The following is a 288,358-nucleotide window of genomic DNA, read 5'->3' as shown; positions in this document are numbered from 1 at the left end:
CAAATATTTTATCTCAGTCTTTATAGTAGAGGACACTAACAATATCCCAACAGTGGATAGTCAAGGGGCTATTGGGGGGGGGGGGGGGGAGGAACTTAACACAATCACAATCACTAAGGAGGTGGTACTCAGTAAGATAATGGGACTAAAGGCAGATAAATCCCCTGGACCTGATGGCTTGCATCCTAGGGTCTTAAGAGAAGTAGCGGCAGGGATTGTGGATGCACTGGTTGTAATTTACCAAAATTCCCTGGATTCTGGGGAGATCCCAGCAGATTGGAAAACTGCAAATGTAACGCCCTTATTTAAAAAAGGAGGCAGACAAAAAGCATGAAACTATAGACCAGTTAGCCTAACGTCTGTGGTTGGGAAAATGTTGGAGTCCATTATTAAAGAAGTAGTAGCAGGACATTTGGAAAAGCATAATTCGGTCAGGCAGAAGGGGAAGTCCCGTTTGACAAATTTGCTGGAAATCTTTGAGGATGTAACAAACAGGGTGGATAAAGGGGAACCAGTGGATGTGGTGGTGTATTTGGACTTCTAGAAGGCATTTGACAAGGTGCCACATAAAAGGTGACTGCACAAGATAAAAGTTCACGGGGTTGGGAGTAAAATATTAGCATGAATAGAGGATTGGCTAACGAACAGAAAAACAGAGAGTCGGGATAAGTGGTTCATTCTCGGGTTGGCAATCAGTAACTAGTTTCGTGCCACAGGGATCAGTGCTGGGACCCCAACTATTTACAATCTATATTAACGACTTGGAAGAAAGGACCGAGTGTAACGTAGCCAAGTTTGCTGATGATACAAAGATGAGAGGAAAAGCAATGTGTGAGGAGGACACAAACAATCTGCAAAAGGACATAGACAGGCTAAGTGGGTGGGCAAAAATTTGGCAGATGGAGTATAATGTTGGAAAGTGTGAGGTCATGCACTTTGTCAGAAAAAAAATCAAAGAGCAAGTTATTATTTAAATGGAGAAAGATTGCAAAGTGCCGCAGTACAGCGGGACCTGGGGGTACTTGTGCATGAAACACATAATATACAGGTACAGCAAGTGATCAGGAAGGCCAATGGAATGTTGGCCTTTATTGCAAAGGGGATGGAGTATAAAAGCAGGGAAGTATTGCTACAGTAATACAGGGTATTGGTGAGGCCGCACTTGGAATACTGCGTACAGTTTTGGTTCCCATATTTACAAAAAGATATACTTGCTTTGGAGGCAGATCAGAGAAGGTTTACTAGGTTGATTCCAGAGATGAGAGGGTTGACTTATGAGGAAAGGTTGAGTAGGTTGGGCCTCTACTCTTTGGAATTCAGAAGATTGAGAGGAGATCTTATCAAAATGTATAAGATTATGAGGGGGCTTGACAAGGTGGATGCAGAGAGAATGTTTTCACTGATGGGAGAGACTAGAACTAGAGGGCATGATCTTAGAATAAGGGGCCGCCCATTTAAAACTGAGATGAGATAAATTTATTTTCTCAGAGGGTTGTAAATCTGTGAAATTTGCTGCCTCAGAGAGCTGTGAAAGCTGGGACATTGAATAAATTTAAGACAGAGATAGACAGTTTCTTAAACAATAAGGGAATAAGAGGTTAAGGGGAGCGGGCAGGGAAGTGGACCCGAGTCCATGATCGGATCAGCCAAGATCGTATTAAATGGTGGAGCAGGCTCAAGGGGCCATATGACCTACTCCTGCTCCTACAGGGAGCACTATTCGCACCCGCACTTGACCGATACACAGTGCATTAGAAGGCTGCGCTTCGAAAATAGGTCATCATTGAGATATGTCAGCTCATTAAGGCAATCGTGCAACCTACTAGCACCATTAGCACCGCACTGCCTGTCGAGGTGAAGGTGACTGCTACATTATCTTTCTATACATCTGGTTAATTTCAGGCATCAGCTGATGACATATGCGGAATATCTCAGTACGCCAAACATTGTTGCATTCGACAGGTAACTGATGCGCTGTACACAAACAAGATTGAATTTATTAACTTTCCAATGACCAAGGACGCACAGATTTAGAGGGCTTTGGGTTTCTCGAAAATAGCAAACTTCCCCGAGGTCCAGGCTGCAATAGACTGTACGCACATCGTCCTGCGGGCAACTTTAGAGGAAGCGGAGGTGCACCGAAACCGAAAGGGATTCTAATCCCTGAACGTGCAGCTCATTGTCGACCACAATCAAACAATCATGGCAGTAACTGCTAAATTTCCAGCGAGCATCCATGACGCTTATATCTTGCGTGAGAGCATTGTCGCTGACCTGTTGAAGAGTCAGCCACAAGGTCAATGTTGGGGATAAAGGAAATGGCCTTGCCAGCTGGCTCATGACCCGCCTGCGAAAGACTCAGACAGAAGCCAAGATGCGCTACAACAAAAGCCATATAGCCATACACAATATCGTCAAGAAGACAATTGGAGTGCTGAAACAATGCTTCTGATATCTAGACCACTCCAGAGGTAGCCTGCAATACCATCCTGAACAGGTTGCTCAGTTCGTTGTAGTGTTTTGCATGTTGCACAATCTAGCCATCAAGAGGGGACAGGAATTGTCAGATGGGACTGCCTGACCACCTCAGGAGAGAGGGGTGGAGGAAGAGGATGAGGAGGAAGACAGGGACATCGAGGAGGATGAGGTCGAGGAGCCTGGCGATGAACCCGTACCATCACCCCCCTCGACACCACAGGGGAAGTCTCATGGTGCTTCAGCAACTGCAAAACTGTTACGTCAGCAGTTCATAAATGAACGCTTTGCTTGAACGTTGAGAGTTACGTTTCGCTCTAGTATGGCCAATAATGTAACCCTTACAATGATTGCTACTCATTTTTCAGGAGTGAGTGAGACACTGTACAAGAATGGTTTAGTTGAATAAATTTTTTTAATAAATATTGTAATTTGAATTTAACTTTAATAACTAATTGTTCTCAATGAAAATTTTACAAAACAAAACATTATCAACAATAACCAGCAACAACAACAGTAAGAACAACACTCCTCTCACCCCCCACCCTCCCACCATTCTACCAGCGGCCACCTTTCCCAACGCTTTTCCTCCCCAATGCCCCTGACCCTTGGCCTGCCCCCCTCCTCTTACCGCTATCAATACCCCTGGCCCTGCTCACGTCGGGACCAGTACATCGTGCAGCAGAGCACCTCGAACGTGACTGCTGAGGTGGCGGTGGGGGGGAGGGGGTGATGGGGGCAGGGGAGAGACAATGACAGTGCGATATGTTTGGAGAAGTTGAGGATCCATCTTCAAAGTTGGAAGAAAGTACTTCCTCCCAACGATCCCAGGACCATTGATTGCTGCATGGCATTGGCATTGACGGTCTGGGTATTCTCCCTCACCGCCGCAATCAGCTCCGCCCTGTCCTCCGATTGATGGGCTGCTAAAGCCGCGATGTTTGTGGACAACCCAGTAATGGCCTGGAGGAGCTCTCGACTCAAGTTGCTCATCATAGACAGTCCCACCATGTCCCGATTCGCGTCTGCCTGTCTCGCAGTGTTCACACCTTGCCGGATCAGCCGCCGCGGATTCAGCGTGGGGATCGGTGTGCACCACTGCATGCCGCTTGGTCCCCCTTCCTCAGACCAGAATCCAAGAAAGTTGGATTCCGACGAGGAACCAGTGGCCACAGGTAGAAAGGACGCTTGATGTCCCGCCACCCCTCCCTCCTCCTCCACCACCACCGTCACAAAGTTTTGAGGAGTGTTCTCCTCCTCAACCATCTGTTTTACCACCGTCTCTACCACCACCGTCTCTTCCATCCTCAATTCCTCCAATAACTCCTCTCTGGGAGGGACAGGCGGCTCCTCTGGTACAACTGTAAAAACATAACATTAATGGTTGGCGACAGGGGCGGGGAGAACATAAGAAATAGGAGCAGGAGTAGGCCATCTGGCCTCTCGAGCCTGCTCCGCCATTCAATAAGATCATGGCTGATCTGATCTTGGCCTCAACTCCACTTCCCTGCCCGCTCCCCATAACCCTTGACTCCCTTACCAATCAGAAATCTGTCTATCTCCACTTTAAATATATTCAATGACCCAGCATCCACAACTCTCTGGGGTGAAGAATTCCAAAGATTCACGACCATCTGAGAGAAGAAATTCTTCCTCAATTCTGTTCCTGCTCAGGCCCCAGTTACGGTGTGATCAGGGTCCTTATTGATGCAATAGCTCCTGCCTGAGTCTAGCGGGAACCTCATGCACCGCCAAAACCAAGAGTGTTAAAATTGGAGATCGGCAGGACCCGAGGGCAAATGGAGGCTCTCCCCTGCTCATTGGGGAGAGTTAAAATTCCATATCATTTCCTCTGGTTGTGATGTGAATGATGAGGGATCATCAATTTTAAATTGTTGTTGAGTGAGTGAGGAGAGGAGACATAATAAATAGACAGCAAGAAAAATATTTAATTCAAATCCCAATGTGTGCAGTGCTTCCATGAGTCCCATTTACCCCACTGGCTCCTGGAGGGAGGGGAGAGGGTAACATGAGAGCAATTCACTTTGCGCAGGCTTATGTGGAGAACAAACATATATTACCAAGAATCATTACATGAAACTATTATAAGCAGAGTAGACAGAAACTACGTGACATAAGAAAACTTGAGTCCCAAACAGAATGTTGCTTTCCAAGTAGCAAAGTGTGATGAACCAAAAATTCATGTCAGAACTAACAACATTTCATGCTCTCAGCATTACATTACATTCTACATTATATTGACATAACATTGAATTACATGACCGCAGTACAGCCCAGGAATTATGCAGACTTACCCTCTGCGAGAACCAATTCAGCACCAACACGTGGCGGTGCGATCATACGCTCCCATCAGGGCTGAAGCGCATTCTTCAAGGTCCATAAATTCAACAGTCGTCGGCAGACCTCCACCCGTTTTACGGAGCTCCACCCTATTACTGGATCATTTCTTCTGCAAAGGTGACAAAAAATGTGTAAACTAATTTCACAGCTACTATTCTGGAACACACACATATAAGTAGACATCCCCAATTAACCATCCCCAGTCCTTTCGCCAACGAGTGCACCATTTAAGTTTTGTTAGGATGCAAGTGTTGCATGATGAACACATGAAAATACAGAGGACTAACACAATGAGATTGATGATAGGAAATAAAACATGACACCAAGCTTTACAACATAATAAACCATGGCACTACTTAAGAGTAAATTGTCAATGCATGATAAAAGCTAGTACTTACTCTCGGCGATCCAACAATGTCATTCTAACGTTTGCAGCATTGGTTCGGCCCCTGCATCACGGGCGGGAAGGACGACACCACCTCAGCGATCTTTTGCCATAACCTCTGGTGCACGTTTGGTGCAGGTTTTCCTCGGCCATCCCATGTCGATTGCTCCCAGCGAGCCTCCCCTTCGTGCACCAAAGATTCCTGGGCTTCTTCACAGAAATGCACGGCCCTCCTCCACCCACCTACCTCCCTCTCCACTTCCATATCTTGTCTTTGCATCTTAATTCTTTATTATTTATATTTATATTTAAATAATTATTTCTTATTTTATCTTGTAGTATTATTATGTATTATATTTTGAATTATGAATTACAATAATGCTCCAAATCCTTTCAAAATACTTTTAAAATAACGCCTCTCTCTTTCTGCAAGCAATGATCTCCACCTCACCACTCAGTAACCCTCTCTCACTCTTCTCTGTGCAAACGCAGGGTCAACTCTGACCCCAAAATCGCGGGAGAATGCCCGTGCATGCGCAGAGAGAAAATAAATGCTCGTTACTAGGAGTGACTCCGAGGGACTTCGCCACCGCCCGCTCCGGCCTGCTATCGCTGAATACCGCCACCGCTGAGAATCAACACGGAAAAATCATGGGAGCGCACCTTACAAAAATGCAACCGCCGGAATACCGCTAAGACTCAGGCGGGAGAGATCTGGATGCAAATTCTAGCCCATAGAAATCACAATGGAACAGAAAAAGGAGGCGTATGATAAATGTCAGGCTCATAAAACAGTGTACAAGCAAACTGAATACAGAAAATACATAGGAGAACTGAAAAAGGAAATATGAGAATAGATTAGCGAGTAGCATAAAAGGGATTTCAAAAGTCTTTTATAAACATATAAATAGCAAAAGGGTAGTCAAAGGAAGGGTCGGACCGATTAAGGACAAAAAAGAGATCTTCTTATGGAGACAGAGGTCATGGCCGAGGTACTAAATTAGTACTTTGCATCTGTCTTCACTAAAGAAGAGGCTGCTGCCAATGTCACAGTAAGGAAGGTGGTAGTAGAGAAATTGAATAGGATAAAAATAGATAAAGAGGACCTACTTAAAAGATTGGCAGTATTCAAAGTAGAAAGGTCACCCCGTCTAGATGGAATGCATCCGAGGTTGCTGAGGAAAGTAAGAATGAAGAACTCTCTGGCCACAATCTTCCAATCCTCCTTAGATATGGGGGTGGTGCCAAAAGATTGCAAATATCACACCCCTGTTCAAAAAAGGGAGCGGGATAGTCAACCTAACGTTCGTGGTGGGGAAACGGTTGGAGGCAACAACCTGAGGCTAAATTAATTTCACTTAGAAAAATATGGGTTAATAAATGACAGTCAGCACAGATCTGTTGAAGACAAATCATGCTGACTAAATTGATTGAGGTCAGTAATGAAGTAACGGAGAGGGTTGATGACAGTAGTGTGATTGATGTTGTATATATGGACTTTCAAAAGGCTTATGATAGAGTAACATATAATAGATTTGTGAGCAAAATTAAAGTCCATGGGATCAATAGGGCAGTGGCAGCATGGGTATGAAACTGGCGAAGAGACAAAAAGCAGAGAGTAGTGGTGAACGGTTGTTTTTCTGACTGGAGGGAAGTGTGCAGTGGTGTCCCCAAGGGCCGGTATTAGGACTAATGATTTTTTTGATATATATTGTATTAATGACCTGGACTTAGGTATAAAATTTCAAAGTTTGCAGACAATAAGAAACTTGGAAATGTAGTAAGTAGTGAGGAAGGTAGTAACAGACTTTAGGAGGAAATTGACTGACCCGTGAAATGAGAAGACACATGGCAGATGAACATTTTGGTAGGAATGATGAGGAGAGGCAATATAAATTAAATGGTAGAGTTTTAAAGGGGGTGCAGTAACAGAGAGACCTGGGGGTGTATGTACACAAGTCTTTGAAAGTGGCAGGATAAGTTGAAAAGCCTGTTAAAAAAGCATATGGTAGGTACCCTTGGTTTTATAAACAGAGGCATAGAGTACAAAAGCAAGGAAGTTATGCCAGATCTTTATAAATCACTAGTTAGGCCCCAGCTGAAGCATTGTGCCTAAATTTGGGCACCAAGGATATCAAAGCCTTAGTGAGGGTGTCGAGGAGATTTAATCGAATGGTACCAGGGATGGAGGTGGAGTTAGGCGGAGAGACTGGAGAAACTTGGCTTGTTCTCCTTAAAGCAGAAAAGGTTAAGAGGAGATTTGATAGAGGTGTTCAAAACCATGAAGGGTTTTGATGAGTAAATAAGGAAAAACTGTTTCCAGTGGCAGAAGGGTTGACAACCAGAGGTCACAGATTTAAGGTAATTGGCAAAAGAATGAAGAAGTGGGATGAGGAGAATTTTTTTAACACAAGTTGTTAATAACTGGAATGCACTTTCTGAAAGGGTGGTGGAAATAGATTCAATAATAGCTTTCAAAATGTAATTGGATAAATACTTGAAGAGGAATAATTTACAGGGCTATGGGGCAAATTGGAAAACGCTTTCAAAGAGCCGGCACAGGCACGATGGGCCAAATGGCCTCCTCATGTGCTGTATCATTCAATGATTTTATGTATGCATGGAAGTAGATCCAATCAAGTATAACTCCAAGGACATGAGAGTTATGATATATTAGGTATTAATAAGACCATAATTTAATTTGTCCAATTTTAAGCACATTGGAAGGGATTCAAAACACTATTTTGAATTTTGTATCCAATCAAAGAGTTATGACGAGTGACCAGAAGACCTAAATCTGTTTTCATTGTGGAAGAAAGATTAAGTGTATCCATTGAGTGGACATGCACAGAACTCCCCTGCGAGCTGTCAAAATTTTAATCTTTAGAAAGCAGGCATGGCAGTGTCTACACTCTCTAAACATTTAAATTAACTGTGGATAATTTTAAATTGCTCAACAGGACCCAGGGCACCGCGCTCACGCAGCTTTTAAATCAGGTTTGACACCACACTGGACTTAAACTCCATGCAGTGTCAACACCCAATAGTGCGAAATCTTACACTACTCGGCTCCAATGTCAGGTTAGTCCTCGTAAACCACTGAATCCTAAAACTACATGCCTAGGAACAACCTAACTGTATGTTACCTACCAAACTGACTTCCCACTTTGCAGTCAAATTTTCACAATTGAAAATTCAAAAGGAGATGGGTATATTCCTGTTCACTGGGTAGAAAATGGTGACACGTTTAATTCTGAAGCAAAAAGGAGATGAAAATAGTCCATACAAGTTCTTTACATGAACTTTTTTCCCGCATAACTGTGATTTCCATACAACTATCAAACAACAGCTTTCACCGATATAGCACCTTTAAAGGGAAATTGTTTCCAATGGCTGAAGAGTCGATAACCAGAGGGCACAAATTTAAGATAATTGGCAAAAGAACCAGAGGCGACATGAGCAAAAACTTTTTTATGCACGAGTTGTTAGGATTTGGAATGCACTGCCTGATAGTGGTGGAAACAGATTAAATAGTAGCCTTCAAAAGGGAATTGGATAAATACTTGGAAGTAGAAACATTTGTCGGGATATGAGGAAAGAACCGGAGAGTGGGAGTAACTTCGAAAGAGCTGGTGCAGACTCGATGGGCCGAATGGCCTCCTTTTGTGCTGTACTATTCTATGATTCTATGAGGCTGAAATTGCCCTGTACTGCGCCTCCTCTTAGCATCTCCGGGGGGGGGTGCGTAACTGTTTTCGCCGGAGTGGGGTGCTTCCAACTCACGCAAAATTGCACAGGAGTTAGCAGAGGCGTTGAAGCAGTCGCGCCATGCCCCACTAGTAGCACCCCGGGCCACCGCACAACTGATGATGACATCATCGCCATGCGCGGCGACCCGTTAGCGTCCCATGGCAACACCTGTCCGCCCAGGGCCCGGCAAGGCTATCACAAGAGGTGTCAGCATCAGCCTCATGGGTCGCGCATCGGGCTAACATTTGCTCGCGGGGCGGAAGTTAAAGGGGAGGTGGGGAGCACCGCACGCCACCATTTTTTTTCCAGCCAACTCACCCGTTGGCCCCTTCCGTATTTGGCTTGCTTGGTCCATGCCTTCATTGTGCAGCCGAGCACTCCATGTGGATGCCGGGCTGCAGACTCAGCACCACGCCGCCCTGGTGGCCCAGTGGAGGTCATCAGAGGCCCGGCAGAGTGCGTAGCGGCCCCTCCCCTTGGGGCATTGAAACACGCCATGAATGCGCCCAAGTAGCACCCCGAACCCGCCCCAACAGGAACGACATTGCACTCCACTTTCTCTGAGGGGCGGTAACTGCAATTTCACGGCTGGGGCTGGACTTCAATGCCGGGTGCAGGAAGACCCGCCCCGACTCAGTTACCGCCCCCAAACGGGCGCTGGGGAATTTCGCCCCCTATGATTCCATGATTAACACTTAGAAATGTTCCAAGACCTTTGACAAACGGGTGATAGGAAACGGATGCTGAGCCATGGAGAGAGAGATTTGGAGGGGTGACTGAAAGTTTGGTTAGAAATTCATCTCGGCAGTGGCGCTAAATGGGCAGTATTGGATAGACTGCAGTGGAACTGAACATCAGGCACTGATTATAACGGGCAGCCGATCTGATACCGCCCATTTTGCGCCACCATCTGTTTAGCGCCACTGCCCAAGACGAATTTCTAGGCTATGGATTTTTGAGGAAGTTTCTACAGGTAGATATAGAGAGGTAGAGAAATTTAGAAAGAGAGTTCCACATAGTACATCGAATGAGGAATAGATTTGGCACAAAAGGCCTAGCATAGAACAGCACAATTGCTTTTCCACAATTAATCAATACCTCAATGATTTTTTTTTCCATCCTTACAATAAAGAAAGCCAAAGAGTTCCCAGATGAGTCTGTTTAATATTTGTGCAGCACTGGCAATCCAAACTGAAACTATTCTTCCAGTTAAAAAAACAGGAATAAAACAGCATTTTCGGAACATAAATTGTAGTGTATGTAGGCACCTTTAGTAATGACTCCACGAGGCAGGGTATGAGACTTAAACTGTGTAGACCTGTAGTACTTTATTTGAGCTCCTGAGTGAGGACAACAAGCTGTGAGTTCCTTTTTATACTGCGTTACCTGCCGTGTGCAGGTAACCCTTAGGTCTCCAGCAGCAGCACCCTCTGGTGTACAGATAAGGTGTGTACAGTATAAGGGTACATTCAGTGTGGCATAACAGTGTTACAGACATCACACAGTGAACAGGCATGCATACACAACAATACTCCCCCCTAAGCATTTTTCATATCCTTCTCGTTATGACCAGGGGAGGTGATCAGTGGTGGGCTATGGGGGTTGTGGTGAGGGTTGTGTGGTTGACAGGTGTGACCCCTGTGCTTGAGGCTGGCCTCATACATTTCCCCTCCCTCACACACAGACCAAGTAGGTGTCACTGTTGTGGGGTGGTGGGCAGGGCCACAAGACTGGGTGGACTCCTTGTCCACCAATTGTGGCTAGGGGCTGTAGGGCTGGTCTGGTGCAGGTTGCCATTGGTGGTGGCTGGGCTGCCCATTGACCACTGTCCCTGTAGTGGGTCTGCTCCCACTGGCTGTGTGTGTGTCCTGCAAGGGGCATCACATTCGTTCCAAAGGTCCATGCTAGATGGTCAGATAACCTGCTGGACCTGGGGGTCTCCCACAGGGGGATTCCATTGGCATCAGCATGGTCCCTGTAGGACCCAATGTCCTTTGGCAGTGTCCTACCGGTATACATGACACTTTGGCTCTGATCACACATAGTCGAGCCTGCATTATACATTCTAGCATTTGCATCACTTTTGGGGTGTCCTGGTTTCAACAGACATGGTTACATTAGGCATTTCATATTCTCTATCATTATTGTTAAGCATAATAAACTTGTTCTTAACCTTACTGACACCCGCATTCATCTCATTAGTCACATTAGTTAAACCAGCATCACAATTCATTGTTACATTGCATACATTTTCATACTTGCAACCTTTAATCGCATCTTTAGCTTTAAAGTCCGTGTACTCAAATAATTGAAACTTCCCCTTTAAATTTCTTTGGTTACCGGTCTTCTTTCAGGGAGCCTTCAAATCCGATTGGCCGCTCGGTGTCACGTGATGCTCCTCCATGCTCACTCGTGGCATGGTGGCGGCCATTTTGATTACAAGTTTTTCTCCTCGTGGTGCTGCAGCCATTTCCTGCAAGTGGGCTGTGGTGGTCTTTTCTTCCACAGGGCCACTTCGCCTGATGTGGACCCGGTTCATCCAATTCCTGCCCAGCAATGTGGGACCATCATCGGCTACAATCCACAGGGGGAGTTTGTTCAACACGCCGCCCTGGGAGACCTGGACGCCAATGCTGCCAATGATTTGGAATTTTCCTTTGGTATAGGTGAGCAGCTTTGCCTGGACAGGAGACAGTTTTGGTCGAGGGGAAGGATTAATCCAAATTTTTTCAAAGGTCGTTTGGCTCATCGCAGACTGGCTCACCCCTGTGTCGATCTCCATGGAGACTGGGACCCCATCGATGTCCACTTCCATCGTCCAAGGAGAACTTTCGGTGGAGCAGGTATAAATTCCATGCTCTTCTACCAGGGGTTGAGCAACTTCCTCTTCATCTGTGTCGGAGCCCCGGTTGATCAGTCAGCTCATCAGAGACACGGTGAGTAAAGCGTTTTTCGCATTCTCTGAAGGTGCCCTTTCTCTTTGCAGCCTTTGCATGCATAGTCTTTGTAGCGGCACTGGTGGGCCCTGTGGTTTCCTTCGGTGCCAGCATGGGGCCATCCGGTTTGCCCCATGTGGCGGACTCAGGGTTGCGGGACTCGGGGCAGCATTTCTGCCTTTAGAAGTATCCATGCTGTGCACTGCACTCGCCGGTTTAGAGTCCTGGGTCAGTATTTGCCTGGCGTCGCCGGCCGAAACCATGTAGGTCTGGCTCACTTGGATTGCTTTCTGCAGGGTGACCGTGATGTCAGCCGAGAGCAATTTGTGTAGGAGGCCTTCGTGGCCGATTCCGATGACAAATATGTCCCTTCGTGCTTCATTAAGGTGGTCGGCCAAAATCACACGGAGCAGCTAGTCTTCTTAAGTGTGCAGCATACTTGGCAATTTCTTGGCCCTCAGGTCGCCGGTAAGTGTAGAACCGGTGTCTGGCTGTGAGGATGCTTTCTTTCGGTTTTAGTTGTTCCTGTATGATTGTTACAAGTTGCTCATAGCTCTTGGTGGTTGCCTTCTCCGGGGCTAGTAAGTCCCTGATGAGACTGTAGATGGTGGGCCCACAACTGCTAAGGAGGATAGCCCTGCGTTTGTTCGGTAGTGTAGCCGGTAAGTCCCCTTCCTGGTCGTTGGCTATGAAGAAATGTTCCAATCTTTCCACAAAAGCATCCCAATCTTTTCCCTCTGTAAATTGCTGGAAGTTGCTGAGGTTAGACATGTTGAGCGTATAGTTCGTGACCTCGTATTCCTGTCGCCAGTTGTAGTGTATGTAGGCACCTTTAGTAATGACTCCATGAGGCAGGGTATGAGACTTAAACTGTGTAGACCTGCAGTCCTTTATTTGCAGCTCCTGAGTGGGGACAACAAGCTGTGAGTTCCTTTTTATACTGGGTTACCTGCCGTGTGCAGGTAACCCTTAGGTCTCCAGCAACAGCATCCTCTGGTGTACAGGCAAGGTGTGTACAGTATAAGGATACATTCAGTGTGGCATAACAGTGTTACAGACATCACACAGTAAAAAGGCATGCATACACAACATAGACATTGAAGCACCTTAACATATTTACCTGAATAAATGTTTCTGTACACTAAACATAAGAACATAAGAATTAGGAACAGGAGTAGGCCATCTAGCCCCTCGAGCCTGCTCCGCCATTCAATAAGATCATGGCTGATCTGGCCGTGAACTCAGCTCCACTTACCCGCCCTCTCCCCGTAACCCTTAATTCCCTTATTGGTTAAAAATCTATCTATCTGTGACTTGAATACATTCAATGAGCGAGCCTCAACTGCTTCCTTGGGCAGAGAATTCCACAGATTCACAACCCTCTGGGAGAAGAAATTCCTTCTCAACTCGGTTTTAAATTGGCTCCCCCGTATTTTGAGGCTGTGCCCCCGAGTTCTAGCCTCCCCTACCAGTGGAAACAACCTCTCTGCCTCTATCTTGTCTATCCCTTTCATGATTTTAAATGTTTCTATAAGATCACCCCACATCTTTCTGAACTCCAACGAGTAAAGACCCAGTCTACTTAATCTATCATCATAAGGTAACCCCCTCATCTCCGGAATCAGCCTAGTGAATCGTCTCTGTACCCCCTCCATAGCCAGTATATCCTTCCTTAAGTAAGGTGACCAAAACTGCACGCAGTACTCCAGGTGTGGTCTTACCAATACCCTATACAGTTGCAGCAGGACATCCCTGCTTTTGTACTCCATCCCTCTCGCAATGAAGGCCAACATTACATTCGCCTTCCTGATTACCTGCTGCACCTGCAAACTAACTTTTTGGGATTCATGCATAAGGACCCCCAGGTCCCTCTGCATCTCAGCATGTTGTAATTTCTCCCCATTCAAATAATATTCCCTTTTACTGTTTTTTTTCCTCAAGGTGGATGACCTCACACTTTCCGACATTGTATTCCATCTGCCAAACCTTCGCCCATTCGCTTAACCTATCCAAATCTCTTTGCAGCCTCTCTGTGTCCTCTACACAACCCGCTTTCCCACTAATCTTTGTGTCATCTGCAAATTTTGTTACACTACACTCTGTCCCCTCTTCCAGGTCATCTATGTATATTGTAAACAGTTGTGGTCACAGCACCGATCCCTGTGGCACACCACTAACCACCGATTTCCAACCCGAAAAGGACCCATTTATCCCGACTCTCTGCTTTCTGTTCGCCAGCCAATTCTCTATCCATGCTAATACATTTCCTCTGACTCCGCGTACCTCTATCTTCTGCAGTAACCTTTTGTGTGGCACCTTATCGAATGCCTTTGAGAAATCCAAATACACCACATCCATCGGTACACCTCTATCCACCATGCTCGTTATATCCTCAAAGAATTCTAGTAAATTAGTTAACCATGATTTCCCCTTCATGGATCCATGCTGCGTCTGCTTGATTGCACTATTCCTATCTAGATGTCCCGCTATTTCTTCCTTAATGATAGTTTCAAGCATTTTCCCCACTACAGATGTTAAACTAACCAGCCTATAGTTACCTGCCTTTTGTCTGCCCCCTTTTTTAAACAGAGGCGTTGCATTAGCTGCTTTCCAATCCGCTGGTACCTCCCCAGAGTCCAGAGAATTTTGGTAGATTATAACGAATGCATCTGCTATAACTTCTGCCATCTCTTTTAATACCCTGGGATGCATTTCATCAGGACCAGGGGACTTGTCTACTTTGAGTCCCATTAGCCTGTCCAGCACTACCCCCCTAGTGATAGTGATTGTCTCAAGGTCCTCCCTTCCCACATTCCCGTGACCAGCAATTTTTGGCATGGTTTTTGTGTCTTCCACTGTGAAGACCGAAGCAAAATAATTGTTTAAGGTCTCAGCCATTTTCACATTTCCCATTATTAAATCCCCCTTCTCATCTTCTAAGGGACCAACATTTACTTTAGTCACTCTTTTCCGTTTTATATATCTGGAAAAGCTTTTACTATCTGTTTTTATGTTTTGCGCAAGTTTACCTTCGAAATCTATCTTTCCTTTCTTTATTGCTTTTTTAGTCATTCTTTGCTGTTGTTTAAAATTTTCCCAATTCTCTAGTTTCCCACTAACCTTGGCCACCTTATATGCATTAGTCTTTGATTTGATACTCTCCTTTATTTCCTTGGTTATCCACAGCTGGTTATCCCTTCTCTTACCGCCCTTCTTTTTCACTGGAATATATTTTTGTTGCGCACTATGAAAGAGCTCCTTAAAAGTCCTCCACTGTTCCTCAATTGTGCCACCGTTTAGTCTGTGTTTCCAGTCTACTTTAGCCAACTCTGCCCTCATCGTTTCTGACACAACTTCCTCACCCTCAATCTGTATTACAAATTCAACCATACTATGATCACTCATTCTGAGAGGATCTTTTACTAGGAGATCGTTTATTTTTCCTGTCTCATTACACAGGACCAGATCTAAGATAGCTTGCTCCCTTGTAGGTTCTGTTACATACTGTTCTAAGAAACAATCCCGTATGCATTCTATGAATTCCTCCTCCAGGCTACCCCATGCGATTTGAGTTGACCAATCGATATGTAGGTTAAAATCCCCCATGACTACTGCCGTTCCTTTTTCACATGCCTCCATTATTCCCTTGATTATTGCCCGCCCCACCATGAAGTTATTATTTGGGGGCCTAGAAACTACGCCCACCAGTGACTTTTTCCCCTTACTATCTCTAATCTCCACCCACAATAATTCAACATTTTGTTCATTAGAGCCAATATCGTCTCTCACAACTACCCTGATATCATCCTTTATTAACAGAGCTACCCCACCTCCTTTTCCTTCTTGTCTATCTTTCCGAATCATCAGATACCCCTGTATGTTTAATTCCCAGTCTTGGCCACCCTGCAACCATGTTTCTGTAATGGCCACCAAATCATACCCATTTGTAATGATTTGTCCCGTCAACTCATTTACTTTATTTCGAATGCCTCGTGCGTTTAACTAGAGTGTTTTAATACTAGTTTTTAAACCATGATTTTTAGTTTTGACCCCTCCTGCAGCCCCTTTATATTCAGTGGCCCTTTTTGTTTTTTGCCTTGGGTTTCTCTGCCCTCCACTTTTACTCCTCTCCTTTCTGTCTTTTGCTTTTGTCTCCTTTTTGTTTCCCTCTGTCTCCCTGCATTGGTTCCCATCCCCCTGCCATATTAGTTTAACTCCTCCCCAACAGCACTAGCAAACACTAGGACATTGGTTCCGGTCCTGCCCAAGTGCAGACCGTCCGGTTTGTACTGGTCCCACCTCCCCCAGAACCAGTTCCAATGCCCCAGGAAGAACCGGTTCCAATGCCCCAGGAATGCCCCAAAATCAAAATACTGCAGATGCTGTAAACCTGAAATAAAAACAGAAACTGCTGGAAATACTCAGCAGGTCAGGCAACATCTGTGGAGCGAGAAACACAGTTAGCGTTTCAGGTCTATGACCTTTCGTCCGAACTGGAAGATGTTAGAAATTAAGAGGGTGGAATTGCCCCACGTCCCGATTGGGGGGCGGTATCCTTCCAGGGCCGGGTCTTTTATCGCCCGGCCCGGAAGTCCCGTCATTGATGCAGAATTGTGTCTTATGCCCCTCAAAGGAAACGGAGCGCTGTCTCCGCTGCTCCGCTTCCTTTGAGGGGTGTTCCTGGGGTGGTAGCACAGTGCTGAGGCCAGCGCTACAATTCCCCCCACCCCCCCATTCAATTAAAGAGGGGGGCCGCTGCGCAACTGGGCCAGCGGCCTGGCACCCAAGACGGAGTGCTGGGCTGCACAATGGTGGCCCGGTCCTTACTCGGGCCAACCCAAGAGTCGGCCGACCAACAAAGATGGCAGCTCAGGGCGCTGCAGGCCTCCCCTCTAAACAGCGCCCCGGGAGCGGATGTCCGCCAGATTCATGACCCGCGAAGCTGGCATTTACATCCGCTCGCGCCAGCCTCGTGACCCACGGGACAATTTCCCCCGAGGGGCATTAAGGGGTCGGCGCGAGGCAGGGAGGGGTTGGCACACACAGCAATGTCAGCATTGGCGGTTGCGTGCTGGCCCAGGGTCACTAAACGCGGAGGCGCTGACGGGGCTATAAAAATGGGCAGTTTCGCCCCCTAACAGTTTTATGCAAGTACAGAGCCAAAGAAATGATGGGGGGGGGTGGGGTGCGGAGGGGGGAAAGGAAAGGAAAAGGTCTGTGATTAGGGAGGCAGGCATGATTAAATGTCTTCCCCGATTATTTGCAAAAGTTTTTTGTGTTCTCTTCTGCGCATGCCCTGAACTCCGCCCCCAACGTGCTACGCGTGCGCATGACCGGCCTGGACTTCTCAGCGCCTCCCCCCCCTTCGTCCCGCTCATGCGTAGACTCCTCGAACCCAAAATTGGAAGTGGGGCTTGTATTGTGAGGAGCCTTGTATTGACAGGTGCTGCTGTCAACCACGTTGCTTTGCTGATTTAGACTTTTGCCTAAAATATCACTATGATTATCTACACAAACATTTTCGCGGTCTTCTGTGGGAGAGAAAAAAATCGGAGGTAGTTAGAGACTGGGGAGGGAGAGAGAGACCGGGGAGGGAGAGAGAGACTGGGGCGGGAGAGAGAGACTGGGGGGGGGGGGGGGGGGGAAGAGAGAGAGAGAGAGAGATTGGAGGAGAGAGAGAGAGAGATAGATTGGAGGAGAGAGAGAGAGAGAGAGATTGGGGGGGGTGGGGGAGAGAGAGAGTGAGAGACTAGGGTAGAGAGAGAGTGGAGAGAGAGGGAGGGAGGAAGAGAGAGAGAGAGAGAGAGAGCGAGACTGGAGAGGGAGAGCGAGACTGGAGAGGGAGAGAGGGAGAAAGAGACTGGGAAGGGAGAGAAAGAGACTAGGGGGAGAGAGAAATACTGTGGAGGAAGAGAAAGAGACGAGGGGAGAGTGAGAGACACTGGTGGGAGAGACTGGGGAGAGAGAGAGAGAGAGAGAGACTGGGGAGAGAGAGACTAAGAAGAGAGAGAGAGAGAGAGACTGGGGAGAGAGAGACTAGGGGGAGAGAGAGAGAGAGAGAGAGACTGGGGAGAGAGAGGGGATGGGGAGAGGGGATTGAAGAGGAGAGAGAGAGAGAGAGAGAGAGAGGGAATTCAGGGAAGACAAATCACGTTCTCTAATCCCACCCTCTTTACACTGACACCTGATTTCTTGGAACACTCGGTGCGTACATGACAAGTGACATCATTGGAGTGGATGAAATCTGGAAGTCATGTCACTGTCAATATTCACTTCATACCCAATAAACCTGTTAACAATCCGTGACCCACACACAATGCCCCATCTATCCCTTAACCTCCCCGTTATTTAAAAAAAATTATAATTTTAAGATTCTTTTCTTATCTCTTCTGTCTTTTTTCTCTCCAGTCTTTCTTTCCCTCTCCTTATTTCTCTTTCTGTGCCTGACTTGACTCTAATTCACGCACCTCATCTGTCGTTTCTGTGTTTCTTTCTCAATCCTTAAATCTCATTGGTTAAGGCGATACACTGTTGGTCCCATCATTCACTAAGGTCCGAGATGCCCCGTTGCCCTTGAAGGAAGTTGTGGCACTTTGGGGGAGAAATTAATTATCGCCCCATTTGGGGGGCGGTAACTTTTGAAACCCGGGAAACTTAGCATGTTAATGATTCCCCGCTCTCAGAAAATTGGCTTTAGTGCTCCAGGAAGTAAGTGGAGCAATAAATCAAGTAATCCGCTTCCTTCTTGGAGCACTAAAGGACCCGGGTGGGGCAAAACCTCAGCAGCATTCCACACTGGGCTGTGCAGCACTGCCGCGTACAATGGGACCTTCCCTCCTTTAAAGGGAAGGGTCATCGCTGCAGGCCCTGCAATTTAAAACAGACCTACCTGGACCACCAAGGGAGCGGCGAACTTGCGCGATCAGTCCGGCACTCAAGCAGAGCGCCAGCCTGAACTATCGCGGGCAGGAACCAGTGAAGAAAACGGCATCAACAAAGTTTAGGTTTTTTTAAACATACCTCGACTACCTCACCTTTAATCATTGCCCCAGGAGCGGCCGGCCGCCTGAGCTACGTCTCCTGCAGTTGCTGGTATTTTCGCCCGGCAGTACTGCAGGTGGCAAAAGTAAATTTCGGGTCTGGGGTGCCAACGGGACAATGCGCACGGGGATGATATCATGATCTCTGGGGACAAGAAATCGGGGTGCAACACCGCTAAACTGCCGCCCAATTTGGCGGGAATCAATGTCAGCGCCGTGCCCAGTTGCAAAGGTACTTATGCCCCATTAGTGCCCTAACGGGAGGTGCAAAGGCCAATTTCTAGCCCTAAATATTTTCGAGCCGAAGGGTGCAGGATAAAATCTAACAGCGCACACCACAAGATGGCCCACCGCAGCAAGATTTGACCCAATGTGCGAAGTAAATGGTTTGTCATAGTACAGATCCATCTTTATTCACAGGTTATTACTTTATTTCTCCCATTTATAAAATCTATATAAAAAGTTATTTTCTCTGTTTCGCAGCAAAGATACTGCGCTAAATGATCTGCTTTCAGGCCTGCACCAACGCTGCTCTGTAAATGTTTGCTGCAAAATGTGAAAGACCAATTAGCTTCTGCCACTGGCTCTGTGTGATGGCCTCTCGAAGACCAAAATCTTGTCTTGTAGGGAATTATTGATGTCAATTTATATGTGGTAGAAAGTCAGTGGACACAAATAAAACTTTTTTTAAGTTCCAGAAGGAGTTCTATTACAGGCTATTGATACAAAAAAAGTATGTTAAAGTATTAAAAAAATTGTTTCTCTAAGCTGCTCACTGCACCATAAGTTTGGTTGCCTGTATTCTGTAGCTTGTTCATTATAAAACACACTGCCTGCAAATTGTATCATGTTGCAGAGCCCCTGTCTGATTAAGTGGTTTACCATTTCTTTAAAAGGTTCGGTAACTTAGACTAAAAACAAATATCTTGAAACCATCAGAAACGAAAGCTGAGACCCTTCGAAATTACCACGTAGTGTAACACTTAGTAGGTCAGCTCAGGAACTGTTAACAATGTTTATATGTAAATAAAATAGCACCACCTTCCACACTCACACTATGTGAAAGGTTTTTATTCACTAATGATGGAAGGGTTCCTGACCTTTTACAAATGTGCAGGATTAGTCTCATTTCCTATGGCAAAAAGGCAAACAACTGCAACTTTCTTGATTTTACTCTGCAGATGGTGATTTGAATGTGAAAACAGGACTGACAAATAAATTAATCAAAATGACATCACCAGAGACATAGTTTGCACAGCGACCTTTGGGTAGGTGAATTAGAGCAAGGTTTGGCTCTGTGTGAAAACGAATGCTTCCCACTTACAATGATTTCAGTTCTTCGCATCTTGAAAAAATTTAAACTGCGATTACTATAATCTGCCATTTTTAGCCCTTAAGTAGGCCTGTTTTGTGTCCTCTACAACAGGATTGCGATAAGACTCGAAATGTGTGACCAACAGCAAGATTTGGACATGTGACTTCACAAGCTGCCGCTAGATTGAATCTGTGGATCGCCAGCGATGAAAGACAGTGACACAAGCTGCTATGCCATTGAGTTCCACATGTCTTTGACGTTCACAAGACCTAATCTCATTAAAAGTAATCCTTCCATATGTTGGATGTAGTCTCTCTAAAGGTGAAAGCTGTACTGATTCAAGTACACCTGTTCAGGATTAAAACAAAATGATAATTGAACTAGTAACAGGCCAGTGCTGACATTTTCCTGTTCTATTATAACTTTTAAAGCTGAAACACCCCACAATTGTGGCAAAAGAAAAGTCCACAAGCTGAAGCTGCCTACTTATTAAAACGGCGTTGTCACTCCATCTGTTATGAAGATATTTAGATTTTTATAGTGCAGATGAATTGCAGGAACATGCCATTAGGGTACTCCTGTCACTGACCTCCACTTTTCATCTCTAGATTGCTGTCAATCTTAGACTCAGGTCTGGCACGTGTAACATTAAAGAGTGTTCTAATATGGGAATAAAGAAAAATTCCAGATCATCAGCTGACCTGTTCCTGGAACCCATGCTGCCATACTGGTGCTGGTTCAATATATACATCTGAGCAGCAGTGAATAACAATTTCTTTGTGTGTGCATGAAGTACCTCTATCATGAAAGTTTGAAATAAAAGTCTTATAAAGGAACCACGTATTGGAAGTGTAGAAAAAGTGCTATTGGAATTATTTCATCTGCTGTCACTAATCTATGTGACCTTTCTAGGTCCAGGACTTCAAAATAAAAGTTACATTTAAATCTGTTCAACAATCATAAAAATCAACAAAACAGTATATTTTCTTTTCACTTTCAACAAATTCTGTTTTACATGAGCAGACCAGGCAGAGTAAATTGAAATTGTCACAAAGAAGGAATAATCTCCTTTTGTATAAAAGCTTGCCACCCAGTCACCGACCAAAGGAACCAATACAATGTGTGGCAAAATTTAATCTAATTCACCGACTAGGAGTGTAACTTGTCTTTAGATGGCTATGGAAAGTGCTTAAGCTTTAAATTAGTGTTAATAGCATATTTCATAAGAAAACTCTCTCAGACCCAAATACATTTCTCTCGAAAGTACTGAACTAGTTTAATCCTGTGAGCAGACAGATTGGATGGATGTGTTCAGAATAACCCGCTTACTTACAAATTGTTAGGAAAAGAAAAAGACCCAAAAATAATTGCCGATGAAATTACGACCGACAGATGATAAAATAATTGCAGCAAGGAAGTACATTTAAGAAAAATGGCCAAGTGGTGTTCGAAGTAAGTTTACATAAATTTGATGACTTCGAATGACAAAAACTTCCCAAGTTTTACACCAAACACTGTTTACCTCACAGTTTCTGTAATGGAGATCTCACTGGTCCTTCTGCTGAATATCTCAATCATGAGGACTTCAGAGCTTGATTCAAAAGTGGGACCCTGGCCAAATGGAGATGAACGGTGTCAATAACTTTCTCTTTCAAGAAAATGTGTCTCTGAATATTGTTACTTGAGATGCCTTTTCAGTTTCAAAGCATAATAACAAGTTAATCTTTCTGAATATTATTTGTTTTATAGATTGTATTGTAAAAATTGGTTTCCATGTTATAATAACCATAACGTACGAAGAATAACATTAACTCATTCACTACTAAAATACGTAATCTGGCGTCATCTCAGCTAGAGTGCTGGACCCAGAATGATGCCAGATGGCACTGTTATTGCAGCTGTGCAGGGTGGATGTGTGCTGTATATCGAATAATATCATAATGGCGATGTGTAATGAATGAATTAGAACATTATCATTTTTTTTAACCTAAATATAATTTATTGTCACAACATTGCGTAAAACATACCTAGACTTTATATCAACTTCCCAGACCTTATACTAACTTTCTTACCAATAAACTTGTGCAATTAATTTAAACAAGGCGTAAAAATTTAAAGATACATTTAGAAGGGAACACTGTGCAATCTAGAAAAAAAGTCATATCGAACAGACAAAAAAATAAATGATACTCTTCTCTATTCAACCCGTCATTTTTTCCAAGGTACATTTAAGTGACTTAATGTTGATGTGGATGGTTTGCTGTAAATAGCTCCTCCACTCAGAGAACATGATAAAATACGCTGTGACATCATATTACAGATTAAAATATTGGCACAAAAAGGTGCAAGCACAGTTAGTTTAAAACATGAAATTATTACGAAAAGGTACCATTTTAATTTCTGAGCGCAACAGAAACTCCGGCAGCCAGAGATACCATAAATGAAGTATTCTGTTTCCCTACGTAGCGGTTGAATTCAAGAAGAGTAATATTAAATTATTACAAATGGACAAAAGCTTATTATTTTTGAAGATGATTATACATAAAATGTGTGTTGTAGTCCAGCATTCTGAGGATTAGCTGAAGAACTGAAACATGCTAACCTTGTTATATATGGCGCCTGAGTGTAAAAAATGTTTCTTCATTTCTCAGGGAGTTAATCTGTGCAGCTGGTCAAAAGTCACAGCATTTTCCAAGCATCTGCTGAAATGTTTTCATCACAGTTGAATAGTGAATGAGGGTGCAGTCACAGTTAAAAACTGTTATGAGATAACAAGCTTTTTTTAAATACAGTTTTGTATTCAATGGGTTTGGTACATTTGTGCATGACAGTCTTCTTTCATTGCAATTGTGAACCATCTTTTAAAGTGGCCACAAAGAATCAGAAGAATTTAAAATATATTATAAGCTTTTGGCAATCAAGCACTTCTGGCAAAAATACATCACTTTTTTGCACCTCCTAACGACCACACAGCAACAAAGATTATACAAAATTCCAATTAATGTTTAATTCCTTTATTAAAAGTGAGCATCAAGTATGAAGAGAACATTCAGTAACCGAAGCAAATTCAGGCAAGATATACAAATTATTACTAGAGTGCAGAGTTGTTTAAAAAATCAGTTGATTTGAATTTCAGTGGCTCTGTTGGAGTTAGGTCCATAATTTTGTCAATGGAATATTTCCTGCAGTGTGGTTTTCTTTTATATAGAAGCCAAATAATTTTCAACCAAATCAACAAAAATAAACAAGCAGTGTAATTTTCAAATAAAGAATAGATGGTTACACAGTTAATTTAGAGTTTGAACATTTGGCCTGTGTGGAAACCAGCCACTAATCATGTGCCAATTTTTACTTGCACCTTGAGTACATCTGGAAATATTGAATATGTATTTGCGTATTTAGGCATGCATTAAAATTGACCAACTGTCATGTAAGTAAGTGACCAGAAACTGTGGGGGTGAAATTCAATTTGACAAGAGCCCCTGTTCTACACATTGAAGTCAGTGGACAGGAAAGATCAGGTGAGCGTACTATGGGAAGCCGATCTGCTAACAGTAATTTTGCGCTCTTGCCGAAGTTGAATTTCACTCTCTGTGCCCTTTTGAAAACTTACATATTTAGAAATTTAAAGTAGATTTGACATTATGCAAATTATTGAACAATAATATTAAATTTAATATGTTTTTAAACTTCATTCCAATTTCTTAAATGGCATAAAGTCTTTAAATTATGAACCACCTTCATATATAATTAATCATTTACATATTGTAAATGTAATTTGTATTCTAACAAACAATCATGTGGCTTTCTACAAAGTATTAAGAGCACAAACAGGCCATTCGGCCCAACAGGTCCATCTCTACACAAGCCTCCTCTCACCCTTCTTCATCTAACCCCATCAACATATCCTGCCATTCCTTTCTCCCTCATGTCCTTATCTAGCTTCTCTTTAAATGCATCCACGCTATTCACCTCAACTACTCCTTGTGGTTCTGCTTTCCACTTCCTAACCATTCTCTGGGAAAAGAGGTTTCTCCTGAATTCCCTATTGGATTTATTCGTGACTATTTTATATTTATAGCTCCTATTTCTGGTCTCTCCCTCAAGTGGAAAGATCTTTTCTACATCTACCAATCAAACCCTTTCATAATCTTAAAAGACTTCTATCAGATCATCCCTCAGTCTTCTCTTTTCTGGAGAAAACAACCCCAGCTCGTTCAATCTTTCCTGACAGGAATAACCTCTCAGTTCTGGTATCATTCTAGTAAATCTTTGTTGCATATTCTCCAGTGCCTCTTTATCCTTTTTATAATAGAGACCAGAATTGCTCACATTACTCCAAATATGGTCTAACCAAGGTTTTATACGTTTAATATAACTTATCTACTTTTCAGTGCTATCATTCTAGAAATGAACCCCATGCTTTGTTTGCTTTATTTATGGTCTCATTAACCTGCATCACTACTTTGTGATTTGTGTATCTATACTCTCTCATCCCTCTGTTCCTCTACCGCATCTCGACACCTAGGACTGAATTTTCTGGGGTGGTAGCGGTGAGATCGGTGGTGGGTCAGATGGGAAAGTTGTTATTTTTGACAGCGGGTCGGGAAGCCGCTGTCCTCTCACTCCCATGTGCCTTTCCCACAGGTGTACCTATCATCGTGGAGCTGGCCTGACCGGCAGCGGCGGGGGAACTAATTGACATCATTATCAGTTAGTTGATAGGCACTTCAGAGCCATTTTTCACTTACTCTTTAAATTTCTCTGCTTGGTCACAGGATTCATGCAGCTCGGGAACCAGGTCTGTCAATCGGAGACATGAGTTCTGTGGCCATTGGTCCAGCTGATTACTTGACAGAATGGAAAACAAACCAAAATAAAAACATGTTAATTACATCAGCTAACAGATTGATGCAGATTATTTCTACTTGAAAAACTACTGGTAAATGTTAATTCAGAAATACCTGAAAGGATGCAAGTGCTACCCTGGATGGTGAGGGAAATACATTTTTCACTGGCCATTCTCGGCTGTTGCCGTCCAACTCACCAGTAATAGCAGTAAATTGATCTGCACTATAAACAGTGACATATACCATTTAAATAAACTTTTGTGTTGGTTCTGGTCAAGTTTTTCTCACAGTATACTGTGCTTGTCCCGTTACATATTAAACCAAGTTATCAACTGTAACAATTTCAATCTCATCGCTCATTCCACTGGTTCAATTTTCTTTCAGTCCCTGAATATGACTAATTACATTTTTCAGTCTAAGACTTTAGGGTGAATTTCTGCAGAGGTCTCTCACTTGTCCATTGTTAACTTAAACAGAAGAACTGCAGAAATCCCAGAAACACACTGTAACCACCACTTGCACTGTTTGTCAGGGATTCCGCAGCTCTTCCTTTGAACTTGCATTACATTGTAAATCCAGCCCTTTACAATTACATTTAAAATCTGCTTAATTTTATGTTTTACCTATACACACACACACATCTTTTATTTGTCCTAGTTACTGATACAAAATTCTATAGATTTGTGACTAAAGTGCCAATAACTTCCCAATTAATGTACTTTTTAAAATGTTTTTGATATTTGTAGATGGCATCATATAACTAAATATGATTTAAATATTTCATTGTCACTCATATAACTTTTATTATATTATTGTACAGTAAAGATTCAACACCCATTATGTTAGACCAAACTTAAAATTTAATATGGCCATGGTCCGTTTAAGGATCCTGGCTTAAAACCCGTCATGAGTGACGTCATCAGACCAGCTCCATCGAATTGGGCCGGGTAATGCGCTGGGTGGGCTTAATAGGCCCGATTAAGGCAAGTTCATTTTTTTACAACGGGATGGAGCCAGTAGCGGGGTCACGACCCGCTACAGACACCAGCCGCACCGGACCCACCAAGATAAAGAAAATTCCAGCCTTATTTTCCAAAGAGTAAGTGGCCTCCTTATTCTTCCTACCAACATGTATGACCTCACATTTACATTTATCTATATTGAAGTTCATTTGCCAATTATGCGCCCATTCAGTAAGTTTATTAATGTCTCCCTGTACTTTGTCGCAGTCCTCCTCTGTATGAGCTACACCCCCTAATTTGGTATCTACTTATTGTTTTATGTTTGATGTCAAATTTCTAGAGGAAAAAGTACTGAATGTATATTTTTATTACATTTAGAACCCTATAAATTGTTGGATCTTTAAAGAAACTACCTGCATCCTGTCAAAAGATCAATTCCTTTAACAACTTTAGAAAAGCAGTACCATAGTTGAACTAAGTTTTTCCAAAAGCAAGCCCATAAATACTGTTCAACAGTCCTACAGTAATGGCTTTAGTAAGATTTCCAACATAAGTGCCTGATTATCAGCTTCATCTTCAGTTTTTAAGTCATGGGAAGGGGACGGATCAATTTCATGTACTGTGTTGTAATTTTTGCTGAGAAAAGTCAGATAGTTCAATGCTTTCTGCAGTATTTCTCCACTTTTATTAAGCAGGTTTTGTCACAAAAACATTTCACTCGTAAAAAAAACATTCATTAGTGGTTTCTGTTGAAATATTAGTTTGTGTGTTCAGTGTACTTCCAAAGAAGGAAAAGTATTTAGGACATATATAATTTATACTTGCTGGATTCATTTATGCAGCATTTATGTACAAAATATAACAATGTGTAATCTGTTTGTAAACAGAATAAAATGTGAAAACAGGGTGCATCTTCAGCCACATTTACCTAAAAATATAGGTTTAGACTTTTTTGTTTGACTATTATTGATTCCTGGTTCTCTTCATCAGGACAAGATTAGAGAGGTGGGGCATTTTACATTGCAAAAGCAAAAACTTTGAGGATACAATTGAAATCTTTAAAATAATAAAGGGAATTGATTCTGTCCAAGTGGTTAGGCTTTTTATGCTAGATAGTGCTGGAAGAACTAGGGGACATGTGTAAGTTACGAAAGTGTGGTGTATGCAGGACACAAATCATTGACTCCACACGGTCTGGTGTAAATCTAACTGCTGTGACCTTCGTCCTTTATTGTTCAGCTCCAGAGTGCCTCTCAGGTGTGGTGGTCAGCCTTATACCTGTTGCAGGTACTACCAGGGTTTCTCACCACAGCGCCCTCTGTGGTGTGGCATAGTGCTTACATTACATTTAAGGTACTGGGACGATACACATATCATTACATAACATCACCTTCCCACCCCCCCCCCCCCAACCAGGACGCAGGACAACGATACACACATCATTACATAACATCACACTTGTCCAACGGAAGGCAGGTGGGCATAGATAGTGCGTTAGTGTGGTACATATTATCTGGTACATTAACTGGTTATTGACTGGTAACGGATCCTTGATTTCCTTGTTAGCCGTTATCATTAATTGTACTTCATCCATTATTTTACACAAATACAGTGACCATTCAGCATTAAAAAAGTAATTCTTATTATAAATTCACTATCTCACATTAACATAGCTCATTTTAGACTCGCTCTGCCTTACAGAAGTCCTTTGTGGGGACCACCTCTTGGTAAGGCCCTTTTAAGACTCCCGGGTGCATTTCCTTTTTAAGGCGCCATCTTTGATGCAGGAGGATGCCACGAGGCTTCTCCTTGGGCACCGCCATCTTTGATGCTCTGCTGCCCTGACACGATGCCGCCGCCATCTTCTTCTCCGCCGCTCCAGATGCCCTCCGCCGTCGCAGCCTCCGCTCCCCTCTGCTGCCTGACTTGCCGCCTCTCCTGCAGCCGCACTTGCCGCGTCCCCCGTAGCCGCCGACCTCCAGCTGCTGCCACCGCCCGATGCTAACAGCTCCTCGGCGGGGCTCTTCCGAACCGCCGGTATCCTGGATCCCTCGCACCCCGCCGGCTCACTCCCCCCCGCCACTAGGCCCCTTTGTGCAGGGCTGCTTGCCTGTGGGGGCTGAGGCTACAGGATCTGTGTGTGAGGTCCGGGGCTGGGGCTTGCCTGTGGGGGCTGGGGCTGCAGGATCTCGGTGTGAGGTCCAGGCCTGGGACTTGCCTGTGGGGGGATTGAGGCTGCAGCTCCAGCTCGGTCGGCGCTGCTCTCTGGGGACCCGGGGCACGGCAGCACCCCGGGGAGCAGCAGCCTGTGGAGTGATGAAGTCTTCCCAGCTCCCACGGACCGTCCCCATCCACCTCCGGCCGAGGAGTGTCGGCCCATCGCCTGCAACGACCCACAGAGGGATACCTGCACCATCGCTCTGCCGAGAACTGGTGTAGGTACGCAGCTTCACCGTGACCGGGACCAGCTTGGGTCGTGCAGCTGGGTTAATCCACAGTTTATCAAAAGTTCTCCGACTCATCAACTACGGACCCGAGCCCGTGTCCACTTCCATACTCACAGGGACTCCGTTGATTTTTACTTCCCTTATCACTGGGGGCGAATCGTCAGTACACGTGTGTAGTCTAAGCACCTCATCTTCTTCTACCTGCTCCTCGCTGAACAGTAGATCATCCCCCATCTCCTCAGCCACACGGTGAGTCTGATTTCTTTTACACATACGCTGAAGGTGGCCTTTCAGGTGGCAGGTATTGCACGTGTACTCCGCAAACCTGCACCGGTGAGCCCCATGGCTTCCTCCACAGCGCCAGTATGGTGCTGCTTGATTGGCCCCCTTCAGCGGACTCTGAGTTCCAGGACCCCGAGGTCCGTGCTCTCTGCGCCGGGCAGAGCCACGTTCTGCAGTTTTGTCTGTGGTGGGCGCTATCCTGTGGACAGTGCCTGCCGGGTTCGAGACTGTGTGGATTATTTGCTTGGTGCTGCAAGTCGAGGTCATATGTGCCCGGCTGATGGTGATGGCCTTTGTCAGAGTGACTGTGGGTTCCGTGGCCAGCAGCTTGTGAAGGAGGCCCTCGTGGCCAATCCCCATAATGAAAACGTCCCGCAAAGCTTCGTCAAGGTGTGCACCAAAATCACACGGCGCCGCGAGTCTCCTGAGGTCCGCAGCATATTTGGTGATATCCTGGCCCTCGGGTCTGCAGTGATGGTAAAATTTGTATCTGGCCGTAAGGATGCTCTCCTTCGGTTTCAACTGGTCACGAATGAGTTCAGTCAGCTCCTCGTATGACTTGCCCCTGGCGCTCCCAGATGCCAACAAATCCCTGACGAGACAGTAAACCTCATCTCCACAACTGGAGAGCAATATCGCCTTACGCTTCTCTCTCATTGCGTATGTGTTCTCCGTCAGGTCATTTGCTGTGAAGTAGTACTCAAGCCTTTCCGTAAAGGCCTCCCAATCATTGCCCACGGTAAAAAACTTTAGCGAGCCCAGAGTAGCCATGGTTGCATGGAGTTCGTCCGCTTCCTCGTTGCCAATGTGGTGTATGTAGCACACAAATCACTGACTCCACACGGTCTGGTGTAAGTCTAACTGCTGTGACCTTCGTCCTTTATTGTTCAGCTCCAGAGTGCCTCTCAGGTGTGGCGGTCAGCCTTATATAGCACCTGTTGCAGGTACTACCAGGGTTTCCCACCACAGCGCCCTCTGTGGTGTGGCATAGTGCTTACATTACATTTAAGGTACTGGGACGATACACACATCATTACATAACAGAAAGCACAAAGTTAGGTTAGATGCTTGGAAGTAATTCTTTGCGCAGATGGTTGTCTACCTCTGCGGTTGAGTTGCCGGCACTTGCAGTGAGTACAGATCAAGTGGGGAGTGGAGTGAGCTTACAGCTCCATTAGTACCAGGCTGCAAATGGCTGTCAACCATGTACCAGTTTTCACTCGACATCTACAAGGTTTAAAGAGTTTAACGCGGATGTGACTATGTCCTGTAAATTGGGCAGACTGCTGCTTATTGCCAACTACTCCCAATTTTCTGTATTAAGTTATGGAGCAGTATTAATGCCAGCTCAAAATAGGTCTTAACGTCACTCAAAGCACATTTAGTTAAAAAAAAATCTGAAACAACTAGAGTCTTATCCCAAGTCAGGCTGAATTCCTCCTATTCATTTGCCTCGCAATCAGTGACAATTATTTTTACTTCCCACTGGGAGTGATTTCATATTTAAATAAATAGGACACAGCCAGGTAAACACAATGGAGACCCAATTAATTGTCATTAACAGCAAGATCTTCTCCCTACCATTTGAGAATGAAAGACGGTGGATTTTATTTCTGAAACAATTCAAATTAATTTTTAAGTTCAGGACATCAAGAAAATGATTGATGAAGTAATTGTGCGTGCCAAATGCATAACTATTTTTGTTACTCGAGGCATTTATTGTAATTTTTAAATGCAAGAAATAGACAATTTCAAACAAAGCATAGTCAAAATGGACTCAGTGTAAGGGCTCATCACCTCCCTTGCTGGTTTAGTGAGTGAACATTGTATGGGGTGAAACTAAGAAAGAAAAAAAGACTTGGCGCCTTTCATGACGATCAGATGTCTCAAAGCGCTTTACAGCCAATGAAGTACTTTTGGAGTGTAGTCACTGTTATAATGCAGGAAATGCAGCAGCCAATTTGTGCACAAGCAAGCTCCCACAAACAGCAATGCGCTAATGACCAGATAATTTGATTTTTTTTGATATGTTGATTGAGGGATAAATATTGACCAGGACACCGGCGATTACTCCCCTGCTCTTCTTCGAAATAGTGCCATGGGATCTTTTACGTCCACTTGAGAGAGCAGACGGGGCCTCGGTTTAACTTTTCATCTGAAAGACAGCAGTCCCCTGGAGTGTCAGCCTAGATTTTTTTGTACTCAAGTCCCTGGAGTGGGATGTGAATCCACAACCTTCTGACTCAGAGGGGCGGGTGCTACCCACTGAGCCACAGCTGACACCAAGGTTCCAGGTTCAGCAGCTGCTCTTTGTTGAGCCAGCTGATCCTAGCACCATCAAGTGAGGGCACTCAATATTCCTGGACTTGGGAAGGAAAAATCAGCGAGGATTCCTGCTCCTAATCACTATCTAGTGGTTCTGGTGGAAAGTGCGCATGTGGATGTGAAGTGAGGACAGGATACAGCCAGACTGTGATGTCAAATAGCCTACGGACACTCGGGGGACAAAATTGGCGGTAACACATTGGCTGCCCTTTATATAACTTGGACCATTTTTCTTTCCATCGAAGCCAGTGGAATTTTACTCCCTGATAGTGGAGGCTCTCACAGAACAATAGCCACTTGGGCTCAACTAGAGAGCTTTCAGTACCCCCGGAGCCAGATCCAGTATGGGAAGCTGCCGACAGCAGAAAATGGGGAAGGAACGAAACTGGGAAAGAAACAAAATCTGTGAAACATGAAGCAGTGTTGTTGCCTGCTTGAAAAAAGAGAGCAGTTGAAAAAATACATTTATTTTGTTCTAGACTGAGACATGTCGTCTTAAAATGTAACATGAGCCCTGGATTACCCACACCATTAGATGAACAACTAAGGGATTGCTACTTACATAAATGTGCGAGGCTGTCAGTCAAAATGTTACCAAGGGGCTAATCAGAGTGCAAAACTTTAAGTAAGTAAGATCAGTAGAGAAAAAGTACTTGAGAAACTAATTGGACTAAAAGCTAACCATTCCCCTGCACCTGATGGCCTCCATCCTCAGGTTCTAAAAAAGGTGGCTACAGAGAAAATGGATGTATTGGTTGGGATCTTCCAAAATCCCTTAGATTCTAGAACGGTCCCAGCGGATTGGAAGATAGCAAATAGATAAGTTTAGTGAGTGGGCAATAAGTTGCTGGATGGAGTATAATGTGGGGAAATATGAGGTTATTCACATTGGTAGGAAGAGTAGAAAAACAGAATATTTTTTAAATGGTGAGAAACTATTAAATGTTGGTGTTCGGAGAGATTTGGGTGTCCTCGTTCAGCAAACACAGAGAGATAGCCTGCAGGTACAGCAAGCAATTAGGAAGGCAAATGGCACATTGACCTTTATTGCAAGGGGGTTGGAGTATAAGAGTAAGGAAGTCTTGCTACAATTGTACAGAGCTTTGGTGAGACCACACCTGGAGTACTGTGCACAGTTTTGATCTCGTTATCTGAGGAAGGATATACTTGTCTTAGAGGCGGTGCACAGAAGGTTCATTAGATTGGGATGAGAGGTTTGTCCTGTGTGGAGAGATTGAGTAGATTGAGCCTATACTCTCTGGAGTTTAGAAAATGAGGTGATCTCATTGAAGATTCTGAGGGGCATTGACTGTAGATGAGGACCTGGCTGGAGAGTCTGGAAGTAGGAACAGAGAGGGAGAAATGGGCCTGGTTTGCGCCTCCCATTAGCGCCTGTGGGGGCGGTAGCGGGGCGCTATGGGGTTACCGACCGGGCACGGCAAAATCATCGATGCCCGCGAACATCCCTGACGGTTTTGCGCTAGCACTAACACTTACAACCTCGCTCTCTTGCGATCATAGATCGTGACATCGCAGCGCCCAGTTACCGCCCCGGATGTAATATTCGCTTCCGCCCCCTGCAGCATCGCCAGGCGTCAACGTCAGGTGCAGGAGGCATTGTCACCTCGGTTGACCGCTTGGGGAGCGATAGTTAGAGGTAGTGGTGGTCAGGTAGGACAAAATTTATTTCTCTCCCCATTCTGGGGCCTCCTGCTTACTTTTGCCCCTGCAATTGCTCAGCCCTGCACTCTCTGAGTGCTTGGGGCTGCTGTGCATGTAGCGCAGGTCCCGTGGTCCCACAGGCACAGCCTGAAGATTAATTCCACCCAGTATTGGCCCTTGCCTTTAAGGGAGGGAAGCACCTGTAAAGATCCTTCCCTCCCTTAAAATATAGAGATAGATAGATTTTTGGACTCTAGGGGAATCAAGGGATATGAAGTGCTGCCCCGAACATTGCTCAGCACTCTGCTAATACTGCCCCCTCACTCCCTTTAACATTCTAAGGGAAGTGTTAGCACTTGATTTAGCGCTCCACTACCCTCTTGGAGCGCTAAAGCAGAAGTTTCCGGCAGAAGCAAATCTTTTCCATCCTGAAACGTTATCGCCCCAAATGGGGCACTACACAATTTCTAGCCTATAGTCTCAGGATAAGGGGTAGGCCATTTAAGACCAAGATGAAGAGGAATTTCTTCACTCAGCGGGTTGTGAATCTTTGGAATTTTCTACCCGTGGAGGCTGAATCGTTGAGTATATTCAAGGCTGAGATAGATTTTTGGACTCTAGGGGAATCAAGGGATATGGAAGCTGGGCGGGAAAGTGGAGTTGAGGTCGAAGATCGGCCATGATCTTATTGAATGGCTAGCAGGCTCGAGGGGCCATATGGCCCACACCTGCTCCAAATTCTTATATTCCTACGTTCTTCTCACAGGGAACTACTTCAAGAGATGGCAGCCTATTCTTAAATCGGTTGTGCATGAAAATCATTCTAGTGGTTGAGTTTCATTTTCCCATCAAGAGCCAAAAGAGTGAGGCCTAATGCAGCAGAACCTCCAGGGAGATAGACATGCCATTGTAATATCCCAGCACCATCAGGGCAGTTTACAATAAGACTGGACTATTGTGGCTACAACTGTGGCACCAATCCTACAACCACTTTAATCTGGGGCACTTCCAAAAAAAAAGGTAAATTCGTGATTTCATGTCCGACGTTTCCAATATCTTGAACATACCTGCCTACAAATGCACAAGAATAAACAATGAGTGTTATAATTAACTTTTTACTCAATTCATTTACCTCTGGAGTAACCTACTTTCCTGCAGCTCATATGTGGAAATAATCGCACAGTCTTAAAAAGGGCGAATCCATTCCAAATTCCACCATACTGCCTCTGTGATAAGCACATCCCTGATCTTTTTCTGAAAATTGATTTTAATAGATAAGACAAGATCAATTTTTAGCATGTTTTTATATCTGAAGGCCCTCCCATCTCACAAGCAGTGCTATTAAAAAGCTATTAATTGCTTGATCTGGCTGCTCCCATCTCCACTTAGATGCCGGGTTTCCCGAGCCCCAGGAAACCTGTCCAACCAACATTAAATTTAAATCAGGCTCCCAACTACACTGTGGGAGCCTGATTTAAATATTATAATGACGCAGACACGCCATGCAACCTGTTGCTGCAAACATGGCAGCAGGCAAGTACGCGGCGGGTTGGGTCACGTTACTCGATTTTTAACATTTTTAACCCCCGACCCTTTCCTGCCCATTGACTAAACTGTTAAAGGCCTCTGTAGCCCCATAGCACCAAATAAATAAACTCATCAGTGGTACTGCAAGGAACTGCATTGCATACTGAAAAGATAACATAAAATAATTAACAATAAATGAATTAAAACTTACTATGCTGAATAAAAAGTATCACTATGTGAATTGAATAATAAATTAGGCTGAATGAATTTTTTTTATTTTTAAACTTTTTTAAAACAACTATTAAAATGTCAGTCAATAAGTTACCGTAGGGAAAATACATATTTACCATCAAAGACATTTAGATTTTCTGTGCTCTTGCCCATTCTACTGTTTAAATAGTTTAGCTATGTCACTAATACTACTTAATGAAAAGAACACACAAATACATTTTCAATGTTTATCCTGATTCCCTGAATCCTGGTGCTTTTATACTACAAATCCATCTCAGATGTTAATGGAAATAACGTCATTTTATGTCTGAATGGCAAAGTGCCATTGTTTAAACTGAAAACAAACATGCTTTTCTTAATATATACGGGCTACAAAATTATATTAGATGAATATAATTTACAAATGATTTGTATGAGATTATGCCTTCATGTCTTTTAAAAAGATTCTGATTGGGGGACCCAATTTTAGAGCAATTAAAAAGCAATTTTAGAAACAAGAATTTATCATCATTCATTTGTCACTCTGGCCTGACAGTTTTACACCATATAATCCTCACAGAAATTACCTTCCCAATAAAGACATCCTTTATTTACAGAGCACTGAATTTATTAAGTGTTTCTGGTTGCTGTTTTCTGCAAATATAGATCACGTGCACATTTATTTTCCCAGTACTATAAATTTTAACGAGCCATATTTTCAACAAGTACACTACAGGAAATGTATATACAACCTCATCATTGTGGCATTAGTTGTGCTAAGTTGTTCATGATGGCTAAATTCATAGCTCCATTACACATTTTATAAACACTAGTTCCAGCTGAAAGAACAGTGGTATACAACAGCCCTGAGAACTGCAAGTGGCATGACAATCTGAAAGACTGTTACGAGGTTGTAATCCACAGACAAAATGTTTTTTGGAGCTGTGATCAGTTAACAATCAAAATTGTGTACTAAGTTCAAAACACGTGAAGCTAATGATCTGACTTGGTGACATACCATGCTCATCAATCTTCTAATTGCTAGGATGGAAGTTTATGGAAGAATAGAAAAATCATTTCCTGCAATGAGAAGGCATGTCAAATCTAAGAAACAAAACCAGAAAAGTACTGGCCCATAAATTTAACAGCACAACCAGCTCAAACCCATCCCAATAATAAGTGGGGGAGGCCATTCTTACCAATGGATGCAAAAAATCACAAATTGAATAACCTCAATAATTGACTTAATTTATTTGCTTCGCAAATTAATTGAGAGATATGCGATCTCCATTCTAACTACATTCTAGGGAAGCAGAGCTCTATAATGTACTATAATCTTTAAACATATAGAACAAAAATAGTAAACAGCCATAGTAGTCTCAACTCTGGATGCACTGCTTCAGAGCATATCTGACCATTCAATTCCACAGAGATTCTGATTTGCAACGTAGTTTCTATCACAGTCACTGCAGCCGTGTCAGGGTGACAAGACCCACAGAAGTCTGGTTAAAAGTGGAATATTTGAGGATCTCTAGTAAATAAACAACAAATGGTGGAAAATGTTAATATAATTTAGGACATAAGAAAGTGTGTTTCTAAATTTGGAGTTTCTGCAGATGGTATATGATATAAAACATGTGCATGCATTAAAAAAATCATAAAAAACATTCAGTATTCAAAGAAGCAACTGCAAACCATCTGTAATGTAGCAACAAATTACCAGTCCAAAAGGACTAAACAATATAAATAGTGACGGTCTAAGTATAATATTTAAGTGAAAAGCTTTTAGCTATCTATGAACTCAAGGAATTGTCATCTATTGCATCTGTTTGTTCATTTTCACTGAATTCTGTCACATTGGTTCCATCTAGTGGAAATATGCATCATTGCTGAGGAATCTTTAATAATACCAGATGAAAAGCAGCAACTTCAATTGAACCAAAATAGCATATTTTACACAATGTACAGTCAAAACAACATTGTTAACAAAAACTAACTATATTAAAAAAACAGATTATCTGTAAACACATTACGCCACAGTATAACTAGACATGGGCTTCACCCACAATAACTGACCTGCAAAACAGGAATTGATAGAAGACACCATGGACCGCAAAGGAAAGTACACCCAAATTTGCAAATGTCATGTGGTGGATGTACATTACAGAAAATTGCCCAATATTCCTCTTTTTAGATGGTCACAGGACAAATGCGGCATATTGGAAGTGCGGTCCACCTGTTCAGTCCCTCATGCCCCCGAAATTAGTTGTCTCAGGTCACTAGCTTTAACATAGACTGGTCACACCTCAGGTGAATCTTCTGCCTGAGCAGATTATACGCCAGGAATCGGAGGCAGAATCAGCGTAGCTACAGGCTTGGCCGCCAGTGCCTGAAGAGTTAAGTGGTACCCGAGCAAGAAGTTTGAATCTTGCTTGAGGATCCTCACAAGTCTTCCAAACCTGCCAATGCTGAGGTGCCAAAACATCACACCAATTCTAAATCTCCATATTATCTTTACAGAGCTCTGTCCATTTCCTACTACTTTGTTTTTCCTGCACCTGAGATTCAAATGGTCCAATCCTCAGCCAGATAGATAGCTAGTTTCCGGAGGAGGAATAAGAACATAAGAAATAGGAGCAGGAGTAGGCCATTTGGCCCCTCGAGCCTGCTCCGCCATTTAATAAGATCATGACAGATCTGATCATGGACTTAGCTCCATTTCCCTGCCCGTTCCACATAACCCTTTACTCCCTTATCGCTCAAAAATCTGTCTATCACCGCCTTAAATATATTCAATGACCCAGCCTCCACTGCACTCTGGGGCAGAGAATTCCACAGATTTACAACCCACAGAGAAGAAATTCCACCTCATCTCAGTTTTAAATAGGGATTAAGTGAGAAAAGGTATCGATTGTTCTGCTATATGTGACAGAATATTGCTTCGGCTCGTGCAAAATGCTTCAATTATTGCCTTATGCAAGAGAATGTATTTCAGAGAAGATGAGCTGTTACATGAAAAGGCCTAGATCAGGGACTATAGCTGTCAGAACGTCCCATGGCATTGTGCTGTGCTTTTTCCAGGGCGCCCCTACCCAATGTGAATATGATCAACTAGTTACAAATATCCCACAACGTGTTCTCTGGCAGAGGAGATAAGAAGTGAATTGTAATTGAAGTGAATAAGAAGTGAATTGGCGGTGCAGACTAGAAGGGCTGAATAGCCTACTCCTGCACCTATTTTCTATGTAATCTGCTTCATATTAATGCGTTCTTCAATAAAATGTCAAATCTGCACCTTCTCAGTTTCTCTATAAATTTTAGATTATTGAATATTTTGAAGGCTAACTAATTGTCCATTTCCCATGAGAATGCTCAGTTCTAAATGGGCGACCCCCTTATTCTAGAACTATGCCCCCTAGTTCTAGATTCTCTCACGAGAGGAAACATCATCTCTGTATCCACCTTGTCGAGCCCCCTCATTATCTTATAAGTTTCAATAAGATCACCTCTCATTCTTCTAAACTCCAATGAGTATGGGCCCAACCTGCTCAATCTTTCTTCATAAGTCAACCCCTTCATCTCAGGAATCAACCAAGCGAACCTTCTCTGAACTGCCTCCAATGCAAGTATATCCTTCCTTACATAAGGAGACCAAAACTGTACGCAGTACTCTAGGTGTGGTCTCACCAATACCCTGCACAGTTGCAGCAGGACTTCTCTGCTTTTATACTCTGACCCCCTTGCAATAAAGGCCAACATTCCATTTGCCTTCCTGATTACTTGTACCTGCATACTAACTTTTTGTGTTTCATGCACAAGGACCCCCAGGTCTCTCTTACCTTCAGGTAAGTAAAAATGAAACACTTCCCAAGTTCTGGTTTTACTGAGTGGCTGCCTCAGGAAAGACCAATCTTGAAGTGGGAACCTCAAACAGGAGTTAGGCCCTTTATTTGCATATGCAAAGTACTCACCCCTGTTTCAGGTATGGGCCCTGGACACCTATTTTATATTTCTTTTTTTCCTTTCCCAATATAACGCCATGCATGTCCATCTGGAAATATTTGCGTGCTTCCTGCCCGCCAGATTGGAGGCTTAGTAGGCCAGTTAGCGCCCGAAAAACAGACACAGCTCAGCCGAATTTATAGACCAACATCGCTGGCAATGTAGCACTCCTTAAGTACTGCACTTAAGTGTCAGCCTAGATTGTATGCCCAAATCTTTGAGCGTAGATTGAACCCACAACCTTGACTCAAAGTTGAGAGCGCGACAACTAAGCCAATCTGACACTTAGAGGGCATTAATTTTATTCCTTAAAACAGTTTCTTACCAAAGCTTTAGCTCGAGCCTTGCATGTCCTGCAGTATCCATAGGCTAAGCACACCGATAGAGAAACAGAAAGATCTCATATGTCACATTGTCTGGAAGTGCCAATCTATGTATCAGAGGGTATTGTATCCTCTTTGATTGATAGCTGCAAAATTGCTACAATGTTGCACAGCTGCTCATGTACTGATAGTCACAATTTACCCAGTAACAGCTGTTAAGAATACCAGCCTGCACTATTTATCCCATGTCTACCCTTGGTCAAAACTGTGCAGCTTCTTCAATTTATTATCAGGAGATACAAAGGGAATGATGTCACTCTCTCAGAACCCCACATAGCTCATCTATCTTAGCGGGGGAACATTAATTATTTCCTGGACTTCTTAAGCCCACTTGGACAGCTTGCACTGCAGGATAGAGATTATAAAGACCATCAGAAAATCTTCAAAGCTGTTACTGGGCATCCAAATGCATGTAGTTGGGACTGGCCCTAGTGAATTTACTCACCAAAGTTCTGATGGTACCCGAGGCTACTCGTCTGGTGGCAACTCATTGGAGTTCCTAGTGCTGCTGAGCTGTCTCTGGGTTCAGGATTATCAATCGTTATCTGGCGTATCACTGCTGAGCTGAAGGGACATCATCCAAGAAAATGTACTTATTTCATGACAACTCTGCTAGATGCCATTCTCATGCCTTGGTATTCTGACATATATTTATAACTTTGTGGAATCAAAAGATTGTGCTGTGCTTTGGAGAGTCAGTTTGGAGCCAATTTGAGTGCAATGGAAAGAACTACACATGCTGTTTGCAAAAAAGGCCACTCTGCAGTCAATGTAGTTTGAAAAGTATATAACCTGAATCAGGTATTACATTTGTGAGTTTTAAGCACATAAAACACTAATTGGCACAGACTATAGAGAAAAAGTCCTTTTCACACATATGCAGAACAATTATGTTATGGGACAAATAAATCTCAACCAAATCGCTCAAAGGAACCGCTGTTTCTGTTCCTGCAATTATCAAACTGGATTATTGATTTTATCCATGGTATGTGATGGGTATGAAATGTAGAAAAGCAGGCAGAAGTAATTAAGGAATACAGGTCACCATTCCATCACCCATTGCCATGTTTTATTTATGCTGTGTAAATGCCTGGGCAATTCTAGTGCTGCATGTGGTTCGTACACAACCTCAAACTCATCCAGAACTCTATTACCCGCATCCTTTTCCAGAGACCCGCTTACCTATCACTCCAATCCTCTCTGACTACTATCCCCAGTGCACTGATTTCAAAATCTTCATCCTGGTTTACAAATCGCTCTGTAGCTGCCTCCTTTCCTACTTCTGCACCCTTGTTACAGTTCACAACTTTTGTACCTCTGAGTACTTCCCTTTCCTTCCACCCCATCATCAGTGTCTGAGCCTTTGGCCATCATTACCCTGCACTCTGGAATTGTCTCCCTGAACCCTTCCACCTTGCAGCATCTGTCACCACCTTCAAAGGTCGCCCCAAAATCTCTCTCTTTGGCCATTTCATTGGTAACCTATCCTGACCTTCTCCCTATTCCTTCTCAGTATTCAATCCACAGATTTGTAAAGTACCTTGCAGTACTTTGTTGTAAAGTTACGTTACATCATTTTTTAATATATGTGGTCAAAAATAAGCTGCTGATTATAGATTCTAAAATAGAGTGCAAAAAACTATGTAATTTGACTATGGTTGATGTTTTAACCCAACAGCACACTAAAGTGGCCAAAGTCATTCTAACTAAGCTACAGTAACAATTCACCAGACAGGTAAATGGGAGTACTTTTGCTTTGTGCAAAATACATGGCAGTGGAGGATTGTTTACTAAAATTAAATATTTTCATTTAAAATAAAATAAAAATTAGATATTAAATACTATATATTTATTAATGACAGTTAAATGTTTGTGGGATGCAGTAGAAAAATCAGACCGTCTGAGTAAATAAAAACATTGTCTTTTTAATCGATACTGTAAAAGTTACAGCTTTACAATTAAGCTTTATTTGCAATCATTAAACCTAAAACATGACTTCAATTGAATAAGCATATTTGCTCAAAGTTTGTTAATCTGTTTGTGTAAAAAGTAGTGTTGTGAAAATATATGTACAAAACATGGGTCCTGTAGAGTGCAAGTGGTCAAAATGTTAATTTTTAAAATTCATTCATAAGATGTGGGCGTTGCTGGCAAAGCCAGCATTTATTGCCCATCCTAATTGCCCTTGGGAAGGTGATGGTGAGCCACCTTCTTGAACCACTGCAGTCTGGGGTGAAGGCACTCCCACAGTGCTGTTAGGTAGAGAGTTCAAGGATTTTGACCCAGCGACGATGTAGGAACGGCGATGTATTTCCAAGGGAATGATAGACCGGTTAGCCTAACATCAGTGGTGGGGAAAATGCTGGAATCAATTATTAAAGATGTAATAGTAGCGCATTTGGAAAGCAGTGACAGGATCGGTCCACGTCAGCATGGATTTATGAAAGTGAAATCATGCTTGATAAATCTTCTAGAATTTTTTTAGGATGTAACTAGTAGAGTGGACAAAGGAGAACCAGTGGATGTGGTGTATTTGGACTTTCAAAAGGCTTTTGACAAGGTCCCACACAAGAAATTAGTGTGCAAAATTAAGGCACATGGTATTGGGGGTAATGTATTGACGTGGATAGAGAACTGGGTGGCAGACAGGAAGCAAAGAGTAGGAATAAACGGGTCCTTTCCAGAATGGCAGGCAGTGACATTAATGATTTAGATGAAGGAATTGAATGTAATATCTCCAAGTTTGCAGATGACACTAAGCTGCGTCACAGTGCGAGGAGGATGCTAGGAGGCTGCAGGGGGACTTGGACAGGTTAGGTGAATGGCAAATGCATGGCAGATGCAGTATAATGTGGATAAGTGTGAGGTTATCCACTTTGGTGGCAAAAACAGGAAGGCAGATTATTATCTGAATGGTGACAGATTAGTAAAAGAGAAGGTGCAACGGATCCTGGGTGTCATGGTACATCAGTCATTGAAGGTAGGCATGCAGGTACAGCAGGCAGTTAAGAAAGCAAATGGCATGCTGGCCTTCATAGCGAGGGGATTGGAGTATAGGAGCAGGGAGGTCTTACTGCAGTTGTATAGGGCCTTGGTGAGACCACACCTTGAGTATTGTGTGCAGTTTTGGTCTCCTAATCTGAGGAAGGACATTCTTGCTATTGAGGGAGTGCAGCGAAGGTTCACCAGACTGATTCCCGGGATGGCAGGATTGACATATGAAGAAAGACTGGATAGACTAGGCTTATATTCACTGGAATTTAGAAGAATGAGGGGATCTCATAAAAAATTCTGACAGGATTGGACAGGTTAGATGCAGGAAGAATGTTCCCGACGTTGGGGAAGTCCAGAACCAGGGGTCACAGTCTAAGGATAAGGGATAAGCCATTTAGGACCGAGATGAGGAGAAACTTCTTCACCCAGAGAGTGGTGAACCTGTGGAAATTCTCTACCACAGAAAGTTGTTAAGGCCAGTTCGTTAGATATATTCAAAAGGGAGTTAGATGTGGCCCTTACAACTAAAGAGATCAAAGGGTATGGAGAGAAAGCAGGGTACTGAAGTTGCATGATCAGCCATGACCATATTGAATGGTGGTGCAGGCTCGAAGGGCCAACTGGCTTACTCCTGCACCTACTTTCTATGTTAAGTCAGAATGGTGTGTAACTTGAAGGGCAACTTTGGAGGCGGTGGAGTTCCCATCCGCTTGCTGCCCTTATCCTCATAGGTGGAGTTAGTCAAAAGTTAACCTGCATCATAAAGGATCTTGCATTTATATTGTCTTTCACATCTTTAGGATGCCTCAAACCACTTCACAGCCTTGTAGCTACTTTTGAAGTAGTAACTGTTGTTATATAAGCAAATGTGGCAGCCATTTTATGCATTGCAAGGTCCCACAAATAGCAATTAAATAAATGATTGGTTAGTGGTGTTGCTTGAGGAATTACTATTGGGCAGGACACTGGAACTCCCCTGCTCTTCTCTAATTAATGTTTTGTAATTTCTTATGTTCACCTGATCAGGCTGAGCCACAGTTTAGCTTTTCATCTAAAAGATGCTGCTCCTGAGAATGCAGCTCTCCCCCAGTACTGCAGCAAAGTGTCAGCTGAGATTATATGCTCAAATCGCCAAAGAAGCTTGAACCTATGGCTCCAATATTTACTGGGGCATACTTTCGAAGCGGCAGGTGGGGAATGGGGAAGAGTTATGGACAAGAAACCCGGATTTGCCCGGTCACCCTGCACTTTTAATTGCAGGGCATGTTTGAATTTTTCCCCCCAGGTTTCTGCCCGGCAGTCAGGCCTGGATGCCAGCGTGCCGGGCGAGGAAGGCTGCGGAGGAGCAGGTAAGTTTAGTGGTGGTGGGGGAGTGGGTGAATTGTGGTTGAGGGGGGTCAGTGATTGCGGGGGTGTCGGGAAGATGACAGATCGTGGGTGAAGCGTGGTGGGAGGGGGCGGGGGAGTCAGGGAAGATAGATTGCGGGGGGAGATCCAAGGGGGGTCGAGGAAGATGACAGGTTGCGGGGGAAGCGATGAGAGCTCAGTGATCACATTGGGGTCTTTTGAGATCAGGGGTGAGTCAGTGATTACGGTGAGGTCGGGAGAATAACAGGGGAATCAGGAAGCTGACAGATCACTGGGGGGGGAGGAAGGGGTGTCGGTGATTATGGTGGGAGATCGCTGATCGTGCAGGGGGCGGGTGAAGATCGGGGGAGTGGGGTCGGATGGAGCTGGGTGGTTTTACAGGGTAGCTTGTTGGGCCTGGAGGAAACATTTCAGCACTCACAAGCATTTGCTGTAAAGACAGTTACCTTATGCATCCAGCCCTTCTCGCCTCCTTTTACCTGCCGATTTCCCGAGGCCAGGGAAACCCAGCTGACACGAGTTAAAAATAGAAACCTGTTAAAATGTCACACAGCCTCCTTAAAAGCTTTCAATGATCCACCCGCCTTCTGAGGGTGAATTGGTCACTCGACGCCCCCCCCCCCCCCCCCTCCGCAGTCAAACCTGAAGTGAGCGGGTTTGAGGTGGTATGAGTTTGGGTTTGAAATTTTTTACATTTTGACTTCATACCTGACCCAAACCCACCTGTTCTTATGGGTTAAAATGACCCCCTATGACTTTCTGACTCAAATCATGTATTGGTAATATTGTACCATTGTAATATCGTAGTAGGCCTGTAAAAATACTGATTAGTTCGTGCTGATCACATGCCACCATGAACCAACCAGATCCCACCTGTGATGCACACACAGAACATAAGAAATAGGAGCTGAAGTAGGCCATTTGTCCCCTCGAGCCTGCTCCGCAATTCAACAAGATCCCAGTTGATCATCTACCTCAACTCCACCTTCCCGCACTATCCCTTAGTTCCCAAAAATTCTATCGATCTCTGTCTTGAATATACTTAATGACCGAGCATAATAGCGCTCTGGGGTAGAGAATTCCAAAGATTCGCAACACTTTGTGTGAAGAAATTTCTCCTCATCTCAGTCCTAAATGGCCGACCCTTAATTTTGAGACTGTGATTCTTGATTCCCCAACCAAGGGGAACATCTTCTCAGCATTAGCCCTGTCAAGCCTCTTATTCTTCTAAACTCTAGGGAATATATCACACTAATTATATGATGTCAAGGACCAATCAGATCACTGGAAAATAATTACAGCCTATTGTCAGCCACATTGAGTTTCTGATTCTCTTCTTCCACCCCAAGCACTTTACACACTCTGCCTGATCTACTCCACTCCTAATCTCAGCCTCTGACCCAACCATTCTTACACCTGCCAGTGTTCTAGTTCTGCAAGTGAGGCTCACCATTATTACATCAACTTTTTTCCCTCAGTTTTCAAATGCCCCCCCTACCCTCTGTTTCAGGCCCTGCTCATGACACACTTCCAGCTTTAAGCCCTGCTCCCACTACACTCCCTGGATTTGTAATCTATTTCCCACCATTAAGCTGCCTCCTATCCAATCATTCAAACCCACTCTTATTGGGTCCTTACCCCCACTCAACTAAACCTTCCATTCACTTTCATCTTTTACTCCCTCGACAGCACCCCCACCTCCCCCACTTCCTTTTACATTCAAACCCTCACTGCATAAGTGGCAACTTCGTCCTCTGCAAAAAAAGAAACTTCCTGACATAAAGCCTCATTCTATGCTTATGGAACTTATACACGTTGGTCCTCGCTAACTTATCTAACTCCGTCTATTCACATGGACACAGTCTAATCCCTTCATTATTTTGAAGAGACCAAGGCTTTTTTGACAGCACCTCCCAAACCCACAATTTCTACCACCTAGAAGGATAAGAGCAGCAGGCACATGGGAACACGACCACCTCCAAGTCACACACCAGCCTGATTTGGAAATATATCGCCATTCCTTCATCGTCACTGGATCAAAATCCTGGAACTCCCTACCAATGCTTCCACTAATTTTTTGGGGATGCGCAGCCCCTTTAAGAGGCTGGGTGGCCCATTCAAATTACCATGCATGCGTGTTTCTTTCCATTATAACGCCGTAGATTGGGCTGTGCAGCTTAAAGGGAACATTGGTGTCTACCTAACAGCACTGTGGCAGTACCTTCACACGGACTGCAGCAGTTCAAGGCGGCGACTCAGCACCATCACCTTCTCAAGGGCAACTAGGGATGGGCAATAAATGCTGCCTTGCCAGCGAAGCCCACATCCTGTGAATGAATAAATAAAAGAAAATAAACAAAATCTCTTCAAAGTCCATGCTTTTCTGGAGTAAAAAGAACCCAGCTCGTTAAACCTATTGTGATAACCAAGACTAAGGTCCATTAAGCTCGATATCACTCTCGTGGCTCTTCTCTGAACCTTTTCCAGATCCTCTGTATCACACACTATATGAAGGGACAAAACTGGACACCCTATTCTAGATGAGGCCTAACCACAGTCTTGTATAAGGACAGCATAGTGCTTTCTGTTTTATATTGGATCATCTTAGCAATATGAGAGGTGTACCAAAGAGAGCTACAAGGGAAACACTTACACAAAAAGGAAAACAGAGTGACAAAGAGTTTGAAACAGAGAAGGTAACTATGTGTGAAAGCCATCGAAGAAATCAGAGTGGCAAACAGAAAGCATTAGAGAGCAGGCAAAGACAGGTGCAGCAAGGGATTTTAACTTTCACCACCAGGCAAAAAACTAGCAGTAGTGATCGGCCGCCCATTATACGCCTCACCAGATTTTCCTTTCCGTTGATTTCCGTGGGGTGTGTAATGGGTGGCTGATCCACTCCTGCCAGATTTCTGTCCAGCGGTGAAAATTAACATCTATCCCGTACAATTTCTTTTTCTATTTTGTTCATGAGTAACATGACATATCAATGGATGATATTACATTATGACATATACAAGAAGGTCCTTTTATTCATGTGTAATGTGCAAACAAAAAACTACACATTTTGTTTTAATCTGCTGCTTAGAAGGAATCTCTCCACTTCTTTCCTTTTACCATAATGCAGTCCTCTGTCAAAGTTCCGCACTGTTTCAGCATTTATCTTGTAAGAATAGTTCATCATTGAACAGCGCTGTAATGACTAGTGTTTTAAAAAATTGACTGGAAGTGAAAAGGCAAGGGGCTTGTGAAACAGAAGAGTATGTAGATTTTATTTTTAACAGTTTTAAAACACATTCTATACAGGTTATTTACTTTATTGACGATGTACACATTAATAATAACTAAAATAAAAATGTAAGAAGTGTTTCTGTTGTAATTTATAGTGCAGTGGAATTTATAAAAATTGAATACAAACAAAAACTATGGTGCAAAGTATAGTCTGGCTATCACTGATCTGTCCTTTATCAGCCAACAAATATGTTTCCTACTGTATTACACTGTAATAAACAGCATACTTTAACAACTTCAGAAGAAGAAACCTTTTGTCTTTGTAATCCTCATTTCTAATTTATTGCATATTATTCCATGTGAAAATGAATCAAACATAAATACAAAAAAAAACTGTGAAAAATGTTTTCTCAAATTAAATCAATGGACAGCAAAGTGCTGCATGTCACAGGTTTTCTTTGTCAATATGTGTGCAGACTACATAAACGATTGATGGCTATTGTGAAATGCAACCAAAATAAGAGGGATGACCAACTGCATTCAACAGCAAAAAATCTGTTAAAGCTGCAGTTTGGTATTTAAGGTCGAATTACTGAAGTGTATTTCAATACATATACATTTTTGTTAAACAATATTTTTTTGTTCTGGCTGACATGAACTGAATTAAAATAATCATTGTATATCTATATATTACTCCTTTTAATTAATTCACCTCTCCTACTGTGTAGTTTGTATGTATTAATTGAACATTTACAATTATCATCACACTATTTTTTGCACTTATCAAAGCAAGGGATGTTAATACCAGGACATTGAATATTTTTTAAGCTCTCTCCACTCCACCTCAACATTAAAATAACACTCCTTACTGCACCAGTGTAAAGTTTCTATTCCCCACACCAGTTAACCTGTCATACTGGTGCAGTAAGGAATGCTATTCTGAAAGTGGGGCAAGTTATCTATTGGTACCAAATTAAACGCTGTTTTTTTGCTGTGGACCTATATCCACTGCAAATTAGGTTGAATCTTCCCAAACTTATTTGACACAGGACCATTACAGCCGACAACCAGAACAGTCCTTCGTCCCTTTAATGTAAGCTGAATTTAAGTGATGAAAGACCAGTGTGTGTCTAACCCACTTTACCACTCAGTCTCATTACCCCCCAACAATTTTCTTTTCTATATGTTGATGCACACACTATTGGTTTGTACCCAGGTGGCTTTTGATTTCTGGCAGTCAGTTGCAGCTTTCATCCCAAAAACAGTGGTAGTAGCAGTTTTAACAAATGCAATTTATTAAATCACAATTCCCCTCCTCCTAGGGCCACAGCACTACTTTGTAACATAAATACCTTATTTTCTTAATAAGCTACAAAGGATTTTATAATGAATTTGCCTTTTCTATGTTCAAAGACATAGAAAAGGCATATCTGACTTGAATCTAAAATGCCATAAGCATCAATACAATACACATTGCAGCTTTAAAACTGTTAAAAATGTTGAGATGATTAATATATATTTCATGTCTTTTACTAAAAGCATTCAGACATCTGTTTTAAAATTGAAAGGTGTATTTATCAAAAACAATGCAAAGTATCCAAGAAAATCCATATACAAGATATTGTGAGGCTCAAAAGGTGCACTGACAGCTGGAACCTATTTTACTTTATTCCTGAGGTTCACTGTTAATTTTAACTGCAGCCTTTCTCACCCAATGTTTAATTCATTGATATAAATTTCTTTGAGAGCGTATTTTCTACAACATAAAGAGACATCATTATAGCTGATGGTTTGGATGTGCAGCATAAAAAGATATCAAATGTTAAAATGACCACATAAAAATCAAAATAGTTAACGCACATTTGTGACCAAAATTAACTAAACACTATTTTAAACTTTTAGCTAATCCTATACAGAAACTCTTTTTTAAAAAATAAAGTTTGTAAATAATTAAAAAAATGTCAGTTTAGCTATAATTCATCTAGACTAGGCAAAAAGGAATGGCTTTCATAAAGAACTACCTAATTACCTATCTAAATTATAAATATACATAGAAGAAAAGCAAGTATGGCAGGATTATTATACCACATAAAAGGCCAAAAATTGTGTAACTTTGTTCCACCAATGATTTAGAGAAAAAAAGATCCTTTAAGACCAGATTTTATGTAACAAATTCAGGAAAAAGGAGACATCACAAGTAGTTGAAAAATTTAAAAAAAAGCATGTAAGAAATGTACAAATATAAAAAGCTACAAATATTAATAAATTACAGATAAGTCACATGGACTTAGACACATAAACACTTCACCAGTTAAGACCAAAAATACTTCATATTGCATTATAATGCAAAATTGAAAATAATAAGCTCATATAGAACAAAAGTGTTACCTTATTTACAAAGCCTCTCTATAATGTGTTACTTTTACTGATGTACTGTGACTACTTACAAGAGATTATTTTTGCAAGGCCACACAAAATAATATCTTTGTTTTTCAGGCAATGCCTTTTATAAAAAATAAGTTCCATTATCATAAGAACAAACTGAAAAGAAACAACATTTTATCATAAAAGATGAAAATGTAAAAAAGGTAATAGAGCAATGGGTACATAGAGTTATAACTCAAAGGTACTTTGCAATAAAGATTAGTTTTTTTGACCATATTTACAGGATTTGTATATTATGAAAAAGCATTTTAAACGTTCTTTTAAATCTGAAATGTGGAATTGCCTGAGAAACAAGTTTATAGAAACAGTATCCATTTACTCAGGTTAAAGGCAGCAGTGTATTACTGTACTCTAGAACACTCCTGTGCAAAAAGGGCCAAACTTTCTTATAAATTTGCTTTTGACATTCTTCAAAAAATTGTCATCTTTCCAGATTCACTTATTCTTTCACCATCTGTAATTTAATGTTTAAAAGATGCTTCAACAGAAGATTCAGCTGAATTAAGAGGATTACTGTGGCATCTTTTATAGATATTAAATGCCACTAACAAACATTTCCAATTATGTTACAGACCAAGTGGAGCCAACCTACCAGAGTACCACACAAAAGCACCGTACTCCCACTGAGAAAGGTCTGTAAAAACAGCTTAAATGGACACTGACTCTAACCTGGAATGATCTAAAATGTGTTAACTTTATGTCACACATGTAACAGCGTTAGTGTCAGGCCAATACATTTTAATTGAAAATATTTCTCATTCCTAACTTTACAGAAGAAGCTTTCCATTCCTATGTATTTTTAGTATCTTCCCAAGTCTCTGTTTAGCGGTTGCCATTCCCTTCTTTAACCGTTTTCCTGAAAAATAATAACATAATAACATTAGTATGCTTGATATATGAACATAGGTTAACATATACACAAGATTTGCTTCATGTCGACAGCCACCCACCTACCTTTACAAATTACATTTGAATTTAACTAGCACACACTCTGTAATAATGTGGACTCAATGCAACACCTCTAAATCCATACAATTTCAAATAAAATCAGAAAAAGGGGGAATGTTAACCAAAAAACACGGGTGAGTTGGGGACGTAGTTAAAGTGTTAAAAATCGGAATCCTGACCTGAACCTGCCCACTTCCGGTTTTAACAGAGACGGGAAAGGAGGTGGAACTGGATGGGCAGCCAACCCGCTGCCAGTAGGCGGGACGTCTAATTAAATATTATAAGGAAGCTGGAAGCCTCTGCTTTAACCTCCATTTTGTGTTTAACTATAGCTGGTCCGTTTGCACACCTCGTAAAACCCGCCAGCTACAGCAAGGTGAGGACTGCTGCTTCCAGGAGGTAAGTGCCTTTACACCTACCACCTCCTGGATCCAGGGTCCTTGCCAAACCCATCCGTCGCAATCAGAACCCCCCTGCCCCCCCACCCTCTCCCGGCCAGATGCCTCCAATCACCCACCTCAGGCGCTCTCCCCCTCCTCACCCAGACCTCCGATTCCCCCACAAGACCTCCCCCACCCTCCGCAGGTCTCCGATCACTGCCTCCCCTCTAGCCCCAGATCCACTTCAGATCCCCCTCCCACCCCACCCATCCTCCTCTAGCCCCCGATATTCTTGCCCGACCCCCTATTTTCTCCTGGCCTCCGACCCCCCCGCCATCCCGATCTTCTCCCGGCCCAACCTCAACACGATCCCTCCCTCCCTCCCTCCTCTGTGCGGTCTAGTTCCGACCCACCCGGAGCCAGCCAGCCTCTCGATCGGGCTGGCTGTGGGTGGGAAACGGAGGCTTCCCATTTAACCAAGCCCTGCCGTTAAAGCAGGTGGGGGACACGAAGCAGCGGGGAACCCAATTAATTGGCCCCCAACCCAAATAGTGGCATGTTTAGAGCCACTTAAGAATGATTTTCAGCTTACCTATTGCATTTGACAGCTCGCCCATGGGGTCCACGCTGGTCGTGGACCATGTCTGTCAAGCTGAGGCGGGAGTTCAGTCGCCATTGGTCCAGCCCATTCCTTGGCAGCTTCAAATGTAAAGTAAAAGCTCCCACCTCACAGATATCTTCTCTCAGTCACAAGCTCTTCCTCACTGCATTTCCACAACAGATTCAACATGCTACGTCTTCACACAAGTCTCCATCCAGTACGGCCTCATTACCTCTATCACCATTCGCTTCAGTCATCTCTACTTCATCTGCATCTATTATACTCTCTCACCTTGGTCCTCAGAATCCCACCACTATCAGCCCCAACACCAGCAGCATCTGGCATACAAGCAGCACCAAGAATACCACCAATCTTCTCCACAGTCAACTGATGCTGCACAGGGCACCTGACCACATTGCTGCCCAGGAGACCAGGGCTGGCCTCACCATGGCCAGATTTACTTCACTTGACACTGTACACCCTGGCTGCCACATGATGTGCCAGGTTGGCACCACTTCACACTAACACCATAAAGCATCTCTGCACTACCCAAGCCATTCCTTTCACACTCTTGACCATTGCAGGGGGGGTACAGTTATGTCTCACCATTCACTCCAACTCACTAAGCCACTTCCAAAGGCACACACAAATCTGTCCAAGAATGCAAAGTGCCAGGCTACCTGGTGGCGGCCCAGCTGAACCCGGGGCCATATTTGTCGGGCCGACATAGAGTCGGCCGACGAAAAAAAAACATGGCAGCAGAAGTGCATCCTCCCTTTAAGAGAAGCCACACCGCCGCTGCAGAAGGCCACAGCCTCATTGGATCTCCGGGAAAAAGCTAGTTTTGGCACCGCCGGGCGGGCCGGCCGAGGATTTTCGGAGGGAAATGTCGCCATCGGGGGGGGTACATCAGCTTTGCGCACTGCGATGACATGCTTCAGACGGATTGGCAGTAGTGGAGCAATAGGAAGGGGATCGGGGCACCGCCACGAAAACTCGGGAGGGCAATTGGGTTAGCAACGGCCATTCCACTCCGCAGCGTGGCTGTTGATTTGCGGTGGTGAGAGGCCTTTGAATTTCCAACTCCAAGGCCTAGAAATTGGCCTCCTTAGCACCTCCAGGGGGTGATAATGGGGCGCATCAAGCGGTAGGTCCTTGCGCCTCGATCTCTTTCGCCCGTGACGTCATCGCTGTGTGCATTGCCCCCAACCTGAACTTCAGTTCCACCCCCTGCAGCATCGCTGGACGAAAACACCGACAGCTGCAGGAGGCGTTCATCAGAAGGCCGGGTGCTTCGGGGGCGATGCTTAAAGGTGAGATGGCCGAGGTAAGTAAAAGAAAGTTACATTGCTCCCTCTGATTTTTTTCCCCAAGTTTCTTCCCCGCGATCGATCAGCCCGGTACTTTGCTGCAGTGCATCGGGCTGATTGGTCGGGATCGCGGCTGCCGTCGGGGTCCAGTTAAGTTTTTCCCTTGCAGAGCTTGCAGCGATGGCCCTTCCCTTTAAGAGAGGGAAGGAGTCTTCTAACGCGGCAGCGCTACACGGCCCAGTGTGCCCTGCTTGCTGTCTCTTGCGCTTCAGGAAGGAAGTGGAGCACTTGATTTAGCACGCCACTTCCTTCCTGGAACGCAAATACCGATTTTTTTTTTTTTAAGTTAGAAAATATTAACGCCTGGTGCTAATTTTTCCAACTTTTAAAAGCTAGCATCCCAACGGAGCGCTCCCGAATTTCTCCCTCCAAGAATCTCTAACCGAGAATACCGACTACAGCTATGAATTCATATTCATTGCAAACTATACTTAAAATAGTGTAACTTGCACTTCCATTGCACTGATTGTGCCAGAGTATTACCAGCACTATTATACTGGCAGCTTATACTGCTATGGAGGGAGCAAAAGGTGCATTCAAGTGCAAGCAGGAAGTGTGATTTACAGCCTCTTGTACTTCTGATCTATTTTCCACTCATTGAAAAGAACTGGCAGGAGAGGAAAAAAATTAAATAAAATGCGGTGCTGCATTATAAGGAAAAATGATTCAAGTGAGGTTGGACTGATGATTGTTAATTAGTGCCAGCAGCTTTATATCATATTTTTACTGTTGGCATAAGGAAACTCATGACTCAATCCAAAAATATAAAAAAGCTGTTAGCCCCAATATTTCTAAGCTTGAACGAGACACAGAGGACACTACAGGGCCTGTGATTTACTATAGATTTTATTATACAGGAGTAGGGATGAACTAATGAAGTGAGTTAAACAGGTCATAATTTTCAGTGTAACATAGGGCTGGAAATCCCGGCCTGCCCGGGTCCGTACGGAGTGTCTACAGACCCGGGAAGGCATTGCAAAAGCCAGTTTTCAGCGCACAATGCGCACGCGCTGAAAACCCGCTTTTCCGATCGAGCTTGATAGATCCAACGCATACCGGGTGTGAGGACATTTGCAAGGGCAAGATTGCGGTATTTACCCATATCTTGCCCAGCAATTGTACTCAAAATTCTTGCGCCTGATGAAAGCAGGTGGATAGCCTACTTTTACAGGCGTAAGAGTTTAAAAACATACAAAAATATAATTAAATTACATTTAAAAAACATATTTTTAAAAATCCTGCGCACTACGTTACATTTAATTTTAACCATAATTTAAAAAACGTTTTAAAAACTCGGTAAAATTTATTTTCTCCAAGATATTTATTAACTTCAATTTTAATTTGTGAGGAATGATTTTTATTTTTTATTATCTGTGTTTAGTATTTTTTTTCTCATTAATAGCAATGAGAACTCATAGATACGGCGTTCTCATTGCTATTAATGGAAAGCTGTGGAATACTGTACCTGATTGGCTGAGCAGTCACACATGACTGCACCTTCTGCGTGGGAACCTGGAGGACGGGAGCACGCTTCGCAGCGCGGGAAGAGAAGGCCTCCCCACCGGAATCCCACGCTCCGCCCGGACCATCAGGTAAATTCTTGGAAATGTTTCAGGTCGGAGACAATTGCTCGTGGGAAGCCTCCCACCATATTTTCAGCCCCACTTTCTTCGTAAACCTGCTTCCTATTAAGTATTCTGATTTGTAAAACATGTTTTCTTTTGTTGGGTGAAAATTATCTTTTTTCCTAGCTGATCGATGTGCTGCCCTGAGATCTGCCATTTCTATCACTTGGTGGCGGGACCAAACATAAACACATAAAAAAAATGAGCAGGAGTTGGAAAGGGTTTAAGGAGGAAATTCGAAAGAGTGGGACCTAGGTGTGGCTGCCAATGGTAGGACAAAAGGAGCGGGGAGGGGGGGGGAGGTGCACAGAGTCAGAGGAGCGGTGAGTTTGGGATGTGGAGGGGCCTAGTACTGGAAGAACATATAAAGAGAGAGGGAAGGACAAGACCAAGGGAGCTTTAATCGCAAGGATAATCATTTTAAATCTGAGGTTTTGTGGGACCAGGAACCAAGGCACGTTAGCAGGGATGGGGGTGATGGGTCAGCAGGACTTGGTGACGTATAGGACATAGAGAGGATAGTTTTGGATGAACTAAAGATCACAGCAGATAGACGGCAAGAGGCTTGCTGGCCAAAGAGCATTGGAGTAATTGAGTGTGACTGTAAACGACTGACCAGTAGTGAGTCATCTGACCTAGATACAGTTTAAAAAGAGGCAGCTTGTGCAGAGCACGGAGTGCAACAGCAAAGAGTGGCATTCGTGAGTTTGGTAAGTGGGTGAGTTTTAAGGGTAAGTGGGGGTGGCAGGTGCTGTTTTGTCTTGTTTTTCCTACCAGTGCTGACACTAGAGCAGCTGATAAGGAGTGCGAGAGTAGGAGACGGAGGCCCAGAGACCAGCCCAACCAGCTACAGACAAAGATAGAGGGGTGCGAAATCGAGAGGTGACGTCACAGCCAAGCTGGCAAGTGGTTGACTGTTCGACTGGTAAGTATAACTCTCTTTTAGACTGACTTTTAGACTACTAAGTAGCTGTTTGGTGTTTAAGTAAATTTTAGTAAGTAAATTAATTTAAGGGTTAAGTCATGGCAGGAGAGCTCGGACGTGTGTCATGCTCCTCGTGTGCTATGTGGGAAACCAGTGTCCCTGACTACTATGTGTGCAGGAAGTGTGTCCAGCTGCAGCTTTTGACAGACCGCATGACAGCTGCGAATGGACTCACTCTGGAGCATGCGCGATGCTGAGAATGTTGTAGATAGCACATTTAGTGAGTTGGTCACACCGCAGGTAAGGGTTAAGACAGATAGTGAATAGGTGACCAAGAGACAAGGCAAGAGCAGGAAGGTAGTGCAGGAGTCCTCTGCGGTCATCTCCCTCCAAAACAGATATACCGTTTTGGATACTGTTGGGGGAGATGACTTACCGGGGAAGGCACAAACAGCCAGGTTCATGGCACCATGGGTGGCTCTGCTGCACAGAAGGGTGGGAAAAAGAGTGGGAGAGCTATAGTGATAGGGGACTCTATTGTAAGGGGAATAGATAAGAGTTTCTGCAGCCGCAACTGAGACTCCAGGATGGTATATTGCCTCCCTGGTGCAAGGGTCAAGGATGTCTCGGAGCGGCTGCAGAGCATTCTGGAGAGGGAAGGTGAACAGCTAGTTGTTGTGGTACATGTAGGTACCAACGATATAGGTAAGAAGCGGGAAGGGGTCCTACAAGCTGAATTTAGGGAGCTTGGAGTTAAATTAAAAAGTAGGACCTCAAAGGTAGTAATCTCTGGATTGCTACCAGTGCCACATGCTAATCAAAGTAGAGGGAGCAGGATAGTTAGAATAAATACATGGCTTGCGCAGCGGTGCAAGAGGAAGGGATTCAAATTCCTGGGACATTGGAACCAGTTCTGGGGGAAGTGGGACCTGTACAAAAGGGACGGTCTGCACTTGGGCAGGACCGGAATTGATGTCCTGGGAATAACATTTGCCAATGCAGTTCGGGAGTGTTTAAACTAATATGGCAGGGGGATCGGAAACTATGCAGCGAGACAGGGCGAAGTAATATGGAGTCAGAAACAGATGGTAGAAAGGTAAAAAGCAATAGTGGAAGGCCGAGTAAACAAAGACAAGAAACAAAAAGGGCCACACTACATCATAATTCTAAAAGGACAAAGTGTGTTAAAAAAAACATGCCTAACGGCTTTGTGTCTTAATGCAAGGAGTATCCGTAATAAGCTGGATGAATTAACTGTGCAAATAGATGTTAACAGATATGATGTGATTGGGATTACAGAGACGTGGCTCCAGGATGATCAGGGCTGGGAACTCAACATCAAAGGGTATTCAACATTCAGGAAGGATAGAATAAAAGGAAAAGGAGGTGGGGTAGCATTGCTGGTTGAAGAGGAGATTAATGCAATAGTTAGGAAGGACATTAGCTTGGATGATGTGGAATCTACATGGGTAGAGCTGCAGAACAGCAAAGGGCAAAATGCGTTAGTGGGAGTTGTGTACAGACCTCCAAACAGTAGTAGTAATGTTGGGGAGGGCATCAAACAGGAAATTAGGGGTGCATTCAATAAAGGTGCAGCAGTTATCATAGGTGACTTTAATATGCAAATAGATTGGGCTAACCAAACTGGAAGCAATACGGTGGAGGAGGATTTCCTGGAGTGCATAATGGATGGTTTTCTAGACCGATATGTCGAGGAACCAACTAGGGGGGGAGGCCATCTTAGACTGGGTGTTGTGTAATGAGAGAGGATTAATTAGCAATCTCGTTGTGCGAGGCCCCTTGGGGAACAGTGACCATACGATGGTGGAATTCTACATTAGGATGGAGAATGAAACAGTTAATTCAGAGACCATGGTCCAGAACTTAAAGAAGGGTAACTTTGAAGGTATGAGGCGTGAATTGGCTAGGATAGATTGGCGAATGATACTTAAGGGGTTGACAGTGGATGAGCAATGGCAGACATTTAGAGACCGCATGGATGAACTATAACAATTGTACATCCCTGTCTGGCGTAAAAATAAAAAAAGGAAGGTGGCTCAACCATGGCTATCAAGGGAAATCAGGGATAGTATTAAAGTCAAGGAAGTGGCATACAAATTAGCCAGAATAGCAGCGAACCCAGGGACTGGGAGAAATTTAGAACTCAGCAGAGGAGGACAAAGGGTTTGATTAGGGCAGGGAAAATAGAGTACGAGAGGAAGCTTGCAGGGAACATTAAGATGGAGTGCAAAAGCTTCTATAGATATGTAAAGAGAAAAAGCTTAGTAAAAACAATCGTAGATCCCCTGCAGTCAGAATCAGGGGAAGTCATAACGGGGAACAAAGAAATGGCAGACCAATTTAACAAGTACTTTGGTTCGGTATTCACTAAGGAGGACACAAACAACCTTCCGGATATAAAAAGGGTCAGAAGGTCTAGTAAGAAGGAGGAACTGAGGGAAATCCTTATTAGTCGGGAAATGGTGTTGGGGAAATTGATGGGATTGAAGGCCGATAAATCCCCAGGGCCTGATGGTCTGCATCCCAGAGTACTTAATGAGGTGGCCTTGGAAATAGCGGATGCATTGACAGTCATTTTCCAACATTCCATAGACTCTGGATCAGTTCCTATGGAGTGGAGGGTAGCCAATGTAACCCCACTTTTTAAAAAAGGAGGGAGAGAGAAAACAGGGAATTATAGACCGGTCAGCCTGATATCGGTAGTGGGTAAAATGATGGAATCAATTATTAAGGATGTCATAGCAGCGCATTTGGAAAGAGGTGACATGATAGGTCCAAGTCAGCATGGATTTGTGAAAGGGAAATCATGCTTGACAAATCTTCTGGAATTTTTTGAGGATGTTTCCAGTAGAGTGGACAAGGGAGAAGCAGTTGATGTGGTGTATTTGGACTTTCAGAAGGCTTTCGACAAGGTCCCACACAAGAGATTAATGTGCAAAGTTAAAGCACATGGGATTGGGGGTAGTGTGCTGACGTGGATTAAGAACTGGTTGGCAGACAGGAAGCAAAGAGTAGGAATAAATGGGTACTTTTCAGAATGGCAGGTAGTGACTAGTGGGGTACCACAAGGTTCTGTGTTGGGGCCCCAGCTGTTTACATTGTACATTAATGATTTAGACGAGGGGATTAAATGTAGTATCTCCAAATTTGCGGATGACACTACGTTGGGTGGCAGTGTGAGCTGCGAGGAGGATGCTATGAGGCTGCAGAGTGACTTAGATAGGTTAGGTGAGTGGGCAAATGCATGGCAGATGAAGTATAATGTGGATAAATGTGAGGTTATCCACTTTGGTGGTAAAAACAGAGAGACAGACTATTATCTGAATGGTGACAGATTAGGAAAAGGGGAGGTGCAACGAGACCTGGGTGTCATGGTACATCAATCATTGAAGGTTGGCATGCAGGTACAGCAGGCGGTTAAGAAAGCAAATGGCATGTTGGCCATCATAGCGAGGGGATTTGAGTACAGGGGCAGGGAGGTGTTACTACAGTTGTACAGGGCTTGGTGAGGCCACACCTGGAGTATTGTGTACAGTTTTGGTCTCCTAACTTGAGGAAGGACATTCTTGCTATTGAGGGAGTGCAGCGAAGGTTCACCAGACTGATTCCCGGGATGGCGGGACTGACATATCAAGAAAGACTGGATCAACTGTGCTTGTTTTCACTGGAGTTCAGAAGAATGAGAGGTGATCTCATGGAAACGTTTAAAATTCTGACGGGTTTAGACAGGTTAGATGCAGGAAGAATGTTCCCAATGTTGGGGAAGTCCAGAACCAGGGGTCACAGTCTAAGGATAAGTGGTAAGCCATTTAGGACTGAGATGAGGAGAAACTTCTTCACCCAGAGAGTGGTGAACCTGTGGAATTCTCTACCACAGGAAGTTGTTGAGGCCAATTTACTAAATATATTCAAAAAGGAGTTAGATGTAGTCCTTACAACTAGGGGGATCAAGGGGTATGACAAGAAAGTAGGAATGGGGTACTGAAGTTGCATGTTCAGCCATGAACTCATTGAATGGCGGTGCAGGCTCGAAGGGCCGAATGGCCTACTCCTGCACCTATTTTCTATGTTTCTATATGGGGTGGAAGTCGGCAGTCTTTGTGATGAAGAAGATATAACACCAGAGTTGCAAACAATCAAAGGGCAACAGATTCAACCTGCCAGCCCAAATACTTAAAAGGAGTTAGGCAAACATTTAGGTTTAAAATTTGTCAAGTAACTAGAAGTTAGCGATAGTCTGCTCTGTAAACAGAGCCATTCTGCACTTTGCAAAGTAGATTTTTAATCCATCTTGTGTCAAACCTCCTCCAGGTGGCTGCAATCTCCTTCAGGTTGGGCTCTGATTCCCGATTTACACTCCCAGTTTGTTGTTGCAAAGTGAAATTGCTTACATCAGTGTTAAACTTGCAGTGTAAATGCCCACTCAAGCAAATGTATTATTATTTGGGACAAGCATCATCACATTCAATAAGAAATGTAATTGGTCAGAACAGTGTTTTATCTCAAATTTTTTATCAGGGAAAAACTTGTTTCCTCAGTTATTTTCCCCCTGTTCCTTGAGCTATATTGAAACTCTTTTGTCTAGAAATGACAGGACTGCTATCTTAACCAATTGGAGAACCTCAACATCTCTGGAGATGAGGGGACATAACTCACAAAAAGAATGTGACAAAATAAACACAGATTTGAAAAATGGGTTATTCATCACAAAAATATACTGGGTTAGAAATTAGTTCTGTGGCTTCAAACTGGGTGCAGGGAACATAATGTTTTCATGATCTGTGCCAGAACAGATAGGCCCGATGATGGATCGAAATTGGGGCTCAGACCTTACTTTAATAAGACAGAAGAGGTGTGCCTCATACGGCTTGCAGGCGAAGTGGATATGAATGTCGGGTCGCTGCAACACCGACAGTGGCCCTCGGGTATGTCCGGGGGTGGGAGGGGAGGCTGGGATTGGGGGAAAGCAGTGGTGCTAGCAGCTCTCGGGTAGATCTTGGAGCGCAGGATGGAAGCTCTCAGGTAGATCGGGGGGGGGGGGGGGGAGATAGGGTGGAAGCTCTCAGGTAGATCGGGGTGGGGGTGGGGGGAAGACAGGGTGGAAGCTCTCAGGTAGATCGGGGGGGTGGGGGGGGGGGGAGACAGGGTGGAAGCTCTCAGGTAGATCGGGTGGGGGGGGGGGGAAGACAGGATGGAAGCTCTCAGGTAGATCGGGGGGGGGGGGGGAGACAGGATGGAAGGTCTCAGGTAGATCGGGGTGGGGGGGGGGGGGAGACAGGGTGGAAGCTCTCAGGTAGATCGGGGGGGGGGGGGCGGGAGAAACAGGGTGGAAGCTCTCGGGTAGAGCTTCTGGGGGGGGGGGGGGTCGGCAGGGTGGAAGCAATCAGGAGGGGGCCAAGCCCAGGTGAGCAGTGACTCGCAGTAGTACTAAGAAGCACAACAAGGTAAGTTTTTTTAATTAAAAACTTACTTGTTTGGTGGTGGCCTCCAGCAGTTCCTAAGGGCCAGTGGTTAGGCCTCATGTAAAACAAGTAATGCTAAATGGAGCAGCACCAACGCCTCCTCTACACAAGGCAAACAGATTTCGAAATGGATCCTAAAATGAATCGTTGAAACGTGAAATTCTCTCCCCCAAAGGGCTGTGGAAGCTGGGTCAATTGAAATTTTCAAGGCTGAGATTGTTATTAGGTAAGGGTATCAAGAGAGGTATCAAGGGATCGAGATCAAAGGTGGGTAATTGAGATTGAGGTACAGACCAACCGTAAATTGGCAGAACAGTTTCGAGGGGCTGAATGGCCTGCTCTTATTCCTACGTTCCTAAACAAATGTTTAGTCCCTTACATTTTCTTTCCTATTTTAGACTGATGCTAAGGATGCCTCTACAGCGCATAAACCAGCTTTGTTTCCAATGCTGTGGGGGGAGGTTTCCCCCTAAATTGAACCTCTATGTCCCAATTTTCCATCTGGAACATGAGCACGAACTTCAATTTCACCCCCACTGTGTTTGTGAGGCGACATAATGGACTCCTCCCAAAAACACCTATGTTTATTGCCTGTTCACTTTAAACTTAACCTTAGCTGCTGAACTAGAGCTGGGTATAGCTGGTGGTCTTTTCTGGGTCAGGAACACACCTGGAGACATAAGATCATAAGAAATAGGAGCAGGAGTAGGCCATTTGGCCCATCGAGCCTGTTCCGCTATTCAATAAGATCATGGCTGATCTGATCATGGACTCAGCTCCACTTCCCTGCCCGCTCCTCATCCCCCTTTACTCCCTTGTCGCTCAAAAATCTGTCTATCTCCGCCTTAAATATACTCAATGACCCAGCCTCCACAGCTCTCTGGGGCAGAGAATTCCACAGATTTACAACCCTCAGAGAAGAAATGTCTCATCTCAGTTTTAAATGGGCGGCCCCTTATTCTAAGACCATGTCCCCTAGTTTTAGTTACCCGAGTGGAAATATCTTCTCTGCATCCACCTTGTCGAGCCCCCTCATTATCTTATAAGTTTCAATAAGAACATCGCTCATTCTTTTGAACTCCAATGTGTATAGGCCCAACCTACTCAATCTATCCTCATAAGTCAATGCCCTCATCTCCGGTATCAACCTAGTGAACCTTCTCTGAACAGCCTCCAATGCAAGTATATCCTTCCTTAAATACGGAGACCAAAACTGTTCACAGTACTCCAGGTGTGGCTTCACCAATACCCTGTACAGTTGCAGCAGGACTTCTCTGCTTTTATACTCTATCCCCCTTGCAATAAAGGCCAACATTCCATTTGCCTTCCTGATGACTTACTGTACCTGCATACAAACTTTTCGTGTTTCATGCAAAAGTAACCCCCAGGTCCCTCTGTACTGCAGCACTTTGCAATTTTTCTCTATGTAAATTATAATTTGCATTTCTATTATTTCTGCCAAAGTGGATAACCTCAACTTTCCAACATTATACTCCATCTGCCAAATTTTTGCCCACTGACTTTGCAGATTTTTTGTGTCCTCCTCACAATTTGCTTTCCCACCCATCTTTGTATCATCAGCAAACTTGGCTACATTTCACTCAGTCCCTTCATCCAAGTCATTAATATACATTGATATAGTCGAGACACAGATTGAGACCTTTGTTGACTTGCGCTATACCAAATGTGCTGGCAACAGCAGTATATTCATGATCCACTAAACTACCTGCATGGCTGTCAATCTTCATTTCTGTAGAAGCGCTTTCCTGAGGAATTTTGATTGAGTCATCTGACGACACCTTCCTTTTGGTATATTTTCTCTTCTGGACTTTCTGTTGTTCCTGCAATGTAATGTAATTATAAAAATGATTTCTGTGCAATAGTTATGCATTAGTTTACACATATGGATACACCTGTTCATTAATGCTTAAAATTCATGACAATTAGATAATAATGTGTTCATGATCTGAGAAACCTGTTCTTAAACTTGTTTTAATTGATGGTAGTCATTCTAAATAAAACACAGCCATGTATACCAATATTATACAAAGTTTCTCATTGATTTTTAAAACTGCAGAGGTGTGTTCCATTTGCCGACTTAACTACAAATAAACTGCATATTTTATCATAAGACAGGGCCCTCCCCTTCATTAAAGGGGAGGGCAAAGCTGCCGACTCAACGGGGAGAAACAAGGCCGCAACTGGACCACCAGGGAACAGAAAGCTGTGGCATCAGCAGAGCACACACAAGCGGAGTGTCAGGCTGCAAGATCGCGGCACGGACCCCGCGATTCAACAAGAGGAAGGCTGCGACTGGTGTGTCAGCCATTTTTTTTTTGCAATTCCACACCTCCCCTTTAAATTGCCCCCCGCGAGAGGCCTACAGTCTGGTTCGCGCCCCCTGAAGCTGTCGCTGGCATTGTATGGCGCAGCTTCAGGGGCCACAATCGAATTTTCACTCCGGGACAAAAACGGGTCGCTGCGCACGGTGATGACGTTGTCCGCCGGCGCGGCAGAGCAGGGCGCTACTATTTACTGCTGGCGCTTCACTCCCACGGGAGTCGTGAGTGGCACCATACCCTGGCGAAAAGCCGTTTTCACCCCGTTAGCGTCCCCCGGGCGCCCTATCGAGAGGTGCTACCACCCCAAATTTCTCCCCCTATATATTTTGTTAGTGAAACCTTTGAAGGAACTCACCTGTTGAGATAATTTTGCAGCAGCTGCTGCTAATCCAGTTTCTATTGAGGCAACTCTTGCTCCTTCTCGTGTTGGTCTGTCATGCCGAGGCACTGATGGTGTAACTCTGGCTAAAGAAGTACAAAGGTATTTATTTGCAATTGTTGCATGCTGTGCATAAGGTCGAACTTATCCTATAGTCTAACTTGGATAATCAGGACAATGCTTCATCATTTCCTACATTACAACAGTGACTACACTCCAAAAGTACTAAATTGGCTGTAAAGCGCTTTGAGACGTCCAGTGGTTGTGAAAGGCGCTATATAAATCCAAGTCTTCCTTTCTTTATCTGGAGTACATTTCGCCAAATGTCATTTTTGATTAGTTAGGTAGAAACTTCACAACACTGATAGTAAAGATATGCCATCCTTAAAAAGTTTTCTCACTTGTTTTAAACTGAATTGAATTGTTCTCAGTTAATTATATGACTGAGATTGAAATGTTTAATTATACACCATTTCCTTCAGTGTGCCATTAAACCATATTTGATTTGGCATGTTGGGAGTATAATTTAAAATGTTCCACAAATTATTTTGATCCATTGAAATTTGAAAAATTATACAAATTAAAGGGGGAGATTATGCCGCAGGTATGTAAAAAGAGAAAAGTATCGATCCAAAAATACTTAAGTTAAAAATATAAATACGTAAATCTCCAAATCAGTCTTCTTTTCTCTTCTTCGGCAGTCCCTCGGAGTCGAGGATGACTTTCTTCCACACTAATACGAGTTCTCAGGTGACTGATGAATCTAATGCGGGACCTACAGTCTCTGTCACAGGTGGGGCAGAAGGTGTTTACAGGGACGGGTGGGTGGGGTGCCTGGGTTATCCATTTTGGTGGTAAAAACAGAGAGACAGACTATTATCTGAATGGTGACAGATTAGGAAAAGGGGAGGTGCAACGAGACCTGGATGTCATGGTACATCAGTCATTGAAGGTTGGCATGCAGGTACAGCAGGCGGTTATGAAAGCAAATGGCATGTTGGCCTTCATAGCGAAGGGATTTGAGTACAGGGGCAGGGAAGTGTTACTACATTTGTACAGGGCCTTGGTGAGGCCACACCTGGAGTATTGTGTACAGTTTTGGTCTCCTAACTTGAGGAAGGACATTCTTGCTATTGAGGGAGTGCAGCGAAGGTTCACCAGACTGATTCCCGGGATGGTGGGACTGACATATCAAGAAAGACTGGATCAACTGGGCTTGTATTCACTGGAGTTCAGAAGAATGAAAGGGGATCTCATAGAAACGTTTAAAATTCTGACGGGTTTAGACAGGTTAGACGCAGGAAGACTGTTCCCAATGTTGGGGAAGTCCAGAACCAGGGGTCACGGTCTAAGGATAAGGGGTAAGCCATTTAGGACAGAGATGAGGAGAAACTTCTTCACCAAGAATTCTCTACCACAGAAAGTTGTTGAGGCCAATTCACTAAATATATTCAAAAAGGAGTTAGATGTAGCCCTTACTACTAGGGGGGGGGGTCAAGGGGTATGGCGAGAAAGCAGGAATGGGGTACTGAAGTTGCATGTTCAGCCATGAACTCATTGAATGGCGGTGCAGGCTCGAAGGGCCGAATGGCCTACTCCTGCACCTATTTTCTATGTTGTCATGCGCTCCTTCCGCTGTTTGCGTTTGCCTTCCGCGCACTCCTGGTGAAGAGACTGAGGTGTTCGGTGCCATCCCGGATGCTTCTCCTCCACTTTGAGCGGTCTTGGGCCAGGAATTCCCAGGTGTCAGTGGGGATGTTGCACTTTTTCAAGGAGGCTTTGAGGGTGTCCTTGAAGTGTTTCCTCTGCCCACTTGGAACTCGCTAGCTGTACAGGAGCTCTGAGTAGAGCGCTTGTTTTGGGATTCTAGTGTCGGGTATGCGAATGATGTGGCCTGTTCATCGGAGCTGGTCGAGCATGGTCAATGCTTCGATGCTGGGGATGTTGGCCTGAGCGAGAACACCAACATTGGTGCACCTATCCTGCCACTGGATTTGCAGGATCTTGCGGAGGCAGCGTTGGTGGTACTTCTCCAGTACTTTGAGGTGCCTGCTGTACATAGCCCATGTCTCTGAAGTATATAGGAGGGCGGGTATCACTACTGCTCTATAGAGAAACGGCGGGGCGGGGAGAGAGAGAGCTGAGCCGCAAGCCGCCAAGACCCAAGACCTGAGCCTCCAACCGGGCCCCGAGCCTCCTGCTGAGCGGTGGCGGGCGGCAGGGGGAGAGAGAGAGAGCGACTGGAGCCAGGCCTAGTTTCGGCACCTCAGTCAGCTTCCTGTCCTTCCCTTCCTTTTCCTTGCCTGGCCCGCTTACCTCAACGAACAGTGCGGGATACCACCCTACGCCGGGACTGATGCTGGATCAGGGATGTTTCCGGACTGGAGAGTCCCGGACTGGAGAGGTACAACCTGTACCATAAAATTGTGAAAGTAACTTGTTTTGTCTGTACTTTTAAGTTTACACATATTTTAGTGGAGGCTGTCAAAAGGGCTGGGATAATCAGGAAACCATTCTGTTGCATGAGCTGCCTCACATTTTTGAAATGACCAATTGAGATATAAGTAAATAATCACCCCTTCATTAAAAAATCATCTGCAAATTCAGAATCCTAAAGAATTATACTTTATTATATATCTTACTACTGATTAACGATTACTTTTTTGAAACAACATTTTTATTAGTGATAACAATTCAGACTGAAAGGCTAGTCCGAGCCCAGATAGTTGATATGAGAAAATATGGAGAATTATTCTTCAAACCACATGCATAGTGTAAAGTGATTAAGAATAATGTTAAAATCCTCCAAATACTAAAAGCCCCACTTGTTGCAAAGGTACCTGTAGGATTCCAAGGTGTGTCATCTGCACTTTTTCTCTTTTTGGATCTGGATTTGAAAACTGGATCATCATCATCAGATTCAAGTGATGGGTAAACTAAACACATAAAGGAGACTTTAGATATTCATTGTCAATATTATTTTCAAGCAAATAAAACCACCACAACTGTTATGGCCACTGAGATTCAGGAGCTGTAATCTGGTTCCAATAAATCACCTTCAACATTTGAAAATTTCTGACTATAACAGTCCTTTACTCTACAAGGTGACCAAGCTCTCTTCAGTTACAGTCAGTTTCCAATTGTATCTGAAGGGATACTAAAAGAAAGATCACTGGAATAGCTGGTCAAAGTTTGTTGTCAACCGAAAATAATAGGATTAAACTCTCAACAAATATTTTGGTGCATGGCTTCAGAAGTCTAATCCTTGACCATGATAAACAAATGTTCTTTCAGATATAGAAACTTCTGTATTTTCCTGGCTTGGTCACTGAGAGCAGGCTTCCTAATTTCCGGAACTGATTTTAACATGAAAACATGCTAAGAGCACATTTTCAATTGAATGCAGAACCATCTAGAAATAAAGTTATTTGGCCGTATGTTTGTATAGTTTTAGTGTAGCATTGGTAAGAAGTAATTGATGACATAAGATTGCCTGTACATCATTTGGTTGAGCATAGAGATATAGCCCCTGCTATCCTTGGTTTCTGCGACTGAATGAGCTGTGGCTGATTGATTTTAAATTGAGTTTATTTATGTGGGATGATTCAAAAGCCAAATTAGGCATCGTGGGGGAGAAATTTGCATTGTTTACGGCCCCGGGGGACGCAATCGGTGTGCAAACGATTTCTCGCTCGGGGCGCAGGGCCGCTATCGCCTCCCGCCAAATTGCGCGGGGGTTAGCGGAGGCGCAAACCAGCAGCAGAATGGTCCCTCACCGCATTGCAGAGCTCGCAGCGTGCCCTCCCCTTTAACAGAAGGGGAGGGCCCTGTTCTCACACCGGCGTTACGCTCCACTTCCTCTCGGGGATGGTAACCGCAATTTTGCGGCCGGGGTGGGACTTCCACGCTCGCCATAGGAAGCCCCCGCCTCGCCTCAGTTACCGCCCCCAGACGGGGTTTTGCCGAATTTCAGTCTCCATATATTAAAAACTCTAGAAACAAACCTAAATCCTGATCCCTTAATCCTACAATGGTAATCCTCAGAAAGAGTATGGTTGTTACTGTTAGTGGCTTCAGAGTTCTACAGGACATTCTGCGAGGGGAAGGGGAACAGCCAGAAGTCATGGTCCATAATGGATCCAATGACATAGGTTGGAAAAGAGTTGAGGTCCTGCAGGCAGCGAATCAACAGCTAGGAAAAAGATTAAAGAACAGGACCTCAAAGGTAGCAATCTCTGGATTAGTGAGTACAGAAACAGGAAGATAGTGCAGGTGACTGTGTGGCTGGAAAAGTGGTGCAGGAGGGAGGGCTACAGATCCCTGGGGCACTGGGACCAGGTCTGGGGCAGAAGGATCATGTACAAGCTGGACGGGTTGCAACCAAACAGCACTGGAACCAATGTCCTCATGAGGAGGTTAACTAGTACTGTGGGGGAGAGGTGAACTAATCTGGTGGGGTGGTGGGGGCGCCATAATCCAGCAGCAGAGTGGAGAGACAAGGTGAATAGAAAACTAGGAGACCAATAGCAACAGATCGAGAATAGTGCAGAAAGAGAAGGTAGATGGGAGGATAAAAAGTAAAGCAAACTAGCATGGTGTGAAAGGCATGTGTGGTAAAGCGAGGTTGACAAGCTGCAGGTGCAAGTTGTCACATAGGGTTACGATACAGTGGCTATAACAGAGACCTGGATTAAACATGGGCAAGGGTGGGAACTAAATATTGTTGGCTACAATGTATTCAGGAGAGATCGGGAAGAAAAAAGGCAAGAGTGGGGAGGCGGGGGAGGAAGGGCGGTGGTGGTGGAGGTGGCAGTATTGATTAAGGATAATAATACAGTTCTATAGAGGGATGATATATTAGAGGTTTCAAAGAGTGAATCTATTTGGTTAGAGTAAAGGAACAGAAAAGGAGCTGTTACTTTGCTGGGTGTTTACTATAGACCCCCAAATAGTGAGAAAATTTAAGAGAAATGTAAAAGTAATAGAGCAGTAATAGTAGGGGGGCTTCAATTATTCTAATGTAGTCATTTCCTGAAGTCTTTCCTTTCTAATTTTATAATATAAATTTATGGGGTGGGGGGCGGGAGGGGAGTAGAGGAGATCCATCTTAAAATGTACATTATAAAGAGAATAATGGATTTTGAAATCTGAGGAACAAGTCTGAAAACTTTTCAAGAGTTTTTTGTTAGGTTTTGTTGCTATTTTGCGATTCTCAGCGTAGGGTTAAAATACTTTAAAAGTCATTGCATGCAAGTGCCATACACATTGTGTCTTATACAACTGTACATACTTTAAAAGTTAAAAACAGTATTCAGTAGTTAAGAGGTCAACAATCATTGCCAAATATTTTAGCACTGAATGTCAAGGTTCTGCTATCACCAATTTAGTCTATCAGCACTTCTTAATAAATAAGGGGAAAACAAAGAACTCTGTTAAACAAATTTACATACACTGGAATGCCAAGATATATTAAGATCTTATACTATCTTTACTTCAAAGTTGGTTAATCACAGTCAAAGAAGCAAGGTTATTTTGCATAACAGCTGTTAACCGACAGTTGTTCTGTGCTTGTTTCACTTTTTTTAAACTTCACTAATATACCAGTTGTGTCATTGTTATTTATCAAATGTTCTTACCATAATCAGAATCTTTGAAACATGCTCCTAGGCTGTCCTGGTCTTCATAATCATTAATATCAATAGTGCTCTGCGTAGTGCTTTTGACTAACCGTTTCCCTGTGTGCTTATTAACATTGCTACTAGTTTTCTTTGATCCTTGAATTATGGATGAACTATTTTTAACTTGGTTACTGGTCCATGAAGTTTGCAAGCAGGAGTCTGAGGACTGAAGATTTGCCATGGATAACATGCCCTGGATGGCTTCCTGTGTGCTGGGTGAGGCCGGAGGTTGGCTGAAATAGAAGGGAAAGAATTCTATGATTCTATAACAGAAGTAAGCTAATGAGAAACTGATTAACAAATATATTTTACACCTTTGCTTTTATTATCACAGCCTGCTAGACAATTGTACAAAAAAGTGAAACATACATATTTTGTGTATTAATCCCTGGAGAGCTGAAAAACTATTACACTCAGTTTAAAAGAATGTTAACAGAATTATAACTGTATTTCAATAGGGCATGGTGAGAAATCTTTTTCTTCATAGATTTTTGATTTATAAATATTTTATTTTTATCTCCTCACAACTGGCCACACAAAAAATGTACATGCAAAGTGGCTAGATTGGGTAAACACTCTTAATTAGATTCTATCTCTGTGGAAAGGCCCTTTTATTCTATTTAATTTGTAACATTGTAGTTTGGGGAGGTACTGAGTAACATAAATCCCAACTTAAAACTTGACTTAAAAAAAATGTTTTGTTTTCAGCCATAGAAATCTGAAAAAACATTTTACTACTTTCAAAATCTTTTCTTTCATATAACATTTGCAAATTTATATGGATGAACATTATGAAGTTGAATTAAAAGCCTCAATCTCACTGCAATCAAAAGGTGAGGGAATGTCTCCATGGGAATCACGGATCCGAACCTGGGGCTTAGTGCAGCACTTTCAAATCCACTGGGACTCTTAATTCAGCTTCATAATGTTCATCCTTATAAATTTACAAATGTTATATGAAAGAAAAAATTTTGAAAGTAGTAAAATGTTTTTTTCAGATTTCTATGGCTGAAAACAAAACTTGACTTAAAAAAATGCTTTAAGTTGGGATTTATGTTATTCAGTATCTCCCCAAATTACAATTTTACAAATTAGGTTTATATAACATATGTTGTAGCAATAAATCCCAAACATTAAACAAAACTCAAGACCCAATTGCATTTGTTCATTTGTTATACACTAAGCCAAGTCAATTTTCTGTCAGTTCTAAACATATTACCTGCACATCTAATACAAATTGTTTAAATCCATTTTCATGTTCTCTTTACTGATTTGTAACCTCAAACAGTGCAAATGGACCATCAAAATTTAAATTCTAAGCAACTTAAAATTAGAGGGGGAAAGTGCCCAGGGCAAGACACGAGTAAACAGATAAGTTATGTAAGCAGAACGGTGATGAAAATCATAAGCCAATAATGGGAATTATATCCATATATTGTATGAGTTGCACATGTATATTGGGATCAAAAATAAAATTCCAACTAGTATTAATATCATGGCAGCACCAAATTGGTTCTGCTCCCAAACAGTGTGTCACTGTTGGTCATGTTGCAATAAGTGTTTACCTATCTAGAAGTGTGTAAGGATAGAAAGAATAACTGCAGTAGTTTACTGTGTAAGGATAGAAAGAATACCTGCAGTAGTTTACTGTGGAAAACCATAAAAATTTACTATGTATGTATCTATTTTAATCACATGTAATTTATAGAACACTTAGTGCTAATAACAATGATTTTCGTTTTGTTTTGCTTTTCGAAATCGAAAAAAAATCTTGGAAATATGAAAACAAATTGAGTAACTGAGGCCGGAATTTTAATCGGGAGGCTGGTCGAGAGCAGGGGGGCGGGGGGGGCTAAGATGCGGTCATGAAACCTGGGAGAACGGGCTTCTAGCAGGCCCTGCCGAAATTAATGGCACAGCCTGATTTCCAGTTCAAACCTTTGTTTCCCACTCGCAGCCAGCCAGGTGGAGAGGCGGGCTGGCTGCGGGCAGGTAGGCCTGTGGCATTGGGCCACAGGGAGGGAGGGAATGGGTGGGGGCCAGCCGTGAGGCAGCGATGGACTGGGGGTGGGGGAGAAAGAGAACATTGGGGGCTGGAGGAGGATTCCGGGTTTTGGGGGGGGGGGGGGGGGAAGGGGGGAGGAGAGAACATTGGGGGGGGGCGGCATCGAGGAGGGGTGACAAGGGAGAACAGCAGTGGCTGGCTTCAAGGCATCGGGGGGGGGGGGGGGGGGGAGGAGGGAACATCGGGGACTGGACTCGAGCACCGAGGGAGGAGGAGGATCAGGGCCGGCCTGAAAATCATCGGGGGGGGCGCGGGTTATGGATGGGAGGCGGGGAAGGGGAGGCCGAGAAGGCGATTGGAAGCCTCTTGGGGGAAATCAAGAGGCCTGGGGTTGGGGGGAATGGAAGACCTGGGAGTGGATTTGAGGCCTCGTGGTGGGGGGGAGAGGGTCTCCGATCGTGGGGGGGTGGATGCGGCAGGGACGCTGGATCCACAAGGTAAGTGTAAAGGCACTGACCTCCTGGATCCAGCAGACCTCGCTCCATTAGCTGTCGGGTTTCCCTGAGGCCTGCAAAACCCAACTAGCTACAGTTACATTTGAAATGGTGGTTAAATCTGAGGTACGCCAGCTCCATTATAATAATTAAATGAGCAATCCGCCTCCTGGGAGCAGGTTGGCTGCCCCCCCTCGTTACATCTGATAACGCTTTCCATTTTTAGAATAATATCTGATTTCATCATATTTTTCCATCTGAATTGCTTTCTATTCATCTGTAATTACTAAATTTAACCCCATTAGGATATTACTGGTACCTGAAGTCTGTGATGTCACAGTTGGTGACTTTTGCTACTTTTACGATTTTGCTGCAAAAAAACATGAGGATTTTGTCAGATTAAATGAATCTCTACAAGATTAATATGATACAGCTAAACAATAGCAAACAAACCTTAACTGTAACATAATCAAATTTAGTGAAAGGCAGGGGTGCAGGAACTCAATAACAGAGATAGTATTTTTTTAAATAGCTATTTTAAGTTACTGGTCAATTGTAGCTTATTGAGACTCTAAATTCTATTCCTTGATCTTTGGAGCTATGATTCATACCTGTTTCCACTGTACTCAAGGCCTCCAACCTGTTTGCTGGCCTGTAACAGATCCAGAATCCCAGCAGAACTACCTGTTTCAGTCTTTTGGTCAGTGCTCGGATCTGGCTTTGCCTCAGTGTCAATATGAAGTGAATCTTCATCAGATGAGTTGTCATCCTACGGGTGAACCCACAAATGAAATTATTAGAACAAAAATGAATTGCACATGATACAAAACAAGAAATGAAAAGTTGATTTGCCTTATTCATGTCAGACAATTGTTAGTTAACTTCATAGTGCAGTGACTTTTGCTCTCAATTTCACAACAATTTTGCAAGTCTCCCAAGCTAGACAGCAGAATCCCAGATCACGTGTGCAAGCTGTTGACACCCAATGTAAGACAACGGCCCTGAAATTGTGGCTTCTCCGGGTACGTACGATGTGTGGACGTGCCCGAAGAGGCCCTGCAAATTCCGGGTATAGGCGTGCAAAGCGCATGTGACTGAACCCGGCATTCGCAGAAGGGCCTTCGCAGGCGGAGATTTGGGCTATTTGCCGAACTCTTTCCCAGCGAATGTCCTTCAAACTCTTACTCCTTTACCAGCATAAGAGTTTTAATAGATAGAAAAAATAATAATTATTTATTTTTATATTAAAATCCCTGTCTATGCCAACGGGAAGCCTCCGACCACAATTTTTGTCCAACATTAGTGTGTCTGAAACAATATAGCTGGGAGATTTGCTTCTAACATCAACAACAACTTGCATTTATATAGCTCCTTTAACGTAGTGAAATGTCCCAAGGCATTTCACAGGAGTATTATGAAATTAAAAATTTCACACCGAGCCGCATAAGTAGAAATTAGCGCAGGTGACCAAAGGTTTGGTCAAAGAGGTATGTTTTAAGGAGGGTCTTGAAGGAGGAAAGAGAGGTAGAGAGGTGGAGAGATATAAACAGAGTTCCAGAGCTTGGGGCCTAGGCAATAGAAGGCACGGCCACCAATGGTTGAGCAATTATAATCAGGGATGCTCAGGAGGGCAGAATTAGAGGAGTGCAGACATCTTGGTGGTTGTGAGGCTGGAGGAGATTACAGAGATAGGGAGGGGCGAGGGATTTGAAAATAAGGATGAGAATTTTGAAATCGAGGCGTTGCCTAACCGGGATCCAATGTAGGTCAGCGAGCATAGGGGTGATGGGTGAACACGACTTGGTGTGAGTTAGGACACGAAAATTCGAGTTTTGGATCACCTCTAGTTTACATAGGGTAGAATGTGGGCGGCCAGCAGGAGTGCACTGGAATAGTCAAGTCTAGAGGTAACAAAGACATGGATGAGGGCTTCAGCAGCAGATGAGCTGAGGCATGGGTGGAGACAGGCGATGTTACGGAGGTGGAAATTGGCGATCTTAGTTATGCTGCGGATATGTGGTCGAGAGCTCATTTCAGGGTCAAATATGACACTAAGGTTGCGAACAGTCTGGTTCAGCCTCAGACAGAAGTTGGGGAGAGAGATGGAGTCAGTGGCGAGGGAACGGAGTTTGTGACGGGGAACGAAAACAATTGCTTCGCTCTTCCCAATATGCAATTGGAGAACATTTCTGCTCATCCAGAACTGGATGTTGGACAAGCAGTCTGACAGGAGTCAGCACATATATGTTATGTGATCAGGACAATTTGTGACAAATATTGTTGCAAATATATCTGTGTGTTCAGCTGACCGTATAACAAAGCCACTGTCGGTTTTACAAGCCCGCGCATTTACAAACTTAATCCCACATGTGACTGGTAATTGGTGAATATGTACTGACATACCTGGTTGGAACTGTGCTGGACCACAGGATCCTTTATTTCAGCATGTCCAACACTCTCTTTGGTCTTTGATAAAACTAAAACAAAAAAGATAGTTAATAAATTACAGGGTAAGTTAAACACTGGGAAGACCGAAGCCATCGCCTTCGGTGCCAATGAGCTCCATACTCGCCACCATTTCCATTCCCATCCCCGGCTACTTAGTCTCAGGCTAAACCAGGTAGTTTGCAACCTCAGCGTCCTATTTGATCCCAAGTTCAGCTTCCGACCCCGTATCTTTTTCATCACAAAGATTGCCTACTTCTACTTATGTAACATCACCAGCGCCTGCCCCTGCTCCAGCGTAACTGCTGCTGAAACTTTCATCCATGCCTTCGTCACCTCCAGGCTTGACTATACCAAAGCTCTGCTAGTCGGCCTACCATCCTCAAACATTTGTAAACTTCATATCGTCCGAAACTCTACTGCCTGTATCCTATTCCGCACCACGTTCAGCTCACCCCTGTCCTTCCTGAACTACACTGGCCCCCAGTCCCCAACACCTGATATTTAAAATTCTTATCCTTGTTTAATTCTCTTCATGAGCTCAACCAGTCCTACAACACTACCTCCCCCACACTCTGTCTGCCCGACTCGCCTTTTGTGTATCCCTCCCCTCCCTTCGCCCCATATTGTATATCGGCTGTACTATACTGCCAGTCTCTCCAGTTTCTGTCCCTTTTCCATTGGTTAGAGATGGTAAAATGTTATTTATTCAAAGCCATCAAAAGAGGACATTTTAAACCTCTTAATTCTGCAAGATGCATTCCTGGTAATCACTGCTAATACACTGATTTATACGGCAAAGTGTGTGCAAATATAAAACAGTCTAAAAAAAATGTTGCTTACATGTTAAACTTCTTTTAGAAGCAGTTTTCTTTCTTCTTATAGGAAACTCATCAATTTGTAATTCACCATCATCCGAAACATACTCGTATTCATCTCTCACTGGTTTCGGTTTGTCTTCTTTAATATTTTGCAAACACCCAAACACATGATCAGATTTTACAGGTTTGGTCTGAGTTTTCACTCCTTTACAACTGTTGGAACAAAATATTTAGGCATCAAAAGAATTTTTTTTCCCCATATGGTCAACAATTTCTGAGTATGTTGTGAACACAAATACATACCATCAATCAGTTCTCTGGGTATTTTTTTAAAATTAAGTTTTGATAGAAATTGTACAGTAATTTTTACACACCCATTATTAAGCTGATTAAGATGAGTGCTGAAAGGCTGGAAATTTAACCTATTTTAGCATTCAGTGATCATCAACAACTCTGAGATCAGGATTTGTTTCTGGCCTGTCGCACAGGATTTAAATAGATGATGCAGTTATTAAATGGAAGCTGAAACAATGACTTCGATATTAACCCCCCATTACGGGCAGGAGAGGGTGGGGGTTTAAAGTGTTTTAAATGGGGAACATGTCCCCAACCTGCTGCGTACGTACCTGATGCCACTTGACGGCAGTGGGTTTCATGTGGTGCGAGTGTCCCACCTTGGGAGAGCTGGGAAATGTCATTAACTCAGGCTCCCACAGTACAGTTGGTGCGCGGGTTTCCCAGGCAGTAAAAGGGAGGCTGGCTCAAGAAGGTAAGTGCCTTTTACAGCACTCTTTGTGTGCCAGGAAGAGCAGGAATGTTCCTGCGACCCCTCAAGGAAGCCTTCGGCCTCCCTCAGCTTCAATTGCGGTTTCTCTCTCTCTCTCTCTCTCCCGTCTGCCGCGATCGCAGACCTCTCCCCTCCAGCCCTGATCTCTCGCTCCCTACCTCCTGTGATCGCCAACCTCCCAAGCCCCGATCTTTTGCTCCCTCCCCGCTCCAAATTACCGGGGACTGTCCCAGAGGGTTCCCGGCTGCAGCCTCTAGCCACTGGTTTTCCCGCCTGGCAATCGGCCAGCCTATCAAGTTGACCAGGTAACGGGCGGGAAACAATAGAAAAATATTATAATGAGGCCCTGTCGTTAAGATTCGGCAGGATGTCCACATCCCCTTGCCGGGTTGTCCCCACACTAACGCACTCACCTACAGACTCACCGTAAATATTGGGGCCAATATTTCAGTGAGTGAATTGTCAATATATGGAACAAATTGCCATTATAATTGTGAATAGGCATAAATAAATAGGTGATAGATGTTAAGGAAAGGAAACACATCTGATATGATAAGATTTTAAATGGAATAGAGAAGCCGAAGGGCCTTGGTTTGAAGATACACAGATTACAAATGACAATGCCAGTAGATTTTTTTTAAAAGCCAACTGAATCCTTAGTGTTGTATCTAGAGGCTTAGAATACAAAAAACAAGGAAATAACGCTGAACTTGAACAAAACCTAGATTGATGTTGGAATACTGTGTTCAGTTTTGGGCCCCCATTATAGGAAAGATGAAAAGCTTTGGAAAGGTGTAGTGTAGATTCACTAGGGTGTTCCAAAGGATGAAGAGTTTTAGTTCTAGAATAGAGACTGAAGTTATAGCAGTTTTCACAGTAATTGAGTTGATTAAGCCGTGACCTAATAATACCTGTAGAGGTTTTCAAGATTATCATGGTTTACGTTGAAGTACAACTTATTTTAATTGTTCAGCAATAGAGTTATCAGAGAGTACAAATTTAAAGAGCATAGAAAGAATTAAAGACAAGGTTATGATATGGAATTATCTACTATAAATCATCACTGAAGTAGAGTTCATAAATTCTTTAAAAAAAAGAGAATTTGTTTGTTGTTTATAAAATATTGAAGTGTTTGGGGAGTGGGCAGGAGAGTGGGTCCAGACGACAAGTCATAGAATCATAGAATGATGCAGCACAGAAGGAGACCATTCGGCCCACTGTGCTTGTGCCAGCTCTTTGAAAGAGCTAACCCATTAGTCCCACTCCCCTGCTCTTTCCCCCCCACATTCCTGCAAATTTTTCCTTTTCAAGTATTTCTCGAATTCCTTTCTGAAAGTTATTATTAAATCTGCTTCCACCACGCTTTCAGGGAGTGGATTCAAGATGATGATAACTCGCTGTGTACAAAAAATGCTCACATTGCCTCTGCTTCTTTTGCCAATGACCTTAAATCTGTGTCCTCTGGTTACCGACCCTTCTGCCACTGGAAACAGTTTCTCCATATTTACTCCATCAAAGCCCTTCAAATCTCCCCTTCACCTTCTCTGCTCTAAGGAGAACAACCCCAGTTTCTCTAGTCTCTTCACATAACTGCAGTCTTTCATCCCTGATACATCCCTAGTAAATCTCCTCTGCACCCTCTCGACATCCTTTCCAACGTGTGGTGCCCAGAATTGGCCACACTACTCTAGCTGGGGCCTAACCAATCTTTTATAGACAGTCATGTGGAGAGAAAGACTAGCTCAGACTCAATGGGCCAAACTGTGCTATAGCATTCTATGGTCAGTTATATTACACAGGCAATTTCAGTTACATACGTCCTCTTGTATTTGGTTAGGGATTACAACATTTCATTTCTTCAACAGCAGCCAGAAGGCCTTGATATAAATGCAGGATTAAAAGAAAGATTCCTGATATTCCTCTAACCCATCACATTATCTGTTTCTTTTCTCTTCACTCCATTAAAGATTTGCTAATTTAAATATCAAGTGCAGAGACAAATGGCCTGCCCGACTTTTGCAGTCCACCCAATTTTCATTTAAGTTACTTAGAAATGTCTACTTGAGATAAACATCAATGGGCTAGAATTTTAAAACAATTCGCCAGTGCCGGATTGCCGCCCAAAATACTGCTAGGATTTTAAAATTACCACCGGCGAAAAATTCCACAAAAAAGGAAAAAATTCTGCCCAGCGACAGAAAATGGACCTTACACCGTGATTCTCGGCGGAAAATGGAATCTTGGGCCGATTGGGCGGTTCTTAAACAAAATGGATGGTAATTACTAAAATTTAGACCGAGGCTGCGGGTTGGGCCTAGGAGAGGGAAATCACAAAAAATATTTTTCCAAAAAACATAAAATAAAAAAAAATAATCAGAAAACATTCTCAGGACTCTTTTCACCTTAATCACTGTAAAAGAATTTAAAAATAATTATTAAAAACCTATTAACTTACCTTTTTTTGCAGGGCTACTTACCTTCCGCCCAGCGCCCACTGCTTCTCATCGGCGGGTTTTTTCTACTTACCTACGGGTCACCGCTGAATCAAAAATCGGGCAATAGCGGTCTTTGGGCAGTGCACGCTGGCGGTCCGCTCCCCAGCAGGATTTCGAAACCGCTGGCGGAACTCTTTATGGAAATTTTTGTCAACCTGGTTTTCGCCCAAACCGACCAATACCGCCGACAAACGGGGCAGAGATGCAGTGCAAATTCTAGCCCATTTAATGACATCATTTTTATTTAAAATCTGCATGATAGAGGGTGGTGTGGGGTGACTTCCACTTTAATTTAGGCTCTCTATAGCGATGAAGAAGCCTAGCACAGTGTGGAAACCTCAAGAGGAAAATCACAGACGAATACATTAATATGCCAAACCACTGAGCTGCCGCTATGTTCAAAATCGTTCAAATACCGTTGACATTTAACATTGATTATCAAGCAACATTTAACACTTCACCAGCAGTTTTATATTCACATATCAAAATAAACTTTTACAAATATTTTTACAAGAACAACTTAGTGCAGTATAAATACAAAACGCAATTAAACAGATGAATAGTTGATGTTTAAAATTAAGTATTTGGGCTCAGATTTTAAAAAGTACTTCTATTATTACTGTATTAGTGTCCAAGCTTAGATTAAATATATATCACAATTACTGATATGGCACTGATTGGAAAGTATAAAAACATGTGCATTTCATGCTGTATTTAAAAGGTTTGTTTTTTGTGCAGCATTTGTCATTTATATGCTGACCATATACCAGTTAATGCTTTCAAACATTTGGATAAATGAGTTTCAATCAAATATAGGTGAAGATATTTTTGATTAAATACTTTAACACACCTCAGTAGTTTTTTATTTGTGAAGACCAACTTGAGCCTGCTGTTGTCTTTGCTTCCTGTCAAAAATGATTTGTCTGATTTTCCGTCTTCCATTTTGAGTAGAGAATCTGGTTTACTATTCTGGGAAGTAAAGAAAATGTAGGCATGAGTTTTTCATCTTTAAATAGACTTCACTTCACCTATATTTAAACTCCGTATCAGCTGTATCATTTACATTTAGCATTCCTGTTATAGCTGTATTATTACACAAGAACCGGGCCGCCCGCTCACCGCTCCTTTTATGGCCCCAACCTGCGGCTGGTGTTCTCACGCAGGTCGGGGCCTGAGCACCAGCGGCAGGTCGGGGCCATAAAAGGAGCGGAGGTGCGGAGGCCCGGGAGCAGCGCGAGCTGGTGCAGGAGGGTGACGGCAGCGAAGAGTGACGTCATCAAGGTCCAGGTCGGTCCAGGTCGGTGATTGGAGCGTGGGCAGGTACAGCTGGAGCAGGAGAGACTGTGGAGAGATGTGATCGGGGCCCAGGAGAGGCGTGAGTTCGGGGCCAGGGGTCCTGGGGCAACACAGGTCAGGCCACACTGCGATGTGTGCGCGCACTAGGTCCATGCAGCAGAGCAGGTCTCTAGTCGCCTGGGATATCCCTTGCCACTGGACCAAGACCTAGCTCTGTCAAGCCCGTGTGGTGGCTGGTGTGCAACGGCCACCATACTTTAAAAAAAAATCCAAGCACAGGCATCTTCCACCCTTCAGGATGTAGTTCAGGACCTGGAATATTACGTCCTTCATTGAAACACCTGTGAACTCATCCTTTTTTGGGGTGGAAGCAAATCATCCTCGTTTCGAGGGACTGCCTTTGATGATGATGACACAAGAACTCACTGACTATTTAAGGACGTCTCTAAATAAATAAACCTCAGTCAATTTTTCCGTATCAACCTTGGCTTAATGGTAGCACTCTTGCCTCAGAGTCAGAACATCGTGGGTTCCATCTCCAAAATTTGGGTAAATAATCTCGGTTGATATTTGAGTACACTACTTGTGGAGTGCTGCATTGTCAGAGATGCTGTCTTTCAGATGAGACATTAAACCAATCTGCATGTTGAGGTGGATATAAAAGATCCTATGGTACTTTTCAAACAAGAGCAGGAGTTTAGCTGGTGTGTTAGCCAACACTTCACAAGTACTTAATTGGCTGTGAAGCACTTTGGGACATCATATGGTCATGAAAGCTGCTAAGCAAATACAAGATCCTTTTTCTTTCTCTTCTGCACATACTTGATAATTATATAATTATACAATTATACAGTAGGGTTAAGAAACTAAGCAGGCTCCCTTCAACAACCAGTGAGGAAAAATACCACCTACACTTTCTAAGTCACTCCTCTGTCCCATAAGTCAGAGTTGTTGATACAAAATAAAGGCTGCGAACTGCTGAGATCACAGTCTATTATAAATCGAACATCATTAGCTCCATTTTCTCCTTGCTCATTAAACTGCAGCCTCTATAACAGATTACCGGACCACTGTAGTCTCTCTTTTTAATCAAACTCTGGCAGGCCATTATGACATGTTGCAATTTTAGGCTGGAAAAATGGGGAATCTCTTTAAAAAGATAGCCACATGTCATAGACTATATGGTTTAAAAAAGAAACGGCTAAGCAATGTTAACCACAATAAGGCATAAGCATTGCAGGCAGAGCAAATTATTCCAGTTATATGAAGTTTTATTCTTAACAAACCACCAGTACCTAATGCGCACTTTTATAATAACATAAATTATTTTAATTTTTTTTAAATTATTTTTATGTAATTTCATTCAGATTTAATGACATGCTGTGGTATGATGTTCCTGGGATGTTATATGAAGTTGCCCAAAATTAGCAATCAAAAAAAAAGGTTTTTGAACTTTAACAATATAATAAAAATCATAAAATGAAGAGTATACATACCAGGAGGAGGGTGCTTAAAGCATTTAAAGTGTTCATCTTTTTTTAAGTTTTGATGGTTGGGTGGTGATATAAACCACGGAATGTAAGCTGCTCGTCTCCATGGTGTATAAGGTCATTTATATGTTTGTTAAGAAAGTTCCAGGTTCTATCAATTAGTATTCTCACAACTCTCTTGAGATTATCTAATCAAGCTGCTAGAATTCCCTCAACAAACAGATTTTAGATCCAGATGCCCACAATAGATAGAAATAATAATTTTCAATCAGTGTCTAACTTAAGTATTGACATTAAAATCAGAAATTGCTGGAAACACTCAGCAGGTCAGTCAGCATCTTTGGAGAGAACAGATGAGCTAATGTTTCAGGTGTAAATCCTTCATCAGAACTACATACAAAATGGTAATTATTCTGCTTTCTCCAAAGATGCCAACTGACCTGCTGAGTGTCTCCAGCATTTTCCATTTTTGTTTCAGATTTTCAGCACCTGCAGTTCTTTGCTTTTTGTTAAATACTGGCCTTATTGTACTACAAAAAGAAATTCAATAAACAATTATACAAATTTTAAATGATGTGTTTCTTCAGTTAAGACTACAATGTTTCTTCACCATCCAGGATGTACAGATGTACCTTATCGTCTTAGTCCTTGAAATTGAGCTACTTCTCCTCAATTCTTTGGATGACTGCCAAAAACCTGAGGAAAGGTAGGCAAATTTCAAGGACTAGACTACAAGATACATCCTTTATTTTAGCTAACTATTCTGAATTTGCTGTTACAAGCCTTACAATGGGGCTTTTTAACTACTCTTCTGTAAACCGAGCAATCCTGGTTACCCGCTATATATAAGCGGTAGATGATTGCGAGTCCTACCAATATAAACTGATGGGCACTTCTGGAGCAAGTACAAAACCTGACCAGTAAGCTGGATAGAGTCCTAAATGGGTGAACTTTGGTCTAATGGATCTCCGCCAAGTTTTCTGATTGGTTATGAGCGGTTATGTGCAAGCGTATCTGATTGGAAAATCTATTCAGAAAATGCTTGTTTTTAAATAAAATTCATTTTTTAAATCACTTATTTCTCTGTTTCATAATCTGTAAACAATGTACAAAACTTGCATTAGCTACTACAATTAAGATTTTCAATTAATTTTCATAAGTAAAACAAACCTCAGAACTCAGACCTTCTTTTAATCCCCTGTAGGGCTTTGGACTTTTAAAAATTCTCAGGATGTGGGCATTGCTGGCCAGGCTGGCATTTATTGCCCATCCCTAGTTGTCCTTGAGGTGGTGGTGGTGGACCATCTTCTTGAATCACTGCAGTGTGTGGGGGGTGAAGGTGCTCCCACAGTGCTGTGAGGTAGGGAGTTGCAGGATTTTGACCCAATGACGATAAAGGAATGACAATATATGTCCAAGTCAGGATGAAGTGTGTTTTTGTAGATGAACTTGGAGGTGATGGTTTTCCTATGCATCTGTTGTCTTTATCCTTCTAAGTATTACATTTGGAAGGTGCGGCTGAAAAAGCCTTGGGGAGTTGCTGCAGTGCATCCTGTAGATAGTAGACACTGCTGCCACAGTACGCTGATGGTGGAGGGGGTGGATGTTTGATAACAACAACAATTTGTATTTATATAGCACCTTTAAAGTAGTAAAACGTCCTAGGCGCTTTCACAGGAGTATTTTAAGACAAAAACTTTGACACCGAGCCACATAAGGAGAAATTAAAGCAGATAACCAAGTTTCATCAAAGGCCCCCCATCCACTGGTTTAAGCCCGTGGATGGGGTGCCGATCAAGTGGACTGCTTTGTCGTAGATGGTGTCAAGAATCTCGAGTGTTGTTGGAGCAGCACCCATTCAAGCATGTGGAGAGTATTCCAGCACTCTCCTTCCTGACTTGTGCCTTGTAGATGGTGGTGAACCACTCGACACAGAATGCCCAGTCTTTGGCCGGCTCTAGTAGCTATGACATTTATGTGGCTGGTACAGTCCCAGTTTCTGGTCAAGAGTGGCCCCCAGAATGCTGAGGGTGGCAAAACATGACCTGTAACCTCCAGTTCTAGTTCTTGTTGAACATGCGGGGGTGAAATTCACTGCTGTGCGCCTCCCCCGTTCGTGCCTCTGGGGGGCGCTAACGGGGCACTGTTTTCGCCTGGTTTGGGGGGGGGGGGCGCTCTACCAGCTCCCGTGATATTGCGCCGTGTCTCGGCTGGTAGCGCCCCAGGGCGCTGTGCTTCTGGCGATGACATCATCGCTGTGCACGGCGACCCCTTTTTCTCCCCCTCAGCGGCCCGTATTTGCCCCATGGCAGAAATTGGCGCCTCGTGAGACTGCCATGGGCGATGTCAGCAGTAGCCTCGCAGGTTGCGAACTGGACCGCACTCCGCTCGCAGGGTGAAATTTAAAGGGGAGGTGCGCAGCACCATTTTGCGTTACCTTCCGACTTACCAGTCCAGCCTCAGTGTCGACTCTCACAGGGTGCGTGTCGTGATCGTGCAGCCCGGCACTCCGTTTCAGTGCTGGGCTGCAGCCACGGCACCCCTCATCCCCAGTGGTCTACTGTAGGCCCCTGAAAACGCTGCAGAGCTCGCAGCATGCCCAACCCTTTAATGGAAGGGGAGGGCCCTTGTAACACGTCAGCGCTACACAGAGAGGCCGCTTGGTGCTCCGACTTTCACCCGGGTAGCGTACCCGAGCCGGTCCTGACAGGAAGTGGAGTGCGTGATATTGTGCTCCACTTCCTGTCAGGGGTGGTGACCCCAATTTAGGTCGCACCTCACGATGGTTACTGCCCCCAAGGGGCGCTCCCGAATTTCAGCCCCATGATATTTATAGAAAATTAATTTTAATTCATTAGAAAAGCACTAAAAGAAACCACACGCAAGATATTTACATTTTCACAGAATCATCTTACCTTGTATTTCCATTTCAGTTCAGCTTTGCTTTTGTTCTGCTCTTGTATTCCAAATTTTACCACATCGTTTTGATTGTTCACACTTTCTCTGCCAGCCACACTTAACACATTCTTTGAAGCCTATGAAACAAGAACCATATTTTTATGTGGCATAAAATGTTGAAAAATATGAGGAATGAACTAGAGTATTAATACAACAGGATGACATAATAAGCAGCAGTATTAAACAGCTGGTGGTTCTATATGTCTAAACATCTTAACTCTACAGCAGTATGATCAAAGTTTCAAGCATGTATTTACTTATAGTGCCAAGGCACACTTCCATGTATTCCTAAAAACTGTTCCATTGATTTTGGGACTGTTTCCAAAGTGTTACAAATATTTTAGTTAGTCGATAAAAATAGCACTGGTTGAAAGTAAATAAAATAATACAAAGCACAATAAAAAGATCACTTCACTGCTGGAGAAGAATAGAATTATTTAAAAAATAATGGCGTTTCTCTATCTCGCACTATATGTGCATAGTTGGCACAGAGGGTCAGCTTTTTCAGTTTCCATACACACTATTCATAAGGGGGCAGCAAAACAGCTGATTGTCGAAAGTGTCCCATGATTCACTGGTTGGGAGGTAGATTATGGAGAAAATTCAGCAAATAGCTGTTTTGCTGTTCCTCCCACAAACAGCACGAACAGTTGGCAGCGAATAAAGGATACGCATGAATATAGAAGAGCCAAACCTGTTCACCGAATTAGCTAATGGAGACCCGGTAGGGCACAATATAAAGGGGGTGACTTTTGTGGAGGGAAACTACAAAAGAATGGCTGAAACCTGTCAGGGGTTTCTGCAGCTCTTTCCCCGAGGTTATGGCGACATGTGTGTGGGAGAACCTCTGCAAAAATATTTGCTGATAATAAAATCAGCATGTAATGTAACAGACAGATGCTTATGATGGAGCTTTACCTCTTTGTTACTTCTGCTGCCCAGTGTTAAACATTATAAAATGACGGTGATGTTACCCAATGCAGGAAAACAGAGAGAGCAATTTGTTCTGGGGATGAAATCATCATGAAATGCAGTTCCCCATTTTGTGTCCAACTGCAAGTCATTTCTAAAGATACAACTTTATATTAGCTTGATGTGTTTGCAGTTTAATGAGGTGGTGCTTGTGTACTGTTTTTTTTAAGATCGAAATGTCTATTGGCTTGAGCTGAGCATGATTTGAGATGCCTTCATTTATTGACTTCATTAGAATGCCAGATCCTGACCCTCCCCCCCGCTACACGTCTCCTCCCTCCTCCAATCTGTAACCCAACCAGGAGATACTGAGCTACATTCAATTTTAAATATGTTTACAAGCTCTTCCATTTGTTATTTCAAAATGGATTTCAATGTTGAAAAGAAGTCTTTTCACTTCTTGAACTGGTTTACAAATCCAGCCCAGCCCAATGGAATGGAAATATCTCTCTGGCTATAAGGGTTCTACTTGAATTAAACTGGGACAGTTTCAGTACAATTCTTGGTCAGTAAATCGAGCAAACAATCCTTAATTTGGCACTAATGGGTTTACTTACTCAGAGGCTGATAGAATGGCTGCTGTGGAAAATAGAAAACTTTCCACCATTGCAATAGTGGGTACTTTTCTGAGGTGGGAGAGAGGCACATAGTTGAAGCAGAGTAGAGGGAGCTGTATTCTGTATTCTAACCTGTACTGTAATTGACCTGGGATGTGTGGTGCTCAAAATATGTGCTGGAAATGAGAAACTGAATTATTACGATGTTAAACATAGAAAATAGGTGCAGGAGTAGGCCATTCGGCCCTTCTAGCCTTCAATGAGTTCATGGCTGAACATTCAACTTCAGTACCCCATTCCTGCTTTCTCGCCATAGCCGTTGATCCCCCTAGTAGTAAAGACCTCATCTAACTCCTTTCATCGAAAGCACAGCAATACTTGCAACTGGCATTACCGACTCCAGTGTACAGATGCAACAATTTCAAGGGGATGAGAAGGGAGGGATTCATAATGCAAGGAGAGGAGGCAAAGTGCATGGTAAAGAAAGACATATATGGGTAGGGAAGGGGAAGCAGATTGCAGTGACCGGGAGAGGTAAATAGGAAATTGAAAAGAATGAAGGGAGAGATAATTAATGGATAGCAATAGAAGGAGGGGGAAATGGATAGGGAAAGGTACAGAAGCTGGGAGCAGCACTTTAGGTGGGGGAGGAAGGGGATTGTCAGCATTAACAGTGGAGTGGAGAAGGCACATGTCGCAGGGTGAGGTCATTTTTCTCTCCCCAAACTGAAAAACTTTATTTCCTAAAGCGACCAAAATGTACAAAAATAGCTTAAATCATATCTGTGGGCAACGACTATTTACTGGGCATCATGATAATACAAAACACAAAAGGCAAAATACTGTTGATGCTGGAAATCTGAAAAAAAACTGAAAAAGCTGGAAATACTGAGCAGGCCAGGTAGCATCTGTAGGTCTCTCCACATATGCTGCCTGTCCAGCATTTTCTGATGATAATACAAAACATTTGCTTAAGTTTAAGCTATGCTGCACAAATGAAGTACATATATTTCTACTGTTGCAATATTTATGGGAATTTTCATTATCTTGTTCTCTGTTTATCATCATCATATGAATCGAGGAAGACTTGCTTCCACTCTCAACATGAGTCCTTAAGTGGCTGTACAAGAACCACAGTCTCTATCACAGGTTGAAGGAAGGGGTGGGTGGGACTGGTTTGCCGCACGCTCTTTCCGCTGCCTGCACTTGAATATATAAATAACCATATTAAGCGATAGGTAGAAAGATGGATAAACTTGTAATCTAGTAAAAAACTCACCTTTCCTCCTTTCTTTGGCACTTCAGTTTTAATCAAAGCCTCCTTTGTATGTGCCTCAAGAATATCAAGGTTCGGAACTAATGCTGTACTTTCTTTTTCTTTCTTCCCTTTTTTCTTTCCTCCTTCTTTGGCCCGTGAAGCTTTCTTTTTTTCTGGCTTTTCAATAGATGCTGTTCCTGTGTGTGCTGGGAGTTTGGCAGGTACAATGGGGCTTTTGCCTGTACTGATTAAATCACTCACCTCACTTTCATTTGTTTTAAGTGCATTCTGTGAGAAGATAAAAATTGGAAAATATAATACAGTTTTGTAATTCACTGACAGGTTTAATATTGACATCCAATCTGAAAAAACTTTTCCAAATGTGTTATTATCAAATATCTAACAGCAAAAGGAGGCCTAATACTTTCTTCTTTGGTATGCGGTTCAATCATGAATAAACTTTGTCCTTAACATATTGTGACTTTTACTTGTAATATTCAGTTATGCTTTTCTAACGTCAGACTCATTTTAATATTCTATCAAATATAGCTAAAAAATAAAAATAAAAGTAGGAGAATTTGCTTGTGTGAAGCTTGCAGAGGCTTCATTTGAGGGCAAGAATTTCAAATGCATTCAATTAAGAATACTTATTTGTACTAAATGCTAAATGTGTTTCTGTAGCAACTACTGAATTTTCAGTCTAACTAAAATGAGTACTTTTTCTTAAAAAGTTACCCATATCCTAATCAAAGTGTTCATATATCATATATATGTACAACCAGAAGAGATTTTCATATAAAGCTGCAGTACCTTATAGAAAACATCAGTGTTTTCACATTATTTGTTGGAATGGCATTTATCATAATACCATGCAAAAATATAGAGTCTGAAAATACAGCAACATTACAGAACACACTGTTAGAACATTTACTGAGACTCCACCTACTTTTCTTTTGCCAACTGAAATATCTCATCCCTGTACAGTGTCATGTATGGGTCTAGCAGTGCAAGGACGTCTAGGTGTTCCAGTGATGCTGCAGAAAACATCCTCAGGAACTGATGAGTCTGAATCTTCCAGATAATAATGTATAAAAAGAATGACATCACTGATGATCTATAACGAGGGATTCTTAATCAAGTTTTCTTTTTTCTCCATTTTGTTTTAAAAATAAGCACATTTTTAACAATGTTGTGCCAGCTGCAAACTACATCTCGCAAAAATTAAACTGTTTATTCTAAAATATTAGAAGTTCCTATGAAATACTGCAGCTTTAACCCCTAAAAAGGTACATATTATGGACATAACTGAAAATTCATTTGACTTTGTAAAATCCATATTGCTGGGGAAAAATATGATTTCATGAAGTGCCATTCAATTCCATTAAAAGGTCTCCTGACAACATATTTACTTTTTTAAGTAAGAAAATGTATGTAATAATGTAATATCTTTACTGATCAAATAAAAATATCTTGGGGCAAAATGTAACTTAATAAAGAACATTACAAAAACGTGATCATTATTAGATATCTTTACTCTTCAACACATTTAAGAAATAAAATATTGCAGTCAGATTATGAAAGGAAACTCACCTCTGCTATTCGTATTTCTTTGGCAAATTCTTTAATAAGTTGTGCTGTTTTAATAATTTCTGGAATCTCATCTTCATGATCAGCTATAACCTACAGATGAAAATATGATGCAGGTGGTCAATAACTGCTAAATATTAACTGCAGGTAATGGAGAGGATCTCTACAGGGAACTCACCAGTCACTAATTGTGTTCACAGCCTATGAAATGCCTAGATCCAAATGACCAGGAACATGCAAGGTTATGTCTTGCTTCTGTGGTCTTTGTCAGAAGGTAACTTCCAAAATTACATCTGTCAGTAACTTTCAAAGGGGGACTGGATATATATATAATTGTTCTTTCAAATGCATGGGGTAGAAATTAGTCTGGAAACGTTTTCATGCCCAGACTTGGTGCTGCACAGGCAGCATGCACCCGAACCAAAAGGCCCAAAATTGGGTCTCAGCCCTCATCTAAATATTCTGCGTGACCTGTGACCTGCCAGCACCTGTCGTGCCTCCACAGTCAGCTCGCCATTCAGGTGGATTGAATCTTGAGCCAGCAGCAGCCTCAGGTAAGTCCCAGGTAGGGAGGACAGCAGGGGTGGGGCTGATTGCCGTGGTCAACGGCTGTCAGAAGTGCAGGAGCTCCTCCTGGCTCGACATCAAAATAAAAATGACAACATTTTTACTTACCTTTTTGGAGACAAGCTGCTTGCTAGGGGTCATCCACGCTACCAAAACAGAGCAGAGCAGGCCTCAAACCTGCCACTTGGGGCAGCCAAATTTCCGAGGTGTCCTAAAACAGGTGTTAGGCCCCTCGTAGCATAGCCAAGGGGATTAACGTCCGTTTTAGGTGGCCAACCTGATGCCTGAAAATCATCTCAGGCCAATATGGCGGAGGGCATAAACTTGAAAAATTGATAATTTTTACCACCAGATTACATTCCCACAGTACTCAATGACTGCAAGAAAGCATGACATCCTTTACCTGTTTCTTGGTCCATGACCTGAAAGCGCCATTTAGAGCTTTTGCTCCTTGTACGAGATAAGAGGGAGGCTGATTTCCAGATTTGTGCAAACCTATTAAAAATCAAGAAACCAATAATACCATCAGTATCAGTTAATATCCATTATAAATAAAGCATTAGATGAAAACTTTTAAAGAATTATGTCACACGGTTGGAAAAAGTAGGTTTTTTTTGTTTCACATTACCTTTGAATGTTTCAAGCAGATATTTGCCAACATACCAACATATGACTTCAAAGTTTGAAAATTTGATAAGGCTGCCAATTTTCAGTCGTTTTTCCACTTCATAGGCTCTGTAATAAAATCAAATTAAAGTTAGCTGCAGGAACAAGCAGTTTAATCAACATGATCTAGAATTATATAATGGCCCAGATTTTGTGCTAAGAATAATGGTGAGGCTATTAGCGCTCACCGTTATTATGGAGCAAATCAGACAGCAACGTCCAGAGCCTGCACATATGCAGTTAAACACAGAAATCCGGAATTTGCTGTCCGATTTGCCCTGCTCCTCCACAAGTACCTCTACCAGCTACACTGATACCTCGCCGATCGACTTGGCATTGAAATACATTAAGGGCATGAAATTACATGACTTACCCACTAGTTATCCACTAAACATGCCAGCAAAAGCTGGTGCATTCAGGTATTAGTGCAAGTTTAACAGCATGATAAATCTTAATTGCTGCCAAACAACCTCTCTGGCACAGAAAAAAGTGTGGAGTCTCATTGATTCAGAATGTAATTATTGTTGGAGATTTTCTTTTAAATGTAATTTTTAAAAAACTTTTCTTTGTCTCTTTTATCTCTCAATCTCAGCTTTCTCTTTCTTTATTTTTCTTTCTGTACATAATTTTACAATGAACACAATATTCTAATTTATACTTTCTGGTTTGGACTCTGCGGGGGCGAAATTGCCCCCCTTTTTTTAAAAAAGAGGCCTGGTAGTGCCTCCAAGGGGCGTAAGAGGGTTTTTGCCCAGGAGGGGGGACGGGGATGCCACAGGCTCCTGGGAAACTGCCTGAAAGTTTGCGAAGGCACTGCCACAACATCATCGCCGTGCGCGGCGACCCCTCAAGGCCCAGTGCCGACCCTTAATCGTCCCGCGGGGGAAATTGCCCTGCGGGCCACGAGACTGCCACGAGTGGATGTCAATGGCAGCTTTGCGGGTCGTGAAGCTGGCCGACATCTGCTCTCGGGGCAGTTCTTAAAAGGTGAGGGCGCCTGCGCCCCTTGCCGCCACCTTCACTGGCTTGCCGACTTTAGGGTCGGCACCAGTATGGCAACCCTAGCGTGGTTGGGGCCGCCATCATGGAGGCCATCAGGGGCCTTGCAGAGTGCATAGCGGCCCTCCCCTTTAAGCAAACACGTAGCGTTTCGCTCCCTGCCCAGTGGCACCCCGGGAACCATCCTTAAAGGAAGTAGAGCGCCTGAGATTGCGCTCCACTGCCTTTGAGGGGCAGTCAGCCCAATTCAGCGGCGGGGGTAGGACTTCTGTGCTGGCAGTCCCAGCCCCAGCTGGTCACCGCCCCTAATCGCTACACTGGGCATTTTCACCCCCTGCGTGTCTCAGTGAGGATTCTTCAATCTGACAGGCAGCGTGCTGGAAATTATCTCTAGGAACCATAAGTTGCCACTCAAAAACCCACAAGAGATCTGTGGGCAGCTGTAAGCGTAAAGAACGGCAACAAACACAATGATTTTAAATTCATATGGTGCTGTGATACATCTGTCCTACAATTATCTGTGAATTGCAGTCGTATTTGATTTTTTTTTTAACATTTATTTCCTAATACACATCAATAAATTGCCTGTGGCTTTGCCCAACGTCAACTGATGAAAACACGCTTTTCGATAAACAAGAGGCAACTGAGTTGGAAGATACACTTTGAAAACTTGGTCTGCACTGCTAGTGCCCACAGTCTGCAGTGGCTGCATTTCCGGTAGCTGTTTAGATAGAGAATTCCCATTACAACTGATTATATAGGCAGTTTTAATGTTAAATGTTGAAAAGTGTGATCAAAAATTTGTAGCAAGGCGTGAAGATTGTAGACAGAAAGTGCACAAGTGCATCACAATTTTTACATGCAATGGTGTTGTATGGGAAGAGGGGTGGAGTCAAGACCAAGGGCCCAAGTTTCCACAAGAAAAAAAAAGGGCGCCCTTCCGAGCTGGGCGCCCGTTTTTCGCGCTTAAAATGGCGCCTAAAAAAATCCTCGGTAGTCTGCACCTACTTACAGGTCCTCTGGCCCTCGGCGCAGTCAGCACGAGCTATGGGGGGGCGGAGCCAGGTCCTGGCGCTGAAAACAGTGCCGGGACCTCTGCACATGCGCGCTACAGTCGGCACGCAAGTGCAGTAGCTCCAGGCGCCGAACTGTGTGGGAGGGGCCCGAAGCACGCAGCCCCTAGCCCTGGCCCAATGGCCTCACTGGGGCTCCTCCCACGGCCAGCTCCTGCTCCCCGCCTGACCAGACCCGACACCCGCTCCCCCCCCCCCCCCGACGACCCGACACCCGCTCCCCCCCCCCCCCCGCACCGACCCGAGACCCGCTCCCCCCCCCCACTGACCCAACCCGCGCTCCTGTTCCCCGACCCAACGCCCCCCCCCTCTCTCTCCCTCCCTCCTCCCCCTCTCTCTCTCTCCCCCCCTCTCTCTCTCCCTCCCTCCTCTCTCTCCCCCCCTCTCTCTCTCTCCCCCCCTCTCTCTCTCTCCCCCCTCTCTCTCTCCCCCCTCTCTCTCTCCCCCCCCTCCCTCTTCCTCCCCCTCTCCCTCTTCCTCCCCTCCCCCCCCTCTCTCTCCCCCCCCCCCTCTCTCTCTCCCCCCCCCTCTCCCTCTTCCTCCCCTCCCCCCCCTCTCTCTCCTCCCCCCTCCCCCCCTCTCTCCCTCCCCCTCCCGCTCCCACTCAGCGGCACGAACGGCTGCAGAATTCTCCCTGGCTGAAGCACTTTCACACAGGTAGGAAGATGGTTTATTTAATCTTTTCGTGGTTTATAAATGTTTATTCAGGTTGGATTTATTTGTATAATATTTGTAGAAGTATAAATAAGGATTTATTGTCGAATTTAATGAGTTCCCTTCCCCCCCCCCCCCCCCCACCTCGTTCTAATTTGTAACCTGCGCCTGATTTTTTAATGTGTAGAACAGGTTTTTTCAGTTCTACAAAAATCTTCACTGGCTCCATTCTACTTTAGTTTGGAGTACATTTTCACTGTGGAAACTTTCAAATCAGGCGTCAGTGGCCGGACACGACCCCTTTTGAAGAAAAAATTCTGTTCTAAACTAGAACTGTTCTACCTGACTAGAACTGCAGAAAAAAAAATGTGGAGAATTGCGATTTCTAAAATAGTCCGTTCTCCACCAGTTGCTCCTAAAAATCAGGCGCGAATCATGTGGAAACTTGGGCCCCAAGTGTGGACTTCAAGTGAAGTGAGGGTAGACAGCAGAGGATAACAGGATTAGGACACACACGTGTAATATACACACATACCTACGCACTTTGATTTTATATTAGTTATATAAAAATAGCAAATCTTATGGAAGTTTGGGAAGTAGAGTTGGTTGGAGTGCAATACAGGCTGAGATGGAACAATACTAACACAGTTGCGAGGGTGTAATTACAGGGTGACATGTTCACATAAAGTTTCCATTCTAAATGTGCAAATAGAAATAGAAAAAGTTGCCAGGAAATACATGCAGATATTACACACACGCACCTCCTGAATGTTTTCTTATGGTGAGTTCGAGGATATGTTTTTTATGCTACTTAATGTATATAATTAGGACCACTGATCTATGGTGATTAATTAAGTCAAATGGTATTTTTATTAGGAATAATGTAGGAATGTTCAGACTCATTTTCCTGGTCAGTCTTTAATGGCTTGCAGAAGTGAAGATACAAAGGTGAAGTTCCGGTTATATACCAGGCCCAGCACAAATGTACCTATGACCCTAGGACCTCCGATGATAGTGCCCTCTGGTGTTAGGCAAACCTTATGTACATACATTACATCATCCCCCCACCCCCCCACCCCCCAGTTCTTGGCACAAGTCCATATTACAAATTCAGACGGTCCGTAGCCCTTTGCTCCCTGGTTGACCGTCTCAGTACAATCCCAGTGCTTTCCGAGTCTCTCACGACTTGGAGCTGGGCGTTGACCACATTGGGTTCTTCTGATGGCTGGACGCGAGTTGGTTGGTCGGCTTCTTCCAACTGTTCCGGTTCGTCAGTGTGTCTTAGCTTGATTTGATCAATGTGTTTCCTGCACATCCGCCCATTCTTGAGCTTAACCATATACACCCGGTTACCCTCATTCGTAACATTGCCCGGGAGCCACTTGGGCCATTGACCATGGTTAAGTATATACACTGGGTCATTTACAGATATGTTGCGTGACACTGCGGCGCGGTCATGATATCAGTGCTGGCGTTGACGTCGGGTTTCGACATGATCGTTAAGGTCAGGATGGACTAGAGAGAGCCTGGTTTTGAGACTTCTCTTCATCAATAGTTCTGCAGGCGGGACCCCGGTGAGCGTGTGTGGCCTTGTCCTGTAACTGAGCAATAGGCGTGACAAGCATGTCTGCAAGGAACCGTGAGTTACGCGTTTCAGGCTCTGCTTGATAGTTTGAACTGCCCGCTCCGCTTGACCATTGGACGTGGGTTTGAACGGGGCTGATCTCACACGTGTTTAATGCCGTTGCGTTTCATGAACTCTTGAAACTCCAGGCTCGTGAAACACGGTCCGTTGTCACTGACAATGATGTCTGGCAGACCTTGTGTGGCAAACATGGCTCTCAGGTTCTCAATGGTGGCAGTGGAAGTGCTGGATGACATGATCACACATTCTATCCATTTGGAGTATGCATCCACTACCACCAAAAACATTTTACCGAGGAAGGGGCCCGCAAAGTCGATGTGGATTCTAGACCACGGTTTGGATGGCCATGACCACACACTGAGCAGAGCACCTTTGGGGCATTGCTTAACTGCATGCAAGTGCTGCACTGATGCACGAATGACTCTTAAGGAGTCAATGCCAGGCCATCTTCATCATGACAATACCGGGATGCGTACAAATCTCGCCCTGCCTTTCTTGGGCATTACAACATGATTACTCCACAGTAAACAGTGGGACTGGATGGAAAGCTCATCTTTGCGACGGCTGTACCTTGGGGATGGCAGACCAGTCCCCATTAAGAATATAACATTTCACAATCGATAGGGTCGGATGCTGGTTGGTTCAGGTCTTAACTTGTTGAGCAGTGACAGGCGACCCTTCACTCTCAAAGGCAACCATGAGTAGTTCTGCGGGCATTGGCGTTTCCACCTCCGGTGTGGGCAACGGTAACCAGCTCAATGCATCAGCGCAGTTGTCGGTGCCTGGTCTATGGCGAATGCCATAATCATAGGCAGATAATGTCAATGCCCACCTCTGGATGCGGGACGATGCGTTGGTATCGATATCTTTGTGTTCTGAGAACAACGATATAAGCGGCTTGTGATCGGTTTCCAGCTCGAAGCGAAGCCCAAACAGGTTCTGGTGCATTTTTTTTACCCCATAAACACATGCTAAAGCCTCTTTCTCTCCCATGCAGTAGGCTCTTTCCGCCTTGGACAGGCTTCGAGGCACGTATGCAACTGGTGGTAGTTTGCCTGGCTCATTGGTTTGCTGGAGTACACAGCCGACCCCATAGGACGACGCATCACAGGTCAAAACTAGATGCTTGCATGGATCATGCAGTACCAGTAGCTTGTGGGAATACAACAGATTTCTAGCCTTCTCAAAGGTTCTGCCTTGAAGTTCACCCCACACCCAGTCGTTTCCTTTCCTGATCAGCTTGTGCAAAGGCTCTAATACTGTGCTCAATTTGGGTAAGAAGTTACCGAAGTAGTTGAGAAGACCCAGGAACGAACATTCTGGGGCCTGGGCGCATTTTTGATGGCCTCTGTTTTCACGTCTGTAGGCCTGATTCCGTCTGCAGCAATCTTTCGTCCAAAGAATTCGACCTCTGGTGCCATGAAAACGCACTTCGAATGTTTCAGCCCGTGTCCCACTTTGTCCAGACGATGCAGAACCTCTTCCAGATTGTGCAGGTGCTCGGCGGTGTCACAACCTGTGACTAGAATGTCGTCTTGGAATACCACAGTCCTAGGGACGGATTTCAATAGGCTCTTCACGTTTCTCTGAAATATAGCTGCCGCCGAACGAATGTTGTAAATAAACAGTCCTTTGTGCGTGTTGATGCACAGAAGTTTCTTTGATGATTCAACCAGTTCCTGTGTCATGTTGGCCGACGTTAGATCCAATTTGGTGAACGATTTTCCCCCGGCTAGCGTTGCAAACAGGTCATCAGCTTTCAATAGCGGGTACTGATCTTGTTTCGAAACTTGGTTGGTCGTGACCTTGTAGTCTCCACAAATCCTGACAATGCCGTCGCTCTTTAACACCGGAACAATGGGACTGGTCCATTCATTAAATTCAACTGGTTAGATGACCCCCTCGCGTTGTAGCTTGTCCAATTCGATTGCAACCTTTTCTCTCATCATGTGCGGGACCGCCCTGGATTTGTAATGGATGAGCCTTGCGTCTGGGCCGAGGTGAATCTGCACCTTGGCTCCCTTGAAGCTGCCAATTCCCGGTTCAAACATTGAGGGAAATTTGCTCAGCACTTGAGCACACAAATCATCATCCGTTGATGACAAAGCTTTGATATCGTAACATTTCCACTTTATTTTCTCAAGCCAACTCCTGCCGAATAATGATGGGCCATTGCCCGGGATATTCCATAACGGTAAATCATGAACCACTCCCTCGTAAGACACTCCCTCTGCTGCACTGCCGATCACTGGTATGAGCTCTTTGGTGTAGGTACGCAACTTTGCATTTATCGGACTCAGCTTGGGTCTCTCTGCCTTGGTCTCCCAAAGCTTTTCGAAAGTTCTCTGGCTCATTATCGATTAACTCGCACCAGTGTCTAATTCCATGGAAACTGGCACGTCGTTTAATTTTATCTCCATCATTATCGGTTGCCTCTTTGTTAGGAACACACGTACGCTGTACACTTCCTCCTAGGAGCTCTCAAATGCTTCAGGCTGCATCGTCAGATCCATACTGGATTGATCATCATCCACATGGTGTGTTGCAGCTCGCTTGATCTGCTGTGGACACGTCCGCTGAAGATGCCCAGTTTTCACACACCCTCTGCATACATAGTGCCTGAAGAGGCACTGATGGGGTCGGTGACTGTTCCTGCACGTTGAGCTCGGATTTGCGCCCAATGGCAGGCATTAAGCGGCTCCCGTTCTCGCATACGACGTTGAGTAGGCCCTGCCATGTGCAGCTCTGCCAGTCGTCAATTCAATTTTGTACACAGTACTTGCCGTGGAGTTCCTGTCGCGATATCTGCTTCATGCTTTTCTGCGTGGACATGCAAGCCTGGGCAATGGTGATGACCTTGCTGAGGTCTGGCGTCTCCGCAGCCAGCAGCTTATTTAAGATCGCCTCGTGGTTGACCCCGATCACGAAAAAGTCATGCAGCATGTCTTCCAACGCAGGCCCAAATTTGCAAGGCCCTGCAAGACATCTCAGGTCAGCAACAAACGCCGCTACGTCCTGGCCTTCTGGACGAACGTGCGTATAGAAGCGATATCTGGATATGAGGATTCCTTCCGTGGGTTTAAGGTGTTCCCGAACGAGAGCACACAGTTCTTTGTAATCCTTTTCTGTAGGAAGAGTGGGTGAAAGCAGATTCTTGATGAGTGCATAGGCCGTGGGGCCACAGACGGTGAGAAGAACTGCCCTGCGCTTCTCTGCATTCTTGTCTTTGTTTAGGTCGTTTGCCACAAAATATTGGTCAAGATGATCCGTGAAATCTCCCCAATTCTCTCCCTCATTGAATCTCTCGAGAATTCCAACAGTACTCGATCATGCTGTGCTCGCCATACTTTTGCGTGGGTTCGTATTTGCCTCGTCACTAGTTGTGGTGTATGAAATGATGCAATGAACTCCGTACTGTGAGCCAGTGACTAGGTATCAGTCTTTAATGGCTTCCAGAAGTGAAGATACAAAGGTGAAATTCCGGTTATATACCAGGCCCAGCACGAGTGTACCTATGACCCAAGGACCTCCGCCGATAGTGCCCTCTGGTGGTGGGCAGACCTTATGTGCATACATTACATCGTGAGTATTTGTTTGGAAACTCTAAGTCAGTTACAATTAAATGTTCATTCAACTATTTATTTATTTTTATCTCTTGCTATATTTTTGATGGTTAGAAATATATTACAAATTGGATTGCAGGAAATAGGAGGCAGGAGCTATGTGGGAGAGAATTTGTGGTGTGTGGAAGCATTAGGAATGGGGAGCATAGGTTGTGGGACTACTGGAGGGACTACTGGAGGGGATGAGAGGGTCTGGGGGAAGAGGAATTGTGGGATGTGGGAACAATGGAGGGCAGTCTAGGTGCTTGTAAGCACTGGGAATAGGGTACGAGAATCTGGAAGGAGGTAGCAGAGTATGGGATCACTGAGGGTAGTCCGAGAATGAGTGGGAGAAGGGTGACGGGATGTGTGACCGCTAAGAGGATAGTGCCAGGTGCGACAGTGGTGGAAAGATAAACTGGGCATGTGATAACATTGGGTTGGCAGTGGTAATACTTTTTTTTTCTTCTCTCTGTTCTCTTCTGCCTCTCTCCTTGTATTTTTCTTTTTCCTTTTGGATGGCATGAAGTGTTTCGACGGGCAAAGGAGTCACAAACGACTATCAGCTACATTTAGGATGGGGTTATGAGGAAAATATGGCCCTCAATGGTTGCCTTCACATCCCCTCCCTCAATTACCCAGGCTTCCCGTCTTCCCACCCTCTCATGCCCATCGCTACCCCTGCTCCTTTACATTTAATTTTTTAAAATCTTATTTAAACTCTTATTTTGAACATTAGAAAACAGCACCATCCGATGGCCAGATTGCACAATTAAGTTATGAAATGTTTACATTTATGTTATCTATGGAAAAAAGTTGACACAAAAATGTGATGTAAAGAGTGACAATGAGAAGCAAGGTTTAGTAAACATAGAAAAATAGGTGCAGGAGTCGGCCATTCGGCCCTTTGAGCCTGCACCACCATTCAATAAAATCATAGCTGATCATTCACCTCAGTACCCCTTTCCTGCCTTCTCTCCATATCCCTTGATTCCTTTAGCCGTAAGGGCTGTATCTAACTCTCTATTGAATATATCCAATGAACTGGCATCAACTCTCTGCAGTAGGGAATTCCACAGGTTAACAACTCTCTGAGTGAAGAAGTTTCTCCTCATCTCAGTCCTAAATGGCTTACCCCTTATCCTTAGACTATGTCCCCTGGTTCTGGGCTTCCCCAACATCGGGAACATTCTTCCTGCATCTAACCTGTCCAGTCCCGTCAGAATTTTATATGCTTCTATGAGATCCCCTCTCATCCTTCTAAACTCCAGTGAATACAGGCCCAGTCGATCCAGTCTCTCCTCATATGTCAGTCCTGCCATCCCGGGAATCCATCTGGTGAACCTTCGCTGCACTCCCTCAATAGCAAGAACATCCTTCCTCAGATTAGGAGACCAAAACTGAACACAATATTCCAGGTGAGGCCTCACCAAGGCACTGTACAACTGCAGTAAGACCTCTCTGCTCCTATACTCAAATCCCCTAGCTATGAAGGCCAACATACCATTTGCCTTCTTCACCGCCTGCTGTACCTGCATGCCAACTTTCAATGACTGATGTACCATGACAACCCAGGTCTCATTGCACCTTCCCTTTTCCTAATCTGCCGCCATTCAGATAATATTCTGCCTTTGTGTTTTTGCCACCAAAGTGGATAACCTCACATTTATCCACAATATACTGCATCTGCCATGCGTTTGCCCATTCACCTAACCTGTCCAAATCACCCTGCAGCCTCTTAGCGTCCTCCTCAAAGCTCACACCGCCACTCAGCTTAGTGTCATCTGCAAACTTGGAGATATTACACGCAATTCCTTCATCTAAATCATTAATGTATATTGCAAATAGCTGGGGTCCCAGCACTGAGCCCTGTGGCACCCCACTAGTCACTGCCTGCCATTCTGAAAAGGACCCGTTTATCCCGACTCTCTGCTTCCTATCTGCCAACTAGTTCTCTATCCACGTCAGTACATTACCCCCAATACCATGTCCTTCAATTTTGCACAACAATCTCTTGTGCGGAACCTTGTCAAAAGCCTTTTGAAAGTCCAAATATTTCACATCCACTGGTTCTTCCTTGTCCACTCTACCAGTTACATCCTCAAAAAATTCTAGAAGATTTGTCAAGCATGATTTCCTTTTCATAAATTCATAAACCGGTATTACAGGGTTTTGTAAACAGGAAGTGCGGGCAGAACTAAGATTTTAAATACAATACTAGGTGATTATTCCTGGCGTTGCAGATGGGGAGCTTTGTTAGAGCTTTGGGTGAGTCGGAATTTGTGTAGGAAAGAGGAGAGGGAGGAGAGGAGAGGGGAGGGGAGAGAGGAAGGAAAGACTTGCAATTATGTAGCCCCTTTCATGACCACTAGGCATCTTAAAGGGCTTTACAGACAATGAAGTACTTTTGAAGTGTTGTCACTGTTGTAATGTGTGAAACGCGGCAGCCAATTTGCGCACAGCTCCCACAAACAGCACCGTGATAATGACCGGGTAATCTGTTTTGTTATGTTGATTGAGGGACAAATATTGGCCAGGACACCTGGGATAACACCCCTGCTCTTCTTCAAAATAGTGCCACGGGATCTTTTTCATTCACCTGAGAGGGCAGATGGGACCTTGGTTTAATGTCTCATCCGAAAGACGGCACCTCAGACAGTTAGACTGCTTCAGCACTACACTGGAGTGTCAGCCTAGATTTATGTGCTCAAGTCTCTGGAGTGGGATTTGAGTAGCGAGGAGTTTTGGTGGTGGGGGGGCAGCAAGGAGATCATTGGAAAAATCACTGGAGGTAGTGAAAGCATGGATAAGCTTTTTGGCATCGCTGGGAATGAGGTAACAGTAGATAAAGCAATGCTACAGAAACAGAAACATGCAATCCTATTGATGTATGGGAATTGGGGTCTGAAGTTAAGCTCAGAATCAAATGGGACACCATTGTACATGGTCATAGTCAGCCTGTGCAAGCAGCTGGATAGGGGACTCGAATCGGGAACAAAAATGATGAGTATTTGGTGGGAACGCAATAAGAGAGATTTTGTCCTGCTGATGTTAAATGGGAAAACGTTTTGGGTTATTCCTGAATTGATGTCAGATAAACAGTCTGATAGTAGTGTGGTAATCGTGGAGTCAGGGTGGTGACGGAGAGATGGAGCTGGATGTTGTCAGCATAGATATGGAAGCAAACACAAACAGATGCCTATAGATGATGTCACTGAGGGACAGTATGCAGATGAGCAATAGGAGGGAGGAAAGGATTGGATCTTTGTTGTATTTTTATAAAATACTGTACAGATATTTTTGGTAAGGAAGTGGTCACTAACACATAGAATCATAGAAATTTGCAGCACGGAAGGAAGCCATTTCGGCCCATTGTGTCTGCGCCGGACGACGAAGAGCTATCCGGCCTAATCCCACTTTCCAGCTCTTGGTCCATAGCCCTGTAGGTTACCGCACTTCAAGTGCACATCCAAGTACTTTTTAAATGTGGTGAGGGTATCTGCCTCTACCACCCTTTCAGGCAGTGAGTTCCAGACCCCCACCAGCCTCTGGGTGAAGAAATGTCTTCTCAAATCCTCTCTAAACCTTCTACCAATTACTTTAAATCTATGTCCCCTGGTTATTGACCCCTCTGCTAAGGAAAACAGGTCCATCCTATCCACTCTATCTAGGCCCCTCATAATTTTATACACCTCAATAAGGTCACCCCTTCAGCCTCCTCTGTTCCAAAGAAAACCCCAGCCTATTCAATCTTTCCTCACAGCTAAAATTCTCCAGTCCAGGCAACATCCTCATAAGTCTCCTCTGTAGGCAATCACATATTTCCTGTATTGTGGTGACCAGAACTGCACGCAGTACTCTGGCTGTGGCCTAACCAGTGTTTTATACAGTTCAAGCATAACTTCCTTGCTCTTGTATTCTATGCCTCGACTAATAAAGGAAAGTATTCCATATATAAATCAAGGCGTCTTAGAAAAACTTAATATTTAACAATGAATCAGTGTATTTTTCTGTATTGGGTCCAAAAACGGACATTTTGTGTTGTCTCTCAATAAGATCATATTTGGGTAAGCTCTGTTGTCATTAACTAATCACAGACATTCAGATTTATTTCCCAGAACAGAGTTGCTTGCTTGAATAGTAGTTTTACTACTGTAAAACTAAAGAAAACCATACCTCAACTGCATTTCAATGTTTAGACTGTGCAAAAAGTGTCCTCCGAAAGCCAAGCAGTCCACTGGAGTCAATGTTGCATAAATCCAACCTATTTATAAAGTAATACAAGTTTGTTACCATTTGATCAGAAGACATTACTAGCACAAATCTGTCATCTTGTGTTTGAAAACAGAAAATGCTGGAATCTCAGCGGGTCAGGCAGCATCTGTGGAGAGAGAAACAGAGTTAACATTTCAGGTCGATGACCCTTCGTCAACCTGAAACGTTAACTCTGTTTTTCTCTTCACAGATACTGCCTGATCCGCTGAGAGTCCCAGCATTTTCTGCTTTTATTTCAGTTTCCAGCATCCGCAGTATTTTACTTTTCTGTTAGTCTTGTGTTGCTCTGGATATCATTCTTACACTTTCCAAGAACTGGAATTTTGTTCAATTCAATTCTTTCACATAATTGGAAATCATGATCATCTTTACAAACATTCTAAATCACTATACTTTCAAGGCCCAAAGCAGCTGCAGCATATATACTAAAATATATGACAACTGCTGTATAATAAAGAGGGAAAACCCTACTGTAGAAGCGAATGTATACAGGTACAGTATCCGAAATCCCCAATCTTCGGGACCAAATCCATGCCGGTTTTGGGTTTTTTCCGGATTTCAGACAAGAAAAATCAATAGAAAAGCAAAATACTGCTAAAATGCTGGAATCTGGAATAAAAACAGAAAATGCTCAAAATCTCAGCAGGACAGGCAGCATCTGTGGAGAGAAAGCAGAGTTAACATTTCGGGTCGATGACGAAGGTTCATTGACCTGAGACGTTAACTCTGCTTCCTCTTCAAAGAAAACCAAGTCTGAAATCCGGAATCCTTGACAGAATCCATGACGGGTTTTGAGTGGCAAAACCCGTTGAGGATTCCGGATTTCAATCTTGATTTTCTTGTCTGAAATCCGGAATTCTCAACTGAATCCACGCCAGAGTTCAGGTTTTGCCTCAAAATTGTCCAGTTTTTGGACAATATTTCCAGATTCCAGACGACTCCATCTTCTATGCGCAAAGTGTCCGGTTTTCGGAGTTCCGGATTCTGGATGTTGCAGCTGTAGTAGTTTAATGAATATTAAGCAATGAATAAACAGCCCTACACTTACTTTTTAACTACAATTAATGGTGGAAAATATACCCCTATGCTTATCTACTCATTAGGATTCACCATATTTAACTACTGAAATGCACATTTGTAAAGAAGCACATTCTGTACTATATATTGCTAAACATTTGTCACCTAAAGCTTCTTGCCCTCTCTACGCTCCTCTTGTCCATGAGACCCACTTCCTGCTCCCTTGACCCTATTCCCACTAAACTGCTGACCACCCAACTTCCGTTTCTGGCTCCCATGTTAGCTGACATTGTTAACGGTTCTCTCCTCAGGTACTGACCCCCCTCTCCTTCAAATCTGCCGTCATCACGCTTCTCCTCAAAAAACCAACCCATGACCCCACTGTGCTTGCAAACTATCGTCCCATCTCCAACCTCCCTTTCCTCTCCAAGTCCTTGAATGTGTTGTCACCTCCTAAATCTTTCCCGGAATTCCATGTTTGAATCCCTTCAATCTGGTTCCCGTCCCGGCCACAGTACCAAAACAGTTCTCATCAAAGTCACAAATGACATCCGTTATGACTATGACAAAGGTAAACTATCCCTCCTCATCCTTCTCAACCTGTATGCAGCCTTTGACATAGCTGACCACTCCATCCTCCTCCACTCCTCTCCACCACCGTCCAGCTGGGTGGGACTGCACTCGCCTGATTACATTCTTATCCATCGATTCGTAGCCAAAAAATGCAACTGCAATGGCTTCTCTTTCCACCCCCACATCGTTACCTCTGGTGTCCCACAAGGATTTATTCTTGGCCCCCTCCTATTTCTCATCGATATGCTGCCCCTCAGCGACATCATCCAAAAACACATCAGCATACGCTGACGATACCCAACTCTGCCTCACCACTTCTCTCGACCCCTCCATGGTCTCTAAATTGTCAGACTGCTTGCCCGACATCCAGTACTGAATGAGCAGAAATTTTCTCCAATTAAATATTAGGAAGACCGAAGCCATTGTCTTTGGCCCCCGCCACAAACTGCGTTCCCTAGCCACCGACTCCATCCCTCTCCCTAGCATCTGTCTGAGGGTGAATCAGACCGCTCACAACTTAGGTGTCATATAGACCTAATCTAGAGAATATAGGCCTAGTCTACTCAATCTCTTCTCATAGGACAATCCCTCCATCAGTCTGGTGAACCTTCACTGCACTCCCTCCATGGTAAGTATATCCTTCCTTAGATAAGGAGACTAAAACTGTACACAATACTCCAAGTGTGGTCTCACCAGGGCCCTATATAATTGCAGTAAGACGTCTTTACTCTTGTACTCAAATCCTCTTGTAATAAAGGCGAACATACCATTTGCTTTTTCAATTGCTTGCTGTACCTGCATGTTACCTTTCAGTGATTCACATACAAGGACAATCTCGCACCATTTAAAAAATACTCTGCTTTTCTATTTTTCCTACCAAAGTGGATAACTTCACATTTCTCCACATAATGGGCCCAAGTTTCCACACGCGCCTTGAACGGCTCAGTCCCCACCTGGACGCCCACAAAGTGCGCCTAAAAAAATCCTCCGTATTCTCCACCTCCCTGCAGGTCCTCTGGCCCTCGGTGCAGCGCAGCGCAGCACGAGCTATAGGGGGGCGGAGCCAGGTCCCTGCGCTGAAAACAGTGCCGGGACCTCTGCACATGCGCGCTACAGTGGGCACGCAAGTGCAGTAGCTCCAGGTGCCCGAAACTGTGTGGGAGGGGCCCAAAGCACGCAGCCCCTTGCCCTGGCCGAATGGCCTCAGTGGGGCTGCGTGAATAAGGCTCCTCCCACGGCCAGCTCCTGCTTCCCCACCCCCCCGCCCCCCTGCGTCCGGACCGGACCCGACACCCGCTCCCCCCCCCCCACCCGGACTCGACCCGACCAAACTCCCGCTCCCCCCGCCTCCGGACCCAACCCGATTCCCGCTCACGCTCCCCGCCCGACTGGACCCGACCCGACTCCCGTTTCCCGTTCCCCGCCCGACTGGACCCGACCCGTGCTCCTGCTCCCACCCCCCCGACCCGACCCGCCCCACCCCCCCCCCCCGCCCCACCACTGGACCCGACCCGACTCCCGCTCCGCCACCCCCCCCCCCCACCCCGACCCGACTCCCGGGCCCCCGCCCCCGGATCCGACCTGACCTCCTCCTCCCTCTCCCTTCCTCCCTCTCTCTCCCTCCCTCCCTCCCCCCCCTCTTTCTCCCTCCCTCCCTCCCCCCCTCTCTCACCCGAACCGAACCTCCCCGACCCAATCCAACGCCACCTACCTGTAAATCTGGTGCTGGGGACGGGCCCTGCCCGAAGTCTCGGGCCGGCCCATTCAGCCTTCGGTCCCGAAAGGCCTGCCTGAAGCACTTTCACACAGGTAGGAAGATGGTTTATTTAATCTTTTCTTTGCTTATAAATGTTTATTCAGGTTGGATTTATTTGTATAATATTTGTATAAGTATAAATAAGGATTTATTGTAGAATTTAATGACTTCCCTTCCCCCCCCCCTCCTCATTCTGGACGCCTAATTTGTAACCTGCGCCTGATTTTTTAATGTGTAGAACAGGTTTTTTCAGTTCTACAAAAATCTTCACTTGCTCCATTCTACTTTAGTTTGGAGTACGTTTTCACTGTTGAAACTTTGAAATCAGGCGTCAGTAGCCGGACACGCCCCCTTTTGAAGAAAAAATTCTGTTCCAAAGTAGAACTGTTCTACCTGACTAGAACTGCAGAAAAAAAAATGTGGAGAATTGCGATTTCTAAGATAGTCCGTTCTCCACCAGTTGCTCCTAAAAATCAGGCGCAAATCATGTGGAAACTTGGGTCCTATATTCCATTTGCCATGTTCTTGCCCACTCACTTTGCCTATCTATATCCCCTTAAAGCCTCTTTGCATCCTCCTCACAACCTACATTCCCACCTATCATCAGCAAACTTAGATATATTACATTTGGTCCCCTCATCCAAATTATTGATATATATTATGAATAGCTGGGGCCCAAGCACTGATCCTTGTGGTAATCCACTAGTTACAGCCTGCCAATCCGAAAATCACCCGTTTATTCCTACTCTGTTTTCTGTCCGTTAACCAATCCTCAATCCATGCTAGTATATTACCCCCAATCCCATGACCCCTAATTTTGTTTAATAACCTCATGTGTGGCACCTTATCGAATGTCTTCTGAAAATCCAAATGCACCACATCCACTTATCTATTCTGCTACTTACAACCTAAAAAATCTCAAACAGATTTGTCAAACATGACTTCCCTTTTATAAACCTATGTTGGCTCTGCTCAATATTATCATTTTCTAAGTGCCCTGTTACCACGTCCGTAATAATTGTTGTTGTTGTAAAATTTGTCCAAGGATAAAAAGGTCATGTCCAAAGGAGTTTGTGGCCCGTTCAGTACAATAAAAAATTAGAGGTAACATTGCACATAACCCTTTATGATTCTTCTCAATCACCCACCTAAAAATACCCCTTTTAAAGATGAAATTTGTGTGATGAAACGTTATACCTGATGGAATAAACAGGCTCTGTCCTTGTTTCAGGGTACATTTGTAGCACTTATCGACTTGATCTGCAAAAAACATTTCACTCTGATTGGACGATGAACTCCACCTTTCATACAAAGCAAGGTTTGCAGAGGTTGACTTAATCAGATAGAAAATTTTCTCTCCCTGAAGAAACAAAGATATAGCACACTTAATATTAAAAACATTCCTATTGCCACCTTGCAAATAGATTTTGTGCTACATAAATAATTTAACATATAGTATTTTCAGTAACTGGTCTTTTTGTAACACTTTTAATATAATAAAGATCCCAAAACTTATTCACAGAAATGACAAGCAAACACGATGCACTGATGGATGAAAAATTAGGGGAGGTGACTGCAGACATGATTAAAGAGGTAAGTTTCGAGGATGATGTTAAGAGAAATTAAGTCGCAAGACAGAGAGATTTAAAGGGCAAAGGGCTGAGATAAAGAAAGACTTGCATAATATATCATAAAGCTTGATTAGTTAATTTAACTGAACAGAAAAACAAGCTCTGTGGCCCAATGATTACCTGACCAACGCTCATTGGGAGTACCCGAACAGTAGGGGGACAAGCCTGCTGCTCCTGAAGGTTGTGTTCAGCTTCTTTATAATGGAGTAGGAGGCATGTTTTTAGTCTTCAGATTTTATAAAAAGTTGAAATCCTTTAATAAGTTATTTCACTCACGAGGAACCAACCAAAGAGCTGGCCATCCTAGACTGGGTGATGTGCAATGAGAAGGGACTAATTAGCAATCTTGTTGTGCGAGGCCCCTTGGGGAAGAGTGACCATAATATGGTAGAATTCTTTATTAAGATGGAGAGTGACACAGTTAATTCAGAAACTAGGGTCCTGAACTTAAGGAAAGGTAACTTTGATGGTATGAGGCGCGAATTGGCTAGATTAGACTGGCAAATGATACTTAAAGGGTTGACGGTGGATAGGCAATGGCAAACCTTTAAAGATCATATGGACGAACTCCAACAATTGTACATCTCTGTCTGGAGTAAAAATAAAATGGGGAAGGTGGCTCAACCGTGGCTAACAAGGGAAATTAAAGATAGTGTTAGATCCAAGGAAGAGGCATACAAATTAGCCAGAAAAAGTAGCAAGCCGGAGGACTGGGAGAAATTTAGAATACAGCAGAGGAGGATAAAGGGTTTAATTAAGAGGGGGAAAATAGAGTACGAGAGGAAGCTTGCCGGAAACATAAAAAATGACTGCAAAAGCTTCTATAGATATGTGAAGAGAAAAAGATTAGTGAAGACAAACGCAGGCGGATTCGGGTGAATTTATAATGGGGAACAAAGAAATGGCAGACCAATTGAACCAATATTTTGGTTCTGTCTTCACAAAGGAAGACACAAATAACCTTCCGGATGTAGTAAGGGACCGAAGGTCTAGTGAGAAGGAGGAACTGAAGGATATCCTTATTAGGCGGGAAATTGTGTTAGGGAAATTGACGGGATTGAAGGCCGATAAATGCCCAGGGCCTGATAGTCTACATCCCAGAGTACTTAAGGAAGTGGCCCTAGAAATAGTGGATGCATTGGTGATCATTTTCCAACAGTCTGTCGACTCTGGATCAGTTCCTATGGACTGGAGGGTTGCTAATGTAACACCACTTTTTAAAAAAAGGAGGGAGAGAAAACGGGTAATTATAGACCGGTTAGCCTGACATCAGTAGTGGGGAAAATGTTGGAATCAATCATTAAGGTTGAAATAGCAGCGCATTTGGAAAGCAATGACAGGATAGGTCCAAGTCAGCATGGATTTATGAAGGGGAAATCATGCTTGACAAATCTTGAGTTTTTTGAGGATGTAACTAGTAGAGTGGACAAGGGAGAACCAGTGGATGTGGTGTATTTGCACTTTCAAAAGGCTTTTGACAAGGTCCCACACAAGAGATTGGTGTGCAAAATCAAAGCACATGGTATTGGGGGTAATGTACTGACATGGATAGAGAACTGGTTGGCAGACAGAAAGCAGAGAGTCGGGATTAACAGGTCCTTTTCAGAATGGCAGGCAGTGACTAGTGGAGTGCCACAGGTCTCAGTGCTGGGACCCCAGCTCTTTACAATATACATTAATGATTTGGAAGATGGAATTGAGTGTAATATCTCCAAGTTTGCAGATGACACTAAACTGGATGGCGGTGTGAGCTGTGAGGAGGACGCTAAGAGGCTGCAGGGTGATTTGGACAGGTTAGGCGAGTGGGCAAATACATGGCAGATGCAGTATAATGTGGATAAATGTGAGGTTATCCACTTTGGGGGAAAAAACACGAAGGCAGAATATTATCTGAATGGCGGCAGATTAGGAAAAGGGGCGGTGCAGCGAGACCTGGGTGTCAGGGTTCATCAGTCATTGAAGGTTGGCATGCAGGTACAGCAGGTGGTGAAGAAGGCAAATGGTATGTTGGCCTTCATAGCAAGGGGATTTGAGTATAGGAGCAGGGAAGTATTACTGCAGTTGTACAGGGCCTTGGTGAGGCCCCACCTGGAATATTGTGTTCAGTTTTGGTCTCCTAATCTGAGGAAGGACGTTCTTGCTATTGAGGGAGTGCAACGAAAGTTCACCAGACTAATTCCCGGGATGGCAGGACTGACATATGAGGAGAGACTGGATCGACTGGGCCTGTATTCACTGGAATTTAAAAGGATGAGAGGGGATCTCATAGAAACATATAAAATTCTGACGGGACTGGACAGGTTAGATGCAGGAAGAATGTTCCTGATGTTGGGGAAGTCCAGAACCAGGGGACACAGTCTAAGGATAAGGGGTAAGCCATTTAGGACTGAGATGAGGAGGAACTTCTTCACTCAGAGAGTTATTAACCTGTGGAATTCCCTACTGCAGAGAGTTGTTGATGCCAGTTCATTGGATATATTCAAGAGGGAGTTAGATAGGGCCCTTGCGGCTAAAGGGATCAAGGGGTATAGAGAAAAAGCAGGAACGGGGTACTGAAGGAATGATCAGCCATGATCTTATTGAATGGTGGTGCAGGCTCGAAGGGCCGGATGGCCTACTCCTGCACCTATTTTCTATGTTTCTATGTTTCACTCCATGCCATGCAACATAACATGACTGAGAATGAGTAGGGAGGCAGCCTACTTCCAGGTCTTTCGCAAAGCTTTTCTATAACCAGTCAGAAGAAACCATGTAAGAACTGTACAGGTTGACTTACACTCCAGAAAAGCAACTTTACTCCATCTAATGCTTTCGCAGTGATACGGAGCGAGATCGGGAATCAGTCGATTCGTGATTCACAGGGACTAATGGCTATGTTTGTTGTAAAGTTTGTAAACCACTTTATCAATGCAAGTTACTGTTCTTGTTTAAAAATTCAACTTACTCGTAGGAGATGATACCAAACAGAAGAGCCCCCTGAGCCTATGTGGAAGTCTGTGTAGCTGTCTTTTACACCTATTTGGCAATACTTTGTAACTTTTGGCTTATCGAAAAGTGAATCATCATGCCACAAATTATCAACCCAGGACAATTTCTTGACAACTTCAGGAGCTTCAACCAAACTAGACATTCTGCAAAGAAAAATAGAAATGCAATTCTGAGTTTTTGTTAAATGATATTCATAAATTTCTGACTAAGATATTTTTGCCATTTAATCTCCCACTGAATTAAGTCAGAATTTGTGGTCGGTATGATGGCGTACTCCCAGAGTATGCTGTAATTCCGCCTTTGAAATGTACAGCAAGTTCTCACATGTGCTAAGTCCGGAACTTGCGATCTGTCAAGTATTTGTCCGACTTGACAGAGTATTTGCACCAACATTGAAATCCCAATTGCTACCACAAAGTTGAGTGAATTGCCCACCAACTGCCCAGCAATTACGTAAGAAAATGTTATGGCCGGTGCAAACAGGACTGTTTACACAACAGAAGGCGATACCGCCTGACAAATCCAAGAATATATTTAATTTTAAAAGCTATACGAGGCTGGAAATGGAAGCATTTACATGTGACCCACAGCATTTCGTCCATGAAAAGTAAAGAGCTGTCTTCCATTAGATTTTTGAAGAAAGCATTCTCAGGTTTTTAAAATCTTTTTGCTGAGAGGAAAAACATGAAAATGTAGATGACTTACAAAATGCAGACTCCATAATCACAAATGTAAGTTACTTTTGAAAGACTGACGTGCAAGAACTAACGATTTCCAATAGCATTACTGAGAAACCTTCTGTTTGCTGATTGGAGCAGCGGCCCACGTGATCCATTATATTGCCCTCTTCTCCGCGATGTCTAACAGCAACTTCTCGGAGGAGGGTTCCCAGCAGGTAAGTGCACATTCAGTTCAGATGCCGGCAACGTAATCCCTAGTTATGCCACTGACCGCAAAATCCGGGCCAATATTTTTGTCCCTAATTCGATAATCCTTTCGTTTGCTTTATTTTTTAGCTATAGCAACATTTGACAATATATATTTTAGAATCTCTAATTAGAAATAAAATCTGATTCAAACCCATAATTAATGCCTTAACTAAATGTTATTCTACCAATATTCTCTCTTTACTTGCTGTTCTATCTTCCTCTATTCTAGAAGAGCAACAGTCTATGTTGAGCATTTCTCCAAGGCAATTATTAATTACACTGTGATTATAAAAGTAGTAACAATTCAAATTAAGCAATTTGGATTCAATTAGCTTATCTTTATTCCATCAACCCCAAAAATGGTTAGCCTCACTTCTACATGACATTTTTTCTCGAGCCAAATTGAGAACAGAGTGCTTCTTTGAACACAGACAAGAACTTCAACTGGTTTAGCTCACTGAAGAAATTAAGCACATGATGCTTTGATGGTGGTCACCCAATATACTATTTGGGCAGCTAGATATCTTTTCCTTTCATAATTTTTTAGACATTTTTGCTATCAATTTTAAACAACAAAACCAACATTTTGCAATGGTTAAATTATAAGAAACTGTTACATTTAAAAAACATACTTTGTATCTGAAAATTCAAGGTTAATCACATTCAGAACTCTCTTCCGGTTTGCACTATAGTAGTAGTCAACAAATTCCTTGATGGTCAACTTGCAGGTCTTCTGTTTGGTGACATCTACAACATCAATAACTCTGTCTGGGCCTGGAAAATAAAGTGAGAATACAGCAAAACATGTCTATAAAGACTGAAGACTCTTATTATAGGGTAAAGTCATCAAAATCTCAACAGAATGTAGTCTCGATGGGGTTAAAAGTATAAACTCAAGTTATGCAAAACAGTAACTACCAAAATGGAAATGATTTCAAATGAATGGGTTTTGATTCGATTAACCATATTATTTTAAACACCGATCAAATTTGCTATAAAATCACATTAAAACGTACCATTGCTTAAAAAGGGAGAAAGGGACAGACCGAGTAATTACAGGCCAGTCAGCCTAACCTCGGTGGTCAGCAAATTATTGGGAAAAGTGCTGAGGGACAATTATTAATCGTCATTTAGAAAGGCACGGATTAATCAAGGATAGGCAACATGGATTTGTTAAGGGAGGTTGTGTCTGACTAACTTGATTGAATTTTTTGAGAAGGTAACAAGGAGGTTGATGAGGGTAGTGCATTTGATGTAGTCTTCATGGATTTTAGCGAGGCTTTTGACAAGGGCCCACTTGACAGACTGGTCAGAAAAGTAAAAGCCCATGGGATCCAAGGGAAAGTGGCAAGTTGGATTCAAAATTGGCTCAGTGGCAAGAAGCAAAGGGCAATGATTGATGGGGTTTTTGTGACTGGAAGGCTATTTCCAGTAGAGTTCCACAGGGCTCAGTACTAGGTCCCTTGCTTTTCTTGGTATATATCAATGATTTAGACTTCAATGTAGCGGGCATGATTAAGAAGTTTGTAGATGATACAAAAATTGGCTGTGTGGTTGATAATGAAGAAGAAAGCTGAAGACTGCAGGAAGATATCAAAGGACTGGTCAAATGGGCAGAAATGTAGCAAATGGAATTCAATCCAGAGAAGTGTGAGGTAATACAGTTGAGGAGGGCTAACAAGGCAAGGGAATACACAATAAATGGTACGACATTGAGAAGTGAAGAGGACCAGAGGGACCTTATAGTTCATGTCCACAGAACCCTGAAGATTGCAGGACAGGCAGATAAGGTGGTTAAGAAGGCATATGGGATACTTTCCTTTAATAGTCGAGGAATAGAATATAAAAGCAGGGAGGTTATGCTCGAACTGCATAAAACACTAGTTAGGCCACAGCAAGAGTATTGCGTGCAGTTCTGGTCACCACATTACAGGAAAGATGTGATTACACTAGAGAGGAACAGAGGAGATTTACGAGGATGTTGCCAGGACTGGGGACTTTTAGCAATGAGGATAGATTGGATAGGCTGGGTTTGTTTTCTTTGGAGCAGAGGAGGCTGAGGGGAGACCTAATTAAGGTGTTTAAAATTATGAGGGGCCTAGATAGAGTGGATAGGGAGACCTATTTCCCTTAGCAGAGGAGTCAATAACCAGGGGGCATAGATTTAAAGTAATTGGTAGAAGGATTAGAGGGGAGGCGAGGAGAACTCTTTTCACCCAGAGGGTGGTAGGGGTCTGGAACTAACTGCCTGAAAGGGTGGTAGAGGCAGAAACTCTCATCACATTTAAAAAGTATATGGATGTGCACTTGAAGTGCCGTAACCTACAGGGCTACGGATCAAGAGCTGGAAAGTGGGGTTAGGTTGAATAGCTCTTTTTCGGCTGGCACAGACACGATGGGCCGAATGGCCTCCTTCTGTGCTGTAAATTTCTATGATTCTATGAAAAAAGGCCGATATCAGCACATAGTGTGTGAATAAGTGAATAAAAACTAAAAAGAAAATTGCGATTACATCATCAACTGAACACTAGTCCGAAGGAGAAGCACATGCTATGTACATGGTAAATACAGGTACCTTCATTCAAAGAAGGATGCCTATAATTCTGAAGAGAAAGTAATTGATCTCTTGATTATACAAAATAATGATACTAAAACAGCACTGTACCTGATTAATATGTGTTAAATACTACATAAGAATAGCCCAGGCGCATTGCATCTTTCTCCTTCCAGCAATATCAAGGCCATAATGACTCGAGATGATACACAGATTCTCCCATACAGCTACATTAAATATGTCTTTTAAGTGTATATAATACCGATTAGCACAAGTGAATAATGACATAGTGGAATGTACTTCAATACTGCATGACCTTCATGTCACACCCACTGGTAACAATGGATAATACTCTCAAATCAACGAATATACAAGTCATCACTTGGATATTGGAGAACTGCTTTGATAGGATGTTAACAATAGTATTTAGTCTTAACAGCCAAGCCAAAAGGTCCTTTTGATGTCTACAATTTCAGTCCCTATATCAAAGTTAAAAAGAAAAACTATGAATGCTGGAAATCTGAAATTAAAATGAAAACGTTCAAAATGTACAGGAGGTCAGTTAGCATTTGAAAGCGAGGCTAATGTTTTGAGCAGAAGCCTTCTCCGATTTTACAAATGAAAGAAAAAAGAAAGAATCTACATTATTTAAAACAAACAATGGAGCTTTACTCTTTTATTTGATTTCATCAGAAACCCCTAATTATTTTATGGCCTCAGCCTGATATTCCATTATGACTCCTAGTTGCTCATAGTAGTTATTTACATTATGCTGATTTGAAACACACAATACACTTGATAACAATAGATTAAAAACTGAGATTACTTTTTAACATTACAGTATTCTGTATAGTGTAACCCAAATTCATTTAATATTTTTAACTGGTTAGGTGTTCTCACTGATGAGCACCTTCCACATATAATGCAATGACGATACATACACGTGCAAGATAGAAACCTATTTTTGCTTTACACAAAATGCATGATAAATAAGTGTTGGAAAATAAATAGAATGCAATATATTCTCGTCGATTTTAATATAATGAAAAAAATGACTTCTCGCTTTCTTCAATTTGTGTATAATACCACCTTTTGTTCATTTATATACTTACCAACATAATTTTCGAGGTCACTAACGGAAAATGTAAGTGGTGGTAAACTTAATCCTAAACCGTCCTTCTTTGCAACCAGAATAGGTCCAGTAAAACCATTTTCTTCCAGAAATCCCAAGGACAGTTGAGTTCCAGTCAGCCTCTGAATAACTTCCTCCGCACTACAGAAATAAATGTAGATTTACTTCACTGCAATAACAACTTTTGATAACAATGGTTATTTTAACTAGATAATACATTTTTATATATCTTATGCATATGAATGTCACGTGCATTTTTTGGTAGGCCAAATTGTTCGTAATTATGTTCTTTGTCATATTTTCCCATGAATATTTGTGGTCAAGATATATATACACAATTACTGAAAAAGGTTAATTACTTACTATTAACCATCATTCTTTTGAATGAAATCTTCATTGCACATATTCATAACTTGATGTTCCAATTGGGGAAAGCAAATGGGAGAAACTGCTCAGCATTTCACACAGCCTTTAATTACTCCTGTGATCTCATCCCACGATACCTCATTGCCTCCTAATCTGAGGAAGGATGTTCTTGCTATTGAGGGAGTGCAGCGAAGGTTCACCAGACGGATTCCCGGGATGGCAGGACTGACATATGAGGAGAGACTGGATCAACTGGGCCTTTATACACTGGAGTTTAGAAGGATGAGAGGGGATCTCATAGAAACATAGAAACATAGAAAATAGGTGCAGGAGTAGGCCATTCGGCTCTTCTAGCCTGCACCGCCATTCAATGAGTTCATGGCTGAACATTCAACTTCAGTACCCCATTCCTGCTTTCTCGCCATACCCCTTGATCCCCCTAGTAATAAGGACCTCATCTAACTCCTTTTTGAATATATTTAGTGAATTGGCCTCAACAACTTTCTGTGGTAGAGAATTCCACAGGTTCACCACTCTCTGGGTGAAGAAGTTCCTCCGCATCTCGGTCCTAAATGGCTTACCCCTGATCCTTAGACTGTGACCTCTGGTTCTGGACTTCCCCAACATTGGGAACATTCTTCCTGCATCTAACCTGTCTAACCCCGTCAGAATTTTAAATGTTTCTATGAGGTCCCCTCTCATTCTTCTGAACTCCAGTGAATACAAGCCCAGTTGATCCAGTCTTTCTTGATAGGTCAGTCCCGCCATCCCGGGAATCAGTCTGGTGAACCTTCGCTGCACTCCCTCAATAGCAAGAATGTCCTTCCTCAGGTTAGGAGACCAAAACTGTACACAATACTCCAGGTGTGGCCTCACCAATGCCCTGTACAACTGTAGCAACACCTCCCTGCCCCTGCACTCAAATCCCCTTGCTATGAAGGCCAACATGCCATTTGCTTTCTTAACCGCCTGCTGCACCTGCATGCCAACCTTCAATGACTGATGTACCATGACACCCAGGTCTCTTTGCACCTGCCCTTTTCCTAATCTGTCACCATTCAGATAATAGTCTGTCTCTCTGTTTTTACCACCAAAGTGGATAACTCACATTTATCCACATTATACTTCATCTGCCATGCATTTGCCCACTCACCTAACCTATCCAAGTCGCTCTGCAGCCTCACAGCATCCTCCTCGCAGCTCACACTGCCACCCAACTTAGTGTCATCCGCAAATTTGGAGATACTACATTTAATCCCCTCATCTAAATCATTAATGTACAGTGTAAACAGCTGGGGCCCCAGCACAGAACCTTGCGGTACCCCGCTAGTCACTGCCTGCCATTCTGAAAAGTACCCATTTACTCCTACTCTTTGCTTCCTGTCTGACAACCAGTTCTTAATCCATGTCAGTACACTACCCCCAATCCCATGTGCTCTAACTTTGCACATCAATCTCTTGTGTGGGACCTTGTCGAACGCCTTCTGAAAGTCCAAATATACCACATCAACTGGTTCTCCCTTATCCACTTTACTGGAAACATCCTCAAAAAATTCCAGAAGATTTGTCAAGCATGATTTCCCTTTCACAAATCCATGCTGACTTGGACCTATCATGTCACCTCTTTCCAAATGCACTGCTATGACATCCTTAATAATTGATTCCATCATTTTACCCACTACCGATGTCAGGCTGACCAGTCTATAATTCCCTGTTTTCTCTCTCACTCCTTTTTTAAAAAGTGGGGTTACATTGGCTACCCTCCACTCCATAGGAACTGATCCAGAGTCAATGGAATGTTGGAAAATGACTGTCAACGCATCCACTATTTCCAAGGCCACCTCCTTAAGTACTCTGGGATGCAGTCCATCAGGCCCTGGGGATTTATCGGCCTTCAATCCCATCAATTTCCCCAACACAATTTCCCGGCTAATAAGGATTTCCCTCAGATCCTCCTCCTTACTAGACCCCCCGACCCCTTTTATAACCGGAAGGTTGTTCGTGTCCTCCTTCGTGAATACCGAACCAAAGTACTTGTTCAATTGGTCCGCCATTTCTTTGTTCCCCGTTATGACTTCCCCTGATTCTGACTGCAGGGGACCTACGTTTGTCTTTACTAACCTTTTTCTCTTTACATATCTATAGAAACTTTTGCAATCCGTCTTAATGTTCCCTGCAAGCTTCTTCTCCTACTCCATTTTCCCTGCCCTAATCAAACCCTTTGTCCTCCTCTGCTGAGTTTTAAATTTCTCCCAGTCCCCAGGTTCGCTGCTATTTCTGGCCAATTTGTATTTGTACAAGATTCTGACAGGACAGGTTAGATGCAGGTAGAATTTTCCCGATGTTGGGGAAGTCCAGAACCAGGGAACACAGTCTTAGGATAAGGGGTAGGCCATTTAGGACTGAGATGAGGAGAAACTTCTTCACTCAGAGAGTTGTTAACCTGTGGAATTCCCTGCCGCAGAGTTGTTGATGCCAGTTCATTGGATATATTCAAGAGGGAGTTAGATATGGCCCTTACGGCTAAAGAGATCAAGGGGTATGGAGGGGTATATAGAGAGGAAAGGGGTACTGAGGGAATGATCAGCCATGATCTTATTGAATGATGTTGCAGGCTCGAAGGGCCGAATAGCCTACTCCTGCACCTATTTTCGATGTTTGTATGTTTAAAATGACATTCAGGAAGGATAGAGTAAAAGGAAAAGGAGGTGGGGTAGCATTGCTGGTTAAGGAGGAGATTAAGGCAATAGTTAGGAAGGACATTAGCTTGGATGATGTGGAATCTATATGGGTAGAGCTGCAGAACACCAAAGGGCAAAAAACATTAGTGGGAGTTGTGTACAGACCTCCAAACAGTAGTAGTGATGTTGGGGAGGGCATCAAACAGGAAATTAGGGGTGCATGCAATAAAGGTGCAGCAGTTATAATGGGTGACTTTAATATGCACATAGATTGGGCTAACCAAACTGGAAGCAATACGGTGGAGGAGGATTTTCTGGAGTGCATAAGGGATGGTTTTTTAGACCAATATGTCGAGGAACCAACTAGGGGGGAGGCCATCTTAGACTGGGTGTTATGTAATGAGAGAGGATTAATTAGCAATCTCGTTGTGCGAGGCCCCTTGGGGAAGAGTGACCATAATATGGTGGAATTCTGCATTGGGATGGAGAATGAAACAGTTAATTCAGAGACCATGGTCCAGAACTTAAAGAAGGCTAACTTTGAAGGTATGAGGCGTGAATTGGCTGGGATGGATTGGCGAATGATACTTAAGGGGTTGACTGTGGATGGGCAATGGCAGACATTTAGAGACCGCATGGATGAACTACAACAATTGTACATTCCTGTCTGGCATAAAAATAAAAAAGGGAAGGTGGCTCAACCGTGGCTATCAAGGGAAATCAGGGATAGTATTAAAGCCAAGGAAGTGGCATACAAATTGGCCAGAAATAGCAGCGAACCTGGGGACTGGGAGAAATTTAGAACTCAGCAGAGGAGGACAAAAGGTTTGATTAGGGCAGGGAAAATGGAGTATGAGAAGAAGCTTGCAGGGAACATTAAGACGGATTGCAAAAGTTTCTATAGATATGTAAAGAGAAAAAGGTTAGTAAAGACAAACGTAGGTCCCCTGCAGTCAGAATCAGGGGAAGTCATAACGGGGAACAAAGAAATGGCGGACCAATTGAACAAGTACTTTGGTTCGGTATTCACGAAGGAGGACACGAACATCCTTCCGGTTATAAAAGGGGTCGGGGGGTCTAGTAAGGAGGAGGAACTGAGGGAAATCCTTATTAGCCGGGAAATTGATGGGATTGAAGGCCGATAAATCCCCAGGGCCTGATGGACTGCATCCCAGAGTACTTAAGGAGGTGGCCTTGGAAATAGTGGATGTGTTGACAGTCATTTTCCAACATTCCATTGACTCTGGATCAGTTCCTATGGAGTGGAGGGTAGCCAATGTAACCCCACTTTTTAAAAAAGGAAGGAGAGAGAAAACAGGGAATTATAGACCGGTCAGCCTGACATCGGTAGTGGGTAAAATGATGGAATCAATTATTAAGGATGTCATAGCAGTGCATTTGGAAAGAGGTGACATGATAGGTCCAAGTCAGCATGGATTTGTGAAAGGGAAATCATGCTTGACAAATCTTCTGGAATTTTTTGAGGATGTTTCCAGTAGAGTGGATAAGGGAGAACCAGTTGATGTGGTATATTTGGACTTTCAGAAGGCGTTCGACAAGGTCCCACACAAGAGATTGATGTGCAAAGTTAGAGCACATGGGATTGGGGGTAGTGTACTGACATGGATTGAGAACTGGTTGTCAGACAGGAAGCAAAGAGTAGGAGTAAATGGGTACTTTTCAGAATGGCAGGCAGTGACTAGTGGGGTACCGCAAGGTTCTGTGCTGGGGCCCCAGCTGTTTACACTGTACATTAATGATTTAGATGAGGGGATTAAATGTAGTATCTCCAAATTTGCGGATGACACTAAGTTGGGTGGTAGTGTGAGCTGCGAGGAGGATGCTGTGAGGCTGCAGAGCGACTTGCATAGGTTAGGTGAGTGGGCAAATGCATGGCAGATGAAGTATAATGTGGATAAATGTGAGGTTATCCACTTTGGTGGTAAAAACAGAGAGACAGACTATTATCTGAATGGTGACAGATTAGGAAAAGGGGAGGTGCAAAGAGACCTGTGTGTCATGGTACATCAGTCATTGAAGGTTGGCATGCAGGTGCAGCAGGCGGTTAAGAAAGCAAATGGCATGTTGGCCTTCATAGCAAGGGGATTTGAGTACAGGGGCAGGGAGGTGTTGCTACAGTTGTACAGGGCATTGGTGAGGCCACACCTGGAGTATTGTGTACAGTTTTGGTCTCCTAACCTGAGGAAGGACATTCTTGCTATTGAGGGAGTGCAGCGAAGGTTCACCAGACTGATTCCCGGGATGGCGGGACTGACCTATCAAGAAAGACTGGATCAACTGGGCTTGTATTCACTGGAGTTCAGAAGAATGAGAGGGGACCTCATAGAAACATTTAAAATTCTGACGGGGTTAGACAGGTTAGATGCAGGAAGAATGTTCCCAATGTTGGGGAAGTCCAGAACCAGAGGTCACAGTCTAAGGATAAGGGGTAAGCCATTTAGGACCGAGATGCGGAGGAACTTCTTCACCCAGAGAGTGGTGAACCTGTGGAATTCTCTACCACAGAAAGTTGTTGAGGCCAATTCACTAAATATATTCAAAAAGGAGTTAGATGAGGTCCTTACTACTAGGGGGATCAAGGGGTATGGTGAGAAAGCAGGAATGGGGTACTGAAGTTGAATGTTCAGCCATGAACTCATTGAATGGCGGTGCAGGCTAGAAGGGCCGAATGGCCTACTCCTGCACCTATTTTCTATGTTTCTATGTTTCTATCCCCAGTTCAACTTTAGAATCGTCAGTACATAAAGATTCAAAAAGATGAAAACGCCAATGGAATAAGAGGAGGAGGAGGAGTGAGGGAACGCAAGTACAGACAAAATATAATTAAGAATGAGGACTTCTGGTAAGTAACTTTTCTTACCTCATTCAAGTTTTCTCTGTGTATACGCATAAGATTATATACTGAAGTAGTACATAATAGTATGCAAGGTTGAGGAGGGATGGAGAAGAGAAATGGGTACAATAATGGACATCACCAAAACATGGTCAAATAGTTCAATTTGTTAAAGAGCCTAACAGCGAAACTGATGAAACAATATTGGACCAACTGAAGGAGAACTAATCAGGTTAATGTTTGATAAAGGTGCAAAATATGCTTATGTAATTCACCATCCACCTAATTCTAACATGGAGTTGCTTCCTTCTTCCCACACAGCATGAAGTGGAAAGAAAAAGGCATTAAATATTGAGCAATTAAACTAGCATCAGAAGAAAAATGAGATGGATTCAACAGGCCACCGTATACGAGAGAAGAAATCCACATATACACCATCTATTCCCCAGTAGTCTTGATGTCAGACCCAAATCCTCAAACAAAAGGTTGGCATCTGGCAATCTGATCTGAAGGAAAACAAGTCTTTCTTCTGAACATCAGTTTATGCCCCCATCCATGTCCAATACCTGCTTGCAATACAACGTCCTTTGGATTTTGTTATTATAGAAATGCCAGATAGTTTTGGAAGATTTCACATCGAAGGTGAGGCAGCAATGCAAAATACGTCACTGGTGATCAGAAAATCATACTCACAGGCAAAACTTTCTGGCTGTAGCCGTACTGCATTCTTGAACAGATCAGGTTCCGGTTTGTTGGTCTGAATTAATTTGGGGGTGGGGGGCATACTTTATATTCTTAACTCTGAAGTGGAAGAATTGATCAACAACTTTCTCATGCAATGTTCAGCCTTCATACTGAGATTCGGTAAATAAAAAATGGCATATTCCACAGGATAGATTCTACCGTTTGGAACAGCATTTTTCATCAAAGTGCGAGAAAACAAACCGAAGATTGAAACTTGTACCTTTCAGGGTCTGTGTTTATTAACGATACACTGAATTCATTTTCCAAACCATCAGGAGAGACCATCTGATGTGGTACAGAACATACTGGGCATAGGGTCATTAATCTGCCCCACTTTGGAAGACAACGCAGTTACCCATTTCTGTGGAAATGTCTTCTGCTGTAGCCTCTTGACAGCTTCATTTGAACCACAACATAATAGGCAAAGTCAGAAGAGTGTGCATGTAAAGATAGGAAATGCATAGCTTATGCATGGTCAGGGAATTTATTCATCAATCAGCAGATAACATTTTCCCTTTTTATGCTTTGAAATTGTTGGTCATACAAGTTTCTCCCTTATCCAGAACTCCCTTATTCGGAACCACCCTTCGTCCAGAACCATTCCCAGTCACCAGGTGATGCATGCGCATAACTCCAACGTGAACAAATTGAAGTCCTTCTTCACTGTCGACTCCCACAATCACTGGCCTGACCCCGTGATCCACTGCATCCCTGCACCCCACCCCCCTCCGCCCCCATGATCTCTCTGCCGCACTCCTAGCCCCGATATCTCCTTGCTCAGTACCTGTACCATCCAATTTAACGTGACCACCCCTCATCCGGAAAAAATCCCTTATCCAGAACAGGCCAGGCCCCGAGGGTTCCAGGTCAGGAAGGTTCAACCTGTACCAAGTTTTATTTTAAGTGACAAGATCATTTCCTCCACAGTTGATGTGGTAGCCTTGAAAAGTTTGTAAGTGCACCTTGAAAGTTACTGTTTTACCACAAAAAGTTAAAGGATGCAAGAATACTAACTTCCATGAAGAAAGGATAAAATAAGAAATAAACAGATGGAGTACTCTTGGTTTCTCTGATAACTCTCTCTGGTTTGCTTTGCCCAATATGTAAAGGTCAGACAATTTCACTGTTTAAGCCATTTGTTCTGTGATTTAAGTGCATATTATCAGATTTACCTCACCCTGTGATTTGTTTCTGTTAGTCCCACTACTTTCATAATTTTGATGCATCTGGCAAGTAATCAAAGTAAGATCTTGAGATAAATAAACTAAAACTGTAGCTGAAACCATCTAATATGTAGCATACACCTGCCCACAAAATAATGGGCAAACTATATAAGTAAACACAATGAGGTTTGTTACAAGCAGAATATATTTTTAGAAATGCACAAAATAAAAATGTGATGCTGGAAAGATCTTTGACCATACAACTAGATTTACATAGCGGGTATAAAATGTATGGAATTGAGTTCCGAGAGAGGCAGTGAAGGCTGATTCCGTCAGCAAATTCAAGAGAGAATTAGATAAATACCTGGTGAAAAATGTTTTACAACTTTACAAGAAGTGTCATGGGATATGATTTTTCCTAGACACTGGGACCAGCCAGGTGAACAACAGGGGTCTTTTCCAGTCCTGTACATTCCAAGTTCTTATGTACTATTGTTCCATCAAAGTTTAGTTTTACCATTCAATGATTAATAAGGTAAAACTGCAGAATAAAAGCAAAAGAACTAATTTACAATAAATTCACCTCACGATCGTTGGGCACCATCTGCTGCATTTTGTTGCAGTACGTGAACTGCTTATACAGAAAACCAGCATTCTGCTGCCCAATATTCAGCTTTTGAAAAATAAGTACCGTGCTTTTATTAACTTTAATATATTTGTTTAAAATTAGAGTTACACTGCTAATTTGAAACTTAAATGTTTCTGTATTATGCAAATACAATTTTCAAAGGAAAACGGTACCATATTCAACTAGAGTATATATGGTTTCTTTAAATCAACAATTCAAAGTAAGGCAATACAATAATTATGGCAATCTGCTCAGTATGCACTTGCGCAAATTCATTACAATAAATGCACAGATAAAACATTCTATAGCTGTTGAATTTACTAACGTCTTGAATGTCAGTAACTCAAATTTCCTAGTTTAATTAGTGAGTAGTCTCCCACAGCAAAGAAAAGCTTAAACAAACGTCTCACAAGCAAAGTTTTCTAATGGCTTCCACGTGAGATACCTACTTGGGGAAGGTCCGACTTCGGAGCTCTTTAATGAACACCTGGCTTCCATTCTGCACTGGTCGGATAATATCCACGTTGTGTATCGGCTCATACTTTTGCCGTTTCTTTTTCACTAGAAAGTATAAAGAAGAAAATACTGCACTTAAAACACCTAGCAAAATATTACAGCATTCTAACAGCATCTTTTAATTGGGATGGAATGTGAAAAGGAAGATCACATTGGTAGAGATGTGTCAGACGCAAGTGTTTTCAGAAAGTGCCTTTCATGGCCTCAGGATGTCCAAAAGCGCTTTACAGCCAATGAAGTACTTTTGAAGTGTAGACACTGTTGTAATATGGTAACTGCAGCAGCAAATGTGCACACATCAAGATCCCAGAATCAGCAATGTAATAAATGACAAAATCATCTGTTTTGGGCATTAGCGACACCGGGAGAATTTGCCCGCTCTTCTTTGAATAGTGCCTGGGGGGTCTTTTACGACCACCTGAGAGCGCAGACAGGTCCTCAGTTATTATCTCATCTGAAAGACAGCACCTCCGACAGTACCATACTGAAGTGCCGCCCTGGATTACGTAGTCAGGTTTCTGGCTCAGAGGTGATAGTGCTACAATCGAGCCAAGGCTGATACCCATCATGACAATTTAAAAGTGGATTACTGGCCTTCAGGTGAGGTATTTCTCCTTCATTAAATATAGTTATCCTTCACATGCCACAGGTAAATCAAGGCAATCTAACACTGGAATCACTAAGGGCGCTTTTATTTTAAGACATCATCTTGCATCAGATTATTTCTACTTCCCATACACTCCAGAGAAGGCATGTGATTTTGAGGAGTGTCCTATATTCTTTGCTCCCTTTGTGGTGACTCTGGCTCTGTTATAGCTCACTTCTCTTATCAGGCTCCTACTGAGGCTCCTTTCTCAACTGTGAGCCTGTCAACTTTGATGTTAAGGGTTCCCATTTAAGCTGATCCTGATTCCATAATGGAAGATTTGCCAAAGGTAAGTGTGCCAAATTTCAGTGTTTCTTCCTTGCCTTGTGCAGATGAACTGTTATACAGTCTGATATTGTAATAGTAATAGACCATTTTATTTCTCTGGGTGCTGCCTTAAGCAATTTAATGTTTCAATTTATTACATATACTTAAGTAACAGCTGGGTTTCAGATTCTTGTTCGGCAGAAAAAAGGTGAACCTATGCCTTTGAAATGCAGCAGCAATTACATTATGGACTAGCTTATCTGTTATCTGACCGTGTGTTTACTTGTATGGACTATGGTGACCTTAATGAGTGAGTGAGTAGACAAATGTATTTTAACACATGACAATTTGGGATTGTATAAACAGCAAAGCCACGATAGCACCAAAATACAAGGCTTCTAAATATAAATCTGGGACCTTCCATGAGAGCGATGACGAGCTTTTTGGTTGAGTGATTCCAAGGTTATCTACCCTTCATTAGCCTTATCTGTGAAGTTTGTGCACAGCATGTTCCAGGTATGAATAATTTAGTACAGCAGTGACAGACAAAACAACTGATGAAGACGACAGATAGTCTGAATATTCTTGCTGTCCCTTACAGTATATGTGCAGGAGCAACAGGCAACAGCCTAGAGATTACAGTTTGCAATATTAGGACATAAATATGCTTAATAGCTTTGTATGTCATTCCTCTGAGATGATAAACTATTTAAAATAGATTAACATCTTCATTAAAATTAGCATTTTTATTCTAATACTGCAAACAGTCGCTTCTAGGTTAACATTTCAAGTGGGATGGACACTGCATGCACAAATAATGGTACTTGTTGGTGAAGTTCAAAGCAATCAACCAGTTTGTTCTTGTAAAGAAAGCCTTCAGTCACATGTCCAGCCCCTAAAAGCAAGTATTCCTCTAAGCTGAGTTCATACAAGATGGAATTTGTGGTTGTGGATGGAATCTGGCAAAATACTACAAAGAACATCTTATGATTATGTTGAAATCTTCCAAGAGTAACCAAATAATAGAGCAAGTGGAATACTGCAAAACAAGAGATACTGGCCTCAACTAACATTGAAAGCATACTTGACATGCTTCACACATATGCTTCTCCCATCGAAAAAAGCTAAGAAAACATGATGGACCAAGAAATATGTCAGCAGCTGTTTACAAACATATTCATGATTTAAATACATGGGCTACAACAGAATCAACCACTAATTTGGCAGCTCTGACACTCAAGAAGCAATTTGAATAATTGTTGATTATATACAAGGATGAAAAGCACAATTCAGTCAGCCAGCAAGTGTATTTTTTGCTATACTTTTAATCTGGTACAGATGGCAGTTATGATAATGACTTGTGATGTAATTCTCCAGCTAGCAGACAACCCTGCAACAAAAGTGGAATTGAACACTTGTCTGGACAACCTACACAAACTTCTACCAACTGCACAATTAATATTAACAGAAACTAAACACAACAATTTACATGGCTGTCAAAGAAATGTGATGATCTATCAACGTCTTCCTCTGCACAGCCTCGATACCAAACTAAGTTCTTCAAAATATGAAGATATGTTGACTGATAATTGACAAGAACCTTAGCATGTATAACCAACAATACAATACAGAAAGCGCTGAATTATGACTTGCACATAAAAATTATATTTCAACTGTGTTCGTATTTTTTTTAATTTATGTATAAGGAACTAGGAAGACTTAAAACAGAAAAAAATAGAATTTTGTTTATTTCGGACTGCAAATTGCCTTTTGATTATATATGTTTAAATATTCAGCTAGCTTGACAACTTCAAGCTGCATTCCCAAGATGTTCACCTGCTAATGTCCACCCTCTCAATGCCATCCTAACCCTTGTCCCTCCCTCTTTCCTCTAGGATCTTCTCAGCACCTGGACCTGCTGAAGAAGACACCTCAAAAGAGGTTAATCCTCTTGCGGATGCATTGTCACGCGCTCCATCCTTCCCAACCAAATGGCTGTTTAAACCAGAGTTTTTGCTTCCTACCTGCAAATAATTTTGTAAACTACACTTTACCAATCAATAAGTCCTTATATTAACAGATTTATTCAAAGTTTGCCTTCCACGGGAGTAGATTTTGCGGCACATTTTTTATTTACACCAGCAAAAACACCTTCTTCAAACATAAGAACATAATAGGAGCAGGGGTAGGCCATTCAGCCCATCGAGCCTGCTCCGCCATTCAATATCATGGCTCATCTTCTGCCTCAACTCCACTTCCCTGCACTATCCCCATATCTCTTAATTCCCTTAATATCCAAAAATCTATTGATCTCTGTCTTGAATATACACAATGACTGAGCTTCCACAGCCCTCTGGACTAGAGAATTCCAAAGATTCACAACTCTTGAGTGAAGAAATGTCTCATCTCAGTCCTAAATGGCCGAATCTTTATTCTGAGACGGTGGCCCCTGGTTCTAGATTCCTCAGCCAGAGTAAACATCCTCCTTGCATCTACTCTGTCAAGCTCTGTGAGAACGTTGTATGTTTCAATGAGATCATCTCTCATTCTTCTGAATTCTAGAGAATATAGACCTTGTCTACCAAGCTCTCCTCAATGGACAATTTCCCATCCCAGGAATCAGTCTGGTGAACCTTCATTGCACTCCCTTTATGGCAAATATATCCTTCCTTAGGTAAGGAGACCAAAACTGTACACAATACACCAGGTGCGGTCTCACCAGGGCCCTATAAAAATTGCAGTAAGACATCTTTACTCTTACACTCCAATCCTCTTGCAATAAAGGCCAACATATTATTTGTTTTCTTAATTGCTTGCTGTACCTGCATGTTAACTTGCAGTGCTTCATGTACAAGGACATCCAGGTCCCTCTCACCATTTAAAAAATATTCTGCATTTCTCTTTTTCCTACTTCACATTTCTCCATGTTAAATTCCATCTGCCATATTCTTGCCCATTCATTTAACCTGTTTATGTCCCTTTGCAGCCACTCTGCATCCTCCTCACAACTTACTTTCCGACTTAGCTTTGTATCATCAGCAAACTTGCATACACTACACCCAGTCCCCTCATCTAAATCATTGATATAGATTGTAAATAGCTAAGGCCCAAGCACCGATCCTTGTCAAACTGAAAGTGACCTGTTTATTGCTACTCTCTGTTTTTTGTCTGTCAACCAATCCTCAATTCATGCTACAAAAACACAAAAGCAAAATACTGCTGGAATCTGGAATAAAAACAGAAAATGCTGGAAATCTCTGCGAGTCAGGCAGCATCTGTGGAGAGAAAAACAGAGTTAACGTTTCAGGTCGATGACCCTTCATCAGAACTGGAGAGTGTTCGGAAAGAACAGATTCTTAACAAGCACTGAAAGGCAGAGGGGAAGAAAGAACAAAGGGAAGGACTGTGAGAGGGTGGAAGTCAAGAGAGATTGGAGACACAAAAGGGATGATGGGCCAAATTGAAATGGTAATGCAAGGAGTGAGAAAAACATTCGTCAAGATAGGATGTGAATCTTAGGAGGTGTCTCATATCGAGGATGGCTTGCTTCCACACCAAAAAGGGATGAATTCTGATAGAGAATTCAAACAGGCTGCAAAGTTGAGAAAACACAGATTCCATGTCTACGTGCTAGTGAGCACATTGCATTAAGTCATCAATCAACTTGACATTTCAGGACCTTTGGCAGCGAGCCAATTAGGGGTTAACAATATATCAATTGAGCCAATAAGGTCAAAGGAGGCGAGTTCTGTAAATTGATCCAGGATAAGAACAGCCATGTTTTGCCACGTGTTCTCAGAAGGACAAAGGAACTGGCAATCAGCCAAAAGCTTGTATGCTGCTGTTGGAATAAAGTTACGTTAAACCTACAACCGGAGTTCACATTTCATTGAAAATTGAGAGATCTAACAATTCTGGCATCACGAACACGATCGCTGAGGGAAGAAACTGAATTTTGGACATCGGACCTACATACTGAGGTAAGGACTCCTCTTCACAAAAGTCCTTGGTCAATTGTCTAAATTCACCTCCCCTTCTACACGATTCCGAAAGCCTCCGGTTTGCGAACCCTCCGGTTGGTGATCGGCTCGAGATCCCATAGTCGTCTAAACTTCGGCAGTGTGTTAGTTAATTCATCACCGACCCACTGATTCGGCTGGAAAGCCTACGACTCGAGACCCCAGTAAAGAAATTAGTAATGTGGCAGCAGAACATAAGAGAAAAGAATTGCCTGCAACTGTTAAAGGTGGGTGGGCAACACCTGAGGTTTCGATAGATGAAATCCTCAAACAGTTGAAAGAATACCTAGAGCAACAATTCGACTTATCTAAAACCTATATTAAGATCGAACGAAAATACAGAACCTCCAAAGGACAATGGTCCTTGGACGAGATCAAAAGGGTCTGGGGAAAAACGACCCGTATGAAAAATAAAGAACGAACCAGATGGTCCCTAGCTGTTATGGGACAGATATGACAGCGGAATGAAATTATAACGTGTTCCCAATATGATAGGGACCTGACCAGTACAAAGGACCAATTGCAAGCGGTTTGTGAACAGCTGAGACAGAAAAAGCTTGAACTTGAAAAGTCGGAAGCGTAAGTTAAAGATCTTAAAGGTGAAATTAAAGAGTGGAAAAAATCATTAGGTCAAGAGGCAGTAACAGGAAAAGGAAAATGTATCGGTCAATTCCCAGGGTACCCATGTTTGTATAAATTAAAAGCGCAAACCCAAAGACACGACCGAGGAATAGATACGGATTCTGAATCCTCTGACGATACAGGGTCGGAGGATGATGAATTAGGGGTGCACTTTGCCCCGTTTAAAAAAAGACGAATTGTAGTCAAATCAGAAGAGACTGCGGATGAGGACGGAACCAAAAAAACAAAGAAAAGGGTGTATGCAGAATACTTATTCCATGATCCGGCAGACCCAGAGAAAATTGATAAATGGTCCAAGGAGTTGCCCAATCCAAAGAAAGGGGGAGTGAAAACGTGGGACCAATTGGACCGTTAAAGAAATATATATCAACTTCATCCCTGGGACGGAGTGCAAATTTTGACCATAATGGTGCCAAAAACACAAGGAAGAAAACTGCACGACAAGGTAGAAGCAACTTTGGGGCAGGATGAGCAAGAATTAAACGCAGGATGGGAGGCGATTAAACACTGGCTGCAAGCCTTCAGTCCAGCTCAGACAGACTGGGGAAAAATTGCAGGTCCTGGAGTATGACGAGCGGTTTAGATGCACGTGGCTAGAACATTCGGGTATGAACAATACGGATGAGGAAATGGATGAACAAGTGTTTGGACCCCTGAAAGCAGCTTTCGTGGCAGGTCTAAAGCCAGAACTGTCCAAAATGCTTAAGGTAGTGTTACCGGACTGGGAAGGTAGAGGAACTACCTTTGCAGCATTGGTGGATCGATGTAACCAATTAGATCGGGATATGGGAGCTAAAGTCCGAGCTGTGCAGGCTATGGGATGGAAATCCTAGGATTCCGATAAACAGTCATTAGGAAAATTACCCGGAAAATGTCATTATTGTGGGAAAGAAGGTCTCTGGGCCAAGACGTGCAGGGCAAAACAGCAAGGTCACGGCCAGGGAAGAGGACGCAGCCAGGGATACAATTCAGCCAACAAACCAGGCTTGTCACAAGATAACGACCTCAAAGAAGCATTTAAGCGACTGACAATACAACAACAGAAGGAGTTACTTGGGATAGCAAAAAACGATTAGAACCTGCCCTGGCCCCCCTCTTCGCACTAATACAACAGAGGGGAGATGGGCTATATATAACTGTGAGGGTAGGCGATAAGGATGTGGACTGTCTTTAAGACACAGGGGCGGAATTAACATGCTTACTCCTAAAATATGGAGACTTTTTGCCGTTGGATGATAGGGCACGTACAGCCTATGGAGTTGGGGGCCATAAAATGGAAATTAAAAGGACAACACCGGTACTTATAGGGCTGAGTCCACATGAACTAACCACGCCGGTCTGGATAGGCCCAGTAGATCAACCCCTTTTTGGAATGGACGTTCTAATCCAAGTAGATTCATCGTTGCATTTCGAGGATGGTCGGGTGACATGGTCAATAGACCTTTGAAGAAAGAAGAATTGAACGAACACCCGATATGGGCTAAAGAGAAGAACAATTGTGGTCTACTCCAGATGGAGCCTGCGTCATTTACCGGGACCAAGCACTAAACAGTATCCCATCAGTCCAACTGAAATCGCAGGAATCTTGCCGGTTATTCAGCAATTGGAGAAACAAGGGGTGCTTATTAAAACGCATAGTTCCTCCAATAGCCCCGTGTGGCCGGTATAGATATCTAATGAAACTTGGTGTTTGACTGTCGATTATAGGAAAGCTAACCAGTGTATTGATCAAAAAGCTCCTTTGGTCACAGATCCCTCCACTATTTTTAATGCCCTCAAACCGGAACATAAATATTTCTCGGTTATAGATATGGCCAATGAATTTTGGTCGGTGCCTCTGGCACCAGAGGTTCGACAATGGTTTGCTTTCACGGTCCAAGGACAACAGTATACTTAGACCCGGTTACCGCAGGGTTTCCACAACAGCCCTACGGTACTCCACATGGCTTTACAAAGCCACTTGCGAGAATTACCTCCCCTGTCATCCACAGTCATCCAATATATAGACGATATCCTGCTAGCTTCAAACACGGAAGAACAGCATGACCAAGATTTACAAGCTTTGCTGGACCACCTTTGGCTGAAAGGACATAAAGCCAGCATCGACAAAGCACAAATATCCCAAGAAGAGGTTGTATACCTGGGACAAAAGATTTCACAAGGAAAGACAGAACTTACCCAGGATAGAACTGCAGCCATTCGGGCTGCTAAAAAACCCACCACTATTCAGGAACTAAGGTCTTTTTTGGGATTGTGTAACTTCAACAGAAATTGGATTGACCCCTTCACACAGCATGCTCAGCCACTGAATGATATCTTAAAGGGGAAACGTGTCTCTAAAGAAGCCATCACCCTCACTAAGGAACAGCAAGAGGCCTTCCTGAGTTTGAAAAAGGCTTTGTGTTCGGCACCGGCTCTGGGAATCCCTGACAGTGGTAAGCCATTTACCCTGTTTGTCCATGAAAAAGAAGGATACATGACAGCTATACTGACACAAGAACATGGGGATCAGCAAAGACCTATTGGCTATTATTCGGCAAAACTGAATGCGGTAGTCCTCGGATGGGGAAGTTGCCCAAGGACCATGGAAGTTACATGTCGAGCGGTAATGATCACTGCGGGTCTAGTCCTCGACCAAAAGCTGATTGTCAAGTGTCCCCACACCATACACGCTTTGCTGTCTATGAATAGAATGTCTCAGGTGACGGCAGCTAGATGGACCCACTGCGAAGCAGTTTTGGAAGCTCCAAATCTCCATAACGTCCAGGCCAGCCGGTTAATCCCGCAACTATGCTCCCGATGTCAGAATCGAGGGAGCAAGAGGGGGGAGAATGTGAAGAGTATGACTGCGTGGAGATTTTAAAAGAAACAGAAGAAGCAGCCTTAGCAGCAGAGGAGCCTCTGCACAACCCAGACCTCATCCTGTTTACAGATGGTTCCTCCTTTGTGGACAATGGGACCAGAAAAGCAGGATGGGCAGTTACAACCTTATATGAGGTAGTGGCAAAAGGATGTTTACCCTCAGTAACGTCAGCACAACAGGCCGAGTTACGGGCCCTGTCAGAAGCATGTCGAATAGCAGAAGGATGGACAGCTAATGTCTACACAGATTCGCGTTATGCTTTTGGAGTCGCTCACGACTTTGGTCTGTTATCGCAGAAAAGAGGATTCCTCACTGCTGCTGGTACACCTATCCGAAATAGAAAAGAAGTCCGAGACTTACTAGAGGCCATACAATTACCTCAGGAAGTGTCCATCCTGAAGTGTAAGGCCCATACCAAGGAAAATATCACGGAAGCACAGGGAAATGCCCTAGCGGACCAGGCAGCTAAAGATGCCGCCTCACAGGGCGTTCCTCCAGAAGAACCAACAGAGATGTGCAGATTGAAAGCACTCAGGACTCTGACACGAGACCTTCAAACAATGCAAGGCGTGTACGCCCGAGAGGAAAAATGGACATGGATTGAGGCAGGAATTAAGCTATGCGAAGATGGTGTCTGGAGACAAAGAGTTACCGACAAGCCAGTCACGCCACAAGCGCTTATGCCTTTTTTTAGCCCAACAGATCCACTCGTGGGGACACTTGGCCTCACAATAGATGATGGCACGGTTCCAGAAAAGCTGGTGGGGTAGGGGATTTAAAAAACATGCCCAGCTGGTAGCAGACCGCTGTGTGGTCTGCCAGAAAAATAATTCTGGACCCATCACGGTAATGCCCCAAATGAGGCCCCCTGCCCCTGTCAGACCATTCCAGCATCTGCAGGTTGATTATATATCTCTCCCTCCATGCCAAGGATATACTAACATTCTTGTCATGGTCGACAGATTCTCTAGATGGATAGAAGCTGTCCCAACTAAAAGAGCCACAGCCAATCACACTGCAACGGTCTTGTGTAAGGATTACATTCCCCGATGGGGAGTCCCAAGTAGCATTGACTCAGATCAGGAAACACACTTCACAGGTGCTGTCTGCCAAGAAGTCTGTTGGTTACTGAACATTACGTGGGATTTACAGTATCCTGATCATCCACAATCATCAGGACAAGAAGAGCAAATGAATCGAACTCTGAAACAACGGTTTGCCAAATATCACCAAGAAGGAACACCATGGCCCCAGGCACTACCAATAGTGCTATGTAGCATTAGGGCAACCCCGAACAGAACTACAGGTCTAAGCCCATTTGAAATTATAACAGGTAGACCCATGTCGCTGCCAGGAACTATCGACTTACGGAAAACTGATGTTCACTTAATGAGTGACACTTTGTTATCATACTGTCAGGACATAACCAATGCTATTAGTTCTGTTTCCCGACAGGTATCGGCAGCTTGGGGTAATCCACCCGAAGGAGGACACGACATAATCCCGGGAGTCTGGGTCTATGTGAAAAAGTTGCATAAAGAACCTTTGGGTGCCAAGTGGGAAGGACCTTACCAAGTGTTATTGACCACCCAGGCAGCTGTTAAAGTCCAAAGAAAGAAAGCCTGGATCCACGCTTCACACGTTAAACGAGTACCCGTAACTGAAGCTGAAATCTGATGAGGACAATTACTTTTTGCCAAAATGTATAAATTTACTGTATTACTGACTGTAGGTATTCTAGGCATTTGCCTACTTCTTACTAGCCGACCTTCTGCACCAAAGGAAAATAGTAGAGTACCCAGGGAATTACATGTAAATACTTTTTTTATATATGTCATACATTTATGCCAAACAAGGTAACATTTCCAGTTGTTGGGTGTGTGCGCATATTCCTATTCACTCAAAGGGAGGGATTCCCTTGAGGCCAATTCCCTTGAATATCTCGGAAATGGCTGAGTGGATAATTAATCAAAACAAAACAGGCAATGCATTTCAGGATACAGAAAACTGGGCACGTAAATGGAAGTCAGCAGGTTACAATCTGACTACCTTTGAAAGGGGGTTCCAACCATGCTACAATAATTCCAAACGGCCCCTATTTTTTGTTATCACTAATACAACGGGGATAGGAAGACTGGGGGGAAATCGGTCTGTCTGATAAGAAACATCAAAGGAGGCCAAAATATGGGGTATAGTAACTGCTCCCAGAGTTATAATGTAATCAAGCCACGGAACCGTCCAAACTGGGCCGATGTGGGAATTCTTAACGTAACGGGAATTCTGAATAAAACAGATGGAAAAGCCTGGACAGGCCCCGGAGTGTTGCTGACAAAGAAACAGCTAACATTCATTGCCTATAATGGCACCTATTGGGTGTGTGGCCACAAGGCCTACCCTTGGCTGCACCAGAATTGGATGGGATCCTGCTATTTTGCCTATATTGTGCCATATATGTATCATATAAAGTCACTGTCAGAACATCTACACCGTCCTAAGAGAGCTATCACAGAAACAGAGAGGTTCTTTGCCATTCTGATCCCCAGGTATGGGACCGCCAAACTGGCAAGGGAATCCATTAACATGGCATCCGTTGTGGAACGGGTAGCCAATGATACCTCAGAGGTCCTATTTAAAATCAATGCAGAAATGGTAGCAATCCGCACAGTAGCCTTACAAAATAGACTGGCCCTTGACTACATTCTGGCTGAAAAGGGAGGTACTTGTGCCCTACTCAGAACTGAGTGTTGCACATATATCCCAGATAGCTCCGAAGAAATTACCCACTTAGCGGAGCATATCCAAAAGGACGTAGAAAAACTTAAGCAACCCCCATCATTCACTTTGTGGAGCGGAGCCACTGAATGGCTAGGTTCAATAAGAACTTCATTGGTGGAAGGTTTAATTCTTTTCATTGTAATTATTTTACTTTTATATTGTTTATGTTGATTAAATGTTGTTGCAACCAGGCGGCTGTAGCTGCTATCCCGCAGGTGAGACACCTGCAGGTCCCAGCAGACTGTCTGTACGTGGCACAGGGGTATGTTATGCTTAAGGGAAGGTTGTTTACTGGTTGAATTAAGATATTGATTTCGATTAAATTGGAATAAGGTTAATTAACCTACTAAAACCAGACTTCCATTGTGGCCACGATGGAATTCGGGTTGATGTAAATTTGTGTGGAAGCTACTAGTCCGGACATGTGGCGAAACACATCAACAAATTAACATGTATGAAATTATTTTGTAGACTGTTTAACCAGTGATACCTGATGTTTTATGATTCAGTATGTGAAAGAATCAAAGGGGGGATTGATAGAGAATTGAAACAGGCTGCAGACAGGCTGCAAAGTTGAGAAAACACAGATTCCATGTCTACGTGCTAGTGAGCACATTGCATTAAGTAATCAATCAACTTGACATTTCAGGATCTTTGGCAGCGAGCCAATTAGGGATTAACAATATATCAATTGAGCCAATAAGGTCAAAGGAGGAGAGTTCTGTAAATTGATCCAGGATAAGAACAGTCATGTTTTGCCACGTGTTCTCAGAAGGACAAAGGAACTGGCAATCAGCCAAAAGCTTGTATGCTGCTGTTGGAATAAAGTTACGTTAAACCTACAACCGGAGTTCACATTTCATTGAAAATTGAGAGATCTAACAAGTTCACAGGTGTTTCAATGAAGGACCTGACATTCCAGGTCCCAAACGACATATTGAAGGGTTGAAGATGCCTGTGCGTGGGTTGTTTTAATGTGTGGTGGCTGTTGCACATCAGCCACCACACGGGCTTGACAGAGCTAGGTTTTGTTCCAGTGGCAAGGATTAACCAAGATGACTGGAGACCAGCTCTGTTGCACGGACCTAGTGCCCACACGTATCGCAGTGTGGGCCCTGGGCCCTCGCCTCTTCTGGGCCCCGAACTAATGCTTCTCCTGGGCCTCGATCACTTTGCTCTACAATCTCTCGCTGCTCCTTCACCCCAACCTTGCCACTCCTGCTGTATCTGCCCAAGCTCCAATCAGCGACCTTGATTTTAGTGATGTCCAATCAAGTTGCCCTCCTCCAAGTCGTCGCCCTTCTGCACCAGCTCGTGCTGCTCCCTGAAGTGGCATGTCTCTACACTGCTTCCGGGCCTCCGCACCTCCGCTCCTTTTATGGCCCCGACCTGCCACTGGTGGTTTCTCGCAGGTCGGGGCAGCCACGCTGCTCCCAAGCCGCCGCACCTCCGCTTCTTTTATGGCCCTGATGTGAATGGCAGGATAATGACCAGTTGCCATTGGAGACATAGAGAAAAAAACTAACAGGCTCGGGGGAGGGGGAGGGGGGTGCAGATCGGGAGAGGGGCAACAAATTGTTGAACTCAATTGAGTCCAGAAGGCTGTAAAGTGCCTAAACAAAAGATGAGGTGCTGGTCCTTGAGCTTGCATTGCGCTTCGTTGGAAGAGTGTAGGAGACCAAGGACGGAGAGGTCAGAGTGGGAATGGAGTGGAGAATTAAAGTGACAGGCGATCGGAAGCTCAGGGTCACACTTGCGGACTGAACGGGTGCACTCCACAGAAGTCACCCAATCTACGCGTGGTCTCCCCAATGTAGAGGAGACCACATCATGAGCAGCAAATATTATACTAAATTGAAAGAAGTACAAGTAAATCGCTGTTTCACCTTGAAGGAGTGTTTGGGGCCCTGGATAGTGGGAAGAGAGGAGGTAAAAGGGCAGGTGTTGCATCTCCTGCGCTTGCACAAGAAGGTGCCGTGGGAAGGGGAGGGGGTGCCGGGGAGTGATTGTAGAGTGGGCCAGGGTGTCGGGGAGGGAGCGGTCCCTTCGGAATGCTGAGAGGGGAGGGAGGGCAAGATGTAATTGGTGGTGGGATCATGCTGGAGGTGGTGGAAATGGCGGAGGATGATCCATTGAACGTGGAGGCTGGTAGGGTAAAAGGTGAGGGAGGGGAGGGGGTGAGAGCAGAGGTGTGGAAAATAGAACTGACACGGTCGAGGGCCATGTTAACCACGGCGGAGGGGAATCTTCTGTTGAGGAAAAAGGAAGACATGTCAGAGGCACTAGTGTGAAAGGTGGCATCATCAGAGCAGATGCAACGGAGAAACTGGGAGAATGGAATGGAGTCCTTACAGGACGCGGGGTGGAAGGAAGTGTACTCCGGGTAGTTGTGGGAGTCAGTGGGCTTATAGTGGATACTGGTCGAAAGCTTATCCCCAGAGATGGATACGGAGAAGTCAAGGAAGGGAAGGGAAGAGTCGGAGATGGACCATGTGAAGGTGAGGAAAGGGTGGAAATTGGGTGCAAAGTGAATGAAATTTTTAAGTTCAGGGCAAGAGCAGGAAATGGCACCAATACAGGCATTAATGTACCAGGAAAAGATGTGAGGGAGGGAACCCGAGTAGGACTGGAAAAAAGAATGTTCCACATATCCCACGAAAAGGCAGGCATAACTAGGACCCATGCGGGTTCCCATAGCAACACCTTTAATTTGGAGGAGGTGAGTGGAGTTAAAGGAGAAGTTGTTCAATGGAGAACAAGTTCAGCCAGGCAGAGGAGGGTGGTGGATGGGGACTAGTTGGGCCTCTGCTCGAGGAAGAAGTGGAGCGCCCTCAGGCCATCCTGGTGGGGGATGGAAGTGTAGAGGGATTGGACGTCCATGGTGAAAAGGAGACGGTTGGAGCCGGGAAACTGAAAACTGTTAAAGTGATGGAGGGCGTTGGAGGAGTCGCAGATATAGGTGGGAAGAGAGTGGACAAGGGGAGAGAAAATAAAGTCTAGATAGGAAGAAATAAGTTCTGTGGGGCAAGAACAGGCTGAAACGATGGGTCTACCGGGGCAGTCCTGTTTGTGGATGTTGGGAAGGAGGTAGAAGCGGGATGTGTGGGGTTGGGAAACTATGAGGTTGGTGGCTGTGGAGGGAAGATCTCCGGAGGAGATGAGGTCAGTGACGGTCTGGGAAATTATGGCTTGATGTTCAGTAGTGGGATCATGGTCCGAGGGGTGGCGGGGGTTAGGAGGAGATGTCAGAGAGTTGCCGATCAGCCTCTGCAAGGCTGAGGTCGGTTCACCAAACAATAACAGCACACCTTGGTCAGCGGGTTTGATGACAAGGTTGGGGTTGGATCTGAGCGAGCGGAGTGCTGCAAGTTCAGAGGGAGGTAGGTTGAAGTGAGTGAGGGGAGCAGAGAAATTGAGACGACCGATGGCCCGTCGGCAGTTTGCATTGAAGAGGTCGAGAGAGGTTAAGAGGCCAGAGGGAGGGGTCCAGGTAGAGCGAGAATTGTGAAAACGGGAGAAAAGGTCAATCCATGCTAATATGTTACCCTGAATCCCATGAGCCCTAATTTTGTTTAATAACCTCTTGTGTGGCACCTTATCTAATGCCTTCCGAAAATCCAAATCCACTGGTTCCCCCTTCTCTATTCCGCTAGTTACAAACTCAAAAAACGCAAACAGATTTCTCAAACATGATTTTCCTTTCATAAATCCGTGTTGACTCTGCCCAATCTTATTATTATTTTCGAAGTGCCCTGTTACTATGTCCCTAATAATAGATTCGAGCATTTTCCCTACTATTGATATCAGGCTAACTGGTCGGTCTGTAGTTCCCCATTTTCTCTCTCCCTCCTTTCTTAAATAGCGAGGTTACATTTGCTACCTTCCAATCCACAGGAACCGTTCTAGAATCTATGGATTTTTGGTAGATGACAACCAATGCATCCACTCTCTCTGTAGCCACTTCTTTCAAAACCCTTGGATATAGGCCATCAGGGCCAAGGGATTTATCGGCTTTCAATCCCATTAATTTCTCCAGTACTATTTTTTTTTTTTTACTTATTACTAATTTCTTTTAGTTCCTCATTCTCGCTAGACCCTTATAGTTCTCCAGTATTTCCGGGAGATTTTTTGTGTCTTCTTCCGTGAAGACACAAAGTATTTGATCGACTTCCGGGCTGCTGGACAAAAAGACCAAAGAGCGTAATTTTGCTCAAGAGGACACCATATCCACCGCGCCAGTAAAAACAACTGAAACAGGGCAAGTACACCGCATTTTCGGCAGGGGGCAATTTCGGACCCATAGAATCAGAGAAGGATTATGACACAGAAGGAGGCCTTTCGGCCCACCGTGTGTGTGCCGGTCGAAAAACAGCTACACAGCCTAATCACACCTTCCAGCACTAGTTTCCGTAGCCCTGTAGGTCACGGCTCTTTAAGTGCACATCCAATTACTTTTTAAATGTGATGAGGGTTTTTGTCTCTACCACCCTTTCAGGCAGTGAGTTTCAGACCCCCACCACCCTCTAATCCTTCTACCAACTACTTTAAATCTATTCCCCCGGTTATTAGCCCCTCTGCTGAGGGTAATGGGTCCTTCCTATCCACTCTATCTAGGCCCCTCATAATTGTATACACTTCAATTAAATCTCTCCTTAGCCTCCTCTGTTTCAAAGAAAACAACCCCAGCCTATCCAATGTTTCCTCATAGCTAAAATTTCCAGTCCTGGCAACATCCTGGTAAATCTCATCTGTACTCTCTCGAGTGTAATCACATCATTCCTGTAATCTGGTGACCAGAACTGCACGCAGTACTCAAGCTGTGGCCTAACTAGTGTTGTATACAATTCTAGCATAACTTCCCGGCTCTTATGTTCTATCTAAGGGTTAAGTCATGGCAGGACAGCTCGGACATGTGTTATGCTCCTCCTGTACCATGTGGGAACTCAGGGACGCTTCCGGTATCCCTGACGACTACGTGTGCGGGAAGTGTATCCGCTTGCAGATCCTGACAGATTGTATTGCGGCACTGGAGCTGCGGGTGGATTCACTATGAAGCATCCACGATGCTGAGAATGATGTGAATAGCACGTTTAGCGAGTTGGTCTTACCGCAGGTAAAGGGTACACAGCCAGATAGTGAATGGAAGACCAACAGGAAGAGCAGTGCAAGGAAGGTAGCGCAGGGGTCCTCCTGTGGTCATCCCCCTGCAAAACAGATACACCGCTTTGAGTACTGCTGAGGGGGATGACTCATCATGGGAGAGCAGCAGCAGCCAAGTTCATGGCACCGTGACTGGCTCTGCTGCACAAGAGGGCAGGAAAAAGAGTGGGAGAGCTATAGTGACAGGGGATTCAATTGTAAGGGGAATAGATAGGCATTTCCACAGCCGCAACCGAGACTCCAGGATGGTATGTTGCCTCCCTGGTGCAAGGGTCAAGGATGACTCGGAGCAGGTGCAGGACATTCTGAAAAGGGAGGGTGAACAGCCAATTGTCATGGCGCATATAGGTACCAATGATATAGGTAAAAAACAGGATGAGGTCCTACGAGACGAATTTAGGGAGCTAGGAGTTAAATTAAAAAGTAGGACCTCAAAAGTAGTACTCTCAGGATTGCTACCAGTGGCACGTGCTAGTCAGAGTAGGAATCACAGGATAGCTCAGATGCATAAGGGAGGGATTCAAATTTCTGGGGCATTGGAACTGGTTCTGGGGGAGGTGGGACCAGTACAAACCGGACGGTCTACACCTGGGCAGGACTGGAACAAATGTCCTAGGGGGAGTGTTTGCTGGTGCTGTTGGGGAGGAGTTAAACTAATATGGCAGGGGGATGGGAACCTATGCAGGGAGACAGAGGGAAATAAAATGGAGTCAGAAGCAAAAGATAGAAAGGAGAATAGTAAAAGTGGAGGGCAGAGAAACCCAAGGCAAAAAACAAAAAGGGCCACATTACAGCAAAATTCTAAAGGGGCAAAGTGTGTTAAGAAGACAAGCCTGAAGACTCTGTGCCTCAATGCGAGGAGTATTCAGAATAAGGTGGATGAATTAACTACGCAGATAGCAGTTAACGGATACGATGTGATTGGCATCACTGAGACATGGCTCCAGGAGAACCAAGACTGGGAACTCAACATCCAAGGGTATTCAACATTTAGGAAGGATAGACAGAAAGGAAAAGGAGGCAGGGTGGCGTTGCTGGTTAAAGAGGAAATCAATGCAATTGTAAGGAACGACATTAGCTTGGATGATGTGGAATCAGTATGGGTGGAGCTACGGAATACCAAAGGGCAGAAAACGCTAGTGGGAGTTGTGTACAGACCACCAAACAGTAATAGTGAGGTTGGGGACAGCATCAAACAAGAAATAAGGGAGGTGTGCAATAAAAGTACAGCAGTAATCATGGACCACTTTAATCTACATATTGATTGGACTAGTAGCAATGCGGTGGAGGAGGATTTCCTGGAGTGTATTACGGATGGTTTTCTAGACCAATATGTCGAGGAACCAACCAGAGAGCTGGCCATCCTCGACTGGGTGATGTGTAATGAGAAGGGACTAATTAGCAATCTTGTTGTGCGAGGCCCCTTGGGGAAGAGTGACCATAATATGGTAGAATTCCTTATTAAGATGGAGAGTGACAAAGTTAATTCGGAAACTAGGGTCCTAAACTTAAGGAAAGGTAACTTCGACGGTATGAGGTGTGAATTGGCTAGAATAGACTGGCAAAGGATACTTAAAGGGTTGACGGTGGATAAGCAATGGCAAACATTTAAAGATCACATGGATGAACTTAAGCAATTGTACATCCCTGTCTGGAGTAAAAATAAAACGGGGAAGTTGGCTCAACCATGGCTAACAAGGGAAATTAAGGATAGTGTTAAAGCCAAGGAAGAGGCATATAAATTGGCTAAAAAAAGCAACAAACCTGAGGAATGGGAGAAATTTAGAATTCAACAAAGGAGGACTCAGGGTTTAATTAAGAGGGGTAAAATAGAGTACGAATGGAAGCTAGCAGGGAACATAAAAACTGACTGCAAAAGCTTCTATAAATATGTGAAGAGAAAAGATTAGTGAAGACAAACGAAGCTTCCTTGCAGTCGGATTCAGGTGAATTTATAATGGGGAACAAAGAAATGGCAGACCAATTGAACCAATATTTCGGTTCTGTCTTCACGAAGGCACAGATAACCTTCCGAATGTACTAGGGGACAATGGGTCTCGTGAGAAGGAGGAACTGAAGGATCTCCTTATTAGTCGGGAAATTGATGGGATTGAAGGCCGATAAATCCCCGGGGCCTGACAGTCTGCATCCCAGAGTATTTAAGGACGTGGCCCTACAAATAGTGGATGCATTGGTGATCATTTTCCAACAGTCTATCGACTCTGGATCAGTTCCTATGGACTGGAGGGTAGCTAATATAACACCACTTTTTAAAAAAGGAGGGAGAAAATGGGTAATTATAGACCGGTTAGCCTGACATCAGTAGTGGGGAAAATGTTGGAATCAATCATTAAGGATGAAATAGCAGCGCATTTGGAAAGCAGTGACAGGATCAGACCAAGTCAGCATGGATGTATGAAAGGGAAATCATGCTCGACGAATCTTTTGGAATTTTTTGAGGATGTAACTAGCAGAGTGGACAAGGAAGAACCAGTGGATGTGGTGTATTTGCACTTTCAAAAAGCTTTTGACAAGGTCCCACACAAGAGATTGGTGTGCAAAATCAAAATTGCATTATATTGGGAGTAATGTACTGACGTGGATAGAGAACTGGTTGTCAGACAGGAAGCAGAGAGTCGGGATAAACGGGTCCTTTTCATAATGGCAGGCAGTGACTAGTGGAGTGTCGCAGGGCTCAGTGCTGGGACCCCAGCTCTTTACAATATACATTGATAGAGAATTCAAACACGCTGCATTTAGACAGGCTGTGAAAATTCACAGACCCCCAAGTCAAAGCTGCTACGTGCAGTTCAGCATGTTGAATTAAGTCATCAATCAACTTGACATTTTAGGACTTTTGGGTAGCGAGCCAATTAAAGGTTAAAAGATTATCAAATGAGCCAATAAGGTCAAAGAAGGCGAGTTCTTTTCTGTAAATTGCACCAGGTATAAGTACAGCCATTTTGACCATGTGGTCTCAGAAGGGCAAAGACCTGGCTTAAAGCCAAGAGCTTGTTATTGCTGCCAAAATAAAGAGACATTAAAACTACAATCGGAGTTCATATTTCTTTGGAAATTAAGAGATCTAACATACATTAATGAGTTAGATGAAGGAATTGATTGTAATAGCTCCAAGTTTGTAGATGACACTAAACTGGGTGGCGATGTGAGCTGTGAGGGGGACGCCAAGAGGCTGCAGGGTGACTTGAACAGGTTAGGTGAGTGGGCAAATGCATGGCAGATGCAATATAATGTGGATAAATGTGAGGTTATCCATTTTGGGGGTAAAAACACAAAGGCAGAATATTATCTGAATGGCAGATTAGGAAAAGGGGAGGTGCAACGAGACCTGGGTGTCATGGTTCATCAGTCACTGAAAGTGGGCCTGTAGGTACAGCAGGCGGTAAAGAAGGCAAATGGTACATTGGTCTTCATAGCTAAGGGAGTATAGGAGCAGGGAGGTCTTACTGCAGTTGTACAGAGTCTTAGTGACCCTTAGTGTGTTCAGTTTTGGTCTCCTAATCTGAAGAAGGACGTTCTTGCTATTGAGGGAGTGCAGCGAAGGTTCACCAGACTGATTCCAGGGAGAGACTGGATCAAGTGGGCCTTTATTCACTGGAGTTTTGAAGGATGAGAGGGGATCTCATAGAAACGTATAAGATTCTGATGGGACGGGACAGGTTAGATGCGGGAAGAACGTTCCCGATGTTGGGGCAGTCCAGAACCAGGGGACATAGTCTTAGGTTAAGGGGTATGCCATTTAGGACTGAGATGAGGAGAAACTTCTTCACTCAGAGAGTTGTTAACCTGTGGAATTCCCTACTGCAGAGAGTTGTTGATGCCAGTTCATTGGATATATTCAATAGAGAATTAGATATAGTCCTTACAGCTAAAGGGATCAAGGGGTATGGAGAAAAAGCAGGAAAGGGGTACTGAAGGAATGATCAGCCGTGATCTTATTGAATGGCAGTGCAGGCTCGAAGGGCCGAATGGCCTACTCCTGCACCTATTTTCTATGTTTCTATGTCTCGGTTAATAAAGGAAAGCATTCCTTATGCCTTTTTAACTGCCTCATCGACCTGTCCTGCTACCTTTAAGGATCTGTGGAAATACACTCCAAGGTCCCCCTATTCCTCCACACCTCCCATTTACTGTGTATTCCCTTGCCTTGTTGCACCTCCCCAGATGCATTACATCACACTTCTCCAGATTGAATTCAATTTTCCAGTTTTCTGCCCATCTGACCAGTCCATTGATATCTTCCTGCAGTCTAAAGCTTTCCTCCTCACTATCAACCAAATAGCCAATTTTTGTGTCATCTGTGAATTTCTTTTTCATACCCCATTCATTTAAGTCTAACTCATTAATATATACTACAAAAAGCAAGGAACCGAGCACTGAGCCCTGTGGAACCCCACTGGAAACAGCCTTCCAGATGCAAAAACACCCGTCAACCATTACCCTTTGCTTCTGGAAAACGAACATCTTGAACCTAATTGAATGTAGCTGCCATCTTAGTCATAAACTTAAGATGAGCACTTTTACATCATGCCAGATGAAGTAGGTGATGCACATCATGAAATTCAACAATCCTTTCCCCTCCCCGACCTGACACAAGAGTCATTAGAATGCCAATGTTCCATGATAAGAAATTTACTACACATTAAATCAAAGGTTCAAAAAATAGACTGCATAAATTTATACAATGCCAGATTCAGATCCAAGGATGCTGGATTAAAGGATCAAAAGGGTAGGTTTTCCAGATGAATTTTTTGGAAATGTCAAAAATTACTTTTCAATCTTCCTTCAAACGTAGACGTAACTGTTACAGATGTAGCTGTTGCATTTATCCTCATGGAATTGGGTCTTAAATCTTCATCAGATGCGAGAGCCTCTGAAGGATCCTATCTGTGCTAGGATCTTTATTCCTATCCTGAAACCAATGCCAAATAGTTTTCTATGTTTTCAAGTGGTAGGCATTCTATAGGCCACAGTGAGTCACGAGCAACAGTCAACTAAGGCCATCTCTCTGACAATTTCCATTTAAAGAACTTCAAGCAGATTGGACAGTTTAGGGATCGAAAATTCTCTTCCCTTTTGTAAATATGATACTACAGTCTGGGACAGCCAATGGGAAAGTCTCAGAATTTTTCAGTGGTCTGAAAACATTTTGGATTTTCAAATCCTCTGCGAAGATTTATTTGACAGTTTCTTGAATAACATGCCTCCTGATGGAAAATCAGTAAGAAAACAACAGAATTTTGGGGGCCAGCCAGATGAACTGCTGAGTTTTTTCCAGTCCTGTACCTTCCTATGTCCCTCTGTTGCATACCACATCAATCTGTTAAGTGATTGCAGGTTCTAGGGGTTGAAATAACCCTGGGACACTTCTTATTTTACTCTATTAGTTTAAATTCATGCTGTGACATTTTATTTCACAGTCTTTTTACAGGGAGACTGTGACTCCAAACAGGTTCTAGATTCAATCCCTGGTCTCGGCTGTTTTTAGCCACAGCAGCAGTAGGATCGCGATAATTGATTTCAGGACGACAAGACCTCTGGCTAGCTGGCTGAGCAAGCGCAGTAAAAGCTTGATATAGCTGATGGATGACTGGCTGCACCACGTATGCTCGCATATGCACCCGTCAGAATCAAGGGAGCGGAGATGGGGGCTGTAGCAGGGTTTGCGATAGCGATGGGGAAACATGATTTACTTTATTGGAACAAGAGCACCAAAGACAAAGATGGAGGTGAGGGAGAAATTAAGTACATTGATGGCAACATGGGTTCCATGTATTCATACCATCACATCATGGGAATGAATTACTGAAGAGTCTCTGGTACCTCTTTATTGAACATCAAGACCCCAGTATCATACAGTATCATTGAAATAGTGGATACATTGGTGGTCATTTCCAACATTCTATAGATTCTGGATGAGTTCCTATGGACTGGAGGGTAGCTAATGTAACCCCACTTTTTAAAAAAGGGAGAGAAAACAGGGAATTATCGACCGGTTAGCCTGACATCAGTAGTGGGGAAAATGTTGAAATCAATTATTAAAGATGTAATAGCAGCACATTTGGAAAGCAGTGACAGGATTGGTCCAAGTCAGCATGGATTAATGAAAGGGAAATCATGCTTGACAAAAAAGGGGGCAGACAAAAGGCAGGTAACTATAGGCCGGTTAGTTTAACATCTGTAGTGGGGAAAATGCTTGAAACTATCATTAAGGAAGAAATAGTGGGACATCTAAATAGGAATAGTGCAATCAAGCAGACGCAGCATGGATTCATGAAGGGGAAATCATGTTTAACTAATTTACTGGAATTCTTTGAGGATATAACGAGCATGGTGGATAGAGGTGTACCGATGGATGTGGTGTATTTAGATTTCCAAAAGGCATTCGATAAGGTGCCACACAAAAGGTTACTGCAGAAGATAGAGGTATGCGGAGTCAGAGGAAATGTATTAGCATGGATCGAGAATTGGCTGGCGAACAGAAAGCAGAGAGTCGGGATCAATGGGTCCTTTTCGGGTTGGAAATCGCTGGTTAGTGGTGTGCCACAGGGATCGGTGCTGGGACCACAACTGTTTACAATATACATAGATGACCTGGAAGAGGGGACAGAGTGTAGTGTAACAAAATTTGCAGATGACACAAAGATTAGTGGGAAAGCGGGTTGTGTAAAGGACACAGAGAGGCTGCAAAGAGATTTGGATAGGTTAAGCGAATGGGCTAAGGTTTGGCAGATGGAATACAATGTCGGAAAGTGTGAGGTCATCCACCTTGGGAAAAAAAAACAGTAAAAGGGAATATTATTTGAATGGGGAGAAATTACAACATGCTGAGGTGCAGAGGGACCTGGGGGTCCTTGTGCATGAATCCCAAAAAGTTAGTTTGCAGGTGCAGCAGGTAATCAGGAAGGCGAATGGAATGTTGGCCTTCATTGAGAGAGGGATGGAGTACAAAAGCAGGGAGGTCCTGCTGCAACTGTATAGGATATTGGTGAGGCCGCACCTGGAGTACTGCGTGCAGTTTTGGTCACCTTACTTAAGGAAGGATATACTGGCTTTGGAGGGGGTACAGAGACGATTCACTAGGCTGACTCCGGAGATGAGGGGGTTATCTTATGATGATAGATTGAGTAGACTGGGTCTTTACTCGTTGGAGTTCAGAAGGATGAGGGGTGATCTTATAGAAACATTTAAAATAATGAAAGGGATAGACAAGATATAGGCAGAGAGGTTGTTTCCACTGGTCGGAGAGACTAGAACTAGGGGGCACAGCCTCAAAATACGGGAGAGCCAATTTAAAACCGAGTTAAGAAGGAATTTCTTCTCCCAGAGGGTTGTGAATTTGTGGAATTCTCTGCCCAAGGAAGCAGTTGAGGCTAGCTCATTGAATGTATTCAACATAGAAACATAGAAACATAGAAAATAGGTGCAGGAGTAGGCCATTCGGCCCTTCTAGCCTGCACCGCCATTCAATGAGTTCATGGCTGAACATGCAACTTCAGTACCCCATTCCTGCTTTCTCACCATACCCCTTGATTCCCCTAGTAGTAAGGACTTCATCTAACTCCTTTTTGAATATATTTAGTGAATTGGCCTCAACAACTTTCTGTGGTAGAGAATTCCACAGGTTCACCACTCTCTGGGTGAAGAAATTCGTCCTCATCTCGGTCCTAAATGGCTTCCCCCTTATCCTTAGACTGTGTCCCCTGGTTCTGGACTTCCCCAACATTGGGAACATTCTTCCTGCATCTAACCTGTCTAAACCCATCAGAATTTTAAACGTTTCTATGAGGTCCCTCTCATTCTTCTGAACTCCAGTGAATACAAGCCCAGTTGATCCAGTCTTTCTTGATAGGTCAGTCCCGCCATCCCGGGAATCAGTCTGGTGAACCTTCACTGCACTCCCTCAATAGCAAGAATGTCCTTCCTCAGGTTAGGAGACCAAAACTGTACACAATACTCCAGGTGTGGCCTCACCAAGGCCCTGTACAATTGTAGCAACACCTCCCTGCCCCTGTACTCAAATCCCCTCGCTATGAAGGCCAACATGCCATTTGCTTTCTTAACCGCCTGCTGTACCTGCATGCCAACCTTCAATGACTGATGTACCATGACACCCAGGTCTCTTTGCACCTCCCCTTTTCCTAATCTGTCACCATTCAGATAATAGTCTGTCTCTCTGTTTTTACCACCAAAGTGGATAACCTCACATTTATCCACATTATACTTCATCGGCCATGCATTTGCCCACTCACCTAACCTATGCAAGTCGCTCTGCAGCCTCATAGCAGCTCACACTGCCACCCAACTTAGTGTCATCCGCAAATTTGGAGATACGACATTTAATCCCCTCGTCTAAATCATTAATGTACAGTGTAAACAGCTGGGGCCCCAGCACAGAACCTTGCGGTACCCCACTAGTCACTGCCTGCCATTCTGAAAAGTCCCAGATAGATGGATTTTTAACCAATAAGAGAATTAAGGGTTATGGGGAGCGGGTGGGTAAGTGGAGCTGAGTCCACGGCCAGATCAGCCATGATCTTGTTGAATGGCGGAGCAGGCTCGAGGGGCTAGATGGCCTACTCCTGTTCCATGTTCTTATGTTCTTATGTTCAAATCTTCTAGAATTTTTTGAGGATGTAACTAGTAGAGTTGAGAAAGGAGAACCAGTGGATGTGGTGTATTTGGACTTTCAAAAGGCTTTTGACAAGGTCCCACGCAAGAGATTAGTGTGCAAAATTAAAACACATGGTATTGGGGGTAGTGTATTGATGTGGATAGAGAACTGGTTGGCAGACAGGAAACAAAGAGCGGGAATAAACCGGTCCTTTTCAGAATGGCAGGCAGTGACTAGTGGGGTACCGCAAGGTTCAGTGCTGGGACCCCAGCTATGTACAATATACATTTATGATTTAGACGAAGGAATTGAATGTAATATCTCCAAGTTTGCAGATGACACTAAGCTGGGTGGCAGTGTGAGCTGTGAGGAGGATGCTATGAGGCTGCAGGGTGACTTGGGCAGGTTAGGTGAATGGGCAAATGCATGGCAGATGCAGTATAATGTGGATAAATGTGAGGTTATCCATTTTGGTGGCAAAAACAGGAAGGCAGATTATTATCTGAATGGTGACAGATTAGGAAAAGGTGAAATGCAACGAGACCTGGGTGTCATGGTACATCAGTCATTGAAAGTTGGCATGCAGGTACAGCAGGCAGTGAAGGCGGCAAATGGCATGTTGGCCTTCATAGCGAGAGGATTTGCATATCGGAGCAGGGAGGTCTTACTGCAGTTGTACAGGGCCTTGGTGAGGCCACACCTTTAATATTGTGTACAGTTTTGGTCTCCTAATCTGAGGAAGGATGTTCTTGCTATTGAGGGAGTGCAGCGAAGGTTCACCAGACTGATTCCTGGGATGGCAGGACTGACATATGAAGAAAGACTGGATCGACTAGGCTTATATTCAGTGGAATTTAGAAGAATGAGAGGGAATCTCATAGAAACATATAACATTTTGACAGGATTGGACAGGTTAGATGCAGGAAGAACGTGCCCGATGTTTAGGAAGTCAAGAACCAGGAGTCACAGTCTAAGGATAAGAGGTAAGCCTTTAGGACCGAGATGAGGAGAAACTTCTTCACTCAGAATTGTGAACCTGTGGAATTCTCTACCATAGCAAGTTGTTGAGGCCAGTTTGTTCGATATATTCAAAAGGGAGTTAGATGTGGCCCTTACGGCTAAAGGGATCAAGGGGTATGGAGAGAAAGCAGGAATTGGGTACTGAAGTTGCATGATCAGCCATGATCACATTGAGTGGTGGTGCAGGCTCGAATGGCCTACTCCTGCACCTATTTTCTATGTTTCTAAGAGCTTTTATGAGACAACAGTCAAATTATTTACACAGTTAACTTTTCAAAACATGTATTCCAACATTTTTTTTTAGACATAGCAAATAGCAAACATTGTTTTAAAAGTATTATGGCAAGACGCACGAACATAAGAGAATACTGATTACTCTTTTATCTTCTAACAAAATCCAGTTGTGTAGCAACTTACTCGTAGACTGGCCATGAGTTTTCTCACAGTTTGGACAGTGATATATATCAATATCTGGTGCCTCATCCTCTTCCACGCCAACACAGCTGTAATCATTCCAAATATAAAGATGTGTTATATTTATGAAAAGCTGCATTTAATCTGAAAAAATTATTTGTCTATGAATTTTTAAATGTTTGCAGCTTTTTGCCATTTTTAACCTAAATAAAGCAATATTTTTACCGAATGCAGATTCACAACAGATTCAGTTTAATAAAAAAGGTTTCACATCAAAGACTGGGAAAGCTTAAATACCTGGAGATTTTTTTTGCCCCCTCCCCTTAATTCCTGATTCACCCACATGTTCCAACCCTACGCACTGATTATCTGGTGAAAAGGCTCACTACTATGGACCAAGTCAGCTGGATCATGATGTATATAGATGAATGCAAAGTTAAATCAAGTGACAGGTGATTGATGGGGGTAATTTTCAACTTTACCACCCAGGCAGAAGCCTGAAGAAGGGGGATCACTCATCCTTTATGGGACACGCCCATTTCTTGTTCTATTGATTTTATCCATTTTTCAAACGGGACATACTGTTGTGTCTCTCAAATGTGCCACTTGATAGTATATCATGGGAGAGAGTTTCCACTTAAGTCGCAATTGCCAATTCCATCACAAATTGCATCCAAAATTGCGCCCGTTTTGAAAAGTGCTTTTCTCCCCAAGTTTCCGCTCAAACTCATTTGCATATCGCCGAATGCAAAATTAGCCATGAGCCAGCGCAATCGAGCAGCGTTATAAAACATATCTTTTTTTATATTTTGCTTTAAAAAATGTTCCTTCATATACTTAAAAGTGGTAACTTGGTGAAGTTTGAATAGCTGAAACAGTTTTATCACAAAAAAAGCATTTTTAATCACAGTACCAATCCTCCACTTCTGAGTAACCCGATTTTAAATTACTGAAATCCGCTTTTAAAAATATATAAAACTATTTTCTAGTTACATTACATAAGAACATAAGAACTAAGAGCAGGAGTAGGCCATCCAGCCCCTCGACCCTGCTCCGCCATTTAATACAATCATGGCTGATCTGATCATGGACTCGGGTCCACTTCCCTGCCCTCTCCCCATAACCCCTTATTATTCCCTTATCGGTTAAGAAACTGTCTATCTCTGTCTTAAATGTATTCAATGACCCAGCTCTCTGAGGCAGCGAATTCCACAGATTTTGGGGTACATTAGTCAGTTTCTTAGTAAATTAAAACAAAAATCACATTTAAAAGCTTTTAAAACATACCTTTTGGTGTCCTTACGCTCAAAAGAACCAGCTTCATTTTTAAAGCCTCCCTGAAGGCCTACAAACAAGCACAATTAGCGGGAACTCCCAATGGCAATGAATTCACCCCGGGGGCGTAGCCAATTTTATGGGCGAGGCCTGCTTCCGACGCGATGCTTGTAAAATATCGCAGAAACTCGAGTGGAGCCGAAAGCAAATTATATTAACAATTTGCGATCGTTTGCGCCAGTTATGCCGATTTCAAAAGTATTGCGCAACAAAAATAAAGCGCAATTGAGCGGAAGCTCCAAGCCATTAAGTATAAGAATGCAAAATTGAAATAGTTACCTACAAAAATCATTATGTGCATAGCCATGAATGTAGTTAGTAGTTCACTATTATAATATTAAACAAGTTTTAAAATGTTACTGACTTTCCTACTAGTATGAACAAACTTCTTTTTGAATCAATGAAACAGAAAAAAGAAAAACAAAGGAACTTAGACAACACGCTTAAAGGAAAAATACCTGTATACAATGACCTCTCGGAGATAATCTAAGCTAATAACAGCAACATTTTAGCTCAATAATATAGAACAGCTATAAGAATTTTTGACCTACCTTGGACTAGCAGGAGATAGTTAATAAAACAAATGCTCAGGAGAGCTGGGATGGCTAGCATTGTAGCTACAAGTAAGATGCAGACAGCAAAATCACCTCAGCTCCAAATAAACTGAACCATTTTTTTCCCTCTCTCATTTGCTGCTGCCTGCTCATGGCATAGTGCAACAAAATGTCCACAGTAAATTACTGTTCCTCTTTTTTTAATTTTGCAATGCTTTGTCTCCCCAACCCCACTGAAACATTAACTTCGGGCACCAGTCGGCCTCCACTGCCTCAGCCAGGTATCCATTATTCATGCATGCGTCTTAACAATGAATATTAGCAGGCTATTCACCCATTGAGGGCTCACAACCGAGCCCAATTCTGGCCTCACCCAGTGTTCATACATGCTTAATTCCAGTAGGAGTTCTGACAAAGGGTCAGCAACCTGAAACGTTAACTCTGTTTCTCTCTCCACAGATGCTGCCTGACCCGCTGAAATTTCCAGCATTTTCTGGGGTTTTTTCAGATTCCAGCATCCGCAGTATTTTGCTTTTGTAGGAGTTACTGGATATTGATCAGGAGTGGGAACCCTGACCCGATTCCCCTCTCACTAATCTAAAGGCGCAAAGGTCGATTTTAATGTCAGCTACCTTAAGATCATCTATCTCAACACTACTCGGGGATCAAACTACTGATCTTCCTGGTCTGCATGGCCTAGCTACTCACTAGCTAAACTCTATAAGCCATGGAGGGGGGGGGAGAAAGAGAGCCAATAACCTGCCTTCATATGTCAGCCTAACCAGCCACCACCTGTAGATTACTTGTTCCTGTGGCAAACCATAACCAAGCCCAATTTTGTGCATACATGAAGCAAGGATTACTGAACAATAATCAACAACACAGGGGCATTCCCATCACTGCTCCAACTGAGACTGACATTAGCACACATGAGGAATTACAGGTTCTTGGTTTGTAGGTTCAGCATGCAGTGCACTTACTCATTCAGCCCTCCAACTCTGCTTTTAAGAACTTTTAAAAGTTATGTACTTCCAGAACTGCCGTGCTGAATTCAAAAATTCAAGTGATGATCTGGAAATAAATCTTCCATTCTGCCCAGAGAAGTAAATGTGGGATCTTGCAAACCTTGCAAGTATGTACACATGAAGTTAATTCCACTAACAAATGAAATTTCTGAATGGCAACTGAAAAAAGGCAAGCTTCTTTCTAGTTACGAGTTCAATTATGTCTTCAACAAAGTGAAGCTCACAGACTCTCTAATTAGCTGTTCTTTCAGTTAACAAAAAAATGTAAACCTTTAAAAGGAGAGAAGTAGACAGGCTTGGAGATCAAATACACAATCTTCAAAAGTGCGACAGTAAGTCGATTAAACTGAAACAAAAAAAGCTTATGGCATTCCAGAGGCATAGTGTATAAAAATGCAGAAGCCTCCGGGGGGCCCCAACGGGGCGAGTCCTGGGGGGTGGGTGGCACTAACAGCTCCCACAAAATTGCGCGAGTGTTAGTGGAGTGACTTCATCGCCGTGAGCAGTAACCTCCTTAGCGCTGCGCACCGACCCCCTTCCGCCCCGCGGCGGATATTGGCCAGCGCCCCGCGAGGGGTGTCAGCGCCAGCCTCGCAGGTCACGAATCGGACTGACATCCGCTCGTGGGGGGGGGGGAAAGAGAGTTAAAGGAGAGGTCGGCAGCGTCTTCCACCGCCATTTTTATTTCCCAACCGACTCACCGGTCGGCTCCCATCTTTGATTCTTTGGCGTGGTCCGGGCCACCATCGTGCAGCCTGGCACTCCATTTTTGGTGCCTGTCTGTGGCCTCGGCACTACGCCGCTCTGGTGGCCCAGTGGAAGCCATCAGAGGCCCGGCAGAGTGCGCAGTGGCCCCTCCCTTTAACCAAGGGGAAGGGTGTTGAAACGCGTCAGCACTATGCGGAGCGCTGACGAACCCACCCTAACAGGAAGTGGAGCGCTTGACATTGCGCTTCACTTCCTGCGAAGGGCAGTAACATCAATTTCCCGCCCCGAGTCAGTTACTGCCCCCAGTCGGGCACTGGGGAATTTCACCCCATGGTATCCCAGTTTTGCATGCCCTGTTTTACAAAGGAGGTCAAGGACATGCGGCTGGATTTTGTGGGGGGGCCAACGGGCGAGGTCGGTGGTGGGTCAGGTGGGAAAATGTTTTTTTCCTGCTGTGAACATGCCACCACGTGCCTTTATCAAATGCTGGGGCTGTCAGTGCTGAGCAGACCCGAAACTCAGCCATGGGGGAGGCAATTAATGTCATTACTGGCTTGTTTAGAGTCACTGTTTTTCCCCCAGATTTTTGGATTTGACAGGTTGCCTGGACCTCGTCTGTGAAGCAGAGGCAGGAGGTCAGTGGCCATTGAACCAGCTGATGAGTTGACAGTCAAAGCTCCCAGCTGATTGAGATATGTACTCTTAACCACGAGCTTCTCTAAACTGCAAGTCTTTACACATCTCCATCCAGTCTGACCTCATTAACACTCCCATCATTGACAGATCGCTTCTGTCGTCTCTACATCACCTGCCATCTATTCGATCAACCCTTGAAACTCTCTCACCTGGTCCTCAGAGTCTCACCATAATCAACCCCCCCCAAAAATTGCAGGGCTACGGGGAAAGTGCAGCGGAGTGGGACTCGGGGAGAGTCGGCATGGGCTCGATGGGCTGAATGGCCTTCTTCCGTGCTGTAACCATTCTATGATTCTATGAACACTAGCATCACCAGGCACACCAGCATCACCAACAATAACACCAACCTTCTCTGCAATCAACTGATGCTGCACAGGGCATCAGCGCCTGACTACATTGCTGCCCAGGAGGCCAGGGATGGCCTCACCATCACCACATATGGAGGAAGTCATGAGTGCCTGGGTGTAGCCTTGCACCTCTGTGCAGTGCTTGTCAGTGTTTGAAGCACCTCAATGCTGTAGAACACTGACAGTACAAATGTCAAAACAAGGTTGGCCATGGTCTCTTTAAAGAAACTGGGTGATCATCAAATGACGTCACCAGACCCGCTTCCTCTAATTGGTCGGGAAACCTGGTGGGCAGGCTTAACAAGCTCAATTACGGTAAATTCATTGAGAGGCTGGGATGGAGTCAGCAGCGGGATGGGGATCCGCCATTGACATTGCCCACCATGAACCTGCCGAGGTTCGTAAAATTGCAGCCATGGAGAGGTTCCTAAAGAGAGTGACTAAGTTGAAACACTTTAGTTATTAGAAGAAACTAAAGAAATTGGAGCTCTTTTAATTAAAATAGAAAATGTTAAGATGAGATCTGATAGAGCTGTTCATAATTATGAAGGATTTGGGTAAGGTAAATAGAGAAAAGCTATTGTCACTGGTTGGTGAGTCAGTAACTAGAGAGCACAAATTTAAGATCATTGCCAAAAAGAATGAATGAAGGAGTTAATAGAAATTATTTTACACAGAAGATAGTTACTATAAGGAATATCATACCAAAAAATCAGGGCAAACAGAATTCCAGATAGCTTCTAAAAGGGACATAGATAAATATTTGAAAAATTAAAATTAAAAAGATGAAGGGCGGGCAGGGAATGGACAGCTCTTCCGGAGAGCCAGCACGGGCATGATGTCTTGAATGGCCTCCTCCTGTGCTGTGAAATTCTGTAGTTCAATGTAAAATAAAGACCTCAGGGCCACTATAGGTTGACTAGAATCTTAATCAAAATATGAACCTTCAGAAAATGTCATCCAAATTCATTTTTTGGGTCTGTAAAAAGCAACTAATTGTTGAAAATATGAAATATCTATGTAATGCTTCAGACATCGGTCCCAATGAGGATTCTAATTAAACAGGCATGATTACTTACTGAAAACCAAAGAATCCTAAAAATGGATCTACTGGCAATTTCCTTTTATAACAATTGACTGATTTTGCAATAAATGGTCAAATTGCCTCAATCTATCACCCAAGACAAGACTATCCTGCAGTGGCAATTTTAGAAGTGGGTATACCGTACATCTAAGGGGAGGTTGAGGCTATTCCACCCCCCCCCCCCCCCCCCACACAAAAATAATATTTTTGACACTTCATTTCATGCAATCTCCACTATACTAAATAGAAAACCACGATCACAAATACCTGGTCGCTTGTTCCCAAACATTTAGGCCACCTTATATAGGGCTCAAGTTTCAGCCCGAGTTGCTCATTTTTTTTTGGAGCAACTCGTTTAGAATGGAGCATCTTAGAAATTGCAATTCTCGGCATTTGGTTTGCTCCAGTTCTAGTGAGTTAGAATAGTTCCATTTTAGAACAGATTTTTTTTTCCCAAAAGGGGGCATGTCCAGCCACTTATGCCTGTTTTGCAAGTTTAGGCAGCGAAAACTTACTCCAAACTAATTTAGAATGGAGTAAGTGCAGATTTCTGTACACTCAGAAAAACCTTGCCGACACTTATAAATCAGGCGTAGGGAACGAGAGATGGGGGGGGAGGGGGGGGGAAGGGAAGTTTACAAACATTCACTTTTACAAATAAAGAGCTATCATCAATAATAAATGATAAATAAATCAATAAATCAATAAAAAAATAATTTTTAAAAAATCAATAAATAAAAAATTAAGTTTCAACTCACCCACTGAAGCACCAGGAGCCCTCCAACAGCGTGCTGGGACACACCCCCCCACCCCCCCACAATGTCTCTCTCTCTCTCTGTCAGTGTCTCTGACAGCGAGGGGTGGGGACGGGGAAAAAGGGGGAGAAAGTGGGGGGAGAGGAGAGGAGAGGGAGGGAGGTGGGGGAGAGGAGGGGGGGGAGAGAAGAGATGGGGGGGAAAAGAGGAGAGATGGGGGGAAGGGATGAACGGGGGGCTGAATGGACCCCGCCGACGAAGAAGCTGGGCCGCCGCCCAGCGAGATGCCGGGCAGGTGGGTCCCACTGACAACGTGGAGGGAGAGAGGTGGGGAGGGGGGGCTGAACGGGAGGGAGGGGGCAAGTGGAGTCCCAATCTTCGTCCGGGGAGCCCATTCAGCCAGGGCTAGGACCAGTGTGCTTCGGGCCCCTCCCACGCAGCCTCGGGGGCAAGGAGCTACTGCACATGCGCGCACGCTCTAGCACGCATGTGCAGAGGTCCCGGCACTGTTTTCAGCGTCCCCAACCCCTTGTGCTGGCTCCGCCCCCAACCTCTTGTGCTGCGCCACGCCGAGAATGAAGATGTTCTGAGGAGCTTACAGAATCACAAGGTAAGTTTTCACCGCTGTTTTTAATCCAGAAAGTCGGTGCACCTTATGGAGGTGCGCCGTTTTTACAGAGACGGAAACTTGGGCCCTATGATTCATCGCTCTGCTTTGTATCATTAAAAGCCTACATTCAAAAAGTTCCTATCTCAGGTCCTGCAAGAAGACTGAGGGAGAGCTCCAGACTTAGGAGTAGCCTAAGGGAAAACTTGAGGTCTGATAATTCAGGAGGAGGCCTCGGGAGTGGTCATGAACTGAAAGCAACCTGCGCTATTGCCCAGGATCTGAAGGAAAGCTGAGCATCTATCACTGGTCTGAGGGAAACTCAGACCCTGAAGGCAGCCGAGAACAGAGCGTGCCTCCCACTGACAGCATGGAGGAGAGCTTGGGACCTGCAAAATGTCTTGGGAGAGCTGCAAAGCAGGGAGCTGCAAGCAAATCAAGGGAAGTATTTGAAAGTCAAGACCTGGAGGCCACAGTCAGGGAGAAAAGGAGAGGGGGAGGAATGGTTGCGACATGGAGCATGAGACCTGAGGGGAGAATTCAAGCCCCCAGACTGTGGAACAGCTGCAATAATGCTGCTGCTTACCAGGAAGAATACTGAGCCGACAGATGGTTGAGTGGTACAGTGGTCAAAGCATCACCAAATGAATGTGGTTCACTTGAAGGTGAGGCTGCAGGTGCTTGGAGGGAACAAATGCACTCTCCTTTGATTCTGTGCTGACTTTCAAAACCTGTAATTGCAATGCTTTCAACATGCAAGAAATCAGCCTGAGCTTAGCAACAGAAATTAAAAACGAGTACACTTTCTTTGTATATCTTGCACTATCCTCCTGAGAGTGTCCAAGTATTTTGTCTTCATGGACCACAGTCAGTGAATAATAAATATAAACACAAATAGAAGTGAGTTGTCATTGCCAGGACTCTTGGGCTGTATGTGGTCCACAGGCCTTAGTTTGGACATCCCTGGCCTAAGGCAATAGTGATAAAGAGCAGTTTATCGCTTTGCTATTTGATCTCTGCAGAGACCCATGTCTGGATTGAACAGCGCCTCTTCTAACTATTCATCCTGATATTAGAGCTGGCTGCTGAGAATGTCAATATTAAACCAAAATGACCAACTCACAAAGTTTACTGAACCTATCTTGAGAGAATGTAGTTATATTGTAACCCTTAAAGGAATGACCCAAGGAAAGTTTGCAGTAATTTCTATATTTTCCCTTTCTGATCGAGCACATATTTTGAATACAGTACTTCAAGTCGTATCGTGATTTTTCACAGTTCAGAGCACTTTAATGAATGACATTTGGGAATACATTAACTGATGTAGACAAGTACAATAGTCATTCTACACTAGCCATGTCCATGAATCATCATCATCATCATAGGCAGTCCCTCAAAATCGAGGAAGACTTGCTTCCACTCTAAAAGTGAGTTCTCAGGTGGCTGCACAGTCCAATACGGGAATTACAGTCTCTAACAGGTGGGGTAGACAGTGGTTGAAGGAAAGGGTGGGTGGGGAGCTTGGTTTGCCGCACGCTCCTTCCACTGTCTGCGCTTGGTTTCGGCATGCTCTCGGCAATGAGACTCAAGGTGCTCAGCACCCTCCTGGATGCTCTTCCTCTACTTGGGCCAGGGATTCCCAGGTGCCGATGTCAGTGTTCTCAATGTCCATGAATAGCAATGAGATGAATGACCAGTTGATTTTATTTTCTCTCTAGTGGCAGTGAGTAATGAGGTAATGTTAACCAGAACAGGCTGATCATCACAGTACAACAGGAACTTTAACATCCTCTGGAACCACCAAAACAGAAAGATTTCGGTCTGATGCTCCATCTAAAGGATGGAACCTCCAACAATGTAGCGTTTCCTCAAGTACTGCAGTGTCATCCTAGTTTGAATGTACAATCTTCTGATTAAAATCCATGTCATTATCTTACCATAGCATTCTAAAAAAGCTGACCAAGATGACACATAGGTGTTGATATTAACTCTACCCACTGCCAAGTATACTTACACCCCCCTCCCCCAAGAGCTGCCAGGAGTTGGAGTTGATAGGTTTGTATTTTAATCTGTTCTACTGAGCAAGTGTCAAGCACACCAGCCCAGAGCCGGTGGGATCCTTTTTAACATATGCATGTTGTGTCTTGTTGACATCATCAGGACCCGACTGCAATTTTTACAAGGCGGCCTGAGCGAAAAGTGGCAGAGGGTTTCCTGCCAGGCCAACCCAGTGACGAAGAGGAGCAAAAAAGAAAGTTTTAATTTTGTTTTTAAGTTTCCTTGTGGGGCCAGGAGGAGCAGAAGTTATTGTGCGCTCCCTATAAGTCAGCCCGGCAGTCGATCCCGCAACTTATCTGCTATCAGCGGGCTGCCTTCAGACTGCGCGGTTTTCTGCTGACTTCCCACCTGGAACGGGTAGAAATGGACTGACGGGACTTAAATGGCACATGGCTGTTAAAATTGGCCAGGTCTCATTCTACTGTACGCGAGCAGGAACTCGTCAGTGCGGTTTCCCACCAAGGTCGTGAGATGTTAAAATCCATGTCATTTTCTTACCATAGCATTCCAAAAATCCTATGAACTGAGAAATGACTGGTGTCTCCCAGATATGTGGCTGAACGAATGCAGATGCAAACTAATATACTAGGTTCATGAATATAATTTTTTTAAATTACATTTGCAAATTTCTTGTAAATTTCACTGCTGAAGTAAGAAAATAGGTGAGGGATGCACATTTCCAATTGAAGAATCTGGAATGTTTGTAAGATATCTCCTCAGAGACAACGTATTCATTGTTTCTGATCAGTTGCTGGGAATTAAATAGCTTGTTCCTTGCCCACTGCAATTAGATAAATAAATAAAGTAAATGTGGGTTCCTTAGAGGCAGAGACAGGAGAACTTATGATGGGGAATAAGGAAATGGCAGACATATTAAACAAATATTTTGTATATGTCTTCGTGGAAGAAGACACAAAAAATATTCTGGAAATAATGGGGAACCAAGGGTCTAGTGTGAATGAGGAACTTAAAGAAATTAGTATTGTTGAAAAAAATAATACTGGACAAATTAATGGGAATAAAAGCCAACAAATCCCCAGGACCTGATGGCCTACATCCTAGGGTTTTAAAAGAGGTAGCTACAGAGATGGTGGATGCATTGGTTTTAATCTTCCAGAATTTCTTCGATTCTAGATCAGACCCCGCGGATTGGAAGGTAGCAAATGTAACCTCTCTATTCAGGAGAGGAGGGTGAGATAAAACAGAAAACAGTAGAACAGTTAGCCTGACATCAATAGTAGGGAAAATGCTAGAATCGATTATTAGTGACGTGGTAACAGGGCACTTTGAAAATAAGAAGATTGGGCAGAGTCGACACAGATTTATGAAAGGTAAATTGTGTTTGACAAATCTAGTAAAGTTTTTTGAGGTTGGAACTAGTAGGGGGAAACCAGTGGATGTAGGACATTTGAATTTTCAGAAAGCATTCAATAAAGTGCCACACAAGAGGTTATTAAACAAAATTAGGGCTTAGTGAATTGGGCATAATATATTGGCATGGATTGAGGATTGGTTAAATGACAAAAAACAGAGAATAGGAATAAACGGGTCATTTTCAGGTTGGCAGGCTGTAACTAGCAGGTTACCCATAAGGATCAGTGCTTTGGCCTCAGCTATTTACAATCTATATTAATGACTTGGATGAGGGGACAGAGTGTAATGTATCCAAGTTTGCTGATGGTACAAAGCGAGGTGAGAAAGTAAGTTCTGAGGAGGCTGCAAAGGGACATAGATCGGTTAAGTGAGTGGGCAAGAACATGGCAGATGGAACGTCTTGAAGAAATGTGAAATTATCTACATTGGTAGGAAAAATAGAAAAGCAGAATATTTTTTAAATGGCGAGAGATTGTGAAATGTTGGCATTCAGAGGGACCTGGATGTCCTTGTACACAAATTATTGAAAGTTAACATGCAGATACAGCAAGCAATTAGGAAAGCAAATAGAATTGGAGTACAAGAGTAAAGACATCTTACTGCAATTATATAGGGCTCTGGTGAGATCACACCTGGAATACTGTGGACAGTTTAGGTCTCCCTAGCTAAGGAAGGATATACCCTATAATTCACCATACTGATTCCTGGGATGGGAGGATTTTCCTACGAGCAGAGATTGAGACTAGGCCTATATTCCACATAATTTAAAAAATTGAGAGGTGATCTCATTGAAACATATAAAATTCTTACAAGGCTTTGACAGGGTACATGCTGGGAGGATTTTCCCCCTGGCTGGGGAGAACTAGGGGTCACAGGCTCAGAATAAAGAGTGGCCTTTTGCGACTGAGATGAGAAGTTTCTTCTCTCAAATGGTTGTGAATCTCTGGAATTTTCTACCCCAAAGGGACGTGGATGCTCAGTCATTGAATATATTCAAGACAGAGATCGATAGATTGTTGGATATTAAGGGAATCAAGGGATATGGGGATAGTGTGGGTAGGTGGAGTTAAGGTAGAAGATCAGCCATGATCTTATTGAATGGCGTAGCAGGCTCGATGGGCTGAATGGCCTGCTCCTGCTCCTATTTTTTGTTATGTTCTTATGTTCCCATCACATACCACAGACCAATAAATAAGTAATCTCTGATTGTGGCTTGGAGAGAGCGCTTTATCTTTCCTGTCCGTGTGCTTAGGGTATGGGTTTTCATTTTTTGATGGTTAAAAAACATATTTACTAAATATCTCTGCTACAGAACTGGGTGTTACAGAAAGGTTCGGTTTACATAAAACAACTAAATTCAGGACTTTTTATTCAGAAACTTCCTCCAAACCTGAATAATAGTACAATTGTTCCAGAAATTACACTACTTATATTAATCATTTTCTTCTGCTGTTTGATTTGAAGTTCTAAGACACGCATAAATAAATGAAATGCAGCTGGCACAATCATTTTGAATATATTGCAGAACATAAACAATGCCATCCTGTAATTATCCTGTTACTGCACGGCAGTTGACCTGAATCGTACAGATGCATGTTGGGATATTGTCCACACTCTGCGACCTGCAATCACAGGTTTAGTTAGAAACTCCTTTCAGCTGACAGTCATAGCTGGTAGAAGAACATTAATCCCAAACCTTTGAACAAAGACTGATGCCTCCAAATAGAAATGTTAATGAATATATTCAAAGATCCCAACAAATCTATAGGTAAGTGTAATCATATTGTTGTGAAATATGTAATGCTTCATTTCTATCTTGTTACCAACCTTATTTTGAATATCAGAAATTTCAGTCACTGAGGGAAACAAGGCAGATGGAAGGATATATGAAGTGTTTATAGTGGTTGAGTATCAATTTTGACAGAATTTCATGAGTCTGTATAGTTATTGTTAAGTCAGTATATTACAATGTTGGTCTGTAGCTTTATTTCAGATGTTCAAAGTGTGACGCTGAAGCAATTTGACAGGAAATATGCATTATTATATAATTTAAATATATGAAGAATGTGCCAGTTCCCAAAGGGTTAAAAATTTGCAATAAAGTCAATGTTTCCAAATTCAACACAGACCATTGAAAAGAATAATGTTGGCCTCGCATCATGCCTAAGACGATTCTTGGAAGTTCCACTGTGCCTGTTTTTCATTCTTTCCAATGTGAGTTGCATTTTGTTTTGTGCATACAGAAAGGTGGGTCACTACCAACTGTATGCACATTTAAAATAAGGCACAAAGTGTATCATTTTGCAGACATTATCATTTACATTACTGTATTGTAGAAAGAGGGTATTTATTCAGGGGCTGCAGAATTGAATAATAAATTTATTCAGCAGCAGCAAGAGCTTGTTCATTTAAATTGTGGTTTTGAGTTCAATGATTGACCTAGTATGATGCAATCATGAAGCTACAGAAAATGGGGCAACATTTCCTCTTCTAATTTTAGTGAAAACATAGGCATCGACTTTATCAACTCAAAAGCCAAATATATCCATGAACCTAGTTGAGAACAATCTAGTTGACCCCCTCTGTAGAAAAGTGGCCCATCTGCAGATGAACGTTCCTTGCTACATCAGAATGACAATCACGCGCTAGACTTTCCACTTCACATCGCCCATCTATGAACCATCTATGGCCCAAAAACAGACCTCCATCACACATTGTGTGCAGAAAGTGGAAACTAGGCCCAAAATATCGCCCGAAAAACAGGTGCCTAAGTTTCCACTTTGATCGTCGAGAAGATTGCCGAAATGATCGCCCACATAAGGCCCATCCTAAGTTTCAGCACTTAGCATGCACTTCGCTGGGCCGATGTAAGGCCCAAAACAGTGCTGAAAATTGTTCCTTTTTCTGGACCTAAGAGAAGGAAAATGGGCATTACGAATGCCATTTTGTCTTCAATGGATGGGTAGAGGATTAGTTCTGATTTAATTAGAGAGCTAGTTGTACTCAGAATATTGAGACAGGGAATATAAATAGGTATTATTACGTTATTTTTATTAAATAAGTTTTATAAAGGTATATAGTATAATTTACTGAGAGCTGTAAGTTTTCATAGTTAGCATTACGTTTGGTTTTATATAATTAGGTTTTATATAATAGAATTTAATGAGGATGAGAGCTGTCATTTTTCATATAGGTATTATTACGTTGTTTTTAGTGAATAGGTTTTATAAAGGTTTTAGTGAATAGGTTTTATATAATAGGATGTATTAGAAGGTGTTACTAAAGTACTCGTATATTAATAGAATGCACAGATATGGAATGACATCTGTATAGTTGATAACTAAGATAGAAGACACACACACAATTTATTGAATTAAAGAAAAAAACATTTTTATTAACAAAAACGCAAGTAAAAATTGACAAATTATCCCTCCATACCCCCCGCACCAAACCACCCTTCTCTCAAATACAAAATGTTAACAATTAACAAGTAATTAACCAATAACAAACAAAACCAACAAAACAGGAACAAGAACAATTCAACAAGTGAACAAACTGTAACGCCCCCCTCCCTACCTACAGCCACATTTCCCTCCAGGTCCAGCCCCACCCCATGTTCGCACCCCACCCGCCCGTTTTGGTCTATGCAGACCGATACCAAGACGTCGTGCAGAGTGGGATGGCAACACTTCCTGCCGTGGTGGAGGTGACGGAGAGGAAGCAAAAGCCTGAGGCTCGGGGTCTCGCTGCGAGCAGACATGACACCTTGGGGTGCAACGCCATGTCCAGCCAGTAACGCAAGCCGTAGGGCATTGGTTGAGGCTGTCTGCTGCCGAATAGCCTCCAAGGTCTCCCTTGCCGTCTGTGACTGCTCAGAAGACCAGTTGGAGAAGTTCTGGCAGAACTCGCTCCAGGGTGCTGGAAACTGGCTCCAGTTCGCAAAGAACTGGCTCCAATTCGCAGAGAATTCCGCGAATCGCGACCGTCTCCCTGCACAGGGAAATCAAGCTCTCTGTCTGGCCCCTCCAAGGTAGGCGATTGCTCGCCACGCTGACCGGACTTCCGTGAGGTCAGTGTTTGCAATATGACGCGCCTTGGCGTCACCACCTGCACACCGCTTGCTCCCGGTGCTTCTTCCATCTCAACCGAGATGGCCGCAGGTTGTCCCCCGCCCTGCACAAAAAAAATGTCTTCTTCCGTCTCAGTCTCCTCCTCCTCCTCCTGCTGAAGCACAGCAGCAGGAGTCTGCAGTGGCTCCTCTTCTTCTTCATCCTCCTGTGATGCTGGAGACGGTTCAGTGGTAGTGGACTCCACTGACTCGAGAACCACCTGACCTTTAAATTGATAAACAACATTTAACAATTCAAATCAATGCATTACAATTTTTCACGAACTCAAAACATTGCAATGCTTTCCATTACCCCATATGTACAAGGTTTAACATGACCTAACATGACCTCATTCGAAGATCAATAGTACATCACAATTATATATCAAATTATATTATAACTGCATAACATTACATTATAATTGCATAACATCAAATTACATTATAATTGCATAACATTACATGCGTAACTACGATATTTTTAGTATTTACTACGATTCACACATTGCACAATGCATAATTCTCATTACTGACGTGTCTCAAGGGTGGGTTCGGCCACACCACAGGTTGTGAGCGAACAGCTTTCTGGCCCCACCAAGTCCACTGCAAGCTCCTCGTAAGCACTTAGTGCATCATGGCAGAGCCCCCGCCCATCCTGCGTTGCTCACGATGGTTGATCGATATCTTCTTCTGTAAATGATACGATAACATTGCACAGCATAAACAAATAGATCAGGCAATTTAAGACATTGAAGACATTTAAGACTGACAGATTTAAATGTTCAATTACAAATTAGCATTACGTTGCATACAAATAAAATAACATTTCATACAATAACATTCAACTTTATGCTGGGGTGCATAAATGTATTCACAATTTAGTTATGTTTAAATGTAACGAAATAACATTGCAGATTCTAGTTACAATTTCCATAGATCATTAAATAATACATAAATATAAATTTCAACTTACTCTCGCAGCTGCCAGTATGCTGTTCCACCATTTGCGGCACTGGTCCGGTGTGTGCGCCTCCTTAGATGCCGACCAAATCCTTCGATATGCACAGATCCTCCCACCTTGTGCTGACAACATTCACGAGGGCCTCATTGGCCTCCTCGCTGAAGGGCTTGGCCCTACGCCTCTCAACTGATCCCTTCCATTTTTATTAAACAAATTGGTACTGATAAATTTTTAACTTGAATTACCAGTAATTATCAGTTTAGTTTCCAATATTTTTTACTTGCTAAATTATTGTCAGTGTAACTAACAGTACAGAAAATTGTTTTAAATGGAAAAAAAATTCAAAGAATGTTGATTATTAACAGATAAATCAGAGCATTCAACCACAAAATGCTTTCTCCTCTCTCTCTCTCTCCCCCCGACCCTCACAGAGCTTCTGAGCATGTGTGATGACCCCTGATCTCTCAAAACGCGGCAAAGAAAATCAAACTACCCATGCGCAGTATAGCATTGCTAAAGAAGATTTTTTTTCCATTCATTTCTGTTTTCTTTGGGCGATCGTGAGATCGCCGAGAAATCACATCGCCCATTTGACATCGCCGGGGTAAGGCAGAGTGGAAAATCGCTCAAAAAAAAAAATTGGGCCTTGTGCTGGCGATCAGCACGGGCAATATGTCCCAGATCGCTGCATCAAGGTCCATTTTTTGGGGCCTTAGCCACCAAGTTTTATTCTATTTACTCAGTTTAACCTGTTAACGGCAAAATTCTGGACAGTTTTGTGCTGCAACTACACTAATTAGGAACTGCATAGAAATTGGTCAAATTCCTTTCATGTATGATGCTCACTACTGAGAGAGACATGCATGTACACAATGAGAGAATGCGACACACTCACAGACAAGTGGAGAATGTTACATTCTGGGATTTGTTGATGATTCTTCCACAGAAAAGATTTGGGAAAGAGAGTTACATTCACACAAGTTTATAAAAGAATGCACCGAGACAAAAAATGGTTAAAATTCTAAACTAAGTTATGATGTTGCTTCCCCAAAGACAGTGAATGAACAGCCATTCACTTAATTTGTCTCCTCACATCTCCCACCCATTGTATTGGGAAGCCTCTTGTCCCAGGCACAAGACAGGATGCTCTGGAAAGCCTTTCCTTCCATCTCTGAACGCAGGGAAATAGAAAGGGACACAGTCAGGAATGCTTTAAAATAGAAAATTGTGAGGAAAAGCTTTAGCCAGGCTCAGAAGGAGAATAGTTAGGAGTTACTTTGCTAAGTCAAGCAAGGTGACCAATGATGTGGGGAAGAGTTGCAGTTCATTATTTTTGTATTGTTAAGTGAGGACATGTTGTACTGATTGAATTAACTGAATCGGATCTGTTCACTTGCAGTTAAGCAGCTATTAACTATTTATATCTGGCATTGTCTCACCAGGTATATTCTCAGCCCACTTTCAAAAAGATGGAAGAAGCATTGAAATAACATGCCTATCCAGTTAATGGTAGAACTGCAAGGATTTCCTGCTTTATATAAAGATAGACGTCCATTTCCAAATAGCTTTTAAGTATAGTCAAATAAAATGATGCATGGCACTTAGTGAAATAATTTGGTAACTATACAACTTCCAGATGATACCATCTGTACTCTTTTATATTCTTCCCATGTAATGGAAAAGAAATCCATTAAAATCTTGGAGAAAAAATAAAAGTATGTGAAATTATCACAACAGTTCGCTCAGTCACCACAGGCGAACCATATTTTAATATACATCATAATAAGTGATTCGCCTTTACCTTGACATTTGTCGTGGCATCTATTTATTGTAACTCAGTAGATCTCGTCGGGTTGTTTGTGATCAGTCAACTCCCATTGTGATTTTTTTTTCTGTCTCTCATTCTGTGCTTCTGATTCCTGTTTCTGTCATACTCCAATCTCTATCTTTCTCTCTCAGCTGATGTCTGTCTTTGCCTGTACTTCCCAACGACGTGCAGTTCTGTGTAACCCTTGACAGCAAGCTATACATTTCTAAGTTTGTGTATTTCTGTCTATTTGTGTTGTCGATGTCTGTGGGTCCAATGAAAGTTCTCACCATTGTTTGTCTGCTTCTGTCCTACTGATTTCTTTCACTGGATGTTATTTTGAAGCAAACCTTTTCTTCTCTCGATGTAGGATTTCTGTCCTCACTGATGTTTGTGCTACTGACGTGTTGTTTTATTTTTCTCAACTGGTGTTCGTTTGTCTGTAGTGATCGGTCACTGTCTCATCTCTATTTGTCCAGAATACATTTCTATGTCTACTGAATCGTCTGTTTCCCTTGATTTTCTCAATCTGATCTCACCTTGTTTGTGGTATGTGTGAGAGAGAGAGAGAGAGCGAGCAAGACTGAAAGTACCTAGAGAATAGCTGGGACAGGCCTTGAACAACAACAACTTTTACTTATATAGCGCCTTTAACATAGTAAAACGTCCCAAGGCGCTTTACAGCAGTGTTATAAGGCAAAACAGATAAATTTGACACCAGCTGAGAAAATGGGGTGGATAAATAGAGGCAGAGATAAAGCTGGAATCACTGGGAAAAAAATGGAGACAACAGAGGAAGAGTGACATAAAAAAAAAATTAAATGTCATTTAGGAGAGGCAGGCATAGAGAAGTGTGGATTGCAACAGAGTTGTGCAGTGGTGCAAAGGCAAGGTTGGAGCTGGAGCGGTGGGAGACACACAACCAGGGTCTTTAGCAGAGAAAGCTAAAGGAGACATAGTGGATTGGAGTAAACGATGAACAGCGCCTCCAAAAAAAAATTGAATGGTAGGCAGGAAAGATTAAAAAAACAGGGACTGCAGGAGAGTTGTGCAACAGAGCAAATGCGAGGTTGGAGCCAGAGGAACATAGATAAGCTGGAGGAGAAATTGCAAGAGCAGAGGTAGAGGAGATGTGAGGAGATGTTGAGGAGTTGGATAGCCACGGAGCCGCCTGGACAGATGCAGAATGCAAGGAAAGACCCAGACTGAATAATGTGGTCAGGAGCAGGGCATGACTGGCACAAATTAAACGGAATTAATTCAATAAATGATCAGTTGAATGGGCAGCGAATAAATTCATTCAATTAATGGCACAAAGTATGAAAAGGCCTCTTGAGTTTGGAGAGAAGGCAGCAGGGATATATAAATTAGTAAGTAGAAGTACCACCTAGTGTTTCAAAGTGATACGAGCATCAGCTACACCGTTACCCATTAAAAGTAACATAAGCAGGCATTACTCACACATTACAGAGGCATACGCCAGGTGTCACTAAGTGTCAAATCGTTACACAATATGTAAGTGTGGCAATAAGAAGTGAGAACATTCGCATGACTTTTAATATATTAGTTGATCTCCCATAACTTTGCACATTCAAGACCAAGTGCAGTTTTGAGGTAAAGAGGGGTTAGAGGGTGGGAGATAATGTGACCAGGACACACAGGTGCAATTCCGTCCTCTTTGTAAATTCATACATTGTCCTTATTTTTATATTTCTATTATGAATTCCTATGTCCACATTGAAAATGGAAACTGCCTATGTTAACTGGTTATGCTGTAATTAGACCATCCCACCAGTGATGGCACTGCAGCACCTGCACTTCAGGGTGGTACAATTGCAGCATGACAAGCTTGTATGCAAAGTTTCCTTCACAAATAGAAACATAGGAATTGATCGTGGAAATATAAAACTAAGCACTGAATGTATGACATAAGATTTTTAATATAGAACTAGTTCACTCAAAGTGTTGCACATGGAGAGTCACGACCAAGTGTAGTCTTCAGATGTCCTCAGCAAAGGCCTCAGCTTCCTCCACTTACACCCACACCTCAATGAATTTCGAGCTCAGCACAACACTGAGCTCTTCTTTCATCGAATTTCCGTCGCTCTTTCTCCTGTCTTCAGAATTCTCATTCCACCTGGACCACTCCCTCTGGCCTCTTACCTTCTCTAGATCTTTTCATTGGGAACTGCCGTTGTGACATCGGCCGTCTCAAGTTCTCTGCTCCTCTCACTCACTCTAACCTACCTCCCTTTGAACTTGCAGCGCTCTGTTCTCTCCTATCCAACCCTAACATGGTCATCAAACCTGTTGCCAAGGGTGGCGCAGTTGTTGTTTGGTGAACCGACCTCTATCTTGCGGAGGCTAAACAGCAACTCTGACACCTCCTCCTACCTCCCCCTGGACTATGACCCCACTTCTGAATATCAAGCTATCATTTCCAAGAATATCACTGACCTCATCTCCTCTGGAGATCTTCCTTCCATAGCCTCCAACCTCATAGTTCCCCAACTGCGCTCTGCCCGCTTCTACCTCCTGCCAAAGATCCACAAACAGGACTGCCCTGGTATACACATCATTTCAGCCTGTTCTTGCCCCACTCAACTGATTACTTCCTATATTAACTCTATTTTTTCTCCCCTTGTACAGTTTCTTCCCACACACATGCATGACTTTTCTGACGCCCTCTGCTATTTTAACAGTTTTCAGTTTCCTGGCCCTAATCTTCTCTTTTTCACCATGGATGTCCAATCCCTGAACACTTCCATCCCCCAGCAGGACGGCCTGAGGGTGCTCCACTTCTTTCTTGAACAGAGGCCCATCCACCACTCTTCTCTGCCTGACTAAACTTGTGCTCATATTGAATAACTTCTCCTTTGACTCCACTCACTTCCTCCAAAATAAAAGGTGTTGCTGGATATGTGGAACATTCTTTGTTCCAGTCCTACTCAGGTCCTCTCCCTCACCTCTTTTCCCAGTACATTGATGACTGTATTGGTGCCATTTCCTGCTCTCACCCTGAACTGGAAAATTTCATTCATTTTGCTTCTAATTTCCACTCTTCCCTCACATTCACATGGTCCACCTCGGACTCTTCTCTTCCTCGACTTCTATGTCTCCATTTCTGGGGATAGGCTATCAACCAATATTCACTATAAGCCCACCAACTCCCAGCTACTTTGAATAAACTTCCATCCACCTAACTTCCTGCAAGGACTCCATTCCAGTCTCCCAATTTCTCCGTCTACGACGCATCTGTTCTGACGATGCCACCTTCCACACCAGTGCTTCCAATATGCCTTCATTTTTCCTCAACCGAGGATTCCCCTCCACCATAGTTGACAAGAGCCCCAAGATCGTGTCTGTTCCATTTCCTGCACTTCTGTCCTCACCCCTTCATCTCCCTCCCAGAACCACCATAGAAATCCCCTTGTCCTCACTTTCAAACCCACCAGCCTCCGCATTCAACGGATCATCCTCTGTATCGCCACCATGATCCCATCACCAAACACATCTTCCCTTCCCCTCCCCTTTCAGAATTCTGAAAGGACCATTCCCTCCGTGATACCCTGGTCCACTCCTCAATCACCCCCTCCCCTTCCCGTGCAAGCACCGGAGATGCAACACCTGCCCTTCGATGGCAGGAAGGTCACTGATGAAGCAGCTGAAGATGGTTGGTCCTAGGACACTGCCCTGAGGAACTCTTGCAGCGATATCCTGGGGCTGTGATGATTGACCTCCAACAACCATCTTCATTTGTGCTAGGCATGCCTCCAGCCAGTGGAGAGTTTTCCCCCTGATTCCCATTGACTTCAGTTTTACTAGAGCTCCTTGATGCAGCACTCGGTCAAATGCTGCTTTGATGTCAAGGGCAGTCACTCTCCTCTTACCTCTGGAATTCAGCTCTTTTGACCATGTTTGGACCAAGGCTCTACTGTGGTCTGGAGCCGAGTGGTCCTGGCAGAACCCAAACTGAGCATCGGTGAACAGGTTATTAGTGAGTAAGTGCCGCTTGATAGCACTGTCGACGACACTTTCCATCACTTTGCTGGTGATTGAGTGTAGACTGATGATGTGATAATTGGCCGGATTGGATTTGTCCTGCTTTTTGTGGACAGGACATACCTGGGCAGTTTTCCACATTGTCAGGTAGATGACAGTGTTGTATCTGTACTGGAACAGCTTGGCTAGAGGCGCGGCTAGTTCTAGAGCAGAAGTCTTCAGCATTAACAGCCGGGATGCTATCGGGGCCCATAGGCTTTCGATTAAGCACTTTACAGCCTTCCAGCCTCAACAATGAGTTGTACAATTTCAGATCATAACCTCTGCCCCCATTCTTTCGGATGGCAGCTGTTGATGATTCTGCTATTCACATTTACACCTCTTCGAGACTCATCTTTTGTTCCTTTACTTATCGCATTACCACCTCCTTTTGCCTCACACCAGCATCCCTTTTGCCTTTTAATCTCTGCTGTTTTCCACCCTATCGCAGACCTTCCCTTTTGTTCTTTCCTCTCCCCCCCGCCCCCGCCCCCCCCACTTTCGCTGCCTCTGCATTTGCATAAGGCCTGTTACATCTCTAACTTTTTTCAGTTCTGACGGAAGGTCATCGACCTGAAATGTTAACTCTGTTTCTCTATCCAGATACTGCCTGACCTGCTGAGTATTTCCAGCATTTTATGTTTTTATTTCAATCTTCAGATGAAGCGTGGTTAGAAGGCAAAGGTTAGTTGGACCAGGGTATGTCAACATAATTCGAAGGTGAATAAAGCTTCCTGGATGACCAAAGACATAGAGTAAGATGAAGCAGAAAAACAGTGCGTGTGACAGATATCAGGTCGAGAATACATCTGATAATCAGGCTGAATATAGAAAGTTCAGAGGAGAAGTGAAAAAGAAAAAAGAGTGGCAAAGAGAGGGTATGAGAATAGAATGACAGCTAACATAAAAGGGAATCCAAAAGTCTTCTATAGGCATATAAATAGTAAACGGGTAGCAAGAGGAGGGGGTGGCAAAAAGGAGCGCTACGCATGGAGGCATGCGGTATGGCAGAGGTCCTAAATAAGTCATCATAGGCAGTCCCTCAGAGTCGAGGATGACTTGCTTCCACTCTAAAAGTGAGTTCTCAGGTGACTGAGGAGTCCAATGCAGGACCTACAGTCTCTGCCGCAGGTGGGGTAGACAGTGGTTGAATGAGAGAGTGGTCAGGGAGCCTGGGTTGATGTTTGCTCCTTCCGCTGTCAACGCTTATTTTCTGCACGCTCTCGACGATGGGACTCGAAGTGCTCAGCACCCTCCCAGATGCTCTTCCTCCAATTTGGGTGGTCTTGGGCCAGGGATTCCCAGGAGTCGGTGGGGATGTTGCACTTTGTCGAGGAGGCTTTGAAGGTGTCCTTGAAGCATTTCCTCTGCCCACCTGGGGCTCGCTTGCCGTGTCGAAGCTCCGCGTAGAGCACTTGCTTTCGGAGTCTCATGTCAGGTATGCGGACGATGTGGCCCGCCCAACGGAGCTGATCCGAGTGTAGTCAGTGCTTCGATGCTGGGCATGTTGGCCTGAGCGAGAACACGGACATTGGTGCGTCTATCCTGCCAATGGATTTGCAGGATCTTGCGGAGACAGCGCTGGTGGTACTTCCCCAGCGCTTTGAAGTGTCTGCTGTATATAGTCCATGTCTCTGAGCCATAGAGGAGGCCGGGTATCTCTACTGCCTTGTAGACCATGAGCTTGGTGCCGGGTTTGACGTCCTGGTCTTCAAAAACTCTCTTCCTCAGGTGACCGAAGGCCCGCTGGCGCACTAAAGGCAGTGTTGGACCTTGTCGTCAATGTCTGCTCTTGCTGACAGTAGGCTCACGAGGTATGGAAAACGTTCCATGTTGTCCAAGGCCCCGTCGTGGATTTTGATCATCGGAGGGGCAGTGCTATGTGGCGGGATCAGGTTGGTAGAGGACCTTTGTCTTACGGATGTTGAGTATAAGGCCGATGCTCTCGTACGCCTCGGTGAAGGTGTTGACGATGGCTTGGAGTTCGGCCTCAGAGTGTGAGCAGATGCAAGCGTCGTCTGCGTACTGTAGTTCAATGATGGAGGATGGAATGACCTTGGATCTGGCCTGGAGGCGGCGGAGGTTGAACAGATTCCCATCTGTTCTATAATTTAGCTCCACTCCGGCAGGGAGCTTGCCACGGGTGAGATGTAGCATTGCAGCACGGAAGATCGAAAAGAGCATTGGTGCAATGATGCAGCCATGCTTGACCCCGGTCCGGACGTGGATTGGGTCTGTGGTGGATCCATTGGTCAGGATCACGGCTTGCAGGTCATTGTGGAGCAGACGGAGGATGGTGACAAACTTTTGAGGGCAGCCGAAACAGAGGACGATGCTCCATAATCTCTCACGGTTGAGAGTGTCAAAGGCCTTTGTGAGTCAAAGGAGGCCATGTGCAAGGGTTGATGCTGTTCCCTGCATTTCTCTTGCAGTCGTCACGCGGTGAAGATCATGTCCATTGTACCCCTCAGTGGACGGAATCCGCATTGTGACTCTGGGAGGAGCTCTTCAGCCACAGGAAGATGATGATCGAGGAGGATTCTAGCAATGATTTTCCCTGTGGCTGATAGCAGGGAAATTCCTCTGTAGTTACAGCAGTCAGACTTGTCCCCTTTTTTGAAGATGGTCACGATTACGACATCCCTGAGATCTCCTGGCATGCTCTCCTCCTCTGCTCCTTCCAGACAAGAGAAATGAGGTCATCTATTCGTGCCAAAAGTGCTTCTCCGCCATGCTTTAGTGCTTCGGTGGAAATTCCATTTGCTCCTATTGCCTTGTTATTCTTCAGCTGGCGGATGGCCTTTTCTACCTTGTGCCGGGCTGGGGTTGTGCTGAGATGAGTACTAAATGAGTACTTTGCATCTGTCTTCACCAAGGAAGAAGATACTGCTATAGACATAGTAAAGGAGGAGGTAGAGGAGATACTGGATGGGATAAGAAAAAGACGAGGTACTAGAAAGGCTGGCTGTACTTAAAAGTAGATAAGTCACCAGGATCGGATGGGGTGCATCCTATGACGCTGAGGGAAGTGAAGGAAGCAATCGCGGAGATATTGGCCATAATCTTCCAATCCTCCTTAGAAACGGGGGGTAGTTCCAAAGGACTGGAGAATTTCAAATGTTACACTCTTGTTCAAAAAAGGTTGTAAAGATAAACCCAGCAACTACAGGCCAGTCAGTTTAACATCGGTAGTGGGGAAACATAGAAACATAGAAACATAGAAAATAGGTGCAGGTGTAGGCCATTCGGCCCTTCTAGCCTGCACCGCCATTCAATGAGTTCATGGCTGAACATTCAACTTCAGTACCCCATTCCTGCTTTCTCGCCATACCCCTTGATCGCCCTAGTAGTAAGGACCTCATCTAACTCCTTTTTGAATATATTTAGTGAATTGGCCTCAACAACTTTCTGTGGTAGAGAATTCCACAGGTTCACCACTCTCTGGGTGAAGAAGTTCCTTCGCATCTCGGTGCTAAATGGCTTACCCCTGATCCTTAGACTGTGGCCTCTGGTTCTGGACTTCCCCAACATTGGGAACATTCTTCCTGCATCTAACCTGTCTAACCCCGCCAGAATTTTAAATGTTTCTATGAGGTCCCTTCTCATTCTTCTGAACTCCAGTGAATACAAGCCCAGTTGATCCAGTCTTTCTTGATAGGTCAGTCCCGCCATCCCGGGAATCAGTCTGGTGAACCTTCGCTGCACTCCCTCAATAGCAAGAATGTCCTTCCTCAGGTTAGGAGACCAAAACTGTACACAATACTCCAGGTGTGGCCTCACCAATGCCCTGTACAACTGTAGCAACACCTCCCTGCCCCTGTACTCAAATCCCCTTGCTATGAAGGCCAACATGCCATTTGCTTTCTTAACCGCCTGCTGCACCTGCATGCCAACCTTCAATGACTGATGTACCATGACACCCAGGTCTCGTTGCACCTCCCCATTTCCTAATCTGTCACCATTCAGATAATAGTCTGTCTCTCTGTTTTTAACCACCAAAGTGGATAACCTCACATTTATCCACATTATACTTCATCTGCCATGTATTTGCCCACTCACCTAACCTATCCAAGTCGCTCTGCAGCCTCACAGCATCCTCCTCGCAGCTCACACTGCCACCCAACTTAGTGTCATCCGCAAATTTGGAGATACTACATTTAATCCCCTCATCTAAATCATTAATGTACAGTGTAAACAGCTGGGGCCCCAGCACAGAACCTTGCGGTACCCCACTAGTCACTGCCTGCCATTCTGAAAAGTACCCATTTACTCCTACTCTTTGCTTCCTGTCTGACAACCAGTTCTCAATCCATGTCAGTACACTACCCCCAATCCCATGTGCTCTAACTTTGCACATCAATCTCTTGTGTGGGACCTTGTCGAACGCCTTCTGAAAGTCCAAATATACCACATCAACTGGTTCTCCCTTGTCCACTTTACTGGAAACATCCTCAAAAAATTCCAGAAGATTTGTCCAGCATGATTTTCCTTTCACAAATCCATGCTGACTTGGACCTATCATGTCACCTCTTTCCAAATGCACTGCTATGACATCCTTAATAATTGATTCCATCATTTTACCCACTACCGATGTCAGGCTGACCGGTCTATAATTCCCTGTTTTCTCTCTCCCTCCTTTTTTAAAAAGTGGGGTTACATTGGCTACCCTCCACTCGATAGGAACTGATCCAGAGTCAATGGAATGTTGGAAAATGACTGTCAACGCATCCACTATTTCCAAGGCCACCTCCTTAAGTACTCTGGGATGCAGTCCATCAGGCCCTGGGGATTTATCGGCCTTCAATCCCATCAATTTCCCCAACACAATTTCCTGGCTAATAAGGATTTCCCTCAGTTCCTCCTCCTTGCTAGACCCCCCGACCCCTTTTATAACCGGAAGGTTGTTTGTGTCCTCCTTCGTGAATACCGAACCAAAGTACTTGTTCAATTGGTCCGCCATTTCTTTGTTCCCCGTTATGACTTCCCCTGATTCTGACTGCAGGGGACCTACGTTTGTCTTTACTAACCTTTTTCTCTTTATATATCTATAGAAACTTTTGCAATCCGTCTTAATGTTCCCTGCAAGCTTCTTCTCATACTCCATTTTCCCTGCCCTAATCAAACCCTTTGTCCTCCTCTGCTGAGTTCTAAATTTCTCCCAGTCCCCAGGTTCGCTGCTATTTCTGGCCAATTTGTATGCCACTTCCTTGGCTTTAATACTATCCCTGATTTCCCTTGATAGCCACGGTTGAGCCACCTTCCCTTTTTTATTTTTATGCCAGACAGGAATATACAATTGTTGTAGTTCATCCATGCGGTCTCTAAATGTCTGCCATTGCCCATCCACAGTCAACCCCTTAAGTATCATTCGCCAATCCATCCCAGCCAATTCACGCCTCATACCTTCAAAGTTAGCCTTCTTTAAGTTCTGGACCATGGTCTCTGAATTAACTGTTTCATTCTCCATCCCAATGCAGAATTCCACCATATTATGGTCACTCTTCCCCAAGGGGCCTCGCACAACGAGATTGCTAATTAATCCTCTCTCATTACATAACACCCAGTCTAAGATGGCCTCCCCCCTAGTTGGTTCCTCGACATATTGGTCTAAAAAACCATCCCTTATGCACTCCAGGAAATCCTCCTTCACCGTATTGCTTCCAGTTTGGTTAGCCCAATCTATGTGCATATTAAAGTCACCCATTATAACTGCTGCACCTTTATTGCACGCACCCCTAATTTCATGTTTGATGCCCTCCCCAACATCACTACTACTGTTTGGAGGTCTGTACACAACTCCCACTAACGTTTTTTGCCCTTTGGTGTTCTGCAGCTCTACCCATATAGATTCCACATCATCCAAGCTAATGTCCTTCCTAACTATTGCCTTAATCTCCTCCTTAACCAGCAATGCTACCCCACCTCCTTTTCCTTTTATTCTATCCTTCCTGAATGTTGAATACCCCTGGATGTTGAGTTCCCAGCCCTGATCATCCTGGAGCCACGTCTCCGTAATCCCAATCACATCATATTTGTTAACATCTATTTGCACAGTTAATTCATCCACCTTATTGCGGATACTCCTTGCATTAAGACACAAAGCCTTTAGGCTTATTTTTTTAACACCCTCTGTCCTTTTAGAATTTTGCTGTACAATGGCCCTTTTTGTTCTTTGCCTTGGGTTTCTCTGCCCTCCACTTTTCCTCATCTCCTTTTAGAAACAATAATCAGGGACAAAATTAATAGTCACTTGGACAAGTGTGGATTAATTAAGGAAAGCCAGCATGGATTTATTAAAGGCAAATCATATTTAACCAACTTGATCGAGTTTTTGAAGAGGTTGATGTGGGCAATGTGGTTGACGTGGTGTACATGGATGTCCAAAAGGCGTTCGACAAAGTGCCACATAATAGGCTTGCCAGCAAAGATGGAATAAAAGGGACAGTGACAGCATGGAAACAGAATTGGCTAAGTGACAGGAAACAGAGTAGTGGTGAGCGGTTGTTTTTCGGACTGGAGGAAGGTATACAGTGGTGTCCCCCGGGGTCGGTACTAGGACCACTGCTTTTCTCGATATATATTAATGACTTGGACATGGGTGCACAGGGCACAATTTCAAAATTTGCAGATGACACAAAACTTGGAAGTATAGTGAACAGTGAGGAGGATAGAGATAGATTTCAGGAAGACATAGACAGGCTGGTGGAATGGGCGGACACGTGCCAGATAAAATTTAATACAGAAAAATGTGAAGTGATACATTTTGTTGAAAGAATGAGGAGAGGCAATATAAACTAAAGTGTACAATTCTAAAAGGGACAGAGAGACCTAGGGGTATATGTGCACAAATCATTGAAGGTGGCAGGGCAGATTGAGAAAGCAGTTAAAAGAGTTTACGGGCTCCTGGGCTTCCGCATAAAAGCGTGGAAATAATGATGAACCTTTATAAAACACTGGTTCGGTCGCAACTGGAGTACTGTGTCCTGTTCTGGGCACTGCACTTTAGGAAGGATATGAAGGCCTTAGAGAGGGTGCAGAAAGGATTTACGAGAATGATTCCAGGGATGAGGGAATTCAGTTGTGTGGAGAGACTGGAGTTGTTCTTCTTAGAGCAGAGAAGATTGAGAGAAGATTTGATAGAGGTGTTCAAAATCATGAGGGGTCTGGACAGAGTAAATAGAGAGAAAGTGTTCCCATTGGCAGAAGGGTGGAGAACCAGAGGACACAGATTTAAGGTGATTGACAAAAGAACCAAAGGCGACATAAGAAAAATCGTTTTTTTTTTAAACACAGCGAGTGGTTAGGCTCTGGGAAGCACTGCCTGAAGGGTGGTGGAGGCAGATTCAATCACTGCTGTCAAAAGGGAGTTGGATAAGTACCTTAAAAAAAAATTGCAGGGCTACGGGGAAAGGGCAGGGGAGTGGGACCAGCTGAAGTGCTCTTGCAGAGAGCCGGCACGGACTCAACGGGCCAAATGGCTTTCTTCCGGGCTGTAACCATTCTATGGGGCCAAGTTTCGGCCTGAGTTGCTCCTGTTTTTTTGGAGCAACTGGTTTAGAATGGAGTATCTTAGAAATTGCAATTCTCGGCATTTAGTTTGCTCCAGTTCTAGTCAGTTAGAACAGTTTCACTTTGGAACAGATTTTTTTTTTCAAAAGGGGGCGCGTCCGGCCACTTACGCCCATTTTGAAAGTTTAGGCAGCGAAAACTTACTCCAAACTAACTTAGAATGGAGTAAGTGTAGATTTTTGTACACTCAGAAAAACCTTGTCTACACTTAGAAAATCAGGCGTAGGTTACAAATCAGGCGTAGGGAATGGGGGGGGGGTGGAGAAAGGGAAGTTTACAAACATTAAACACTTCAGTTTTACAAATAAAGAGCCATCATCAATAATAAATGATAAATACAACAATAAATCAATCAAAAATAATTAATGAAAAATTTAAAAAATTGTAAAAATCAATATAGAAAACATTTTCTACTTACCGACTGCAGCACCGGGAACCCTCCAACAGCGTGCTGGGACGGGCACCACACTGTCAGTGTCTCGCTCTCTCTGTCTGTCAGTGTCAGTGTCTCGCTCTCTCTGTCTGTCAGTGTCAGTGTCTCGCTCTCTCTGTCTGTCAGTGTCTGTGTTTCTGACAGCGAGGGGGAGGAGGAAGGGGGAGGAGGAAGGGGGAGGAGGAAGGGGGAGGAGGAAGGGGGAGGAGGAAGGGGGAGGAGGAAGGGGGAGGAGGAAGGGGGAGGAGGAAGGGGGAGGAGGAAGGGGGAGGAGGAAGGGGGAGGAGGAAGGGGGAGGAGGAAGGGGGAGGAGGAAGGGGGAGGAGGAAGGGGGAGGAGGAAGGGGGAGGAGGAAGGGGGAGGAGGAAGGGGGAGGAGGAAGGGGGAGGAGGAAGGGGGAGGAGGAAGGGGGAGGAGGAAGGGGGAGGAGGAAGGGGGAGGAGGAAGGGGGAGGAGGAAGGGGGAGGAGGAAGGGGGAGGAGGAAGGGGGAGGAGGAAGGGGGAGGAGGAAGGGGGAGGAGAGGGGGGAAAGGGGAGGGAGGGGGAGAGGGGAGGGGAGGGGGAGAGGGGAGGGGAGGGGGAGAGGGGAGGGGAGGGGGAGAGGGGAGGGGAGGGAGGGGGGATGGAGGGGGAGAGGGGAGGGAGGGGGGGGGGAAAGAGAGGGGAGGGAGGAGGGGGAGAGAGGGGAGGGAGGGAGAGGAGAGAGGGAGGGGGAGAGGTGAAAAGGAGGGGGAGAGGAGAGGAGAGGAGAGGAGAGGAGGAGCGAGGGAGGTGGAGAGGAGGGAGGGGGAGAGGAGAGAGGAGAGGAGGAGGGGGAGAGGAGCGAGAAGAGAGAGAGGGGAGAGGGAGGCTGAACGGGCCCGGCCCGGCCGTACCCAAGACTTCGGGCGGGGGCCCGCCCCCAGCACCGGAGGTAGGTGGCCGGGGGAGGTCAAGTCGGGTCGGGGGGGGGGGGGTGGGGGTTTGGGTCGGGCGGGGTGGGGGGGGGTGGGGGGGGAGAGAGCCCCCTCCCACACAACTTTGGGTGCCTGGAGCTACTGCACATGTGCGCCCACTGTAGCGCGCCTGTGCAGAGGTCCCGGCACTGTTTTCAGCACCAGGACCTGGCTCCGCCCCCACAGCTCGTGCTGCACCGCGCCCAGCTCCAGAGGACCTGCAAGGAGCCGGAGAATCTAAGTATTTTTAGGCGCACTTTCGGGCGCGAAAAACGGGTGTCCAGGTCGGGGCTGCGCCGTTCTAGGTGCGGCTCGAAACTTGGGCCCCGATGATTCTATATAATTCTCATTTTAAAGTCATATATCTTCTATTTTTAAATAATAAACTCTATATATTATTATTATAGTACCTGTCTTGTAGTATTGGCCATTGAAAGTTAGGTGATATATTGCTTGTTAACGACAACATTCGATCAAATAATGTAGAATGTGTCATCGTAGTTATATAGAACTTTTAATAAAATGTAAGCAATTGAAAATTAGGATGACATTCTGTATGAGCAAAGCTTTTTTATATAAGTGTAGAGGATTGAAAAAAAGGAAATGATAGTAAAATAAATTATCGTGAAATATTCCCCACCACTTAAACCACCCACGTTTAAATTGGGCAATCATTTAAGTCAGGCAAATGGCACTAACTAATTTCCACTGCCATTACTGTCAATTACAAAGTCGCCGCTTATGGTGAGTTAAGTGCACCGGCTATTTCTGGCAGAAACAGGTGTTCAGTAAGTAGTTGGCACCTCGTTGAGATGTACTTCTAAATACCTTCCATGACAATAACACAACCAAGCAGTTCAGGTACAGCTAACGCAAACAGCATTTTATAACAGACATTTTGTTATCTTTAATATTTGTTTGTCATCTGCTACCACTGCCAAGCTTCAGTGCAGTTTAAGTTCCTCTGCTGCTGCAACTGCCTCTGTTGTCCTTCTGCAGGCAATCGTTGTGAGAGAAGAAAGTTACAGCAAACAAGCAATACTGATTAAATCAGAGTATGCCTTTTCAGAAACCATATTAAATGTGTCAAAATAAAACTTGCCTTTAACAAATCCGTGCTTTGTCTTTCATTGCCCCATCTATTTCTAAATCCTGACTAATTTTATCTCAAGTTATGAATTCTAAGAGTATGCCCTTTTTTACTCTTACATTAAACCTAATTATGTTGAGGCAAATATTTCTCAACTGCATGAAGTGCTTCATATGAAAAAATAGGCTTCAAGATATGATAAAGCACTGTGCAGGAAAGTTGAAAAATGCACAATATAAATCCTTCTTCAGGCACGGTAAGAAGCAGGTGAGTGTTAGCTACTTTGTGTTAAGTTTAAGTGTAAAACATGAACATGAAAGTTCATTGCCTGTTTGTCAGGAGATTTAGGACCATGTTAATTTATTAGTAATTTTAGATAAAGTCCATTGTCTTATTGGTCTGGCCCCAAAAGAAACTCAGATTGATCTTATATATACACACGTGTGTATGGCTATATAATTCAGCTCTTGCATTATATTAAAATAGGCTCTGCTGCTTTATATATTTATATTGAGATATAAATAACATTCAGATGGATTCTGTTGCTTTAGATATTGATTTAAAAAAATTAGAGGATGAGACATTTCCTTAAATGAGCCACAGAGGTTGGGAATACGGCCAAGAATTGAGGACAGAAGACTACGGCAATCAGCCAGAGGAGCACTGAGCAGTTGACAATGGAGATGGCCCAGAATAGGCCTCAGACGCACGAACCTATAGGGTTGGGTAGCACCGACATTCAAAAGCGTTGTGGTGAGTAGAAAGAGAGGAAAAAGCCTACGCTAGTTGGTGAAAGAGGCACTGCAGCTCAGAGTTTGCAAAACAGAGGGGTTGAAGAGAATCCCAACAGGCTGTGAGAGGGCAATCCAATACTCAAATAAAAAGAGTGCCAGTAAAGCAAACCTAAATGGAAGGAATATAATAAATTTTAAAAAAGTAAACTTACCTCAGAGAAAAGGCTAGTTTCAAAATTAAATGATGGCAGAGCTGGAAGAGAAGGCCCTGAAAGCTAAAAAGCAATGTGATTGTGCAATAATTATGACAAGTTTACATTGGTGATTTCCATTATAAATATGGACATAAGAAATTATAATGGAAAAAGGTGACACAAAAAGTGAGACAAAAACGTGACAGCAGGAAGTGCACGCAAGTCTAAGATGGATGGATGAATTCTACCTTCAGTGAACTCTCAGATCCTATGGGACACATTTTTGTCGTCTTACACTGGAATAGCATCTGTAGAATAATAATTTCTTCACTATGTTTCAACAGTTTTCATTAGCATACCAGCTTCCTCTTTATGCTATAAACAGCCATTGGGATTCCCCTGCCTGTATAGCAGTAAAGGGTAAAAAAAATCTCAATTATTTTCTTGTGCACCACATCCAGCATTCAATACCACATTTATTTACTGTATGTTATTTCTGTGCAAATGTACCATCTTTGTATGTATTTTAGATTACCTGTGTACTTTGTGTGCAGAGTTGTTTGCTCAGTCACAACCAAAACACCGTGTCTTAGCTACATATTCAATTAGGATAAATCTTCTTACAAAATAAATTTGACATCATTGTGTACTCGCTCCATCTCATAAGCCAATTTCACAACCAAATCAATTAAATTATTGTCTTCATATAAATCATGTGTTTTGCCTAGGATATCAAAACACAATTTAACAATCTATAAACAAAAATATTTAGTTTATACAAACAAAGTCATACCCAAAAACTTCTTTAAAAAACTTCTGTGTTAAAAAATATATATATCCATATGTCTGAATACACAGGTGTTGAACGTGGTTAACTTTTTACTGTGCTGAATATTTTTCTGTTTCACTACTGGGTTATAATCCATTTATGGCAACTGCAAGTTGTCTTGAAGTTGAGTTCAATTCAGAGCTGTTGTTACATGTTTGAAACTAAGTAGTGATAGACACCTGCCCTCACTACACACATAATTAATATGCGGCAAAAGAAAGAAACTGCATTTATATAGCACCTTATCATATTCTCAGCCACCCCCTCAATCTTGCCGTCTCCACGGCCTTGCTACTCCAATCATGTCAATCGCACATAAGGCCGTCTGACCACTTCCTCATATCACTCTCCACCCATATCCCCCTTTCCCGCCCGCCTCTCCCAACCTTACTTTCTTCTGTGTCTGCCCCTGGAAAAAAAACTCTCTCCCAACTCTCTTACATATGTAATTACGAAATCCCAACTGTCCAGCCTTTGGCCCTGCATTCACCACGACATTTCTGCAGCTATCGATCTGCTCAACCTCAACCTCACCACCACCTTTGATACCCTAGTCCTTATTAAAACAATTACTCTCTCTCACTCTGGCCATTCCCTGCGGTACGGCCCTCACCTTCGCTCCCTCGAGTCCAAGGATGTAGACTTGAATGGATGTGGACAACTGGTTTAGCCATTCACCACCAGATCTGGCTGGACCACAAAGCATTGTCGGGTCCTGCTCTCGTCCGCCAAAATTGCTCACTATTCCAGAATGCAAAGGTAAACTCCAGTTTCTATTCTCCACTGCTAACTGTCTTCTTAAACCCCTCTCCCCTGTCTCCTCCACCCTCAGCTCCCACAACAAGCTCATGGACTTCTTTGTCTCCAAGATTGAGACCATCCGTTTAGCTGTCTCTGCCACTTCCCTTTCTTCCCCAGCCCACTGGGCCAAACTTTCTCTAAGGTTCCCTCCTGCCATAGCCCTGAACTCACATCTTTCTCCAGTTTCTCTTCAGTCTCCCCTCATGACCTCTCCATGCTCATCTTGTCTATGAGACCCACTTCCTGCTCCCTCGACCTTATTCCCAAACTGACGACCACCCAACTTCCTTTTCTGGCTCCCACGTTAGTCAACATTGTTAAATGTTCCCTCTCTCTCAAATCTGACGTCATCACTGCTCTCTTCAAAAAAAACAACCCTTGACCACTCCATCCCTGCAAACCACCGCCCCATCTCCAACCCCCCCCCTCCGTTCCTTTCCAAAGTCGTTGAACGTGATGTCATCTCCCAAATCCATGCCCATCTTTCCCGCAGCTCCATGTTTGAATCCCTCCAATCAGGTCACAGTACCAAATCGGCTCTCATCAAAATCACAAATTACATCCTTTGTTACTGTGACAAAGGTAAACTATCCTTCCTCGTCCTTCTTGTCTTGTCTGCAGCCTTTGACACGGTTGACACTCCATCCTCCTCCAACGCCTCTCCACCGTCATCCAGCTGGATGGGACTGCACTCACCTGGTTCATTCTTATCTATCTAATTGTAGTTAGAGAATCACCTGCAATGGCTTCTCTTCCCACTCCCACATCATCTCTGGTGTCCCCCAAGGATCTGTCCTTGGCCCTCTCCTATTTCTCATCAAGCATAACCTCCCTGCTCTTATATTCTGTTCCTCGGCTAATAATGGCAAGTATCCTGAATACCTTCTTAACCTGTCTTGCTACCTTCAGGGATCTGTGGATATGCACTCCAATGTTCCTCTACAGTTCTCAGTGTCCTACCATTTATTGTGTATTCTCTTGCCTAGTTAGCCCTCTCCAAATGCATTACCTCACACTTCTCCGGACTGAATTCCATTTGCCACTGTTCTACCCACCTGACCAGTCCATTGATATTTTCCTTCAGACTACAGAATACTCTTCATCTTCAACCACACGGCCAATTTTTGTATCATCTGCAAACTCTTTAATCATACCAGCTACATTCAAGTCGAAATCATTGATATATACCACAAAAAACAAGGGACCTAGTACTGCAGATCCCCACTGAAAACAGCCTTCCAGTCACAAAAACACTCATCGACCATTAGCCTTTACTTCCTTATCCTTAGTTATTCGGAATAAGGTAGACGAATTAACTGTGCAGATAGCAGTTAACGGATACGATGTGGTTGGCATCACGGAGACATGGCTCCAGGGTGACCAAGGCTGGGAACTCAACATCCAAGGGTATTCAACATTTAGGAAGGATAGACAGAAAGGAAAAGGAGGCGGGGTGGCATTGCTGATTAAAGAGGAAATTAATGCAATTGTAAGGAAAGACATTAGCTTGGATGATGTGGAATCGGTATGGGTGGAGCTACGGAATACCAAAGGGCAGAAAACGCTAGTAGGAGTTGTGTACAGACCTCCAAACAGTAGTAGTGATGTTGGGGAGGGCATCAAACAGGAAATTAGGGGTGCATACAATAAAGGTGCAGCAGTTATAATGGGTGACTTTAATATGCAGATAGATTGGGCTAACCAAACTGGAAGCAATACGGTGGAGGAGGATTTCCTGGAGTGGATAAGGGATGGTTTTCTAGACCAATATGTCGAGGAACCAACTAGGGGGGAGGCCATCTTAGACTGGGTGTTGTGTAATGAGAGAGGATTAATTAGCAATCTCGTTGTGCGAGGCCCCTTGGGGAAGAGTGACCATAATATGGTGGAATTCTACATTAGGATGGAGAATGAAACAGTTAATTCAGAGACCATGGTCCAGAATTTAAAGAAGGGTAACTTTGAAGGTATGAGGCGTGAATTGGCTAGGATAGATTGGCGAATTATACTTAAGGGGTTGACAGTGGATGGGCAATGGCAGACATTTAGAGACCGCATGGATGAACTACAACAATTGTACATCACTGTCTGGCGTAAAAATAAAAAAGGCAAGGTGGCTCAACCGTGGCTATCAAGGGAAATCAGGGATAGTATTAAAGCCAAGGAAGTAGCATACAAATTGGCCAGAAATAGCAGTGAACCCAGGGACTGGGAGAAATTTAGAACTCAGCAGAGGAGGACAAAGGGTTTGATTAGGGCAGCGAAAATAGAGTATGAGAGGAAGCTTGCAGTGAACATTAAAATGGACTGCAAAAGCTTCTATAGATATGTAAAGAGAAAAAGGTTAGTAAAGACAAACGTAGGTACCCTGCAGTCAGAATCAGGGGAAGTCATAACTGGAAACAAAGAAATGGCAGACCAATTGAACAAGTACTTTGGTTCGGTATTCAGTAAGGAGGACACAAGCAACCTTCCGGATATAAAAGGGGTCAGAGGGTCTACTAAGAAGGAGGAACTGAGGGAAATCCTTATTAGTTGGTAAATTGTGTTGGGGAAATTGATGGGATTGAAGGCCGATAAAGCCCCAGGGCCTGATGGACTGCATCCCAGAGTACTTAAGGAGGTGGCCTTGGAAATAGTAGATGCATTGACAATCATTTTCCAACATTCCATAGACTCTGGATCAGTTCCTATGGAGTGGAGGGTAGCCAATGTAACCCCACTTTTTAAAAAAAGGAGGGAGAGAGAAAACAGGGAATTATAGACCGGTCAGCCTGACATCGGTAGTGGGTAAAATGATGGAATCAATTATTAAGGATGTCATAGCAGCGCATTTGGAAAGAGGTGACATGATAGGTCCAAGTCAGTGTGGATTTGTGAAAGGGAAATCATGCTTGACAAATCTTCTGGAATTTTTTGAGGATGTTTCCAGTAGAGTGGACAAGGGAGAACCAGTTGATGTGGTGTATTTGGACTTTCAGAAGGCTTTCGACAAGGTCCCACATAAGAGATTAATGTGCAAAATTAAAGCACATGGGATCGGGGGTAGTGCGCTGTTGTGGATTGAGAACTGGTTGGCAGACAGGAAGCAAAGAGTAGGAGCAAATGGGTACTTTTCAGAATGGCAGGCAGTGACTAGTATGGTACCACAAGGTTCTGTGCTGGGGCCTCAGCTGTTTACATTGTACATTAATGATTTAGACGAGGGGATTAAATGTAGTATCTCCAAATTTGCGGATGACACTAAGTTGGGTGGCAGTGTGAGCTGCGAGGAGGATGCTATGAGGCTGCAGAGTGACTTGGATAGGTTAGGTGAGTGGGCAAATACATGGCAGATGAAGTATAATGTGGATAAATGTGAGGTTATCCACTTTGGTGGTAAAAACAGAGAGACAGGTAAAAAGAGAGAGACAGACTATTATCTGAATGGTGACAGATTAGGAAAAGGGGAGGTGCAACGAGACCTAGGTGTCATGGTACATCAGTCATTGAAGGTTGGCATGCAGGTACAGCAGGCGGTTAAGAAAGCAAATGGCATGTTGGCCTTCATAGCGAGGGGATTTGAGTACAGGGGCAGGGAGGTGTTACTACAATTGTACAGGGCTTGGTGAGGCCACACCTGGAGTATTGTGTACAGTTTTGGTCCCCTAACTTGAGGAAGGACATTCTTGCTATTGAGGGAGTGCAGCGAAGGTTCACCAGACTGATTCCCGGGATGGCAGGACTGACATATCAAGAAAGACTGGATCAACTGGGCTTGTATTCAGTGGAGTTCAGAAGAATGAGAGGGGATCTCATGGAAACGTTTAAAATTCGGACGGGTTTAGACAGGTTAGATGCAGGAAGAATGTTCCCAGTGTTGGGGAAGTCCAGAACCAGGGGTCACAGTCTAAGGATAAGGGGTAAGCCATTTAGGACCGAGATGAGGAGAAACGTCTTCACCCAGAGAGTGGTGAACCTGTGGAATTCTCTACCACAGAAAGTTGTTGAGGCCAATTCACTAAATATATTCAAAAAGGAGTTAGATGTAGTCCTTACTACTAGGGGGATCAAAGGGTATGGCGAGAAAGCAGGAATGGGGTACTGAAGTTGCATGTTGAGCCATGAACTCATTGAATGGTGATGCAGGCTCGAAGGGCCGAATGGCCTACTCCTGCATCTATTTTCTATGTTTCAGCCAATTTTAGATCCAACTTGCCACTTTGCCTAGGGTCCCATAGGCTTTTACTTTCATGACCAGTCTGCCATGTAGGACCTTATCAAAAGCCTTGCTAAAACCCATATGCACCATGTCAAACACACTACCCTCATCAGCCCTCCTTATTACCTCCTCAAAAAATTCAATCAAGTTAATCAGACACGACCTTTCCTTAACAAATCCATGCTGACTGTCCTTGATTAATCCATGTCTTTCTAAATGAAGATTTATCCTGTCCCTCAGAATTTTTTCCAATAATTTTCCCACCATCGAGGTTAGGCTGACTGGCCTTTCTCTCTTTTTTAACAACAGTACAATGTTAGCAGTTCTCCAGCACCACACCTGTAGCCAGAGAGGATTGGAAAATGATGGTCAGAACGTCTGCTATTTCCTCTCTTGCATCTCAAACAACCCGAGATACATTTCATCCGGGCCTGGGGATTTATCCACTTTCAAAGCTGCTAAATCCCTCCATACTTCCTCTCTCACTATGTTTATTTCATCTAATATTTCACACTCTTCCTCCTTGATTGCATTGTCTGCATCGCCCCTCTCTTTTGTTAAAACAGACGCAAAGTATTCATTAAGAACCATACCCACGTCTTCTGCCTCCAGGCACAGGTTGCCTTTATGGTCTCTAATAGGCCATACTCTTGTTATACTCTTAATGTATTTATAAAAACATCTTTGGTTTTCCTTGATTTTATTTGCCAATATTTTTTCATGTCTTCTCTTTGCTTTCCTAATTTCCTTTTTAATTTCACCCCTATATAACTACATAAAATACTAGTTAGGCCACATCTAGAGTACTGCGTGCAGTTCTGGTCACCAGATTACAGGAAAGATGTGATTGCACTAGAGAGGGCACTGATGAGATTTACGAGGATGTTGCCTGGACTGGAGAATTTCAGCTATGAGGAAAGATCGGATAGACTAGGGTTGTTTTATTTGGAACAGAGAAGGCTGAGGGGAGACCTGATTGAGGTGTGTAAAATTACGCCCGGTCGGGATTCAAGCTGCTCCTTTGAGGGCCCCGACCTGCTGATGGTCCTTGTGGGTTGGGGCCACCGCGCCTAATTTCTCTCCACAGATCTTAGCGCGACGGCCCCGATTTGCGGGGACCATCGGCAGGTCGGTGCCTTCAAAAGAGCAGCGGGAGCCGGTTCAGGTGGGCGACGGCTGTGAACAGGGCAACTGGATTGGACGTCACCAAGGTCCAGGTCGCTGATTGGAGTGCGGGCAGGTACAGCAAGGCTGGGGCGCAGGAGCGGCGAGTGATCGTGGAGGGACGTAATCGGGGCCCAGGAGAGGAGAGGGCCCAGGGGCAGCATGGGCCAGCCCACACAGCAATATGTGTGTGCACTAGGTCAGTGTAGTAGAGCTGGTCTCCAGTCGTCTTGGTTAATCCTTGCCACTGGACCAAGACCTAGCTCTGTCAAGCCAGTGTGGTGGCTGGTGTGCAACAGCCTCCACACATTAAAAAAAAAATCCACGCACATGCATTTTCCACCCTTCAACATGTAGTTTGGGATCTGGAATATTAGGTCCTTCATTGAAACACCTGTAAATTCATCCCTTTTTGGCGTGGAAGCAAGTCATCCTTGATACGAGGGACTGCCTATGATGATGATTTCTCATCTACACGCTGCCCCTTGGCGACATCATCCGAAAACACAGCGTCAGTTTCCACATGTACAGTGATGACACCCAGCTCTATCTCAGCACCATTTCTCTCGAACCCTCCACGGTCTCGAAATTGTCAGACTGCTTGTCCGGCATCCAGTTCTGGATGAACTAAAATGTTCTCCAATTAAATATTGGGAAGACCAAAGCCATTGTTTTCGGCCCCCGCCACAAACTCCATTCTCTAGCCACTGATTCCATCCCTCTCCGTAACATGTCGGAGACTGAGCCACACTGTTCACAACCTTAATGTCATATTGATCCTGAAATGACCACAAATCGCCTATTTCCACCTCCGCAACATCGCCCGTCTCCGCCCTTGCCTCAGCTCATCCGCTGCCGAAACCCTCATCCATGCCTTTGTTACCTCTAGACTTGACTATTCCAACGTATTTCTGGCTGGCGTTCTACCCTCCGTAAACTTGGTCATCCAAAACTCTGCTGCCAGTGTCCTAACTTGCACCAAGTCGCGTTCAGCCATCACCCCTATGCTCAATGACCTACATTGGCTCCCGGTTAAGCAATGGCTCGATTTCAACATTTTCATCCTTGTTCTCAAATCTCTCCATGGCCTCGCTCCTTCCTATCTCTGTAATCTCCTCCAGCCAGAGATTTCTGCGCTCCTTTAATTCTGCCCTCTTGAGCATCCCTGATTATAATCGCTCAACCATTGGTGGCCGTGCCTTCTGTTGCCTAGCTTTGGAATTCCCTGCCTGAACCTCTCCATCTCTCTATCCTCCTTTCGATGATCCTTAAAACGTATCTCTTTGACTAAACTTTTGGTCACCTGCCCTAATTTCTCCTTATATGGCTCAGTGTCAAATTTTGTGGGTCTTATAACACTCCTGTGAAGCGCCTTAGGACATTTTACTACATTAAAGGCGCTATATCAATACAAGTTGTTGTTGTTTCTTAGGATGTTCCAAAGCATTTCACATACAATTAATTACTTTGAAATACAATCACTGTTATGCAGGCAAATGTGGCAGCAATTTTGCACACGGCAGGATGTCACAAACAGCAATGAAATGAATGTTTTTGGTAGTGTTAGTTATGGGAGGAATGTTGGCTAAGAGAGCTCTGTGATGCTCTCCAAACAGTGCAATGAAAGTACAAAGAACAACGCATTTTGCCTTGATGGCAAATACACTACAGTACTTTAAAAAATGGCTAATGAAATCATTCATATCCTGGTGAACATTTTTGGGACTCATCGGAAATAGTGCTAGTACCCAAGGAAAGAAGGGCAGAGAATGCCAATTTATAAAAAGAGTCATAAAATAAGGATTATACAAATATGATGTTTGTAAAACATGAAATACCACAGGTATCCCGAAGGAGGGAATGAAGAATCATCTCGAGAAGTATACTGAGTGGCAATCAGCATGGCTTTATGGAGAGGCATTGGACTGCTTCAAGGAGATAATGGACCGAGTAGAAAGGAGAACTCAGCAAACATTATGGGAGTCATTTTAACCCAGCTCACCTGGTGGAAAACTGACAAATACAGATCAGCCATCCGTTTCACATCTTGTCCAATTTTACTTTCCATCAAGGTTTTTTGATGATGTTCCTCGAGGGAGGAATGTTGATCCCCTGCTCTTCTTTCAATAGAGCCACGGGATCTTTTATAGAAACATAGAAAATAGGTGCAGGAGTAGGCCATTCGGCCTTCCGAGCCTGCACCACCATTCAAGAAGATCATGGCTGATCATTCCCTCAGTACCCCTTTCCTGCTTTCTCTCCATACCCCTTGATCCCTTTAGCCGTAAGGGCCATATCTAACTCCCTCTTGAATATATCCAATGAACTGGCATCAATAACTCTCTGTAGTACGGAATTCCACAGGTTAACAACTCTCTGAGTGAAGAAGTTTCTCCTCATCTCAGTTCTAAATGGCTTAACCCTTATGCCATTCTACACAAGCAGACAAAGCCTCAGCTTAACATTTCATCTAAAAGACAGCAACTCTTAACAATGCAGCATTCCTGCAGTACTGCACTGATATGCTATCCCTAAATTATGCACGCAAACCCACAACCTTCTGACTCAGAGGTAAGAGTGCTACCAACTGAGCCAATCTGAGAGAAGGTATATAACATTGCCTCAGAGGAAATGAAGAGGAATGTTAGGAGGTTATCAGCAGGGTGCCTCAGAAGTCAGCACTTGTTTACGTTGTACACAAATGATTTAGAAGTGGAGGCGGAGATGAAGCTATGTTTGCTAACAAAACTAAACTGGGAGGCAGGGGCTGCAAATAACATGGAACAAATGGATCAAACACAGAGGTCTCTGGATGGATTATAGCATGGGAATAACAAGTGGCAGATATTTAGAGCGGATCGATGCAAGGTGATGAGACCAGGGAAGGAGAATAAGCAGTGGAAATGTAAAGTGAATGGGAGTCTCTCTCTTAGGCAGACCCTCAGAGTTGAAGATGACTTGCTTCCACATGAAAAAATTCCCAGGTGTCAGTGGGGATGTTACACTTTTTCAAGGAGGCTTTGAGGTTGTCCTTGAAGCATTTCCTCTGCCCACCTGGGGCTCGCTTGCCGTGTTGGAGCCTAGTAGAGCGCTTGTTTTGGGAGTCTGGTATCGGGCATGTGATGTGGCCCGTCCATCGGAGCTGATCGAGCGTAGTCAATGTTTCGATGCTGGGGATGTTGGCCTGAGCGAGAACACTGACGTTGGTGCGCCTATCCTGCCAATGGATTTGCAGGATCTTGCAGAGGCAGCATTGGTGGTACTTCTGCTTTGAGGTGTCTGCTGTACATAGTCCATGTCTCTGAAGCATATAGGAGGGCGGATATCACTACTGCTCTGTAGACCATGAGCTTGGTTCCGGGTGCGAGGTCCTGATCTTCAGTCCTCTACCAACCTGCCCCCACCACACAGTACTGCCCCCGATCATCAAAATCCACGACAAGGCCTTGGACAACGTGGACCATTTTCCATACCTCGGGAGCCTACTGTCAACAAGGGCAGACGTCGATGACAAAGTTCAATTCCGCCTTGTGTGCCAGTGCAGCCTTCGGTCGCCTGAGGAAGAGTGAATGGGAGTAGAATACAGGACACACACTGGTGGTACTACTGATTGTTAGCTCACTGAAACAATCAGTGTCTGTTTGACAGCAGTAAAAGAAAAGGCAAATGAGATCTTAAGGTGCACTGGGGGGGATAGAGCATGAGCCCCATAGAGTAAGCCTGAATTTAGGCATAATCTCACTTGTAGTACCACATAATTCTTGTCATTGTACTGCAGTGGGGACAATCTGACTTTGGAAGTTCAACTGAACCCTCACTGGGGATTAAACACCTGAACTACAAGAGAGACTAAGGATGATTCTAATGGTTATATTACAGAAAAGAAGGCTCAAGGGAGACTATAACAAAGCTTTCAGGCAGTAGTATGGCACATTCAAGGATTTGTATTATGTAAAAAACAGTAGAATTTAGACCTTTAGATGTGTTTTTGCCTGGAAACACAGACAAAATCTATAATTATACATACAGTATGAATGTGGAGTCAGTAATAGTCTATTTTCGGCAAAACTGTTTTTCAATGGTGTGAATCATGACTGACATAATAGATCAGAGGCATCTACAACAGAAACAATATTTGAACAGTAAACTTTTGTACCATATAATTCATAAGAACATAAGAAATAGGAGCAGGAGTAGGTTATTCGGCCCTTCGAGTCTGCCCTACCATTCAATATGATCATGGCTGATCGATCTCAACTCCACCTTCCCGCACTCTCCTCATATCCCTTGATTCCCTTAGTATCCAAAAATCTATCGATCTCCGTCTTGAATATACCCAACAACTGAGCATCCAGAGCTCTCTAGGGTACAGAATTCCAAAGGTTCACAACCCTTTGAGTGAAGAAATTTCTCCTCACCTCAACCCTAAATGGCCGACCTCTTATCCTGAGACTTTTTGAAATTCCAAGCACACTACATCCACTGGTTCCTCCTTACCTACCCTGCGAGTTACAACCTCAAAAAACTCTCAACAGATTCGTCAAACACAATTTGCCTTCCATAAATCCGTGTTTATGAAAGCGAAGTTACACTTGCTACCTTCCAATCCATGGAGACCATTCTAGAATCTAAGGAATTCTGGAAGATCAAAACCAATGCATCCACTATCTCTGTAGCTACCTCTTTTAAAGCCCTAGGATGTAGGCCATCAGGTTCAGGGGATTTGTCAACTTTTAAGTCCCCTTCATTTCTCCAGTACAATTTCTTTGCCAATACTAATTTCTTCAAGTTCCTCAGTCTCGCAAAACCCTTGGTTCCCCACTATTTCTGAAATGTTATTTGTGTCTTCCACTGTGAAGACAGATACAAAGTATTCATTTAATGTCTCTGCCATTTCCTTATTCCCCATTATAATTTGTCATGTCTCTGCCTCCAAGAGATACACATTTACTTTTGCTAATCTCTTCCTTTTTACATATCTATAGAAGCTTTTACAATCTGTTTTTATGTCTCTTGCTAGGTTACTCTCAATATTCTCTTTCTTGATCAATTTCTTGGTCACCTTTTGCTTATTTCTAAAATCCTCCCAATACTAAGGCTTACTACTCTTTTTGGCCAGATTATAAGAACATAAAAAATAGGAGCATAAGGCCATACGGCCCCTCAAGCCTGCTCCGCCATTTAATACAATCATGGCTGATCTGATCATGGACTCAGGTCCACTTCCCTGCCCACTCTCCATAACCCCTTATCGTTTAAGAAACTGTCTATCTCTGTCTTAAATGTATTCAATGTCCCAGCTTCCACAGCTCTCTGAGGCAGCGAATTCCACAGATCCACAACCCTCAGAGAAGAAATTTCTCCTCATCTCAGTTTTAAATAAGCCTTTTACTTTAATCTTTATCTTTAACTTCTCGTTAGCCACAGTTGGATCACTAATCCTGTGGGGTTTTTAGTCCTTAAGGGGATGTATATTCGTTGTGAATTATGAATGAATTCTTTAAATGTTTGCCATTGCTTATTTACCATCACATCTTTTAATCTAGTTTCCCAATCTGCCTTAACCAATTTGCCCCTCATACTTATGTAGTTTGTTTCGGACTTACCGAAATCACTCTCAAACTCAATATAAAATTCTATCATATTATGATCATTCTTCCCCAGAAGCTCCTTTACTACAAGGTTATTCATTAACCCTTTCTCATTGCACAATACTTGATGTAAAATAGTCTGTTTATTAGTTGGTTCCTCAACATACTGATCTAGAAAACTATCTTTAATACATTCCATAAATTCGTCCTCCACACTATTACAGCAATTTTGGTTTGCCCAGTCTATATGATTAAAGTCCATTACTGTATTACCCTTGTTACATGCACCTCTAATTTCCTGATCTATATTCCACCCAGCACTACAATTGTAGAGGGCCGACAAACTACTCCCATCAATGTTTTCTTCCCTTTGTTGTTTTAGCTCCACCCAAACTAATTCTACATCTTGAGTTTCCGAGCTAAGATCCTTTCTCTCTACTGTCTTTATCCCATCCTTTATCAGGGCTAACCACCCACCCCCACCGCTCCCCGTAACCCTTTTCCATTTTGCCTATCTCTTCTAAAAGTCAAATATCCTGGAATATTTTGTTCCCATCCTTGGTCACTCTCCACATCTCCAGAATGCTATCCGATCAAATCCATTTTTTGCTATCAGTACTATTAATCCATATATTTTGTTGTGCATGCTTCATGCTTTCAGATATAGTGCCTTTAGCTTTAACCTTTTCCTATTTTTCCCCTGATGTCACTTTAGTATTTGATTCTCTGTTATCTTTGTTAAGCTCTCTGCCCCTTCCTGACCCAACTCTGCTTATTTTTTACCCAAATCGCCACTCTGCTCTACAGTCTTCACATTTCTCTCCCTGCTTTTGAATTTATCCTTTCCTGAATCGCCCCCTTCCTCCACTTCTTCATTAATTTAAGGCCCTATCTACTGCCCTCATTATTTGATTCACGGGGACATTAGTCCCAGTCTGATTTAAGTGGACCCCGTCCCAACAGAACAGCTCCCTCTTTCTGCAGTGCTGGTGCCCCATGAAGTGAAATTCATACTGCATTTGTTCTCACGGTTGGTAAGTTCATCTCCATGTGTGATTACTATTTCAAAATATTTTAGATATCAATCATCCTTAATTTAATCTTTTTGTTCAGGTTTATTTCTTCTGCTACCCAGGTTATCCAAATTACCATCTTTTGTTGATGTTTTAGATCTTTTCAGGTAATTGTATCGAAACTTATATAATATAAGCTTTCACAGCAGCACCATGTCACAAAAGGAGAAAGGGAGACGTTTTTGTATAACATGCGTCACTAGATTTTCGTTATGCTGTTTTATACAAATTGATAATATATCTTATATCTGAAAGTAAACTCTGATACTATTGCAAAAAATAGAGTTTACAGTAGCAGAATCTAGAAATTCAACTGCAGCTTTTTTTAACGACATACAAAAGTAGGAACCCCCTCACCTATAATTTTCTACATTCAGCTCCTGAAGTAATTGATTCATGCTGTGATATGGTTTCACAGCAAGTTGCACTTGTGCGGAAGCTTTAATATAATTAAACATTCCAAAATGCTTCAGAAGTGAAACTTTCCTGCTCTTCAAATGTCTTTACCAATTTGTTATTCTCAATGTCACTCTTCACAGCAGTCGCCCTCCTGCACCAGCTTGCGCTGTACCTTGAAGTGGCATGCCTCCACGCTGCCCATGGCCACCGCTCACTACTCCTTTTATGGCCCCGACCTGTCGCCGATGCTTCCTCTCAGGTCGGGGCCTCCACGCTGCCCATGGCCGCTGCTCGCCGCTCCTTTTATGGCCCCGACCTACCGCTGATGTTCCCTCGCAGATCGGGGCCTCCACGTCATCAGGAGCAGCGAGGTCAGGGCGAAGGAGCGGTGCGAGATTGTAGAGGGACGTGATCGGGGCCCAGGGGAGGCGCGAGTTCGGAGCCAGGGGCAGCACAGGCCAGCCCATACTATGATATGTGTGCGCACTAGGTCCGTGCAGCAGAGCTGGTCTCCAGTCATCTTGGGTAATCCTTGCCACTGGATCAAGATCTAGCTCTGTCAAGCCCGTGTGGTGGCTGGTGTGCAATGGCCACCCCACGTTAAAAGAATTCACACACAGGCATCTTCCCACCCTTCAGGATATAGTTTGGGTCCTTCATTGAAACACCTGTGAACTCGTCCTTTTTTTTGGCGTGGCAACAAGTCATCCTCGTTTTGAGGGACCGCCTATGATGATGATTCTCAATGTGTTATCCTAGATAGTGCGTGTTGGCAGGCTTTTCACCGCCAGGCCCAATTCTCTTCTCACTCAATGCCCACAGATGCTTTCAAGCAGTGGTCACTAGACTTCATTCAAGAGTGCATTGATTTCCCCCCTCGCTCACACAAAGTATTAATTGCACCACTTTACCACCTGAGGTCAGTTAATTCAGGGAAGCTGAGGGATCAAACTTAACGGCCTACATTTTGCGGTCAACGGCGAACATACAATGTCAGCCGTTCATTACACTTACACTTGCCCACAGACTTCCCATGGGCTTTTCTACTGGAACGTGCTGTGATTAGAAAGCTATTTTAGCGCAGTGGCCTTTACAGGGGATCTGGAATTGTGTGAACAGGGAAAGCAACTGTGTATCTCCTCAACCAATCAAATTGAAGAATCCTTACTGAGACATGTGGGGGTTATTTTGACGAAAGGATGCAGTGCTAATAAGAAACATCTGTTTGGAAGTCTGGATTTAGCACGTAATTATGGGGCTAATTAATAATTACCATGATTTAAACGTGCATCTGATGACTGAAGTCGCAGTTTCCACGACAGTCATCTTCCATGGAATGACAAAGTGCTGCAATGGAAGTTCAGGCAGCTGCCAGGGTGACTCTGGGCTCCTCGGTTGAAAAGCCATTGCAGAGTGTCTCAGCTGCCCAGAGATCTGTCCTCCAGCAGATAACTGGGCTGCCTGAACAGAGGCTCCGAAGTAGTGGCATGGGAAGTATGAAGCAGGAACCTACTGGCCTCGCTCCAGAGGCCAGAATTGCTGCTCCCTCCCCCGCCAGACGGCCCAGACTGCTCAAGCCCATGCTGAGATGGTGCAGTCTCAGCCGGGGTCCTCAGGGCCCACAGCCTCTCAGGGCCGTCGCAGGGGGACATCTAAACTGCCCTCTTCAGTATCTCAGCAGCCTGCTGCTGCCACTGGGGTTGCACTTCATAGAAGCACCAGAGTAGGCAAGAGCACTTATAGATAGCCACTAAGGGTAAGCACCAGGGTGAATCGTTAAATATTTGTTGTGTCATGTTTCTATTGTTTGATTGTGCTGCAGATAAAGATTGATTATGGTATTTGGGTAGTGGTGGAATTGGTGGTCTTTTTAATTGTGGTCTTCATGGGGAAGGGGTTGAAATGATTGAGTGCAAATGATGGACTTCCTGATAGATCCTCAGTCATGGAAGGGAAAACCTGTAGCAACATTGCTCCGGAGTCTGATGGTGGAGGATGTCTCAAAAGCATTCTTTAATTAGATGGCAGCGAGCGTCGCTCCCGGATGCGGGCTGTCTACCTGGAACCCTCTGGTGCTTCCCCAGTTCCCTCTCTTCCTCCTCCTCTTGTGGCTCCTGAGCTTGACCCTCTGGCACAATTTCTGGTGGCAACAGCTGGTCTCTCATGATCACCAGATTGTGGAGCATGCAGCAAGTCATCACGAACCTGGAAACCTTCTTGGCCGAGTACTGCAGGGCACGTCCTGACCGCTCAAGGCATCTAAACCTCTGCCCGAGTACCCCAATGGTCTCCTCAATGATATTCCTAGTGGCTGAGTGGCTCCCACTGTATGAGTGCTCAGCTGGTGTCTGTGGGTTACTCAAGGGAGCCATGAGACATGGCATACCCTTATCATCTAGTAGCCAGCAATACACATTGCATTGCAGCTCAAAGATCTATGGGTCGGATGACTGTCTCACTATAAATGCACTGTGGCAGCTCCCTATAGAGCAGGCATTTACCTGCATGCTGGGTTGTCGGAGGCCACATACGAGCTGCACGTTTAGGGAATGGAATCCCTTCCTGAGGGGCTCGCATGGCCACATGTGTGCAGTCAACGGCTCCCTGGACCACGGGGAATCCCGTAATCCTGTTGAATCCTAGAGCTTTCTGTCTTTGGTCTTCTCTTGCAATAGGGAATGATATATAGTCATTTCTCATAGTGTATAGAGCCGCAGTAACTACCTTTATGCAGAAGTGCATTGAGGATTGTGATATGTGACCGATATCACCTGTGGCAGTCTGGAAGGTTCCAGTAGCTTACAGATTAAGTGCTACGGTGAACTTGACTACACAGGCAATGCAGTTCTGACTGTGCTGCGAGGTTGGAGTCTTCATTCTAAGAGGCCACAGATCATTGTGACTACCTCCATCGTAAAGCATAGCCTCCTCATGCACTGGTCTTGGGTCATGTGAATGTAGGAGTTGAGCGCTCGGGAGACCCTGGGTGGATAGGGCCTCCTTCTGAGGACCCTCCTTACCCTCCTGGCCCTCTCTGCTGGTGCTGCTCTGCCTGGCCTTATCTCCTACTCCCATTCGTCATGCAGACCAAGGGGGACCCCTAGCAAGATGCCCTTGACCAAACATTGCTTTTCTGCTGGTGACTCCTATAAGGTGTCCAGTAAGATAGAAAAGCACAGCATTCACTCTTTTTAGGTTAAGTCCAGAGAGAATTTACAGAAAAATGTTGATAAGAGTGTTGGTGAAATCTTGACACAGTGTCCCAGAAAGTCTCCCGATGTGTATTAAACATCCTCTTCAAACACAGCGGCAATCTCCAGCAGCAAGTGAACAGTGAAAGTGGAGTATGGCTTTAGATTGCGCTCGACATCCTCTGCAATGACTTGTTACTCCTGTTCAGCTAGTTGCTATTGGGAGAGGTCGTTAATTGAACCTGTTCAACCTTCGTCATCTCCAGGCCGGATCCAAGACCATCCCAACCTCTTGTCATCGAGCTACAGTACGCGGACGAGAGTTGCGTCTGCGCACATTCAGAGACTGAACTCCAAGTCATAGTCAACATCTTCACTGAGGCGTACGAAAGCATAGGCCTTACACTAAACATCCGTAAGACAAAGGTCCTCCACCAACCTGACCCCGCCACACAGCACTACCCCCCAGTCATCAAGATCCACGGTGTGGCCCTGGACAATGTGGGCCACTCTCCATACCTCGGGAGCCTATTATCAGCAAGGGCAGACATAACGACGAGGTTCAACACCGTCTCCAGTGCGCCACGCAGCCTTCGGCCGCCTGAGTAAGAGAGTGTTTGAAGATCAGGCCCTCTAATCTGCCACCAAGCTCATGGTCTACAGGGCTGTAGTGATACCCGCCCTCGTGTATGGCTCAGAGACGTGGACCATATACAGTAGACACCTCAAATCGCTGGAGAAATACCACCAACGATGTCTCTGCAAGATCCTGCAAATCCCCACGTTAGCGTCCTCGATCAGGCCAACATCCGCAGCATCGAAGCACTGACCACACTCAACCAGCTCCGTTGGGCGGGCCACATTGTCTGCCTGCCTGACACAAGACTCCCAAAGCAAGCACTCTACTCGGAACTCCTACATGGCAAGTGAGCCCCAGGTGGGCATAGGAAACATTTCAAGGACACCCTCAAAGGCCCCTTGATAAAATGCAACATCCCCACTGACATCTGGGAGACCCTGGCCAAAGACCACCCTAAGTATAGGAAGAGCATCCGGGAGGGTGCTGAGCACCTCGAATCTCATCACCAAGAGCATGCAGAAAGCAAGCGCACGCAGCGGAAGGAGCGTGCGGCAAACCAGTCTTCCCACCCATCCTTTCCTTCAACGACTGTGTGTCCCATCTGTGACAGAGACTGTAATTCCCGTATTGGACTGTTCAGTCACCTAAGAACTCACTGTTAGAGTGGAATCAAGTCTTGCTCGATTTCGAGGGACTGCCTATGATGATGATATCTGAAGTGCTACCCACCAAAATGTCATCCAACCTCTTTAATGAACGCTAGTGAACAATTTAATTGTCAATCAGCCCCTTAATGATCCTCCAGGTGGCCATTCTTAATGCGCACATCAACTCCTTTACCACAATGGCGCCTTGCACTAAACACGGGCTAAACTGACGTTGCAGCTTAAGACCCCACCTTGGCCAGCTCAGAGGCTCTTTAGCGACTAACTTATTCTGGGAAAATTGACCCCTCAGAGTCTGAACGAGGAAGTGTCAGTTAGAATAGTTAATTCAATGCCAAATCATGTGCAGAAAACAAAATAAAGAGAGGGATAGAAAGATGGGATTAAGAGAGATCAAAGAAACAAAATAAAAAGATTGTTTTTAATTACTTACATTTTTTTATAATTTTTTTTAATCCGCAACGAAAATCAAAATCTGAAGCCATGCCACGCCACGCTTGTAAAAGTTAGTTTTCAGTGCCAGAGAGGTTGTTTTGCATTTTTAAAATTACATACATTGGAATGGGCATGCCGTAACTTTTTCTGGCGAGTTTAGAGGGTTTCTATCCATCACGTTAATACCACAAATTCACACCCTTCCATGAATTTGAATGCCGTGTTCCTCTGCGGGATACAGTTTAGTGCAGCTTCTGGAAGAGCAGGGCAACTCGGACAGCAACTTCCTGATTTTCGCATTTAACTCCGCATGTGCGATCGCTAGAAGTTGCTGTCCGATTTAATAATAGTGAGCGTTCATAGTTCCACCATTATTTTTACCGCAAAATCCGGGCCAATATCTTTCTAGTCCCTATGGATCAGATTTACACGAGCTCAGTACTAAATGAGCACTCGGGAAAGGAATTGTAGTTTTTAAACACATTGTCAACAATGTTGCATTCTACCCTTAAATGTTTTGTATTTAAAATTACCTTTTCATTACCATTAGCTAACAACTAAACTGAGCATAACTGTGCAATGTCATAGGACAAGCGGCATTAGGGCTGACTTCAACATTTCCTCTGAAGACAAATTTGCTAAGAGTTTATTTTTGAAGAAGTGATTGACTGCATAGATAATTGTGTATGTGTATATATATGGAATGTAGCACATATAGATTTTCAGGAGGAGGGTTGATACAAAAATTCAGGTGCAAGATATAAAGTGAAAAGTACCAGCATAAATAGAAAGTTAGTTGGCGGACAGGAAACAAAGGTTTAACATTAATGGGTATTGCTCGGATTGGAGAAAGGTTGGAAGCAGTATACCCCAGGGGTCAGTGCTGGGCCACTTTTGTTCTCGATATGTAGATGACTTGGACTTGAAAATGGGTAACATATCATAATTTGATGACACAAAAGTAAGGGGTTTGCTAAACAGTGAAGCAAACTGTAAAAGACTTTAGAATGACAATAGACAGGTTAGCAGAATGGGTCGGCAGGTAGCATATGAAATTAAATTCAGAGAAGCGTGAGGCAATATATTTTTGAGAAAAAACAATGAATGGTAGTGTGTCCTCAATTGAAAGACGCCAAAAGACATGGGTGAAGACAAAGACCTCGGCGTTCAAATACATAATTCCTTAAAAATGAGAGTGTAGGTAGATAAAGTTATAAAAGAGTCAATACCTTTTTCAGTTTAAAAGTAGGAGCATAGAGTACAAGAGCAAAGAGATAATGATAAATTTCTAGAAGGCAGCTGTTTGGCCACAGTTAGACTATGGTAGGTAGTTTTGGCACCTAAAGAGAAAGGCATTAAAGCCATAGGGAGTGATTCACCAGGATCATTCGAAGGATGGGAAACTATAGTTATAGGGAGAGACATGAGATATTAGGACTATTTCCCCTGAAGCAGTGAAACCCGAGGAGATTTAGAAGATATTTTTAAATTATGAAGGGTTTTGATAGGATGTAGATAAAGACTATTTTCTCTGATCAGGAAGTCAGTGATGAGGGCTCATTAATTTAACATTTTCACTCAGAGACTGAAGCTAGGGGTAAGGAGATATTTCTTTACACAGAATCTATTGAAGCATGAAATGCTTTGCACAGGGAGAAGTTGAGGCAGATATCATTGCACAGTGGATAAATATTTGAAGCAGATAATAATACAGGGGTATGGGAAGGGAGTAGGCCAGTGGAATTTGTTTGGGATTTCTCCAGCAAAGAGCTGATGCAGATATGACTCCTTATGTATTATAAACTCTATGATTCCATACTATTGATATTACAGAATTACTGTAGATTGTTTGATATCACCCACAGCAATTTACAAATCTATATTAAGTATACATATACATTATTAAAGAATTAATCTGAAGAAAGTTTTTTAAATTAATTTGGTTTTATTTTGTAATAATCCAATGGCTATCCCACATATTAGGCCACTGAGCTCATATATAAATTACTCCAAATTGGTACAATTGGTCGGACACATAATGACATGAGTATACTTGTCGTTAAGTCCAACATGCCACAACATCAATGGTGAGTATGAAGGGCATATCACTGTACTACAGGTTGAACCTCTCTTATCCGGCATCCTCGGGACCTGGCCTGTGCTGGATAAGAGGATTTGCCGGATGACGGAAGGTCACACTGACCCTCGACTTACCCAGTCCTGATGACAGCGCTCGTGCCCCTGACCGCCTCCGCCATGCTCCAACTCTAAAACTCCCGCCACGCTCCTTCTCCGTGCTGCCAGGACATCACCACGACAAAGCAGCAGCTCTCTACAGAGCCAGGAACTGTGGTGGGAAGTGTGGGAAAACACCACGCTGAAATCTCAGGCCTCCCTCTCTCGCGATGCTGGTTTGCCACTGCTGACAACGCTGCTGACAACGATGTTGTGCAGAAGCCTACTGCACAGCATTTCAGGCCCAGTGACCGTTGGCGGGGGGAGGGGGCTTTAATGTTCGACTCATACCCTGAAATGTTTACTGGATTATTATGAGGGCTGAAAAAACTTGCAGTTATTCAGGTCTCCTGGGGAAACATTAATGACAGTTGAGTTTGAATGCGGTCTATAGGAAGGAGCAGGGTCTCTAAAGAAATGGCTTTTTCTTGCTCCTTATTTTCTCATGCCCTTATTGTTATCTAGTCTTAAAACTTTTAGAAACACATCAAATTATTATTTAAATTGTTCTTAATGAAAATGCTCCATCTCTTACAGTCTATTTGAGAGGTCCACAAGTTGGATCTTGATCGTGTCGGGAGGGGTTCCAGGGTGGCAGCAGCCTAGGTTATTTTTGTGGATAATATCAAACTTACCTTGGCTGGGCTTGTTTGGCTCTGTTGTCAAAATGATTGGAGGGAATTCAAGAGCTTGAGGCCTAGGTAGTTGAAGGCACGGCCGCCAATGGTGGACTGATGAAAATCGGGGATTACAGTACTCTTGAACTGTATAAGATTGACTGTATAGGAGCGCCGGAGAAAGGAGGAAAGATTTAAACAGAAAGTGGCTGCTGTATTAAACGTCGACGACCGGGTAATGCTAACAACGCTGCTGTCAACGACCCAGCCGTGTTCTGCGCATGCGTCCCCCTGGGGCCAGGAATGATGCCGGATAAGGGAGGTTGCCAGTTAAAGGAGTACCAGATAAGAGAGGTGCAACCTGTACTACAAGATGAAAAAGTGTAAAAGATATTGACTATTAGAAAAGTCATTCATTGGCTTGGTAGAGATTCCGCTTTGTACGCAATTGGTGAAACGGGTGCAAATTGCAGCTAAAATTGCGCTAATTTTGAAACATGTTTTTTCCCTCAAGTTTTTGCTCAAGCTCATTTGCATATCACCAAAAGCAAAATCTGACATGGACCATCGCAATCAGAGTTTTAAAACCTAATTTTTTCTTTAAGTTTTGCTTCAAAAAATATTCATTGATATATTTAAGAATGGTAACTAGGTGCAGTTTGATTAACACAACTGAAATGGGTTTATCACAAAGAAATAGGCATTTTTAAATCACAATGTCAATTCACCACAAGTAACGCAATTTTAAATTACTGAAAACGACTTAAAAAATATACAGATCCATTTGCTCGTATCCAGTTACAGTATCCAGTTTCTTAGTAAATTAAAAAATAAATTACTTCAAAAGCTTTAAAAACAGTCCTATTGGTGTCCTCATGCGCCCCCCTCCTCAAAGGCCCACATACAATCGCAATTAACAGAAACTCCCAATGGCGATTAATTCATCCTGGGGGCACGGCCAGTTTTGTGGGTGGGGCCTGCTTCTAGCATAATGTTTTTTTAAACTAGTGCAAAAGATCGGAAACTCAAGTTGTTCTGAAAATTCCGCAATTTTACCCTGCTTTCGGACAAATTATGCACCCCCCCACAAAAAAAGCTCAACCAAGCGGAAACCCTAGGCCTTGGTGCCCAGCACAAACAGACAGTGAAACAGACTCACTCACAGCATCCTACATCATTCTGAAAGAAGTGACCATAGGATTAAGGCAACTGTCGTTAACTATTTAGATATCCAAGGAAGCTACTGCATTATCAAAATTAAAATGGTAAATTTAAATTACAATTTTAATATAAGGAACTGCTATCGACTAAGAAAAATTTTTAAACCTTTATTTTTGAGGGATTTTTCTGGAGTACTACTTATGAGTATATAGCTCACTCAAGCCATTAAAAGTAGTCACAGGCTTGAAGTGACCTGGCAATTATCGTCCAACAAAAAAAGTGGGGTTAGATTCAACTGCAGTCACGGATATAAAAAAGTAAGATGGCTTTTTCAGTTACCTGCTGACCTGCTCAAATCAGGTAACTATGAAAATATATACCCACAAAAAGTTACTAAATTCATAAAGAATAAAACTGCTGGTGATTGAATTTTTGGACAGTGAATCAGACCCACATACATGCCTTCAAACATCAATGATCATGCTTTGACTATTAGTATACTGATACTTTAACCTTGTTCCCAAAATGTCTACACAGATTTCAAAATTAAAGGTATTGAAACATTATCAGCTGTTATCTTTAATTGATTTTAAATGAAGTATGAGCTGATAGTGGTAGGAAGATGAATAAAACAAATAATTTTCTGATTATTTTTTGTTAATCTTTCTTCTCCAATCATTCTCTAGGTATGAGGGCTTCCAGGCCTTAACTGATGCTGCTTTATAACAGGCTTCTAAGTAACAGGCTGCTAGGTGGTGCATGAGTGAGCAACAGGTTGAGTAATCCTCTTGATAGTCCCTTCAGTCAGGAAAGAATTTATTACCTGACAGTCCCACTGAGATTGAACTCGTTGTGGGGCAAGTGCAGGAGAAAACCCCAATCCTCCACTTCATGGTACAGCGAGTTAGTATATCACCACTTTATCTCCCTAAGCCCAAAGTTCACTGACAAAATTATGAACAGCACTGAAACCCTATTTTTATCTGTGCCATATCTATTACCTTGGAATGCAGAACAAAATTAATATTTTCATTCATCTCCGACCGGACCCCATTTCCTTGCCAGTGGACTGAAATGACAAGACAGAAGAGGCACACTGCCGAGTCTGTCACTTTACCTGATCTTTGAAGAGGACAGAGAAAGGCTAATGGGCTCCGTATTTGAGATTGGCGACCCACCAAAAAATTCTCAAATTTATAACTGAATAAGAGAATTTTTTTAAAAAGCTACAGGTATTCAAGCCATCAAGTACTAGGCCAAAGGTTTCAAATCTAAGGGGGACAATTAGGCCAACATTTATATTTTAAAATGAACACAAACATTGAAATGGTATTTGTATCTTCTGCTTCACACAATATGGTGAGCGCCAAAAAAACTTTTGAAAAACTTTCTTTGCTAATGATCTAAAAGGTGTTAAAGAACGATTTCAAACTCACACTGCAGAAACCACGCAGACCAAAGTCACAGTTGAATTTCCTTTTTAAAGTAAGACCAGTAGATTGAGACGAAATCGATTCATTGCATATTACACAAAAAAAAGCTTTCAGGTGACATTTAATTTGAAATGTAACCGGCAAACACCGAAATCCATTTTGTTTTAAAAACGGGATTTAAAATCAAGCAATTAAGAAACGTCAGCAAAGGCTTTCTGACACTTTTCAGAAACGACACGTGGAAATACTATTGATAAAACCCAAGTAAAATGTCAATATTTACATCCGCCACATCGGGTCCCGCTTATTTTTAACAATTTAAACAAAAGCGGGAACCGTCCCCAAGGCAGAGTGCGCAGACAAATCACTAAATACTGCCCCAAAATATTCCACCAGTCCGTCGAAAGGAGAAAAAGTGTCTTTTACGCGTAAACCATATGGTAAACATATTTACATTTGGGCGAAAATGTTCGCGCTGCTTTATGATTTGGGAGGTTTTTAAGCATCACTGATCACAAACAAAACACGAGAAACACCTAAAGGGCTTTAGGACAATGTTAAACACCCCCTCCCCTCCCCCCCCAAAAAAAACACCCCGCTCCAAACAACTGGCGGCCGGTTGAAAAAGGCGAATATTTACACAATGACAAACAGTTTATGTCACCCAAAGAGGAGAAAACGTCCGCAAGCGCCGCCTTCTTCCTCGGGCCTCTGCTTCTTCCGAGACTGTCCCCCCCCAAAATCGGCTGCGCTTCGCTCCTCGCCTCCCGCCAAACTGCCAGCTGCCCCCCTCCCTCCCGTCCCTGAGCAACCCAGCCCAGGCAACTCATGTACGGGGGAAAGAAAAAGGCCAGAAATAAAAGCTCCCCCCTGTTTTTTTTTACCTGCCGTGAAACCAGTCCTTGCACGCATCGCATTCAATCATAAATCGGGTTACGTCGTAAGGTAGCCGACAGATGCAGTAGACTGGTACAGTCGCCATGTTAGCTGGCTCCAGAATGAGAGAAGCGCCTTCTTCCCCAGCACACAGGAAAAATTCTTCCAAATGTTTCCTCTTCCTTCTGTTATTCTGCGATGCCGGCCTTCGCGGCTTACAGTTGGGAAATTATTATTTTTATATATATATATAGTTTTGTTTCTTTTGCCCCCCAACCTTGCTCCTGAAGTTGCTCACATCGTCTCTAAGCTGCGGCTCCGGGCACAATGCGCTCTGCCGCCGCCGCCGCCGCCTGACAGTTGCATACTGTACGGAGCAGACTGTATCCTTTCATTGCTAAATTACGTCAGTCAGTCAGTCAGTCGGAGAGGTTTAATACTATTGTAAGCAGCGCACCCGACATTGAGCAGCCAAGCACCCGGCTACAATGTAACAACGGCCGGCTCAGCAGCTCCCCGGCGACGCTGTCATTTGCAACTTCGGGGGGGCGAGGGGGGGGGCAACAGAAAAAAAAGGACGGAAAAGTGCACCTTTTGCCCGAGAATGTGTAACTGTACACGCACTATTATACACAATCCATGGCCCTGGGTGTAAAGCTGTTATTTATTACCAGTTACAGGGGGGGGAGAAAAAAAAGTGTTGTTTAAAAAAAAGTGCAGGGGGAAAATAAATTATGAAAAAATTAAAAGCAAGTTATGTTCAAAAGACGCTAAGAATATTGGAAGGTTTTTCTCTGGACATGTTGCCATGCTATGATATTCCCTGTTTGGGCAAAATAATTTAGATGATTAATTATATATTCACACTCTAGAACAAAACATATTTGAAAAAAAATACTATTTAGGCTCTCCAGAAAATATTTATAAGATATAATACAGTACAGTAATTTGGGTATATACAACTGAAGGCTCAATACTGAACTGTATACAAGAGCTGAAGATATAACTGATATTTTCATCTCGTATGTGACCATTGTTAACTTTTTACCTATGTCAGACCTGTTCTATCACATTCAGCACAACAGTATAAAAGTTAAAATGGTTTAAGAATAGAGAATATTTATTGTAAAGAACAAGTCGTTGATTTGTTTAAAAATGCATTTACACTGAGAACAGTATTCAAGTTTTGATGAGGCAATAATGTGTTTACATTGCGCAGCTCCTGCCTGGCAGGAAGTGTGTAACTATTCTGCCCAAAAGTGAGATCTGTATGTGGTTGGATTCATGTGCATGCAGAGCTTTCTCTGAATGGCAAGAAATATAATTGTTTAAAAAGTGAGAAGGGAAGAACCCTTGCTCACTAAGATTTAAATTCAGCTTTGTTAGATTTAAACAGTGACCCTGGGCACTTTGTAAATCCGGTTTGGCATCACATTGGATTTATGATCCATGCAGTGTCACAGTAAAGCTGTGTGAGAACCATCTCCAGGGACTCTTACTCTGCTTCATTCTAGAGTCAGATCAGGCCCTGATTCTGGATTTGCACTGCAAGATTGGTGTGAAGTGAAAACTGCTCCACACCAATGCTAAGCTTGTGGAATTCATTTAGCTTCGGAGTTCTATTCACATTTACAAACCACTTAAGATTCACTTTTGGTATGTAATATGATCAGGTACATTCAATTGGAATTAATAAAAAAATATAAAACTGCAAAAACTAGAAGTCTGAAATAAAATCAGAAAATGCTGAAAGTACGCAGCAGGGCAGTCAGCAACAGAAAGAGAAAGACAAAATAATGTCCCGAGTAGAATATATTGGCCTAGAAATTCAATCGCACTGCACTCATTTTTCAGGCATAAAATGGGCTCTTGGCGGTCCAATATAGTGGGCGGCATGGGCACGCCTGTCCCATGCCGGAAGTGTGTCACTCACTATATTGGATTGGGCTGCTCTATAGACATCCGGTGCATGCATCGGAACAATTAAGGGAGCTCATTATCATATTTAAATGAGGATGCTACACTGGTTGTAGGATCCTTTTATGAAATTGGTCTGCCCCAGCGCCTGACTGGCCACGTGGTAAGCTTGCCTCGCAAATCACGATGCCAACAGTCAGCAAGAACCCTGCAGCAGCACTATTTAAAGAGCTCATATCCTCCATATGGGTTAGCTGCTGGTTTGTCCATTTAGGCTACTGGTCCACAAGTGAATTCTGAAGAAAAACTTTGCGCTGGTGCTGGATTGCTTTGGAAACAGTTTTATTCCAGTCATGGGTGGTCTGATAGGGCTGCCTTTGGGCTTGGAGGATGAGGGGGAGCAGCAAAGGAGACAGGAGAAACTAGTAGCAACTGACAGAAGAGGTGTTATCCATAATGGGTCTTCAGGGAGCACTTCTCATACCTCAACTTCACTGTGGGGCAATGTATGCGGCATCTGTGCTTCACCAAGAAAGCTGCCACAGAGCTATGTCACCTGCTGCAGCCACAACTGGAGCTCCAGACCAGGGTATGTACAGCACTGCCTGTGGCTGGCAAGGTCACTGTGACTCTTAATTTTTATGCCAAAGGGATGTTTCAGGCTGCAGCTGGTGGCATCATGACATCTCATAAGCTTTCTGTGCACCGCTGTATCAGGGAGGTCACCAATGCACATATAAAACATTCACCATGGACAGAACGAAGCAGAATGAGAGAGCGATAGGCCTTGCCACATTGCAGGCTTCCCCTACCTTACCCTGTAGTGCACCCACATTACCCTACCAGCCTGCCATTTTTGTCAATAGAAAGGGATTCCCACTTGTTTGTGACCACAGGCAGTGTATCATGCAGGTCTATGCCGGATTTCCTCATAGCAGTCATGAGTCATTCATCCTGCACCAGTCCTCAGTGCCGCATTTATTCCAACCAGGTCATCAGATTACAGGCTGGCTTCTTGGTGACAGATATCCCCTCTGGACATGGCTCGTAACTCCTGTCATGAACTTGGGCACAGCTACAGAGTATGCCAGCACCAGAAATAAGAACATAAGAATGTAACAAATAGGAGCAGGAGCAGGCCATTTGGCCCCTTGAGCCTGCTCTGCCATTTAATAAGATCATGGCTGATCTGATCGTGGACTCAGTTCCACTTCCCTGCCTGCTCCCCATAACCTTTTATTCCCATATCGCTTAAAAATCTGTCTATCGCCGCCTTATATATAATATTGAAAGATTTAGCCTCTACAGCTCTCTGGGGCAGTGAATTCCACAGATTTACAACCCTCAGAGAAGAAATTCCTCCTCATCTCAGTTTTAAATGGGCGGCCCCTTATTCTGAGACTTTGCTCCCCAAATTTTGCTTTCCCTCACGACTGGAAATATACTCTCTGCATCCATCTTGTCCAGCCCTCTCATTATCTTATATGTTTCAATAAGATCACACCTCATTCTTCTGAACCCCAATGAGTATAGACCAAACCTACTCAACCTATCTTCATAAGTCAACCCCCCTCATCTCCGGAATCAATCTAGTGAACCTTCGCTGAACAGCCTCCAATGCAAGTATATCCTTTCTTAAATACGGAGACCAAAACTGCACCCAGTACTGTAGGGTAACCTCACCAATACCCTTTTATACTCCATTCCCCCTTGCAATAAAGGCCAACATTCCATTTGCCTTCCTGCTTACTTGCTGTACCTGCGTAATAACCTTTTGTGTTTCATGCACAAGGACCCCAGATTCCTCTGTACTGAAGTGAAAGAGAGGGACAAGGATTAACGTTTTGTGTGAAGGGAGAGCAGAGAGAAGTGTGTGGCTGCTAAAAGCAGCTGCCGTTTGTCATGGAGAAGAGATAGAAGAAGTGAAGGGAGGTTAAGGTGTAAAGAGACCCTGCCGGACATCTCCTCCAGTCTGACTACATGCTACGCCAATTGCCCATGATGTCCAGCATGCCCTCTTCAAGTCGATAGGTGGCCGCTGGCTTATCCAGTCGCCCTCTGCTGCCTCATGTTGTGTGCGACCTTCTGCAAGAAAGAAATGTGTGTGTTAGTGACAGCTTTGTGAACTGATTTGAGAATGTGCCTGTCATGAACAAATAGTGCATGGGAAAGCGAGAGTTGCAACAGTGATAAGTGTAGGAGGTGCAGAGTGTGTGAGTAGGAGGAGAAAGAATTGGAAGGAAGTGCAGCGCAGTCAGAGAGTGAACTGGAGTGGGGGAGGGAAGCGCTATGAATAGTGAGGCTGCAGGAGAGAGTAAAGGAGAGAGTAGTTGAGATGACAGATAGGATTCTTACCCTGCCACAATGCTGCTGAGGTCATTAAACTTTTTTGGCATTGTAGCCATTTCAAGCTAACAAACCATTTTATTATTTTCTGAAAATTCCTATCTGCCTCTCCATCCTTAAAAAAACCTGTTCAAAACCTATTTATTTGGTCAAGCTATTGATCCACCCTAATCTCTCCTTTCTGACCTGTCATCTGTTTCCTTTTGCTCAGTTGTAAATTACCTGGGGATGATTTTTCATGTTATTCAAGACCAGAGAGTTTACGTACAGGTTGGCAAAGGCCAAGGATGAGGAAGATTCTGTTAAATGTGCGATATAAATGGAAGCTGTTATTGTTGTTGCTTAATTACACTTTATTAAAATTAATTGCAATCTCTTCCTGCCCCTCCAACTTCTTCCGATCAAGTTCCAAAATGTCCTCCTAACTTCTGTCCTAAACATAAAGCTGACTTTTCTTCTTGAATCAAGCATTCTACAATCAATAGTTTTTAATTCATTCACAGGATGTGGGCATCGCTGGCAAGGCCAGCATTTATTGCCCAGCCCCAATTGCCCTTGAGAGGGTGGCGGTGAGCTGTCTTATACAACTGAGTAGCTTGCTAGGCCATTGCAGAGGGCAGTTAAAAGTCAACCACATGTGGGTCTGAAGTCACATATAGGCCAGACCGGATAAGGATAGCAGATTTCCTTCGCTAAAAGACATTAGTGAACTAGATGGGTTTTTACGACAATTCGGTAGTTTCATGGTCACCATACTGATTGCATCCATCTTCTACCTTCCGCCATCTCCATCTTAAATGCAGTTTTCTTCTTCCACATTTTAGATTTCTCTGCAACATTCCGTAGCTAAGAAACAAGCAACATGCTCCCAGCCCGACTGCGATGATATGATTCTCCAGTTTCCCCTCCCCTCCCTGTAAAGAGTGTCACCGTGGCACCAAAGCCAAAATCAAACCTATACCATGTAGGGTAATTTGCAGGCACAAGTCTTTTGGGCCAGTATCTGCATGAAAGGTGAAGCTACAACAGATATACAAACCTCAAACTAATGAGAGAAACCACATATATCTAGAGCTTGTCACTTGTTTATTTAGCATTTTCCTCTTTCAGTTTATGTAAAGCAGTCAGCAGGGTGAAGTGAATGCACAGCTGGAGGTACAAGTGACAGGATAGAACGATAACAATGTGAAGTAGCAGGTGCAAAAGAACAATGGGCATATGCTTTTGGTGCAAAATTATAGGCAAAGTATCTGCACACTCTGTCATATAAATATATCATTAAGAAAATACAGGGTGATGACTTAATTTTCATTATTGAGATTACAAGTGTTACCAGTAAATGCACTGAATAAAATAAAAAATATTTTGGCTCAGGCATGGGCAACTTCATCAATCTCCTTCATATGCTGCATCATGATGCATCAAGTCTTTAGTATCAAACAGTGCTGCCAACATGAGGTGCCTGGATCCAGATCCTTTGAAAAATAGGCCAATGATAGAGAATTATTTTTTGTAAAAATTAGTTGTCAGGATGTGGGTGTTGCTGGCAAGGCTCACAGTTATTGTCCATCTGTAGTTGCCCCAGGAATTTGATACAACTGAGTTGCTTGCAATATCACTTCAAAAGGCATTTAAGCGTCAACCACATTGGTTGGGGACTGTAATCATATATAGGCTAGACCGGGTAAGTACAGCAGGTTTCCTGTCTTAAAAGATATTACTGAACTAATATACGAGCATCCAACATCTTCATGGTCACTTTTACTAAAAACTATATATATGTCCAGGTTTTTAAAAAACTAAATTCAAGTTGCCAAACTATAATTTGAATTTATATTCTCCAGATTATTAGTCCAGCTTAATAGTGTTCAGACATAGAGGAATTGGGTGACCGCCAGACAGAAGAGGAGGACTAGGCAGGTAGTACAGGAGTCTTCTGAGTCCATCTAACTCTCCAATCGGTACTCTGTTCTGAGTGCCAGTGAGGGCAATGGTGCCTCTGGGGAGTGCAGCCAGAGCCAAGACCACGGCACCACGGGTGGCTCAGCTGCACAGGTCGGAGGAAGAAGAATGGAAGATATATAGTGGTAGGGGATTCTCAATAGTCAGGGGAGCAGACAGGCGTTTCTGCGGCCGCAGACGTAACTCCAGGATGATATGTTGCCTCCCTGGTGCCAGGGTCAAGGATGTCACCGAGCGGCTGCAGGGCATTCTGGGAGGAGAGGGTGAAAAGCCGGAAGTCGTGGTCCATATCGGGACCAATGACATAGGTAGAAAGAGGGATGAGGTCCTGCAGGCAGAGTTTAGGAAGCTAGGAGAGAGATTAAAAAGCAGGACCTCAAAGGTAGTAATCTCCGGATTACTCCTGGTGCCATGAGCTAGTGAGTACAGAAACAGGAGGATAGAGCAGATGAATGTGTGGCTAGAGAGATGGTGTAGGCAAGAGGTATTGTGTTCCTAACACAGGTGAGAATGTACACAGGGAGGTTAAAGTAACAGTGACCTCAGTCTTTATTAAGACACTCCAGAGTGAGGAACAGGCCTTAGGGGCCGACTTATATAGTGCTCCCAAGGGATGCTGGGATCCCTGGGACTTCAGGGGATGAACTCCCTGGTGGCAGAACATGGGAGTGCTTGCTTTACAGATACACAACATCACTGCCCCCAAAAGTCAAAGTGAAAACTATTTACAAGGTGAGGCGGCCGGGAGCCTTTCTTTCCCTGGTGGACCGCCTCGGTACAAATGTCTGTCCTGGTGTGTTGGCTGTGCCCTCGCTGGGCTGTGCCCTCGTTGGTCCTGCAGGGCTGCTGGGTGAGCCTGGCCTTGCTGGGCTGTTGGGCGTGATGGGTTTGATTTCCTGGTCCGGGTTGGTGTCGTTGATCTTTTGGGTGTGTGTTGTGGGCTTGAAAAAGGTGGTGTCAGCTGTGGGTTGTTCAGGGCAGTCTGTGAATGGCAGCCTCATTTGGTCCAGGTGCTTTCTGCAAATTTGTCCATTGTCTAGTTTGACTACAAACACCCTACTCCCTTCTTTAGCCATCACTGTGCCCGCGATCCACTTGGGACCATGTCCATAGTTTAGCACATACACAGGGTCATTCAGATCAATTTCCTATGACACAGTGACGCGACCATCGTTTACATTTTGTTGCTGACGCCTGCTCTCTACCTGATCATGCAGGTTGGGGTGAACCAGCGAGAGTCTGGTTTTAAGTGTCCTTTTCATGAATAGCTCAGCCGGGGGCACGCTTGTGAGTGAGTGGGGTCTGGCGTGGTAGCTGAGCAATACTCGGGACATGCGGGTTTGGAGTGAGCCTTCTGTGACTCGTTTGAGGCTCTGTTTGATGGTTTGTACTGCCCGCTCTGCCTGCCCATTGGAGGCTGGTTTAAACAGGGCTGAGGTGACATTGCGGGTCGTGAATTCTTTAAATTCATGGGTACTGGTGAAACATGGCCCGTTGTCACTGACCAATATGTTAGGCAGGCCGTGGGTGGCAAACATGGCCCTCAGGCTTTCAATGGTGGCGTGGCGGTGCTTCCCGACATTACTTCACATTCAATCCATTTTGAAAAAGCATCTACCACCACCAGGAACATTTTACTGAGAACCGGGCCCGCATAGTCGACATGGATCCTCGACCATGGTCTGGAGGGCCAGGACCACAAACTTAGTGGTGCCTCTCTGGGCGCGTTGCTCAACTGAGCACACATGCTGCATTGCCGTACACAGGACTCTTAAGTCAGAGTCGATATGGGCCACCACACGTGGGATCTGGCTATCGCTTTCATCATTACTATACCCGGGTGTGTGCTGTGGAGATCCGAGATGAACGTCTCCCTGCCCTTTTTGGGTAGCACTACGCAGTTACCACACAACAGGCAGTCTGCCTGAATGGACAGCTCGTCCTTTCTCCGCTGGAACGGCTTGATTAGCTCTTGCATTTCAATGGGGATGCTGGTCCAGTTCCCATGCAGTACACAGTTTTTTTACTCGGGACAGCAGAGGATCTTGGCTGGTCCAAGTCCTAATCTGGCGGGCCATAACAGGTGGTTTATCATTTTCAAACGCTTCCATGACCATCAACAAGTCTGCGGACTGCGCCACCATCAACAAGTTTGCAGGCTGCACCATTTCCACTCCCGTGGTGGGCAATAGTAGCCGACTGAGAGCATCCGCACAGATCTCGGTGCCTGGCCTGTGGCGGATAGTATAGTTATACGCTGATAGCGGGAGTGCCCACCTTTGTATGCGGGCTGAGGCATTAGTATTTATCTCCTTGTTTTCAGCGAACAGGGATGTGAGGGGCTTGTGATCGGTTTCTAGATCAAATTTGAGGCCAAACAGGTACTGATGCATTTTCTTTACCCTGAACACACACGCTAATGCCTCTTTCTCAATCATGCTGTAGGCCCTCTCAGCCTTAGACAAGCTCCTGGAGGCATAGGTGACAGGATGCAACTTCCCCGCAACGTTAGCTTGTTGTAATACACACCCGACTCCGTACGACGACGCATCACATGCTAGCACAAGTCTTTTACACGGGTTATACAATACAAGCAGCTTGTTGGAGCTTAAAATGTTTCTGGCTTTCTCAAAAGCAATTATTTGGTTTTGTCCCCATACTCAGTTCTCATCTTTACGCAATAACACAGGTAGAGGCTCTAAGAGGGTGCTTAACCCCTGTAGGAAGTTACCAAAATAGTTGAGGAGTCCCAGGAACGACCGCAGCTCCGTGACGTTCTGTGGCCTGGGCACGTGCCTGATAGCCTCTGTCTTGGCGTCTGTAGGCCGAACGCCGTCCGCCGCGATCTTTCTCCCCAAAAACTCCACTTCTGTTGCCATGAAGACGCATTTCGACCTCTTCAGCCGCAGCCCTACGCGATCCAGTCGCTGGAGGACCTCCTCCAGGTTTTGTAGGTGCTCGGCGGTGTCCCCACCCATGACCAATATGTTGTCCTGATAAACCATCATGCGTGGTACCGACTTGAGTAGGCTCTCCATGTTTCTCTGGAAGATCGCTGCAGCCGACCGAATTACAAACGGGCATCTGTTGTAGAGGAACAGTCCCTTGTGCGTGTTGATGCAGGTGAAGCCCTTTGAAGACTCCTCCAGCTCCTGAATCCAGTAGGCCGAAGTCAGGTCGAGCTTGGTGAACGTCTTGCCTCCTGCCAGCGTCGCAAATAGGTCGTCTCCCTTAGGTAGTGGGTATTGGTCCTGTAGCGAGAAACGATTAATAGTTACTTTATAATCGCCGCAAATCCTGACTGTGCCATCACTTTTGAGTACTGGAATAATCGGCTGGCCCACTCACTGAATTCCACTGGGGAGATGAAGCCCTCGCGTTGCAGCCTGTCCAGCTCGATTTCCACTCTCTCCCTCATCATGTGATGTACCGCTCGCGCCTTGTGGTGAATGGTCGTGCCTCTGGATCCGCACCTTTGCCCTGGAAAAGTTTCCAATGCCTGGCTCAAAAAGGGAAGGAAATTTGTTAAGAACCTGGGTACATGAGGCCTCAACGACGTGATAGCGCTCGGATGTCATCCCAGTTCCAATGGATTTTGCCCAGCCAGCTCCTTCCAAGCAGTGTGGGGCCATCGCCCGAGACAATCCAGAGTGGCTGTTCATGCACCGTGCCCTCGTAGGTGACCTTGACCATGGCGCTGCCCAGGACAGTGATAAGCTCTTTGGTGTACGTTCTCAGTTTCGTGTGGATGGGGCTCAGGGTTGGTCTGAGTGCTTTGTTGCACTCAAACATCTTTTTACTCATGATGGATTGGCTAGCGCCAGTGTCCAGTTCCATGGCTACGGGTAAGCCATTCAATTTTACCTTTAGCATTATAGGTGGACATTTCATCAAAAATATGTGCACCCCGTGTACTTTTCATCGAAAATATGTGCACCCCGTGTACTTCAGCATCTGCTTCCTCTCTCTGAGGCTCGAAATTGCTTTGATCCACCATGGACCGATCTTCCTCTGCCACGTGGTGGTAAGCAGGTTTTGCAGAGCTTGCAGCTCGTCTTCAAGTTCGTTGGAGGTGCCCCATTGTTCCACAGCTCTTGCAAACATACCCTTTGAAGCGGCATGAATAGGCTGAATGGAAGCCTCCGCAATGCCAACAAGGTGTGAATTGTCTTGCATTCATCCTTTGTTGCGGACTCCGAGTCATCTGGGTCACCTGAGGCCTGCTGGCAGTTGCAGACTCGTGGTTTCTGCCCTGTACATTTCTGCTCGCAAACACAATTTCAGTTAATTTATGAACATTGCTAGCACTTGTGTGTTGAGAGATTTGTTTGGTATTATCACTGGTGGACATAAACGCTATCGCAATGGCATTACTGAGGGTCGGTGTCTCTACAGTCAAAAGTTTTCCTAGGATGGTCTCGTGGCCAATGCCCAGTACAAAAAAGTCTCTGAGCATTTGCTCCAGGTAACCATCAAACTCACATTGTCCTGCAAGTCACCTTAGCTCGGCGACGTAGCTCACAACTTCCTGACCTTCAGATCGCTGGCACGTGTAGAACCGATACCTCACCATCAGCACGCTCTCCCTCGGGTTAAGCTGCTCCCGAACCAGTGTACACAGCTCCTCATATGACTTATCTGTGGGTTTCACCGGAGCCAGAAGATTCTTCATGAGGCTGTAGGTCGGTGCCCCGCAGACCGTGAGGAGGACCACTCTCCTTTTTGCAGCACTTCCTTCTCCGTCCAGCTCATTGGCTACAAAGTACTGGTCTAGCCGTTCGACATAGGCTTCCGAGTCCTCACCCTCCGAGAACTTCTCCAGGATGCCCACAGTTTGCTGCATCATTGCGTTTGGTTCGTATACTCGTCACCAGTTATTATGTTCCTAACACAGATGAGACTGCACACAGGGAGGTTAAAGTAACAGTGACCTCAGTCTTTATTAAGACACTCCAGAGTGAGGAACAGGTCTTAGGGGCCGGCTTATATACAGTGCTCCCAAGGGATGCTGGGATCCCTTGGGACTTCAGGGGATGCGCTCCCTGGTTGTGGAACATGGGAGTGCATGCTTTACAGATACACAACAGGAGGACTTTAGTTTCCTGAGGCATTTGGACTGCTTCTGGGTGAGGTGGGACCTGTACAAGCCAGACGGGTTGCACCTCAACAGAAGCGGGACCAATATCCTCGCGGCGGGGCGGGGGTGGGGGGGGTTGTTGGTACTATTGGGGAGGGCTTAAACTAGCTTGGAATGGGATGGGAACCTGAAAATAGATTCAGTAGGGAGGGGAGAAAAGCTGGAATTAGAAAGCAAAAATAAAGAAAGTGAGTTTGAAGGAGAGAGGAAATAAGCAGGAAAAAAGAATTAAAAAAACAAATTTAACGGTTCTTTGTCTAAATGCACATAGCATTCGTAACAAAATAGATGAGTTGACGGCATAAATAGATACAAATGGATATGATCTGATAGCCATTACAGAGACGCGGTTGCACGGTGACCAGGACTGGGAACTAAATATTCAGGGGTATTTGACAATCCGGAAGGACAGCCAGAAAGGAAACGGAGGTGGTGTAGTTCTATTGATAAAGGATGGAATCACTGCAATGGTGAGAAATGATATTGGCTCAAATGATCAGGATGTTGAAACAGTTTGGGTGGAGATAAGGAATAATATGGGGAAAAAGTCACTGGTGGGCGTAGTCTGTAGGCCCCCTAACAGTAACAACTCAATTGGTCGGAGTATTTATTTATTTTTTTTTTGAAATTCGTAGCCAATCGTTCCAATTCTTTGTCAAATCACAAACGCCAGAGGTCACCTTGGGCCCATTCAAGGATCACTCTGCGCCAATGCTCTTAGCCAAAAGGCCTAGCGCCACTGCACCGTTCCTGGAAGTACTGCAATACCAGGTTCGTGCGATGGAGGTGGATGGGTCAGGTCCCCCACACACCTCCGTGGAGGTGGATGGGTCAAGCCACCCCACCCACCTCCTATTTCCAAAAAAGCAAGCATATACCTTCCTGATCCAGGGAGAACCACCTTGGGGTTATGGTGGTTACTCCCCTGTCAGGTCAGTTACGCATGATCTTAGCCAAAAGGCCGAGATAAACCAGGAAATAGTGGGGGCTTGTAAAAAGGAAACAGCAATAATCATGGGTGATTTTAACCTCCATATTGATTGGACAAACCAAATTGGTCAGGGTAGCCTTGAGGAAGAGTTCATAGAGTGCATAAGGGACAGGTTCCTTGAGCAGTATGTAACGGAACCAACCAAGGGGCAGGCTACCTCAGATCTGGTCCTGTGTAATGAGACAGGACTAATAAACAATCTCTTAGTAAAGGATCCGCTTGGAATGCATGATAATAGCATGGTTGAATTTCAAATTCAGATGGAGGAAGAGAAAGTTGGATCTCAAACCAGCGTACTAAGCTTAAATAAAAGAGACTATGAAGTTATGAGGGCAGAGTTGGCGAAAGTGGAAAATAGATTAAAGTGTAGGACGGTTGATGAACAGTGGCATACATTTAAGGAGATATTTCACAACTCTCGAGAAAAATATATTCCAGTGAGGAGGAAAGATTGTAAAAGAAAAGATAGCCATCCGTGGCTAACTAAAGAAATAAAAGACGGTATCCATTAAAAACAAGGGCAAAGTGGCCAAAACTAGTGGGAGGACAGAAGATGGATTGCGAAGCTTTTAAAAGCTAACAAAGAATGATTAAGAAAGAGAAGATTGACTATGAAAGTAAACGAGCACGAAATATAAAAACAGACAGCAAGAGTTTCTATAGGTATTTAAAAAGGAAAAGAGTGGCTAAAGTAAATGTTGGTCCCTTAGAGGACGAGAGCAGGGAATTAGTTTTGGGGAACATGGCGATGGCAGAAACTCTGAACAAATATTTTGTATCAGTCTTTACGGTAGAGGACACTAAAAATATCCCAACAGTGGATAGTCAAGGGGCTATGGGGGGGAGGAACTTAACACAATCACAATCACTAAGGAGGTGGTATTCAGTAAGATAATGGGACTAAAGGCAGATAAATCACTCGACCTGATGGCTTGCATCCTAGAGTCTTAAGAGAAGTAGTAACAGGGATAGTGGATGCATTGGTTGTAATTTACCAAAATTCTCAGTGTAATGTAGTTAACCCTTTGTAACCAGCATGATACCTGACCACCAGAGGGCCCACCTGTTGAAGTCCCAAGGAATCCCAGCATCCCTTGAGAGCACAGTATATAAGCAGGCCACCGACGAGGTACCTGCACTCTGGAGTCTTATTAAAGCAGCTAACGTCACACTTGCTCATTGTACACAGTAATCAGTTTCATCCTTTATTACAAGTGTATCAATTGGCGACGAGGTAACGAACAACCGCGCATAAATGCAGAGAACATTCGGTATCCTGGAGAAGTTCTCAGAAGGGGACAATTGGGAGGCCTTCATTGAGAGACTCGACCAATACTTCGTGGCCTACGAGCTGGAAGGAGATGAGAATGCTACCAAACGTAGGGCGATCCTCCTAACTGTTTGTAGGACAACAACCTATGGCCTCATGAAGAATCTCCTGGCCCCAGCAAAACCAACAGAGAAATCCTACGAAAAATTGTGTACACTGGTCCGAGAGCACCTAAATCCTAAGGAAAGCGTTTTGATGGCGAGATATCGGTTCGACATGTGTCAACGATCAGAGGGCCAGGAAGTGGCGAGCTATGTCGCCGAACTAAGGCGCCTCGCAGGACATTGTGAGTTTGAGGGATTCCTAGAACAAATGCTCAGAGACTTTTTTGTACTGGGCATTGGACATGAGACAATCCTTCGCAAACTTTTGACTGTAGAAACTCCAAATTTAAGTAAAGCCAAAACGATAGCCCAGGCATTTATATCCACCAGCGATAACACCAAACAGATTTTACAGAGTAAAGAAGTTTCGGCCAGTATTGTGCATAAAGTAACGTCGGTCTCGAGCAGAAATGTGCATGGCAGAACGTACACACCGGCTGCTGTGGCCCGACCTCAATTGACCCAGAGTCTGCCATTAATCATTAATGCGAGGCAGTTAACACCTTGTTGGCGTTGCGGAGGTGATCATCAGCCCCATCAATGCCGCTTTAAGCACTATGCATGCAATGGTTGCAGAACAATGGGACATCTCCAACGAATGCGCAGGCGAGCTGCAAACCCTGCAAACCACCACTTTGCAGAGGAAGATTGATCCATTGTGGATCAGGCTGAATTGGAGATTCATACGGAGGAAGCAGAAGTGTACGGGATACACACATTCACTACGAAATGTCCACCAATAATGTTGAAAGTTAGGGTTAGGGTTAGGGTTAGGGTTAGGGTTAGTATCTATGGAACTAGGCACGGGGGCAAGTCAGTCCAGAATGAGTAAAAAGGCCTTCTACAGGATGTGGGGCAAAAAGGCACACAGGCCCAAGCTCAGCCCCATTCACACCAAACTAAGGACTTACACCAAGGAACTAATCCCTGTAATTGGCAGTGCAGAAGTCAAAGTCTCCTATGACGGAGCAGTACACGAACTCCCGCTGTGGATAGTGCCAGGGGATGGCCCCACGTTGTTTGGCAGAAGCTGGCTGGGAAAAATCCGCTGGAACTGGGACGACATCCGAGCCCTTTCGTCTGTCGACGACGCCTCATGTACCCAGGTTCTGAGCAAGTTCCCATCGTTGTTCGAGCCAAGCATTGGAAGCTTCTCAGGGGCGAAAGTGCAGATCCATTTGGTTCTCAGTATGCGACCCATCCACCACAAGGCACGGGCAGTACCGTACATGATGCGTGAAAAAGTGGAAATTGAGCTGGACAGGCTGCAAGTGAAGGCATCATAGCACCGCTGGAATTCAACGACTGGGCCAGTCCGATTGTCCCGGTATTTAAGGAGGACGGCACGGTTAGAATTTGCAGGGACTATAAAGTAACGATTAACCGTTTTTCGCTGCAGGACCAGTAGCCGCTACCCAAGGCAGATGACCTAATTGCGACCCTGGCTGGAGGGAAGATGTTCACCAAGCTGGACCTGACCTTGGCCTACAAGAAGCTGAAGGAGTCTTCGAAAGGCCTCACCTGCGTCAACACGTACAAAGGTCTGTTTATTTACAACCGGTGCCCGTTCGAGATTCGGTCGGCCGCGGCAATCTTCCAGCGGAACATGGAGAGCCTGCTAAAATCGTTTCCTTGCACAGTGGTTTTCCAGGACGATATATTCCATGGAGCACTTGAAGAATCTGGAAGAGGTTCTTAGTCGGTTGGATCGTGTGGGACACAGCTTGAAACGTTCGAAGTGTGTTTTCCTAGCATAGGACGTTGAGTTCTTGGGAAGAAGAATTGCAGCAGATGACATCAGACCCACTGACGCCAAGACAGAGGCCATCAAGAATGCGCCATGACCACAGAACGTGACAGAGCTGCGGTCGTTCCTGGGACTCCTTAACTATTTTGGTAATTTCCTACCTGGGTTAAGCAGCCTACTTGAACCCCTACATGCGTGCGCATGGGAGACGACTGGGTATGGGGGATTTCACAAAAGGCTGCCTTTAAGAAAGCCAGAAATCTGTTGTGTTCAAACAAACTGCTTGTCTTGTATAATCGTTGTAAACGATTAGTACTAACTTGCGATGCGTCATCATATGGGGTCGGGTGTGTGTTACAACAGGCTAATGAATCGGGGATCTTGCAACCTGTCGCTCATGTGTCCAGGAGTTTGTCCAAGGCCGAAAGAGCCTACAGTATGATTGAAAAATGGCTCTGGCGAGCGTCACCGCAGTGAAAAAAATGCCCACCAGTACTTATTTGGCCTCAGGTTTGAGCTTGAAACTGACCAGAAGCTGCTCATATCGCTGTTCTCTGAGAGGAAAGGGATTACTACCAATGCCTCTGCCCGCATCCAAAGATGGGCACTCACGCTATCGGCATACAACTATGTAATCCGCCACAGACCGGGCACAGAGAACTGCGCAGATGCTCTCAGTCGACTGCCATTGCCCACCACCGGGGTGGAAATGGCACAGCCTGCGGACTTGCTCATGGTCATGGAGGCATTCGAGAATGAGAAGCCCCCCGTTACGGCCCGCCAGATCAGGACCTGGACTATTGTCCTTGGTAAAAAAAAAACTGTGTCCTCCATGGGAGCTGGTCCAGTGTCTCAGTGGAGATGCAAGAGGCAATTAAGCTGTTCCACAGACGCAAAGACCAGTTGTCCCTGCAGGCAGACTGTCTATTGTGGGGCAATCGGGCGGTCTTGCCCAAGAAAGGCAGAGATACGTTCATATGTGAACTGCACAGCACCCACCCAGGCGTCGTAATGATGAAAGCCATAGCCAGATCCCATGTGTGGTGGCCCGGCATCGACTCAGATTTAGAGTCATGCGTGCGCCAGTGCAACACGTGCTCTCAGCTGAGCAATGCACCCAGAGAGGCACTGCTAAGTTTGTGGTCGTGGCCCTCCAAACCGTGGTCAAGGATCCACGTAGACTATGCGGGCCCATTTCTAGGCAAAATGTATTTGGTTGTCGTGGACGCTTACTCAAAATGGATTGAATGTACAATAACGTCAGTAAGCATGTCCACGGCCACTATTGAAAGCCTACGAACTATGTTTGCCACACATGGCTTGCCTGATGTCCGAGTCAGCGACAATGGGCCGTACTTCACCAGTGCTGAATTCAAGGAATTCATCACCCACAACGGGATCAAACACGTCACATCTGCTCTGTTCAAGCCCGCATCCAATGGCCAGACAGAACTGGCAGTTCAGACCATCAAGCAAAGCTTGAAACGTATGTCGGAAGGCTCCCTGCAGACCCGACTGTCCCGCGTCCTGCTCAGCTACCGCACCAGACCCTACTCACTCACCAGGGTTCCCCCAGCCGTGCTGCTCATGAAATAGGCGCTCAAAACAAAGCTCTCTCTTGTCCACCCTGATCTCCATGATCACGTGGAGGGCAAGCGGCATCAACAAAGTGTGTAACCATGACCGCGCAAATTTGTCACGCGATATTGAGATCAATGATCCTGTGTTTGTGCTCAATTATGGATATGGTCCCAAATGGCTCGCTTGCACGGTCACAGCCAAAGAGGTGAGTAGGGTGTTTTAGATCAAATTGGTCAATGGACAAATGCACAGAATGGTCACCAACAGCTACGAACAACCCAAAGAGGACACCACCAACTTTGACCCGCCAACACACACACAAGTGGCAACTGACACCATGGTTGACCATGAAGCCGAATTCATCATCCCCAGCTGCCCAGCAAGGCTGGCTGCCCAACAGTCCAGTGAAGAACTGACCAACCCACCCACATCCGCATTTGTACTGAGATGATCGACAAGGGAGCGAAAAGCCCCAGATCGTCTCACCTTGCAAATAAGCGTACTGTTGACTTCACGGGGGAGTGATGTAATGTATTTAACCCTTTGTAACCTTCATGACACCTGGCCACCAGAGGGCCCACCTGTTGGAGTCCCAAGGGATCCCAGCATCCCTTGGGAGCACAGTATATAAGCAGGCCACCCACGAGGTACCTGCACTCTGGAGTCTTATTAAAAGGAGCTAAGGTCACATTTGCTCATTCTACACAGTACTCAGTTTCATCCTTTATTATGAGTGCACCGCCCTGGATTCTGGGGAGGTCCCAGCAGATTGGAAAACTGCAAATGTAGCGCCCCTATTTAAAAAAAGGAGGCAGACAAAAAGCAGGAAACTATACAACAGTTAGCCTAACATCCATGGTTGGGAAAATGATGGAGTCCATTATTAAAGAAGCAGTAGCAGAACATTTGGAAAAACAAAATTCAGTCAGGAAGGGTCAGCATGGATTTATGAAGGGGAAGTCATGTTTGACAGATTTGCTGTAATTCTTTGAGGATGTAACAAACAGGGTGGATAAAGGGGAACCACTGGATATGGTGTATTTGGACTTCCAGAAGGTATTTGACAAGGTGCCACATAAAAGGTTACTGCACAAGATAAAAGTTCACGGGGTTGGGGGTGATATATTAGCTTGGATAGAGGATTGGCTAACTAACTGGTCCTGTGTAATGAGACAGGATTAATAAACAATCTCCTCGTAAAGGAATGTGAGATCATAGCATGGTTGAATTTCAACTTCAGATGGAGGGTGAGAAAGTCGGATCTCAAACCAGCGTACTAAGCTTACATAAAAGAGACTATGAAGGTATGAGGGCAGAGTTGGCTAAAGTGGACTGGGAAAATAGATTAAAGTGTAGGACGGTTGATGAACAGTGGCGTACATTTAAGGAGATATTTCACAACTCTCAAGAAAAATATATTCCAGTGAGGAGGAAAGGTTGTAAAAGAAAAGATAGCCATTCGTGGCTAACTAAAGAAATAAAAGACGGTATCCTATTAAAAACAAGGGCAAAGTGGCCAAAACTAGTGGGAGGACAGAAGATTGATTGCGAAGCTTTTAAAAGCTAACAAAGAATGATTAAGAAAGGGAAGATTGACTATGAAAGTAAACTAGCACGAAATATAAAAACAGATAGCAAGAGTTTCTATAGGTATTGTTATGTATGTAACCCTTGGCAACCTGTATCACACCACCACCAGAGGGCTTACCTGTTGGAGTCCCAAGGGATCCCAGCATCCCTTGGGAGCACTGTATATAAGCAGGTCTACCACGCTGTACCAACACTCTGGAGTTCAATTAAAGGAGCTAAGGTCACACTTACTCATTGCATACAGTACTCAGTTTCATCCTTTATTATGAGCATAATAATTGGTGACGAGGTAACGAACAACCGCGCGAAAATGCAAAGAACTGTTGATATCCTGGAGAAATTCTCAGAAGGGAAAGATTGGGAGGCCTTCATGGAGAGACTTGACCAATACTTCGTGGCCAATGAGCTGGAAGGGGACGAGAACGCTGCCAAATGAAGGGCGTTCCTCCTTACTGTCTGTGGGGCAACAACCTATGGCCTCATGAAGAATCTTCTTGCTCCGGTGAAACCAACAACCAAATACTATAAAGAATTGTGTACGCTAGTCCAGGAGCACCTAAATCCGAAGGAAAGCATTTTAATGGCGAGGTATCTGTTCCACACATGTCAATTGGTCAGAGCACAAGGAAGTGGCGAGCTATGTCGCCAAACTGAAGCGCCTTGCAGGACATTGCGAATTCGATGGATTCCTTGAACAAATGGTAAGAGACTTTTTTATGCTTGGCATTGGCCGTGAGGTTATCCTTCGCAAACTATTGACTGTTGAAACACCAAATCTGAGCAAAGCCATAACAATAGCCCAGGCATGTATGTCCACCAGCGATAACACCAAACAAATTTTACAGCATAAAGAGGTTTCAGCTCGTACTGTGCACAAAGTAATGTCGTTTTCAAGCAGGAACATACATGGCAGAACATACACGCCGGCTGCTGCACGACCTCAGATGACCCAGAGTCCGTCATCAATCATTAATGCGAGGCAGTTAACACCTTGTTGGCGTTGTGGAGGTGATCATCGAGCCCATCAATGCTGCTTCAAAAACTATGCGTGCAATGGCTGCAGAACAATGGGACACCTCCAGCGAATGTGCAGGCGAGCTGCAAACCCTGCAAACCACCACGTTGCAGAGGAAGATCGATCCATGGTGAATCAGGCTGACCTAGAGACTTGAACCGAGGAAGCAAAAGTGTACGGGGTACACACCTTCACCACGAAATGTCCACCGATCATGTTAAAAGTTGAACTGAGCGGAATTCCAGTATCCATGGAACTGGACACAGGTGCGAGTCAGTCTATAATGAGCAAAAAGGCCTTCGACAGGCTATGGTGCAACAAGGCACACAGGCCCAAGCTCAGCCCCATTCACACCAAGCTAAGAACTTACACCAAAGAGCTGATCCCTGTAATTGGTAACGCAGAAGTAAAAGTCTCCTATGATGGAGCAGTGCACAAACTCCCACTATGGATTGTCCAGGGGATGTCCCCACACTGTTCGGCAGAAGCTGGCTGGGAAAAATCCGCTGGAACTGGGACGACATCCGAGCGCTTTCGTCCATCAGCGATGCCTTATGTGCCCAGGTTCTGAGCAGATTCCCATCGTTGTTCGAGCCACATTGGAAGTCTCTCGGGGGCGAAGGTGCAGATCCACTTGGTTCCCAGTACATGACCCATCCACCACAAGGCATGGGCAGTACTGTATATGATACGAGAGAAAGTGGAAATTGAGCTGGACAGGGTGCAGCGAGAAGGCATCATCGTGCCGGTGGAATTCAACGAGTGGGCCAGTCCGATTGTTCCGGTACAAAAAGGACGGCACGGTCAGAATTTGTGGGGATTATAAAGTAACGATTAACCGTTTTTCGCTACAGGACCAGTACCCGCTACCCAAGGCACATGACCTATTTGCGACCCTGGCTGGAGGAAAGACATTCACCAAGTTGACCTTGGTCTACATGACGCAGGAGCTGGAGGAATCTTCGAAAGGCCTCACCTGCATCAACACGCACAAAGGTCTGTTCATCTATAACAGATGCCCGTTTGGGATTTGTTTGGCCACGGCAATTTTCCAATGAAACATGGAGAGCCTGCTAAAGTCGGTTCCACGCACTGTGGTTTTCTAGGACAACATACTGGTCACAGGTTGGGACACCATCGAACACTTGAAGAATCTGGAAGAGGTTTGAAGTCGGCTAGATCGCGTGGGACTCAGATTGAAACGCTCGAAGTGTGTTTTCCTGGCGCCAGAGGTCGAGTTCTTGGGAAGAAGAATCACAGCAGACGACATCAGACCCACTGACGCCAAGACGGAGGCCATCAAGAATGCGCCACGGCCACAGAACGTGACGGAGCTGCGGTCGTTCCTGGGACTCCTCAACTATTTCGGTAATTTCCTACCCAGGTTAAGCACCTTGCTAGAACCCCTACATGTGCTACTGTGCAAGGGAGATGACTGGATATGGGGGAATTCACAAGAGGCTGCCTTTGAGAAAGCCAGAAATCTGTTATGTTCAAACAAACTGCTTGTTCTGTAGAACTCATGTAAACGATTAGTGCTAGCTTGCAATGCATCGTCATACGGGGTCGGGTGTGTGTTACAACAGGCTAACGAATCGGGGATTTTGCAACCGGTCACCTATGCGTCCAGGTGTCTGTCCAAGGCCGAAAGGGCTTACAGCATGATTGAAAAAGAAGCTATGGCATGCGTTTACGGGTGAAAAAAATGCACCAGTATTTGTTTGGTCTCAAATATGAACTAGAAACTGACCATAAGCTATTCTCAGAGAGCAATGGAATTAACACCATTGCCTCTGCCCGCATCCAAAGATGGGTGCTCACGCTGTCGGCATACAACTATGTAATCTGCCACAGACTGGGCATAGAGAACTGCGCTGATGCGCTCAGTCGGCTACATTGCCCACCACCAGGGTGGAAATGGCACAGCCTGCAGACTTGCTCATGGTGATGGATGCATTCGAAAATGAAAAGTCACCCGTTACGGCCCGTCAGATCAGGACCTTGACCAGCCAGGATCCTTTACTGTCCCTGGTAAAAAAAAACTGTGTTCTCCATGGGAGCTGGTCCAATGTCCCAGCGGAGATGCAGGAAGAGATTAAGCCGTTCCAAGGCACAAAGACGAAATGTCCTTACAGGTGGACTGTCTTTTGTGGGGTAATCGCGTGGTCTTGCCCAAGAAAGGCAGAGATACGTTCATATGCGACCTACACAGCAACCACCCAGGCATAGTAATGATGAAAGCCATAGCCAGATCCCATGTATGGTGGCCCGGCATCAACTCAGATTAAGAGTCATGCGTGCGCCAGTGCAACACTTGCTCTCAACTGAGCAATGCACCCAGAGAGGCACCGCTAAGTTTGTGGTCGTGGCCCTCCAAACCGTGGTCTAGGATCCACGTTGACTTTGCAGGCCCATTTCTAGCCAAAATGTTCTTGGTTGTTGTTGATGCTTATTCAAAATGGATTGAATGTGTAATAATGTCTGTAAGCACGTCCACCGCCACCATCAAAAGCCTACGAGCCATGTTTGCCACACATGGCCTGCCTGATGTCCTTGTCAGCGACAATGGGCCGTGCTTCACCAGTGCTGAATTCAAGGAATTCATGACCCGCAATGGCATCAAGCACGTCACAGCAGCCCCGTTCAAGCCCGCATCCAACGGCCAGGCAGAACGGGCAGTTCAAACCATCAAGCAAAGCTTGAAACGCATGTCAGAAGGCTCCCTGCAGACCCGACTGTCCTGAGTCCTGCTCAGCTACCGCACCAGACCCAACTCGCTCACCGAGGTTCCCCCAGCCGAGCTGCTCATGAAACGAGCGTTCAAAACAAGGCTCTCTCTTGTCCACCCTGATCTCCATGATCATGTCAAGGGCAGGCGGCATCAACAAAGCATGTACCATGATCGTGCAAACTTGTCACACGATATTGAGGTCAATAACCTTGTGTTTGTACTCAATTATGGACATGGTTCCAAATGGCTTGCTGGCACGGTCAAAGCCAAAGAAGGGAGTAGGGTGTGTCAGGTCAAATTAGCCAATGGACTAACGTGCAGAAAACATTTGGACCAAACCAAATTGCGGTTCACGAACAGCTACGAGCAACCCAAAGAGGTCACCACCAACTTTGACCCTCCAACACACCCAGAACCCACTGGAACCTTCACTGCTTCATCGAACCATCCAATCTGGTAACCACTACTCAACGTTATGGCAAAAGGAATTGGGGGTTAACAGGGAGAGAGCCAAGCCAAAGCACAGCCAAGGTGCAAGGGCTATTGGCACTTAAGTCTGAGGAGAGCTAAGCCAGAGCACATAGTGCAAAGGTAATCAGCACAAAGGACTTGGAGGAGAGTGATGTTGTATATGCAAACTATGGATGCACTCTCTGTGTAGTTGTCTAAGATGGAGACTTGTTTACCTTATGTACTATCAATGAGGTTTACACTGTGTATATACATGCTGGCACCACTAGAGGGTGCAACTGGTGGAGACCGGGGTTTCCTGCCCTGGTGGCAGGGCCCAGTATAAAAGGCTGCACATTATGCTTGTGCCTCACTCTGGAGTTTGGAATAAAGGACCAAGGTCACTACAGTTTGAGTACAACACATTGCCTCATGAAGTCATTCATAAGTACATTACAGACATAACAGTCTCCCTTCCTGGATCATTATGTACTGCAGTCAGAGGATCCCTTCTGCTGTATGTACTAATTGAACATTCATGCAGAGAACTGTCAAACAGGGATCCGACAGTGAGGTGTGGGCAATAATCCAAGAAATTATCTTTTCTTTTCTCCATCCCTCAATGTGGGTGCAGATGCCCTGGAATCCTGACATAATCATCTGTTCTCTTTTTTCAGTCCCTTCACTACAACATAAATGGATACCCTTTCCCAATAACATTATTGAATAACATTCCATATTACAAATGAATCCTGGTGCAGTTTGGGCACTTGGTACCCTCTGTATTTGCCTCAATGCTGTGACTTTGTTTCCAAACTATGGGCTCAATTTTCCCCAGTGATTTGCGCATTTTTTTGGTAGCAGGCTGCTTTTTCTGGCTGAACTTAAAAAGCCACAGTTTCCCCAATCAAGTTGCACCAACGTTCCTCATTTAGTTACGTTTTTTTTTAGGTACATTTTTTTTAATCCAAAGGAGGCACAACCAGCCAACGACGCCAATTCTGGCCATTTAGTGAACGATGGCCCGCTGATAGTTACTCCATTTCTGCCTAGGCCAGCGTATGTGGCCTCGGGAAAACCTTTGCGGAGAGTTAAAGTAAATCGGAGGCCATTCGCCCTGGGATATGGGCAGGAAGCGGAGCAGACCGGGACTGGGACCGGGATCGGCACTCAGGGCCACAGCGGACCGGGACCGGCACTCACTCAGGGCCATAGTGGACCGAGACCGGCACTCACTCAGGGCCATAGTGGACCGAGACCGGCACTCCCTCAGGGCCACAGCGGACCGGGACCGGCACTCACTCGGGGCCACAGCGGACCAGGAAGGCACTCACTCGGGGCCACAGCGGACCGGGACCGGCACTCACTCGGGGCCACAGCGGACCGGGACCGGCACTCACTCGGGGCCATAGTGGACCGAGACCGGCACTCGGGGCCATCGTGGACCGAGACCGGCACTCGGGGCCACAGCGGACCGGGACGGGCACTCACTCGGGGCCATCGCGGACCGGGACCGACACTCACTCAGGGCCACAGCAGACCGGGACCGGCACTCACTCGGGGCCACAGTGGACCGAGACCGACACTCACTCGGGGCCATAGTGGACCGAGACCGACACTCACTCGGGGCCATAGTGGACCGGGACCGACACTCACTCGGGGCCACAGCGGACCGGGACCGACACTCACTCGGGGCCACAGCGGACCGGGACCGACACTCACTCGGGGCCACAGCGGACCGGGACCGACACTCGGGGCCACAGCGGACCGGGACGGGCACTCACTCGGGGCCATCGCGGACCGGGACCGACACTCACTCAGGGCCACAGCAGACCGGGACCGGCACTCACTCGGGGCCACAGTGGACCGAGACCGACACTCACTCGGGGCCATAGTGGACCGAGACCGACACTCACTCGGGGCCATAGTGGACCGGGACCGACACTCACTCGGGGCCACAGCGGACCGGGACCGACACTCACTCGGGGCCACAGCGGACCGGGACCGACACTCACTCGGGGCCACAGCGGACCGGGATCGGCACTCACTCGGGGCCACAGCGGACCGGGACCGACACTCGGGGACACAGCGGACCGGGACCGGCACTCACTCGGGGCCATAGTGGACCGAGACCGGCACTCGGGGCCATAGTGGACCGAGACCGGCACTCACTCGGGGCCACAGCGGACCGGGACCGACACTCGCTCGGGGCCATAGTGGACCGAGACCGACACTCACTCGGGGCCATAGTGGACCGGGACCGACACTCACTCGGGGCCACAGCGGACCGGGACCGGCACTCACTCAGGGCCATAGTGGACCGAGACCGGCACTCCCTCAGGGCCACAGCGGACCGGGACTCACTCGGGGCCACAGCGGACCGGGACCGACATTCACTCGGGGCCATAGCGGACCGGGACCGGCACTCACTCGGGGCCACAGCGGACCGGGACCGGCACTCACTCGGGGCCACAGCGGACCGGGACCGGCACTCACTCGGGGCCAAAGCGGACCGGGACCGGCACTCACTCGGGGCCACAGCGGACCGGGACCGGCACTCACTCGGGGCCACAGCGGACCGGGACCGGCACTCACTCGGGGCCACAGCGGACCGGGACCGACACTCACTCGGGGCCAAAGCGGACCGGGACCGGCACTCACTCGGGGCCACAGCGGACCGGGACCGGCACTCACTCGGGGCCACAGCGGACCGGGACCGGCACTCACTCGGGGCCACAGCGGACCGGGACCGACACTCACTCGGGGCCACAGCGGACCGGGACCGACACTCACTCGGGGCCACAGCGGACCGGGACCGGCACTCGGGGCCATAGCGGACCAGGACGGGCACTCACTCGGGGCCATCGCGGACCGGGACCGACACTCACTCAGGGCCACAGCAGACCGGGACCGGCAATCACTCGGGGCCATAGTGGACCGAGACCGGCACTCGGGGCCATAGTGGACCGAGACCGGCACTCAGTGCCACAGCGGACCGGGACCGGCACTCACTCGGGGCCATAGTGGACCGGGACCGACACTCACTCGGGGCCACAGCGGACCGGGACCGGCACTCATTCAGGGCCACAGCGGACTGGGACCGACACTCGGGGCCACAGCGGACCGGGACCGGCACTCACTCGGGGCCATAGTGGACCGAGACCGGCACTCCCTCAGGGCCACAGCGGACTGGGACCGGCACTCACTCGGGGCCACAGCGGACCGGGACCGGCACTCACCCGGAGCCACAGCGGACCGGGACCGGCACTCACTCGGGGCCATAGCGGACCGGGACCGGCACTCACTCGGGGCCACAGCGGACCGGGACCGGCACTCACTCGGGGCCATAGTGGACCTAGACCGGCACTCGGGGCCATCGTGGACCGAGACCGGCACTCAGTGCCACAGCGGACCGGGATCGGCACTCGGGGCCACAGCGGACCGGGACCGGCACTCGGGGCCACAGCGGACCGGGACCGGCACTCAATCGGGGCCACAGCGGACCGGGACCGACACTCACTCGGGGCCACAGCGGACCGGGACCGACACTCACTCGGGGCCATAGTGGACCGAGACCGACACTCACTCGGGGCCATAGTGGACCGGGACCGACACTCACTCGGGGCCAGAGTGGACGGAGACCGGCACTCAGGGCCACAGCGGACCGGGACCGGCACTCACTCGGGGCCACAGCGGACCGGGACCGACACTCACTCGGGGCCACAGCGGACCGGGACCGACACTCACTCGGGGCCATAGTGGACCGAGACCGGCACTCGGGGCCATAGCGGACCGAGACCGGCACTCAGGGACACAGCGGACCGGGACCGGCACTCAGGGACACAGCGGACCGGGACCGGCACTCACTCAGAGCCACAGCGGACCGGGACCGACACTCAGGGACACAGCGGACCGGGACCGGCACTCACTCGGGGCCATAGTGGACCGAGACCGGCACTCGGGGCCATAGTGGACCGAGACCGGCACTCACTCGGGGCCACAGCGGACCGGGACCGACACTCACTCGGGGCCACAGCGGACCGGGACCGGCACTCACTCAGGGCCATAGTGGACCGAGACCGGCACTCCCTCAGGGCCACAGCGGACCGGGACTCACTCGGGGCCACAGCGGACCGGGACCGGCACTCACTCGGGGCCACAGCGGACCGGGACCGGCACTCACTCGGGGCCACAGCGGACCGGGACCGGCACTCACTCGGGGCCATAGTGGACCGAGACCGGCACTCGGGGCCATCGTGGACCGAGACCGGCACTCGGGGCCACAGCGGACCGGGATCGGCACTCACTCAGGGCCACAGCGGACCGGGACCGACACTCACTCGGGGCCACAGCGGACCGGGACCGACACTCACTCGGGGCCACAGCGGACCGGGACCGGCACTCACTCGGGGCCATACTGGACCGAGACCGGCACTCACTCAGGGCCACAGCGGACCGGGACCGACACTCACTCAGGGCCACAGCGGACCGGGACCGACACTCGGGGCCACAGCGGACCGGGACCGGCACTCACTCGGGGCCATAGTGGACCGAGACCGGCACTCGGGGCCATAGTGGACCGAGACCGGTACTCACTCGGGGCCACAGCGGACCGGGACCGACACTCACTCGGGGCCACAGCGGACCAGGAGCGACACACACTCGGGGCCATAGCGGACCGGGACCGACACTCACTCGGGGCCATAGCGGAACGGGACCGAAACTCACTCGGGGCCATAGCGGACCGGGACCGACACTCACTCGGGGCCACAGCGGACCGGGACCGACACTCACTCAGGGCCACAGCGGACCGGGACCGGCACTCACTCGGGGCCATAGTGGACCGAGACCGGCACTCAGGGCCACAGCGGACCGGGATCGGCACTCACTCGGGGCCATAGTGGACCGAGACCGGCACTCGGGGCCACAGTGGACCGGGACCGACACTCACTCGGGGCCACAGCGGACCGGGACCGACACTCACTCGGAGCCATAGCGGACCGGGACCGGCACTCACTCGGGGCCATAGTGGAACGAGACCGGCACTCGGGGCCACAGCGGACCGGGACCGGCACTCACTCGGGGCCACAGCGGACCGGGACCGACACTCACTCGGGGCCACAGCGGACCGGGACCGGCACTCACTCAGGGCCATAGTGGACCGAGACCGACACTCACTCGGGGCCATAGTGGACCGGGACCGCCACTCACTCGGGGCCATAGTGGACCGAGACCGACACTCACTCGGGGCCATAGTGGACCGGGACCGCCACTCACTCGGGGCCATCGTGGACCGAGACCGGCACTCGGGGCCACAGCGGACCGGGATCGGCACTCACTCGGGGCCACAGCGGACCGGGACCGACACTCACTCGGGGCCACAGCGGACCGGGACCGACACTCACTCGGGGCCACAGCGGACCGGGACCGACACTCACTCGGGGCCACAGCGGACCGGGACCGACACTCACTCGGGGCCACAGCGGACCGGGACCGGCACTCACTCGGGGCCATCGTGGACCGAGACCGGCACTCGGGGCCACAGCGGACCGGGACCGGCACTCACTCGGGGCCACAGCGGACCGGGACCGACACTCACTCGGGGCCACAGCGGACCGGGACCGACACTCACTCGGGGCCACAGCGGACTGGGACCGGCACTCACTCGGGGCCATAGTGGACCGAGACCGGCACTCACTCAGGGCCACAGCGGACTGGGACCGACACTCGGGGCCACAGCGGACCGGGACCGGCACTCACTCGGGGCCATAGTGGACCGAGACCGGCACTCGGGGCCATCGTGGACCGAGGCCGGCACTCACTCGGGGCCACAGCGGACCAGGACCGACACACACTCGGGGCCATAGCGGACCGGGACCGACACTCACTCGGGGCCACAGCGGACCTGGACCGACACTCACTCGGGGCCACAGCGGACCGGGACCGGCACTCACTCGGGGCCATAGTGGACCAAGACCGGCACTCAGGGCCACAGCGGACCGGGATCGGCACTCACTCGGGGCCACAGCGGACCGGGACTGACACTCACTCGGGGCCATAGCGGACCGGGACCGACACTCACTCGGGGCCATAGTGGACCGAGACCGGCACTCGGGGCCACAGCGGACCGGGACCGACACTCACTCGGGGCCACAGCGGACCGGGACCGACACTCACTCGGGGCCATATCGGACCGGGACCGACACTCACTCGGGGCCATAGTGGACCGAAACCGGCACTCGGGGCCACAGCGGACCGGGACCGACACTCACTCGGGGCCACAGCGGACCGGGACCGACACTCACTCAGGGCCACAGCGGACCGGGACCGGCACTCGGGGCCATAGCGGACCGGGACCAACACTCACTCAGGGCCACAGCGGACCGGGACCAACACTCACTCAGGGCCACAGCGGACCGGGACCGGCACTCACTCGGGGCCACAGCGGACCGGGACCGACACTCACTCGGGGCCACAGCGGACCGGGACCGACACTCACTCGGGGCCACAGCGGACCGGGAGCGGCACTCACTCGGGGCCATAGTGGACCGAGACCGGCACTCGGGGCCATAGCGGACTGGGACCGACACTCGGGGCCACAGCGGACCGGGACCGACACTCACTCGGGGCCATAGTGGACCGGGACCGACACTCACTCAGGGCCACAGCGGACCGGGACCGACACTCGGGGCCATAGCGGACTGGGACCGACACTCGGGGCCACAGCGGACCGGGACCGACACTCACTCGGGGCCACAGCGGACCGGGAGCGGCACTCACTCGGGGCCATAGTGGACCGAGACCGGCACTCACTCAGGGCCACAGCGGACCGGGACCGACACTCGGGGCCATAGCGGACTGGGACCGACACTCGGGGCCACAGCGGACCGGGACCGGCACTCACTCGGGTCCAAAGCGGACCGGGACCGGCACTCACTCGGGGCCACAGCGGACCGGGACCGGCACTCACTCGGGGCCACAGCGGACCGGGACCGGCACTCACTCAGGGCCACAGCGGACCGGGACCGACACTCACTCAGGGCCACAGTGGACCGGGACCGACACTCACTCGGGGCCATCGCGGACCGGGACCGACACTCACTCGGGGCCACAGCGGACCGGGAGCGGCACTCACTCGGGGCCATAGTGGACCGAGACCGACACTCACTCGGGGCCATAGTGGACCGGGACCGCCACTCACTCGGGGCCATAGTGGACCGAGACCGACACTCACTCGGGGCCATAGTGGACCGAGACCGGCACTCACTCAGGGCCACAGCGGACCGGGACCGACACTCGGGGCCACAGCGGACCGGGACCGGCACTCACTCGGGGCCATAGTGGACCGAGACCGGCACTCGGGACCATCGTGGACCGAGACCGGCACTCACTCGGGGCCACAGCGGACCGGGACCGACACTCACTCGGGGCCACAGCGGACCAGGACCGCCACACACTCGGGGCCATAGCGGACCGGGACCGACACTCACTCGGGGCCACAGCAGACCGGGACCGACACTCACTCGGGGCCACAGCGGACCGGGACCGGCACTCACTCGGGGCCATAGTGGACCGAGACCGGCACTCAGGGCCACAGCGGACCGGGATCGGCACTCACTCGGGGCCATAGTGGACCGAGACCGGCACTCGGGGCCACAGCGGACCGGGACCGACACTCACTCGGGGCCATAGCGGACCGGGACCGACACTCACTCGGGGCCACAGCGGACCGGGACCGACACTCACTCGGGGTCACAGCGGACCGGGACCGACACTCACTCAGGGCCACAGCGGACCGGGACCGGCACTCGGGGCCATAGCGGACCGGGACCAACACTCACTCGGGCCACAGCGGACCGGGACCGACACTCACTCGGGGCCACAGCGGACCGGGACCGACACTCACTCGGGGCCACAGCGGACCGGGACCGACACTCACTCGGGGCCACAGCGGACCGGGAGCGGCACTCACTCGGGGCCATAGTGGACCGAGACCGGCACTCACTCAGGGCCACAGCGGACCGGGACCGACACTCGGGGCCATAGCGGACCGGGACCGGCACTCACTCAGGGCCACAGCGGACCGGGACCGACACTCGGGGCCATAGCGGACTGGGACCGACACTCGGGGCCACAGCGGACCGGGACCGACACTCACTCAGGGCCACAGCGGACCGGGACCGACACTCGGGGCCATAGCGGACTGGGACCGACACTCGGGGCCACAGCGGACCGGGACCGACACTCACTCGGGGCCACAGCGGACCGGGACCGACACTCACTCGGGGCCACAGCGGACCGGGAGCGGCACTCACTCGGGGCCACAGCGGACCGGGACCGACACTCACTCAGGGCCACAGCGGACCGGGACCGACACTCGGGGCCACAGCGGACCGGGACCGGCACTCACTCGGGTCCAAAGCGGACCGGGACCGGCACTCACTCGGGGCCACAGCGGACCGAGACCGGCACTCACTCAGGGCCACAGCGGACCGGGACCGACACTCGGGGCCACAGCGGACCGGGACCGGCACTCACTCGGGGCCATAGTGGACCGAGACCGGCACTCGGGACCATCGTGGACCGAGACCGGCACTCACTCGGGGCCATAGCGGACCGGGACCGACACTCACTCGGGGCCACAGCAGACCGGGACCGACACTCACTCGGGGCCACAGCGGACCGGGACCGGCACTCACTCGGGGCCATAGTGGACCGAGACCGGCACTCAGGGCCACAGCGGACCGGGATCGGCACTCACTCGGGGCCATAGTGGACCGAGACCGGCACTCGGGGCCACAGCGGACCGGGACCGACACTCACTCGGGGCCATAGCGGACCGGGACCGACACTCACTCGGGGCCACAGCGGACCGGGACCGACACTCACTCGGGGTCACAGCGGACCGGGACCGACACTCACTCAGGGCCACAGCGGACCGGGACCGGCACTCGGGGCCATAGCGGACCGGGACCAACACTCACTCGGGGCCACAGCGGACCGGGACCGACACTCACTCGGGGCCACAGCGGACCGGGACCGACACTCACTCGGGGCCACAGCGGACCGGGAGCGGCACTCACTCGGGGCCATAGTGGACCGAGACCGGCACTCACTCAGGGCCACAGCGGACCGGGACCGACACTCGGGGCCATAGCGGACCGGGACCGGCACTCACTCAGGGCCACAGCGGACCGGGACCGACACTCGGGGCCATAGCGGACTGGGACCGACACTCGGGGCCACAGCGGACCGGGACCGACACTCACTCGGGGCCACAGCGGACCGGGACCGACACTCGGGGCCATAGCGGACTGGGACCGACACTCGGGGCCACAGCGGACCGGGACCGACACTCACTCGGGGCCACAGCGGACCGGGACCGACACTCACTCGGGGCCACAGCGGACCGGGAGCGGCACTCACTCGGGGCCACAGCGGACCGGGACCGACACTCACTCAGGGCCACAGCGGACCGGGACCGACACTCGGGGCCACAGCGGACCGGGACCGGCACTCACTCGGGTCCAAAGCGGACCGGGACCGGCACTCACTCGGGGCCACAGCGGACCGGGACCGGCACTCACTCGGGGCCACAGCGGACCGGGACCGGCACTCACTCAGGGCCACAGCGGACCGGGACCGACACTCACTCAGGGCCACAGTGGACCGGGACCGACACTCACTCGGGGCCACAGTGGACCGGGACCGACACTCACTCGGGGCCACAGCGGACCGGGACCGGCACTCGGGGCCACAGCGGACCGGGACGGGCACTCACTCGGGGCCATCGCGGACCGGGACCGACACTCACTCAGGGCCACAGCATACCGGGACCGGCACTCACTCGGGGCCATAGTGGACCGAGACCGGCACTCACTCGGGGCCATAGTGGACCGAGACCGGCACTCAGGGCCACAGCGGACCGGGACCGGCACTCACTCGGGGCCACAGCGGACCGGGACCGGCACTCACTCGGGGCCACAGCGGACTGGGACCGGCACTCACTCGGGGCCACAGCGGACCGGGACCGGCACTCACTCGGGGCCATAGTGGACCTAGACCGGCACTCGGGGCCATCGTGGACCGAGACCGGCACTCCGGGCCACAGCGGACCGGGATCGGCACTCACTCGGGGCCATAGTGGACCGGGACCGACACTCACTCGGGGCCACAGCGGACCGGGACCGGCACTCACTCGGGGCCACAGCGGACCGGGACCGGCACTCACTCGGGGCCATAGTGGACCTAGACCGGCACTCGGGGCCATCGTGGACCGAGACCGGCACTCAGGGCCACAGCGGACCGGGATTGGCACTCACTCGGGGCCATAGTGGACCGGGAGCGACACTCACTCGGGGCCACAGCGGACCGGGACCGGCACTCACTTGGGGCCATAGCGGACCGGGACCGGCACTCACTCGGGGCCACAGCGGACCGGGACCGGCACTCACTCGGGGCCATAGTGGACCGAGACCGGCACTCGGGGCCATCGTGGACCGAGACCGGCACTCAGTGCCACAGCGGACCGGGACCGGCACTCGGGGCCACAGCGGACCGGGACCGGCACTCAATCGGGGCCACAGCGGACCGGGACCGACACTCACTCGGGGCCACAGCGGACCGGGACCGACACTCACTCGGGGCCATAGTGGACCGAGACCGACACTCACTCGGGGCCATAGTGGACCAGGACCGACACTCACTCGGGGCCATAGTGGACCGAGACCGGCACTCAGGGCCACAGCGGACCGGGACGGGCACTCACTCGGGGCCATCGCGGACCGGGACCGACACTCACTCGGGGCCATAGTGGACCGAGACCGGCACTCGGGGCCATAGTGGACCGAGACCGGCACTCAGGGCCACAGCGGACCGGGACCGGCACTCACTCGGGGCCATAGTGGACCGAGACCGGCACTCGGGGCCATAGTGGACCGAGACCGGCACTCAGGCCCACAGCGGACCGGGACCGGCACTCACTCGGGGCCACAGCGGACCGGGACCGACACTCACTCGGGGCCACAGCGGACCGGGACCGGCACTCACTCGGGGCCATAGTGGACCGAGACCGGCACTCAGGGCCACAGCGGACCGGGATCGGCACTCACTCGGGGCCATAGTGGACCGAGACCGGCACTCGGGGCCACAGCGGACCGGGACCGACACTCACTCGGGGCCATAGCGGACCGGGACCGACACTCACTCGGGGCCATAGTGGACCGAGACCGGCACTCGGGGCCACAGCGGACCGGGACCGACACTCACTCGGGGTCACAGCGGACCGGGACCGACACTCACTCAGGGCCACAGCGACCGGGACCGGCACTCGGGGCCATAGCGGACCGGGACCAACACTCACTCAGGGCCACAGCGGACCGGGACCGGCACTCACTCGGGGCCACAGCGGACAATGACCGACACTCACTCGGGGCCACAGCGGACCGGGACCGACACTCACTCGGGGCCACAGCGGACCGGGAGCGGCACTCACTCGGGGCCATAGTGGACCGAGACCGGCACTCACTCAGGGCCACAGCGGACCGGGACCGACACTCGGGGCCATAGCGGACCGGGAGCGGCACTCACTCGGGGCCATAGTGGACCGAGACCGGCACTCACTCAGGGCCACAGCGGACCGGGACCGACACTCGGGGCCATAGCGGACTGGGACCGACACTCACTCGGGGCCACAGCGGACCGGGACCGACACTCACTCGGGGCCACAGCGGACCGGGACCGGCACTCACTCGGGGCCATAGTGGACCGAGACCGGCACTCAGGGCCACAGCGGACCGGGATCGGCACTCACTCGGGGTCATAGTGGACCGAGACCGGCACTCGGGGCCACAGCGGACCGGGACCGACACTCACTCGGGGCCATAGCGGACCGGGACCGACACTCACTCGGGGCCATAGTGGACCGAGACCGGCACTCGGGGCCACAGCGGACCGGGACCAACACTCACTCGGGGCCATAGCGGACCGGGACCGACACTCACTCGGGGCCATAGTGGACCGAGACCGGCACTCGGGGCCATAGCGGACCGGGACCAACACTCACTCGGGGCCACAGCGGACCGGGACCGACACTCACTCGGGGCCACAGCGGACCGGGACCAACACTCACTCGGGGCCACAGCGGACCGGGACCGACACTCACTCGGGGCCACAGCGGACCGGGAGCGGCACTCACTCGGGGCCATAGTGGACCGAGACCGGCACTCACTCAGGGCCACAGCGGACCGGGACCGACACTCGGGGCCATAGCGGACTGGGACCGACACTCGGGGCCACAGCGGACCGGGACTGACACTCACTCGGGGCCACAGCGGACCGGGACCGACACTCACTCGGGGCCACAGCGGACCGGGACCGACACTCACTCGGGGCCACAGCGGACCGGGAGCGGCACTCACTCGGGGCCATAGTGGACCGAGACCGACACTCACTCAGGGCCACAGCGGACCGGGACCGACACTCGGGGCCACAGCGGACCGGGACCGGCACTCACTCGGGTCCAAAGCGGACCGGGACCGGCACTCACTCGGGGCCACAGCGGACCGGGACCGGCACTCACTCGGGGCCACAGCGGACCGGGACCGGCACTCACTCAGGGCCACAGTGGACCGGGACCGACACTCACTCGGGGCCACAGTGGACCGGGACCGACACTCACTCGGGGCCACAGCGGACCGGGACCGGCACTCGGGGCCACAGCGGACCGGGACGGGCACTCACTCGGGGCCATAGTGGACTGGGACCGACACTCACTCGGGGCCATCGCGGACCGGGACCGACACTCACTCAGGGCCACAGCATACCGGGACCGACACTCACTCGGGGCCATCGCGGACCGGGACCGACACTCACTCAGGGCCACAGCATACCGGGACCGGCACTCACTCGGGGCCATAGTGGACCGAGACCGGCACTCACTCGGGGCCACAGCGGACCGGGACCGGCACTCACTCGGGGCCATAGTGGACCGAGACCGGCACTCGGGGCCATCGTGGACCGAGACCGGCACTCAGTGCCACAGAGGACCGGGACCGGCACTCGGGGCCACAGCGGACCGGGACCGGCACTCAATCGGGGCCACAGCGGACCGGGACCGACACTCACTCGGGGCCACAGCGGACCGGGACCGACACTCACTCGGGGCCATAGTGGACCGAGACCGACACTCACTCGGGGCCATAGTGGACCGGGACCGACACTCACTCGGGGCCAGAGTGGACCGAGACCGGCACTCAGGGCCACAGCGGACCGGGACGGGCACTCACTCGGGGCCATAGTGGACCGAGACCGGCACTCGGGGCCATAGTGGACCGAGACCGGCACTCGGGGCCACAGCGGACCGGGACCGGCACTCACTCGGGGCCATAGTGGACCGAGACCGGCACTCGGGGCCATAGTGGACCGAGACCGGCATTCAGGGCCACAGCGGACCGGGACCGGCACTCACTCGGGGCCACAGCGGACCGGGACCGACACTCACTCGGGGCCACAGCGGACCGGGACCGGCACTCACTCGGGGCCATAGTGGACGGAGACCGGCACTCAGGGCCACAGCGGACCGGGATCGGCACTCACTCGGGGCCATAGTGGACCGAGACCGGCACTCACTCGGGGCCATAGCGGACCGGGACCGACACTCACTCGGGGCCATAGTGGACCGAGACCGGCACTCGGGGCCACAGCGGACCGGGACCGACACTCACTCGGGGTCACAGCGGACCGGGACCGACACTCGGGGCCATAGCGGACCGGGACCAACACTCACTCAGGGCCACAGCGGACCGGGACCGGCACTCGGGGCCATAGCGGACCGGGACCAACACTCACTCAGGGCCACAGCGGACCGGGACCGGCACTCGGGGCCATAGCGGACCGGGACCAACACTCACTCAGGGCCACAGCGGACCGGGACCGGCACTCGGGGCCATAGAGGACCGGGACCAACACTCACTCAGGGCCACAGCGGACCGGGACCGGCACTCACTCGGGGCCACAGCGGACCGGGACCGACACTCACTCGGGGCCACAGCGGACCGGGACCGACACTCACTCGGGGCCACAGCGGACCGGGAGCGGCACTCACTCGGGGCCACAGCGGACCGGGACCGGCACTCACTCGGGGCCACAGCGGACCGGGACCGACACTCGGGGCCATAGCGGACTGGGACCGACACTCGGGGCCACAGCGGACCGGGACCGACACTCACTCGGGGCCACAGCGGACCGGGACCGACACTCACTCGGGGCCACAGCGGACCGGGACCGACACTCACTCGGGGCCACAGCGGACCGGGACCGACACTCACTCGGGGCCACAGCGGACCGGGAGCGGCACTCACTCAGCGCCACAGCGGACCGGGACCGACACTCGGGGCCATAGCGGACTGGGACCGACACTCGGGGCCACAGCGGACCGGGACCGGCACTCACTCGGGTCCAAAGCGGACCGGGACCGGCACTCACTCGGGGCCATAGTGGACCGAGACCGACACTCACTCGGGGCCATAGTGGACCGGGACCGCCACTCACTCGGGGCCATAGTGGACCGAGACCGACACTCACTCGGGGCCATAGTGGACCGGGACCGCCACTCACTCGGGGCCATCGTGGACCGAGACCGGCACTCGGGGCCACAGCGGACCGAGATCGGCACTCACTCGGGGCCACAGCGGACCGGGACCGACACTCACTCGGGGCCACAGCGGACCGGGACCGACACTCACTCGGGGCCACAGCGGACCGGGACCGGCACTCACTCGGGGCCATAGTGGACCGAGACCGGCATTCACTCAGGGCCACAGCGGACCGGGACCGACACTCGGGGCCACAGCGGACCGGGACCGGCACTCACTCGGGGCCATAGTGGACCGAGACCGGCACTCGGGGCCATCGTGGACCGAGACCGGCACTCACTCGGGGCCACAGCGGACCGGGACCGACACTCACTCGGGGCCACAGCGGACCAGGACCGACACACACTCGGGGCCATAGCGGACCGGGACCGACACTCACTCGGGGCCACAGCGGACCGGGACCGACACTCACTCGGGGCCACAGCGGACCGGGACCGGCACTCACTCGGGGCCATAGTGGACCGAGACCGGCACTCAGGGCCACAGCGGACCGGGATCGGCACTCACTCGGGGCCATAGTGGACCGAGACCGGCACTCGGGGCCACAGCGGACCGGGATCGGCACTCACTCGGGGCCATAGCGGACCGGGACCGACACTCACTCGGGGCCATAGTGGACCGAGACCGGCACTCACTCGGGGTCACAGCGGACCGGGACCGACACTCACTCGGGGTCACAGCGGACCGGGACCGACACTCACTCAGGGCCACAGCGGACCGGGACCGGCACTCGGGCCCATAGCGGACCGGGATCAACACTCACTCGGGGCCACAGCGGACCGGGACCGACACTCACTCGGGGCCACAGCGGACCGGGACCAACACTCACTCGGGGCCACAGCGGACCGGGACCGACACTCACTCGGGGCCACAGCGGACCGGGACCGACACTCACTCGGGGCCACAGCGGACCGGGAGCGGCACTCACTCGGGGCCATAGTGGACCGAGACCGGCACTCACTCAGGGCCACAGCGGACCGGGACCGACACTCGGGGCCATAGCGGACTGGGACCGACACTCGGGGCCACAGCGGACCGGGACCGACACTCACTCGGGGCCACAGCGGACCGGGACCGACACTCACTCGGGGCCACAGCGGACCGGGACCGACACTCACTCGGGGCCACAGCGGACCGGGAGCGGCACTCACTCGGGGCCATAGTGGACCGAGACCGACACTCACTCAGGGCCACAGCGGACCGGGACCGACACTCGGGGCCACAGCGGACCGGGACCGGCACTCACTCGGGTCCAAAGCGGACCGGGACCGGCACTCACTCGGGGCCACAGCGGACCGGGACCGGCACTCACTCGGGGCCACAGCGGACCGGGACCGGCACTCACTCAGGGCCACAGCGGACCGGGACCGACACTCACTCAGGGCCACAGTGGACCGGGACCGGCACTCACTCAGGGCCACAGCGGACCGGGACCGACACTCACTCAGGGCCACAGTGGACCGGGACCGACACTCACTCGGGGCCACAGTGGACCGGGACCGACACTCACTCGGGGCCACAGTGGACCGGGACCGACACTCACTCGGGGCCACAGCGGACCGGGACCGGCACTCGGGGCCACAGCGGATCGGGACGGGCACTCACTCGGGGCCATAGTGGACTGGGACCGACACTCACTCGGGGCCATCGCGGACCGGGACCGACACTCACTCAGGGCCACAGCATACCGGGACCGACACTCACTCGGGGCCATCGCGGACCGGGACCGACACTCACTCAGGGCCACAGCATACCGGGACCGGCACTCACTCGGGGCCATAGTGGACCGAGACCGGCACTCACTCGGGGCCATAGTGGACCGAGACCGGCACTCAGGGCCACAGCGGACCGGGACCGGCACTCACTCAGGGCCACAGCGGACTGGGACCGACACTCGGGGCCATAGTGGACCGAGACCGGCACTCCCTCAGGGCCACAGCGGACTGGGACCGGCACTCACTCGGGGCCACAGCGGACCGGGACCGGCACTCACTCGGGGCCACAGCGGACTGGGACCGGCACTCACTCGGAGCCATAGCGGACCGGGCCCAGCACTCACTCGGGGCCACAGCGGACCGGGACCGGCACTCACTCGGGGCCATAGTGGACCTAGACCGGCACTCGGGGCCATCGTGGACCGAGACCGGCACTCAGGGCCACAGCGGACCGGGATCGGCACTCACTCGGGGTCATAGTGGACCGGGACCGACACTCACTCGGGGCCACAGCGGACCGGGACCGGCACTCACTCGGGGCCACAGCGGACCGGGACCGGCACTCACTCGGGGCCACAGCGGACCGGGACCGGCACTCACTCGGGGCCATAGTGGACCTAGACCGGCACGCGGGGCCATCGTGGACCGAGACCGGCACTCGGGGCCATCGTGGACCGAGACCGGCACTCAGGGCCACAGCGGACCGGGATTGGCACTCACTCGGGGCCATAGTGGACCGGGACCGACACTCACTCGGGACCACAGCGGACCGGGACCGGCACTCACTTGGGGCCATAGCGGACCGGGACCGGCACTCACTCGGGGCCACAGCGGACCGGGACCGGCACTCACTCGGGGCCATAGTGGACCAAGTCCGGCACTCGGGGCCATCGTGGACCGAGACCGGCACTCAGTGCCACAGAGGACCGGGACCGGCATTCGGGGCCACAGCGGACCGGGACCGGCACTCAATCGGGGCCACAGCGGACCGGGACCGACACTCACTCTGGGCCACAGCGGACCGGGACCGACACTCACTCGGGGCCATAGTGGACCGAGACCGACACTCACTCGGGGCCATAGTGGACCGGGACCGACACTCACTCGGGGCCAGAGTGGACCGAGACCGGCACTCAGGGCCACAGCGGACCGGGACGGGCACTCACTCGGGGCCATCGCGGACCGGGACCGACACTCACTCGGGGCCATAGTGGACCGAGACCGGCACTCAGGGCCACAGCGGACCGGGACCGGCACTCACTCGGGGCCACAGCGGACCGGGACCGACACTCACTCGGGGCCACAGCGGACCGGGACCGGCACTCACTCGGGGCCATAGTGGACCGAGACCGGCACTCGGGGCCACAGCGGACCGGGACCGACACTCACTCGGGGCCATAGCGGACCGGGACCGACACTCACTCGGGGCCATAGTGGACCGAGACCGGCACTCGGGGCCACAGCGGACCGGGACCGACACTCACTCGGGGTCACAGCGGACCGGGACCGACACTCACTCAGGGCCACAGCGGACCGGGACCGGCACTCGGGGCCACAGCGGACCGGGACCAACACTCACTCAGGGCCACAGCGGACCGGGACCGGCACTCACTCGGGGCCACAGCGGACCGGGACCGACACTCACTCGGGGCCACAGCGGACCGGGACCGACACTCATTCGGGGCCACAGCGGACCGGGAGCGGCACTCACTCGGGGCCATAGTGGACCGAGACCGGCACTCACTCAGGGCCACAGCGGACCGGGACCGACACTCGGGGCCATAGCGGACCGGGAGCGGCACTCACTCGGGGCCATAGTGGACCGAGACCGGCACTCACTCAGGGCCACAGTGGACCGGGACCGACACTCGGGGCCATAGCGGACCGGGACCGACACTCACTCGGGGCCACAGCGGACCGGGACCGACACTCACTCGGGGCCACAGCGGACCGGGACCAACACTCACTCGGGGCCACAGCGGACCGGGAGCGGCACTCACTCAGGGCCACAGCGGACCGGGACCGACACTCGGGGCCATAGCGGACTGGGACCGACACTCGGGGCCACAGCGGACCGGGACCGGCACTCACTCGGGTCCAAAGCGGACCGGGACCGGCACTCACTCGGGGCCACAGCGGACCGGGACCGGCACTCACTCGGGGCCACAGCAGACCGGGACCGGCACTCACTCAGGGCCACAGCGGACCGGGACCGACACTCACTCAGGGCCACAGTGGACCGGGACCGACACTCACTCGGGGCCACAGCGGACCGGGACCGGCACTCGGGGCCACAGCGGACCGGGACGGGCACTCACTCGGGGCCATCGCGGACCGGGACCGACACTCACTCAGGGCCACAGCATACCGGGACCGGCACTCACTCGGGGCCATAGTGGACCGAGACCGGCACTCACTCGGGGCCACAGCGGACCGGGACCGGCACTCACTCAGGGCCACAGCGGACTGGGACCGACACTCGGGGCCATAGTGGACCGAGACCGGCACTCCCTCGGGGCCACAGCGGACTGGGACCGGCACTCACTCGGGGCCACAGCGGACCGGGACTGGCACTCACTCGGGGCCACAGCGGACTGGGACCGGCACTCACTCGGGGCCATAGCGGACCGGGCCCGGCACTCACTCGGGGCCACAGCGGACCGGGACCGGCACTCACTCGGGGCCATAGTGGACCTAGACCGGCACTCGGGGCCATCGTGGACCGAGACCGGCACTCAGGGCCACAGCGGACCGGGATCGGCACTCACTCGGGGCCATAGTGGACCGGGACCGACACTCACTCGGGGCCACAGCGGACCGGGACCGGCACTCACTCGGGGCCACAGCGGACCGGGACCGGCACTCACTCGGGGCCATAGTGGACCTAGACCGGCACTCGGGGCCATCGTGGACCGAGACCGGCACTCAGGGCCACAGCGGACCGGGATTGGCACTCACTCGGGGCCATAGTGGACCGGGACCGACACTCGGGGCCACAGCGGACCGGGACCGGCACTCACTCGGGCCATAGTGGACCGAGACCGGCACTCGGGGCCATAGTGGACCGAGACCGGTACTCACTCGGGGCCACAGCGGACCGGGACCGACACTCACTCGGGGCCACAGCGGACCAGGACCGACACACACTCGGGGCCATAGCGGACCGGGACCGACACTCACTCGGGGCCATAGCGGAACGGGACCGAAACTCACTCGGGGCCATAGCGGACCGGGACCGACACTCACTCGGGGCCACAGCTGACCGGGACCGACACTCACTCAGGGCCACAGCGGACCGGGACCGGCACTCACTCGGGGCCATAGTGGACCGAGACCGGCACTCAGGGCCACAGCGGACCGGGATCGGCACTCACTCGGGGCCATAGTGGACCGAGACCGGCACTCGGGGCCACAGCGGACCGGGACCGGCACTCACTCGGGGCCACAGCGGACCGGGACCGACACTCACTCGGGGCCACAGCGGACCGGGACCGGCACTCACTCGGGGCCATAGTGGACCGAGACCGGCACTCACTCAGGGCCATAGTGGACCGAGACCGACACTCACTCGGGGCCATAGTGGACCGGGACCGCCACTCACTCGGGGCCATAGTAGACCGGGACCGACACTCACTCGGGGCCATAGTGGACCGGGACCGCCACTCACTCGGGGCCATCGTGGACCGAGACCGGCACTCGGGGCCACAGCGGACCGGGATCGGCACTCACTCGGGGCCACAGCGGACCGGGACCGACACTCACTCGGGGCCACAGCGGACCGGGACCGACACTCACTCGTGGCCATAGTGGACCGAGACCGGCACTCAGGGCCACAGCGGACCGGGATCGGCACTCACTCGGGGCCATAGTGGACCGAGACCGGCACTCGGGGCCACAGCGGACCGGGACCGACACTCACTCGGGGCCATAGCGGACCGGGACCGACACTCACTCGGGGCCATAGTGGACCGAGACCGGCACTCGGGGCCACAGCGGACCGGGACCGACACTCACTCGGGGCCATAGTGGACCGAGACCGGCACTCACTCAGGGCCACAGCGGACCGGGACCGACACTCGGGGCCATAGCGGACCGGGAGCGGCACTCACTCGGGGCCATAGTGGACCGAGACCGGCACTCACTCAGGGCCACAGCGGACCGGGACCGACACTCGGGGCCATAGCGGACTGGGACCGACACTCGGGGCCACAGCGGACCGGGACCGACACTCACTCGGGGCCACAGCGGACGGGACCGACACTCACTCGGGGCCACAGCGGACCGGGACCGACACTCACTCGGGGCCACAGCGGACCGGGACCGACACTCACTCGGGGCCACAGCGGACCGGGAGCGGCACTCGGGGCCATAGCGGACTGGGACCGACACTCGGGGCCACAGCGGACCGGGACCGGCACTCACTCGGGGCCATAGCGGACCGGGACCGACACTCACTCGGGGCCACAGCTGACCGGGACCGACACTCACTCAGGGCCACAGCGGACCGGGACCGGCACTCACTCGGGGCCATAGTGGACCGAGACCGGCACTCAGGGCCACAGCGGACCGGGATCGGCACTCACTCGGGGCCATAGTGGACCGAGACCGGCACTCGGGGCCACAGCGGACCGGGACCGACACTCACTCGGGGCCACAGCGGACCGGGACCGACACTCACTCGGGGCCATAGCGGACCGGGACCGGCACTCACTCGGGGCCACAGCGGACCGGGACCGACACTCACTCGGGGCCACAGCGGACCGGGACCGGCACTCACTCGGGGCCATAGTGGACCGAGACCGGCACTCACTCAGGGCCATAGTGGACCGAGACCGACACTCACTCGGGGCCATAGTGGACCGGGACCGCCACTCACTCGGGGCCATAGTGGACCGGGACCGACACTCACTCGGGGCCATAGTGGACCGGGACCGCCACTCACTCGGGGCCATCGTGGACCGAGACCGGCACTCGGGGCCACAGCGGACCGGGATCGGCACTCACTCGGGGCCACAGCGGACCGGGACCGACACTCACTCGGGGCCACAGCGGACCGGGACCGACACTCACTCGTGGCCATAGTGGACCGAGACCGGCACTCAGGGCCACAGCGGACCGGGATCGGCACTCACTCGGGGCCATAGTGGACCGAGACCGGCACTCGGGGCCACAGCGGACCGGGACCGACACTCACTCGGGGCCATAGCGGACCGGGACCGACACTCACTCGGGGCCATAGTGGACCGAGACCGGCACTCGGGGCCACAGCGGACCGGGACCGACACTCACTCGGGGTCACAGCGGACCGGGACCGACACTCACTCAGGGCCACAGCGGACCGGGACCGGCACTCGGGGCCATAGCGGACCGGGACCAACACTCACTCAGGGCCACAGCGGACCGGAACCGGCACTCACTCGGGGCCACAGCGGACCGGGACCGACACTCACTCGGGGCCACAGCGGACCGGGACCGACACTCACTCGGGGCCACAGCGGACCGGGACCGACACTCACTCGGGGCCACAGCGGACCGGGAGCGGCACTCACTCGGGGCCATAGTGGACCGAGACCGGCACTCACTCAGGGCCACAGCGGACCGGGACCGACACTCGGGGCCATAGCGGACCGGGAGCGGCACTCACTCGGGGCCATAGTGGACCGAGACCGGCACTCACTCAGGGCCACAGCGGACCGGGACCGACACTCGGGGCCATAGCGGACTGGGACCGACACTCGGGGCCACAGCGGACCGGGACCGACACTCACTCGGGGCCACAGCGGACCGGGACCGACACTCACTCGGGGCCACAGCGGACCGGGACCGACACTCACTCGGGGCCACAGCGGACCGGGACCGACACTCACTCGGGGCCACAGCGGACCGGGAGCGGCACTCGGGGCCATAGCGGACTGGGACCGACACTCGGGGCCACAGCGGACCGGGACCGGCACTCACTCGGGGCCATAGCGGACCGGGACCGACACTCACTCGGGGCCACAGCTGACCGGGACCGACACTCACTCAGGGCCACAGCGGACCGGGACCGGCACTCACTCGGGGCCATAGTGGACCGAGACCGGCACTCAGGGCCACAGCGGACCGGGATCGGCACTCACTCGGGGCCACAGCGGACCGGGACCGACACTCACTCGGGGCCATAGCGGACCGGGACCGGCACTCACTCGGGGCCACAGCGGACCGGGACCGACACTCACTCGGGGCCACAGCGGACCGGGACCGGCACTCACTCGGGGCCATAGTGGACCGAGACCGGCACTCACTCAGGGCCATAGTGGACCGAGACCGACACTCACTCGGGGCCATAGTGGACCGGGACCGCCACTCACTCGGGGCCATAGTGGACCGGGACCGACACTCACTCGGGGCCATAGTGGACCGGGACCGCCACTCACTCGGGGCCATCGTGGACCGAGACCGGCACTCGGGGCCACAGCGGACCGGGATCGGCACTCACTCGGGGCCACAGCGGACCGGGACCGACACTCACTCGGGGCCACAGCGGACCGGGACCGACACTCACTCGTGGCCATAGTGGACCGAGACCGGCACTCAGGGCCACAGCGGACCGGGATCGGCACTCACTCGGGGCCATAGTGGACCGAGACCGGCACTCGGGGCCACAGCGGACCGGGACCGACACTCACTCGGGGCCATAGCGGACCGGGACCGACACTCACTCGGGGCCATAGTGGACCGAGACCGGCACTCGGGGCCACAGCGGACCGGGACCGACACTCACTCGGGGTCACAGCGGACCGGGACCGACACTCACTCAGGGCCACAGCGGACCGGGACCGGCACTCGGGGCCATAGCGGACCGGGACCAACACTCACTCAGGGCCACAGCGGACCGGGACCGGCACTCACTCGGGGCCACAGCGGACCGGGACCGACACTCACTCGGGGCCACAGCGGACCGGGACCGACACTCACTCGGGGCCACAGCGGACCGGGACCGACACTCACTCGGGGCCACAGCGGACCGGGAGCGGCACTCACTCGGGGCCATAGTGGACCGAGACCGGCACTCACTCAGGGCCACAGCGGACCGGGACCGACACTCGGGGCCATAGCGGACCGGGAGCGGCACTCACTCGGGGCCATAGTGGACCGAGACCGGCACTCACTCAGGGCCACAGCGGACCGGGACCGACACTCGGGGCCATAGCGGACTGGGACCGACACTCGGGGCCACAGCGGACCGGGACCGACACTCACTCGGGGCCACAGCGGACCGGGACCGACACTCACTCGGGGCCACAGCGGACCGGGACCGACACTCACTCGGGGCCACAGCGGACCGGGACCGACACTCACTCGGGGCCACAGCGGACCGGGAGCGGCACTCGGGGCCATAGCGGACTGGGACCGACACTCGGGGCCACAGCGGACCGGGACCGGCACTCACTCGGGTCCAAAGCGGACCGGGACCGGCACTCACTCGGGGCCACAGCGGACCGGGACCGGCACTCACTCGGGGCCACAGCGGACCGGGACCGGCACTCACTCAGGGCCACAGCGGACCGGGACCGACACTCACTCAGGGCCACAGTGGACCGGGACCGACACTCACTCGGGGCCACAGCGGACCGGGACCGGCACTCACTCTGGGCCACAGCGGACCGGGACGGGCACTCACTCGGGGCCATCGCGGACCGGGACCGACACTCACTCAGGGCCACAGCATACCGGGACCGGCACTCACTCGGGGCCATAGTGGACCGAGACCGGCACTCACTCGGGGCCATAGTGGACCGAGACCGGCACTCGGGGCCACAGCGGACCGGGACCGACACTCACTCGGGGCCATAGCGGACCGGGACCGACACTCACTCGGGGCCATAGTGGACCGAGACCGGCACTCGGGGCCACAGCGGACCGGGACCGACACTCACTCGGGGTCACAGCGGACCGGGACCGACACTCACTCAGGGCCACAGCGGACCGGGACCGGCACTCGGGGCCATAGCGGACCGGGACCAACACTCACTCAGGGCCACAGCGGACCGGGACCGGCACTCACTCGGGGCCACAGCGGACCGGGACCGACACTCACTCGGGGCCACAGCGGACCGGGACCGACACTCACTCGGGGCCACAGCGGACCGGGACCGACACTCACTCGGGGCCACAGCGGACCGGGAGCGGCACTCACTCGGGGCCATAGTGGACCGAGACCGGCACTCACTCAGGGCCACAGCGGACCGGGACCGACACTCGGGGCCATAGCGGACCGGGAGCGGCACTCACTCGGGGCCATAGTGGACCGAGACCGGCACTCACTCAGGGCCACAGCGGACCGGGACCGACACTCGGGGCCATAGCGGACTGGGACCGACACTCGGGGCCACAGCGGACCGGGACCGACACTCACTCGGGGCCACAGCGGACCGGGACCGACACTCACTCGGGGCCACAGCGGACCGGGACCGACACTCACTCGGGGCCACAGCGGACCGGGACCGACACTCACTCGGGGCCACAGCGGACCGGGAGCGGCACTCGGGGCCATAGCGGACTGGGACCGACACTCGGGGCCACAGCGGACCGGGACCGGCACTCACTCGGGGCCATAGCGGACCGGGACCGACACTCACTCGGGGCCACAGCTGACCGGGACCGACACTCACTCAGGGCCACAGCGGACCGGGACCGGCACTCACTCGGGGCCATAGTGGACCGAGACCGGCACTCAGGGCCACAGCGGACCGGGATCGGCACTCACTCGGGGCCATAGTGGACCGAGACCGGCACTCGGGGCCACAGCGGACCGGGACCGACACTCACTCGGGGCCACAGCGGACCGGGACCGACACTCACTCGGGGCCATAGCGGACCGGGACCGGCACTCACTCGGGGCCACAGCGGACCGGGACCGACACTCACTCGGGGCCACAGCGGACCGGGACCGGCACTCACTCGGGGCCATAGTGGACCGAGACCGGCACTCACTCAGGGCCATAGTGGACCGAGACCGACACTCACTCGGGGCCATAGTGGACCGGGACCGCCACTCACTCGGGGCCATAGTGGACCGGGACCGACACTCACTCGGGGCCATAGTGGACCGGGACCGCCACTCACTCGGGGCCATCGTGGACCGAGACCGGCACTCGGGGCCACAGCGGACCGGGATCGGCACTCACTCGGGGCCACAGCGGACCGGGACCGACACTCACTCGGGGCCACAGCGGACCGGGACCGACACTCACTCGTGGCCATAGTGGACCGAGACCGGCACTCAGGGCCACAGCGGACCGGGATCGGCACTCACTCGGGGCCATAGTGGACCGAGACCGGCACTCGGGGCCACAGCGGACCGGGACCGACACTCACTCGGGGCCATAGCGGACCGGGACCGACACTCACTCGGGGCCATAGTGGACCGAGACCGGCACTCGGGGCCACAGCGGACCGGGACCGACACTCACTCGGGGTCACAGCGGACCGGGACCGACACTCACTCAGGGCCACAGCGGACCGGGACCGGCACTCGGGGCCATAGCGGACCGGGACCAACACTCACTCAGGGCCACAGCGGACCGGGACCGGCACTCACTCGGGGCCACAGCGGACCGGGACCGACACTCACTCGGGGCCACAGCGGACCGGGACCGACACTCACTCGGGGCCACAGCGGACCGGGACCGACACTCACTCGGGGCCACAGCGGACCGGGAGCGGCACTCACTCGGGGCCATAGTGGACCGAGACCGGCACTCACTCAGGGCCACAGCGGACCGGGACCGACACTCGGGGCCATAGCGGACCGGGAGCGGCACTCACTCGGGGCCATAGTGGACCGAGACCGGCACTCACTCAGGGCCACAGCGGACCGGGACCGACACTCGGGGCCATAGCGGACTGGGACCGACACTCGGGGCCACAGCGGACCGGGACCGACACTCACTCGGGGCCACAGCGGACCGGGACCGACACTCACTCGGGGCCACAGCGGACCGGGACCGACACTCACTCGGGGCCACAGCGGACCGGGACCGACACTCACTCGGGGCCACAGCGGACCGGGAGCGGCACTCGGGGCCATAGCGGACTGGGACCGACACTCGGGGCCACAGCGGACCGGGACCGGCACTCACTCGGGTCCAAAGCGGACCGGGACCGGCACTCACTCGGGGCCACAGCGGACCGGGACCGGCACTCACTCGGGGCCACAGCGGACCGGGACCGGCACTCACTCAGGGCCACAGCGGACCGGGACCGACACTCACTCAGGGCCACAGTGGACCGGGACCGACACTCACTCGGGGCCACAGCGGACCGGGACCGGCACTCACTCTGGGCCACAGCGGACCGGGACGGGCACTCACTCGGGGCCATCGCGGACCGGGACCGACACTCACTCAGGGCCACAGCATACCGGGACCGGCACTCACTCGGGGCCATAGTGGACCGAGACCGGCACTCACTCGGGGCCATAGTGGACCGAGACCGGCACTCACTCGGGGCCACAGCGGACCGGGACCGGCACTCACACAGGGCCACAGCGGACTGGGACCGACACTCGGGGCCATAGTGGACCGAGACCGGCACTCCCTCAGGGCCACAGCGGACTGGGACCGGCACTCACTCGGGGCCACAGCGGACCGGGACCGGCACTCACTCGGGGCCACAGCGGACTGGGACCGGCACTCACTCGGGGCCATAGCGGACCGGGCCCGGCACTCACTCGGGGCCACAGCGGACCGGGACCGGCACTCACTCGGGGCCATAGTGGACCTAGACCGGCACTCGGGGCCATCGTGGACCGAGACCGGCACTCAGGGCCACAGCGGACCGGGATCGGCACTCACTCGGGGCCATAGTGGACCGGGACCGACACTCACTCGGGGCCACAGCGGACCGGGACCGGCACTCACTCGGGGCCACAGCGGACCGGGACCGGCACTCACTCGGGGCCATAGTGGACCTAGACCGGCACTCGGGGCCATCGTGGACCGAGACCGGCACTCACTCGGGGCCAGAGTGGACCGAGACCGGCACTCGGGGCCATCGTGGACCGAGACTGGCACTCAGTGCCACAGAGGACCGGGACCGGCACTCGGGGCCACAGCGGACCGGGACCGGCACTCAATCGGGGCCACAGCGGACCGGGACCGACACTCACTCGGGGCCACAGCGGACCGGGACCGACACTCACTCGGGGCCATAGTGGACCGAGACCGACACTCACTCGGGGCCATAGTGGACCGGGACCGACACTCACTCGGGGCCAGAGTGGACCGAGACCGGCACTCAGGGCCACAGCGGACCGGGACGGGCACTCACTCGGGGCCATCGCGGACCGGGACCGACACTCACTCAGGGCCACAGCAGACCGGGACCGGCACTCACTCGGGGCCATAGTGGACCGAGACCGGCACTCGGGGCCATAGTGGACCGAGACCGGCACTCAGGGCCACAGCGGACCGGGACCGGCACTCACTCGGGGCCATAGTGGACCGAGACCGACACTCACTCGGGGCCATAGTGGACCGGGACCGACACTCACTCGGGGCCACAGCGGACCGGGACCGGCACTCATTCAGGGCCACAGCGAACTGGGACCGACACTCGGGGCCACAGCGGACCGGGACCGGCACTCACTCGGGGCCATAGTGGACCGAGACCGGCACTCCCTCAGGGCCACAGCGGACTGGGACCGGCACTCACTCGGGGCCACAGCGGACCGGGACCGGCACTCACTCGGAGCCACAGCGGACCGGGACCGGCACTCACTCGGGGCCATAGCGGACCGGGACCGGCACTCACTCGGGGCCACAGCGGACCGGGATCGGCACTTACTCGGGGCCATAGTGGACCTAGACCGGCACTCGGGGCCATCGTGGACCGAGACCGGCACTCAGGGCCACAGCGGACCGGGATTGGCACTCACTCGGGGCCATAGTGGACCGGGACCGACACTCACTCGGGGCCACAGCGGACCGGGACCGGCACTCACTTGGGGCCATAGCGGACCGGGACCGGCACTCACTCGGGGCCACAGCGGACCGGGACCGGCACTCACTCGGGGCCATAGTGGACCGAGACCGGCACTCGGGGCCATCGTGGACCGAGACCGGCACTCAGTGCCACAGCGGACCGGGATCGGCACTCACTCGGGGCCACAGCGGACCGGGACCGGCACTCGGGGCCACAGCGGACCGGGACCGGCACTCAATCGGGGCCACAGCGGACCGGGACCGACACTCACTCGGGGCCACAGCGGACCGGGACCGACACTCACTCGGGGCCATAGTGGACCGAGACCGACACTCACTCGGGGCCAGAGTGGACGGAGACCGGCACTCAGGGCCACAGCGGACCGGGATCGGCACTCACTCGGGGCCACAGCGGACCGGGACCGACACTCACTCGGGGCCACAGCGGACCGGGACCGACACTCAGGGACACAGCGGACCGGGACCGGCACTCACTCGGGGCCATAGTGGACCGAGACCGGCACTCGGGGCCATAGTGGACCGAGACCGGCACTCACTCGGGGCCACAGCGGACCGGGACCGACACTCGCTCGGGGCCATAGTGGACCGAGACCGACACTCACTCGGGGCCATAGTGGACCGGGACCGACACTCACTCGGGGCCACAGCGGACCGGGACCGGCACTCACTCAGGGCCATAGTGGACCGAGACCGGCACTCCCTCAGGGCCACAGCGGACCGGGACACACTCGGGGCCACAGCGGACCGGGACCGGCACTCACTCGGGGCCACAGCGGACCGGGACCGGCACTCACTCGGGGACACAGCGGACCGGGACCGGCACTCACTCGGGGCCATAGTGGACCGAGACCGGCACTCGGGGCCATCGTGGACCGAGACCGGCACTCGGGGCCACAGCGGACCGGGATCGGCACTCACTCAGGGCCACAGCGGACCGGGACCGACACTCACTCGGGGCCACAGCGGACCGGGACCGACACTCGGGGCCATAGCGGACTGGGACCGACACTCGGGGCCACAGCGGACCGGGATCGGCACTCACTCGGGGCCACAGCGGACCGGGACCGACACTCACTCGGGGCCACAGCGGACCAGGACCGACACACACTCGGGGCCATAGCGGACCGGGACCGACACTCACTCGGGGCCATAGCGGAACGGGACCGAAACTCACTCGGGGCCATAGCGGACCGGGACCGACACTCACTCGGGGCCACAGCTGACCGGGACCGACACTCACTCAGGGCCACAGCGGACCGGGACCGGCACTCACTCGGGGCCATAGTGGACCGAGACCGGCACTCAGGGCCACAGCGGACCGGGATCGGCACTCACTCGGGGCCATAGTGGACCGAGACCGGCACTCGGGGCCACAGCGGACCGGGACCGACACTCACTCGGGGCCACAGCGGACCGGGACCGACACTCACTCGGGGCCATAGCGGACCGGGACCGGCACTCACTCGGGGCCATAGTGGAACGAGACCGGCACTCGGGGCCACAGCGGACCGGGACCGGCACTCACTCGGGGCCACAGCGGACCGGGACCGACACTCACTCGGGGCCACAGCGGACCGGGACCGGCACTCACTCGGGGCCATAGTGGACCGAGACCGGCACTCACTCAGGGCCATAGTGGACCGAGACCGACACTCACTCGGGGCCATAGTGGACCGGGACCGCCACTCACTCGGGGCCATAGTGGACCGAGACCGACACTCACTCGGGGCCATAGTGGACCGGGACCGCCACTCACTCGGGGCCATCGTGGACCGAGACCGGCACTCGGGGCCACAGCGGACCGGGATCGGCACTCACTCGGGGCCACAGCGGACCGGGACCGACACTCACTCGGGGCCACAGCGGACCGGGACCGACACTCACTCGTGGCCACAGCGGACCGGGACCGGCACTCACTCGGGGCCATAGTGCACCGAGACCGGCACTCACTCAGGGCCACAGCGGACTGGGACCGACACTCGGGGCCACAGCGGACCGGGACCGGCACTCACTCGGGGCCATAGTGGACCGAGACCGGCACTCGGGGCCATCGTGGACCGAGACCGGCACTCACTCGGGGCCACAGCGGACCAGGACCGACACACACTCGGGGCCACAGCGGACCGGGACCGACACTCACTCGGGGCCACAGCGGACCGGGACCGACACTCACTCGGGGCCATAGTGGACCGAGACCGGCACTCGGGGCCACAGCGGACCGGGACCGACACTCACTCGGGGCCATAGCGGACCGGGACCGACACTCACTCGGGGCCATAGTGGACCGAGACCGGCACTCGGGGCCATAGCGGACCGGGACCGACACTCACTCAGGGCCACAGTGGACCGGGACCGACACTCACTCGGGGCCACAGCGGACCGGGACCGGCACTCGTGGCCACAGCGGACCGGGACGGGCACTCACTCGGGGCCATCGCGGACCGGGACCGACACTCACTCGGGGCCACAGCGGACCGGGACCGGCACTCACTCCGGGCCACAGCAGACCGGGACCGGCACTCACTCAGGGCCACAGCGGACCGGGACCGACACTCACTCAGGGCCACAGTGGACCGGGACCGACACTCACTCGGGGCCACAGCGGACCGGGACCGGCACTCGGGGCCACAGCGGACCGGGACGGGCACTCACTCGGGGCCATCGCGGACCGGGACCGACACTCACTCAGGGCCACAGCATACCGGGACCGGCACTCACTCGGGGCCATAGTGGACCGAGACCGGCACTCACTCGGGGCCACAGCGGACCGGGACCGGCACTCACTCAGGGCCACAGCGGACTGGGACCGACACTCGGGGCCACAGTGGACCGAGACCGGCACTCCCTCGGGGCCACAGCGGACTGGGACCGGCACTCACTCGGGGCCACAGCGGACCGGGACTGGCACTCACTCGGGGCCACAGCGGACTGGGACCGGCACTCACTCGGGGCCATAGCGGACCGGGCCCGGCACTCACTCGGGGCCACAGCGGACCGGGACCGGCACTCACTCGGGGCCATAGTGGACCTAGACCGGCACTCGGGGCCATCGTGGACCGAGACCGGCACTCAGGGCCACAGCGGACCGGGATCGGCACTCACTCGGGGCCATAGTGGACCGGGACCGACACTCACTCGGGGCCACAGCGGACCGGGACCGGCACTCACTCGGGGCCACAGCGGACCGGGACCGGCACTCACTCGGGGCCATAGTGGACCTAGACCGGCACTCGGGGCCATCGTGGACCGAGACCGGCACTCAGGGCCACAGCGGACCGGGATTGGCACTCACTCGGGGCCATAGTGGACCGGGACCGACACTCGGGGCCACAGCGGACCGGGACCGGCACTCACTCGGGCCATAGTGGACCGAGACCGGCACTCGGGGCCATAGTGGACCGAGACCGGTACTCACTCGGGGCCACAGCGGACCGGGACCGACACTCACTCGGGGCCACAGCGGACCAGGACCGACACACACTCGGGGCCATAGCGGACCGGGACCGACACTCACTCGGGGCCATAGCGGAACGGGACCGAAACTCACTCGGGGCCATAGCGGACCGGGACCGACACTCACTCGGGGCCATAGCTGACCGGGACCGACACTCACTCAGGGCCACAGCGGACCGGGACCGGCACTCACTCGGGGCCATAGTGGACCGAGACCGGCACTCAGGGCCACAGCCGTCCGGGATCGGCACTCACTCGGGGCCATAGTGGACCGAGACCGGCACTCGGGGCCACAGCGGACCGGGACCGACACTCACTCGGGGCCACAGCGGACCGGGACCGACACTCACTCGGGGCCATAGCGGACCGGGACCGGCACTCACTCGGGGCCATAGTGGAACGAGACCGGCACTCGGGGCCACAGCGGACCGGGACCGGCACTCACTCGGGGCCACAGCGGACCGGGACCGACACTCACTCGGGGCCACAGCGGACCGGGACCGGCACTCACTCGGGGCCATAGTGGACCGAGACCGGCACTCACTCAGGGCCATAGTGGACCGAGACCGACACTCACTCGGGGCCATAGTGGACCGGGACCGCCACTCACTCGGGGCCATAGTGGACCGGGACCGACACTCACTCGGGGCCATAGTGGACCGGGACCGCCACTCACTCGGGGCCATCGTGGACCGAGACCGGCACTCGGGGCCACAGCGGACCGGGATCGGCACTCACTCGGGGCCACAGCGGACCGGGACCGACACTCACTCGGGGCCACAGCGGACCGGGACCGACACTCACTCGTGGCCATAGTGGACCGAGACCGGCACTCAGGGCCACAGCGGACCGGGATCGGCACTCACTCGGGGCCATAGTGGACCGAGACCGGCACTCGGGGCCACAGCGGACCGGGACCGACACTCACTCGGGGCCATAGCGGACCGGGACCGACACTCACTCGGGGCCATAGTGGACCGAGACCGGCACTCGGGGCCACAGCGGACCGGGACCGACACTCACTCGGGGTCACAGCGGACCGGGACCGACACTCACTCAGGGCCACAGCGGACCGGGACCGGCACTCGGGGCCATAGCGGACCGGGACCAACACTCACTCAGGGCCACAGCGGACCGGGACCGGCACTCACTCGGGGCCACAGCGGACCGGGACCGACACTCACTCGGGGCCACAGCGGACCGGGACCGACACTCACTCGGGGCCACAGCGGACCGGGACCGACACTCACTCGGGGCCACAGCGGACCGGGAGCGGCACTCACTCGGGGCCATAGTGGACCGAGACCGGCACTCACTCAGGGCCACAGCGGACCGGGACCGACACTCGGGGCCATAGCGGACCGGGAGCGGCACTCACTCGGGGCCATAGTGGACCGAGACCGGCACTCACTCAGGGCCACAGCGGACCGGGACCGACACTCGGGGCCATAGCGGACTGGGACCGACACTCGGGGCCACAGCGGACCGGGACCGACACTCACTCGGGGCCACAGCGGACCGGGACCGACACTCACTCGGGGCCACAGCAGACCGGGACCGACACTCACTCGGGGCCACAGCGGACCGGGACCGACACTCACTCGGGGCCACAGCGGACCGGGAGCGGCACTCGGGGCCATAGCGGACTGGGACCGACACTCGGGGCCACAGCGGACCGGGACCGGCACTCACTCGGGTCCAAAGCGGACCGGGACCGGCACTCACTCGGGGCCACAGCGGACCGGGACCGGCACTCACTCGGGGCCACAGCGGACCGGGACCGGCACTCACTCAGGGCCACAGCGGACCGGGACCGACACTCACTCAGGGCCACAGTGGACCGGGACCGACACTCACTCGGGGCCACAGCGGACCGGGACCGGCACTCACTCGGGGCCACAGCGGACCGGGACGGGCACTCACTCGGGGCCATCGCGGACCGGGACCGACACTCACTCAGGGCCACAGCATACCGGGACCGGCACTCACTCGGGGCCATAGTGGACCGAGACCGGCACTCACTCGGGGCCATAGTGGACCGAGACCGGCACTCACTCGGGGCCACAGCGGACCGGGACCGGCACTCACTCAGGGCCACAGCGGACTGGGACCGACACTCGGGGCCATAGTGGACCGAGACCGGCACTCCCTCAGGGCCACAGCGGACTGGGACCGGCACTCACTCGGGGCCACAGCGGACCGGGACCGGCACTCACTCGGGGCCACAGCGGACTGGGACTGGCACTCACTCGGGGCCATAGCGGACCGGGCCCGGCACTCACTCGGGGCCACAGCGGACCGGGACCGGCACTCACTCGGGGCCATAGTGGACCTAGACCGGCACTCGGGGCCATCGTGGACCGAGACCGGCACTCAGGGCCACAGCGGACCGGGATCGGCACTCACTCGGGGCCATAGTGGACCGGGACCGACACTCACTCGGGGCCACAGCGGACCGGGACCGGCACTCACTCGGGGCCACAGCGGACCGGGACCGGCACTCACTCGGGGCCATAGTGGACCTAGACCGGCACTCGGGGCCATCGTGGACCGAGACCGGCACTCACTCGGGGCCAGAGTGGACCGAGACCGGCACTCGGGGCCATCGTGGACCGAGACTGGCACTCAGTGCCACAGAGGACCGGGACCGGCACTCGGGGCCACAGCGGACCGGGACCGGCACTCAATCGGGGCCACAGCGGACCGGGACCGACACTCACTCGGGGCCACAGCGGACCGGGACCGACACTCACTCGGGGCCATAGTGGACCGAGACCGACACTCACTCGGGGCCATAGTGGACCGGGACCGACACTCACTCGGGGCCAGAGTGGACCGAGACCGGCACTCAGGGCCACAGCGGACCGGGACGGGCACTCACTCAGGGGCCATCGCGGACCGGGACCGACACTCACTCAGGGCCACAGCAGACCGGGACCGGCACTCACTCGGGGCCATAGTGGACCGAGACCGGCACTCGGGGCCATAGTGGACCGAGACCGGCACTCAGGGCCACAGCGGACCGGGACCGGCACTCACTCGGGGCCATAGTGGACCGAGACCGACACTCACTCGGGGCCATAGTGGACCGGGACCGACACTCACTCGGGGCCACAGCGGACCGGGACCGGCACTCATTCAGGGCCACAGCGGACTGGGACCGACACTCGGGGCCACAGCGGACCGGGACCGGCACTCACTCGGGGCCATAGTGGACCGAGACCGGCACTCCCTCAGGGCCACAGCGGACTGGGACCGGCACTCACTCGGGGCCACAGCGGACCGGGACCGGCACTCACTCGGAGCCACAGCGGACCGGGACCGGCACTCACTCGGGGCCATAGCGGACCGGGACCGGCACTCACTCGGGGCCACAGCGGACCGGGATCGGCACTTACTCGGGGCCATAGTGGACCTAGACCGGCACTCGGGGCCATCGTGGACCGAGACCGGCACTCAGGGCCACAGCGGACCGGGATTGGCACTCACTCGGGGCCATAGTGGACCGGGACCGACACTCACTCGGGGCCACAGCGGACCGGGACCGGCACTCGCTTGGGGCCATAGCGGACCGGGACCGGCACTCACTCGGGGCCACAGCGGACCGGGACCGGCACTCACTCGGGGCCATAGTGGACCGAGACCGGCACTCGGGGCCATCGTGGACCGAGACCGGCACTCAGTGCCACAGCGGACCGGGATCGGCACTCACTCGGGGCCACAGCGGACCGGGACCGGCACTCGGGGCCACAGCGGACCGGGACCGGCACTCAATCGGGGCCACAGCGGACCGGGACCGACACTCACTCGGGGCCACAGCGGACCGGGACCGACACTCACTCGGGGCCATAGTGGACCGAGACCGACACTCACTCGGGGCCAGAGTGGACGGAGACCGGCACTCAGGGCCACAGCGGACCGGGATCGGCACTCACTCGGGGCCACAGCGGACCGGGACCGACACTCACTCGGGGCCACAGCGGACCGGGACCGACACTCACTCGGGGCCATAGTGGACCGAGACCGGCACTCACTCAGAGCCACAGCGGACCGGGACCGACACTCAGGGACACAGCGGACCGGGACCGGCACTCACTCGGGGCCATAGTGGACCGAGACCGGCACTCGGGGCCATAGTGGACCGAGACCGGCACTCACTCGGGGCCACAGCGGACCGGGACCGACACTCGCTCGGGGCCATAGTGGACCGAGACCGACACTCACTCGGGGCCATAGTGGACCGGGACCGACACTCACTCGGGGCCACAGCGGACCGGGACCGGCACTCACTCAGGGCCATAGTGGACCGAGACCGGCACTCCCTCAGGGCCACAGCGGACCGGGACACACTCGGGGCCACAGCGGACCGGGACCGGCACTCACTCGGGGCCACAGCGGACCGGGACCGGCACTCACTCGGGGACACAGCGGACCGGGACCGGCACTCACTCGGGGCCATAGTGGACCGAGACCGGCACTCGGGGCCATCGTGAACCGAGACCGGCACTCGGGGCCACAGCGGACCGGGATCGGCACTCACTCAGGGCCACAGCGGACCGGGACCGACACTCACTCGGGGCCACAGCGGACCGGGACCGACACTCGGGGCCATAGCGGACTGGGACCGACACTCGGGGCCACAGCGGACCGGGATCGGCACTCACTCGGGGCCACAGCGGACCGGGACCGACACTCACTCGGGGCCACAGCGGACCAGGACCGACACACACTCGGGGCCATAGCGGACCGGGACCGACACTCACTCGGGGCCATAGCGGAACGGGACCGAAACTCACTCGGGGCCATAGCGGACCGGGACCGACACTCACTCGGGGCCACAGCTGACCGGGACCGACACTCACTCAGGGCCACAGCGGACCGGGACCGGCACTCACTCGGGGCCATAGTGGACCGAGACCGGCACTCAGGGCCACAGCGGACCGGGATCGGCACTCACTCGGGGCCATAGTGGACCGAGACCGGCACTCGGGGCCACAGCGGACCGGGACCGACACTCACTCGGGGCCACAGCGGACCGGGACAGACACTCACTCGGGGCCATAGCGGACCGGGACCGGCACTCACTCGGGGCCATAGTGGAACGAGACCGGCACTCGGGGCCACAGCGGACCGGGACCGGCACTCACTCGGGGCCACAGCGGACCGGGACCGACACTCACTCGGGGCCACAGCGGACCGGGACCGGCACTCACTCGGGGCCATAGTGGACCGAGACCGGCACTCATTCAGGGCCATAGTGGACCGAGACCGACACTCACTCGGGGCCATAGTGGACCGGGACCGCCACTCACTCGGGGCCATAGTGGACCGAGACCGACACTCACTCGGGGCCATAGTGGACCGGGACCGCCACTCACTCGGGGCCATCGTGGACCGAGACCGGCACTCGGGGCCACAGCGGACCGGGATCGGCACTCACTCGGGGCCACAGCGGACCGGGACCGACACTCACTCGGGGCCACAGCGGACCGGGACCGACACTCACTCGTGGCCACAGCGGACCGGGACCGGCACTCACTCGGGGCCATAGTGGACCGAGACCGGCACTCACTCAAGGCCACAGCGGACTGGGACCGACACTCGGGGCCACAGCGGACCGGGACCGGCACTCACTCGGGGCCATAGTGGACCGAGACCGGCACTCGGGGCCATCGTGGACCGAGACCGGCACTCACTCGGGGCCACAGCGGACCAGGACCGACACACACTCGGGGCCACAGCGGACCGGGACCGACACTCACTCGGGGCCACAGCGGACCGGGACCGGCACTCACTCGGGGCCATAGTGGACCAAGACCGGCACTCAGGGCCACAGCGGACCGGGATCGGCACTCACTCGGGGCCATAGTGGACCGAGACCGGCACTCGGGGCCACAGCGGACCGGGACCGACACTCACTCGGGGCCATAGCGGACCGGGACCGACACTCACTCGGGGCCATAGTGGACCGAGACCGGCACTCGGGGCCACAGCGGACCGGGACCGACACTCACTCGGGGCCATAGCGGACCGGGACCGACACTCACTCGGGGCCATAGTGGACCGAGACCGGCACTCGGGGCCATAGCGGACCGGGACCGACACTCACTCGGGGCCATAGCGGACCGGGACCAACACTCACTCAGGGCCACAGCGGACCGGGACCAACACTCACTCAGGGCCACAGCGGACCGGGACCGGCACTCACTCGGGTCCAAAGCGGACCGGGACCAGCACTCACTCGGGGCCACAGCGGACCGGGACCGGCACTCACTCGGGGCCACAGCGGACCGGGACCGGCACTCACTCAGGGCCACAGCGGACCGGGACCGACACTCACTCGTGGCCACAGCGGACCGGGACCGGCACTCACTCGGGGCCATAGTGGACCGAGACCGGCACTCACTCAGGGCCACAGCGGACTGGGACCGACACTCGGGGCCACAGCGGACCGGGACCGGCACTCGGGGCCATCGTGGACCGAGACCGGCACTCACTCGGGGCCATAGTGGACCTAGACCGGCACTCGGGGCCATCGTGGACCGAGACCGGCACTCACTCGGGGCCACAGCGGACCAGGACCGACACACACTCGGGGCCATAGCGGACCGGGACCGACACTCACTCGGGGCCACAGCGGACCGGGACCGACACTCACTCGGGGCCACAGCGGACCGGGACCGGCACTCACTCGGGGCCATAGTGGACCAAGACCGGCACTCAGGGCCACAGCGGACCGGGATCGGCACTCACTCGGGGCCATAGTGGACCGAGACCGGCACTCGGGGCCACAGCGGACCGGGACCGACACTCACTCGGGGCCACAGCGGACCGGGACCGACACTCACTCGGGGCCATAGCGGACCGGGACCGACACTCACTCGGGGCCATAGCGGACCGAGACCGGCACTCGGGGCCACAGCGGACCGGGACCGACACTCACTCGGGGCCATAGTGGACCGAGACCGGCACTCGGGGCCATAGCGGACCGGGACCGACACTCACTCGGGGCCACAGCGGACCGGGACCGGCACTCACTCGGGGCCACAGCGGACCGGGACGGGCACTCGGGGCCACAGCGGACCGGGACCGGCACTCACTCGGGGCCATCGCGGACCGGGACCGACACTCACTCGGGGCCACAGCGGACCGGGAGCGGCACTCACTCGGGGCCATAGTGGACCGAGACCGACACTCACTCGGGGCCATAGTGGACCGGGACCGCCACTCACTCGGGGCCATAGTGGACCGAGACCGACACTCACTCGGGGCCATCGTGGACCGGGACCGCCACTCACTCGGAACCATCGTGGACCGAGACCGGCACTCGGGGCCACAGCGGACCGGGATCGGCACTCACTCGGGGCCACAGCGGACCGGGACCGACACTCACTCGGGGCCACAGCGGACCGGGACCGACACTCACTCGGGGCCACAGCGGACCGGGACCGGCACTCACTCGGGGCCATAGTGGACCGAGACCGGCACTCACTCAGGGCCACAGCGGACCGGGACCGACACTCGGGGCCACAGCGGACCGGGACCGGCACTCACTCGGGGCCATAGTGGACCGAGACCGGCACTCGGGGCCATCGTGGACCGAGACCGGCACTCACTCGGGGCCACAGCGGACCGGGATCGACACTCACTCGGGGCCACAGCGGACCAGGACCGACACACACTCGGGGCCATAGCGGACCGGGACCGACACTCACTCGGGGCCACAGCGGACCAGGACCGACACACACTCGGGGCCATAGCGGACCGGGACCGACACTCACTCGGGGCCATAGCGGACCGGGACCGGCACTCACTCGGGGCCACAGCGGACCGGGACCGGCACTCACTCGGGGCCATAGTGGACCGAGACCGGCACTCGGGGCCATCGTGGATCGAGACCGGCACTCAGGGCCACAGCGGACCGGGATCGGCACTCACTCGGGGCCACAGCGGACCGGGACTGGCACTCGGGGCCACAGCGGACCGGGACCGGCACTCACTCGGGGCCACAGCGGACCGGGACCGGCACTCACTCGGGGCCACAGCGGACCGGGACCGACACTCACTCGGGGCCACAGCGGACCGGGACCGACACTCACTCGGGGCCACAGCGGACCGGGATCGGCACTCACTCGGGGCCACAGCGGACCGAGACCGGCACTCGGGGCCACAGCGGACTGGGACCGGCACTCACTCAGGGCCACAGCGGACCGGGACCGACACTCGGGGCCATAGCGGACTGGGACCGGCACTCACTCGGGGCCACAGCGGACCGGGACCGACACTCACTCGGGGCCACAGCGGACCGGGACCGGCACTCACTCGGGGCCATAGTGGACCGAGACCGGCACTCGGGGCCACAGCGGACTGGGACCGGCACTCACTCAGGGCCACAGCGGACCGGGACCGACACTCGGGGCCATAGCGGACTGGGACCGGCACTCACTCGGGGCCACAGCGGACCGGGACCGACACTCGGGGCCATAGCGGACTGGGACCGGCACTCACTCGGGGCCACAGCGGACCGGGACCGGCACTCACTCGGGGCCACAGCGGACCGGGACCGGCACTCACTCGTGGCCACAGCGGACCGGGACCGGCACTCACTCGGGGCCATAGTGGACCTAGACCGGCACTCACTCGGGGCCACAGCGGACCGGGACTGACACTCGGGGCCACAGCGGACCGGGACCGGCACTCACTCGGGGCCATAGTGGACCTAGACCGGCACTCGGGGCCATCGTGGACCGAAACCGGCACTCAGGGCCACAGCGGACCGGGATTGGCACTCACTCGGGGCCATAGTGGACCGGGACCGACACTCACTCGGGGCCACAGCGGACCGGGACCGGCATTCACTTGGGGCCATAGCGGACCGGGACCGGCACTCACTCGGGGCCACAGCGGACCGGGACCGGCACTCACTCGGGGCCATAGTGGACCGAGACCAGCACTCGGGGCCATCGTGGACCGAGACCGGCACTCAGGGCCACAGCGGACCGGGATTGGCACTCACTCGGGGCCATAGTGGACCGGGACCGACACTCACTCGGGGCCACAGCGGACCGGGACCGGCACTCACTCGGGGCCACAGCGGACCGGGATCGGCACTCACTCGGGGCCATAGTGGACCGAGACCGGCACTCGGGGCCACAGCGGACCGGGACCGGCACTCACTCGGGGCCATAGCGGACCGAGACCGGCACTCACTCGGGGCCACAGCGGACCGGGACTGACACTCACTCGGGGCCACAGCGGACCGGGACTGACACTCACTCGGGGCCACAGCGGACCGGGACCGACACTCACTCGGGGCCATAGCGGACCGGGACCGACACTCACTCGGGGCCACAGCGGACCGGGACCGACACTCACTCGGGGCCACGGCGGACCGGGACCGACACTCACTCGGGGCCACAGCGGACCGGGACCGGCACTCACTCGGGGCCACAGCGGACCGGGACCGGCACTTACTCGGGGCCATAGCGGATCGGGACCGACACTCACTCAGGGCCACAGCGGACCGGGACCGACACTCACTCAGGGCCATAGCGGACCGGGACCGACACTCACTCGGGGCCATAGTGGACCGAGACCGGCACTCGGGGCCATAGTGGACCGAGACCGGCACGCAGGGCCACAGCGGACCGGGACCGGCACTCACTCGGGGCCATAGTGGACCGAGACCGGCACTCGGGGCCACAGCGGACCGGGACCGACACTCACTCGAGGCCACAGCGGACCGGGCCCGGCACTCACTCGGGGCCATAGTGGACCGAGACCGGCACTCACTCAGGGCCACAGCGGACCGGGACCGACACTCGGGGCCATAGTGGACCGAGACCGGCACTCACTCAGGGCCACAGCGGACCGGGACCGACACTCGGGGCCATAGCGGACCGGGACCGGCACTCACTCGGGGCCATAGTGGACCGAGACCGGCACTTGGGGCCATAGCGGACTGGGACCGGCACTCAGGGCCACAGCGGACCGGGATCGGCACTCACTCGGGGCCACAGCGGACCGGGACTGACACTCACTCGGGGCCACAGCGGACCGGGACTGACACTCACTCGGGGCCACAGCGGACCGGGACCGGCACTCAGTCGGGGCCATAGTGGACCGAGACCGGCACTCACTCGGGGCCATAGTGGACCGAGACCGGCACTCCCTCAGGGCCACAGCGGACCGGGACCGGCACTCACTCGGGGCCACAGCGGACCGGGACCGACACTCACTCGGGGCCACAGCGGACCGGGACCGACACTCACTCGGGGCCACAGCGGACCAGGACCGGCACTCACTCGGGGCCACAGCGGACCAGGACCGGCACTCACTCGGGGCCATAGTGGACCGAGACCGGCACTTGGGGCCATAGCGGACTGGGACCGGCACTCAGGGCCACAGCGGACCGGGATCGGCACTCACTCGGGGCCACAGCGGACCGGGACCGACACTCACTCGGGGCCACAGCGGACCGGGACCGACACTCACTCGGGGCCACAGCGGACCGGGACCGGCACTCACTCGGGGCCATAGTGGACCGAGACCGGCACTCGGGGCCATAGTGGACCGAGACCGGCACTCACTCGGGGCCACAGTGGACCGAGACCGGCACTCGGGGCCATAGCGGACCAGGACGGACACTCACTCGGAGCCATAGCGGACCGGGACCGGCACTCACTCGGGGCCATAGCGGACCGGGACCGGCACTCACTCGGGGCCATAGCGGACCGGGACCGGCACTCAGGGCCATAGCGGACCGGGACCGGCACTCACTCGGGGCCATAGCGGACCGAGACCGGCACTCGGGGCCATAGTGGACCGAGACCGGCACGCAGGGCCACAGCGGACCGGGACCGGCACTCACTCGGGGCCATAGTGGACCGAGACCGGCACTCGGGGCCACAGCGGACCGGGACCGGCACTCACTCGGGGCCATAGCGGACCGGGACCGGCACTCACTCGGGGCCATAGCGGACCGGGACCGGCACTCACTCGGGGCCATAGCGGACCGTGACCGGCACTCACTCGGGCCCACAGCCAACTTGGAGCTGTAATGTACTGCGCGTGCACGTCCATTTCAGCGACGTCAAAAATGTAAGTTTTTTTCCCCGCGCAGGCGCAGAAGGCCCGGATGCCTTTTTTGGTGCAGATAGCAGGCTCCACCCCCCGAGGCGACTGGCCACGCTGCAGAGCTCCGGTTTGCAGTATAAACATCAGGGAAAGTTTGGACATGTTTTTCTGGTGCATTTCTGGACCTAAAAACCCGGCGTAACTCTGGCAATACGCCAGAAAACGGGCTTGGGCAAAATTGAACCCTATGTTTATGCCTATTTCATCTTATGTAAAACCTGAAAATTATTGAAATTAAGTTTTAAACAATTTTATTCATTGCACTATATTGCACTAAACACACACAAATACTTATTAACCATCAAAAATAATAAGAATCTGTTTTAAATAACTTTAGTCGCTAATAAATGCTACCGTCTCTGTCTGTGGAGCTGCCTGGAAAGTGGTTGGTAACTCTACTTTCACCTTTTCCCAAAAACTAGTAGAATCATTATTATTAATAAACTATGATTAAAGATTATAATACAATTAAACATGGACATTTTTTAAAAAGCCATCAGGCCCATTCTGGACACTACATGCAATCTGCCTGATGAATCACTGGAGGGAAAGTTGTAAAAATGTTCTACAGTTCTAAAAGCTTTACACTGACCTCCAAGGAGAGTGAAGCAAAAACTCCACAATATATAACAAAATATTATATAATCACATAACTCCACAATATCTAACAAAATGCCGGGGGGAAAATTGCGTTCGGAGGCTTCTTTCGGATGAACCCCTCCGGCCCCCAAAAAAATCTACGAAAATACCTGGTGGTCCCGGAGGAATGTAGGATTTCAGTTGCAGGTCTTCATTCGTTGTGCAGCACATGAGAACATGTCCTCCAGATACGTAAACACATCCTGGAATCATGTGGGCCTGGACCACCAATCACTATCTCGTATTCTCATGGATTATGAGAGCTCTGTTTTAAGAGCTCCCATTACTATCAATGAGAATAACCCCTTAAAACAAGAAACACAACACAATAAATAAAAAAAACACCTTGCATATTTAAAATTAATTGAAATGGTAATTAAATGTTTTAGAAAAATATATATTTTTTGGATTTTTTTTAATGTATTTTAATAGGGTTAAAGTAAACTTATCTTAATCGACAGGGTTTTTTTAATATAAAAATGAGTGATTACATTTAATTTTTCTATGTTTTAAAACTCTTACGCTGATAAAAGTAGGCTATACGCCTGCTTTTACCAGACGTAAGTGTTTGAAGGACATTCGCTGGGCAAGAGTTGGGCAAATAGCCCAATCTTTGCCCCGCGGATGTCCTTCTCCCAGGGATGCATTGGATCCGCCAAAAGAAATTTTGACAGATTGTAAAAGACTGTTCTCGGCGCATGCTCCTTGCGCGTTGAGAACTGGCTTCTGCGAGGCTGCAATTTTTGGCCTATTATATATAATAAAATTCTACAATATTTAACAAAACATACACTTTTATTATTCAACAGTTGCTTTCGACAGATGACATTTGCATGGTCTTTGCTGTACAGAAGCCATCATATTTCATGAATACGATGGTAAGTACTGCAGGGAATCGAATACGGCCAGGGTGATCTCCTGGACTAGTTTCGATCGCCTGGATGGGTTGGAGAGGAATTTTTCCAGATTTTTTTCCCCCTAATTGGCCTGGGTTTTTAATCTGGTTTTTACCTCTCCCAGGAGATCACATGGTTCCAGTTGAGGTGGAATATAGAATGTTTTAGTGTGGGGGGTGTCACAGTTGTGTGGGGCGGACTGATTGGGCTGGGTACTTTTTACCTTTCCGCCATTGCTCATTGGTTTATATGTAACCTTCAGGGCTGCTGACCGAAGGCCGTGTGGCTCTTTGTCGGCCGGCGCGGACTCGATGGGCTGCGCTGTAAATTTCTATGTTTCTATGAATGAGTTTTCATTGGGGCAGAATTTACAATGGGTAATAACGGCAGACTAACAGCGTTCGCCGTTATTATCCCTTTGAAACTGGTCACAACTTCCAGATGTAGCGCGTGCGCATCTAAACACGGAAATCCTGAAGTTGCAGTCAGTCACTGACTGCTCTGCCACTGGCTGTGTACCCCCCCCCCCCCCCCGCCACTCAATCCCCGGCATTCTGTGTAATCAGTGAAAACAGTGAAACTGACAAAAACTCTGGCTTTTCTGTGGTAATATCACTGTTAAATACCCCATTAAATGTTAGGCCTTGTTGGATTCGGTGTAATTGGGGTTTTAACAGCATATTGACTGCTGAACAAACATTATGGCCCTGAAAAACTAATTTTAATTCTGTGGGGTGTCAAATTTCTTCATTTTGATTAAAATTACAATTCAAAGAAACTCTTCAAAAAATATATTTTTTTAAAAACTTTGTCATGTTAATTCAGGTTCTACTTTATCCCCATGTGAGAGCCCTAATCTTTGTTTTGCTCTCATTAACATTTTTAAAAAGTCAGGATAAAAGCAGCTTCTCATTTCCTGGTTCCCTGTCTGTGAGAATTCTGCAATGTGATTGGCTGCTTAGACAGCTTATTGACGTCACAGCAGATTGCACAAGGGAACTCCCACTCCAGACGCTGAAATCAATTACGTGTCGAAAAAGGCAAACTTCTCGTCCAAGATCTTGGGATCGCTGTGGGCAGCTTTCTTCGGGGTTAGCAGTGAACCCCTTTGCTTCACCACTGACAGAAAATTACGGGCCACTATCTCTCAACTTATCCATATTTCCCATTCATACCCAAATATTTATCTAATTCCTTTTTAAGGAATTGATTGCTGCATCATTAACTGTTTTTGCTGCGAGTCTGTGTCACATATCAATTTATTTCTCTAGCTACTGATTACTCATAATTGTTAGTCCCTTTTTAACTCCAGTGTCTTTCATAACCACACAGAAATACATAGAAGTTACAACATGGCATAATCAGCCCATGTTGGTATTTACTCTCCATGCGAGCGAATAGTTCGAATCATATTTACCTGCCCTGTCTCCATATCCCTACAACCCCTTTCTCTCCATCCACCATCCAATCTAATCTTGAATGTTCACGTGGTTTCTGCTTCAACCACTAGCCCTGGCAGTGAATTCCACAGACTCAGGTGTCTCTGTCTAAAGAGGCTCTTCTGCCCTCTGTTCTAAGACTTACATTTAACCTTGTATCCATGGCCCCTTGTTCTTCACCCATCAACTACTGGAAACAGTCTGCTCGCTGACCTACATTGGCTCCTGATTTGGCAACACTTTGATTTAAAAATTCTCATCCTTGTTTTCAAATCCCTCCATAGCCTTGACCCTCCCTATCACTATAACCTCCTCCAATTCTACAACCCTCCAAGATCTCTGCACTCTTCCGATTCTGACCTCTTGCGCATCCCTGATTTTAATCGTTCCACCATTGGTGGCCGTGCCTTGAGATACCTAGGCTCAAAGCTCTGGAATTGCTTCCCTAAACCTCTCTGCCTCTCTCTCTCCTCCTTTGAAACGCTCCTTAAAACCTACCTCATGTGTCCTAATATTTCCTTATGTGGCTTGGTGTCAAATTTTGTTTGATAATGCTCCTGTGAAGGGCTTTGGGACATTTTACTACGTTAAAAGTGCTATATAAATGCAAGTTGTGTTGTTTCTATCTACCCTGTCCCATATTTTCATAATTTTAAACACTTCTATCATATTGCCCTATTATCTGGGTTGTTCTCATGACAAAGACTCAATTTTTCCAAACCTTTCTTCATATTTGTATTTCCTCACACCAAGCAGCTTCCTGGTGAATCTGCATTGTATCCTTTCTAAAGCCTCAATATCCTTTGTCTACACTGTGCAGGTGCAGACTATTTGTTAGACTTCAATTTAGCTGTTATTTTTCATGAAATCAGTGTCAGCAGGACCACGAAAAAGAATTGTACTTTGCTAGCTCACTATACCTTCCAGAATTATTAGTTTAAACATATAAATGTGGGTGTGCATTCTGCAGAAAGACATACACGTTGATGTATCCTATTTTTCTGTGTGTGAACATAACTGATCCACAAAAACTCTATCAGCTTAACAAACTGAATTATGTGGAATTTCATACGTACCGATTGACAAGACATAATTACTACCAGCACTACACTTTGCAATTTTTTATGATACCGTTGCTGTAAAATACAATTTGGCAATTTTCAGATTAATCTCTCGGTAATAGAATGATTCTGCAGTTGATTACTCATTACAAATGGAAAGGTACATTATGAAATGTCAACTAGATTCCTAGCATTTATATTAACCTACTGTGCCCTCCCCAACACACAAACTGCATTGCTTGTACAGCTGAGTATTAGCACTAACAGAAAAACATCATCCAGCATAGACATGGAGATTAAGCAACCGCATTTAAAATGCAACACATCATTAGTATGACTAATCAATGACATGGTCTAACCATTTTAATCTGAGCGTTAATTTTATTTTAGAATATAATGAAAACAAACTGCACCTATGGAATTATGTTAAAGGTTTGATCTTGATAACACTGATAACTTATGAAGCCATTGCATTGAAATACTCCATATTTTTCTGTAAATTATTTAATTCTGGCAAGGAAAAAATAAAAAGTCCTACTAGCAAGGTAGTGAATAATTCTAGTTTCAAAAAATGTCAGCACAGCATAACATTGTGAATGACAATTGCAACAGGTGTGTGGCTATCTACAAATGGAAGCTGGACATGAGTGAGTGGCTCCTGAGAAACAGGGAGTGAAGAAGGTGGAAGAAAGCCTGGTTATTGTTAAATATGGGACAGTACAAGGATTTAATGTGTTCACTTTTACATGCATAATTCCACGAACTGAGAATAGGATTTAAGAGAAACTCCAAAACCCATGGGGCCCGAAATTGGTCATTGCATAAGGTCCACCCATTTCTTGGCGGTATGCCAGTGGTGCGTCGTTTCAAAACCGCCAGCATACCGCTGAGACCAAAGAGCGCAATTTTGGTCGATTTGTTTTCAGCGGTATGCCAGCGGTGTTTAGCGGGTGGGAGGTAACATTGTAGTCAATCCAGATAGACTTTCTTTTCGATGGACAGTGCATCACTGAACTGCGCATGCGTGATTTTTTTCCCCCCCGTTTTTTTCACAGAAGCTTTTTACCTGGGATTTCGGGGGTCAGGGGTCACCCGCATACGCACAGTGAGTTGAAGTCGAGGGAGAGAGATTGAGAAGGAGCAGCAAGCTAGTCAAGGGTCAGTTGGTTTAATAACAGATTGCAGAGTTAAAAAATATTCCTAACAAATAATAATTACACAGCTTGAACAATAACAAGTCATATTTTACAAAGCAAAAATCATAACAACATAAATATAATGGAAATGTTAAAAAAAAAGTCGAAGCGCAGGAACGTTGAAAAGGACAGAAGGTTGAGGGCTCCCGCCTTCGAGGAGATGGAGTACCTGCCCTTCTTGAGAACAACACGGAGAGGTACTCTGAACTAACGAAGGGTGGTCGTGATCGTGGAAAGCCCCCCCCCCCCTCCAAAGGAGTACAACAGGATATGGGACGAGATCAAGGAAGCTGTGTCTTCCACAAGTACCATGGTACGCTCCAGGGAAAGGTGCCTTAAGAGGTGGAATGACCTGGTGAGGGTTGCAAGAATAAGTAATGATTTTATTTATGCACCCCCTATGTGCCATGTACCATGTAAATGTAGGTTCAGTGTCACATGGATTATGTTATTTATTTTAAGGTTACGGAAATGTATTCGTGCTTTCAGGCAATGAAAATAGGATCAACGGCCCGGCCCAGCAGGCTGAGTGGCCCCTGGCCTGCGAGCACCATCACAGCAATCCAGGAGCAGCATGGCAGCCTGGCACAGCAGTCTGAGCGGCCCTCGGCTCAAAGGTATAAAGAGCAGCATAGCGGCATAGGAAACAATGGTGCTGGTGCAGGAGAACAACGGCAGTGAAGAGGGCGACTGGATTGGACGTCACCAAGTTCCAGCTCAGTGATTGGAGCATTGGCAGGTACAGCAGGAGCGGCAAGGTCGGGGCGAAGGAGCGGCATGAAATTGTAGAGGGACGTGATTGGGGCCCAGGAGAGATGTGAATCTTGTACCCAGAAGAGGCGAGGGCCCAGGGGCAGCAAGGGCCAGCCCACACTGCGATATGTGTGCGCACTAGGTCCGTGCAGCAGAGCTGGTCTCCAGTCATCTTGCATAACCCTTGCCACTCGACCAAGACCCAGCTCTGTCAAGCCCGTGTGGTGGCTGGTGTGCAACGGCCACCACACGTTAAAAAGATCCACGCACAGACATCTTCCACCCTACAACAAGTAGTTCGGGATCTGGAATATTAGGTCCTTCATTGAAACACCTGTGAACTTTTTGGCGTGGAAGTGAGTGAGTGAGTGAGTGATGTTAAATGGATTGAATATTTTTACTTTAATTTACTTCATTTTCTGCAGAAGACGACATCTGCAATAGCAGCCGATCAGCGGCTTACAGTGGGAGGAGCCACAACCCAAGAGCCATTGACAGAAATAGAGATCCGAGCCCTGTTGCTGGTCGGGGATAGGAACTATGCCACTACCGGCGTTGGAGCTGACCCACCCACACAGGATGGTAAGTTGAATACAATTCCCACTTTGTGTTGCGGTCCTGTCATGATATGTAACGTAACTGTAATGTTGGCCTCATGTAATGTAATTTTATTGCACTGTAATGTTGGCCTCGTGATGTACTGCAATGTTGGTGGCATGTAACGCAATGCATATATGTATTGTCTGTCTGCGATATGTAATGCTGTAATGCAGCAGTGGTGGACATTTAAGTAAGACTGCGCTAAGTCACTGTACTATGTACTCATGTAACCCTGACTCCTCCCCTGGTGCCAAGCATTTTTAAATATTGTTTAGTACTTCCAGACTTGGACGATTCAGACCACACCTACAGAGAGAGACCCACTGCCTCCACCTCTGGCGTCACTCAGCCATCTCCCGACTTCAGCACTGGCAGAGATGATGAAGATGAAGAGGAAGAGCCGCTGATCCAGGAGTCAGTGGGGGTGGAGGTGGGGTTGGGGGCGGAGACGAAGGAGGATACACCAGTTCCATGTGGGCCAGTTGGAACATCCTCCACCACCGACTTTATATTCATGGTGTCATGTATCCCACATGGCTACTGTTGGTACTATCATAAGGTGTGCCACCAGAGGGCACAGCAGTGGGAGACTTGTAGGTTACCTGTACAGGTGTACCTGGCCGAGTATAAAAGGTAGGCCACCAGGTGTGATCCTCACTCTGGAGTTAACGAATAAAGGACTAAGGTCACGACAGTTCAAGTACAACACATTGCCTCATTGTCAGAGCATCTAAGGACACAACAATTGGCGATGAGATTACGAACTTCCACGCGAAAATGGTACGTTGCAGCAGTTTGCCAATGGTGATGATTGGGATGTCTTTGTGGAGAGGCTAGAACATTTCTTCACAGCAAAAGACCTGGCAGGAGACAACCCGACCACACTGGCTGATAAGCGCCAAGCTATCTTGCTAACCAGTTGTGGGCCCACCGTTGAAGGCCTCGTCAGGGTCTTGCTGGCACCAGTGAAGACAACGACCAAGACATACAACGAGCTCGTAATCCTGATCCATGAGCAACTCAAGCCCAAGGAGAGCTCACAGCCAGACACCAGTTCTACACCCACCGACGGCCCGAAGGCCAGGAAGTCGCGAAATACGCCGCAGACCCCAGGAGCCTGGCGGCACCGTGCAAGTTTGGCACCCACCTCAATGAAGTGCTGCGGGACATTTTCATCATTCGAATTAGCCATGAGGACCTTCTTCATAAGCTACTGTCGGCGGATACCACAGTCACACTGCAGAAGGCCATCTCTGTGAGCCAGTCATTCATGACTTCGACCTGCGGCTCGAGGCAGGTGACTCACCCTCAGGACTCAAACCAGGCAGGTACTGTGCACAGAGTGGCGGCGTTTAGAGGCTGGACTGTGGAGCACGAACCCGCTCAGGGAAGAGAGAACAGGCTCTCTCTCTCTCGAGTCCCTTAACTCAGAGTCTGCTGAGAGGGGGCTAATCAAGTAGCTCCATGCTGGCGTTGCGGAGGGAATCACAGGGCTCACCAGTGCCGCTTTAAAGACTATGTACGCAAAGGCTGCAGCACAAAGGGCCACCTCCAGCAAATATGTAAGAGAAATATGACTCACTGTGTCGATGAAGAGTCTGCAGATGGCCAGGAATCCAGCGCGGATTATGAATCGATAGACAGAGAAGCAGCCCAGTCCCACGGGGAGGTACATAACATGTTTACCTGCACCATCGAGTGTTCCCCGCTGAAGATGGAAGTCGAGATAGAGGGCGTTCCAGTCTTCATGGAAGTGGGCACGGGGGCGAGCCAGTCAGTGATGAATCAATGAGCCTTTGAGAGGCTATGGGACAATCAAGCTGACTGACCCAAGTTGGTCCCGGTTCAGGCAAAGATGCGCACCTACACCGATGTAGTGCGAATGTAAAGATACACCATGATGCCCGTGGTACACTCATAATAAAGGACAAAACTGAGTACTGTGTACAATGAGCAAATGTGACCTTAGCTCATTTAATAAGACTCCAGAGTGCAGGTACCTCGTGGGTGGCCTGCTTATATACCGTGCTCCCAAGACTCCAACAGGTAGGCCCTCTCGTGGTAGTGTAATACAGGTTACAAGGGGTTAAATACAGAACATCACTCCCCCGTGAATTCAACAGTATACTTATTTACAAGGTGAGACAATCTGGGGCTTTTCGCTCCCTTGTCGATCATCTCGGGACAAATGCTGGTGTGGATGAGTTGGTCAGTTCTTCACTGGGCTGCCGGGCAGCCGCTGCTGGGGATGGTGAGTTCGGCTTCGTGGTCAACCATGATGTCAGTTGCCACTTGTGTGTGTGTTGAAGGGTCAAAGTTGGTGGTGTCTTCTTCAGGTTGTTCGTAGCTGTTGGTGAACCGCAATTTGATTTGGTCCAAATGTTTTCTGTACGTTTGTCCTTTGGCCAATTTGACCTGAAACACCCTACTCACCTCTTTGGCTGTGACTGTACCAGCAAGCCATTTTGGACCATGTCCATAATTGAGCACAAACACAGGATCATTGATCTCAATATCGCGTGACAAATTTGCACGGTCATGGTACACACTTTGTTGATGCCACTTGCCCTCCACGAGATCATGGAGATCAGGGTGGACAAGAGAGAGCCTTGTTTTTAGCGCCCTTTTCATGTGCAGCTCGGCTGGGGGAACCCCGGTGAGTGAGTGGGGTCTGGTGCGGTAGTTGAGCAGCACTCGGGACAGTCGGGTCTGCAGGGAGCCTTCCGACACACGTTTCAAGCTTTGCTTGATGGTCTGAATTGCTGGTTCTGCCTGGCCGTAGGATGCGGGCTTGAACGGGGCAGATGTGACGTGCTTGATCCCATTGCGGGTCATGAATTCCGTGAATTCAGCACTGGTGAAGTACGGCCCATTGTCGCTGACGAGGACATCAGGCAAGCCGTGCGTGGCAAACATGGCTCGTAGGCTTTCAATCGTGGCCGTAGATGTGCTTACAGATATTATTGCACATTCAATACATTTTGAGTAAGCGTTCACGACAACCAAAAACATTTTGCCTAGAAATGGGCCGCATAGTCCATGTGGATCCTCGACCATGGTATGGAGGGCCATAACCACAAACTTACCGGTGCCTCTCTGGGTGCATTGCTCAGCTGAGAGCAAGTGTTGCACTGGTTCACACATGACTCTAAATCTGAGTTGATGCCAGGCCACCACACATGGGATCTGGCCATGACTTTCATCATTACAATGCCTGGATGGGTGCTGTGCAGTTCACATATAAACGTATCTCTGCCTTTCTTGGACAAGACCGCGCAATTGCTCCACAACAGACAGTCCGCCTGCAGGGACATTTCGTCTTTGCACCTGTGGAATGGCTTAATCGCCTCCTGCATCTCCACTGGGACACTGGACCTGCTCCCATGGAGGACACAGGTTTTTTTTAAACCAAGGACAGTAAAGGATCCTGGCTGGTCCAGGTCCTGATCTGGCGGACCCTAATGGGGGACTTTTCGTTCTCGAATGCCTCCATGACCATGAGCAAGTCTGCTGGCTGTACCATTTCCACCCCGGTGGTGGGCAATGGCAGCCGACTGAGAGCATCTGCGCAGTTCTCTCTACCCGGTCTGTGGCGGATTACATAGTTGTATGCCGACAGTGTGAGCACTGATCTTTGAATGCGGGCAGAAGCATTGGTGTTAATCCCTTTACTCTCAGAGAACAGCGATATGAGCGGCTTGTGTGTCATGTTTGTAACAACAATGTACCACTGTATTACTGTATACACTCAACTCAGAGGCACACCTTGACCACAGGGGTGACCTTGTGGGAGACACTCCTTACCTGATCACACAGGTATATAAAGGGAGGTCCCACACAGCGTCATCACTTCTGGAGTCCTATAATAAAAATTTAAGGTCACAGAGTGGCCTTGTCCCTGGAATGTGCCTTGTGTGGTTTCATGCTGTAGAGTAAGGACTTTACATTGGCGACGAGAAATGGGAATTCACGACCCACGAGAATGGCCACCGGTAGCACAGAGGAATGGTACTGTGTAGGGGAAGTCTGGGACGATTTTGTCGAGAGGCTTCAGCAAAGCTTCGTTACTAAAGACTGGCTGGGGGATGCAGCGGCCAACAAGCGAAGGGCTCATCTCCTGACCAGCTGCGGGCCAAAGACTTATGCGCTCATGAAGGACTTACTGGCACCCGAAAAGCCGTCGGACAAAACCTTTGAAGAGCTTAGCAAATTAATCGGGGAGCACCTCAAACCAGCGAGCAGCATACACATGTCTCGACACAGATTCTACACCCACCGACGTCGTGAAGGACAGAGCATACCGGACTTTGTAGCGGACCTCCGGCATTTGGCCAGCCTCTGTAAGTTCACAGACGCCTGCAGGGGGAGATGCTAAGGGATTTCTTTATCAAGGGCATCGGTCATGCGGGAATTTTGCGCAAGTTAATTGAGACCAAGAGCTTGACCTTGGAGGCGGCAGCGTTGTTGGCTCAAACTTTCATGGCAGGGGAGGAAGAAACGAGAATGATTTACGTGCGCAATTCTGCCTCTAACACGCCGATGGATCTGGGAGTCAACACCGTCAATGCTACTCAGAGCCCCGCAGGCAGGCAGGGGCAGTCCGACATTTACCACGCAGCAACAGATCCCAGAGCAGGATCTCAACAGAGACAATGGCAGGCTGAACGGACGTTCACGCCATCACAGTGGACAATGCGGCCTGGGATGGGGCCATTGACACCCACTAATAGGGTACTTAAGAGCAGTCAAAGGGACAGTCAGCGCGGAATTCCTGGCCATAGTCCCTTTGTCCCCAACAATGGAAACTTTAACTCATGCTGGAGGTGTGGGGGAAAACACTCAGCTAGATCTTGCAGATTCCAACAGTTTGTCTGCAGAAACTGCAATCTCAGTGGCAATTTAGCTCGAATGTGCAGAAAACCTGCAACCAGACTAATATATGAGGCAGATGGACCAGAAGAGGGTTCTGTGAGACAGGATGACTTTTGGGGCAAATCGATGGACGCCGAGGTTCAGCGGGTCCATGCGGCGAATATTCCCAGTTCATATACCAAAACGCCACCAATGATGATGAGGGTTTTGTTGAATGGTATCCCAGTACGCATGGAGCTGGACACCGGGGCCAGCCAGTCACTCATGGGCGTTCAGCAATTTGAGAAGCTATGGCCACTCAAAGCTAGCAGACCCAAATTAGAACGTATTGAGACACAATTATGGACTTACACCAAAGAAATCACTCCGGTGCTAGGCAGTGCAATGATGGCTGTCACACACAATGGGTCAGTGAACCGGCTGCCACTCTGGATTGTCCCTGGCAATGGTCCCGCACTGTTGGGGAGGAGCTGGTTAGCTGAGATGAACTGGAAATGGGGGGGGATGTTCATGCAATGTCCTCGGTGGAGCGAAGTTCGTACTCACAAGTCCTACAACAATTCGAGTCACTATTCCAACCGGGCGTCGGGACTTTCAAAGGCACCAAAGTAGTGATACACATCACCCCGAACGCCAGGCCAGTGCACTACAAAGCCGTATGTAATGCGGGAAAAAATCGAGAGCGAACTGGACCGGCTGTTGCGAGAGGCCATCATCTCGTCTGTTGAATTCAGTGACTGGGCGAGCCCCATCGTTCCCGTTCTAAAAGCAGATGGCTGTGTCAGGATCTGTGGCGACTACAAGGCCACCATCAATCGGGTGTCCCTACAACATCAATACCCGCTCCCAAGAGCGGAGGACCTCTTCGCCACGCAGGCAGGCAGCAAGCTGTTCATCAAGTTGGACCTCACTTCAGCCTATATGACCCAGGAACTGGCCAACCAATCCATACTACTGACCACCATCACCACGCACAAGGGACTGTTGCGTATAACAGGTGCCCATTTGGCATTCGATCAGCGGCCGCGATTTTTCAATATAACATGGAAAGCCTGCTTAAATCCATTCCGGGAACAATCGTATTCCAGGACGACATCCTCATCACGGGTCAAGACACCGAGGAACACCTCCACAACCTGGAGGAGGTGCTATGCCGACTGGACCGGGTAAGCCTGCGACTCAAGAAGTCTAAATGCATTTTCTTAGCTGCCGAGGTTGAGTTTCTGGGCAGGAGAGTTGCTGCTGATGGGATTCGGCCCACCGAATCCAAAACAGAGGTGATTCGACGAGCACCCAGGCCCTGCAACACATCGGAGCTGCGTTCATTCCTGGGACTGTTTCGGGAACTTTCTGCCGAACTTGAGCACGTTGTTGGAGCCGCTACACGTGCTCCTGCGAAAGGGTTGCGATTGGTTTTGGAGGGACTGTCAGGAACGGGCTTTTGATTGGGCACGAAACCCACTTTGTTCAAACAAGTTGTTGACCCTGTACGACCCCTGTAAACGTTTAGTTCTGATATGTGATGCATCATCCTATGGGGTTGGGTGCGTGTTGCAGAAGGGTAATGCTGAGGGTCAGCTACAACCTGTGGCTTATGCCTCCAGGTCGCTCTCTCAAGCAGAACGGGGATATGGGATGGTCGAGAAGGAAGCGCTTGCATGTGTCTATGGTGTAAAACAAATGCATCAGTACCTCTTCAGTAGGAAGTTTGAATTAGAGACAGACCACAAGCCACTCATATCCCTGTTGTCAGACAGCAAGGCTGTCAATGCCAATGCATCAGCTCGCATACAGCGATGGGCTCTCATGCTAGCTGCTTATGACTACTCCATCCGGCACCGGCCCGACACTGAAAACTGCGCTGACGTGTTCAGCAGGCTCCCACTGGCCACCACCAAGGGGGCAGCTGAGCAAAGCGCTGAAATGGTCATGGCTGTCGATGCCTTTGACAGTGCAGGCTCCCCATCACAGCCCGCCAGATCAAAATCTGGACAAACAGAGATCTCCTCCTATCCTTGATTAAGAAATGTGTCCTGACTGGGGATTGGGCGCCCGCACACGGAGCATGCCCTGAGGAGGTCAGACCATTCCCCAGGCGGATGGATGAGCTCTCCATCCAATCCGACTTCCTATTATGGGGCAGCCGGGTAGTCATGCCCCATAAGGGCAGGGAGGCATTCATCAGGGAACTCCACACCGATCACCCAGGCATTGTGATGATGAAGGCCATTGCCCGGTCACACATTTGGTGGCCTGGAATTGATCCAGACCTGGAACATTGTGTTCGCAGGCGCACAACGTGTGCCCAGCTGGGTAATGCCCCCAGGGAGGCCCCGCTCAGCCGGTGACCCTGACCCACCAAGCCATGGTCACGCATTCATGTTGACTACGTGGGTCCGTTCATGGGGAAGATGTTCCTCATTGTAGTAGATGCGTACTCGAAATGGATCGATTGCATCATCCTGAATTCATGCACGTCATCCACCACCGTGGAAAGCCTACGTGCAATCTTTGCAACCCATGGCTTGCCGGACATCCTGGTTAGTGATAATGGCTCGTGTTTCACTAGCTATGAATTCCGGGAGTTTGGGCAATGGCATCAACCAGTCAGGACTGCGCCGTTCAAACCAGCCTCCAATGGCCAGGCAGAACGGGCAGTCCAAATCATTAAGCAAGGTATGCTCAGGATTCAAGGACCCTCCCTACAATGCCGCCTATCGCGCCTCCTGCTGGCCTATAGATCCCGCCCGCACTCGCTCACGGGGGTCCCGCCCGCAGAGCTACTCATGAAACAGACACTCAAAACTCGGTTGTCCCTCATTCACCCAGTCCTGACCGACATAGTTGAGGGCAAGCGCAAGTCACAAAACGAGTACCATGACCGTAATTCAAGGGGGAGATGTATAGAAATAAATGATCCTGTAGTCATCCTCAATTACGCCATGGGGCCCAAATAGCTTGAGCGTACTATAATTGGCAAAGAGAGGAATAAGGTCATCGTGGTAAAACTCAACAATGGTCAGATATGCCGTAAGCATCTGGACCAAGTTAAAAAAAAAAAGGTTCAGCGTGGACCCGGAGGAACCTGAAGAAGACCATGAGATGGAGCTCACACTACCGCCAGCGAACGTGCAACAAGAGCAATCGGAAGAATGCACAGTCCCTGAGATCAGTCCGGACAGGCCGGAATCACCACAGGTGACAGACACTCACGTCAGTGTCCAACAACCAGATCCCCAACTGCGGCGCTCCACGAGGGAGCGTAGACCACCTGAAAGACTAAACCTATGATCCCAGTAAGACTTTGGGGCGGGGGGGTGGGGGGGGGGAGGGGGGAGGTGATGTCATGTTTGTAACTACTATATACACTCAACTCAGATGCATACCTTGACCACAGTGGGTGAACTTGTGGGAGAAACTCCTTACCTGATCACTCAGGTATAAAAAGGGAGGTCCCATGCAGGGTAATCACTTCTGGAGACCTGTAATAAAGAGTTACGGTCACAGAGTGGCCTTGTCCCTGGAACGTGGTTTCATGCTGTAGAATAAGGACTTTACATTGTGGTCAGTTTCAAGCTCAAACTTGAGGCCAAATAAGTACTGGTGCATTTTTTTTTACCCGTAAACGCACACCAGAGCCTCTTTTTCAATCATGCTGTTGGCCCTTTCGGCCTTGAACAAACTCCTGGACGCATAAGTGACTGGTTGCAAGATCCCCGATTCGTTAGCCTGTTGTAACACACACCCGACCCTGTATGACGACGCATCGCAAGCTAGCACTAATCTTTTACAAGGGTTATACAGGACAAGCAGTTTGTTTGAACACAATAGATTTCTGGTTTACTTAAAGATAGCCTCTTGTGAATTCCCCCATACCCAGTTGTCTCCCTTGCGCAGTAGCGCATGTGGGGGTTCTAGCAGGGTGCTTAACCCAGGTAGGAAATTACCAAAATAGTTCAGGAGTCCCAGGAACGACCGGAGCTCCATCACGTTCTGTGGTCTTGGCGCATTCTTGATGGCCTCCGTCTTGGCGTCGGTAGGTCTGATGCCATCTGCCGTGATTCTTCTTCCCAAGAACTCGATCTCCTGC

At 48.2% G+C, this 288,358-nt stretch overlaps 1 protein-coding gene and 1 pseudogene across 1 annotated transcript; both read right to left on the bottom strand.

Annotated features, from left to right (window-relative positions):
* Nucleotides 1-49,143: 49,143 nt before the first annotated feature.
* phf2 (PHD finger protein 2) lies at nucleotides 49,144-207,384 on the bottom strand. The gene is made up of 23 exons (XM_070895324.1): nucleotides 206,975-207,384; nucleotides 149,304-149,389; nucleotides 122,793-122,904; nucleotides 113,888-114,048; nucleotides 110,854-110,995; nucleotides 109,249-109,435; nucleotides 105,871-106,033; nucleotides 101,229-101,316; nucleotides 89,042-89,148; nucleotides 88,817-88,908; nucleotides 87,850-87,939; nucleotides 86,281-86,547; nucleotides 83,430-83,549; nucleotides 78,579-78,697; nucleotides 74,469-74,659; nucleotides 73,584-73,657; nucleotides 71,792-71,949; nucleotides 71,500-71,550; nucleotides 68,640-68,914; nucleotides 65,844-65,939; nucleotides 62,980-63,089; nucleotides 62,009-62,123; nucleotides 49,144-49,806 (listed from the first exon to the last, which is right to left on the bottom strand). Exons 1-23 carry the CDS (start codon nucleotides 207,070-207,072, stop codon nucleotides 49,718-49,720), a joined length of 2,991 nt encoding a protein of 996 aa, XP_070751425.1. The 5' UTR covers nucleotides 207,073-207,384; the 3' UTR covers nucleotides 49,144-49,717.
* An 11,678-nt stretch (nucleotides 207,385-219,062) lies between these two features.
* LOC139277811 (U2 spliceosomal RNA) lies at nucleotides 219,063-219,298 on the bottom strand (annotated as a pseudogene).
* Between the last annotated feature and the right edge of the window lie 69,060 nt (nucleotides 219,299-288,358).

This window comes from Pristiophorus japonicus, chromosome 12, assembly GCF_044704955.1.
Source record: "Pristiophorus japonicus isolate sPriJap1 chromosome 12, sPriJap1.hap1, whole genome shotgun sequence".
NCBI lineage: Eukaryota > Metazoa > Chordata > Chondrichthyes > Pristiophoridae > Pristiophorus > Pristiophorus japonicus.
The sequence above is the reverse complement of the archived record's forward strand: the minus strand, read 5'-3'. Positions and strand labels throughout refer to the sequence as shown.

Excerpts from the sequence above, each read along its gene's own strand:
- phf2 (XM_070895324.1), bottom strand. The coding sequence starts at position 207,072 with ATGGCGACTGTACCAGTCTACTGCATCTGTCGGCTACCTTACGACGTA. Across the intron at positions 83,550-86,280 it reads TGCCAAAGAAAGGAGGAAAG|GCTTCAAAGAATGTGTTAAG; the intron begins GTGAGTTTTTTA and ends CTTGTTTCATAG. Across the intron at positions 65,940-68,639 it reads TTTCAAAGATTCTGATTATG|TTTACCCATCACTTGAATCT; the intron begins GTAAGAACATTT and ends TTATGTGTTTAG.